Source organism: Acomys minous (assembly GCF_964271855.1).
Source record: "Acomys minous genome assembly, chromosome: 11".
Lineage (NCBI taxonomy): Eukaryota > Metazoa > Chordata > Mammalia > Rodentia > Muridae > Acomys > Acomys minous.
The window spans coordinates 68,664,313-68,904,444 of record NC_140492.1 but is presented as its reverse complement, the minus strand read 5'-3'; the positions used below and the strand labels follow the sequence as shown (position 1 = coordinate 68,904,444).

General features: G+C 47.1%; 1 protein-coding gene and 2 long non-coding RNA genes across 6 annotated transcripts; 2 read left to right on the top strand and 1 right to left on the bottom strand.

Moving 5' to 3' along the window:
• Positions 1–27,800: 27,800 nt before the first annotated feature.
• DGKG (diacylglycerol kinase gamma) lies at positions 27,801–223,565 on the bottom strand. Of its 3 annotated transcripts, XM_084802209.1 has the most exons (25): positions 223,254–223,565; positions 185,027–185,342; positions 173,030–173,106; positions 165,108–165,273; positions 164,524–164,577; positions 155,534–155,704; positions 151,579–151,628; positions 147,520–147,594; positions 146,542–146,664; positions 142,195–142,312; positions 140,731–140,819; positions 138,244–138,360; positions 137,201–137,293; positions 135,774–135,833; positions 132,390–132,469; positions 131,327–131,401; positions 128,919–129,004; positions 124,992–125,081; positions 123,284–123,444; positions 114,748–114,812; positions 84,027–84,117; positions 63,752–63,929; positions 44,498–44,618; positions 41,881–41,941; positions 27,801–28,423 (listed from the first exon to the last, which is right to left on the bottom strand). In XM_084802209.1, exons 2-25 carry the CDS (start codon positions 185,091–185,093, stop codon positions 28,325–28,327), a joined length of 2,367 nt encoding a protein of 788 aa, XP_084658335.1. In that variant the 5' UTR covers positions 185,094–185,342; positions 223,254–223,565; the 3' UTR covers positions 27,801–28,324. The 3 variants fall into 3 exon arrangements, with proteins under 3 accessions (XP_084658335.1, XP_084658336.1, XP_084658337.1); XM_084802210.1 differs by lacking the exon at positions 138,244–138,360; XM_084802211.1 differs by lacking the exons at positions 165,108–165,273; positions 185,027–185,342; positions 223,254–223,565.
• LOC311609243 lies at positions 70,357–73,359 on the top strand. Its single transcript, XR_014783324.1, has 3 exons — positions 70,357–70,656; positions 72,016–72,243; positions 72,952–73,359. It is a non-coding gene; the product is annotated as an uncharacterized lncRNA (long non-coding RNA).
• Positions 114,031–121,969, top strand: LOC311609241. Of its 2 annotated transcripts, XR_014783320.1 has the most exons (4): positions 114,031–114,676; positions 114,767–114,953; positions 117,457–117,811; positions 121,027–121,969. It is a non-coding gene; the product is annotated as an uncharacterized lncRNA (long non-coding RNA). The 2 variants fall into 2 exon arrangements; XR_014783321.1 differs by lacking the exons at positions 117,457–117,811; positions 121,027–121,969 and adding an exon at positions 115,371–115,996.
• Positions 223,566–240,132: the final 16,567 nt, after the last annotated feature.

Here is a 240,132-nt window from a genome sequence, read left to right as displayed (position 1 = left end):
AACCGTTCACTGTCAGGGAAATCTTGAGGCACACGAGCAATTAAGATGTCTGATAGAGGGAGGCAGAGGCAGGCAGATCCGTGTAAGTTTGAGGCCAGCCGGTCTACAAAGTGAGTTCAAGACAGCCAGGGCTACACAGAGAAACTCTGTCTTGGAAAAAAACAAAAACATTAAAAAAAAAAAAAAAGATGTCTGATAGAAGCCTGGTGTGGTGGCGCTCACCTGTAATCCTAGCACTCGGGAGACAGAGGCAGGGCAGATCGCTGTGAGTTTGAGGCCAGCCTGGTCTACAGAGTGAGTCCAGGACAGCCAGCCAGAGCTGTTACACAGAAGAGGGAAAGTGTGAGAGAGAGAGAGGTGGGGGTGGGGGGGGTGGGGGAGGGGGACAACAAAAAACAACAAAAGACTTCTGGTAGAAGGAGGATGTCTTTCTTTCTTTCTTTCTTTCTTTCTTTTTTTTTGGTTTTTTGAGACAGGGTCTCTCTGTGTAGCCTTGGCTGTCCTGGACTCGCTTTGTAGACCAGGCTGACCTCGAACTCACTCAAGCCCCACCCTCTCAAATAAATAAATGGCTTCACACTGCCTTCAGAAGCAGACCCTACTCTGAAACAGGATCTGCAGAGCAGCCTTCTGGTGACCCTGCCTTTTCTCCTGAGCCCATCCCCCACCCCTAGCCACAGCCCTGTGGAGCCAGTCACATGCCAAGCTTCCTTCTCTCTCTCTCTCTCTCTCTCTCTCTCTCTCTCTCTCTCTCAGGGTTACACACAAGGGACCCTCAGGCCTTTGAGGGGAACCTATGTCTGCCTTTAAGAGGTTTCCTGCTTGGTCTCCACCTCTGATTGGCAACCAGAGCCCAGAGTGTGTTAAAAACATGGATTCTCCAGCCCTCTAGGCTCCTTGTGTCCACCTTAGTTTTCTGCCTCGGCACTGGCAGCTTAGAAACTCCAAACCAAGCCAGCCCTGTAGAAACTTTCAAAATGAGTCCGAGGCCGCTGTGGAGAATGAATCCATTGCTTCCGAATGAGGTCCGATGTGCCTTCCCCCATGATTCTGTAGAGGAACTTGTTGTGTGGACGTGGCAAAATCTATTTTGACTGACCTCAAGAGTCTGCCTTTGTGCTTCCTTTTATGCCTTTGGTGGTGAGTTTCACATGAGCACAAGGCAGGCCGTGCTGTGACCTTTTCAGACTTTACTCCCAACGCAAGAGCAGAGTAGCTCATGTTTTTGTCTGCCTGGAACTGTGAAAAGGTCTTGTGTTGGCGTCTCCCAAAGGTGCTACTGCAAGACTGGCTGAGGGGTGAAGGCGCTGCCCGGCTCCAGTGTTGCAGCTGGGAGGCAGGTGGCAAGGCAGGCTAGGCTGTTCCTTCGCTCGGTCTGTAAGCACCCACCTGCACTGAGGTTCTGTTGGGTCTATTGAGCAGGCTCTGTGTATTTCGAGCTGGACAAAGGGGAAGTTAGCAAGGCCTGGCTGGCAGTGGATAAAATGCTCCATCAGTGGATTCGATTACTTAACCTTGTGATTCAGACCCGGGACAAGTGTCTGAGGGGCTATTTAACTAAAGAGGACCTGGCCTCCAAGTTCTCCCAGCGTCTCCCAGTCCCTACCTGTTTGTTACAGGACATGGCCGGCATATTTCACCCCCTTCACCCCCGCCCCTTCATCACGCACCCACCCCCACCCCTTGAACTTTCCAGACTAGGGGTGGGGCTTCTTCTCCCTCAGAAGCTCTTCACTATACAATCCAGACATTTTGGTTTCTCAATCTCTCTCTCTCTCTCTCTCTCTCTCTCTCTCTCTCTCTCTCTCTGTGTGTGTGTGTGTATGTGTGCATTTCCTCTTCCCTCTCTCTGTGTGTGAGCTTTCTCTATCTGCTCCGCCCCCCCTCCTCCGGCTGCCCCCAAGGAACCTGCCTATAAACTATAATTTGGCTTGAATTGGCTCATTTCATCGGCACAGACAGAATACCTAGCAAACCTGACAGGGGACAGCCAGCCTGCCCGTTTAGCCTGGGGCAGGCTCCCCATCTATTGCCATTTGAGACCAAACCACCATTAAGTAAGTGCTTAGAAACAAATACACAACTTCTCCCCTCATTGTTTCTCCTCTAAGTCCCGGGTGTGCTTTGACTCTGGGAAGGAGGTAGTACTGGCTTAAAGGAGAAGAGTCTGAACCGCTTTCTTACCTCTTGCTCCTGTGCCTGCTATGCCCCCATTCTTTAAACCAGGCCTGGTTTGGCACACACCTTTAATGCCAGCACTTGGCAAGCAAGGGCAGGCAGATTTCTGTAAGTTTGATGCCAGCCAGCCCAGGCCTAAAGATTCAAAACATTAGAGAAACCCACCCTGGGCCAGCTCTGGTGTGTAGAGCTGTTGGTGTGCTCAGGTCCCCGCCTCTTCTTGCCTGCTCTGTAGCTATATCTCATGGCAGGAACCAGGTGGTCACTGCACCCTGAGGAACCACAGTTATCTCGGCCTACGTGGCATGCCATTGCTGGCTATCTGCAAGGCTGAATCTACAAGACTCACTAGTGGGATTTTCAGCCTCATGGAAAAGAAGGCTTAGACATTTCAGAGTTGACCTATTTGATTTGTGTAATAATAATAATAATAATAATAATAATAATAATAATAACAACAACAACAACAATAATATAATAATAATTATTATATTATTATTATGTGTATCATGTACAGGAAAGTGCATGGATTGTTAAGTGTGAGCTAAATACAAAGTAGGGACCTCCGTGTTTGCATTCTCCAGATATCTTAGTTAGGTTTCTATTACTGTGATAACACGCCACAGCCAACAAGGAGGAAAGTATTTAGTCAACTTACACATCCTGAGTGGCAGTCCACGGAAGGAACCCAAGGCAGGAACCTGGAGGCAGGAACTGAAGCAGAGACCATAGGGGAACCCTGATAATTGGCTTGCTCTCCCCTAGCTTGCTCTTATATCACCTCCAATGTCTGCCCAGGGGTGGCACCACTCCCAGGGAGCTAGGCCCTCCTACATCATTGATTAATGAAGAACCCGTCCTATAAGCTTGCCTGCAGGCAATCTGATGGAGGCATTTTCCAGTTGAGGTTCCTCCTTCCAGAAGACTCTACATTGCGACAAGTTAACAACAACAACAACAAAAAAACCTAAGCAGGACAGCAGACTAAGAAATAAAACTTTACTAGCTTACCTTCTTGCTCTACCAGATAGCAACCCCACCACTTGGCAGCAAACCTTCCTCCTCTTCCCTTCCTTCCGCCTCAGTAGCCACCGGCTTAGCTTCTAAAATTTTATAGACCAGCTTTATCTACTTTTATACTTTATATAAACAGAATCACCCATCGCATATCTTTATGCCTGCCTTCTTCGCATTGTGTCTAGGAAAGCCAATTTGTAGAGAGTCAATTTGTAGCTGTGCTCTGCTGGTTTTCTCTGCTATATAATATTCCATTGTATAAAAAGTCTGTAGTTGGTCTAACCATTTTATGGCTAATGGGAGAGTGTGTAGTTGCTATCCACATTTTAGTGAGACTACAGCATGTGTGTTTGGGCTAACATCAATCTTTCTTTTTTTATTTTTGTCTTATTTATTTACTTATTTATTGGTTTTTTGTTTTGTTTTGTTTTTAAGACAGAGTTTCTCTGTGTAGCCCTGGCTGTGGACTTTCTTTGTAGATCAGGCTGGCCTCAAACTCATGGTAATCTGCCTGCCTCTGCCTCCCCAAGTGCTGGGAGTACAGGCATGCCTGGCTACATCAACCTAATTTTAATTGGTTCATTTAAAGTTTATTTATAGCATTCGTTCTTATTTCTTGTCTCTTTGAAATAATAGGGACTCATGACAAAATATCGTAAATTATCACAAAAAGGTATAGAACGCAAATAAAAGCCCCGTGTTCCTTCCTTGCTTGTATCTAGTTTTCCATAATCACTCACCACGAACACTTTATTCTATACCATTGTGGGTACTTTCTGTACAGGCAACCACACTTAAATTTATACATGACAGCTGTTACTAAAGCACATGTTAGATTTCACTGTGCTGTATTCATGCCTCCTGGTCGCGCCTCCATACTGGCCATCCACTTTAGAGTCCCAGCAGGAAATGACGGAGGAGCATCTGACCAGGCTCTCACTCTTCCAGGCTCTTCCTAAGGTAAGGCATGGGAGTTTATAGAGCAGTAAATTTCATTTCCACTCACATAAACATTTGTTGAGCTGGTATCCTCAGCCTGGGGCCTGTCTGGGAAGAGCTAACAGTCTGCTGCTGGCAGGTGGGAGAAAAGGCACGGGAGCTCTTGTACAGGGGCTACAGGTAGCATAAGAGAGTCGTGGAGATGGGTTCTGGCAATACACATGAAATACCTGTTCTAAGGATCCAGGGGGGGGCGGTCTCTGGAGACAGCTAGCATATGGGCCGTCCCAGGAACTGATTAATTACTGGAATTTTTCTGTACAGAAAAGGCAGAAAGGGCTTTCTGTGTAGAGGGAATAGCACACGCAGGCTTGACAATAGTTGGTATAGCACACGCAGGCTTGGCGGAAGTTGGTATAGCACACGCAGGCTTGGCGGTAGTTGGTATAGCACACGCAGGCTTGGCGGTAGTTGGTATAGCACACGCAGGCTTGGCGGTAGTTGGTATAGCACACGCAGGCTTGGCGGTAGTTGGTATAGCACATGCAGGCTTGGCAATAATTGGCATGTCCCAAGACTGGCAACTGATCGCTTCTACATACTAGCTACATAGTAAGGCTAGGAGGAGCCATGACGGAGACAGGGCAGGAATGGGAGTGTGAAGGACAGTGCGTCAGATGTCATGTGTGGTCACTGGAGGGAGGGTCGCTCACATTTTGAACTAGTGGGCTACGTCTCATAGGTTAAAGCAATCATCCTCTGCTATGCTTCCGTTTAAGGCATAGACCACACCATTCATGCAGCCATGGTGCTCGTAATACAAATGCCTCCAAGAGGGACCCTCTTAAGATCTTGTCTGAAACCTAGTCAATCAGGCTCCGTGGTGCTTCAGTCCCAGCACTCAGGGAGGCAGAGGAAGGCGGGGCTTGGCAAAAGTGAAGCCTTAGAACTGCTCTCCAGTGCTTTTGCAGAGAATAGAAGGCTGTGGGGCCCCTGGTCTCTGAGCTAGACCCCATGCACTTGGGAGGTCTTCTTCAGGCATCCACGAAAGATGAGCGGTCCAAGATGTTCAGTCCCACTTGTCAATCAAGTTACACCCTGGCTGGGAGAATTCTACATACCCTCTGACTGGAAGCCCCCCTCTACCTCCCCCCCCCCATGTTCTGTGCTCCTCCCACAACCTAATTGCTCTGTATGTTTATCTGCATTTCCTCTGGACTCTTCTTCCTCTTAGGATTGTTTACTTTGAATGTGGAGGCTGAGCTCAGGGCCTGCTCCGACACAGCCTGCCTGTGCCCTGATAGGATATACAAGCTAAATATGGTCTTCCTCTTCCTCCCCGCAGGTTAGGCTGCTTCTAATGACAAGATGGAGCTTTTCACTACAGGATCAGCTTTTCACCTGTTCTGGCCCACGCGTTCCTGGTTCCTGATGTAGGCAGCGTTTAACCTTGTTTACAATGGTTTACAGTGCGAATGGTAACAAGGCAATGCATATGGTAATTGCTCCAGACTCCAGTCTGGAGGAAGGCATCTGCATACGGTCCTTCTCAGCGGGACACTTTCTGCAGAAAGTGCTGTCCCTTAACTGCGGTCCCTCTAATGCCCTGTTGTCTTCTTCATCTTCGCTGACTGCCAAAGAAGAGCAAAGGGTTCTTCTGTAGGGTCCACACAGGGCGCAGACCCCTCAGGGGGCATGGGATCCTGCAGATTGCTGGCTGGAGTGTTCTTTGTCAAGAAAGGGGGACATGGGGAAATGGACAGAATGTGTGATGAAGGGCACAAATGTACATTAGGGTGTGACATATTCGGGGGGGGGGTACAGTGTGTCTAATACAGTTGTTGCTTACCTCACTGCAATCATGTTCTCCACAATTTAATTCATTTATTAATGATCTGAGTGCTCTGTCCTCATGCACAGCAGAAGAGGAAATCAGATCCCGTTGCAGATGGTTTGTGAGCCACCATGTGGTTGCTGGGAATTGAATTCAGGACCTCTGGAAGAGCAGCCAGTGCTCTTAGCTGCTGAGCCATCTCTTCAACTCCCATTTTATTTTTTATTTTTTTTATTGACTTTTAAAGATTTATCACTGATGACTCAAGGGTTAAGAATGCTCGCTGTTCTTTCAGAGGACCAGATTCCGGTTCCCAGCATCCACGTCAGTCAGCTTACAACTGTCTGGAACTCCAGCTCCAGGGGGCTCTGACACCCTCTTCTGGCCTCTGCAGGCATATACCCGAGCCTACGCGCTGTACACGCATACATGCAAATAAAAATTAAATCTTCTAAAAAGAAAAAAAAAAGACTATCATGAAAGTATATGGCATATATTACATGGACCATGAACAACTGAATTAATAGAAAGTGGGAATGCATATGCGAGTGTACCCAAAAGCCACAGCTACGAACACGTGTTTGTGACATGCACAAGCCGTGGAAGGGCATGTGTTGGACTGTCCCTGAGGCTTTCCCCAAGGGATCATTCACTTGGGACCTGTTCATTCAATTTGCCTTCTGTGAGTTCTCATAGGAGCCAGGCAAAGCTGCGGGTGCCGAAGGTTCAGGAAAAAAAAAAATCGTTGGGAAAAAAGTTAACGTTGAGAAATTGTATCTTCGAGAACAATTTGGACAAGATTCCATTATCCTATTTTAGAGAAGGAAAATTTATTTCCAGCCTATGGGACTTGCAAGGGCCACCGAAGAACTATGTTTTGGACCAGGAGGGGTGGGCTGGAGTAGTAGGACAAAGCTGGGGAAGGGGTGCTGGACTGGTACCCGATTTGGATCCCTCTGGGTAAGAGAAAGTCTCAGGTTCTGGAGGAGGCGAGTGACAAAAGGAAAGGGGACTCCGATGTACCAGGAAGGACTGACTGTGAAAGGTGTTGAATACATCAGAGCAGAGTGTGAGAGAGCAAGCACAGAATTTAACTTGGATGAAGAGATATGGGCAGATGGAGGGGACTGCTCTTCAGTCCTGAAAAATCACTCTGTTGACCAGGCTGGTTTCGGACTCAGAGATCCACCCGCCTCTGCCTCCCCGAGTGCTGGGATTAAAGGCGTGTCTAGGCAGTAGTGACAGAGAAACCAGAGGGCTGTCTAAGCCTGCCTGGGGACAGAAACGACCCACCAGGTTCTGCTGCCGCCATGTTGCACCAGCTAGTTCCATGGGGCAGAAAGAACAGGACTTTCAAGTGTCTGGGGACAAGATGGTGGGGGGTGGGTGTGAGGGAGAGTGGGGGGGCACCTGGGGGAGCTGCACATGGACAGGTGGGGTGGAGTTGAGGGGGGAGAGCCCATAGCTGCTCCCTCCCCGCTCCCCAGGAGGGATTTCTTGAAGAGCCCTTTATAAGAACTAGTTATGAATGGTAGACACCCGAGCCTTTGTCTGATATCAAGTCTTTCTGAACCAGAGCCTGAATCCAAGTCCACACAGACCAGGACAGAATCCTGCAGCCTGTTAGCTATTTTAAAAGATCTGGTGCCTATCTTTGTAAGGGTGTGAGATTTGCAGCAAAAATTGTTCTTTCAGCTGGCATCCTACCTATCACGAGGACTCTATAATCTCACTTTATTTATTTATTTATTTATTTATTTATTTATTTTTGGTTTTTCAAGACAAGGTTTCTCTGTGTAGCCTTGGCTGTCCTGGACTAACTTTGTAGACCAGGCTGGCCTCGAATTTACAGCAATCCGCCTGCCTCTACCTCCTGAGTGCTGGGATTAAAGGTGTGTGCCACCACCGCCCGGCTAATAATTTTACTTTTTGAAGATGAGAAATAACTCCAAAATTATTTGTTTTCGTCAGATTTTAAAAAATGTTGCAGCAAGGATCTTGTGCAAAGGGCCATAGGTGTGGTAGGCAAGCCCAGACCATGTTACTTTCTTTTTCTTTTCTTTTTTTTGTTTTTTTTTTTTTGTTTTTTGTTTTTTGTTTTTTGTTTTTTTTTTTTGAGACAGGGTTTCTCTGTGTAGCCTTGGCTGTCCTGGACTTGCTTTGTAGACCAGGCTGGTCTTGAACTCACAGCAATACGCCTGCCTCTGCCTCCCGAGTGCTGGGATTGAAGACATGCTTGTTCTTAATTCAGGTTCGGTATGCTGTCCTGATCTCAGGACCCAGACACCTAGAGTTTCTGGAATAGGAGAGTGAAGGAACTTCTAGGTTATATTTTCAGAAGCCACTGCAGGGATCCTAAGGCTTTTTAGGCATTGGGAAAAAAAAAAAAAGATTTAATTTACACACTGGCTTTCCTTAAGAGACAGCTAGCATAGGCTTTATCCCAGGCAGGGAGAATGGCCAGGGATGGGATGAGGGAACACTGCGGCGTTCTGTTCTCCCTCAGAAGCCTGAAGAGCTTGCAATCAAACCCAAGGCCTGAGTCAGAAACAAGTGTATCCAATGACAGTTTATTACAGATGGTACCGAACTTCTAAGAACTGCCTGAGAGGAAACAAGCAAAATAACCAAAGATCTTCACAACTCTGTGTGACTAGGAATTGTTTCTTTTTCTGGCTTCTTCCCCCATTGGGCATGCTTTTTCATGAGCGGGCACACAGGATCGGGGGTACATAATAGACACCCCAATAGCAACAGGTAGCTCTCTGGTCAGCAGCGACAAAATAGGGTTCAGCACAGCACACGTGTCTGTAGCTGGGCTTCTCTCTCTTTAAAAATGAAATTAAGCGTTCCCTCCCCTCCCCGTGTTATCAAAGTGCAGCTTTGGCACTTCCAGGTATGTAAAGTTATGTGAAAAGAGAGCCTGTGGTGCCCTGGGCCCCAGTAGGCCTACAGCAGGCATTATTTACAATTGGCCAACGGGACACTTATCAGCCAGTCTTCATTTGCCCTTCTCTCTGAGAAGGAAAGAGGCGCATTTTCCCTACCCCACTGTGGACTTTCTGTTTTCCCAGCTCTTTGAAGTGCCCTCGAGATGTAAGCGGCAGGCTGAAAGCAGCTCTGTGTATCTTTGCAACAGATTAGAACATATTCACATTTTATTTGCTCACAGAACAAATATTTCCCTTGGAATGAGGCCGAGGCAGCAGAACAAGACCAGACAAGGCCAGCCATCCAGGATGGCCTCATGGCCCCCAAGGCCACGCGGAGCTTTTCTCCCCCATCACTTCACTCGGTCCTGTAGACACATGCGGGTTGATAGATTTAAGCCATTCATTCACTTTGAAGTATATACTGAGCTCTGACTACATACAGAACGCTGTGCCGGTCAGAAATGACAAACTGCGTAGCCTGTCCTGCAGGGGCTTATGGTCAAGCAGAGGACAAAGCATGTTTAGTGCTAATGACTCTAATCAAGTCAGCTGAGTCTACAAACTGCGGGAGAAAAAGGTGCTCTGAGGTGGATAACTCGGTCTGTGGATGAGGTGTAATGGGGATGCGGTGAGGGTTATATGGATGCTGGAGGTTTGTGTGGTAGAGTGTGTCTGAGAAAAGTAAGTCTTTGTTTGTCTGCTTGTTTGTTTCGTTTTTGTTTTTCGAGACAAGGTTTCTCTGTGTTAGACATGGCTGTCCTGGACTCACCTTGTAGACCAGGCTGGCCTCGAACTCACAGCGATCTGCCTGCTTCTGCCTCCTAAGTGCTGGGATTAAAGGCGTGCGCCACCACACCTGGCAAAAAGTAAGTCTTGATGGTGGGTGAGTGTGCTGTGGTGACTGTGGTAGATGGTGTGTGTGTGTGTGTGTGTGTGTGTGTGTGTGTGTGTGTGTGTGTTAGCATGGTCAGAAATGAGGTAGGAAAATTTTAGTGTCAGTGAAGCTCAGTAAGGACAGACCCTTAAGTTTGTTGTGTGGTGGGATACAGGTGTGTGCGAGTGTGTCCACGCACATGTGTGCATGTGTGCGCGCATGGACAGTGATATGGTTGGGTGGGAATAAAGTATGAAAACCTTCTCATGGATGACAGGGTGGTATAGTGTTGGTCGGGTGGCAGGGGCACCGGGCAGGCAGAGGAGTTATGGCCGCTAAGGCCGAGACAAGTGGGGAACAAGAGAACGGATTTGACACTTCGGCGGCACAGGTACTTGCTGATGAGAACAATGGAGCGCTCTATGCTCCTGTTTCTTAAGCTCAAGTGAGGCTCTTGGTTAAACGATTTGTTTATTTCTTTCAGGATCAAAGCCCAGGGTCAAATGGACTGGGGTCTATCTTACCTACTTGAATGTTTGAACATTTACCAGGCCTTTCTCAAGTGAGGCTTCTAGACCTGTCTTGGTCTGGAGCGCCTCTAGGTTCTCTAGCTCTCAGGAAAGGAAGAACAGATTCTGTCAGGTGTGAGACAGGGGCATTCACATTGCAGAATCTCAGAGGCAGAGGTTGGAAACTGCTCCAGTATGCACCTCTCTAGGCAAGCAAGTGGGTCTCTGGCATATGTGCGACCTATGGCTGCCCTGGCTGCACCATTGGCATGCTGTGCAATAGGAAAGCAGCTGGCCACAGAGGCTGCCTGACTCCCACCGTGGTTGGCTTTATATGACTAGGTAGGCTCAGAAGTGTCTCTTAGTCAAACCGTGGTCACGTAAGTATTTCTTTGTTTCATTAGACAGAGAGAGGAAGCCGTTGGCAAGATACTGAACTGGTCACATCACCATGCCCATCTTTGTATTCCTTTTAAGAAAACTATCATTTTCATTTTATACATGCAGATATTAAGGCTAAGACAGGTAATGTAGCCAAACCTCTCTCAACAACCCTTACAGTGAATTCTCTCACACTGTTCACTCACTGAAATGTGAAATCAAGTCTATTTGCCCTCAGGATCATGCCCTTTCTTCCCATAGGGCTGTAGGCAATCCCGGGCAAGGAGAGGAACATGAGTGGTTGTTTGTTTTTCTGTTGTTGTTGTTGTTGTTGTTTTGGTTTTTCGAGACAGGGTTTCTCTGTGTAGCCTTGCCTGTCCTGGTCCTGGACTCTCTCTGTAGACCGGGCTGACCTCAAACTCACATCAATCCACCTGCCTCTGCCTCCCAAGTGCTGGGAAACATGTTTTTTTGTTTTTGTTTTTGTTTTTGTTTTTTTATCATCAGTCAGGCTCTCTGTCCTGCACTGGCTAAGGATGTCACTGGGTAGGCCCACTGCCTCCATGTCTACCTCTATGCTGAGAACTTGTAACCTCTAAGAGTTCAGCACATAGACCACGCCCTTCAGGACCAGTGTGATGGGTCACGAAGGCCAGGACGCAGTACAGCACACTGTGAAATACAGTGATGAGGAAGCCTCCACCCCGATGCCAGGGCATTCCCTCTAGGGGACCTCATTTTAACCCGAGGGCTCGCACTGCTAGGTTTAAAGACCTACTACTACAAAAACAACAATGCCAGATCTCAAGAACACTTTTGGCTGATTACATATGGAAATAATAATATTTAAGATACATTGCTTAGCTGGGCATGGTGGCGCATGCCTTTAATCCCAGCACTTGGGAGGCAGAGGCAGGTGGCTCGCTGTGAGTTTGAGGCCAGCCTGGTCTACAAAGAGAGTCCAGGACAGCCAAGGCTACACAGAGAAACCCTGTCCCAGAAAAAAAAAAGATACATTGCTTAAAATACTTTATAAAAATTAATTTCCTCTGGTCCTGTTTACTCTTAAACGTGCACATCGACTCATATTATGTATATTTCCGTTGGACAGTCCAGTTCCGGAGCAATGAAAACATGGTACAATATTTCCGTGGTGCACTGATCAAAGAACATTGGTCCCATGACTTCTACAGGCCAGCACAAAAGGAGTGCTTAGTGTGCGGGAGTTTCTTTTTCTTTCTTTCTTTCTTTCTTTTTTTTTTTTTGTGCAAGAGTTTCTCTAGCTACACACATCATTTAATGGTTGCCCCTGACAAGACCGAGGGGCCTCCGTCTTTGATGCAGTGCAGAAGGTATCATATGACCTGACCGTAGAGCTCCATGGGCGGATACTAAAGGCTCCTTACTCTCTGGACCCCACCTTATATTAGGGGATTTTGTCCACTGTGTAACAGTGATGGGGCTGTGGACTTTTCAGAGGTAGGGTCTGGTGAGAGGTGGTTACTGCCTGTCACATTTGCCCAAGATCCTTCTCCTTCCTGATGATAGGGTAGGGGCTCTCAGAGCCTTGGAAGTTCTGTGTGTTTCCTAGCCTTCTAAATTACATGCATTTTTGGGGGGGTGGTGGTTCTGTTTGCATCCTTCTTCCTTGAAGGAACGCTTCAGTGCAGAGGAAATCACTACACTGTCATTCCCAGGGGCCGGTTTGCTCCTGAATAAGAGAGTCGTTACACTAGAAGGACCTTGATCCTGGCCTCTTTCTCTGAAATCTGTGTCACCGGGTGATGTCCTCCGGACACACTCCTACCATTGCGATGCTGTTATCGGTGAGATCCTAAGAGAAGCTGGTGACCCACCGTTGAGCATCCAGAACTGTTGTACATCAAAGACTGTAGGAAGCAGTCAGTTTCAAGAATTTTATTACAGCAATGGAAACCTGATTAAGACATCACAGGCAGTTGTTAGCCTTCACAAGAGGCTAAGATTTTGTCACAGTGGGATCAAGGTGAGTTCGTCAGGTCACGTGATTGCTACAAAAAAAAAAGCTAAAGTAGTAATGCAAGCAAAGGGTGCAATTCTGTGCTTGTTCACATGTTTCTAGGGTACCTTGTAGTCTCCAGTTCTGAGATCCTGCAAGAAGGGCATCTGACAAACTATTGCTCTTTCCGAAAAAGTTGCAAGAAGAATAGAGGTTGAGACTCGTATATAAGGCTCAGTTTAAGAATCAGAAGTATGTTCCACACAGAGGCAACACACACACACACACACACACACACACACACACACACACACACACACATGCACACACACACACGTTAGCTATGATGAGTGGTGCTTTCCGAACACCTGCAAGCTGTCCTTCATAAGGAAAGGAGGATTTATTCTGTGTTCCAATGGTGAGAGCTGCTGGGAGGTCTTGAGTATAGCTGGACCCTCCCTAAAGCTCAGAGAACTGTGTTCCGGGGATTTCCTGAGGAGGTGGTGAGCTGTTGGCCAGCAGGTAGCTTCAAGCAGAGGCAGCTGCCTATGGGTGGCTGTTTAAGGAAGCCCCCTTTTGGGAGAAAGGTTGGGTCAAATGTTCTCAATGGTATCCTGACTTCTGAGGCCACTGAGTGCTCTGTCTGATCCTCCTGATCTGCTTCTCTCCCGTCACTGGTGCCTCTGTTGACTCTCTGTTTCTTCTACAAAGGGCTGTAGGGTTTTTAGATTCAGAACTATTTCCGTAATAATTGATAGTTTGACTTAATGGAAAGTAGGAGGGAGGGCGCTTGAAAACAAAGGCTGTTTTGTTGCTTGGAAGGGCACACAGTAACCTGTTCAGGGTGGGAGGGACAGGAACGATGCTTGTCTGTGTTGGGCCTGTAAGTGCTTTAGCTGGTGGACAGGCACCATTTGTTCTTGGACCTAGTTTAAAATGCAAGCACAATAGCCACAAAGCCTTTGTTCTCCAACCGACCATTTTTTCCTTGTTTGCACAGATTTTAGGTAGCTACACAGATTCAAGGTAGCTACACAGATTCAAGAATATTAACTTTTTTTTTTTTTCATTGAGAGCAACTGTTCAGATTTCCAATTGAGGCAATTTGCTGAGTTGGTGATGTCAAATTCTGGTCAGGGGTTGTTTTCCTAGGTTCTTGACTTCAGAAAGCCGTTTTCTTTTCTTTCTTTCTTTCTTTCTTTCTTTCTTTCTTTCTTTTTCCTTCTTCTTCTTCTTCTTCTTCTTCTTCTTCTTCTTTTTTCTGAGACAGGGTTTCTCTGTGTATCCTTGGCTGTCTTGGACTTACTTTGTAGACCAGGCTGGCTTCGAACTCACAGCTATCCACCTGCCTCTCTCTGCCTCCCGAGTGCTGGAATTAAAGGCGTGCGCCACCAGTGCCCGCCTCAGAAAGCCATTTTTCTACAGGAAAATATTTTTCATGCACATGTAGTGTTGTCACTGAAGAAAGTAGTGAAGGCTCTGCAGGAGGGGCCTGCCTAGTTATTTCTAGTGTCCTGTTTCTGCTTGTGAATGGTAATTTTGTATCTGCCTCACAGTGAGCCATTTCAGACATCCCAACCAACATTTCAGAAACCCCCACCTACGATGCAAGGCACAAAATAGAAATGGGAAGATCCAGGAAGAAGAGGAAGAAGAAGAAGAAGAAGAAGAAGAAGAAGAAGAAGGAGAAGGAGAAGGAGAAGGAGAAGGAGAAGGAGAAGGAGAAGGAGAAGGAGAAGGAGAAGGAGAAGGAGCAGCAGCAGCAGCAGCAGCAGCCAGGAATGGGTATCACAGAAAACTATTAGTCAGTTTCCTGAGGTCAGCATCCTTACCCTGTGTTAGACAGGGAATGACCTGAGGAATCAGGGCATGCCTTCTGTGTGTACGGACCTTTGCTAGTCCATTGTGGCATCCAGAGCTTGCACAGACAACAGGACTGACCAGGGAGGTCCCTTGGCAGCTATGGAGCATCCATGGTCACCATCTAGCCCCCACCCCCACCCCCACCAAGCTGTTGCTTCTCTGTAGGACGGTCCCTAAGTCTACACTGCCTGTGTGTAGCCCCGTGCAGTGTTGCTTCACTGTAGGATGGTCCCTAAGTCTACACTGCCTGTGTGTAGCCCCATGCAGGCATGAACTTGAACCTTTGGCTAATTGATGTAGATTTGACCCCAGGTCTCAATGCTGGAGAGAGGCACCAGCCAGCTCTGAAGTGAAGCCCACAGCCTTGCCCCTCCTTTTTTTTCACTGCTTCCTTTGCCATCTCTTCTCTACCTGGGGGGAACTCATTTACAGGCTCCGGGGTGGAGCTACTCTGAAGCGCCCCCAGGCCCCACCCCCACCCCCCAGTCTCTTGAGTGGCCCCTGCCCTTCATGATGAGGCAATGCAGTAGGGCTCCCAACTTCCGGGAGCACAGGAGTCCCTCTGCAGCTGCAGCTGGTAAAATATCAGATTTCAGAGTTGGGCTCTTGGAGATGGTGATCGAGAGGTCCATGTGGGGCCCAGGAATCTGGAGTCCAGGTTATTTCGACATAAACAGTGCATGGTCATGCTTGGAAAAAAAAAATACTAGTTTAAAGAAAATAATTGGGAGAGTGGGAGAGAGAACTGGGTTACTTACTGTCTCAGCTGTTAGTTAGTCACCACTTTTTGAGCCTTCTGTTTAATCATCTATAAAATGCTTACGACTTTTAGAGTCACGTAAATAATGTATATAATGTGTTTGGCTGGGCATAATGCATAGGGCTTTTGGAATCCTCTTCCTTACCTTCAATACCAGTCAACTGGGAAAAGAGATTTCTATTCCTTCCAGCCCCACATATCAGAAGTACCCTCAGCCTGGACTGGTGGTGCACGCCTGTAATCCCAGCACTCAGGGAGACCGAGGCCAGTGGGTCACCATGAGTTCAAGACCAGCCTGGTCTACAAAGTGAGTCCCGGACAGCCAAGGAAACCCTATCTCAAAAAAAAAAAAAAAAAAAAAAAAAAGTAAAGGAATAGTACCTTCCTGGCAGTAGGCAACTTCAAAAAGGTTCCAGAAGATTCTAACGGAAATATTCATCCTCAGTGCTACACAGGCTGATTAGACCACCCAAATTCTTCAGTAATGACATATAAACTACCAGAAAGTCATGGTTTTGGCTACCTGGCACCAAACTACCAAGGTGGGACACTGTAGAAACAGTGCATCATAGAACAAGTCCCCAGCATTCTACCCTCTCTTCCGGAGGAGGGAAAGAGGAAAGGCTCCCATTGCTAAGACAAGGCAGATGCAAGGTTGCAGAGACCCAGCCTGACATCAGAGCCTTTGAGAACAGTTAAGAGCACTTGTATAAAATCCAGTGAGCTCCCGTGTTTTCACAGCTGTCAGCAATGCCTGGGCTTTGGAGCCTGGGTGAGGCTGGAGGAGGGAGTTTAGAAGAAATTTCCCCTGCAAAGAGTTCGATCCCAGAGGAAGGTATGTACCTAAATTAAGAATGCCAAAAGCTGTTTTCACCTGTAAGCTAGTCATCAAAGACCCTCAACATCCCTCAAGGCATCAGGTAGTGGTAAAGGAGACCGGGGACCCTGTGGTGGTGTGGGGGAGGGGCCGTAACGACGCTTAATGAACCAAAGGTATGCTTTTGTGCACTTGGAGTGTGAACTGGAAATCTATCCTCATGATGGGTGAGTAGCTCCAAGGCTGCCGTGTTCGGTTCACCACGCACACGCCTGGAATCCATCCTCCGCCCCCAGTTGTTATCCCTAACTAGGTTGAGTCAAATGGGAGACACTTTGCACCTAGTGGCTGTGCCATCTTTTGGGTCCTGCTTTCACCTATTTCACCTGTTTGCTCTTTGTGTGGCTCAAATCCGTGGACCAGGAGACCTTCGCTAGCAAACTGACCAACCATTCCTCCCCACCAGCGCCTGTGGCCAGTGCAGTCAAAAGAAGATGGAAGATGGCTGCTTTCCTTCCATTTTAGTAATTGAAAAATAGCCTCTTACCCCCACAGAAGTGAGGCGACACTTTTCAATCAGGCTTCCAGACATTCTCTCAGGGGCTGACACACTTCCAGGCTAGCTGTGTCTCGGTGGAGGGGGAGGAGCTGCCTGTGTGTCTCGGTAGCCTACCCCCTCCCCAAGTCTGATGACATATTCTTCACAAGGTGAGGCAATGGCTGTGTTTTTATATGGATATGCAAATCTTCAAACATGATGGTCTATGATTTTTACCTCTTCAAAATAATAGCATTCCCAGCCTACCTGTAATTAAATTCTTTAAACATTTTTATTAGTTTTAAAATAAGAACATGCTTTTCTTTTTTTTTCCAGACAGATTTTTTTTCTTTTCTTTTTCTTTTTCTTTTTGGTTTTTCAAGACACAGTTTCTCTGTGTAGCCTTGGCTGTACTGGAGTCATTTTGTAGACCAGGCTGGCCTCAAACTCAGATTGATCCCCCTGCCTCTGCCTCCCTAGTGCTGGGATTAATGGCGTGCGCCACCACACCCGGCTCAGACAGATTTCTAATTCTTCCCAGGGTCTTGCTTCTTTCTCTTGGTATCATTGGTGCATATAACACCCCAAGTTAATGTCATTTGAGAATGTTGTGCGCTTTCCTCTTTCTAGAATGATCAAAGATGTTTTGAATACAGCAAAGACCTTTGCTTTCTGTCAAAACTTCCTCTTTGTGGGTGATAACAGTGTTGGCCTCATTTTCTTTCTTTCTTTCTTTCTTTCTTTTCTTTTTTTTTTTTTTTTTTTGGTTTTTCCTAGACAGGGTTTCTCTGTGTAGCCTTGGCTGAGTTGTAGACCAGGCTGGCTTTGAACTCACGGCAATCCACCTGCCTCTGCCTCCGTGCCTTGAATCTTCTCTGGCAGTGTGGATGATGTCTGAAAACTGTAATTCCTAAGAAAGACCCCCTGATGATTTGTGCATAAGTGTTTGGCTTTATCATGTCACAACAGCTACAACCTCGAGAGATTTCAGGCCCTGTATATGGCTATGGCAGAATACTAACATTATTAAACCTACATGAGAGGCCCAGCTTGCACACTACTCGTGGCTATCGTGTATGTGTATTTAAATTTTTTTATTGAACATGAAATGACTCCCTGATGTTTAAATTCCAGGAAGTGTGGTCAACCAGTGAGGCCTTTAGGTGGCAGAGAGGGGCAGGTGGGGGTGACTTGCCTAAGCCTTCTTTTTAATTCTCTCTTTTTTTGTTTTGGGGGACAGGGTTTCTCTGTGTAGCCTGGCTGTCCTGGAACTCCCTCTACAGATTAAACTGGCCTCAAACTCAGAGATCCACCTATCTCTGCCTCCACTCCACTTACCACCACCAGCACTGTGATTAAAGGCCGTAAAAAATCAAGACAAAACAGAATAACCTCGAAAAAAAAAAAAACCCAAAACGTTGTTTACCTGTTGGGGGTTGGTCTGGTGCTGTGTATTCAAATGATAAATACTGCCCTCCAAGATCTGGCTTCAGTCCAGATGAGCACAGTCTCACGTACACCGTACACCAAGTGATGATCTGTAAACCTTGCTCCCCAATTTAAAATTGGTTGGTTAATAAAAATAACTAATAGCCTGTAACTGGGCAGAAGAGGAGTAGCTGTTGCTTAGGTTCCTGGGCTTGGGGTCAGGTGCGGAACCATGAAGTGGGAGAGAGAATAGTAGGAGAGGAAGCCGGCAGGAAGTCAACCATGGGGCCCGTATGGACCGTTAGCAAGTGGGCCATGAGGGACAGGCCTGATGGAACAGAAGCAGCCCAGGCAGGAACAATTACGGCAAGTAACTTGGGCTGTGTAGCTGGGAAATAGCAAAAAAAAAGCTTAGAGGGTTGATAACTGCCCAGTTATTGTGCCTTAAAGCTTATTATAAATCTAAAAGGTCTCTGTGCTGTTTATTGAGGAACTAAACTGTCTGAAGTGGGTTGAAAAATAAAACACCCAAATAATTATTTAGGAGCAAAGGAGGCATAGCGAACCCCCTGAAAAGTAGTTTTTGCTTCATTTACTATCCCCATTATCTTATACCAGGTGCCAAGAGGATGTGCTGATAGCAGGCCCAGACACAGATCCGTGATCTGGTGTTCTGTCCCTTTACCTCAGGGATGCTGAGGAGAAAGGAAATATTCACTGGGAAGAATTGTTTTTATTTTGTTTTCTTGAGACAAAACGTAACTATGTAACGCAGGGTGGCCTTGAACTTGTGTTCCCCCTGCTCAGCCTACTGAGACAGGATGGCCGGTGTGTGCCATGAAGCCCAGCTACTGTTCCTTTCTTCACGATTGTGCAGTGTTATGGCTTCCAATTGCTCTATCTATCTATCTATCTATCTATCTATCTATCTATCTATCTATCTATCTATCTATTATCTATCTATCTATTATCTATCTATCTATTATCTATCTATCTATTATCTATCTATCTATCTATCTATCTATCTATCTATCTATCTATCGTCTATTGTCACCCAAGAGCGGTGAGGAACTCAACCAGAACAGAATCCTGTCACCATACGGAGGATAGACAGAGACAGCAGAAAGCACAGATGTTCTGGTCTTTTATTGATCAATACCAGTATGGAGGAGTTGTAAAACTCCTTTCTCTTCTGCTGTAAAAGGTAAAAAGAAGTTCCTAGTCTTGTTATCCCTCACTTTGTGAATCTTCCTAAGATTCCATTTTAAAAACACTTTTATGTTCAGTTTCTTCCATCATCCAAATTATTATTTACCCAATAGGTTTTTTGTTTTTGTTTTTGTTTTTGTTTTTACAATGACACTTTGGTTCTCCATTCTTTCAATTACTAAACTCCAGACCTGGTCTCATGTCTCCCGCCTTTGTCTTAACTGCTGTCTCTGTCTATCTTCCTTATGGTGACAGGATTCTGTTCTGGTTGAGTTCCTCGCCGCTCTTGGCTGTTTCTTTCCCTGGGTTAGAGTCTTAGGATAAAGCCCCACAGGTGCCTTGGAGTAAGGACTGAGGAGGATGGAGGAGAAGGAAAGAGTGTGTGGGCTTTCGGCTGCCCAGATTGTCCTTCATCTACACACTCCAGGTCTACAGAGGAGGGAGGAGGAAGGGCCGGGTGTTCATTTAGGAAGACAGGTGTGAGGTAGTGAGCCACCATCACTGTGAAGCTCAGAGGGGCAGTCAGTGGCACTGTCTGCAGGGAAATGGCTTTGGAGGCAGCGTCTACGAATCTGAACCCTGGATTTGTTATTGCGACATTGGTTGTTTCTTAGTTTCCTTGTTGTCGAGACATGGCCTAACTTCATAAGGCCCTTGGGAAGTTCAAAAGGAATCAACTTTGGCTTAAATAGAAAAGGTGGTCATTATTTAATAAGAATTTCATGAACAGCTGGATGTTTCTGTGAACCTGCCCTCCCTCCTTTCCTCCCCCTCCCTGCCCCCTCCCCCTTTCTCCAGCACCTCTAAGTTCTTTTTCTCCAGTTTTGGAGACATTGTTCATATTTACATATGTTGCCAAGACCAACTGTCTGAAAAGCCTACTTCTTCCTCTCTTCATCTCACAAATCTGTATTTTAGTCTACTGATCTCTTCCTGCATTGGAAGTTTACCTCTGCTCTGCCTTCTGTCCTTCGTCACCTCCAACTTGATCTCTAGGAAGGAGATTGTGAGTATTTGCGCCCTTCTGCACAAGCTGAATTTCATATTTTCTGAATCATGAAGCTGCCCTCCATGTGACCCAGAAAGCCCTTTGATGATCCATATTTAGCTGTGCCCATCACTCAACAGATGTCTGGGTAAAGGCCCCATGAGCTCCCTCTGCATCCTGTGGTTTCAAGTTCCTGAGCTGTTGGTTAGAAAGCTTTCATCCCTTCCCCCCCACCCTCCGCCCCCTGCCCACGCCAGAATTGAAGGACAAACACCCAAGGTAGCTGTCCACTTACTCAGTAACATCTATCCGCTCGTTACCTACTACAAGCTTGAGTTTCTCCTCGCTTCCAGATTTCTTCACTTGACTCATTCAAGTACTCCATGCCTTCCAATCATCCTTCTAGAACCACAATGCTCTTTTAATTACTATTCTCCTAGCTACAGACTTCTTTGACCCCCTCCTCGCACCGAGACTTAGAGTCTTACTGGCGAGCAGATGCCTTGATTTTGTGCACCTGCGTTTGCGCCTTCATATTTCAGGACAGAACAGTTTGACCGTGGCTCTGTCTGAAGGACTTGGGCTAGCAGACACGGCCCCATGGCTCTGTTATGAGGTGGTAGCAATAGTAAATGCTCAGCAGGTTAAGTAGATAATTTCCCACCCCCTGCCCCAGCTTTCTGCATCCTTTCCTTCTTTAAAGATGTCCACAAGGGGGGCTGGAGAGATGGCTCAGTGGTTAAGAGCACTGACTGCTCTTCCAGAGGTCCTGAGTTCAATTCCCAGCAACCACATGGTGGCTCACAGCCATCTGTAATACAATGTCCTCTTCCGGTGTGCATAAAGACAGTGTACCATAAACAACATAAAATAAATAAATCTTAAAAAAATAAAGATGTCCACAAGGAAGGCTATTTCCCTGCTTTGTGAGCACTCTGGCCCTTCCTGTCAGATCTCTTGGCACCCACAAGGCAGCCTGCCATTCTGTTCCCGTGGAACACAGATGGCTCAGCCCACACCTATCACTAATGAGGATCACATGCAGAGCCTGTCTTTGGGAGGCTCCCTTAACAGCCCCAGCACTGTTTCACCATGCTGGCTGGTCCCTGTGTTGGCGGCGACACGTAAGCCTGAGAAAGCTTGTCTGCTGTTCTCCACTCACAGAGCAGAACAAAAGTGTATCAGGTGGGTTCTGGGTCTCACTGTGGTAGAGCCTGAAGACACTGAGGACTCAAAGGTGACGGCATGGCAAGGATGAGGTTTTTTTTGGGGGTGGGGGGGAATCTAGCTGCCCGTGCAGGCTGTTAGGTTTAAAGATGAAATGATTCAGTAGGATGTGGTTAGACGGAGGTACAAAGGTTGAATAGAGAGGAAGATGTCAGGTTTCTAATGCCATGTTAACTTCACTCAGGACACTAGCTGAGTTCAAAACACTTCTGTAACAATGATAGGGGTGAGCAGGGCATGGTGGCGCACGCCTTTAATCCCAGCACTAGGGAGGCAGAGGCAGGCGGATCTCTCTGAGTTCGAGGCCAGCTTGGTCGACACAGCAAGTCCAGGACAGACAAGGCTACACAGAGAAACCATGTTTTGATAAACAAACAAACACCCCAAACAAAACAAAGAAGAAGAAGAAATAAAAAGAAAATAAAGGAATAATAGGGGTACAAAACCCTGTGGGAAAGCATAGGTTTTCATGAAGATAGACATTTGCCAAGTCTGTGTTCTATCGCTGTCTGTGGGACAGACATTTTCCTCCCTATGCCCTAATTCTCCGTTCTGTGAAATAGGTCTGGTGTCCACATTCTAGACTACTTTGAGGATTAAAAGGGGTAACAGCGAAGACCTTGATGTTGTAACAGGCAGAGAGTGAGTAGGAAATAAATAGGAATTTCCCTTGCTATGAAATCACCCTTTATTTCCCCCCCCCTGCACAGAATATGAAAATATGTACTCCATACGGTGAGACATCAAGCAAAATTAAAAAACAAAAACAAAAACAAAAACAAAAAAACAGTGGCTTTGTGGGATTCTGATCTCTGGTTTAAAACTTGATTATTGGACCAGCAAGATGGCTCAGTGAGGCTTTGCCATGCAAGCTTCAAAATATGAGTTTGGTACCTAGATCCCAACGTGAGAGCAGAGAACTGACTCCTGGAAGTTTTTCTCTGAGTTCCAGATGCTCATCCTCTGACACACACACACAGACCAGGACAGCATCTCCCGGTCACTACAGCCTGACATGAGTCTTACTAGGAAACTTTCAAACTACTAAATTGGATCCAGTGAGAATGTGATCTTGTCTCCATCAGCCTTGTCTTTATTTTCTTCCTTTGGTTTGTTTGTTTGTTGAGACAGGGTCTCATTGTGTAGGCTTGGCTGGCCTTGAACTCACAGAGATCGGTTGCTTCTGTGTGTACCCATCACACTTGGCAGTCTCTTCTGGTCTTAATGGCGTAGGCCACTGCTAATGGATTGTAGGGAGTAGGGAGTAGGGAGTACTCATAGTCAACACCAGCTGACCTCGATTGGGCCAATGTATCGGACCAGTCCTGTCACATATAAGTCTGGTCTGACTGGTTAGTGAACATAGACATCTCTTTTGGAATCATTTTTCATCCTTTTAGAAAATAAGGGATTCCAAGAAATGTTTATCAGAAGGCCTTAATGGATCTCCTTTTTTATTTCTTTTCTTCGTGCCCAAAACACTCTCCTCTAACCTACCTAGATCTGACTTAACATTGATGCCTCCCAAATCGTTCCAGCAGCTTTTTGAGGGGAAGGATTATAGCTTGCTTCTCACCCAACTGGAGCCAGAGTTCTTTCTCTAAGAACAGGCACAAGTTTGTTCTATCCCTGGGCAGGGACGGAGTTCTGGAGTAGTTTCTCCTCTCCACAATCTTCAGTGGTGGTTTTGTTTTCCGAGCCACACAAACGCTGACAACTGCCATGTCTCCTCTTGACTTAAGACTCATCTCTAGTCCCATCCGCACTTGAGAGGCAAAAAATCCAGATCCTTGATTCCTGCTTAAAGATGTGTGTATAATAACAGTAAACACAGATGCTATCATAGAAGAGACAAGGGTTCTTACTTGGTAGCCTGTGCTCCCAGTTACTCAGGAGGATCATTTGAGCCAAGTTCAAGGGTAGTCTTGGCAACACAGTAAGAATCACCCTACACACCCATGTCAAAAAGCAGTAATTGTTTATAAGCAAACAGACAAATAAGCAAAAATAATTTTTGTTTTTTGTTTTTGTTTTTTGAGACAGGGTTTTTCTGTGTAGCCTTGGCTGTCCTGGACTCGCATTGTAGACCAGGCTGGCCTTGAACTCACAGAGATCCACCTGCCTTTGCCTCCCAAGTGCTGGGATTAAAGGCACGCACCACCACCACCACCGCCCAGCAACAAAAACCATTTTAAAGATAGACTTCTATTCCTCGAAAGGCATTTTTGAGGCTATTCTTTCAAAGAATGGTCACTTCCATGTTTATCTGAGAACCATAAAAACTGGCTTTCTTAGGGGGCAGAAAAAAACCAATGGTTTATTGTTAGTTTGTTTATCTATTTATTTAATATACTTAAGTGCTGTACTGGTTTGAATGAGAACCGGCCCCCATGGGCTCACATTTGGATGCTCAGCCCCCAGGTGGTGGAACTCTTTGGGAAGGATTAGGAGGTGTGGCCTCGTTAGAGGAGGTGTGTCACTGGGGTCAGGCTTTGTGGTTTCAAAAGCACACAGCAAACGCAGTCTGTCTTTCTCTGCCTCCAACTTGTGGATCAGAGATGTAAGCTCTCACCTACTGCTCTAGTGCTGGGTGTGCCTCCTGCCATTGGCTTACAGACTTTCCTCAGACACTGTAAGCAAGCCCTCAATGAAATGTTCTCTTCTGTAAGTTTCCTTCATCTTGGTGTCACGTCACAGGACTCGAAAAGTAACTAGGACAAGCGTCTTGCCTGTGGGTATCACATCCATGCTTAGTGCTCTCAGGGGCGTCAGAGGGAGATGGATCCTTCAGAACTGGGGGTGTGGATAGCTGTGACCTGCTGGGAACTGAACCTGGGTCCTCTGCGAGAGCAGTGAGTGTTTGTAACTGCCGAGTCGTCTCTCTAGCCCATGTTTTTCCCTCCTGGTAAGTTCTGGAAGCTCCTCCATGTATTTCTTAGATGGTATCTAGCACTTAAACAGAGAGCCCCGCCCTTTTGTTCATGGAACATTAAACTATTACTATTGTACATATTTGTGTGATGTGTGTGAGCGCATGCCGTGATGTTCACATAGAGGGTCAGAGGGCAACTCCTCGGAGTCAGTTCTTTCCTTTTACCTTTATGTGGCTTCCAGGGTTTAATGCAGGTTTCAGGCTTGCATAGCAAGAGTCTTCCTCAACGCCCCATGGGGCAATCTCCTCAGCCCTTTCATGAAACATTTTAGGAATACTAGTGTTTTGTGAGTCAAAGTCTAGAAAGCTACAGTTTCAGAGAGAGAGTGTAAAGTCTTGGGCTAGCTATGTGAGATAATTTTAATTTTAACTAAACGCTTGAAGCTATGTGCTTTCTGCTTCCTCTCTCACCCTACAGCTAGCAACTGAACACGACTGGGTTTTCTTCCTGAGAGAGCTGATAGGCCCTTCCTCCCTTCCCTTCCTGTCCCCTCTCCCTTCTTTTGACATGGACACCAGACGCCCACCTGCTTGAGGATGTTGAGGTGTGGGCCTTTGACATGCAGAATCTGGGAGTCTAGGTCCCGCTTAGTCCTTGGACTTGGTATTTGTGTGGATCCTGACTGTGGTGGTACTACGGAAGGTGCAGCCTAGCTGGGACAGAAGGTCGCTCAGAGTTTTGGCTAAGCGAAGAGGGGCTCTAGAGATGGGGAACGTTGATGTAATTACGTTTGGCAGGAGCTGGAACCAAAGCAGCAGGTTTAGATTCTCTGGCAAAGTGACTTCCTAATCTGTCACCGAGTATGTGTAAAAAAGTGATTAGTAGGTCTCTATATTTATCATGATTACTCACAAATATGTAATTTACATAATACATACAGCACATTAAGCACTATGTCACCTTATATAATGTGCATATGTATAGTTCATATATGCATGTTATATAATGCCAGCCTGGAGGCTCTCACACGTTCTGCCAAGAATTTCCTAATTTACTTGGCAATTTCACCGTATTTTTTTTTCCATCTGTAGAATGAACTCTCTTGAGAGGAGTTGGTCTGTGACCTGAATGTAATCATCCTAAAAATTCGGTCTCCATTCCCAACTCACTGGGGAAACCCCACGGAAACCACGGCAAAAGGAGCCACGGTCCCTCCCCCCATCCGCTCAGCAACGACGAGGTGCACCAGGTTTCCGGTTTCATCGTGTTTATTGCTGGTGGGGTGGAAGCAGGTGAGAACATGTCTGCAACACGGAAAGAATCCGAGCAGGGTAAGACATAAGGGACCAGGCTCGCCTCTGACTGTAGCTTTAAGAAGCTCCTGAACACCAGGCAGCCCCATTCTTCTCTGTAGGGTGGAGATCTTGGTACTTTGTTGGCTAACCTTAGAGCTCGGTGTGGGGGTCACTAGGATGATGCACTGCACAGTAAGAAACCACAGCCATGGCGTTTAAACGATGAATTCTAAGGTCAGAGTCAACAACAGCACAAGGCTTAGTAAGATTAGCAAACCAGAAGAGCAACGCTGTGGAGTTTTATACTCTTGTGCCTCTGAAAAGGACTGGACTGTGTCTCTCAAGTGACATTCCATCTCTGCAGGGCCACGGACAGAGACTTACAAGTCTCTGGAAATGCATTTCGCCTACTGATGGTGCTGTAATCCTGGGTGGGGGGGGCAGGGGGCTGGGGCAGGCAGATCAGAGCTGAAATATATACAAATACTTCTGTAAGTATCTTAGCATCAGTGACGCTGTAGTTGAACCTGCCTCAGTTTCAGAATCAAGTGGCTTCCAAGGATAGTACCAGCTGCCCTTCAGGAGAGCGTCGGTCACATTGCCAAGCATCCCATCAGTGTTTTCCTTCGGTGGCCTGGGGTTACTACCCCTGTCAGCAGAAGCATGTTTGGCTGGGCAGGATGGTTCCAAGTCTCAGCCTTCGATTCTAAATAAGGTGGGCTCAATTTGCTAGCCGTTATTCATATTCCCTTCCTTGTCCATTGCAAGATTAGAGGCAGCTCAGTAGACTGATGTCAACTGGGCCCAGGTTTTCCCCTTGAGAAACTTGAGACAGAGATGAAGGTCCCAGTTAGCTGAAGGGCCGAGGCAGAGGTTGCTTTCTACCAATGATGCTCTGTGTAGAATTGCCTCTGGAGAGGAGAGGGATGCTGGCAGCAGACCACTGAGCATGAACAAGACGAACTCTTCTTTCCTGGTTGGCAACATCCTACAGCAGGTAACTCTTTGCTGATGTCACGTCTGTAGCCGGGAATGTTTCCAAGGCAAGAGGATCTGGTGACCATGATGAGGGGACATGGTAGTTCAATCAGTGATCTGTCTGGTGCCTTCAACATCAGGCTAACTTCTCTCCACGGAGGACAAGCCATAGAGAACACGGGGATTAGTCTAAGCTCCCCCCCTTCCCCTTCATGTATGCACAGGCTATATGATGGTTCCTCTCTGACAAATTGGATCCAAGTGGAACCGCTTCTCACTGACCAGAAACGACTCGATTTCCAGACGTGGGTTCTTTTGTCCACTATCGATCTTCTTAATAACAGTTATAGTCAAACTTCTTTAGCCACGATACCACGGAGAAGTCTTTTGATTCTTCCACGACTCAGTTTCCTTATGAACCAATGGGGGATGGACACTTGAACAACAGGTGTTTCATGGTTGTTTCTGTGGTCTACGTCATCCTCATGAAGCTTGTGACCCCCCCGACCAAGGAAATGTGTCTCTACAAGCAAATGATGGTGGGAGAGTAGGAACCTTCTTTTTTCCTTTCCCGTGTCCTGTTCCCACACTACCTATGTTTACTTCTAAGCAGCAAAAGTCCAACAGTAAATAAATATTTATATATTATGTATAAACATATATGCTACATATGTACATATAGAAGACCACCAGAAGGTCATTCTGTCACACCGTGAGAGTGGAAAAGTGCAAAGAAATGGTGAATCCCTGACAGACTGACTACTGGTTTTCCCAGGAAAGGCCCCCTCCCCACATCGTTTCTGCCACCAGGGCTTGGGATTCAAATAAGAGATACACTTTGGCTTGTGTGGTAGTGAGGGGCAGGAGTACTGGGAGGTGTTTTTTTTTCTTTCCTTTTTAAACAATATTATTATGACATCAATTTGAAAAATAAAGTCCAGTTTCTCGGCTTTCTCTCCCAAGTGTTCATAGGAACCATGAAAATAAATACCACATCTAAAGTATGCTGCCCAGGCAGCCTTGTTTGCTCTCTAAGCAAACAGCCACCAAGAGATGCTTCAGGAAAGGGAACAAGTGGCCATGGACAGCAGAGAGAACTCAGAATGGAAATAGCTTTCCACAGCTTCTTGGCTTTCCTCAGCAAGTGAGGGGAGGAGCTGTCGTTTGAAGGACAACGGAGAAACCAACGTGTGCTCTCGCTGAGCCCTGCCAAGGATTTTGCTTGGAGAGCTGTAGGCTGTTTTGTTTTTGTACAGAAGGACTTTTGTGCAAGTTTTCTGGGTTGGAGCTCTCTCCCTTGACCACATCCGATCTGACTGTAGGCAGGAAACCTACAGCCTGGAGCCTTACAGGAGTGGTGAATGGAAAAGGGAGATTTCTCCTTCAGGCTCAAAGTCTACCCGAGGCCTGTGGGAATGTGTAAGTTGCTGTATGAGCCAACCAACCCATCCTGGTGGGCCCTGAGTCCAGACAAAATATTTCATGGGTATTGGCTCTGTTAAGATTGGATCCATTTTCAAAATAGGTAGACTGTACGGCAGGACAACACTTTTCCTCTGGTTATAGATGCGTGCGTGCGTGCGTGCGTGCGTGTGGTGCGTGCGTGTGTGCGTGCGTGCGTGCGTGTGTGTGTGTGTGTGTGTGTGTGTGTGTGTCTATGGAATAATTGTTTCTTTCTTGGTAGAGCTGGTGTTTGGCACACTGTTTAATCTTTGGAACGGCTTTTCCTTCTCAGAGAAAAGAAGCTGCTCTTCTGGGGAGGCCCCATCATCATCGGTGCCTGGTTCTTGTGAGTGATTTTAATCTGAAATAAAGAAACAGAGATCAATTAATGGTAACGCACGATCCAGGAAGTCGAAGGAGAGTGAGTTGTGGAGCAGATAGGCCAGTTTCGTCCCAAAGGAGCCCCACGCAGAAGGACAACTGTCCTTGAGCAGCTTCAAAAGTGGCAACTTGACCCTGACAGGGCCTGGAGTTTGGCTCTGCTAGAAGCGAGGGGCGGAAACACCGGGGAGAGACAGGTGTGGGCTTCCCACGTGGCGATCAGCTCGCACCTGTCTCGCGTCCTTGCTATTCATAGACTGTCAGAATGTCACAGCCAGAGGAAACCTCAGGAACCTTCTCGTTCCCCACTGTGTAGGATGGATAAGGAAGAGCAGCCCAGAGCTCTGTCAGAGACTTATCTTAAGCCTAAGGTCACATGGTGGGGTGGGGGCATAGCTCTCCAAGCTCCCAGCCCTGGTTCCAGCCCAGGCGGCAGACATGTCAACCAGCTGACCCGGAGACTGTCAGTTTAACCTCTGGCCAAGCACCCTCATGTGGAGAGTTCCCAAATGAGTCTCTTAGTTAGGTATCCCCCTTTTCTTAGATTCTAAGTCAACTCTATTTTCACAGATAAGCTTTTTATTATTATTATTATTATTGTTGTTGTTGTTGTTATTTTAACTTTAAGGTTTATGACTTTTTCTGTAAACATTCCATTCATTACAGACATGGCTTCCAAACGCTTAATCCCTATTTGAATGTGGCCCGGTGATGCTCCCACACTAATAAATTATCATCCCAGCGACATTTACGAAGTACGATAGATGATCAGAAGTGGGTGGTTGATATGGGAACAGGAAGTACTTAGGATTCAAAGACTTGGGTGTGGGGCTATGTACTTCTATTCCCTTGGTTCAGAACTTTGGACAAATAATTTGTCATTCAGAGAACAGTGCTTGCCAGACTTCAAAGCAAGGATAACATTGATAGTATTTCTTTACACAGAGATCATATGGCAGGCTGTCAATGGAAGCCCATTGTAAACTGTAAAGCGGAAGGGAATGGCTAGGTGCTGTGTGGAGAGAGAGAGAACAGATGCCAAAGGCAACAGCACCTGGAAGCCCATAACTCTTAAGAACCTGGCCTTGGGGGCTGGAGAGATGGCTCAGTGGTTAAGAGCAATGCCTGTTCTTCCAAAGGACCCGGGTTCAATTCCCAACACCCACATGGCAGCTCACAACTGTCTGTAACTCTAAGATCTGACACCCTCACACCAATGCACATAATTAGAATAAAAAAAAAACCAAAAGCCTGATCTTGTGGCTTCTACCATACTATTGAATGTGACAGTGTAACCACAGAGGGGGGGAAAAAACCAGAAGAATCATTGAAAAGAAACCCCATCATTGATTTTAAAGTAATGTAGGATTAGCCAAGGGGTCCAAAAAAAGAAGTTAAGTGAGAGACAAGGAAGGACTGATGAGAACAGGAGGCCCCTTGTGGTGTGAAGGCTAGGGGAAAAAGGAGAAAGAGAAGGCGTGGAGCAGGGCGGCCATGTATGATCTGTCTGAGCTAAGGCAAAGGCTGAGGGATGCGGGAGGCTGTGGACTGTTGGTTGATAGGGAGGCTATTGACCGTTGGTTGATATGGGGATGCGGGGGCGGGGTGGGGGGTGGGGGGCTGTGGACTGTTGGTTGTTACAGGGATGCGGGAGGTTATGGACCATTGGTTGATACAGGGCTTTAAAGGGGACTGATAAGACCGGGTCCCTGGGAGTTAATCAGAAAGCACAAAACATGGCTAAAAAGCAAGATGGAAGAAAAGGAAGGAAGAAGGGCAATTATTTTAACAGCTCTCATGAGAGTGAGCTAGAGTAGGTCTGTCTGGCTAGGAAGGCACCACTGGAGGTCAGGCTCACATTTAGAAGGCCCCAAGAATTGGGAGGAAAAAAAAAGGAAGTGAAAGACTATGAAAAATCAGCATAGCTGGGTGACAGAGCTGGAGTGACCGTCCTGTTGGCTTCCACCAGCCTGAAGATGGTGACGAGATGAGTAAGAACTTCTGCCAGAGGAGCGGCGTGGTGGCGCACTCCTTTAATCCCAGCACTTGGGAGGTAGAGGTAGGTGGGTCAATCTGAGTTCGAGGCCAGCCTGGTCTACAAAGTGAGTCTAGCACAACAGCCCAAGGCTATACAGAGAAACCCTGTCTCAAAAAAAACCAAAGAAAAAAGAAAGAAAGAAAGAAAGAAAGAAAGAAAGAAAGAAAGTTCATCAAATCCCATTTTGAATTGTACGCCATGTTGCAGCTGTTCTGTTTGTTCCAGCATTGATGGAGTTGAGGCACAGATGGAGACTCTTAACTGTACCTCTCCAGGGCCAGCAATCCAACATGCTAAAAAGGTAGAGATCAATGACACAGGTTTTCGGACAAACCTCTCATTCCTAGCTCACACGCTCATTTGAAGAAGACTTCTGCCTCCTTCCTCTGATATCCCCGAACCAACCATATGCTTGCTGGGAAAATGTGCTGGGGAAGAGGAACCAGCCCAGAGAAAAGAGCATTTTCCCGGCATCTGAGATGGCTAGGTTTGGGGAAGTGGGTGGCAGCTGTGTGCAGGCTACCTTACAATAGATGGTCCTTGCTTCTTTCTCTGCCTCTAAGTGAACCGCATACTGGCTTGTCAGCACCGCCAAGGCTAAGGAAGTGAAACTCCAATCTGTTTTGTTTGTAAAGACAGGCTCACGGTGTAGCCGCGGCGGGCTAGCACTCCCTTATGTAGCCTAGGTTGGCCTCAAATTCATGGCGATCCTCCTTCATCTCCATCGGCTTCTAGGTAGGCTCTGCCACATCCGGGTTTTGCAGTTTTAATAAACATGCCAGGAGGGTGGGTGTTGGGAATGTCTCTTTTACATCATAACTTGGTCATGTTTGAGGATTTTATTACTACAGACAACTGACAGAGGGATGGAATCATATCTTTATTTTGAGTCAAAAAGACACCAGTCCTTTATCCCTAACTTAGGAGGGCATTGTGGGTAAAGTAGTCAAGCGTCCACAGAGGAAACACTTGGTTGTAGTTAGACCCACTTTTTAAACCCTGACTGAAAGAGCAAGTTACAATCTTGTAGCCAAAGCTCCAACTCAGTTGGTAACTGGGCTGCAAATTAAGTCTCTCTGAAATCACAACTAGACAGACAGAGGGTGGCTCCATTGTTAAATGCTCTGCTTCCTGACACAGAGAACTGACCCAGCACTCCCGTGTCAGGAGTTCAAACTTCGCAAGACTACTGCAGCTTGTGACTTCTTTAAATGGAGCAAATTGTGAGAGATTGGCTTTGAGGTACCAGTTTCTGAAACATCAACACATTTTATGACTTCAAAAGAAGCAATAAACCAAGGGCACCTCCTGGATGTTGCCGTCTGAGAGCAAATGGAGTGTGACCTCCTTCCTGCATCACACGGGGAGGTGCCCCAGGCCTGCCCTGGTCAACTGAGGTGCTGAAGGGCACAGACCCATAAGGTCTTAAATGGCCTTTGTGACATTCGAGAAGTTGGGGCAATTTTTCTTTCTTAAAGTAATCATAGAAGAGGGTGTGTGTGTGTGTGTGGTCAGGGTTTTTATTATCATCTTTTAAGGTATAGGCATTTCTGGGTTCTACAAGATCTTGACATCCTCTTGCAGGAGAGTTTTCTAGCATGAGAGAAGCCTTTGTGACAGTCAGTGGTCAGCTCTAGGATCAAGGCATCCTGACTATGTTAATCAAGGAGGTGAGACCTGCCTGAAGTGGGGGTGGGGGACCACCATAGCCTGGCTAGGATGGATCCTGGACTGTATAGTGGGGCGTGGCTCTGTGCACCTCTCTCTTCTCCCTGACTGTAGATGCCCTGTGAATAGTTGTTGCGGGTTCCTGTTTCCTTGACTGCACTCTTGAACCATGAGCCAATTCAAATCCTTTCTCCCCCGAAGTTAATTTCATGAAAATACTTCACAGCAACAGGAAAACAAACCAAAGACAGGCTTGAAATGTGGTAGAGGCCGCCATGCTACTCAGAGTGAGGCTCACTGTTGAGTGGGTAAGTTTAACTCTGTTCATGGTTGTCAAACCTCGGTCCCTGAACCTGCAGCATCAACATCTCACTGGAATTTGTCAGAAAGTCCAACTCCTGGGCATCAAGACCCTACTGAGGGAACCAGCCAGACACAGATGAAGAGAAAACGAGCCAGCGAATAGGAAGGAGCCAGAAGATTAGAACAGATTGCTGGCGCTAAGCAGGAGCATTGCAGAGGCCGAGAGAGAAGCCAGATTGATTAAGTCAGCCGGGAGAGGAGTTTGAGCCAGAACAGCTGAGTTGAACCAGCCAGCTATGAGCTTGGAAAGAACAAGAGAGGGTGAGCTTATTAAGCAGTAAGTCTCTGAGGCTGAAAACAAGAAGTTCTAGGTTAGATTGTACGGAGGTTAGAAGTTTCCAGGACTAGGCCTAGGTTAGCAGATGGAGGTAGTAAGCCTCCCAGACAACAATGGAAACGGGCGAGTAAAAGATCCTTTTACACCGTACCAAATTAGCATTCTGAAAAATTTCCAGTCATGTGAATTTTAACCTCCACCCCAGTTACTCAACTGTTTACTCAAGTTTGGAAGCCACTGGATTGTTTAGAACAACCGTGCTCATTTTCTTTTTTCTTTCTTTTTTTCTTTTTTTAAAGATTTATTTATTTATTTAATGTATATGAGTGCTCTATTTGTGGGTACACTTGCATGCCAGAAGAGGGCATCAGATCATATTGGAGATGGTTGTGAGCTACCACGTGTTTGCTGGGAACTGAACTCAGGACCTCTGGAAGAGCAGACAGTGAGTGCTCTTAACCTCTGAGCCATCTCTCCAGCCCCCATGGTCATTTTCAACTTAATATTTAGCTGCTATCTAGCTTTAGAAAGAGATTTAAATATTTATTTATTTATTTATTTATTTATTTATTTTTTTTGCTTTTTGAGACAGCCTCATCTAACCCAGGCTGGCCTCAAACAATTACCTAAAGCTTGTGATCCCCCTGCCTCCACCTCCCCAGTGCTGGGATTATAGTGCGAGCAATTAAACCATCTATGGTAGTGAAGCAGGAGATGCCATTTTACAGCACTATGTAAGGCAAACGTTCTTAGTAACACATATATACATGTGTATATATATATGTATGTGTGTGTGTATGTGTGTGTGTGTTTCTCTATATAAACAGATACCTGCTCATATTTAAGCATTTATAAAACACTTTAAAAGTTTAAAAATCATATAGACAACAACTTATTTTCTTGGTATATTGCTTTAGTTTATTTTCATGCTTGCATGTTTTGACTAAAATTGAAATCAGCACCTAAATCTGCTGGGTTTTAATTGATAGTATTTGCCAGTGCTTTAACGTCTTTGATATTTCATTTTAACATTAAAGTTTGCCTTTAATTAATTAATTTATCTTAGTGCTGGAGAGTGAATCCAGGGCCTTGCATACATTAGGAAAACATTTGCCCACTGCACTACACCCTCAGCCCTTAAATTTTTATGAAATTGCATTTTCAATGTCTAAAAATTGTCCCACCTGATGACCATCATGCATCTTACTTACAGCTCTTCAATAGGGCTGGTGAGGTGGTTCAGTGGTTATGAGCATTTGCTGCTCTTGCAGAGGACCTGGGTTCATTTCCCACACACACACATGGTGGCCCACAATTCTCTGTAACTCCAAAGGTACTAGGCATGTACACAGTGCACATACATCCCTGCAGGTGAAACACTAAAACACATAAAATCAATTTTACAACCTTTTTTGTAAAACCTACCTCCTCACTAAATGTTGGGCTTTTGTGAAAATCCCATTTTTTGTTATGCTGTGTGGAGGAGAAACTGATACTCTTATGCACCTATGTCTGTATTTTAATATTTATTTATTTTTATTTTATGTTTATGAGTGTTTTACCTGTGTGTCTGTGTACCATGTACATGCAGTGCCCACAATGGCCAGTAGAGGACATTGGACCTCTAGGTGCTGAAGATATAGATGGTTGGGAGCCATCTTGTGAGTGCTGGGAACCAAACCTGGGTCCACTGCATAACAGCAAGTGCTCCTAACTGCTGAGCCAGTGTGGTTCTTTCTGATATATGGCTCAAGATGCAGTTCAAAATAGTTGGACCAGTTTGTTCTGTGTTACGGAGAGTAAGGCCTTACCACACTCTTGACAGAAGCAAATACTTTCTTAAGCTTACTTGGCATGTGAAGAATCACATGGTGTTCTCACTGTCTTAATTTGAAAAATCATTCCTTTAAAAAAAATTGTGTTATCCTAAGCAACTCCATAGGTGAATAACCTATCTGCAAATTGTCTCTCCAGTCTCAGTGCCAGTACTTTTCCCTACTGGATTCTAAGTGTTGATAGTTCCTTTTATGATACAGGAAGTAGGCCTGATGTTTTGTATTGCTATTGTAAGCATCTTGTTCTCAGGCTTTTAAATATTTAAATTAATTTCTGTTTTTATTTGTTTGTTTCTGCTGATGTTTCTCATGTACTCTAGGCTGGCCTCAAACTCACTTTTGGGACAAGGATGACCTTGAACTCCTGATCTCATTACCTCTCCTTCTTGAGTATTGGATTTGTGTAGTGCTGGGCATCTCACGCAGGGCTTTGTTCATTTACAACTCTACCAACTGAGCTACCTTTTCAACTCCTTATATTGATTCTTGATGTATATAGCTTAAAATTTATTGTTAATAAAAATGTCACCTTTTCAATAGAAAGGTTCTGCCTATAGGGCAACTAAAATAATTTATTTTTGCTATAGGCAATAACTTCATTTTTGATTTGAGCCTTGTTGTGTAGTACTTATTTACCCAAAAAAGTAAGTTCTTAGGTACCCTGTGCTAAACAGTTTTATTGTTTCTAATTAGCTTGTGATCATTCTTCTTTTTTAATTAGTTATATGTTCTAAGATTTCTAAGGACTCTATTCTGTACTACCGGTTAACTTATCCAACACTGTAACAAGAGAATATTATTGAAATTATTGTTACTTTATAATTACTTTAATGTCTCATGAATAATCTTTTCTTCCTCCCTCCCTTTGCATGGCAACAAGGTTGAAAAGTCTTTTCTTAAAGCATTTTTATCAAATCCTCTAGGAATTACACTGTTTTGTCAGGTTAAAATTTTTTTCGTAGGTATTCTGGGATCCTGATTTAGGACATGGGATGTCTCTGCAGTAGTTAGTGTTATCAGCTTGATATAATCTAGGATCTGGGAATAAAGCTTCAATGGGGGATTGTATCAATCAGGTTGGTTTGTGAAGGAATGTCTTGATTATATAAGTAGAGGTGGGAAGACCTGCCCACTATGGATGGCACCATCCCCCAGCCCAGGGAAGACCTGCCCACTATGGATGGCACCATCCCCCAGCCCAGGGAAGACCTGCCCACTATGGATGGCGCCATCCCCCAGCCCAGGGAAGACCTGCCCACTATGGATGGCGCCATCCCCCAGCCCAGGGAAGACCTGCCCACTATGGATGGCACCATCCCCCAGGCCAGGGAAGACCTGCCCACTATGGATGGCACCATCCCCCAGCCCAGGGAAGACCTGCCCACTATGGATGGCACCATCCCCCAGCCCAGGGAAGACCTGCCCACTATGGATGGCACCATCCCCCAGCCCAGGGAAGACCTGCCCACTATGGATGGCACCATCCCCCAGCCCAGGGAAGACCTGCCCACTATGGATGGCACCATCCCCCAGCCCAGGGAAGACCTGCCCACTATGGATGGTGCCATCCCCCAGGCCTGGGTAGACTTGCCCACTATGAATGGCACCATCCCTGAGGCCAGGGAAGACCTGTTCACTATGCATGGCGCCATCCCCCAGGCCAGGGAAGACCTGCCCACTATGGATGGTGCCATTCCCCAGGCCAGGGAAGACCTGCCCACTATGGATGGCACCATCCCCCAGCCCAGGGAAGACCTGCCCACTATGGATGGCACCATCCCCCAGCCCAGGGAAGACCTGCCCACTATGGATGGCACCATCCCCCAGCCCAGGGAAGACCTGCCCACTATGGATGGTGCCATCCCCCAGGCCTGGGTAGACTTGCCCACTATGAATGGCACCATCCCTGAGGCCAGGGAAGACCTGTTCACTATGCATGGCGCCATCCCCCAGGCCAGGGAAGACCTGCCCACTATGGATGGTGCCATCCCCCAGGCCTGGGAAGACCTGCCCACTGTGGATGGCGCCATCCCCCAGGCCAGGGGTCTTGACAAGCTGAGTATTAGTATACATGCCCTCTGCTCTTGACTGCAGATGCCACGTGACCAGTTCACTCTCAAGCTCCTGCATTTGAGACTTCCTCAACAGGATGGACAACAGCCTGGAACTGTGAGCTAAAATAACCCCTTTCTTTCTTAAGTCGCTTTTGTCAGGGCATTTCATCACAGCAACAGGAAAAGAAACTATGGCGGTTTACATATTCAGTTTTTAAAACTGTTTACATCTTACAGGTATCTTCATTAACTTCCCACAAGTCAACTGCATTTTTTAGAACTTGTTGCTACTATTATAATATTTGGGGCTTTTTTTCTAGTAGATTCATTGGTTACTGCTGGTACATAATAAGTATTATTAATTTTTTGTTTCCTTTCTTATAGGACTTTGCTGAAATAATTTATGCTATGAGGTTTTCCACTGATTTCTTGAGCTTTTTATAGTCACATTCCCTTACAATAATGACAGTTTTAATTGTTTCCCAACTATTTTTATTTATTTCCTACTTCATATATATTGCAGTGGCTAGAACTGCCAAGCAAAATTAGCATTTATTTCTTGTCTATGATTTTAATAGAAAATGTTCTGGTTTTAGTATTAAGAAAGATATTTGTTATTTGTTTAACAGAAAGTTTTCATTATTTTGAAGGAGTTTCTTTCTAGTTCAGGATATATATATATATATATATATATATACACACACACATATATATATATATATATATATATATATATATATATACACATATATATATATATATTTTTTTTTTGATAGAATTTCTCTGTGTAGTCCTTGCTGTCTCAGAACTCACTCTGTAGACCAGGCTCAAACTGAGAGATCCTCCTGCCTCTGCCTCTTGAGTGCTGGGATTAAAGGTGTGCAACACCACCTCCCGGCTAGTTATTCTATGGATCTCTATAAAAATGAAAACTGTTACCAGGTGAGGTGACTCACCCTTCTAATTCCAGCATTTAGGAGGCAGAGGCAGGCAGATTTTTTTTTTTTTGAGTTTGTGGCCAGCCTGATCTATACAGCAGTTCTAGGCCAGCCATGCTTACCTAGGGAGACCCTGTCTCAAAACAAGACAGGACAGGAGATATGAACAAACAAACAAAAGAAACCCTGTGCTAAAGAGATGGTTTATTGCTCTCGCAGAGGACCTCAGTTTAGTTCCTAGTACCCACATATAGCTCACAACCACCTGTAACTCCAGCCCCAGAAGATCCAATGCCATATAAGCATCTGTCCCCTCCTCTTTCTTTTCCTCCTCCTCCTCTTCTTCTTCTCCTTCTTCTTCTTCTCTCTCTCTCTCTCTGTGTCTCTGTCTGTCTATCTCTCTCTCCCTCTCATATACACACATGTAGGATTAAAATTAATCTTTAATAAAAGAAATGTTGAATATAATTGAACACTTTTGGTCATCTACCTATGTTATCTGTCATGTAACTTTTTCTCTCTAAAGCCATGAGAGCAGGCTTCCTTTTCCATTCCTATGCTATGTCCTCGGGGTTGAATGGTCCTTTTGACATATTATACTGATCTACCTATACTTTGGGTTGAACTTTTACATCATATTCATATTTTATTGTTCAACAATTTTTCTATCTTTAGGTATAACTCTTTTCAATCATGTCAGTTCTTTTGTGTGTGGGGGGTAGATACATGTGTGTAAGAGGTATAGTACACATGTGTGCACATATGTGTGTAGCACGCATGCATGCATGTGTGTACTCATGCCTGTGGAGGCCCAAGGTTGATATCAATCAGGTATTTTCTATCACTCTCTCTTATCTTTTTGAGACAGATTTGGTCACTGAGACCATAGTTTACTGTTTGGTTGGCTGGGCTGGCCAGAGAGTCCAAGGACCCACTTGTCTCTGATTCCCCACATTAGGGGTTACAAACATGCATCACAATGCCAGGGATTCAAAATCAGGTCTTGTGCTTTGGAGCAGGCACTTTACTGACTGACCCCTGTCCCCAGCCCCTCACTGTGACATTTCCATTCATCTCCTTCTTCTTTCAGCTAGTTTCTTCTGGGGGTTGGTCAGGTGCTACATATTCTAATGCTAAATGTTGGTCCCTAAGATCTGGTTGTCCCCCCACCCCCCCAAGCACATTCTCAGGTCCACTGGTATTTATTGTGTAAATCTTGCTCTGCCTAATTTAGGGTTAATTGGTTAATAAAATTGCTGAAGGCTGTAACCAGGCAGAAGAGAAGTGGGCGGGGTTTAGGTTCCCTGGCTTGGGATCGCAGAGGGACCATGAGGCTGGGAGGAGGATGGAGGAGGAAGAGGATGATGTAGCAGCAGGAGAGGAAGGCAGAGAGAAGGAAGTTGCCATAGGGCAGTAAGGTCTATGAGCAGGTGGCCATGAGAGCTGGCCCCAATGGAACAGAAGTAGCCCAGGCAGGAAAAATATGGCAAGTAACTTGGGGCACATAGGTGAGGGATAGCAAGATGGCCTAGAGGGTTGGTATCTACCCAGTTATGGTACCTTAAAGCATTTTACACAACCAAATGGTCTCTGCGTAGGGAAGCCATCTAGGGTCTAATATCCACACAAAACGTTTCCTTTCTACTTTCATGCCTTTTGTTTTGTCAGACCATTGGGTCTAATTAGGACTCCTTACAGGACTGTAAGTGAGGAGTTACCTACAGGAATGCAGGCAACTTACCATTGACTTACCAATGTCTTGCCTTCACTGCAAACCACTAACTATGTATCGATCCTCAGGGAAGGATAGGGCCTTGTGAACTCTCTCCCTGCTAGCTAATTCATCTGTTTTGAGGTCTTTGAAAGCAGCCTTTATTTCATTTTAATTGTTGGATTTCCTTCAATTTTTGTTCCTGTCTATTGGAACCAAAATTATATACTATTTTAGGATTAAATAATGCCATTTCCTATACATTAATGTTTTATATTACATTTGCTAGATGATTTTTATACTTTACTGTTCCTTATACCAGCTTTTCATGTCTAAAATGAAGTTTTACCTTGTCGAAAGAACAAGTCCTAGATTTTGCTGTGCTTAATGTTATTTACTTTGTCTTTCATTATTTTTCATTTGATTTCTTATGCTTGGTAAAGGATTGTATTTAGCTCCTATGTATAATAACACACATACAATATATAACACATATCATATATTATATGTCCCTTTGTTTTAGGTGTATATTTTAAGAAACATCTTCCTGTTGCATCCTTGTGAGACCATCCCTCTTTTATGTGTGCTCTGTTTCTCTTCCCCTTTGTATAAGGACACAAGGACACGAGTTTCGGTAGACTCAGACCACACCTGAAACCAAGACTTTGATTTTGGGTTCCAGCCTCCAGAGGGGCTAGAAAATATACTTCAGATGTTTAAACCGCCAGTGTGGACTGGTATGGTGGTGTTGGTAGCTTCTGCCTAGAACTCCAGGAGTCTGAGGGCAGATGTTGGGCTGAGTTCATGGTCAACCTGAGCTGTACAGCAAGACCTTGTTTCAAACCAACCAACCAACCAACCAACCAATAAACCCAAGGTTGAGCTCGGTGGTAGAGTGCTTGCCTTGAGTGGGCAAGGCCCTCAGCTCAGTTCTCAGAGGGAAACCAAACCTGTGAGAAACATCCTCTTCCACCTGGCCATGCTGTGACATTTTGTTACATCCATGCAGGGTGCTACTTCTTTACACATAAGCTTTTGGACTTAACAGCATTTTTCACAGAGAGTTGTGCTTTTATCTTTATATTTTGTTTGGTTTGGTTTGGTTTGGTTTTTCGAGACAAGAGTTTCTCTGTGTAGCCTTGGCTGTCCTGTCCTGGACTAGCTTTGTGGACCAGGCTGTCCTCGAACTCACAGCGATCTGCCTGCCTCTGCCTCCCGAGTGCTGGGATTAAAGGCGTGCGCCATCACGCCCGGCCATTTTTTTGAAGAGTAACACTGAGAGAGGGTGTGGGAAGGATCTGCCTATTTAAAAAACTCAATATCTGGATTTAAATGAACGGCAGCCCTGTCTTTGGATATCACTTAGCCACATAGGAAAAGCATTTTTTTTCTTCCAGCCATTTTTGTAAAAAAATAACTTATTTTAATTATTTAAAAAGTGTGTGTGTGAGCCAGGTGTGGTGGCACATGCCTTTAATCCCAGCACAGAGGAGGCAGAAGCAGGCGGATCTCTGTGAGTTCGAGGCCAGCCTGGTGTACAAAGTGAGTCCAGGACAGCCAAGGCTACACAGAGAAACCTTGTCTCAAAAACAAACAAACAAACAAACAAACAAACAAAAACAAAAAACAAAACCAAAAAAAAGGTGTGTGCGTGCATTCGCGCGCGCGCGCGCGTGTGTGTGTGTGTGTGTGTGTGTGTGTGTGTGTATGTGTGTGTGTGTGTGTGTGTGTGTGTGCATATGTTTGGGTGCATATAAACACATGAGTGCAGATACCCAAGGAAGCTGTTGAATCCCTGGAAGTTGGAGTTGAGGTGTAGTTAGTCCCGAGTGACCTGACCCGGGGGGGGGGGGGGGTGGGGTGGGGGGGGGGAAGCTAACTTTAGAGTCCTCTGTGAGAACAGTGACACTGTTGAATGCTGAGCCATTGCTGTGGAGGGCCTTGCCATCTTCTGTTTGTTTGTTTTTGAGACAGGGTTTCTCTGTGTAGCCTTGGCTGTCCTGGACTCGCTTTGTAGATAAGGCTGGACTCGAGCTAACAGTGATCCACCTGCCTCTGCCTCCTTGAGTACTGGTGTCCGCCACCATACCCGAGTTAGGCATCTTTATTTTTTTAAAGATTTATTTATTTTTATGTATATAATGCTCTGCCTGCATGTATACCTGCATGTCAGAAGAGGGCATCAGATCACATTATAGATGGTGGTGAGCCATCATGTGGTTGCTGGGAGTTGAATTCAGGACCTCTGGAAGAGCAGTCAGTGCTCTTAACCTCTGAGCCATCTCTCCAGCCCAGCCTTTTTCTTTTCTTTTCTTTTCTTTTTGGAGACAGGGTTTCTCTGTGTAGCCTTGGATGTCCTGGACTCATTTTGTAGACCAGGCAGGCCTCGAACTCACAGAGATCTGCCCGCCTCTGCCTTCCTGACTGCTGGGATTATAGGCATACACCACCATGCCTGGGTGAGATACAGTGATTTTTATATTAAGTCAGCATCTCCAAGGAGTAAAACAACATCACACTCCTCACTCTCACCTCTGAGACTGGCAGACTTACCGTGCATCGCGGCTGCATCCAAGGCTCTCCGTCTACCTGCATCGGCAGAAGCTTGTTGGTCCTAGAAGCGCCATCCCCAAACCAAGGAAAACACGGTGAGACCCTCAGAGCTGGAGACTCAACATCACACCCACCACCGAGAAGGAAGTGGGAAGATCTCACTTGTTCACTTAGAGGGGGTCCATGGGACCCAGGGGGAACTTTCTAAGAATATAATCTTCAAACCGATCTCTGGGACAGGAAGGGGCACATCTCGGGACAGGCCTAGCGAGCTGTGCTTTCATAGTTACTATAGTCATTTCTCTGGCTTCTGTCTTCAGACCACACTCGGAGAAACTGTCCTGGGCCCACTGAAAAGCCATGACCACCTGGAAAACTGGCCGCTAAACATGGCAGCCCCGCTGCTGAGCAGTCCTACTTCAGTCCAGCAACCAGCCGGAGGGAAAGTGGCTCATGCCGAGCTCTGCTCTGGAGAAGGAAAAGGCCGGCAGTCCCCATCGAATGAGTGATTGCGACCGGCACTCCAGACTGGATGAGTGATGGCCACACATCCAAGAGGCAACACCGCTACGCTAGAGAGGTTATCACCATATGCACTCAACTACAAAAGGCAGGCTACTCTAGGTTTGTATACACTGTGGCTGTGGCGGGAAAGTGACAGCCAGGAACAGAGGTGAGAAGAAAATGTTGCTCTCTTGCAGGAGAGAAGTTTCTTTGGCAAATGGGCTTTGTAGAACTCTATTTAGTCCTGAGGAGGACAGTCCTTCTAGTGGCCTCAAGGGCATGTGAACAGTCACCAACCACTTGACAGGAAGCCCCTACCTGAGCTTGGTAGCTTCCCTATTTTTGAAATGACAAAACGGGAGGGGAGGCAACGCTATTCTGATATACTGATATTCTGGTGTACTCTGAGTATATTTCATAAGAAAAGCACGGAATCTAATAATAATAACAACAACAAAATATCAGCAGAAAGGAGGCCTTTGTGTGCTTATGGGTAGAGAAGCATCTGAGGAGAGGCTAGCAGGATGAGGCTTTTAGCTCGCCCACCCCTCTGACTCCATCTGGAAATTGATCTGCTGGCTGCTGGAAAAGGCCTCCGTCATACCTAACTTTTGAGATTCCTTGGCAGCCAACACCGTTCTCTGTCCTCTATAAAAGCTATGGCTGTGATACTCTGTGGGCAAACTGGCCCCATCAGTTTTAGGACTCCTAGACCAAGGCTGCAGAGGTTGATCCGGAAGACAAGGGTCCCTATCACAGCAATGGCCCTGAGGAAAAAGGGGGCTATGCGGAAAAAGGGAACAGAAGAGACAGGTGTTACAGATATAGGGAACGATGAGAGGACTGAGCAACAGACGCTCAGAGAACCTCAGGAGGGGTCTGGCTGAGGGATGATGGAAAGACCAAAACCAGACTCCTCAACTCTGTTCTCACTGACACTTGCTCAGGGTTTCTGGGAGAAAGGTTCTTTAGTCAAACGCCTCTGGGAAACCCTTTAACCCAGTAGGCTCTCTAGGAGACTCCCCAAGGCAAACCAACAGATACGATCTAGAACAAGAGAGAGAAAAAGGAAAGGGACGAAGACATGGACATCTGAAGCAGCTAGGTTAAGAAGCTGATGGGAAAAAATTTAACCAATGGGAACTAAAGTTGGACAACCCCTTACCAGACCTCATACTGTCTAGAACTGCAGTAGCAGCCTAGGTCCCAAAACCCCGTTGCCTTCTTGATCAGTACAACAAATTTGTTGATGGTAACAGTTTAACACATAAAGGCATGCGGGGGTCTATCATCCCGTGTATGTAGGAGAAGCTGTGACCCCTGACATATATTTAATATTTTAAAATTGTAAAGAGAAAAAGACAAAGAACTGGGGCTCTGGTGCCCTCAACTTTATGGTATGCATTGCTTATGTCCCAGGTCATTTTCAGAGCATAGGTGATGATGCAGCCTCCAGTTGACGAGAGCATTGATTGCACCATATCCTGTTTACAAAAATCGCCGTAGCCTAACTCCTCCACCTGAGGCTCATAGCAAGGAAGGGGATAGAATAATTGTAAGAGCCAGAGGAACAGGGAGTTTGCTGGGAAGATCCTATCTCTTGGAAACGACAGAAGGGCTTGCCCCTATGAAATCTCACCAATATGGCTGCCTGCTCAAGACTCGAACAAAGACCACACCAATGGACATGCAAATGTGGATGGGGTGGGGGGGGGATGGGGGAAGCTCAGGGGCCATCAAGCCTACACTAAGAACTGTAGGCCACTAAGGAATGCTGCGAGCAGGAGAAACAGTCTTCCCCAGGGAAGAGCACAACCACTGGTTAGCCAACACCAAATGGTCATGCCTTAAGTCACATACATACAAATACCCATATGGGCTGAGCAGATATTTGGGGAAAAAATACATATCTAACAGCAATGTACTAACTAATATAGTCAAGGAATATAGTTAAAGAATATTGTCTTCTTTATAAATACTGCCAAGCTTCTCTCCTCAACTTTTCAACCTTAGCCTGAAATCCAAAGATAGCTTTCTAGTTATTTTATTACCTGCCTGAATGTTCAAGGATGTGGGGAATCCCCAGAAGAGGCTGGGTACCAAGGGGACTTACCTGATGGTAACAGAGGAGCACTGGGCCAGCCTCCTACCCGCACTCTTCAGGCCAGTATAGATCTGTCCCATCTCCATGGCTCCCTCTAGACCCACCACTTCAAGGAGCTGGTCGCTGAGGTCTGCAAGAGTGAACAGCAAAGAGCATGCGTCCTCTCCTCTCCCACTCAAGATAGTCTGAGCAGAAGTTCTGGTCCCTTGACGGCCACCCCATGTCTTCCTGCACCCTTTTGTTTTCCACCCAAGAGGTTTTTCATATACTGAAGAAATAAAGAAATGGATGGACCTTTCTGTGAATGGATGCCAGGCTATACTTTTTTAAGCTTTGATTTAGAAGCTTAATATGTATCCAATGAACAGGCTCCTGTCAAGAAGCCTCTTCAGATACAGCATATCACAAACGACAAACCACCTCTTTCTGAAACACAGCAACCGAGCAGCTAGAGACATATTGGTTTGGGACTAGAATAAGAAGGAATCTTTTTACTTCCTCACTCATTTACTTATTGATTTATTTTTGGTGTTTTGAGACAGGGTTTCTCTGTATAGACTTAGCTGTCCCAGACTCACTTTGTAGACCAGGTTGGCCTCGAACTCACAGAGATCCGCCTGCCTCTGCCTCCTGAGTGGTGGGATTATAGGCGTGTGCCACCACGCCTGGCAAGAAGGAGTCTTGAAGAGTCTATAATTTATTCTTCTTAATGTCAGGGCAACATGTTAGCACTGCTAGTGATGAGTGATGGCTAATGACCTCGAATTTGGTCTGTGCTTAGCTGCTGGTGAACCACCTTCTGTGGATACCCTCAGGGAGATCATGGACCCCTATCAAGACCCCCCCATGCCTAAGCTGAGCAAAGGAGAAGTGTATTTCCCCTACGTCAGATCACCGTGGCTCACAGTGAAAAAGGAGGTAGAGGAACACGAATCCCAGGCTCCGCACCACAGGATCAATTGCCTACAACGGTGGTAGTGGCGTCCGATTTCCCAGCCTGGGAGGTGTGATCCATTTTTGCTTGGGTTTTTGCCTCCATTCTCCACTGTGAGAGCGGTGGCAGGGGTAATGTCGGAAGCTAGGTCCAACAGTCACTCTAGAATGCAACTGCTGGGTTGGGCGTGGTGGCACACCTCGTTAATCCCAGCACTTGGGAGGCAGAAGCAGGCGGATCGCTGTGAGTTCGAGGCCAGCCTGGTCTATCAAGAGAGTCCAGGACAGCCAGAGCTACACAGAGAAAACCTGTCTCAATAAACCAATTTTAAAAAAATGCAGATTCAGAGTCTAAAGAAGAGTCTAGTCCCTTTGCTAGGGGAACAAGAGTAGGATTTCTGAGGGCGAGGCTGGCTACTACTATTCCACCGACAGCCACCAGAGAGAAAACTGTCTCAAGGCTTTTTGCTTGTTCATCAAATGACTTCTGTCCTCTAAAGATGCTGTTTTAGACTAGTGGGGAAATAGCTATTCTTTTGTTTAGAAGATGGCTGTTCCCAAAACACTCCATGGATAAATGTATATCTAATGAAGACAGTCAACCAAGTACTGGACTGACAGTGAGCATGCCAACACCAAAGCCTGATCTGAGGGTGTTAGCTGCCAAGAGATACCCAAGCGGAATCTTCCGGGAAAAGCACATAGCTTTCCCCTCTCCACCCATCCACACTCCCCTCTCCTCCATTTCACCTTTCTTCACATCCCTGAAAAGATACTGTCTCCTTAAGCTCTCCATCTCATTTGGACTTGGGACAAGAAGCCATAAAAGGGTAAGGTTTGTTTAGGACAGTGCTTCAGGCTCTCCGAAGGAGTTTAGAGCTAATCAGCAATGAATGTCTAACTCTCCAGTCACTTAATTAGCTCCCTCACCATAGAGGGTTGAATAATCATGGCGGAGTCTTAGCTTACTATGCTGGTCTAATAGTGTCTATGAAAACAGCTTAGGCTGGAGGAGGGGCGGGAGGCCGGGTGGGAGGAAGCAAGAGGAGAGGGTGCAGAAAATGAGGAAGGAGAGAAATGCAATAGAGCACTTCTGGGGGTGAGAAGGGCAGGGAGCTGTGTTGTGATAGGAGAGACGAGAAGAAAGGGAAGGCAAAGGCTTTTTTAGAAGTTGTTCGGCAGAAACAGACACCTTAGAAAATGTTGCGCTTTGTAGCAGGCTTCGGGTATCTGACAGAGCTCGATGGCTCAGTGTTTTCCCTCCTTGAAACATGCCCTGGTAACAAAATGTTCTAAGGAGCAGAGGACTTAATAGACTCAAGTGCTTGCAGCTTTACAATGTCTTGGTCTTTTAACAAATTTTCCCGTTGAATGGCTTTAGAGTTGTTATCACTTCCCACACATTACCTTGCAGCTATCACTTACTTCCCACACATTACCTTGCTTCCTGGCTCTGGAAGAGCGGTAATGAAGGCTGATCTCACCAGAGCGAGTGGGCAGGTGGGGGAGGGGCCGGCACAGATGTGGGGACTGAGGGGGCACACGTGGGGGAAGGGGCTGGGGGCTTTATTAGGCTGGTGTCATCTCACTTTTGAATATGCATTCTCCGGCATAACAGAGGTGGCTGTTGTCTGTCCCCCCTAGCCCTAGCCCCCAACTGCAGGACGTAGCTGCTGTTTGCCCTCTATTGCTTAATTATCTTCCTTTCAACTTTCTAGAATGCCTACTGAGAAAGTCTTAAAGAAATCTAGTTTACAGTCTTTCCTAAAGTAACTAAACATCAAGACCATCCTTTTGTGTGGTAACTATAAATAGCTCATGGTTTCAGTTTTCTTTGTGTCACACTTTAAAAAAAAAGTTCTGTCGTCACCTAACTTCTCTTTCCTTCCTCTACGACAGACATACTTACGTATGCATTAAGTCTGGAGGAGAACAGAATGCAAGTCAGTGTCTAGGCACAAACAACATGAATGTTTAGATTCTGTGTTTAGGACACAGATATCCAGGATGGGGACAGCTTGGTATACCAGGTGTCTGTTTTACCTTGGGTACCAATGATTCAGAGTGAGTTTGGCGATCGTGTCGCGCTCAAGTTGTCTCTATACTTTTCCACTCATTAATGTCTCCGATAGAATGTCTGTCTGTGCACTTGAGCTAAGCAGGATTCATCCACCCAGTCACAGAACTGCTAAGGAGCTGGCGACAGGCACCGTGTTAGGTGTTCTACTGCTGGAGGAGTCTTGTCTAAGAAGGAGAAGCGGACATGGGTCAAGAAAACGCTCGCACTGAGCTGGGAGATCAGGGATGTGTGGGGAGCTAGCACTGGGTGGGTAAGGTGCAGAGAGTGGGTACCGAGCACACTCAAGGACTGCTGAACGCCAAGCTGGTTTTCTGGGTTGGGAGGAGAAAGACAAGAGAATATGCTGGGGAGAGACGTGGTCAGTATGGCGCTGAGAGGCCCAGGACAGAGGGAAAAGCTAACTCAGCAATAAACCCACTTAGACATTTCAAGTAACTATAGTATATAGGTTTTTTTCCCCCCTCTAAAGAGAACTATTATTCAGAGACTTGTCTAAAACCAGGAATACGTTTGTGTAGGGTGTCAGCCAGGCCTTCCAGCACTGCTCTTCCTATTGCTTGGTGAAAAAGGCTTTGTGCGCAGTGTACACCCTGAACACCTAACATTTGTATTCTGGGAAAGGAGGAAGACTTGGTGTAGGGAGCTGAAGAGGCAAAGATGTGGAAGCGAGGGGCAGGACAGCAAGGACAACACTGGTTCCATCCAACCTGTTCAGCCTCAGGCATTCAGTTCTATAAACACCATTTGACCATGTCACCCCCAGATCTACAGTCTTTATTGGCATCAAGCGACAAACCACGGGCTTGGTAAAAGAAGGTACGGTATGTGTTCCTCCACACGCAAGATGTTACAACAAGGGAAGAAAATAATTTGCCTTCTGTAAAATAAGTCTGAAGGCTTCACATTGTGTCTTCTGTTAATTTTGGGGGACTGTGTGAGAAATCATGGGCAGAACCCCACTTCATGAAAACACAGGCATTGAAGCATCATTTATACAAAGATAACCCCACTGCCACACTTCCTTCTGCACGAGAACAGGTAAACAATCAATATGGTATCCACATGATGGAAACTTTTGCTGCCATTAAAATATTTACAAGCCCGTTATGGTAGCTCACACTCATAATCCCAGCACCCAGGAGTCTGGAGGAGGAAGACTGTGGTAAGCTCAAGGCCAGCCTGGACTAAAAGTGGGTTCCAGGCCAGCCTGGGCTACTATGTGAGACCTTGTTTTAAAATCACAACACACATATTTAATAATTGTAAATATGTTTATGCAATAACTAATTATGATATCAACAGATGAGCTTACTTAAGTAGCATGCTCTGAACTAGATTAAGACGATGCATATAAGAAAACGACAAACTAGTAAAATCTTAACAATGGTGAGACCTGGAAAACTAAACTAATGCTAATTTCTCTTCCTTCTTTATGCTTCCCCCCCCCAAGTGTTCCTTTAAATATTTGTGTCATAACCAAAAAGTAATATTTCAAAAGAACTGTTAGCTGCTAGTCATGGCAACAAAGACCAAACATTAGTTCCAGAAGGTTCTCTGGAGTTCTCTGTCTTTAGTTAGATTTACAGGGCCCTCAAGGTCTTCACTCCACACAGACACAATCAACACGTCCACTGTGAGCAGACTGCAACCGCGGTGACTATAGCACTAAGTCTGGGTTGAATGGGGGAAAGACACGAAGGGACGGCAGGAAAAGGAGACAAACGGGAGGCTTGGCAAGTTCTAGCAGAGGTGTCGTGAGACACTGGAGTACCATGTGGTCAAGGTGCTATGAGCAGAGCTGGTCAGAGGCAGACTATCTGTGGCCTAGGGAATGGGCGGCGGAGGTGGACAACAGTGATAAACATCAAAAGGGAGTGTGGCTATGTCTGTGGTTCCCAAACTTTGCTGTGTGTTAGCCTTACCCGAGGAGCTTTTCAAAGCGCTGGTGTCCAGATTGTGGCCCCATCCGTTAAATTAAAATGCATTACCATGCGAATTGGGCATCACATTTATTCTGGAACAGTCCCCGGTGATTCCAAAGTGCACCACAGTCTGCCCTCCATTGACCAGTGGTTCCCGGAGCGTGATCTTGAACTGGCTGCCTCTTTCTTACTTGGGAACTTGTTAGAGATGCAAATCCTTGGGCCTCACCTCAGATCTGCCAGAATCAGGCATCCTGGGGGTTGAGTCGAGCAGACTGTGTTCTAACAAGCCCTCTGGAAGGTTCCAAGACACATTCAAGTTTGAGAAGTTGAGCCTGAGGTAATAAAAGTGCCCACAGGAGCTCAGGTGAAGAGAAGCGTGTTACTTCCTGACGGCTTTGATCTAGAGCTTTCTCAGATGAAAATTAGGGGTGGTAACGCTCACCCAGAAGTGTGTGAAAGTGCCTGGCTGAGAGTGGGCGCTTCAAATGTGACTGCCTCACTTTCCCTTTTCTTCCCCTAACTCCTACGCATTTACCTGCCTGGCTTCTTACAGCTGCTCATAGAGTCCTGTCACCACCTCAAAATAACACATCAAACTGTGCTTCTTCTCTTGGTCTTGTACCTCCATGCAGAGTCAGTGCTCTGGACAAAGAGGGCATCCTACTCCCTGTCTTTTGAGCCTTTACTCCCTCCCCAGACTCTACTCTGCTTCCTCCCTTTTATCTCTATGGTATTTTGCTTTTATTTACTTAATCCTAGTAATATTCAGGAAGAGGGACCAGAACTCAACAATGACAGGTAAAAAGCTGGCAGAACCCTGGTATACAAGGGGAAACAACTTCAGACTTCCCAGTAGCTCTGGAAGCCAAGGGACCATACCCACATCTAAAATCAAGGTGTCAGCAAGGCTGGCTTTCCCTGAGGCCTTTCCTTGCTTACAGACAACTGCTGGCCTGACCACATAGATAGCCTTCTGTGCACATACATCCCTCCCTGCTGCCTCCCTGGCTCCAAAATTTATAGCATATAAGGACAGCAATAAGGTTAGATCATGGAACCGAGCGTGGTGGTGCATGCCTTTAATCCCAGCACTTGGGAGGCAGAGGCAGGCGGATCTCTGTGAGTTCGAGGCCAGCTTGGTCTACAAAATGAGTCCAGTATAGCCAAGGTTACACAGAGAGACCCTGTCTCAAAACAACAAGAATAAGAATAAGAAAAATAGATCATGGCTCATCTTAACATCCTCATGTTTACTTTATCACATCCTTAAAAGCTCTGTTTCTGGAATGTAAATGCATGCATGTTTGAAGCTCCTCAGAAAATAAAAAGACCAGAACTACCATATGACCCATCCGTAGCACTTACAGGAGTATATATACCCAAAGGATGCTAAGTCAGCATCCCACAGAGATACTGGCATGCCATGGCCTGAGTGGTTCTATTCACTATAGCTAAGAAATGAAACCAGCCTAGATGTCTATCAACTGATGAACGGATGAAAAAAAAAAGTGCTCCCAACAGGCAATGCAATATTATTTAGCTTTAGGCATAAATGAAATCATGCCATTTGCAGGAAAATGGATGAAACTGGAGAGCGTTTTGTGAAGGCACACAGGCCAGATGTAGGAAGACAAATACGCATGCTTCTTGTACACAAGGACAGGTGTATGTTTTTGTGTGTATCTGTGTGTTCACACACGGGTCATGAAAGTAGAAAGAAGAGGAAGAGTTCTCTTTTTGTTTGTTTGTTGGTTTGTTTGAGACAGGGTTTCTCTGTGTAGCCTTGGCTGTTCTGGACAAGCTTTGTAGACCAGCCTAGCCTCGAACTCACAGTGCTCCGCCTGCCTCTGCCTCCCGAGTGCTGGGATTAAAGTTGTGTATGAGAGGAAGAGATCTTAAGGAAGGGAAGAGGGAAGGGAAAGAGAGTAATGACTACACATGACCATTTAGGGACCAGCACGCAAGAAGGAGCAGGGAGACAGGAGAGATAGAAAATCAAACCTATTAATTTATATACCAAATTTACAAAAAAGAGCCTGTATCAAATTTAATTGCCTTCATGGGTAGCATAGTTTAGGGCTTCAACTTAGGCATCTAGAAGATGATCAGTCCAGCGTGAGGGAAGGGTAGTAATAAAATGAGCCTTGATGTGCTTGAGTGAACATGAAGGTATTCTGCCAACAGCAATGCTCCTAGTCACGGTTCTCCAGAGAGGCCAATGGGGCTGTAGATATATGGGACCTTCTTACCTCTGCAAAAAGAAAAGGCATAGGCTAGCTCTGCTTGGCAGCGGGATTAGGTCAGAGGAAGCCAGCCGTCAGGCCTTTCTAAAGACTCGACCACCAAGTGTTGCCTTGGCCTCCTCACTTGCTTCCCTATCTCCATGGAGATGGTCTGTATGCACTGACCTAAGCCCCAACTGGAGTGTGTAAAATTGTGGCAAAGCTCCTGGCAGGGGCTGGGGCTCAACCTGGAAAAAGCCACAGAGATCTGTCCTGGTCTTCTGCAAGCGACACTGCTGTGCACAGAAACGCTCACAGCCCTACACAGCAAAGCAAGAGTGCCACATGCTTGGGTTTGAGTCCTGTCACTAAGTCGTTCACTTCTCCTTGGTGACTGTGAGTACACCCTCCGGAAGGTAGATGTGACATCCTCCTGGCAGGGCAGTGGAGTGCTCTGTATGCACCCCATCTCATTGGAAGGAAGCCCTCAGGAAGTAGTTGCTGTCACTGTGATTTTATCCTTAGAAAGGATTTGCTCAGCTCTTGGGAAGAGATGTGTTCCCATGTCTGTTTTCTTTATGCTAAAAAGGAACTAAAACAGACCCTCAGGTATCCTAATGGTAACTGAAGTGTCTGTGTATATGTGTGTGTCTCACACACATGCGCGCGCGCGCGAGAGAGAGAGACAGACAGACAGAAGGGGGGGGAGCAAGCGAGTAAGCGCGTGCGCAAACAAACACGCAATCTACCTTGCTCTCTCGTTTCTGGGGCTCTACGATCATAAAGACACGGACTTGGCATTTGTTCCTGCTGCCCTTCTTTTGTGCCATGTGATTGTCACATTGGTTCTTAGATTTTCTGCTCTCACACTTGTCAAGCTTCATCAACGCACAAAGTGTCCTGAAGGAAACAAGTCACTTTTGACCCTGGCTGAGGCAAGAAAGGGGTAGGAAAGACAAGCTAGGCTCTGAGAAGAAGAAGAAGAAGAAGAAGAAGAAGAAGAAGAAGGAGAAGGAGAAGGAGAAGGAGAAGGAGAAGGAGAAGGAGAAGGAGAAGGAGAAGGAGAAGAAGAAGAAGAAACTAGCAAGCTGTCGGGAGGGAAGGTGCTAGCCTGACAGGTGGGAGACGGAATGCCGTTCTGTTTGGGCTCTATCTAGTAGCATGACCTTATGCAAAACATGTCTGGAATCAGGGCCTCAGTTTCCCTCAGTTAGGATGATGCACCCCATCCTTAAGCATGTTTGAGCTCTCCTGCCAAGTTTCTTGACTGGTGAAAAAGCAGATAGGCCTGGGCTTTGGCCTGTCCACACTATGCAGAAGACAGATCATCTAGTGTGAGCATTCGTGAGGCAAAAGAAATCATAGAAACAGAGATGCATGTGGCTGCTTCTGGGTCCTGCAGGCTTGCCTGTGTGAGGAGCAGGGTGAGAAAATGGCTCCCTTTATTCTGTGGCTGTATCTTTGGGGCTTAGGCAAGGCTTTGACAGAAGTGCTGCACAGGGGAAGGTGGGCTTCTAAACCTCAGTGCAGAGGGCTGGGTGTAGCAGAAGAGGAATTTGGGTATCAGCAGAAGTGTGGGAGAGCAGGGGAGGGGGGTTTTCTCAGGATGAAAGAAAGTTTTGGAAAAACCTGCAGAGGTCTGACATCACCAAGCGGCAAAGGTGAGGCCATGCGGGAAGAAGCTGTCCTTCCATCTTGGATACCCCAGCTTCCTGAGCTGTGCTCTGTGGCCTGGTGTCACAGCTGAAGAAAACGGACCAAGGCAGGAGCGCTATAGGGAGCTAAAATGAGATGACGAATGGGAAATATTTTTAGCATATGGTTCTAAATATAACTAGATGCTTAACAAATGTTGGGTGAGTTGACCTGGACACGGGAAGAAATCTGAGCTGGCAGCGTGCTGGGAAAAGTACAGGTCTCTGCTGACAGTGTCCATTTTGCCAATGGAGGCCTCTGCCGGGGAAGAGGCTAGGATGGGGAGGAGGCAGGCAGGCGAAGGCTGAGCTTGTGCATGGAAACAGCAGGGAGATGCGGTAGTCTGTGGGGAGGACCTACCTGTGCGGTAGCATCCCTTGTCGCCTGCTCATTGCTACTCTGCAGCCACATGCAAACCCACACTCTGCCTTAGCTCACGGTCTCTTTCTCTCATTCTCTGGCCCTTCAAATCCCTGCCAGCATCGAGGACCAGCACACATATGTTCTATCTTGTTCGTTCACCCATTCGTTCGATCATCGGCTATTTACTGAGCACCTGCCAGGTGCATGAGATGGTGCTGAGTCAGCACTGGGTCAGCCTCTGCAGGAGAACCTTTCTCTTTCCTGTGTCCCACTGTCTGAGGTCCCCACTGACTCTGTTACTCCATGGTGCCTTGCTGTTATGCTAGTACTGACGCCAGTTGCTAGGTACCTCTTGACCCATCCTGTGGCGAAACACCATGCTGGTGGCATTGTGGTTTGAGAGCTGGACCACACTGTCTTTATTTATTTATTTATTTATTTGCAGCCTCTGCAGTAACCGGACTATATGACGTACTTGAAGGCAAGCGTGAGTCCAGCTTGATTATTCATTATTGACCCGACTTCAGCCCAGTTTTTTTTTTTCATCTCACCTGGTTTCAGCTTCCTTAGACATAAAATTTAATAGTGGAATACATAGTCTTCTTATCTCCTAAATAGGTATTCACTTGATGACAGGACAACATTGTTTGTTAGTTGATTAAGAATCAACACTGAAGGCTGACAGTGCATGACAGTCCTAGCATTTAGAGGACCCTGGGCTACCTGATGAGACTACGAAAACAAACAGACTAACAAAAACAAAACAAGAAGAAGGTCTAATACTGGCATGGATTAAATATCTGTGTCTGCCCCTAGCCCCAACTCGTATGTCGGAGTTTCAACTCTTAATTTGAAAGCAGGCACTCAGCCTCTAGAAGTTATGAGAAATACATTTCTGCTGTTTAATCCACTCAGCCTATGGTCTTCTATTCCAGCTGCCCCAACTGACTACGACATACACACTCCTTGCACAAAATAGAAACTGGCCAAGAATCCTCAACAACAGTGCCTGGGCACGTGGCCAGCAGAGTGCTTTGCTGTGGGGGTGGATCTCAGGAAGTGCCCAGTACTGACTGACTGGCTTAAAAGCTGCTGCAGAGCACAGAGACGGGTTTTGGAAACCAAAACAGTGCAAACAATAGAATAACAGCAGTTGAAACAAAACAACAAGGTGTTTAGTCCTGTCCGAGAGCCTGGACTAGCTCTTCCTTGCGCGTGCTCAAAGTGAAGTTTGCCTAGCTTAGCTTTCCGCTGCAGACCTCCGGAGGAGGCGGGGCTTAAGATGGCGCTGACATCGTGAGAGAGCAGGTTTCCCTCTGCAGATGGTGAGCAGCGGCCTCCCAGGCCCGTTTCCATCTCACCAACCCCTGCTAGGTCTCAGGAGGTGGGGGTGGGGAGGAGGAGGCGAGCCAGCTGGAGTCCTGTCTGCTCCAAAGTCATCCAAGAAAGGACCGACTGGTTGCTTCCTTTTGAGTTCAAGTCAATTTGATTAGATCAGTGGTCAGCCCAAAGCGGCGGGGACGAGCCAGGGTGGGTTATTTGGTATTGTGTTCAAAGAATTTCACGTTAGGAATGCCAGAACGTGGACTCTTGTTCCAGGGCCACCATCTGACCTGGGACAGGTTGCTTAAGTCTTCTCCACACCTCACTTTTCCAGTATATGAAACGTCATCAAGACGTTCATGGGGGAGAGGGGCAGTAACCGACAACCAGCAGAGACCCTCTCATACATCACTGGGGAGGCTGCGGGAACGCGGATTCTGTTCCAGCATGTGTGTGTGGGCACTGAGAGTCTGCACTGCACTCAAGTGATGCCCATCTTCTTGGGTCATGGACCACTTGAGTTTCTAGAGCACAAACGAGCTGGGCATGACACGAGGGCCGAACACAGCCTGCTATGTGTTCTTGTTGATAAAGTTTTATTGGAACACAGACCGCCACGCTCGTTTAATTATTCTCTAGGGCTGCTTTCAGGCTAAGTGGACCGAGTTGGGAAGTCACATTGGAGATTCTGGTCTACAAAGTCCTACTTACATGCCTTATTATAGAAAAAAAAATATTTTCTGCCCCCCTAGGAGACAGAGGAGGAGAGGAGAGTTTTCTCTGTGGGCTAAAAGACCTACATTTCAATCCAGGTTTGACCATGGGCAAGCTACTTCACCTTGCTGCTTCCCCCCCCCCCCACCCCCCCATCTAGAGGACAAAGTGATCATTAAAATCTGAAGAGACCTATGATCCCAGAGTTCCAATACTGCATAGGAAAGTCCATTTCTTCTGTAGCAGGCATCTAAGAGCCATGTTGTTGCAGCCTTCATCTGGAAGCTACAAAAACAAAACAAAACAAAAAAACCCAAACCAAACCAAACCAAAACAAAAACCCACCCGGCCTTACCTGTAGACTCCAGAAAGGCAACTCCTGCTAGTCACTGTGAGTTTCCACAGACCACACTTCCTGCCTCACAGAGTCAGCTGAGAATAGAGAGGGGCTTAGGGGGAATGGGAAGATCAGAGGAGGGCTTTCCCAAGCTGCCACACCAGCAGTCACTGGTGGAGAAGCCCTGGGACCTTGCCTGCCAGCACCATTCACAGAAATTCCTTTTTCCTAATAGACCCACTTCAAGGCAGTCCCCCCCCACCCCCCCCCACCCCCCCCCCGGAGCTCCTAGCCTGGAGAGGGAGCTGCCCAGTAAAGAAGAAATCACAGGAGAGCTCTACCAGGTAGCTCTGAGGGGGAGGAACACAGGACTCGGGGTATCTGGTTAGGACAACAGGTGAGCCCCTAACCAGGCAGGAAACGTGTGTTTGTGGGGAGGCAGTGGGCTTTGGGAGAGAAGAAAGAGATGGGTAGAAGGGGAAGATAATGACTAGTTCGGGGCTTGTTGATGCCAGCGTGGGCCGCTGAAAGACTGACTGGCAGAGCTGTGATTTCCTGTGCACAGCAAAGTAAAGTCTTTATGTAGGCCTGCAAACGTTTAACAAGATGACACATGTTGCCATGGTAATTTTCCAGCACCGGGGAGAGTCTCAGTGTACACACCTAGAATTCCCGAGGCTCTTCAGAGTTCACAGGCCTCTTTACGTGCCAACTCATAGGAGGGAGATTTTACACTGGTTAGTTTTTGTGAACTAGATACAAACCAGAGTTACCTGGGAAGAGAGGGCCTCAGCTAAAGAATTTTCCTCCATCTGACCGGCCTGTTGGCCTGCCTGCTGGACATTTTCTTGATTAGTGATTGATGTGGAAGGCACCCCAGGCAGGTGGTCCTCGGTTTTACAATAAAGCAAGCTGGACAAGATACAGGGAACAAGCCAGCAAGCAGCTTTCTTCCATGGGTTTGCTTTGGTTCCTGCCTCTAGGTTCCTGCCTTGGCTTCAGTTGATGATGGACTGTGACTTGTCAGTCAAATAAACTCTTTCCTCTAAGTTAGTTAGTTTTTATCACAGAAACAGAAAGCAATATGTTTTTGTTTATCGTACAATTTTTAGGAAAAGCCTTGGCCAGCTCTGAACCTATCAGGCCCTACTCTCTTAGTGACTTTATATAAAACTGGAAAAAAGCCACAAGAAACTATGAGCCTATGATCACCATTATTTCTGAGTCTCAACTGAGCTCTGGTTTCCTACTTGGGGGTACGGACCTTTAAGATGGCTGGATGGTATCTGTGTCATGGCTTTAGAATTCAGGGTACATTTCATACAATCAGTGAGAACCCAGAAAAGCACCATGCACAGGTGAGCAGAGTAGTGGAGTCAAGTGGGAAGAGGGGCCTTGGGATCATGCATGGCAGGGGTGGGGTGGGGGTGTTGCACTTCTCTTTCCTAGAGCAAGCCCCTGAATCTGGGAGAGCAGGGATAATGGGTGGGCGGGGCTTGGAGAGTGCTTATGTCAACGGGCTTGAGACCCAGGTTAACAAGGCCACATGTTACACTGGATATATGCGACTCTGGCATGGCTCAGACCTGGGAGCCATGGGCTCTTCCTGGCACAGTTCTTATGTCTCTTTCTGGGGTTATCTTATTGAAGTCATGCTGGGCTGGTCTCGTGCCTGAGGAAGTCATTACTTCCCATCATGCTCCAGTGCCTGCTGCATGGTAGGTACATTTGTAGGTATGCTGGGTGATCTGACAAAAAGTCCATCTGTAATGCTGGTAGAACAACTCCTAGTAAACTCTCTACCAGAAATGTCTGAGCCTTGTTGGCAGAGTGGCAGAAATTATTATCTGATGAGAGTCTGGAGAGATTTTGGTTTAGAACTTTCTAGAACATTCTATTTGTGGTTCAAGTGAGACTGATAGAGAAACCACATGTAGGGGTAATATACCCCCAGTGCACTATTGGCTCCAACCAGAGGACTGGACTGAGGGTTGGAGAAAGTGCATAGGAAGTCTCTCGTTTATATCTTGGGGTGGTGCCAGAGAGGATGGCAGAACTCCAAGGACTCTGCTTTCCAACCTCACTCACTCACTCACCCAGATTTCTGCTTCACTTGCCTACCAGACCCTGTCCTGCCCCCTGCTCCTATGGACGGCAGGCTGCTCAGGTGTCCTCCTGTGCCCTCCAGCAACAGGCAGACACAATTGGAGCACAGTCCCAACAGTAACCCAAGAAACACTGACTGACAGAGCCATGGTGGTGTAAAGGAAATCTATGCCAAAGTTCTGGAGGAGAAATCAAGAGAAGGGGTCTAAATTGGCCTTTTCAGGTCATTTAACACCAAGCGGTGATTGTGACGACTGTTCAACCAGACCCCTATGGAGTTCTAGGTGCTGCTCTGTGCCCTACAGTCCCGAGGGAGAGAGCCCGTCACTGTTCTGTTTGGTCAAGTGCTGAAATGGAGGCTTGGAGAGGGTTGCTAAGGTCACAAGGGGGGTGGTGACATCACGTGGAGGGTGGTGATGAGACTTGAGTTTTGTTTTTTTGGTTTTTGTTGTTGTTGTTTTGAATTCTCCTTCAGTGTTGCACCCGCCCACTCCACACACACACTCTCAGTTGCAAGTCCTCTGAGCTGCACTTGAATGACTTCTGTACAGACAGACAGCACGTCTCACTTGTCAAACAAATGGTTTGTTTTGTTTGTTTTTCCCCTGAGGCAGGGTTCTCTGTATCAGCCTTGGCTGTCTTGGACTCCCTTTGTAGACCCATAGAGATCTGCCTGCCTCTGCCTCCCCAAGTGCTGGCATTAAAGGTGTGCGACACCATACCTGGCCTCAAATGAACGTTTAATTGTTTTCACATTCACATCTATTCAGGCACCCAGTGCCTGATCCAGTCCTTCTGCAGAGTCTGTTCTGCACTGTGCTGACTGAAGGCAACATTCCTTCCTCTCTCTTGTCACAGAAAGTTTCTATCGAACACTCTAGGCCCTTCTGGGTAGTAGGCTGTGAAAAGGACACACGGGTTGTCAGAACATGGTCCAAGCATGGGGCTTGTGTGAGAATTCTGAGTGCCTGTGAGAAAACTCCAAGAAAACAAGAAGCTCGTGACCTCAGATTCTTCAAAAAAAAAAAAACACAGAAGTGTTCCTGGAATGTGTTTTCCTGCTCTTCCCAGGTGTAGCAGACACAAGTTTACTTCAGCTGTTGTGATTCATGTGACGCTATGGGAAAACGTGCCTTTTTTGTTTGTTTGTTTGTTTTGTTTTTGACACATGCAGCTTGTCCCTGTGGTTGTGTACAGCTTGAACTTTACTTGGGTGACCTTTCTTAACCCTCAGGGTTTAAACTGTCCGAGGCTCTGAATAAAGTTGACTGCTGCATGAGCCTTTAGTGGGCTGGCTTCTTCTTCTTCTTCTTTTTTTTTTTTAGGCCTCACTCTCCCAGGCTCACGTCACCCACTAGAGAAGCAAACCAAAGGTGGGCGGAGCAAAGGTAGAAGAGACAATGATGGCATGGAGCCATGACTCAGGGCAAAGCTGTGTCCAGGGCACTCAGAGCCAGGCTCCCTGTTGGGGGCGCTAGAGAGGAGAGTCATTAATGTGGAGGAGCAGTGTTAACAAGTAGACTGGATGGTCTCACTGGACTACTTACTCCTACATGCCGCCCGGGTTGCTCAGGCCTGGCTCATACGACATGCGCAGAAGTCTCTTCGGCACACTCTCTCGATGGACGCTATGCTCTGGTGGCTGATTTGCAATCACGGACACAAGTCTGGCTTCTAGTGCTCCCTCTGGCCATACACTGATTAATTCCTTCCCCTGCCCCAACTACAAAGTAGGGATAGTTGGCTAGGGATAGGATCTTCTTGCGGGTTGTTGGCTAGTATTATATTCATTTACATAGAATTACTTGCAAGCTACAATGTAATGTAAAAATGAAAGATTAGTTCTTACTGTTCTTGTTAACAAATACTGTAGATATGTGAGGGCCACATGCTTCTCATTTATCTAATGCTTTTCATATTCCTCCTCCTCCTCCTCCTTTCTTCCACAAGGCTTTTCTCTGTGTAGCCTTGGCTGTCCTAGACTCGCTTTGTAGACCAGGCTAGCCGCAAACTCACAGAGATCCAACACCCCCCAAGTGCTGGGATTATAGGTGTGCACCACCGCGCCCTGCTTTCTTATTATTTCAAAGTGTGTGTCTGTGTGTGAGTGAGGGCAGGAGCCTGCTGAGGCCAGAGCTGTCAGGTCTCCTGGGACTGGAGTGACAGGCGGTTACAAGCCACCTGCTCTGAGCGCTGGGAATCGAATCAGGGTCCTCTGAAAGAACATCGTTATGTGCTCTTAATTGCTGACCCGTGATCCAGCCTCTTAGTTTTTAGTTTTTGATATATGGGAACAAATAGTAAGGGTCTTCTATGCTCTGCCCTGACTTCTCCCTTTTCCCCAGTCTCAAAGAAAGGCCAAAGAGTCACACACCTCAACAAATGAAGAGCGGACAGAGAACACCCTGCCGCCCCCCCCCCCCCCCCCCGCTCCTGCCCTGTGTAGCTCTCCATTGCCCAGAAATCCCAGGACAAAATACACAGAAGAAAAACGATAAACATACGACTCCGCTCAAGGAGGCTACATAGACCCAATTACGACTCTCATTTTTTGGAGCTGTTAGAAATCTCGAAATAGGATTTCCACATTGCTTGTTTTACAGGTAAAGAAAAATGGCGAGCCAAGAAGGAGAGAGGACATAGTGAGAGGCAGAGGCGGAGCTGGAGCGCAGGCGCGAAATGAATGTGTCTTTTTAGCTTTTCCCCCTGCCAACTCAACTTTTCTGGGAGGAAGGCTACCTCAGGAGAAGGAGTAAGAGTTGAGATCCGTGCATAGCCCAGAAGCCAGGGCCCCTTCCTGGCTTCTGCTTTGATCCCTTCACACTCCAGTTGAAGAACAGGAAGTACTTCATCTTTTGCTCCGAAAGTGCATTTGGGGGACAGGAAAGGGGGAGGGGGTTGGAGATGGCTAAGAGCAACCAACAGTTCACTCGTGCTTAAAGAACACAAAGATGTAAGATCAGGCATTTAAGGAAAAGATGCAAGCTGACATTGATTCCCTAAGGCAGAATATGATCTCAGGAGGAATATGAGTTTCCTCAAGCCTCAGAGTGGATATGGAAAAGGGTTCTTCTCTGCCAGTTTCTTCTCTGTCAGATAGAACTGGATGCCAGGGAGGTGAGAGTGGGGTTGAGTGGGCGCAGGGTGGGGAGGGGTGTCAGGAACTTATAACAACCTCCAATATTTACCTCACTCCGCTAGCACCCACAACTTCCCCTGCTAAGGAAGGAAAGAGGAATGCATTATTCAGTTTAATAATTCATACAAATTGAAAAGTTTACTGTGTGAAAGAAATAAAGGGGCCTTCCGAGGACAAAAGAGAAGTATTCCTGAGGCCTCTTTAAAAGGACAGTGGTGTGGAAATGATGACTTTGACTATCTTTCTCTAGAATACAGATGATCTATGTGGAATAAACAAATAACCACTCCCAGCCGGGCATGGTGGCGGCGCGGGCCTTTAATCCCAGCACTTGGGAGGCAGAGGCAGGCAGATCGCTGTGAGTTCGAGGCCAGCCTGGTCTACAAAGTGAGTCTAGGACAGCCAAGGCTACACAGAGAAATCCTGTCTCAAAAAAAAAAACCCCACAAAAAACGTCCAGCAATCTTTTTTTTTTTTTCCACAAAGCAAGTTTGGTTTAGGAAACAATCTTCTTGTTCAGTCCTATTTACCCAGCTAAAAGCTGGTTTTAGCACAAAGAAAACTGAGGTGCCAAGAAGCATGTTGGTACCAACACCTGTGCTAGAATCCAGTCCTCTCCTGCAGGCAGAGTGCCCACGGCGATGCCCTCCCCCACCTTCTCACACCTCTACTCTCCAGGCAACTGAGAAGCCATGAAGGCCAAGCCATCAGAACCAGCAGCCAGGAGCTTTGACTGAGTTCTTGGGTTGGGATGAAGGTCGTTCAAAGGCATCTCAGAAAGATGTCTCCTGTATCCTCGTGCACAACAAACAGAGCGCCTTGGAGACATATGACCCTCTGTTCTGGGAAGAACTAGTTGATATGTGCAAGCAGCCTGCATGAGTGGCCGAAGCGGAGGGCGTGAAGGGGAGAGTTCCATGCAGAAGAAGAGGTCTGGGAGCTGGCTGAAGCCTAGACCCCATGAGGCTCCAGATCACACAAAAAGCTTTGGGCTTTTTACTTGTAGTCAGTACTAGATTTGGTCCTTGTCATCATCATCTGACATCTTCTCAGAGCTCTTTATATGGTTGTGAGAACAGACTCTTCTGGAGGGTTGGTTATTCTAGGCACGTAGCCTAGGCTAGCCTCCTGCTCCTGCCTCTTGGGTGCCAGCGCATTACAGGCACACACACTACACACTTGGCGAGTGCACATTATATACAGCACAGGCAGAAGAGGAAGTCCAGAGAGAAGACGTTTTGGTAAGTAATTCAGAAGAAAAGAGATAGAGGCTTAGATAAAGGTGGTCAGAAGCGATTGAATTCTGAATGTTTTTGAGAAGCAGTTAAGTGGGACTGGAGAGATGGCTCATCGGTTAAGAACACTGGCTGCCCTTCCGAAAGGACCCAGATTGAATTCCCAGCAACCCCACAGCAGCTTACAACTGCCTATAACTCCAGTTCCGAAGGATCTGGAACTGGCCTCTATAGGCTTTTGAATACAAATGGTGCACAGACCCATAAGCAGGAAAACACCCATATACATGAAAATAATAATAATAATAATAATAATAATAATAATAATAACAACAACAATGATAACAACAACAACAATGATAATAACAACAACAACAATAAATTTACATTAAAAAGTAGTTACCTAATGGGTTTTCTTATGGACCAAATGTAAGAAGACACAAAAAGGAACTGGGGCTGACTAGTGTTTGGGCTTGAGTTCTGGGAAGGCTGGAGAAGCTTGGGGGGAAGGACAGCAAGAGTTCAGCCTTAGACATGCTGAGATGGCATGGTCTGTTGCTTACACTGAGGACACGTGGCACTGACTGCTGGATGCATGAGCCTGGGGTATGGGATGAGGAAGGGAGGGCAGGTTTGGTCCTATCACAGGCTTACAACTTGAGAAGGCCCAAAGAGGGGTACAGATAGAATAGAGAAGGGCTGAGGATTCCTGTGTAGGAACTCTCAAGGGGCCAGAGAGTAAAGAAATGTGGGGTGACCAAGGAAACTGGGAGCAAGTAGAGTTCTAGAAGCCATGGGGACAAAGGGTTTCTGGAGGGAGAGAGTGATGGGTGGGGTCTGATGTTGCTCTGGGAGGTGAGAGCAGGTTGAGGTTGAGAACTATTGGATGTAGATGTTGGAAGACACTGGTACCCATGAGTAGGAGCAAGACTTGGACACCTAAGCCCAGGAAGTCTTGGCTTGATGACAGACAGGCTGTTATTTAGGCTCCCTTTATTCTGAGTCTTGCATTCTCAATTAGATTGTAAACTCTGTAACACCAGGGATGATGAGTCAGCCTGTTCCCAGAGCACCAGGTCCTTGGCAGCTGTGGGGCCTTATCAAGCCGGCTGTAGGCTCCGTGTGGCTTGCCAGCTCACTTTTGTCACTGGGGCAGTGGCTACAGTAATTAGCCTCCTCGTGTTTGCTTACCTTGGACACAGCATTTCAGCTCCTTCGGGTCTGTGACGCTCTTCCCGCTTTCCCGGATCACAGCACGGCTCTTCTTGGTCTCTCCCCAGAGGTTGGTGCCTCCGTACATGCTGGGAATGTTAAGAACGGCGATGCCTTCCAGGAAGATGTTGCTCAGGTCCACCTCAACTCCGTCACACTGCAAGGCAGAGAGAAAACAGATGACAGTGCGGCTTCTTTTTTGTTTGAGACAGGGTTTCTCTGTGTAGCCTTGGCTGTCCTGGACTCGCTTTGTAGACCAGGGTGGCCTTGAACTCCCAACGATCCACCTGCCTCTGCCTCCTTGAGTGCTGGGATTAAAGGCATGCACCACCACACTCAGCTCATGGTAGGGCTTCTTAAAGGGTGTGGCAGGGCCTCAGCCACCTCACCACTGTCAGTCGGAAACTGTCTGGCACCCTCTTACACTGAAGGCTTTGACCACTGTACTGAGGTGGAGCCATCCAGTCCTGGTCGGCTCTAAGAAAGACAGTGCAAGACTTCCAAAGGGCTAGAAACACTTATGCAATGTAGACCAAGGCAGTTGCCAAACTGTCCCCCAGTCCATCCTCATAGACTCAGTTTGGACCCTCCCTAGTCACTGTGAAGATCTGTACTGTTCCTGGGTCCAGAAATCATATTAGGTTGATTCTCAACAAATGGCAGACAATTGTCATCTTATTCCTTCCTCTAGTTTATCCTCCCCTCTACCTGGTGAGAAGTGTAAGACTTCAGGTTTGGGAGGCCTTCCAATTTGCCTGTCTCCCAAAGCTGCTGTTGAGTGTCTCTCTGGCACATGTGTGTGCTGACATAGCTGAGTTTCTTTATCTAGTTTTGGCCACCCCCACTCCCCTCGAGGTTTAAAAGACTGGAAGGCTTGAGTCTGTGTGCTCTGCCTAGCTGTAAAGCTATCCTATTTTGGCATGATGCTTACCAACGCAGCAAAAATTCACTGGCTTTGAGCCTTCTCCCTTGCGATTATTACAAATGGGACCCAAAGAGATGCGCTTTATTATCCAAGAATGCACAGGTAAACTCCACATTTGTGGAATTTGACTATCAAGTCCATGTTTGTTTGTTTTTCTTTTCTTTCTTCTTTTAAGAAAGGAAAACAACCAAAAGCATACAGTAACAGTTTTCTGTCACCTGGGTTATCGACTGCTATGGTCTGGATGTCACAGTATTAAAAGGTGGCGCCTAATTAGCATTACATGAGGTCTCCAGAATGGAGCCCCATGATCTCATTATCCTTGTCAGAAGAGGAAGGAAACCACACTGTGCTTGTGCTGCCTCCAGACTACAGGGTGCCCAGGAGCAAGCGGTCCTACCACACGTGGCTCCCTTGACTCTTGATCTTGAATTGTGAGGACTAAACTTTTCTTATTTCTTATTCACCCAGTTTGTGGTAAGCAGGAACAACAGAAAACGGCTTTAAAAATATCAAGAAATCAAACTTTCTTCATCAGAGGAGGAAGGGACAGTTTGTGCTTGGTGCCATTCACAGTGACTCACTGCCTGATTTCTCTGAAGTTCCTGATCAGTGCTGTCGCCCTCTGAGCTCCTTCCTGGTAGCTGAGAATGCACTTCTCCACTGTGGAGATCAGATCCTTCGAAAGTTCCTTTCGGTGGGTACAGGTTCTTTCCAGGCTTCCTCCATTGGTCCTTTCCTCCAACTTGGAGCCAGGTACCAATGGCCTTGTGTTAGGACTCTGCCCCAGTCTGCATAGCACAACCTGTGATGTCATTGCTTACCTGCCACTAGGCATGACCCCTGTCCAGGAGTATATGAAAGGACAAACCTCCCTCCCTCTCCCTCTCTTGCTGTCTCTATTTCCCCATCTTTCTCTGTCTCTCTGGGGGGGGGTGCCCCCTTCCTTCTCTCCTGATGCTCATATAATAAGCTTGTCTGTATCATGTCTGCTGTGTGACGCGTACTTCATTTTCCTCCTTACATGCAGCCAGTCCAGGCAGCTTATCCCAGAGAGGCTTGTCATTTCCATGGAACGTTTGGGTCTGTGGCTGGGGCCCAGGGTAACATGGCTTACTTAGCACACACAAAATCCTGGGCTGCATCCCTAGCCGTGCATACACCGGGCTGGTGGCACAGTGCTCAGGAGGTAGAGGCAGGAGGACCAGAAGTTCAAGGACATGCATAGTGAGTTCAAGGCCAGTGGGCGATGCATTAGACCCTGTCTCAAAAACCAAGGGAAAAAAATGACTACCATCTAAAGTCCCAATAGGATGTCCTCCCCTCTGTCCCAGTTTCCTGGTAGGTGAAGACTTTCATGGGACATGCCCCTTGGGCTAGTGTGCAGATATAAGTGAGTATATACCATTTGACTCTTTCTGCTTTTGGGTCAACTCACTCATTATGATCATTTCTAGTTCAATCCATTTGTTCACAAATTTCGAGAATTCCTTGTTTTTAATAGCTGAGTAGTATTCCATAGTGTAAATGTACCATATTTGACCACGTCCCCTGGATGGGGAGGCCTGGTGGCACTCAGAGGAAGGATAGCAGGCTACCAAGAAGAGACTTGATACCCTATGAGCATATACAGAGGGAGGAGGTCCCCCTCAGTCACAGTCATAGGGGAGGGGAGTAAGGGTAAAATGGGAGGGAGGGAGGAATGGGAGGATACAAGGGATGGGATAACTATTGAGATGTAATATGAATAAATGAATTAAAAAAACAAAAAAATGACTACCATCACCACCAACAGAAAACCCCCTCAAAGGAAAAAACAAACAAACAAACAAACAAACAAACAAATCCATTGATTACTGGCACACCCTCCTGTCACTTAGGACCACGGCTGCCTGCGTTGTGCATTTGGGAGACTGAAGCACAGAGGAAACTGGGCGTGTTGTTCAGCACCACAAGTCGTACAGGTGTGCGCACAGATTCCAAGGCAGGCAGTAAATCTCTCAGACTTAACGACTTCCTGTCTCCCCCCTCCCACCCCACCCCCACCCCCCTCTTCATCTGGCTCTGCAACCTCCGGGCTGAGTGCGGCCAGTGCTTCTGATCTCTCCTCTTCAGACTTTTCTTACTTTGATTGTTCTGTTCGTGCACACCACAGCGGTTACCTGGCTCACTGGTCCCATCCTGGCACATCAAAAACAACAGCACTGACAGGATTCAGTGGGATAGGTGGCGATTATTGCATCCAAAAAGGTGTACTGTGTTACCTCCCACTGTCCTCACTGTCGGTGTGTTGGAAGAGCCTTGTTAGCTCTTTTGTTCGAAGCGGAATGATGACGCTCCCACTTCAGTCACCTCAGTCACCCTGACCCTCACTTCATGTGATTCCCTCTCCCAAACTTATGCAGGATTGAAAAATAGAGCTCCGATGCAGGCTTTACATTTATGCTAATTCATTTCTTCTGGCTCAAGCCCCCTCCAGTCTAATCAGATCGCTAGCTCATGACCTTTGTCCCAGCTCGCCCATCATTTGGGTATTAAGTTATATAATAGCAAAACAAAGGATCAAGTCTCGCCTTGATTACTTTAACAAGTCGCACGCGGTACAGCAGTAACTTTAGCATGGAGCTGCTTTGTTGATGCAGCGTTTTTGGGACCCTGCTCCTACCAGCCCATTTGTATTTTGAGGCAGAAATCACAAAGTTTGGGCATGAGATGGACCTAAGAGAACATGGCCCCACCCCCACCCCACCCCTGCCTTTCATAAATGAGGCCTGGTGAGGTAAAGGAACTTCCTTGTGGGAATCTGATTTATGAATAGGGGTACCATGTGGGGAGGCAGGCCTGCAGACCTCAGTCCCGTGTTCTTCCCACCCAAACAGAAGACACTATGCTAAGTGTCACATCCAATTTTCTAAATGACTTCCCTGACAAACCCTTATCAGAAAAGAAACAAAAGAATGTCTCTTAAGTCAACTCTGTCACCCATGCATGGGAGTCGATCATCGACTCTAGTTTCCAGGGACTTGAAAGAGACGCCTCAGTAAGTAGTTTTATAGTACACCCGCTTGTCTCTGGGTAAAGGGAGGTGGTATTTATAGTTAGGATTCTGCTTCAGTCTGCCTACTTGCCATGGGGGCGTGGCCTTGCTCAGTATATAAAAGGGCAGACCTACCCGACCCTTCCCTCTTTTTCTCTGTCTCTGGGATACCCTTCCTCCCTTCCTTTCTCTCCCCATGCTCATTTAATAAACTCATCTATAACATAGTATCTGTTGTCTGGTATCTTATTATCTTCTTATCATTTTCTTATTATTAAACATAAAAGTGGTGCCAAAACCCCAGGCCACTTTGCCTCCCGTTGGGTAGAAATTCCTGTTTTCTAGATCGATCAGCGTGACTTCTGAGCTACATCTGGAGAATATCCAACAACTTGGGACTCAAATGTGTGTGAATTTCCCAAGGCCAGCAAGTTCTCCATGGTTCTACCTTAGACATGGTGGTGACCTCAGCATCTATTCCCCCATTTTAATTTTGGGACCTGCCCTAAGTTTGCTTTTTTGATAAACACTGACCAAAACCAAGCCGGGGAGGTAAAGGGTTTACTTGGATTACACATCCCAGGTCACAGTCCATCACTGAGGGAACGAATTCAGGGCAGAAACTCAAGTCAGGAACCTGAAAGGTAGGAACTCAAATCAGAGGTCGTGGAGGGCACTGCTTACTGGATCACTCAGTCTGCCTTCTTATACGGCTCGGACCATCTTCCCAGGGGTGGCACCACCCATAAAGTGCTGGGTCCTCCTACATCAAGTACCAGTCCATGTAATACCCCAGGGACATGCCCGCAGGCCAATCTGATGGAAGCAATCTCTCTAAGTTTGGGTCAAGTTGATGCCACTGCATCAACAGTGCCACTGCAAGCTAGCCAGCAGAGAGTCACCAGGAATACAGAAAAGAAGAAAACTTCTAGAATGGCGGAGCTACACAGAACTATACTTCCATGTTTTGTTCTGTTCCTTTTTTTTTTTTTTTAAATTTTTAAAATTTTATTGTTTTGCCTCAAATATCACCTAATGCTCTCCTCAGCTGGGACCTTCCCAGAGCCAGGCCTATAGGTCTGGGGGAGTTCTTTGTGCAGTAACTCCTGGGTGCAGTTACCTGCAGCCTTTGTGTCTCTGTGTACAGTCCCCTTAACACATGGGCCCATCCTGTCCTCCCTGTTGCTGTCACAGTGACTTTGAAACAAGATCCTTTTTCCCTTTTCCCTATCAACGCATCTAATGATCTGTTAGGAGTTTATCTGGGAATGCCTTTTTACTGGTCCACTCTTCTTATGCTACCACGAATTAGGAATTTAGGCTCTGGTTCACTGTGCCAAAACTTTTCTGCACTTCAAAACGAGCTTTCCTCAACTCCATGCCTAGAACTGTCCGCTTCCCTGTATCTCTTGCTAGATCAGATGGCTACTCCCCTTCATGGCTGGGGTAATTTCCACAGCACCTCAGTTTATTCATTGTTGACTGAAATATCTCTTCCCTTTTGAGAAGTAATGACAGTCACAGCGACCCTTGGCAAGGCTTCCTTGGGCACTAGGCTGCCTTTGCCGACATTGTCTCTTAAGGATCCTGGTGTTGAGGGAGACACCACGGCTATCCCAGTGGATGGTGAGGGTGCTGGCTCAAGGTCACAGACAGTGGCACTGCACAGATGCAGAGATGGGTTGCCAACACAGGCACTGGATGCCAGATTCCACTCTAGAGATGAGGCAGTAAAGCCAATGCTGGGTTTACAGCAAAATTCAGCTTGCAGCTGTTGTTTGAATAATTGAATCTCCCACTGCTGTTCGATCTTAAAAAGGCTTAGACATTAGTGTTATTGAATCCCATCTCTGGGCCAGATTTGTTTCTAAAAACAACAACCCACAAAAGCAAAGAAATATACCTCCAGCACTCTCCCTGACAAATTGTATACCAAATAGTCACCTTTCTTTTCTTTCTTTCTTTTTTTTTTTTTTTTGAGACAAGGTTTCTCTGTGTAGCCTTGGCTGTCCTGGACTCACTTTGTAGACCAGGCTGGGCTCGAACTTACAGTGATCTACCTGCCTCTGCCTCCCAAGTGCTGGGAAAAAAGGCAAGCGCCACCGGGCTGTAATCACCTTTCTTCCTTGCCTGAGGTTTAAGTGTCCTTTGTAACCAGCTGTGGGTATTAACTTAGTAACTGTTGATTCCTCACTGGAAGCAGTCCTCCGCTGTCTTCTCTTCTCCCACTTCCCCATCCGGCTAGTGTAAAGTGGGGCAAATAGGAGAGGGGGGTGGATCCTGAGGTGTCTGAAGTCTCTGCCCTCGAAAAGAACACTCCCTGGGCCCAGACACAGAGGGATTTAAATACTGGCTCAGAGACTGCTCCTTAACTTTTCTGAACTTTATGGGGGTGGGGATAACCAAGTTCTGGTGGAAGGTAAAGGCTATGACTAACCCCTGCATTAATTGAGATCTCGCATCTCCTGTGCCAGAAAGCTTATTCTCCCCCCCCCCCCCCCCCCCGCGAGGACAGTTTTAGAGCAGTCGAGTGCCCCTCTGCACATCTGTCTCCTAGCCACTGTCTCTATTTCCTTCGGAACTCCCTGAAGACGCAGGGCTTACTGTACTGAGTCTGGGAAAGTGGAGCCAGGAGTGGAGCACTGTAGGCCTAACTGGAACACTGGCAAGGGCCTGTTCCTGAGCTAAATCCTTCCAAGTGTTCCATTACGTCATCTGGCCCCCCCTTCTCCGTGGCTGGCTCCAGAGAGATCCTGGAGGAGGCCTTCGCATGCCGCCCTGAGCTAGAGAGGCTTGGGCTGGCAGCCTTTGCTGCACCTACTCAGGCGTTTACAGCCAGGCATGGGGCTCAGAGCTGGCGCTTGTGGGCGAACACACCCGCCCCCCGAGATCGTACTGCGTGGGTGCTGCCGCTGTGTGCAGGTGCGACTGGGGCCACCGAAGGAAGTCGGCCCGGCTCCCGCCCTTGGGGCGGGGCGCATCCAGGCTCCGGTTGTCAGCTGCAGCCACGGAAGCCTCAGCCCCTATAGCTCTGGCTTCTCCAGAGCGGGGATGGTGCTTTTGGTTAGAGGGTGCTGTATAGGGAACCAGAGACTAGGTTAGGAGGCCACGAGCCTTTATAAGCAAATGCTAAGCGCCCGTGTTCACCCCTCCCAAGCCCGCTGCTTTGGATCTCTGCATTTCTAGGCCGCACCTGGACTCTCCCGGCTCTCTGTCTTCGCTGAGGGGGGTTGGATAGCATTAAAAGGGAAGAAGGCAGAGAATCAGGCACCTTGCAGCAGGGCCTCCTCTCTGACCTGAAAAGGTAGCGGGGGAAGCCTCCTGCATTGCAGCCCCTGTCGACCCTTTTCCACAGGCCTCCCGGGGGAAGAGAGTCTATTTATTTGACGACCTGTTTCAGTTTTTAGACTGCCCGTTATCCCTAACCTGGATTCTCCACACCACCCGCAGGCAGGTTTTCTCCGGTATGGAGGCAGGTTGTTTAGTACCGAAGCTCCACCCACCAGTAGGCGGGGTCTGCTCCTTGGAGTTCAGGCCTGAGGAGCTTTGAGGTCTCCTGTGGGCTCACAGCTTTAGGCTCATCTCAAGTTCCTTTCGAGGGTACTCTGGCATTGCGTTATTCTGATAACGCTCCTCCCCTTTCGTCCTTTGTTTTAATCTTATTATGGGTATTTCTAAAAGTGCACACCTTGCCTAACAGTTGCATCTGGCAGGCAATCTTGTTCAGGGTCCATGTGCTTGTTGAAGTGTTAAACAGCAAACCTGGGGTTTCTCTTTTCCTACGTAAATGCTGTCTATCTTTAAACAATAAAGACTTAAAAATTACTTCAATCATCATCACTTTTTAATGGCAACCGTAATTCCTTAACTTTCTTAACAGTCCCCCGCCCCCTTTTTTTTTTTTTTCAAGACAGGGCTATCCTGCTTTGTAGACCAGGCTGTCCTTGAACTTACAAAGATCCGCCTGCCTCTGCCTCCCAAAGGCTGGGATTAAAGGCGTGTGCCACCGCACCATGCCACCTTCTCTTTTACCCCCCCACCCCCCTCTTGCATTTTGTCTGTCTCCCTGATGCGCCCTTCCCTCTTTCTTCCTCTCTCCCACATGTCTACAATAAATCTCTCCTTATCAGATCTGTTCTGTGTCACTCTCTTTATTCTTAAATCCTAGCAATAACTACCTGTGAATCGATGCCAAAACACTTGTAAAGAAATCCCCATTTTCCTAAAATGGAAAACAGGCTGTTCCATGAAGAACACTGACAAAAATCTCCATTATTCCAGATGAATCTGCCCAACCTCTCTAGCGGAATAGAGATATGGCCAAGTGAAGTAGACTCAGTGTCCAGGACAAGAGGGAGATGCAAATGTTAACCCAAGCCTGCAGGAAGTAAACCTCTGACCATGGCTAAAAGTATCACACTCTACACCCCAAACCGGAACAGGAAGAGGGGCGGGAGGCTCCCGTGGATGAGACGGAGAAGACGGGAGGCACAAAGTCATTCATCAAGAGTAAGTGAGAACTTCCTCTCTGCTCCATCCAGGGGTGGCATGGACACAAGGAAGGACCCAGCCCCGCAGGAGCTTTCTCAGGTCAGTGCTGGAGGCCGGTGCTGCCAACTGCTTACCAGCAAGGTCTTCAGGAACACAAAACCCAGTGGGCGAGCAACTGTTATGTTCTGAGGTAAAAAACACTTGGACTAGAGCCAATGGCAGAACACAAAGACATCAGCAGATAGGAGAGCTGGGAAGAGAGACACCAGCAGGCAGGCTGGTTAGGCGCAGTGAGATGCAAAAGGAAGCTCAGACCTTTCTATCTGCAGGGCCGGGATTAGAGAATTTGCAAAGATAGCTATGGCCAGACTTGGAGAGTTTAAGAAAAGTAATGTAAGAAAAGTAGCCAAGGAAATTGCTATATTTGTTTCCCCTCAAGGGGAACAAGAGTGAATGCTTTCAGAGTTGACGTCGGCTATGTATGTCCTGGGAGGAAAGAAACAGCGTTCCAGTCCTGGGAAGGCAGTCTATCTGTCTCCATACAAAAATGGGTCTGGCACGTAGCTAAATCTGTGTCCAGAGAGGCTATCTGACAGGATTTTAGGAGCCGTTGTCTGCTGTGGGCAGTAAGACAGCAACATCCACATGAAATAATGCACATCATTTTTAGCAACTTATGCAGCAGGCTCATGGCACACTTTACACCTAACTCTCTTGACCATGCAGGGTCGGTGTTTACATGCTCGCTATGCAGATGAGGGAACACTGGCTCCATGATCCTAAGGCAGGGCTTTCTTCTCCAAACTGCTGCTTCGTGCTTGTCTTCTCTCAGCCTCCGGGTCTCCTCTATGAGATGCAAGCGGCAAGGTCAAGAAGCCAGACCAACGCAAACAACATAGGCAAGAGCTCTGTCAGCGCTGTGCCCTGTTACCTGCAGCCACCATGAAGAATGTTCTCCTCCAACAACAGGAGTCAGGAGGGGCTGGAGAGAGAGCTCTGTGGTTACACTTGATGTTCTCAAAGAGGACCTGGCTTGGGTCTTTAGCACCCACACAGCAACTCACAACTGTCTGTGACTTCCGTTACCCTCTTCTGGCTTTCAGGAATGGTACGCATACGAACATGCAGGCAAAAGCTCATGCACATAAAATAAACACATTAAAGAAAAAAAAAAGAGTGGTCAGGAGAGTTATTGGTCTATAAATGGAGACATATAGGTACTGGGAATGTATAATTGTGAATTAATGTGATATTATGTGAAAGATACGTCACTAGCCCCATGAAAGGGAACCATGTGGAGGAGTGAAAAGGATGGCAGTATGGCTCCAATGGGGAATTCTTCATTCCTGCTTCCATGGATATCATTTCTTTTGTTCCGAGCAATGTACCCACTGCTAACCAATATAGCAAGAAACAGGACACACAACTCTTGTTTGGTATCAGGGAAAAAAAATGTTCTGAAAGTCTGTGCTAGGGGTTGGAGAGATGGCTCATCAGTTAAGAGTACCAGCTGCTCTTCCAGGGGTCCTGAGTTCAATTCCCAGCAACCACACGGAAGCTCACAACCATCTATAATGTGACCTGATGCCCTCTTCTGGTGTGCACGAAGACAGTACACTCATATTCATAAAACACATAAATAAATCAATCTTGAATAAAGAAAGTCTGTGCTATCGAGTCACGGATAGGCTTCTTGGGGACCTCCTACCCTTCCAATAATCAGGAGGAAGTCCGAGCCTCACTTATCGGGATGTGCTAGGGTGATGCTTTTGTTATGTGTGTCGGTTAAAACAAAATGCCTTCCAGTTCAGAGATGTGAAGTTCGGAATTTACTCTGGCAGGCCACGGCGTGCTGCTTTGGAGAAGCCCGGCCTGACATCTCTCTGCCGAGCCTTGACCTCTCAGCTGTGCGCTCCGCCTTCTCTGACAGCTAGCTATGGTGGGCTGGCTAGCCTGGCAAGCCGCTGCCATCTGTGACGGGGATGATGGAGTACCGGTGACTTGGTGTAGGCTCAAGGAATGTGGCATGGAAGCCATGCACACACACACAACCTGCTGAAGAACATCCCCTGGGCAGAATATGTTTTCTTCCTCTTTAGCCTTGCTCTGTTGCTATGCCAGCAGGGTACAATGGTGCCTTTGACAGGGGCAGCTGGAAGGGGGCATTGGCAGAGAGGCTGGAAGTAGAGTGCTGCAGCTGGGGATGGGGGTGGGGAGCAGGGGCTCAAGTTCATGTCCAGGAGAGAGCCTGCGCCGGGTGCCAGTTTCCAAAACAAAAACGGCTGCTTCTCAGAGCTCATGGTGGCGGGCTGCCTCAGAGTTGGACAGAAGGCAACGCAGTTTCCTTTCCTTTCCACGGCTCCACCTCTCCAAGCTTAGGCAAACTTTGGTGTTTTAGGGCTTTCTTGCTCTGGATGCAGCTTAGCAGGTTTGGATGCCTCTCCGGAATGCTGAGGCCTATGTGCTGGGCGGGATTTTCTGAGGGTCCAACTCCATTAGGCAGAGCAGGACTGGTAGCCTTAGGGGAACAGGTAGGGCTCAGAATGGAGGCCCTTTCTTCTGAGTCACTTGCTCTATTCTCGCTGTCCAGCACGCACATTGCTGTACTAGCACCGCCCACTCCCTGGTTTAACTCAGTTCGGTGGGAAAGAGGTGGGAACATGTTGGCATTTCCTGTCCTGGTTTACAGTTGTCCAGACCCTCGGCGACAGTTCAGAACTGGGTGTGGGATGTCTTCCCACTCTCTTGGGGGCTATGAGGTCTGAGTGCCAGGCTGTTAGTTCTGCCATCCACTCCCCTCTGTGTTACCAATGGAGCAGGTGGCTGCCAACAAAATGGCGTGACTTCATGTGGTCGCTGGGGATACCTATTAATGCTCACCATAAATGCGAGGTCTTCACACTCTTCATTCAGCTTTACTGCCCACAAATCACTACTGAGGAATTAACTTCCTTTTGGGCTCCTTGCTGGCTTTATGAGTGCAAAGTGAAAAGAAAGCTCTTGCTTCAGAAAGCTAACTGTACGGTGCATACAACCAAGCCTCAAAGGGGAGTGGGCCTGTCTTCTAAGCAGCCAGGCACATTAGTTGGTCCGCAGAAGTGGAATGCAGAGATGTCCCTCTGTGGGTACCATGGCATTGTGGGACAACATGTGGGGCACCTAGGTGTGTGAAACTTATCTGGTCTCAGAGTATCTATTTTATTTATTTTGAGACAGGGTCTCACTGTGTATCTTTAAGTGGCCCGGAACTTGCTAGGAAGGCTAGGTTGGCCTCCAACTCACAGAGATCCATCTGCCTCTGTGAGATTTACAGGTGTGTGCCACTGTGCGTTCATGGTGAGTGTTCATACATTTTCAACAGACTTTATGAAAGCAATGAGGCTAATACGTAGGATACAGAGTTGGGATGGGGACGAAGTAAGACCTCATAGGGAAGTGTTAGGATACATGGTTCTAAGAGCCTTGAGGTGCGTGAGGTGTACATAAGAACCTTAGGTCAACCCTGTGGTACACAGCATCTCTGCTCTTCATTAAAGAGTCAACTCTTTCCCCCTCTATAATCTCACAGGCTCTAGAAAAACAAAAGTCCCCTCTGCAGCCCCCAAAAAATCCATTTGCTTGTTCCAGCCTTTGTTTGACAGTCCAGTTGTAGTGGGAACAAAAGGATTAGAATATGTTTTCCTCCCTGAAGTGCTTGAGTCAGGGAGCATGGTAAGAAAGATGGCGGACTCTTTTCAATATCCTAGGATAGTTAAGGAAGCTAATGCACTTCCCACAGCCAGGCTCTCATCGCTCAGTCTTACCTTGAAAAATATATAGCTTGGGAGTGGGGGGAGTTATTCTTTGACCAAGGGACTTTGGCAGCCAAAAAGTTAAGCTCTCTGAGGGCAGAGGTTATCTGACAGAATCTTCTAGAAACTTGCTGGAGACAAGACTCTAATCCAGTTGGACTCTTGCCTCAGTCCTCTGAGACTTCCTGGGGTCAACCTATCAGACATGCTCCATACCACCCAGCTGTTTTTGAGAAAATGTAGGCATGAGGCTTAATCTTTAAAAAGTCATTCCCAAGTCCTTGGGAAGACACAAAGTACATTATTGTCAGGAATCTGAAGACAAAGGAAAATCAAAGCAATTCACAAAAAAACAAAGGCGACAGAAGAGAACAGAAAAGTAAAAGCATATAGACCGGCAGGCTTGGCGTGAACTGCAGGGTGCACACTAGCAGGAAATAAAAGCAGTGGGTCCCTCGAGGGAGGAGAAGTTGCTCGAGGTTGAAAGCAAACAATGGGACCTCAATGAGGAAATTAGCAAAAACAGTTTGTCCTGAGTCAGCGGAACAGCATTGAATCCATGGAGGAGACTTGCGGGCGATGCACAGGGAATAGGTAGGAAGGCATATGCATGCATCAGGGTACCAGGTTTGATAATGGAGTTTAAACAAGGCAACAGACAGACTAGTCAGAGGCCTTTATGAGGCATCAGAATATCTTGGTTTAAAAGAGGCCAGAAATCCTAGCACTGCTGGTGCTTGCTTGGGCAGAATGTTGGCTACTTTTCTTTCATTTTCTTTTCTTTTCTTGCTCCTCAGTATTTTTCTGATGCATTTTTCTGATTGCGGTTGGTGCGGGACACAGGGGCCCACGGGCTTGACTGAGGAAGGACATTCACCAGGAGACTCTCACCCCAAAGTGCCCTGGCTTTCCTTGCAGGGGTTCTATGGTCTCACTTCCTTCTCCCATGGAGATATTTCCATTTACCCTACTCTCGCTGGTTAGGCTAGATGGCCATTCCCACTTATGTGCTCCGTGCCCTGAAACGCTAACCAAGTTCACGTCATGCCAGAATATAACGTGGTTTAAAGATTTCTTCCCTTCCAAATTAAGAGTGTGTGAAACAGCAGCAGGGTGGGTGGGCAAGGCAGGATCAGACAATACTCGGTCCCTCAGAGCTGTGATTTCTTTCACATACTGAGTGAACCCGATCAAGCTAATTAATCTGTGAAGTCTTTGAATATGAAGTTTTTTGAATAGTAATGGCATTGGTGAGGTGGTGGGCTCACTGAGTCCGGGTAGGGGCACTATTGTCTAACAGTTTCCTCCAAGATTGTAACATTCCATCCTATAGGGAAGCTCCATAAACAGGAAGGTAAACAACTCAAAACAGGTCCAGGAAGTTCCTGAAACTGACCAGATTAACTAGGCGCCTCCCTACCAGAATGGCAGAGCTATGTTGCAAAGACTCTAAGACCAGACCAGCTTCCTGGAAGAGGTTTAAACCAACTGTGGCACCTGGAAAGGACACTCTCCAAACCTGTGCAGGCTGTGCAGTGTGCCCCAGGCTTCCAGCTTTGTGAGCTGTCTCCCACGTTGGGGTGAGCTTTGGTGGAGCAGCTGTCTTTGAGTCATTTTTGCTCCTGTAAGTAGCCCCTCACCCATATCCCTGTAAGTAACCCCAGTAAAACTCACTTGCTCACCAAAGTGGACTTTTGGTGTTATTTGTTCTCTGGTCTGGTGTGGATTCCCGATCTGGGATAGGTAGACATGTTGGATCTCCCCAGGACAAGTTTTGTCGCACAACAAATAACCTCACATGGTGGAAAGAGAACTGACTCCTGCAAACTGTGCTCTGACCTCCACATCAGTGTTGTGGCTTATGTGAACACAAACACATATGTGCATACACAAGGACACACACACATACACGCACAAACACAATTTTTAAAATGGGATTGGGTTGGATTGGTTAGCTAAAAGAGTGTACTTAATCTTAAAGTGATATGATTCATTATTTATGAAGACTTTTGTTTTGTTTTGTTTGATATGGGGTTTCTTTGTGTATCATTGGCTATCCTGGACTCACTTTGTAGACCAGGTTGGCCTCAGACTCAGAGATGTACCTGCCTCTGCCTCCCTGAGGGTGTTGGGATCACAGGTCCATGGTGTGTCACCATGCTCATCTTTTTTTTGGGGGGGGGGGGACAGGGTCTCATTATATAACTGTCTGGATTGGTACTCATTGTGTAGGCCAAGCTGGTCTCATACTTGCTGAGATCCTCCAGTCTCAGCCTCCTGAATCGTGGGATCACAGGCTGGGTCACCACAGCCTGCCTTATGAAGCTTCTTTACACACAAAAGTTGTGCTCTGAGAATGTAGAATTTTTATAGGCTTGATCCTGACCATCTATTGGGTTGGATGATGTTGCTGGCACAAGGTTCTGAAAAAAAAAACCCTTTGCAAATTTTTAATGATAAATACAAAGAGGCCTAAACATTTTAATGAAAGTTAAATTCATATACAGATAGCCACGTTGAAGTATAGAGTTCAGTGGCATTTAGTATTCTTATCTACAGTGTCTTTTTTTGTGGGGGTGGAGGACAGGGTTTCTCTGTGTAGCCTTGGCTTTTCTGGACTCACTTTGTAGACCAGGCTGGCCTCGAACTCACAGCGATCTGCCTGCCTCTGCCTCCCAAGTGCTGGGATTAAAGGCGTGCACCACTGTGCCCAACTGTGAACATTAGTTAAGGATTAGATTAAATACCAACAAATTGGAGGATTTCTTATTTTTAACCTTGAATGTAAGATGATTCTTCCAGCCGGAGCCTGCCTGCTTTGCTGCGCTGAACTCGGAAAACCTTTAAGATCCTTGGCTAGGCTATTCTGGGCCTAAGATGGGGGCGGCAACTCAGTGCTCCTCATTCCTGCTTTATTCAGGTGAAATCAGGTTAGCACAAACATAAAGGGCCTCTCCGGAGCCCGCTCTGAGAGACGATAGCCTTAGACAGGGCTGGCCTCGGCTGCCTGGACTGCGCTGACAAGCCTTTGATGAGCACAGGATTCAGGGTGCAGGCCTGCAGCTCCCTTCATAGAAACATGCCGAAGATCCTTGCCATAGACCTCCTTAATGCTCCCCATGTGATAAGCAAATCACGTCATGCCCGTTTTTAAATTTATCTGAGATAGCAAAGTGAACAAAACAGCAAATAACCAGTGGGCAGGGGACACACACACACACACACACACACACACACACAAACTTCCTGGAGAAACTGCTCACTACTGCCTGCCAGCTCTCCAGCTCCCAGGCCAATCAGGACCCAAGCCTGAGTCACACCAGCAGGACTGTGGACTCAGGTAAAAGCCAACAGTCTCTCAGCTGCATTCTTGCTGTAGAAAGGTACACTTTCTTACTTAGGGCTGCTTTGTAGATTCTGAGACTTAGCATTGCTGCCAGTTAAGTAACCCCACCGCGCCCCTCCTTGGGACTAGCTGTCCTTGGGAGCTAGGCTGCCTCCACTACCCGTGTTTTATGGATGAAAACACTGAGGCACAGACATCCAGCTCAGTAAGTCACCTAGCCCAGACACAGAACAGAGATGTCTGTGTCAGTCTTGGTCCAGGCTCCTTACTGTTCCAGGGCTGGCCAGGTGTCTTGACTAACAATCCCACCTTCTCGTGGAATTCAGGCCTGTAGTCTGCTCTATACTTGAGAAAGAAAAAAAAAATTTTTTTTCGGGCATGTGAGAAAAATCTCCTATCATCATCTGCCCCCAACCCCCACTCCAAGAAAATCTGGTCTAGAAGTTTCTGTGAGCCTGAGTATGGGGGTGGGGGTAGGGTGGGGGGGGGTGAGAGGGGCTGGGGGGCTGGGAGGGGCTGGGGGGGGAGTGTTACCTCTCCCCTGCTATGGAAACAGGATCCACAGGGATCTGCTCCCGAGGTTCACTGAGACTTTGCATCCGGGTTTTCAGCACTAGTTAACTGGCCATTTAACAAGCTTGGACTATTTTTTCTATTCCCGTGGGACACGACCTTTACGTCAGAGATGGAATCAAGTTTCCTATTTCTTCTCCACTAGCCACCAATGTAAAAGAAAGAGGCCATAATCTATGCCATTTAGTGGCGATTTTGACTCAAAAAAAAAAAAAATAGCAGAGGCAGGCGGATCACTGTGAGTTCGAGGCCAGCCTGGTCTACAAAGCGAGTCCAGGACAGCCAAGGCCACACAGAAAAACCCTGTCTCGAAAAACCAAAAAAAAAAAAAAACAAAAAAAAAAACCGTTTAGTCTTTTAATTCAGGCATCCAACTTCCTGTGTGTATGTGTAAGCAAATGTGTGTGTGCATGTGGGAAGCTGTGTGTGTGTGTGGTAGGTGCAGTTTTTGGTGCACACGTGTGTGTGTGTGTGTGTGTGTGTGTGTGTGTGTGTGTGTGTGCGCCAGAGATTGTCATGTTCCTGCACAATCATTCTGTACTGTGCTTTCTGAGACAGACCGTCACTGAACCTGGAGCCCTCTGATCTGATTCTGCGGCGAGCCTCGCTGGACGGCAAGCCTTGCCTCTGCTCCCAGCGCAGGCCTTACGTATATCCACTGCCCAGTGACAGAACTCAGGCCCCGCACCGCCAGTGGAGCCAGCCCACTTACTGTCACTGTCAACTTGGCCCAGGCTCTGCTATTTCCTCCCCCCCCCCTTCCCCCAGTTCCTCATCACTGTGCCTTTTCTCAGTTACTGACCCCTTGTCTGAGAGGCTCTCATCCTCTAAGGGCACAAATACTTGGCTCCCTTCGCGTTCTGTAGGTAGAGAGAAAGGAGGTGCTGCATGAGAAAAACTTGTGTAAACTTTGGGTCAGCCCTTTGCTTTTTCTTGTACCGATCCCTCCTTCCTTCCTTCCTTCCTTCCTTCCTTCCTTTCCTTCCTTCCTTCCTTCGGTGGACACTAGGACTGTGTCTTCCTCTTCTCAACAGGGTGGTATGGCTCCCTGAACTGAGGTGGAGTTTTACAGTCGCTCGCTCGCACGCACGCAGCTAGTCTTTGGTACTTTGTGGGCTCTTCTTTTTCCCACCCATTATTTCCCTCACAGTTTCACCCCTTATCCCTGAATCCAGTTTCTTTCTTCTTGTTTCCTGTTTGAGCTTGACCACTAACTGCGACCTCGCCTCTTAGGGCTCTAGAATTTATGTACCTTCTGGTTCCCAGAATTCTAAGAGTCATACAATCGCAGAAACTATCTGCACCTGGCAAAACTATGCCTCTGCTAGAGCACGAGGCAAATCCTAGTCAGCTGCTGCGGACAATCCAAAGAAGCCCACATCCCCACACCTGGGATTACAACAAAAATAATTCTGTGTTTTTCAAAGAAACCAAAAGCTCCAAATCAATCACTACACATATACACATATACCAGCACACACATTACATACCCCACACATATGCGTACACATACACACATATGCACACACATGTATATACACATCTATGAACACATTTGTGCAAATGCTAACATGCATGCACACACATACATATACATACATGCACAAGTACACACACACATACACATACACACCAGGAAGGAGCAAGACACTGCACTGAGGGTGGAGGATTTGTTGAGTCTTAACAACTGATGGATAAATTTGTTTACTAGTTTCTAAGCTCAACTCACTCCAGAACGCCTGGAGTCTGCTCTTTGTAGTTCAGGCAAAGAACTCTTAGTGGAGTTACTAGATGCACCTGGGCCTTATTTTTAACGGGTAATAGTACTTGTGTCCCCGGGTCATCATTGTATCAAACACTGACGGGCTGTGGCAGGCAGTTGAAGCACTGGCTTTTCCTATCCTCTTTCTCTTCCCCTCCTCTCTCTTTCCTCTTTCCTTTCTGTTTCCTTCCTCTTTCCTCCCAGTCTCAGCTTGTGTTTCCCTGCAGTGGGATGTCCCCCTGCTGTTGTGGTTTAGGAAGCAGTGTCTGAATGGCATCTTCCCAGGCTGGCTGGCTGGGAGGGAGCCAGTGAACCCCATGCTGGCTTTGTGGGCTAGCCACACACAGAAGGCCACTTACTGGCTTCTCTTTCATGTTCCTCTGCAGGCACCCCAGACTCCTTACACCTGTTACTCATCTCCCTACCCTCTTCTTTTCAGAGGGAGGGTCTCCTCCTGCTCACACCACCTGGGACCACTGTCCTCTCTGGGTGTGGAAATGGTGCCTGTCCCAATCCACTGCCCACCAATACACTGCCACATGGCATCTCACACCTGACTCCCAAAGCTTACTCTCATGAATAAATGCCGTAAAGAATTATTAAGAGATAAGGAAAAACAGAAAGTGCTTCTTAAAGCTCCCAGCGACCCACAGGGTGACCGTTCACCCCTCCTGAAGCACCACTGTCATTTCCCACCAGGCTACCCACTCCCCGTGTGGTTGAGGAAATTGTTGCTGTGTCCTGGACCCCAGGGGGACTGTCAGGCATGGCCAGCCTGGAGCCAGTGGGGCGGGCCAAAGAGGCCGGGGAGCTGAGCGGCTGTATTCTGGGCACAGTGTCAAGGCCAGCTGCAGGGAGAACAAGCACTCTGCTGTGTGTCTGCAGCTGGCCGCGGTTAGGCAGGGCTGTCCCTCACTTGTGGTATATTTAAAAAGACCCCAACAGAGGACAGTGCCAAGAGGAAGAAGGCACACAAGATCTGTTTGCCATACTCGGCTCCCAGGCAGTGTGGAGAGCTGGCCACTCAGCTTCTCCCAGGTATAGGAAGCATCAAGCCATTCATCACCTGGGAGACTCAAGCTTTTGGCCTTTGGACCTCTCTGCCTCTGTGGCCAAGCTGGTGGAAAGGCGCCTCCCACCTTGGTGGTGTCGGTAACCCAGCAACCAAAAAAGGAGAGGCCTGCAGATGAGTCAAGTAGAGCCTATGGAAACCTCTGGCTGTGCGTTTTTGTTTGTGTACATGGGCACAGCCTCCTTTCCAGCAGGGAGTGGCAGGGCCTTCTCACTCTGCCACACACTTAGCCCTCCTATTGCAAGGGTGGCCAGGCCTCCACAGAGGCTCACAGCTCACAGAAACTTCTAGACCAGATTTTCTTGGCGTGGGGGTTGAGGGTAGATGATGATAGGAGATTTTTCTCACGTGCCTGAAAATGTGTGGGTTTTTTTTTTCCTCAAGTGTAGAGCAGACTACAGGCCTGAATTCCATGAGAAGGTGAGACTGTTAGCCAAGAATCCACGGCCCCGAGGCCCAGCAAGTGAAGACAGCAGGTGTGCTTAGACACTGGGTCTCTAATAGGCCAGAGGCATGCTCCTAGCAGTCAATGGGAAACCATCAGGAAAGCAGTGCCTCAGAAGTGGGGCGGGAAGCAGGCAGCTGCTCATCCACCAGGCAAGGGGCGCCAACAGGCAGGCGGTCTGAGGCAGGCCACTACAAGTGCTGGAAGTCTTAGGAAAACACAGCAAACCAACAGGATGCACTGCTTAATTGTGGGGCCCAGCTCAGACCAAAAACGCACAGCTCTTTGTTTAATTAAAAAAAAAAAAGTTCAGAATTTTATGATGCTGACAAAAGAGCTCTTCAGAGCACAGGGAGCTAGCTGTGTGGCAGTACAGTCTACACACCCACAAGACTGGTCCTGGGTACCTGTGGGTCAGCTCTCTGAGACGGGTGAGACAGAAGATGATGCCCTGATAACTCTTAACCCACAGGCGCCTCCCCTGCGCTGTGCCATAGACACAGCAATGCTGGCAGCGGCTCCCTTCCCGTGTTAGGTGGTAACTCTCCTTAGCTCTTTGGGTGGGAAAGAATGGCCGAGGTTCAGAATAACAATGGCTCTAAGGGTCCCAGAGCCCCGAGGATTTCCCGCTACAACTGGAGCATCCTAAGTGAGATTGTGTAGACGGATGCAGATGGGATGGTCTACACAAAATCTACTATAGACTCTGGGATCGTTTCTGAAAGACTCAAGAGGCTGGGTCCTGAGGCTGAGTATGGGATGCCTTGGGACCTGCAGCAGGGTTCGAGCAGCCTCTCCACCTAGGCGCTTACCTCCAGCTCTAAGTGGTCATGGAGTTTCTTGCAGGTGGCTGCAAAGGTCTCCGAGGTACCAAATTCGAAATACCACAGCTTGTTCTTCATCCTGGATCGTGAAGCAGAGAGACACCGTCGATCAATATCCTGTACTTGAACCGGGTCCTGAGAAGTAGCTCTGCTCGCTGGCCCCTGAGAGGCGCAAAGCCCCTGAATCCCCCAACCTTACACTGTAACACTTGTCAATCAAGTTATCGAGAAACAGAAACATTTACCACCGTGTAGCTTAGAAAGAAAATCTGCGCAAGGGTTAGGCCTCATGGAATTCTGGGTGAACTGTTTAATTGTACCCTGAGGTTCCTGGTTGGAGCAGAAAAAGTGATGCTATCCTCTGGAGCTGCCTCAAGGAGCCTTCCTGGGGAAAGGCAGCTGGAGGTGGCAAATGACAACACACCCTGTTTACTATCTTTTAGACTTCAGTGTTGAGCTCTCTTCTGGGTATGGTTAGGGTTACAAAGATCAAACAACCTTTTGAGATTTAAAAGACGTGTGATCTCAGGATAGATGCCGGAAGCCTCTGTACTGAACCAGACCCAATATGTGATGCTTTGTTTATATTCTGTTTGGGGGAAGCAGTGTGACAGAATTAATGCTTATTTATTTGGTTGGTTGGTTGGCTTTTTGTTGTTGTTGTTGTTTTGTTTTGTGTTTTTTGAGACAGGGTTTCTCTGTGTATAGCCCTGGCTGTCTTGAACTCGCTTTGTAGAGCAGGCTGGCCTCGAACTCACAGAGATCCACCTGCCTCTGCCTCCCAAGTGCTGGGATTAAAGGCTTGCGCCACCGCCACCACCACCTGGCTTTAGTACAGATTTATAAAGAGAAGGAGTAAAGGTGAGTCGTTTGGAAGCAATGGTCACTGTCCTCCCAGGTATATTTGGACAGGCCACGGCAGTCTTTCATTTAGGGAGGATTTGCTTCAAAGTGGGAGTTTACCAATCTGAGCCCTTACAATTTTCCAACCTTTTCTTTGAGGGGAGGGGGACACAGAAGAGTAACATCAATCAGTGAGGTGCTTGTGAAACTGAAGGCTCTCAGAGTCAGGTGGCGCCCCACCCCCACTCTCTGCGGTTCGCCCAGACAGCCTCAGCAGGAAGTGTCCCTTTGGAACTCCATTCTTTCCACCCCAACTGCCACCCCATTAGCAGGGGCTGGCTAAGAGAGGGGACGCCTGTCCAGTTTACAGGCGCACAGATTTTTTTTTTTTAACCCTTTAAGGAAGGATTAAACTGCATTGTTCTTGGCACTGAAGACAGAGGAAGCCTCTTCGACCGGGGCGAGTGCTCGGCTCTGTGTACCGTGGAGCAAGAGCTCTTCAGGGGATGGAGATCCTTGCTTCTTCCTAGGCATGGTGGCAGATCCATCCGCAGGGTAGTCACGTTCTCTGCGTTTCTGCACTCTTCTACCCAATGAAGGTTTCTAAGATCTAGTTTGTACAGCCTGATGCTTGGTCTTCATGAGAATAAAGGATAAGTGGTGGGGAAGTGCCTGTCAGCTGGGCTGTGCACGGGCGGGCGTGGTGAGTCATTGCTTTTTCCAGTCCTCAGGGTAGCACATGAGGTCTGGGGCAGGCTGAGCCCTGTTGCTCTAGCAGGGCCTTGTCACCTGGACCTCCACTGTGTCACGTTAAGTGTTTTCATTTCCCACGAAGGCTACAGTGGGAACAAAACCGGGGGAAACACCACAGTGCTGCGTTCCTGGTTCTCTGTGCAGGGATGTGTGTATGGATCTCACCCGAGGGTCCTGTTTTTAGGGAGAGTCTCTAGGTTGGCCATTCCCGGGAGGAGCCTCTGAATCCTCATTCTCTAATAAGCTGCTGCTGCTGCTGCTGGTTGTAGCACCTAGGACTGGGGTGTCGCCGCTGGACCTCAGGTGTTAGCATCCATCAGAATTCCCCACGGAATAGGCGGAAATGCAGTTTCCCCGCATTTGATTTGAAGACTCTTGGCAGCTGTGGAGCGTGTGCTTTGCTGAGTGTCCAGATGCTCATGGCCGGTGGAGGAACGCTGCTCCAGACAACTGTTGACAACTACGGAGCTGCTCGAACCTGAAGGAGGGGACTCCCCGGAGGAGTGGAAGGGCAGAGGCTTTCAGCAGGCAGGAACGGAGAACACAGGTGGTTCCAAACGTCAGGGTCCTGTATTCCTTCCCAGCAGTGGGCGACTCGCCCTGTGAGCCTGTTTTTAAGCATCGCTGCTGGTCTGAATCATGACTCCTGAAAGTTATTGCCCAGAGATTTAGAGTTTTAATAAAAAATTTCCGGAAGCCATGGCTATTTTTGCCCCAAAGTGGTTCTTTTGATGATCTAATGAGGTTAAAAGGTCGAGACTAGGTCAGCCCAGCAGAATAATACGACCGACTGGATCACCATCCGGGGATAGCTGTATGAACTTTGGTAGGATGCTTTATCTTTGTAAATCTCACTTTCCTCATCTGGAAAAAAGCAAATGAAAAAGATCTGCTTCTCAGGATGGCGGAGAAGACCGGATGAGATGCCGCTGCTCACTGTTAGCCACTTCTGTTCCACAGCTGAGGGAGTAGGAAGAGCAGGCCTGCCTGGCTGAATAGCTGTAGGCTTTATGTATTTATATGTGCCGGGAAGGAAAATAGTCGTATTTGTTAGATCATATGTTTGGACTTTTGGCTAAAAAGCTGTCCCTCTCATTTCTAATTTAATACATTTTTTCCCCCTAGAGTCCTAGACGAAGCCCTAATCCCTAGTTGGTCCTCTGGATTGGTCATGTGGCTGGTCATAGATGGGATAGGATGACAGATATGCTTCTGAGAACCTGAACTGCATGTTTGATATGAAACAAAATATTAATATGGGGCTGGAGCCACAGACCAGTGGCCAAGGGTGCTGGCCGCCAAGCCTGATAAGCCCGGAACTCACATGTTCTCTGGCTTTTATACATGCACTATGATATGTGTGTACCCACCTCTACGAGTAAATAGACACAGAAAAATGACAAAATATTAATGCGACCCACATTCATCTTGTCTCAGACTAGAGAAGGGCATACGAGGTTCAGCAAAGAGCAAAAGACAGAACTTCATGAGCCGGGCCCATGGTCAGGAGAACAGGAGGCAGGCTGTTCTTGTGATGGACGATATGCCCCATACAGAAGGAAAGACGCTCAGTTCTCAGTGAAGTCAGAGGCAGTTAGAGCAAGTGTCGTAAGGAGACGATGCTAAAGTTGAATCCAGAAGAATGCAAGGAAGCAGAAAAGGTAAAGAAGCCCAGAGGTCGGCAGGGCGGTGGTAGTGCACGCCTTTAATCCCAGCACTTGGGAGGCAGAGGCAAGGGTATTGCTGTGAGTTCAAGGCCAGCCTGGTCAACAAAGTGAGTCCAGGATAGTCAAGGCTACACAGACAAACCCTGCCTCGAAAAACAAAATAAATAAATGGGGGGCGGGGGAAAAAGAAGTCCAGAGGTCTTGGTCAAATTTCCATTGCTATTGGTCAATTTATAAAGAAAAGAGGTTTATTTAGCTGGAGGTCCAAGAACAGGGCACTGGCTTGGCTAAAGGCCCTGTGCTGTGCCATAGCATGGCTAAGAATCAAAAAGGAGAAGCAGACATGTGTGAAAAGCACGCGTGCTTGAGAGAGGAAGCAAGAGCAAATTAAGGAAGCGCCGCTCGCTCTGTGACAACCCCACATAGAAACCAACTCATTCTGAATAAGCCACATCAATCCTTCATGGAGTTAAGTCCCTTCTGACCCAAGGGTCCCTCAAAGGCCCCTGCTCCTTCTTAACCTGGCTGCACTGGAACTCAAGCCTCAAGTTGAGTTTTCGTGAAGACAAACCTCATCCAAGCCGTGACCCCAGGATTTGGGTCAGGGCAAATGCCAGGGGATACAGAACTCAAGTGGGGGTGGGTGGGGTGCTGGCAAGCCACAGCTGGAGAGGCAAGTTGGACAAGGTTGTGAAAGCTGGACATGCCAGCATTGATCAGGAAGCCTACAGGGAGCCATGGGCCGTCCTTGAGCGGAAGTGAGGGCGGGATGGTGACAGTTAGTGACCTGATTTCATATCGGGTTCTGGTGAGTGGATGGGGGAGATGTGCACGTGTGTGTGCAGTTACTTGTGTACGTGTGCACACGTATCGAGGCCAGAGATTCATGTCAGACATCTTCCTCAGTTACTCTTCACCTTACATTTTAAGACAAGGCCTTTCACTGGGTTCACTATTTTGCCCAGCCCGACTGGCCAGTCCACTTCAGCATCAGCCTCCCCTCCCCTGTGTGGGTGCAGGGGACCTGATCTCAGGCCCTCATGCTTGCTCAAGAAGCACTTGACCAACCATCCTCTCTTTAGCCCCATCCCTCAGTTTGTTTCTGTTTGTTTTCGAGACAGGGTTTCTCTGTGTAGCCCTGGCTGTCCTGGACTCACTTGGTAGACCAGGCTGGCCTGGAACTCACAGAGATCTGCCTGCCTCTGCCTCCCTCCTCCTGTCTCTGGTGAGTGATGCAGACCGAGGCTTGGATAACAGTTTAGATGAGATGGCAGTGAGATAACGCTCGAGGAGGCAGATGCTAAGATGTAGGAGGTAGGATTGGCAGGGCTAGACCTGAGGGGTGAGAAATAGCTAAAAACGCATTTGGCATCCAGACAGCATGACTTATGCAGGCTGCTTTCCTGACATGGGAACAGGGTATCAGTTGGTTTGGGGGGGGGAATAGGTATTCTTTATTGTAACGAAGGGATTTTGACTTTGGCCCATGTGTCTGTCTGTCCAAACATCCAAATATATTGAAAATATACTGACATCTACTATGGGCCACACACCACATACGCGACAGAATATGTGCTCTTGCGACAAGGAGCTTTTGTACCACCAAGGCTAACATGGAGACTCTTTGGCTTAAACTCTAACGCAGTCCACCTGTCCTCTGTTAACACCGACACTTCCAGGTTAGGAGGCAGTGTGTTCTATTCCTGCAGCCCCTTGGTTTTTCAGTCTGCTCAGCACTTTCCTTTTTTCTATTTTTAATTTTATGTGCAAGAGTATTTTGCCTGTGTATATGTCTGTGTACCAAGCACACGTAGTGCCTGTGAGTACAGAGGAGGGTGTTGGATCCTTTGGAACCATTGGGAGCTGCCATGTGGGTTCTGGAGACTGAACCTGGGTCCACTGTAAGAGCAGCCAGTACTGTTCTTTCCCTATCTTGGCGATTTTTCAACCTTCCTGATGCTGCGACCCTTTCATACAATTTCTCATGTTGTGGTGACCCCCCTTCCCCGCAAACACACAATTATTTCATTGCTACTTCATAACCGTAATTTTTGTACTGTTACAAATTGTAAACATCTGCTATGTAACCCCTGTGAAAAGGGCATTTGACCCCCAGGTGGGCCGTGACCCACAGGTTGAGAACCACTGTTCTAGGCCCTCTTTTAAATCTTTTTTCCCCCCATATAAAATCACTTTAATTCTTAGACTAGTCCTAGGAAGCAGATACTATTTATTTGAACTGGATTCTCCTCTGCACGCCCTTTCCTCTTTCTCCTTAATCAGTACAGCACAGCCTTTCTGGAGCCTTCTGTAGGAGCTGAGAGGCACAGGATAGCCCCAAGTTTGAGCCAGGAGGCTCAGTCCCCTCCCACTGCCACCTAGAGAACAGCAAGGTTCCTTCCTCCTCCTTTCTGGAAGAGAAGCCACACCACTCCTAGATCCTGTTAGAAGACTCTGCTGCTCAGTGTGGCCCCAACCTCCTGTCTGTTTCATTTTCCGTTGTACAGACCAGAACATTTGGGGTCTCAAAGATTGGGGGTCCAGACCTTGCTCTCTCACCTACTCATTTGGCCAATTAAGTTCATCGACTCCTCGTTCCTGCAGCAAACGGGAAACACTGTTCAGGGGCTTGATGCACAGTCAGGGCTCTGTGAGTGTCCTCATGTATTTCCAGGAGGCACAGCCGCTAGAAGATGCATTCTCCTTTGCCTTGAGGTAAGGGCAGGAGGGTTTGTGTTTTTTTTTCTCCTCCTCCCAGGTGGCCAATATGTTTTGGAGAAGAGAAAACTAACAAGGTTTTAATGACCACTGGGACGTCTATTCTGCATCTCTCTTCCTGAGTTTTCTTTGGCCACCATGTCCCTCCCTCTCATAATCACCTTGCAGCTGGAGGTGACTAAGTCCTAGCCATGCCCTAAGGCTGGTCTCCAGGTCCACGAGGCTCTGAGCGCCACCGGTGGACCCATTCTTGAAGCCTCCAGTCCTCGAGTGGGTTCTAGGAGGTTCTTGGTCACGTGACTAGACAACAGTGGCACCCTGAGTTGAGTGTGGTTCTGGGTGTCTTGATTCTGTTTGGCTTATAAAAAAAATAACATCAATTACACAGGAGTCTTTTCATGTGACAGATGAAGGGGGAAATGAGATTAATTAAAAAATATTCTTTTATGTTGTCAGCAACTTAGGGCTGGGATTAGTCATCACCCTGACAGCTATGAATAGGCCATTTTCAAGAAGGGCTGCAAGGTGAAAGCCAGCTAGCTGCTTGCCCATCCGCGCCGGCAGATCAACCACCCAGAGCTCCTGGTGGCTCTTTTCTGAGAATCAAGGAAGTTTTTAGGGCAACAGGCTTTTGAAGTCATCAAAAGTCAAAACATGAAAACACTTCTTTGGGCTTAGAAGTCTACACAGAGAACGTTACAGTTATTTCTAGAAATAGCGCCCTTGAAACGAAGGCATCCCTTCTTGTGGTTTAGACTTTGATAACCAGGTTCCCTGAGTGGCTCATGACTGAAATAGCTCAGAGGGCCTTCTGTGTCAGTCAGCCCTGGGTTGGGAGGGCTGGTGGACCAGATACAGCCCACCAGAGGCTGTCCTGTATTGGGAAAAAAAAAATTACCCATCCCAAAGTCATTTCTATACATTTAATGGCATTGTTCACAGTTTATCTCAGGGTGAACAATGAGTGTGATTTGGGGTATGGCATTTTGAAAGAGCACAGCCCCCCCCCCACATAGGCTAATATGTATTTGAATACTTGGTTGCCCATTGTTGGCACTCTTTGGGAAGGGATCGGGCAGTGGGGCCTTGTTGGAAGAGGTGTGTGTCCCTTGGAGTGTGATTTGAGGTTTCAAAAGTCTCTGCCATTCCTAGTTCCCCCTCTCTGCCTCTTGCTTATGGATAAGGATGTGAGCTCTCAGGTCCCACTCCAGCATTATGCCTGCCACCCAACTGCTGCCATGCTCCCCACCATGGTGGTCATGGACTCTAACCCTCTGCAACCATGAGCCCCAAATCAAACACTTTTCCTTATAAGTTGCCTAAGTCTTGGGGTTTTTTTTTTTTTTTTGAGTAGTTGTTGGCTATTATTGCTACTTCTACTGAAATGATAGGCTAAGCTGAGGTCATTAACACAAATGGTAATCTGGGAAACCAGAAACCCACACTAAAAAGGGCACAGGTAGCCCCAGCTGAGTTATAATTGCATGATGGGTATCATAGTCCTCAGATATGACCTGTGACCATTCTACACAACCCAACCCCAAATGCCTTTAAAAGTGTAGTAATCGTGCTAACTAAAATTTACATAAAGAGCTAGGAAAAAACACAAACACAAACACAAACACAAACAAAAACAAACGAGCAATGGCAGGTGAGTTCATGTCAGGGTCCAGAATGTCTGTCGGTCAGTCCCCACAGGCCTGTGCTAGTCACCTCACGGGTGCCGCAGCGGCCATCTGTGTCACTGGCATCCTCAGCTGCCCTCAACTGTCAGAGGGCTTGTCACCACATCTAATCCACCCTGCACGCAGTCCTCTATTCTTCTTGCTCAGAGAATGGGGTGCTCGGTGACCCTTGGTCACGGAGCTGTGAAAGGAATAATCTTTTCCAAGAGGCGGCAGTGGCCCTTTTGGTTGTAGGGAAAGTGGACGCCCAGCAATCAGGAAGGGTTTTTTTTTTTTTTAATATATAAATAGCTGTTCTTGTGCCCTGAATGGGACTTTTGTGCCTGTAGTGGCTGCCAACAGATTTGTGTTGGCTCAGGGCAGTTCAGCTTCAAGGAGCAAGGTATTCCCTGGCTTTGTTCCATACTTGGGACAGGATTTGTGCTCATGGCACTCAGCTCAGAAAGACCTAGGGAGATGAGTGATGAAAAGACTGGGGGGCCAGACACCAGGGAGGGGTGCACAGACATGGGGGAGGGGAAAGCGTTTAAGAACGAGTCCAAGAAAAGGGCGAGGAGTAGACAAGCTTGCTTCAGACGCATGCCACTGTGTAAGACTGAACGCCTCTGTGTGACCTATGAGGTCGAGACACTTCCTAAGTCTCACATGTGTGACATTTTACAGGCGAGTATCACAGGTGACAGTAAACAGTCTTTGAGGCTCAAGTTTCCAGCTAGAGGAACCACCATTTCTTAGGACTCAACAAAGTATACAGGTATGAATTACTGTCAGTGGTTCCTATCTGTCTGTGTCTGTGTCTCTCTCTCTGTGTCTCTGCCTATCTCTGTCTCTGTCTCTCTTTGTATGTCTGCCTCTCCCTCCCTCTCTCTCTCCCTCTCTCTCCCTCTCTCTCCTTCTCCCTCTCTCTCCCTCTCCCTCTCTCTCCCTCTGAGACAGGGTCTCACTGTATATCTCTGCCTGGGCTGGAACTCTCTATGAAGGCTAGGCTGGTCTCAGATTCAGAGATCCACCTGCCTCTACCTTGTGAGTCTTGAGATTAAAGGCGAAGGCAACTACACCCTGCCCACTGTCAACATTTCTTTCTTTCTTCTTCTTCTTCTTTTTTTTTTTTTTTTTGAGACAAGGTCTCTCTATGTAGACTTGGCTCCTGGACTCACTTTGTAGACCAGGCTGGCCCTGAATTCATAGCGATCTGCCTGCCTCTGCCTCCTGAGTGCTGGGATTAAAGGCATGTGCCACCATGCCTGGCTTTTTTTTTTTAAACATTTCTTAATGTCGAACAGTTATTTGTACATTTAATAATAATGAAGACCACTAAGATTACTAGTAGGTTAATTTTTTTTAAAATATGGAAGGAAAGGAAATCATGAATTTGAAAGAGAGGAAGGAAGGGCATGTGGGAGGGTTTGCGTGGAGGAAAGGGAAGAGAACAAAATTAATTAAGAAAAGCAAATTAATATAAAATATGTGGGATATGATGGCGCATGTCTTTAATCTCAGCATTCAAGATGCAGAGGCGGAGGATCTCTATGAGTTCAAGACCAGCTTGATCGACATTAGGAGCTCCACAGTTAGATCCTGTCTCAAAAAGAAAAGAAAAGTAAAGCAAAAAGGGCAACCTATTTGTTACTTGGCTAGGCAAGTGGCGACATACCCCTTTAATCCTAGCACTTAGGAGGCAGAGTCAGGTGGATCTCTGTGAGTTCAAGTCAGACTGATCTACAGAGAAATTTCCAGGATAGCCAGGGCTACACAGAGAAACTCTGTCTGAACAAACAAGCAAGCAAGCAAGCAAGCAAGCAAACAAACAAAACAAAATAAAAACAAAAAAAAAAACCCTAAATAAATAAATTGATTTAATAAACACATAGAACAGAATTAAATCAATTATATTGTTACTGTTTGGTATCAAGAGATACTGACTGAATGGCAAATGAATGTTGAATAATAATAACAGGAAAATGAATTACAACTTAGAAGGATTTCTGGTTGACAAAGATCTTACTAAGTATGATGTACTGGAGATGGTTAGAAGTTGTGTACTCTTTAATAGCTCCAGAGTGGGTGCATGTGAACCCAGTACTCTCTACCTGATTTTTGGAGTGGTTCTAAACACCCTGTTCATGGTACGCATTTAGAAGACTGAGTTAGTCTTTGATGATAATAGCTGTAAGGTACAGAGCTGGGATGCTAACAGCATCTCCCGACCTGGAATCCAGAGTCCTCACTGCTTTACTCTCCCTGCCTCCTCCCACTACTAATCCTCAGAGGCATATGAGAGAAAGGAAATATTCAGTCAAAATCATAAAAGCAGGTGACCACTGGTCCTCATTCATGTTTGTGGCTCATAGGATCCAAGCTCAACGTTGTCTGGCTGTGTTTGCTTGGGGTTCTTGTACTCATCAGAGTGCCTTGGCTTTTGCTTTCTACACTTGGTCAAAAGGGTAGTACTGGGTCTGGAGAGATGGCTTAGCGGTTAAGAGCGCCGCCTGCTTGCTCTTCCAGAGGTCCTGAGTTCAATTCCCAGCAACCACATGGTGGCTCACAACCACCTATGATGTGATCTGATGCCCTCTTATGCAGATAAAGCACTCAAATACAATAAATAAATAAATAAATAAATCTTTAAAAAAGTGTAGTACTAAGAGGCCAAAGCCATAACCTTGTGCCAGAAAATCTCCCCTTTCAAGGCTAAGTTTGAACACCAAAGGATTATAGCTTCATAATTGTGGCTTTCCGCTTCCACTGGAGACAGCTTGTTTTCATAGACTATGGACAGGTTCTCTTTTGATAAGCCGCGACAACATCTTCCCCAGAGGACACCCAATCATGATAAAGCCCCCAAAGTCTGAAATAGTAGATTCCTCCAATGTGCCACACAGGGCCATGCCCAGACACAGCCCATAAGAAAGTTTCTTTAAGTAAAGAATTGTGCCACCTAATTAAAATCTCATCACTTGGGAGGCCAAGGCAGGAGGACTTGTGCATCTGAGGCTGGTGGGTACCAGTACTTGCTATATAAGCCTGACAACCCAAGTTCAGTCTTTGGAACCCATTTAAAGATGGAAAGAGGGTCTGGAGAGATGGCTCAGAGGTTAAGAGCACTGCCTGTCCTTCCAAAGGTCCTGAGTTCAATTCCCAGCAACCACATGGTGACTCACAACCATCTATAATGAGATCTGGTGCCCTCTTCTGGCCTGCAGGTGTACATGCAGGCATAACACTGTATACTTAATAAATAAATAAATCTTAAAAAAAAAAAAAGACATGGAGAGAACCCACTACAGAAAGTCCTCCCCTGACCTTCACAGGCAGCTACGACACAAACTGCTTCAGTGTTGGGAATGCACATATACACACACTTAATAATAATTTGATTTAAAGCCAGGTGTGGTGGTGCATTCCTTTAATCCCAGCACTCAGGAAGCAGAGTCAGGGGGATTGCTGTCATTTCAAGGCCAGCCTAGTCTACAAAGTAAGTCTAGGACAGCCAAGGTTACACAGAGAAACCCTGTCTTGAAAACCAAAAACAAAATAGTAACAACAACAACAACAACAACAACTTGATTTTAAAAATAACAAAGAGAGGGCAGGTTCCTTGAGACTCATAATCTGTGATTACCCAGCATGCTCACATACTCTCTTTCTGGGTTCCCAGCAGCCTGCTCAGACACCTGCCAGGGTGACGAACACACCACCACTTTTACTTAGCGGTGGAACCTCAGCCACACCCCAGGGGAGGCAGCCAAGGTGGGTGCCATGTTGTCAGAATCTCCGTGTCCTGAGAGCCTGAGTTCTGAGGTGTCAATATCTGTGCTCACCACCAGAAAACAGCTCCGTTCTACCCTCTAAAACAAGAGTCTCTCACAAAATGTGCCTGCCTCAGGCTATAGTGTTTATCAGTGAATACAGTCAAATACTGGTACAGAAAAGGAACCCTGGCTTGGAGGGAAAGGTGACATAGGATTGTGAATTCCTAAGGGTCTGCACTTAGCTGTGCTCTCTGTGGCATTCACCCATTCATCAACCCCTGAACCCTGAACCCAAAGGTGACCATTTCCTGGCTCCTGACCAACCAGGGCTATAAAGTAAACTGGTGAGACACAGGTCCAAGTTGCGTCTCCGATAACTTGCTAGGAGGGCCCCTGGGGAAAGCTAGTACAACCTTTTCTTCTCTCCAGCCCAAACTGCCCACAGCCACTGGGAACAATCTTGCTTCTCACTGACCACATGTGCCCTGCATGTCCAAATCCTAACAACTACTTTACCCGCTGAAGGGTCCCTCACTTGATTCCTACATCCCCCTCCTGTGGAGGTGTCACTGGGGTAGTTTGTAAAGGGGTCTGACAGTGTTCTTTGGGAGATGCAAGGCTGGTGGGATGACATCATGAAGTCAGAATGTGGGCTAGATACATCTGTTCCCTCCCGTTTCCCGCCCCCACCCCCACCCCCCACGCCAGCCTTTCTGAACTTGATTCCGATAGGTCAGGTTACAAAAGTTCCTTGCTTAAGCCAGCTGTTTGTCACTCTGAGTGTATGTCACCCATAGAAACAGTGTTGTGTTGAGATTGGGTTCTCACACTAACCCAGTGAACCTGCCAGTTACCCAGAGCACAGTGTCTGGGTGTGGAGGTGGGTTGGCAGAGCTGAAGGGGCCTCGGGGCTAGGATCTAGAAAGGCTGGGTTCAAGTCATTCTTCTGACCCTTCCCTGTTCTGTGGCCCTGGGCAAGCTCCTCTCTCTCAGTTTCTTCATCTTTGGGTTGGGAGTGCATCACCTGTCTTACAGGGGTGGCTGTGGAATTTGAGCCTATCCATACGGTCACACGCTATACACACAGAGCCAAAGCAAACCCCAGGTACCACACACGAAGTGGGGTTTGCCGTCTCGTGAGGGGTCGAATTAGGACTGGAAATACATGGGGCGCATCTCTCCTGACGAATTTGGGCTGGATAGCTTTGCTTTCCTCAAATTTCTGGGAAAGGAAGGTGGAGACTTAATTAACCCAGTGATTAACTCCGGTTCCTGCCGAAGACCCCGGAGCCCTGGCCGGAGATGTTGGAGAGAAAGCAAAACACAGCGGAAGCAACAAGGGTGGGAGAAGATGCGCTTGGCACATGGGGCATTTCTTTTGCTGACCTGTAACACCAGGTGGTTTGGTCCCTCCAGCTAAGTTTCCATCACAGCCAGATGCCTCCGGGCCACAGAATGTCCAAGAAAAGCAGTTTTGTTTCCTCCACTTCCCGAGTTATGAAACTGTCCTCAAGACAAGTAGAAAATTCACCAGATGGGCAGATGCTTAGATAAATAGTCCCTTCCTTTCCCCCCAATCCATCTCCTTCCTGTGCCAGTTAAAAAAACAAAACAAAACCAAAAACAACAAAAACAAGCTGGGTATGGTGGCGCACGCCTTTGATCCCAGAATTTGGGAGGCAGAGGCAGGTGGATCTCTGTGAGTTCGAGGTCAGCCTGGTCTACAGAACAAGTTCAAGGCAGCCAAGGCTACACAGAGAAACCCTGTCTTGAAAAGCCAAACCAAAGCAACAACCAACTAACCAGCCAACCAAACGAAACCAAACCACAAAGCTTACATAGAAAAGCCACAGCCGGAGTCATGGCTGCCTGGGAAGCCTGTGTGCTGGACCCCTTTCATAGCATCCTTTTTGAAACCTCAGCCATGTGCTTTCTGCCTTGGGTCTACTCTGACGTTAGTGATTTCTTGTGCTTGAGCAGCCATCCCTAACACCTGTTTCAGTGACTTCGATTTACGCAAGCCATCTCTTTGCCAGTGTCTGGCACTGTCCCACCGCTGTGCGCTGTGCCCCACCCGACTCTTACAAAGACTTCTTTAGTTTGCCCCTCTCACTGGCAGGCCTCAGGCCCGTCTCAGGTGTACGCCCACCCAGTCAGTTCCCTGGGAGAACTGCTTGGCACCACCTCTGCCATGCTTTATTTGTAGCTCACACTTGCTGCCCTTGGTGGGCTGTGGTTTTAGATTTCATTTGAACGTTTCTATCCTTTATCCTCACTAGATCTCATCCTCCTGCTTGGTCTTCAGGTCTCTGGCCATAAACGTTCCTCTTGATTTATGGGATAAATTTCCGAATCTTGTCAGGGCCTCTATCATCTCAGTGTCATAATCCATGAGACAGAAGAACAGCCATCCTCAGGTTGGCTACAGAAAGAGGCCATGTCACCTGAGATACTTTCTGCTGCTTCTGCATATTTTCAGTAGGGTTTGCCCGTATTAAAGCCTCTCAGATAGCGCATTGAAAAGGAAACAGTTCTCTTAGACTTTCCCAGGTATGCCCAACTGCTGGATCTCACCCCCCCCCCCCCCGAACTGTTTCCATCTTCTTGCCAAGTTCCTTGTATTTCCCGAAGCTTGCATCAGCCAGTGCTGCTCACTGAGGACAAAGTAGCCTTAGGAGCTCACTCAGGTCTAAGTTCGTGGTGACTTTGTCGGCTGCCCTGCCCTCTGCTTTCTGGAAGGCTCCCATCTATCCTCCTTGTGAGAACCTCAAGCTCTTTTTTCTCTTTACCCTCAACCAGACACTGCACATTTTTCATTTTTCTTCGATTCCACTTGGCGCGCATTTCTGCATCAGACTTTGATTTTTTCCGTTCTCTGACTACGCAGGTCCTTTTCCTTTGATGTCCTTTGATAGTCTTACGATATCTTGGGACATCTCGTCACCGAGAACATACCGAGTTCTCAAATGTTCCGAAACACGTTCATTCTCCGTCGGGGGCAGGGGAGGACTCATTTACATCAACACATCAACAATTTGTACATCTTTTCTAATAAGAAAAATAAACCATTGGTTCCATGGCAGCTTTACGTTATAATTCCTGGGTACCAATATGACAGCTTGGAGGGGCAGGATCTTTATAGGCCTAGCAATGTTCTTGCACAGTGCCTTTTAAAACTAGAAAATTACACACACACACACACACACACACACACACACACACACACACAGGAGCCCCCCCCCCCTTTTATTTTTTGAGAAACCAATGACAACTGGCTGAAGCTGGGTGCCGCCAGTTGCTCTCCACTTGGCTGGAGTCCCACCACTCCTTGGAGCCTCATACCTACCTTGCTCATCTCATTGACATCAGTTCCCTGACCTCTGCTGGCATTTGGATGTGTGACCCTTTCATAGCAGCCCTTGTGGCTTCCTCCTAGAACTCTCGGCAGCTCCTTCACTATGCCTCCTCCACTCCCTTCCCTTCTGAGGAGCTGGCACACTTGGGCATTTGTCCTACCACAAGGGCTCACTGGCTGTAGGGGGCGTCAAAGCATATGCTGGTGGTATTGTCAAAACTGGGAAAGATGCCTTTGTTTACGTCTGTCTTCCCTCTGGGTTTCCCCATTTTGACAAATGGAGAGTATCCCAGGCTTTTAACGCTACACCATAAAGTTCCAACGACAAAGGGACAAACCACCCGATTAGCATGCTGTCTGAGTAGTCAGATGAGGGGACTGGGGTTGTGAGTAAAATCATGATCCCGACCATCCTTTTCACTTCAACCCTTGATTATGAGCGTTGGCTGTTCCTCTCCCTACCAAGTGCAGACACAAGGTGATTTGGATGAGAAAGGCAAGAACGTGATCAACAGCTGGAACCCTGTATTGACAGCTCCAAAAAAAGCGTCGCGGAAATGAACGGCTTGAGATTTTAACATGCCCAGGACCTTCTCGTTACCTTGGTAGCCCAAGGCCGGAGGCTTGTGCCGACATACTCCCGGCACACGGAGTTCAAAGGCAGCGCAAGGTGCTTGCTTGTCTTGATTGTCACTTAGGAATGCTTTCCCAAAAGGCCCACTCTCAAGATTAAAGGAGTCCTCTCTTGAACAGAATAGAAAGCGTCCTGCTACTAGAGAGCGAGGAATTTCTCCTTAAGTGTGTGTTCAATAAACACAAATGTCAGCGACTGCGCGAGTCCCTGGCACTTCAGCGTTTGGAGGCCATGAAGTGCATTCCTGGGGTGAGGAGAGCCCTTCTTTGACGGAAAAGCACTAGAAGATGGGGGAAATGCTTTCTTTGTAAAAAGTGAAGGGACCCCCCCCCACACACGAGAGCTTAAACACTCTTACAGGCTTCAAAGTAGAGATCTAACGACACTCCACAGAGGGTAACAGAGAGGACGTTTATACCACAAAGGAGGCTGAGAGCTAAAGTCTTGTCGAAAGCCAAGGTTATTACAGACAAGAGCCACAGCACCACACACTTACATTAGAGACCGATTGTCTCTGTAAGACCGGCAGACACACAGCTGCAATGGCCTCCTTTGCCAATTCCCGCAGTAACCACTAGTGAACATTTCAAATGTATTTTTATCTGTCTGGACTAATCTCTCTATGCACCTTGTGAGACAGTCGTAATTTCTGTGTTTCACACCAGGGATGGACATGACAAGGGAGTCACAGAGCCTGAGGCCAGGGAGGGCAGAGACCCAGTTCCTTGCACATCAGGGCAGTGTGGTCTGACGGCAAAGCTGGAAAGCCATTTCCTCAGGATTTCTTCATAGACAATTTATTTTCCTGATGGAAAGGAAGGCGAGGCTGCTTCAAAAATTTCCTTTGGTCAAGTAGTAAGAGTGTTAAATTTTTCTTTTAAGAAATGTTTATTAGAATGAGGAATTAAACTAAATAACTTGCTGGGTGTGGTGGCGCATACTTCAATTCTAGCACTTGGGAGGGAGGCAGAGGCAGGTGCATCTTTGGGAGTTGGAGGCCAGCCTGGTCTACAGAGTGAGTTCCAGGACAGCCAGAGCCACACAGAGAAACCCTGTCTTGAAACAAAACAAAACAAAAAACTAGATCACTTGACTTTTTTTTTCTTTTGAGACATGGTTTCTCTGTAGCTGTGGCTGTCTTGAAACTCACTCTAGACCAGGCTGGCCTTGAACTCACAGAGATCCACCTGCTTCTGCTTCCCAAATGCTGGAATTAAAGGTCTATGCCACCACTGCCTGGCTTGACACTTTCTTAAGAACATCTGTTACCCTTTCAGTTTTGTATTTCAATCTCTCTCTCTGTTTTTTTTTTAAACAAAATAAACATAACTGTGAGTAGTTTAAAGAACTGAGTTAGAATAAATACACTTAATCAAGTTAGCTCTAAATATAGATAGATTCTGTTGTATGGCAAAAATCTTTTGAATTTTTTTTCAAGACAGGATTTCTCTGTGTAACAGAGCTCTGGCTGTCCTGGTCTTGAACTAACAGAGATTCACTTGTCTCTGCCTCCTGAGTGCTGGGATTAAGGGTGTGCACCACGATGTCTGGCAAAATTATTTATTTTTATGTGTATGGGTGTTATGCCTATATGTATATCTGTGTATGAAGAAGGCATTGGATCCCATGTAACTGGAGTTACAGACAGCTGTGAGCTGCTATGTTGGTGCTGGGAATTGAACCCAGGTCCTTTGAAAGAGCAGCCAATGCTTTTAACCAATGAGGTATCTCTTCAGGCTGAAAAAAACCCTTAGAAGCAAATGATAATTCTCCAAAGTTCTAGCTAGTAAAGTAAATACAAAGATAGTTAATGAATCCCGGCATTCTTTTTTCTTCAGGGCTAAAACGGCACATGCGCACACATATATGCACGCATGCATGCATACATGTGTATGCACATAGAGTTAAGCTAACTTTAAAAGTCACTAAGTTGACCTCTGCAAGTGAAAATCTGAAACTGTGCTGGTGGCAAAGAATGCTGTGTGCATCTCCTCCTCCAATATGGTCTTATATTTCCATAGCCAAACAGTAAGTTTTAAAGTTCAGGATTGGAGAGGAAGTCCTATGCTTGGTTTCCACGTTTTCCCCAGCACCGGTAGGTAAACATCAGCTCCTCCCCATCAACAGAGCTGGGCAATGTCATCGCTCTCCTCCCTGCTTCTCTGTCTGTTTGACATCACTTTGACACTTGAGCAAACCTCAACGCCTACAGGTCGCAGTGTTTCTAGGAACCTTGGATTCTAAAATATGTATTTATTTATTCTTTGAGTTTCATGTATGTTGACACGTATTTCTGATCGCATCTCCTCCAGTCTCCTCTTCCACCTCCTCTCAGAAAGCTGTACCACACCACATCACCTCTCCGTCTTCTCTAACTCGCTGAGCCCAGTTAGCGCCACCTGTATGTGCTTAGCTGTAGGGTGTACCCAGCATTGCCGCCTTCTCCAGCCCCTTTCTTCTTCCCTTACAACCCCCTAACGCTAGATAGGAGAGAAAAAAAGGATAGAGAGGAAAGGAAAGAGATCCCTGAATAAAGTCGGGGGTTGGAACATTATCGTTAGACTACTTCCTGCTGATTAGGGGTGTCGAGCTCCTTGGTTGCCCCAAGTTTGTTCTCAACCATCAGGAGATCTAATTTCTTCTGTGTGCAAGACTACCTAACACACTTCGACCAACAGCAACCAACAACCATCCAACAGATCCACCAGCCTCTCTAGCATTATATACTTTCTAAAAAGTCCCCAGAGCTCCAAATGTCACACAATCGCAGAAACTAACTCCAGCTGGCAAAGTCACGACCTTGCTAGAGCATGAGGCAATCATAATCAGCTGCCGCAAAGCAGCCCCATTATCCCCACACCTGGGAACAAAACGCAAATGTGTTCGTAGATTTCTGTGTTTTTTTTTTCTTTTAAAGAAAACAAAATCCCAGAATTCTCACTATATAGGAGCCTTGCAAATGTTACTCTGTAATCCTTGAGAGTAAGTCACCAGTCCATTCCTGTTGTGACTGAGTACGCTCCCTGCCCCTTCAACTGAGTTTTAGGTAAAGTACAAATGCCTGTGCAGGTACGAAGCTCTTGGAAGCTGCCTCCCACATCATTTCTTCCTTCTGTGCAGTCTCTTGCCTTGTACCCAGAGAGCTCTGCCCCTTGCTGTTTGCCTAGGCTGTTTCCCTCCTCCTACCCTGCCTGCTTCTCACTCCTTGCTTTTCTTTACGAAGCCTAGTTCCATTTTTAGAGCTAGTTGCTTCTACCACCCACTGCTGCTGTCCCCGTGTTAAAACAGAGTTCACCACAATTCATTCTTTCTTTTTGAGACAGGGTTTCCTTGTGTAGCCCTGGCTCACTTTGCAGACCAGGCTGTCCTTGAACTCACAGAGATCCACCTGACTCTGCCTCCCGATGGCTTGGATTAAAGGCCTGCACCACCACTGCCCAGCAAGTTCACCATAATTCATGTAATTTTCTTTCTTGTGTGTGAGGACCTGGGAGAGCGTTAGTGCTGTGGCTCACACTGATTAAAGGGTATATTGAAGTTTCCTCCCGATGGATGAGGCCTTAGGTGGAAACAGGGTCTTGGCAGTGTTAAGATGAGATGGTGTTAGATTAAGGTGGGTCTAATTCAATGACTGGCGACTTTAGAAGAAGTAGGGTATTTGGACAGATAGCTAGAGGCACATAGGGCGTGTGCCATGAGATAACCAAAGAGGACTGGATGCTTCTATAAGCCAGGGACTGCCAAGGCATGTGGGCAGCCAGCTGGAGAGAGTCACAGAATATATTCTCTGTAAGCCTAGGGGAGAAACTAACATTGGTGATGCCTCAATATCAGATTTCTAACCTTCACAACCTCAGAGAATAAATCCCTGTTCTTTCTTTTTCCTTTTTTTTTTTTTCCTTCGAGACAGGGTTTTTCTGTGTAGACTTGGCTGTCCTAGACTCACTCTGTAGACCAGGCTGGCCTCAAACTCACAGTGATCTGCCTGCCTCTGCCTCTGGACCCACCACATCTGGCCCAATCCCTGTTATTTTAAGTCACCTACAGGTGGCAATTTGTGACAACAGCCCTAGGACACAAGATGTGTTGGTATGGTCTCTCCGTGTGTATGCAGACTGAAGGGGTCCAGGCGAGGTCAGGATGTCCTTGTCCATCCTCGCTGCCCTAGGATGATATTAGCTACCACAAAAATCAGCCGGCACCCAGTGCATTTTGGCTGAGTGGGGAATGTGCTGCCTCTCCAGGTTAGGTTCAGTTGGTCCCAAGTTAGGTGAGACCGTTCTGAGCGTAAAACGAGCACAGTTGGTGCAATCAGCACGTTAGTCACAAATAATAAGCCATACAAGTTTAAAGAGGACAATGAAAATGGGAGAAAATGTGTCAAATGTGTCTTTCTACATGGATTCTAAGAGAAAGTCAAGTACAAATGTGGAGGGTAGGGCTGAGGCTGGTCAGGGAGGGAGTGTGTGGGACACTAGGGTAGCCCTTTGAAATGACAGGTGATGGTTAAGCCAAAGAGGAGATGTCATACCAGCTGAGAAGAGCGTGGGGACAGGCACATCGCGAAGGTGAGAGGAACGAAACGACCCAACACAGAAGCCGTACCGATGCTTGCAGAGAAGCAGTCATGTAAAAAGCGAGAGAGCTTAAGGTCCTAGGAAATGGAACCTTCTTGGTGCAGTGAAGTCAGGAAAACAAACATGGATCAGGAAGACAAATGGGCAGCTTTAGTGTGGGGCTGGGAGGCACGGCAGGATGGGCTGAAGGGACAGCTTAGTATCACTAGGAGCTAAGCAGGATAAGGCCTTGGTTGTGACACCCCAGGCAGTCCTGGTGTGTTGGGCAGAGACTCCCATCTGCTTGTGGCTTGATGGTGCAGCGAACCATCAGGTGAACCCGGGCCCCTGGGCTGAGAAGAAAGTGATGTGTTTAGCATCACAGAGGAGTCAAGAATTCTGTTTTGGCGAATGCTTGAAAGAGATCTCACAACTGCCTGGCAAGTGTAAAGCCAGCAGAAGCAGAGGCAGGCGGGTTGCCGTGAGTTCCAGGGCAGCCTGCTCTACAAAGTGAGTCCAGGACAGCCAAATCTACACAGAGAGACTGTGTTTTGAAACACACACACACACACACACACACACACACACACACAGAGACAGAGAGAGACAGAGAGAGAGAGAGAGAGAGAGACAGAGAGACAGAGAGAGAGAGAGAGAGAGAGAGAGAGCGAGAGCGCACAGCTTTTCCCAGTATCTTATTTCAGGCTTTGGTATGGCGCTGGCCCTGAACTTTCATCTTTCGACCCCAAACGCAAGCCCTACTTCTGTGCCCCCCATCGTCTCTCAAGCTGAGATGACGAGTTGCCAGTTGCACAGCCTTTCCCCTGCAGCACACTCACTCCCAGCTCACCCGCTGGTTCTCGCTAGGGAAATGAGTGTGGTTTGATTACAGGGTTCCTACAGTCTTTTAGTAGGCTCTGTGGCTTCTCTAGGCTTTTTTTCCCCTTGTATCTTTTCTTCTGCCACACTGGCACACTGGACACATGGAGTCATGAAGAATGGTCAGGCATTTGAAGCTGTGCAGCCAGGCAGGCCTGGCTTTAATACATAACCCTCCACCCCACCCCGTGATGAGTAGGGCTCGGGCACCTTCCCCTATCCCCTGTGGCCAGCATCGTCTTGTGGTACTGCCTCCTCTGACCCTCACGTTTCTCTGTCAAATTAGCTGACAACATCCGTGTTAAACTTGGATGACCGCATCATTTCAACCAGAGTGCACCAGAATCCTCCTCAGGTGATGGCTGCTGGTGAGTGGGGCCGACCATCTTCTGAGCACGCACTACGCGCCCTCAGGCTCACTCTCGCTTAAAAACTCAGCTGCTGTGTGGTTCAGACAGCAACCCTACTGGCCCTGAGGAGTAAATAAGCAGAAATGGGTCCTGCTGAGACAAAAAGACCATGTACAGGGCCTGCAACTGAGAGAATTAGGACCTTGTCAGCTTCATTTATCCTTCACAGAGGAGTTGCACAGCATGACAGAGAATTTCTTCAATTGCAAAGGGACTCAGATAATATCTCTAAAGCTCTTATATCGACTCAACAAAACGATTATGATTTTTTTTTAAGTTGGAAAATATTAATCAAATCTCCGCTTTGGATAAACTTATTTTGGTTAGTTGCTTTTCATAATTTTCCTTTTACAGACTATAAATGCTTCTGAGATAATGTTTATTGCTGCTGTGATAATGTAATAATGTTTTAACTCAGTGTATCCAGGGTGGTCTCAAGGAAATAAAATCGTACAAGATACAACGCTGAGCGGAAGTAGATGTTGAGAGGTCCAGGTCTCCTGGAATGGGAGAGGACATGGTTTATTTTTCTGCAATGAGCTTGAATGGCTTGTCTAAAGAACACTATTTAGAAAGTAGTCCATGCAAATTTATAGAAACAGCTATCACACGTGTTTCCTGATGTGGCTGCCAAGCGCACAGCTGGAGTGCACCACCATGCTGCAAGTGTTCCTGAGGAATGGCTGTTTTCCCTTTAGCTTGTGTTTGCTTTCTAAATGATTTACACTAACAATGAAATGTACTTTTCAAAATGCTACATGGCACTTTAATAAAGTGTAGGAGGAAAAATAGGTTGATATTTTGCTGCAGATTTAAAAAAAAAATCAAGATAAAGCACCTACCAAATGTTTCCACTCTGATGACTCACCCTATGACCACAAGAGACCTACCCATCCACCTCAGAGAACCAAGGCTTCTGAGTCAGCTAACATGACCCTTCATCTGCTGCAGGGTCTACCTTGCTAGAGTGAGAACGGTTCTAAAAAAGAGTAGCGACTGTTTGTTGTTGCAGACTCCATGATAAGCACTTTAAATGCATTTCTCTATTGACTTCTCAGAATAACAGCGCCCGGCCCCAAGGTTACAGACTTGCAGTAGGCAGAATAATACTGCAAGTGTCAGGGCTCTGAGCCCCCCAGAACTGTGGCTGTGTTAGGGTCCATGGCAAAGAGGAATCAAGACTTCTGACAGAGATACAAACTGTCAGTCTGTTGACCTTGCAGTGGGGGAGACTGGGAGCTTTGAATGGGTCCCGTGTGTCTCAGGGTCCTTCTAAGTGTAACAGAGAGGAGTGAGAAAGATCACCAGAAGGGTAGTTAGAAAAAGGCTTATTTGACCATTTCTGCCTTTAAAAGGATGGACTGAAGCAAAAGGGTTTCATTTCCTCCGCAAAATACCCACAGGAGTAAGAATAAAAATAGGAAACACCACAATCAACTTCATTTGGGGGCTTTTCCAAACTCCCAAGTATTTGAAAACATCATTTTATAATATATTGGGGTAAACAGGAGTAGACAGTTTGGCCCACTGAGTGCCTTCTGGAGACGCCGGGTTCTGAGGAGGAGGCATTACAGCCCTGGACACTAGACTGCCAGGAATTTGAACTCAAGTTGCTGCCATTGAAGCCAAATATCTAGACCCTGTTCCTGAAGTTCCTGAAAGAGTGACTTAGAACGGCCTTATCTATAGATAAAGGAGTTCGTTATGTACATGGTGTGTAAGTGCTGGGCATGCGGCAGCCACTCGAGGGAGGTAGCCCTTGCACTTTCTGAACTGCACGCATGGGACGTGCTAGTCTGTGTTGTTTTCCTATTGACCATCTCAGTGTTTGGCTTAGGTTGTGGGGTAGTGAAGGTGAGAGGTGGGAGGCGAGCGAGCCGCCTGCCTGTTTACCAGCTGTGTTCCTCATGGCCTTGGCTGCTCAGCCCTAAGCATTCCAGGAGCACCTGGCATCTGGCCTGCACCCTCCCCTTTCTGGCTCCTACCCTGCTCCTCCCACTCCCATGTCAGCTTAGAATCTTGACTCCCTTCCTTAATTCAGCCTTCAGTTCTTGGCCTTGGAATCTCTGGTACTCAGACCCCAAACCCTGCCTCATGGTGCCAGTGGAAGGAATTCTCTCCACAGCTCTAACCCAGGAGAGTTCAATCCAAGTCAACTAACTGGGCCCTGCTTAATTAATGTTATCTTCCCATTGGTCCGATTGATGAGACTTTTAGATTCCTCCAACCTCTCCATTCAAGGATGCTGTCTATGCAACAATGATTGCATGAGAACCACAGTCTCACTTGGCACTCCATCAAAGATGCACTTTGTTGTGCTTATCAGTGACTTACGACACTTCTTGCTTGCCTGTCGGTCGGTGAATGTTCAACAACAAATATATGTTGAACTTCCACTACTCGCCGTAGACAAACCTCACCAATGCTTCTGGCAACCTTTCGAGACTTTCAAGGGAGGAAGCAAAGGATTAAAGAGATTAACTTGCTTGCCCAAGGTCACACAGCCAGTAAGCGGCAGAGCCAAATTCTGATGCCAACTTGGGCTTTGCCCTGCTGCTTCTTCCTTCTATAAATATCCACTAAGCACTTAGTGCTTTGTAACGTATGTTCTAACCTTCTGAAGAGTCAAGCTACGTTAAGGTTTCTGGGGAACTCCTCATCGGCTCCTTGGTCCTGCCCTCTCGGGGTTAGCCAACACTCCAGAGTCCACTAACTATCCCGAGGGCTTTTATGAAGAACGGCCAGCTACCGGAAGCTCTGATGCGAATCCTTTGAAGGGCCTGACAGGAAATAATTGGCTGCTTCACTCTCAGTTGCTGGGGGAGATGACCAAGGGGCACCCAACAGGTTTATGTAACACCTCCCACCAGTGCTCAGAGTTCCCGAGCACCAGTGAAAAACTCCACAGCGAGACTCTTCTGGGATGCTCACTGACAGTGCCAGAGGGTGGCTTGAAGGAATAGATTTCAGATACACAAAACTTCACAGACACGGTCTAAAAACTTCATGAGGGCTGTGGTAGGCTATCCAGAAGATGGGAGAGTCGGGGGCATGTGGTTTGTCTTTTTCTCCTCCGTGGACACTGACCACTACCCCTTTAAGAAATTGAGACTTCCTCTCCCCCTAAGTTGAAACCTCCTTTGCTCTGTTCTTTTGCCTCTTTTGCACACTGTCATCTCTGTAATCTCTGACAAATGTGTCTTTTCATTAATTAATCTCTCCTGTCATGGCCACCTCTTAGGTGTGATATCTGTGTAGTCAGTCCAGACCCTCCACGTAGGAGGGCTCTTGGCTCAATTTAATGCTTGCTCACAAACTTCTTAGTAGTTTTTGAGCAAGGGATTGCACGTTTGAATTTTGTTGTGGGTCGCAGAAATGCCATGAATGAGCCTTGCTCCTTGCTGTGGACAGTACAGTAGGGAGAACACTTAGAGTACAGAAGACATGAAGGGGTGACGTCCCTGTACCTCCTTTGTAAGCCAACAAGAATTCTTCTCCATAGAGACAATTCGCCATGGTGGGCAAGCCCGCAATGTCTCTGTCACCCTTAGCCTTAGTTTCTGTGTCTCTAAAACAGTCACAACGGCACTCCCTGTTCTATGTTACAGTGAACATGGAGCTGGGTTATGTGGAAAGCACCGAGGAGAAGGCTCTGGAAGCACCAGAACACTGATCCATACAAATGAGACTTTGGGGCGACACCGGGGCTTGAACTCTGGAGTTTAGAGGTAGCTTAGGTATCAAATCAAGCTCAGTGTTTAAAAAGAGTCTATAGCTTATTTTCTCCCAGGCTGTTTCCTCATCACGTAGAGTCACAATTCAAGAATACCAGCACTTCTGTTGTAAGGTGGCCTTGAGAGTTAAATAATTTAATGTAGTATAAAATACCTAGTTAACTCCTTGGCATCTAACAGGAGCCTCAAAATGAATCATAATTCTTAGCTTGGTTATTGTAGTTCTGTGAGATCTACACTCATAACGCAGTGTTTTTCTGAATGGACCATTGAGGTATGACGTCAACATGTCCTAACAAGCTGAACCACTTGTTGGCTTACTAAATGTAAACTCCTTTTGTATAAAAACAATTTTGTGCTGGGCGTGGGTGGCATATGCCTTTAATCCCAGCACTTGGGAGGCAGAGGCAGGTGGATCGCTGTGAGTTCGAGGCCAGCTTGGTCTACAAAGCAAGTACAGGACAGCCAAGGCTAACACAGAGAGACTCAGTCTTGAAAAACAACAAACAAACAAACAAACAAAAAACAAAAAAAAAAAAAGAAAAGAAAAAGAAAAAAAGAAAGAAAAAAAGAACCCCCCCTAATTTTGTAAGAAAAGAAAATTGAGGATTATTTTTCCTTCTTAGCTAGACTATGAGTTTCTTTCCTTTTTTCTTTCTGTCTTTCCTTCTTTCTTTCATTTTTACAGAAGACTGGCTCTCCTGGAACTCACTATGTAGACTAGCCTGGACTCAAACTCACAGAGACCCTCCTGCCTTGGCCAGCGTATGAATTCTCTAAAGCCAGGGGCTGGGTCTCATTCACACTAGAACACTTCCTAGCCTATTAGGGTCTCAGTAGAATTAAATCTGTTTCCTTTGTGCTGACAGTGAGACAATAATTTTCATAACATTGCTAAATTAGGAACAAATAGTCCACATACGAAAACTAGGTGATAGAAGGGGCCTGGCTTGTCTGGGATAGCTCACAGGGGCCTGGCTTGTCTGGGATAGCTCACAGGGGCCTGGCTTGTCTGAGATAGCTCACACCCCTACCTCCTTGGGCCTGCCTTTTGTTCCATTCACAAAGTTATCCCACTGGAGATAAGACTTGGCTTCATAAAGTTACCACTTTCCCTGACAGCAACTAGGATAAAGAGACAACTGTGGGAAAGATTGAGAAGCCCCAACAACTGGGTCATAATTTGATGACTCTTAGAATTCACAGGGCTCAGAAGAGTCTTTGAAAGAGCATTCTAGCCGGGCGCGGTGGCGCACGCCTTTAATCCTAGCACATGGGAGGCAGAGGCAGGCAGATCGTTGTGAGTTTGAGGCCAGCCTGGTCTACAAAGTGAGTCCAGGACAGCCAAGGCTACACAGGGAGACCCTGTCTCGAAAAATCAAAAACCAAAAAAAAAAAAAAAGAGCATTCTGATAGTTACAGTCATTATACACACACACACACACACACACACACACACACACACACACACAGAGAGAGAGAGAGAGAGAGAGAGAGAGACAGACAGACAGAGACAGAGAGAGAGACAGACAGAAAGAGAGACAGAGAGACAGGCAGAGAGAAAGAGAGACAGACAGACAGACAGACAAACACAATCTTTGGTACAACTTCAAAATGTTCTCAGAACCAGTGAAGCCTTTGGACCCTGGGTTAAGAATGATTGGAAGAGCCCCCAAGCAGACTAGCCATGTGAGAGTTCAGGTTTCCTAGATAAGTCCAGCCCTGACTAGCCCTCTCTTGTTGAAAAGAAAATAAAACAAACAGACAATTACAACTCCCTATTTTTAGCCTCAAGGTTATTCCCGAGGGGGCCAGTCTTAGGCATTAATGCTGACGGCTTGCAGCCGAGCAGCAACCACTCTTTGAAGAACTTAAGTTCAGCACAGTAAAATGAAGCTTTGTTTGATAATATCGTTTACATTTTCAAATCCCTGGTATCAGGCTTTCTTCCTATCCCTTGTGGCCCTGCCTAAGTTTAGCTGCTGGTGTAATGGGGTAACCATGGCAACAACCACCTGCCTATTTAAAACCATTTTTCCAAGGCTAAATAAGGAAGCCTAGAGAAAATGGTTGCTTGCCTGCCTCTCGGCGGACAAACAGAATACTCCTGTGTGTTTTGGATACAGGCAAGCAAACCGCATGGAAACAGCATCTCCAGAGGAAATGGCTGGTGACTTTGTAAAACAGGGGCTCCCTCTGAGCAACTTCATTTCTCAAGCAAGCACACAGACTTAAACTCAACATCCATATGCCTGTCATGTCTCCCCGGTGAGACATGAGGCTTAAACCCCAGCAAGCGCAGGAGTCGTCCTGCTAATGGGATTTGAGAAGTGGGAAGGGAAAAAGGCCTACAGGTCACGATGGGTTCCTTCATACTTTGTACTGAGGTGCATGCTATGGTTTTTTTCCCCATGGTGCATGCTATGATTTTCTTTCCTCTGACAGATCTGTCTTTCTAACAGGAGTTAACAATGTGGTTTTCTGATGCTCTCTATTCAGCTCCTAGGTTGCTCTGTCTTAAATTTTGGAATGTGGAGAAACTTGTCTTCTGCGTCCTAATTTTTTTTTCTTTAAATGTGCATTGGTGTTCTGCCTGCATGTATATCTGTGTGAAGGTGTCAGGTCTTGGAGTTACAGTCAGTTGTGAGCTGTCACGTGGGTGCTAGGAGTTGAACCTAAGTCTTCCGGAAGAGCAGTCAGTGTTCTTTATCCTCCATTCCCCTTTATCCTCTAAACCTACGGCTCCACCTTCCTTTCCATGACAAGAGGGCAAGCAACAGCTGGGCCAAGGGCTTCTTTCCTCTGCACACTGTTCTAAGTCTTTATCTTCTGGCACATCTGGTTCCTTCTCTGGCGAGTGCCTTTCTCTTTTTATTAAGTTGTAAAAATATGGTTTTGATTTCTTTATCTCGGGTGGGGTGTCATTGTCATTAGAGACCCCTCCACCGTCAGCTCCACGCTCTACTTTGTATTCTCTTAGGTCACCTCTGCACACATTGCCTTCCAATACATCGGCATGCACACCTGTTTTGCAGCCTGTCTGGCGGGGCGTTGGGGGTGGGGTGGACAGTGAGAGCCAGGCCATCTGTCCCAAACACCTAACAGTGTGTGGTCTGCAGTATATTTTCCAAAGATGTTGCTGAGTGAATGAGCAGAAGCCGTGGATTCCACAGGCGTGGGGTATCTTCCCAGACACACCCACTGGAGAGCCTGTAAAGGTGTGTGTGTAAGTAAGACATCCAAAGTCTATAGCACAGGTAGAAGAGATATTTTTTTCTTTTTAAAATTGATCTTGATGGGGAAATAGGAGGACCCAGAGGGTACTAGAAACCTACAAGAACAACATTGTGATGGGTGGATCGGGGCCCAGGGGTTTCCGCTCAAACTATTGCACTAACCAAGGACAATACAAGTAGTAAACATCGAACCCCTACTCTGATCTAGCCAATGGACAGGACATTCTCCACAGTTAGGTGGAGAGCGGGGACTGAGTCTGACATGAACTCTGGGGCCCTATATTTGACCACCTCCCCTTGGTGGGGAGGCCTGGTGGCACTCAAAGGAAGAGTAAGCAGGCTACCAAGATGAGACCTGATAGTCTATGACCATATGGTGGGGAAAGAGGTCTCCTTCGGTCACAGACATAGGGGAGGGGAATAGGGGGAAAGCAGGAGGGAGGGAGGAACGGGAGGATACAAGTGATGGGATAACAATTGAGTTGTAATCTGAATAAATTAATAAAATTAAAATAAAAAAACTGAAAAAAAATCGATCTTGAGGCTGTTATTCTGACGGGATGAGCATCTGTCTCTTTGAGAGAAGAGGGGAAAGAGGTTTGGTTCTTTTTGGTGAGGAAGAACAGTAGGGTGAGGAAGAAACTGATGTGCGTATGGGAAAGAGGCAGACTCCTGCCAAAAGGTCCAAATCAGAGTCACCTCCTGGAGAGGCCACGGCACACCTCCACACAGCCCATGTGGGTCATTAAGCGGGGCCTGCTCTCTCACAAGCACTACCACTTCTACAAGGAAGGACTGTCCAGGCACCAAGAGCTTGCCTAGGCTGGGCAGGTGTAGACCCTGAACAGCCATGTGCCAGCCCAGGCCCTCAGACACAGAGGACAACGAGAACACCATGGAAGAAACGAGCTGAAAGAACATTTTGCCTTGTGCGACGAGACCTCAGAGTTGGAACACAAATGAAAAAGCCTCTAGAGTAGTTATGCTCAGAAAGGTCACTTCCGACAGACACCCTGTCCTAGGCAGCAGTGAGGCTCAAGGCCACCTCAGAAAAAGACATGGCAAGAATAGCTGAAATTAAAACCTTCAAAACTGGCCGGAAGCAGACCTAATTGTGAAGCATTCTGGTCTCTTGGGACTTCTCAGCCTGAGAGAGAGAGAGAGAGAGAGAGAGAGAGAGAGAGAGAGAGAGAGAGAGAGAGAGAGAGAGAGAGAGATTCCTTCTGGCATCTACTTACTCCTGAGCCTACTCCACACGCAAGCTCAGCCCGGGCTGGATCTTGGGATTGTCAGTTTTAGCCACAGTATCGATCAGAAACAAGCTTCGGACTTTACGCCAGTGAACGGTGCTGCTCAGGTGACCTCACAGCCACCCGCCTGCCTCTGCCTCCCTGAGTGCTGGGATTATACACGTGAGCCACCGCGCCTCCCACCCCCGCTCATAAATAGGATTCTTTAATGTAAATACTTTAATAAAAATATATATAGCAGCTTAAAAATAGTGATTGCATACCTGTACAGGAGTGACGAGCGCTCAGGGAAGGGACGGCGCGGTTTGTGACTACTGATGCAGGGGCTGGCAGCGTTTGCAGTGTGTTGTGGGTCTAGGGTCTGAGTGGGACAGAATGCAATCCTAATACCTGCCAGTCTCCGGGTCTGACATTGCTTCACCGTGTAGGCTCCCAGGCTGTGACGTAGGGAGCTGGGCTGTAACGGAATGCCCTCAAATACTTAACTTCTGCTTTGAGGAGAATTCTGTGGGCTAAATAAACAGCGATCCCTTTAGGTTCAAAGGTCAGGTCCAGATTATTACCCCATTGCTCCCCCCTACCTGCCTGAGGCTAAGGGCAGAAACCAGGGGTGGTCTTGAAATAGTGCAACAAAGAGGCTAGATTCCGATGGGGATCCGCCATGAAGAGAGCTCCGTTCTGTTAAGTTCCATTAGCTTTGCTAGACGGGTTTGGGTTCTCTTGCAACTGATCGGGTTTTCTCTTTTCTTTCGTGTTTGAACCCAATCTCCAGGCCTGCTGGAGCCCATGGGAGGCTGCCCCTCCGTGCCCTCTGTGGTTACAGCCTTTGCAGGGGCCTCGCTGCTGCCCTCTGCTGTCCGGGAGAGCGGCTGGCATCTCCTCGGAGCTGAGACCCTAGCGGAGCCGGTGTCTCCTTTCAAGCCCCTGCGGGAAGCTGAGCTTTTGAGGGGGGAACCTCTGAGTGTCTGGAGGGGTTCCAGGCGCCCCACCACCCATGCTGTCCTCAGACGCCTCCCTCTGCCCAGTTCCTGCAGGAGGGGACCGGCGGCCAGGCTGCGGCAGGTTTCTGACATTTTTTTTTCTTCTTAGAAATGGAAACCCTCCTTCCGGCAACGTGGCAGGAAAGCCACAGGCGACCCAGGCCAAGGACATTTCCGTGGTAGCAGGTGGGAGGCCGTACTGGCTGGCAGTGCTGGGCGGGCTGGGTGCCACGGCGGCAGCCAGCATGCTCGCTTACCTGCTGTTGAATTTTTCAGGGTGTTTCTCTCTCATCATGTGGAATCTGTGTGCAATGGAAGCATCCTGGAAACGAAAGAAGGCAGAAAGAAGCCTGGTTAATGGTTGTGGCCATGAGAGTATGGTAGGAAGAGACACATACGCACGCCCCGGAATGTCCAAATTCCGGAGACTCCAAATCACAGGGGCTCAGCACTACGTCCGGGGGTAAGCTAGTGTTACCACTCAGAACCCTGGGAAGGATCATTGTATCTCAAGCCCAGCGAACAGCCACAGTTAAGCCTTTGGAGACTGAGGCAAGAGCAGGCCCCCTCCCCGCCTCGCTCAGGTGAACCTGGAAGCCGGTGGGTCGTGGGGACGTGGGCGGCAGCCTTGGGAGTATTTTGACTCCTGAGAAGTGGCAAAAATAGTACATTTCTCATGTCCCATTCAGCCAGCTTCCAGCAGTGACACCATCTTACATAACATAGCACCTTGTCAAAACCCAGAGCTGATGCTAGTAGCGGCAACGCTATGCATTAACTCTCAGTTGTCTGTTTCACTAGAAACCACTAATGGCATGGGATAGCAAGTTTAGCTGATAATAAAAGTGTATTAAGCTTATAGTTTCTGCTTCTTTGTCAGGACTGCTTCTAACATCAACAAGAGCCTCCAATCCTTTCCTGTACACTTTGTTGTCCTCCTCTCTCCCTTGGCTGCACTGCTGGCTGCCTGGACCACAGAACTCACACGAGGCTCCAGGCACTGTGTTTTTAGGTGTCCTGTCCTCAGTTTGGAACCTCTTAGCCCATACTCCCATCACAGCCGCTCTGTGCTACAGGGGCAGATGTTGAACACTGGAAATAAATTGGCTGATGGGTTGGAGAGGATAGTGAAGACACAAGAGTTGTAGATTTGGCAGCAGCAACAGCAAAACACAGAAGTTCCTGGGTGTGCTGGGTCATGCCTGTAGTCTCAGTGGGAGACTGAGGCAGGAGAGTCTAGTCCGGACTACAAGGCGGGACTATATTTCAACAAACCAAACCAACAATGAACCAACAACCAATAGATAAATAGCCAAAAATCCACTTGCTATGCTCTTTTTCTGAAAGATTCTTAAAATTCCACAGAGAAAGCAAGCAAACAAAAAACTCAAAATACAGAAAACCTCCACAGAGTAGATTTTTAGCTAAAATTCCTTCTCCTTCCCTTTTCCCTCTCTTCTTTCCTTCTCCCTCCCCCCGTCACCCCCTCTTGAACTTTCCCTTCCCTCTCCCTCCCTCCCTCTTTCTTTCTTTTTGAGACAAACTTTTTTTTTTCCTTCAAGACAGGGTCTCTCTGTGTAGCCTTGTCACTACAAAGGGACTCACTTTGTAGACCAGGCTGGCCTCGAACTCACAGAGATTCTCCTGCCTCTGCCTCCCGAGTGCTGGGATTAAAGACGTGCGCCACCATGCCCAGCTTGACACAGGCTTTTACTATATGATTCCAGTTGGCCTGGAACTCACTATGTAGACCAGCAGTTCTCAACCTGTGCATCCTGACCTCTTTAGGGGAAGAATGGCCCTTCCACAGGGGCCAGAAACACAGATGTTTATGATTCATAACAGTAGCAAATTTACAGTTATGAAGTAGCAATGAAAATAATTTTATGGTTGGGGGTCACCACAGTATGAAGGACTGTACTAAAGGGTTGCAGCATTAGGAAGGCTGAGAACCACTGATGTAGTCCCTGCTTAGCTGAAACTCAAAGAGATCTTCCTGCCTCTGCCTCTTGCACTGGCATTAAGGGTGTGAGCTACCATACTGGGCACACTCTGTTTCTTGGTAAGGAAATGCTACAGGAGAGCACTTTGAGGCTGACTTTTGCCTTGCTTTTAGCACCAAGAGAGACAAGTGCAGTTCACTGAAGAAGCCTTTGGGGTGCATGCTATGTGTGGTGTGTTTCATTAGGGACAGGAGTGACCTCAGCCAGCAGCCACCATGTGAAATCTGGGAGGGCAGGCTGAGGTTACAGGCTTACTTGGTGGTAAACATTCCTTGGGAGTTTAATGGTTAAATTTTTGTTACTGATTTATTTTTGTAGTTTTCTGACTCATCAAGAGCTGAAGGTCTGGGTGGGGTCACATTGTGGACACCTGGTGGTGGTGGCTGGTGTCAAAAGTCAGGGAGGCTCCCTCTGACCCCTGGACCCACACTGCCTTCTCAGCTTCTTTGGGGAGCAGCTCTTGCATGCCTAGACCATGCCTGCCTCTCCGTCTTCCAGCAAGCAGATCTCAGTGAACACTCCCATCAAGATGCATGTGACATGAGTCAAGTGATTTTCTAGAATTCCAGAAAGCGTTTCATCTATTTGAGTTTCTTTGAAGCACTGATTTTCTCCTGACAGGAAAAACAAACATACAAACAAAAACCCCAAGGCAATCCTCCAGATACTGCGCGGCATGATTTGTCCTTCACTGCCATTAATTACCCCAGCAAGCTTGAGACTGGCCCCGGGTTTTAATTCCTGGGATATTTGCAGAGACCCGTCTTCTTGCTCAGTTCTTATCACCCCTGGTTTCCCCATGGCTAAGTTTTGCATGGCCACCTTTTTCCAAAGGCCAGCATTTACAATTATCGCGGGCCCAGCATGCAATTCCTAACTTGACAGATGAGCGAACCAGCAAGGGAGGGCTAAGCCATCTCTTGGAAGGCAGTTTACAGCCTCTGACCACTTTTATCTCCCCAGGGAGAAAAGGAGTCAAGACTTGCTTTTACTCAGTTGAGCAGCCCCAGCCCCAGCACTGCGCAGAGCATATTTATTTTATGGGTTCAGATCCTTTCTTGATGACGAGAGCAAAAGAATGCTTCATTCTAGAGGAAGTGACAAGAATGGCAGACCAGTGGGAGCAGTGGTATTCCTGAGAGCCAGTGGTCGGCAGTGTGTTCTATTCACTGTGAGGTGAAACATGGACACGGGCTGTTCCTTCTTGGATGAAGGGTTTCGGCTCACTCTCAAACATAAACTGCTGTTATTTGGACTCAGAGATACTAGAACATCTAGGGCAGCGCTGCCCAATAAAAATATAGCATATTTGTAACAAGTAAGTTTCTAGAAGCCACATGAAAGTAAAAAAAAGAAACATGAAATTAATTCATGAATGTTTTAATTAACCCAACATGCCCCAAATTTTATAATTTGCTTATATAATCAATGCAAGTTGATATATTTGAATTGTTTTAGATCCCATTTTTGAAGTCTGATGTGCTTTTAGTCGTTACACGCACCTTAAATTAGGCAAGATAGTTTTCAGGCACACAGTAGCCACATGTGGCTTGCGTTTGGCCTTCCTGGACCGTGAAGGGCTAAGTCACTTTGGCAACTTCTGGGGAGAGAGATAGGAAGGTGATCACAGGCAGACTGCTTGAAATTTAGATTGTTTGGAAAATTTATGGCAGATTAGGGAGTAGAAGAGATGTGTCTGGCTTATCCAAGTCATTTCTTAGTGAGTCCCCGAGTGACAGTTTAGAACTCAGTGCTGACAGAATTCAAGTTTGCAAGCAGTTGTCCTGTGGACCCCTCCCCTGGTTGGCAGGAGGCTTGTCCCTATGGGACACGAGGTGAGGGAACACTAATAACAATCTATAAGGTGGAAAAGGGGGTGTGGGCTGGAGGCCTGGCATCCAAAATAGATTTCATTGAGTCAAGGGATTAACTGCTCATCACTGTGCTAAGACCTGTTGAAAGCATAGACTGTGAGGAGTTCCGAGTTACACAGGCTCCCGGAATTATTCTGTAGTCCCTAACTTCCTGTCACTGATACCTGGCCATCCTGACCTTTCAGCGAGTCCAAAAATAGAGAGCAGGGAGGAAGAAGCCAAAGAAGTCAGAGGAAGTGATGTCTGGGATGGTTGTGCTCGACTGCTTCCCAGGGGATGCCTGCAGTTAGGACTGGAGAGCCGAATAGCGGAATCTTCACTGATTCTGGCTGGTACATGGTGGCGCTGAGCCCCAGTGACTCCCCATACAGGCTGGGCACGTCTGTGTTACCCACCTGTGTATCTATTAAGTGAATTCCATTTGCACCCCAAGGGCACCGCAGCTGTGGTACAACATCGAGTCTTTCTCCTTTCAAGGCAACAGTCATTCATTCAATAGACATTGTAAGCCCTTTGGAGTAGCAAAGACATTGCAGGCATCTCTTTGCCAGGGTGTGCATGTGTGTGCTTGCATGCGCACGCGTGTGCGTGTGTGACTAAGCATTGTAAGGCGGTAGAACTGGGTTGGTTTGTATACCTACTTCTCTCACGAAGTTTGGGAAGTCAAATAGGAAGCGAGACCTTTGGCAAATATCAGCCCTGTACTCCGTCAGCATCGCGTATTGGGTACTTATTTTCTCAAGGTTTTCACCTTCCAACTCTTAAAGAGCGAGCACACAAACCCTGCAAACATTCCATCAAGAGAAAGCTAAGGGCACGCCAATGAGATAAAAAGTCCCATTTCCTCGCTCATCTACAATATGACAATAAATATAGACACACTAAAGGTATATGAGAAGAACTATCAAAAAAAAAAAAAAGATAGCCTTGGAATATTATAGGTCAGGCCTAGGGCAGGTAAGTAAATGTGTTGGCCACCGAGGGTGATGGGTTTCTGTTTGACTGTTCTTCCTTGGAGGGCAGTTAGCCTCTTTCCTTCTTACTCCTTTCCCTCCTTGGCTCCCTCCCTCCTTGGCGATTTCCTCACTATTGCTCCCCTTTCTCCTGAAAGAATGTAAAACTATGGTTCATGATTCCTGGCTCTTACGTTTGGGGGCCTGGGTATCTGGTCAAGGGAAGGTGGTAAGCAGGGCACTGAGTGGAGACAGATAGGTACTTTGAACTGTGTTTCTTCCAGCCGGAGCTGTGTTGGGAAAGGGAAGATGTGTTTAAAGATTCTAATGGTAGCCATGCTTGTCACCTGCCAGTTGGAAGCGCCTCGTCAGTCCATCTGTCTGTCTTGCTGCTCAGCGATCTGTTCTGGCTGGCTGCTTTTCTGGGACCAGCTTTCTTTTTTCTTTCTTTTTTTAAAAATAGATTTATTTGTTTATTTATTATTTATTCATACAGTGATCTCCCTGCATGTAAGTCTGCACACCAGAAGAAGGCATTAGATCACATTATAGATGGTTGTGAACCACCATGTGGTTGCTGGGAATTGAACTCAGGACCTCTGGAAGAGCAGCCAGTGCTCTTAACCTCTGAGCCATCTCTCCAGCTCCAACCCAGCTTTCTTTCTTTTCTCTTGTCCCTCCCCTTCATGACGTCAGTGTTAATCTCTGTACCCTCCTTTTTGTACCTTCTTCTCTTCACTGTCTTTACTGTCTGATGCCTTGCTTGGGTCATCAGCATCAGAATACTTCCAGGGAGCCCTGGGGTCAAATTACACATCTGAACCTGCTGCAGGGCAGTTTCCATTTTTGAAAAGGATGTGTGTGTGTGTTACTCTGGCTCTGAAAATATGTGTGCAGGTGAGCCTGAGCTGATGTTGCCTCCTGCTGAAGGCAGCATTGGGTGGTCTAGCTGGAGCAGTGCTGGAGAGCTTGCCCTGGTGGTGTGGATAAGGGAGAGCCGGGAGCTGACCAGCTCAGCTACCACCAGATCCAGGGCTTTGAGTTGGCCCACCCCAAAACCTACATCATCTGTGAACCATTGGGGTGTGTGAAAGGGCCAGTCCTCTTGTTCCAAAGCTACAGGGTCTTTATGACAAAGGGCAACAACAGGCTAACCAGGGGGAGTCCCCATGAAAATCTAACATGGACTGTGTCACAGAAGCCAGAGACCCTTGAACCAAGACCAATGACTCATTGCAATGAACATTTGCAAGTGAAGATGTGTGGACAAAGGAGGTATACTGTGGGACACACTGTGACTCACTACAGCTTCCGTGACGAGATGTCTTCTATGCTTTCCTTCGTTTTGTTTGTTTTTTGTTTGTGTGTTTTTAATTTTGGTGTGTGTGTGTGTGGGGGGGGTGGTTTGCAAGGGTGGAGGGAGCCTGACAGAGGTAGCTGTATCTGACTGTCCCAAGCTGAAGATTTCTGAATGGAAAAGGAGAGATGCCTGAGTATAAGAAAGGGATGTGTGTGTGTGTGTGTGTGTGTGTGTGTGTGTGTGTGTGTGTGTGTGTGTAGGTGGCCCTGAGAGCTTGGGAAAGTGTCCCTCTACTAGAAGTGGGGACTCTGGGGGTGAGGCGGGGTGGAGTGGAATAAGCCTCTAGTGCGCCACCTTCACACTCACAGTGTCTCACCCTGGACCCACAATGCCTTGCCTGTTTCAGTCACAGCTAAGAGTGCTGGAGTAGAAGGTTGGAGAAGATGAAGGCGTGGTGGCGCATACCTGTAATCCCAGCACTTGGGAGGCAGAGGCAGGAGGATCTCTGTGAGTTCAAGGCCAGCCTGAGCTATAAATTGAGTCCGGGACACCCAAGGCTACACAGAGAAACCCTGTCTTGAAAAAGCAAGCAAGCAAGCAAGAAAGCAAGCAAGCAAGCAAGCCAGGCTTGGTGGCGCACACCTTTAATCCCAGCACTCGAGAGACAGAGGCAGGTGGATTGTTTTGAGTTCAAGGACAGCCTGGTTTACAAGGCAAGTCTAGGACAGCCAAGGCTAACACACTGTCTGGAAAAAGAAAAAAGAAAAAAGAGAAAAAAAGAAAAAAAAAGAAAAAGAAAAAGAAAGGAAGAAAAGAAAGAAGAAAGTAAGAAAGAAAGGGTGCCTTTACTCAGAAAATGGAGGAAACAGCATCTTCCATGTATCAGAAGAATAAAAAGAAACAAACAACTACGAAAAAGAAAAAACACAGCGAATGTCGTTAACTCTTCAATCCTTTCGTAAATATAAGATGATTATTTTGAGTCCCTCTTTCTCCCAGGCTTCTTGTTTCAGCCTTATTAAAAAGCAAAGCTTCTTCATTAAATCTGATGTCCCCTGGGGCTGCCTTTTAGGCACTAACTCCCTAACCCCACCCCCTACTCACTCACCACCACCAGTCTCAAAAGGGGTGCAAGAAAAAGGGGTGCAGATATCAGTCTGGTGCCCGAGGACGGCCTGGGGGAGCCCATGTGCACAGCACACTGACCAAAACAATCCCAAAGACAGGACGGCCAAAAGGAAGGAAGCTGAGACCAGGACTGGCCTGGACATGGGGTGAGGGAGTTTACTTGTGTTCCCCATCTTTCAGAGCCCTAGTTCTTTCTGTAAACCAGAGATAATACGTCAGGATTGCTGTGCTGACTAGAATGTATAAGCCTGCCACACTGCTGCAGGCACAGTGGGTGCTTGGTAAAGTTGATGTCTTTTCCTGGACCATCTCAAAGGCCCAGCTTAATTTAAGAATACTTCAGATGGGGGGCTGGAGGGATGGCTCATGGTTAAGAGCACTGGCTATTATTCCAGAGGACCCCTCAACCCTTAACAGGTACATGGCAGCCAACCCTCACCTGCAACTATAGTTCTAGAGGATACAGTGTCTTCTTCTGGCCTATGTGGGTGCCTGGAGTACCTGGCACAGACAAATATGTAGGCAAAATATCCATATACATAAAATAATAAAAAATATCCTCAAGTTGGGTGGTGGTGGCGCATGCCTTTAATCCCAGCACCTGGGAGGCAGAGGCAGGTAGATCTTTGTGAGTTTGAGGTCAGCCTGGTCTACAAAGTGAGCTTCAGGATGGCTAAGCTTACACAGAGAAACCCTGTCTTGAAAAACAAACAAACAAACAAACAAACAACTAAACCAAATCAAACCCAAAAAGAAAAGACAAGAACAGTGCTTACTCTGAGCTAGGAGCTGTGTTCAGTATGACAAGCTGATTGAGGTTATGTTAGCTGGGCTGGGGGGCTGGAGGGTGGAAAGGGAGCACAGACAGCAGTGTCTGTCTGTCCCTCTGTCTGCACGTGTGAGCATTTATGCATGCAAGCATGCACCTGTAATGGGAGGAGGGTTGAGTCAGGTGCATGAAGCCATCCGTTCAGTCTAATGCAGGGACTGCAGTGACTGGCTTCAGTAAGGCTGTAGGGGCATCATGGAGGAAGAGTGAACCCAGCCTGAGGGTCTGCAGAAGACCCGTCGTCCCAGGAGTGTGTGAAGCACTTGGAGTGTGTGTGGTTGGCCTGGGCAGAAGCATGGGAGAAAGAAGGAAAGAGTCAAAGTGTTACGTCAACCAAGCCTGGTGGAAGCCTGCGGTCAGTCCCCAGGATCAGAGTTCTCAAATCCTCACACTCATGTGAGCGTTTTTCCTTGGTCTTATTTCTTGGTGCTTGTTTTCTTTAATTGTTTCAAATTGGCTGAAGGATATATACATTGTAAGAAAACACTCTGTTGTCTCTTCTGTTAGAGTTATAGCTGTAGGAATTTCTTCTCCAGTCAAGAGGTGGAATGGCTATGCAATCAGAGTGGCCACAACCGTGTCAGATTTGAGGATGCTCAGAATCAAGTCAGGGCTAGGGACAAACAGAACAAGCCAGGAGTAGGGGTCCAGAAGGGTCAACGGGCACTTTTTCATCACGCAGAAAAGCAGTCAATGGCCGACTTACCACACCAATGGAGAAATAGTTGTTCATGATGCTGTATGGGACCTGGTCTCCGTTCTCCACCTCTTCTCTGGGGATGACTTCTAAACACCAGCGATCCAGCATCACCAAGGGGCTCTGTTCAATTTCCTTCAGGATTTTTGTCAAGCTGCCCCCTTCATAACCTATGGATACAGGCATGGTATGTATCACCGGAGCAGAGAGGCCAAGTTGTTGCTCACGCAGGGCAAGGAATCCCTTAGGCATCTGTGGCTAGAATACTTCTAGGTGTCTTTGGGTTGGAGACACTTATGTTATCTGAGCCAGGGAGATGGGGGTGGGGTGGGGGTGGGGGTGGGGGACAACAAGGAATGATTAGCAAGACTTTGGGAGTGAGTTGAAAGCCTGAGAGCCATCAATGCATAGATTAGGTGTTGTCGAGAGGCAGGCAGTCGTGGTTCCGGAGCTGAAGCAAGCCCTAGCGAATGGGTGAACTGATAAATGAAGTGATGTCCTTTGCAGAGATGGATAGAACTAAGAATTATCATGTTAAGTGAAATAAACTAGATTTGGTAGTCTATGTTTTCTTTCCTATGTAGAATAGAGATTAAATATATGTTTACATATCTCAATATCTACATATGGTATCTATCTGTCTATCTATCTATCTATCTATCTATCTATCTATCTATCTATCTATCATCTATCCACCCACCCGCCCACCCCACCTCCCAGACAGGAAGAGGAAAGGGCGGAGTTAATAGGATGTGGAACACTAGAAGGTATCAGTGGGAGATAAGATTAAAGAACAGGATAAACACGTGTGAGAAAGGCTTATGCAGTAATTACACCACTAATGGGAAGGAAGAAGGAAAAGAGGGAGGGAAAGACTGGCCAGCTGCATGGCTGGGAAGTTGTGTGTGGAAGGTAGCAGATCCATTCCAAGATCATATGCGTGGAAGATGGGCTGCGAGGTGGTCAGCATACTCTTAAGATGACTCTGACGTCTGACTTCTGCTCTGTCCCCCAAGCAAGAACTTGGGTACCGGCCTGGCCTGGTCAGGTCTTGAATTGCTTCCTTAATTGATCAAGCACCTGGAGGCACTAGTCTTCTGCCTGCTGGCCTCCCCCCCCACCTGTAACTTAGTGGAGCTGGGCTCTGGGCTCCGTAGCACGCCTAGCTGCTTGTTTGCAGAGTCCTTGACCCTTCCTTGCTCTAGATGCCATCGCCACTCTGTGTTCCACTTAGGGGAATTTCAAAATGAAAGCCCGTAGCCCTCCTCGGAGCCTGACAACCTAGAGGTCTCTGATGTCTCATAAGTAACTGGTGATGCCGCTTTCATCAGTCTGCATTCTGAACCCTAATTCAGAAGGGAGGGGGGAGGGAGGTCATACAGGACTTGTGTTTAATAAGCCCAGGTATTGGGACGAGCACTCAGGAGGGGACTGGTGAGACCTGTCTGGACCCTACAGTTGATCATGTCCCGAAGGAGGCGGGCAGGCTGATGGTGGCGGGATTATAATAATAAATGTGAGGCACTTAGGCAGGACCCTGGAACCCAGGGGAGGGCTCCTGTTTCAGACCCAGCATGGAGCGGCAGGGGCGTGGGTCAGGCATGACTGCTGTTGGTTATCATTCTATGGACTGTGACCCACAGAAGGTAAGTTCTACGTAGCCACGCAAACCCTCCCTGAAGACCCGACTGCCTGCTTCTGGTGTAGCCAGACTCACCTCCTCCCCAGCGGAGACACCGCGCAAGGTCATTCCCCGTTCCAAGAGGCAGGACGGCCACCGGTGGATGCTTTGTGAAGTTGGCCTTATCTGCAAGCCACACGAAGGAGCAGACACGCCACGTAATTACAGATGGTTTGTTATCTTATAATCCCCACCTGCTGTCCCTTCCCCCCTCCCCCCCCACCGTAATCAAATCACAGAATCCCTCCTGTGGTGAACACACCATTTGCCGAGGCCATCCTCAGCGTTTGCAGTGTGTGAGCTGCTACACGTTTGCCAAAGCTGTCAATCACTCCTTCACAGTGAGAGCTAAATCCGTCTCCCTAGAAAAATGCGCCTATTTCATCCCAAACATGTCCCCAATTCTGTTCTTCAAGGTGACAGCACACACCTCAAAAACACCGGATCACGTGATTCTGATGTTTAACGATGACACTTGTAATTCCGGAGCCGGGGTCCCCACTCAGATCTCTGGCTCCGAGTCCATTCTGTGGCCTTCAGACAGTGTAAGTGAAAGAGGTGTGCCTATGACGTCAGGGAGTGGTGGGGTATTTGGAAAGCTGACAAAAGTCACTGAAGGTAATTTTATTTTTTTAAAGCTTAAGGAACAACAACACTGTGTTAAAGTAGGAAAGGTCCCAGGTGTCACCAGGAGTTATTACCTCATGACTCCTGCCACTAGCCAGAATACAGATTGTTTTTGTTTGTTTGTTTGTTTGTTGTTGTTTGTGGTTATGGCAGGAGCCTCACCGGAACAGTCAGAGAGTATCACAGCCAAGCATGCTTTTGTCTGCCTGTTAGTCTTCAGCATGCTGGTTGGGCAGGGACGGTTGAAGGGGAAGCACAGGTACCTGCTGGCCTTTGTGGGCGGGGCATGTACACAAACCTCACCCTACATGGTACCCACAATATTAGCTTGGAGTGAGAGCCGGGAGAGCTTCAGGTATCAGTGGGGGGTGGGGTGGTCTGTGGGGGTACTCAAACTGGGGCTTCCCTGACAGAGTGGGGGTTCAAAGGCTCTCCCAGTTGTCTGATCTGTGCCGGAAGCGGCTGGTCTCAGGGCCAGGATTACCACTGATGGGCTGAGGTGGAAAACAGAGTGATGCATAGAAGTTATTGTCCCTGACTGGGGACTGTAGTGTCCCCGGCCTTGCACATGCTATTTCCATCACCTGGGGGACACCTACTCCTTTGTGTCTGCCCCTTCTCTTGTGGCCACCACCTTGACAAGCTAACCGTCTTTACAGCCCTAAGCCCAAGAATCTGAATGCCGTCCTAGCTTTCCCTTTTACCTCAGTCCTAGTCATCCACACAGCACTTCCCATGAGCCTTAACAGATTTCCCATCAACCTCCTTTCTCCATCCCCATGGAGACACTGAGTGAAGACAGGGCTTTAGCCTTCACATTGTTCCGGTTCCACAGCTTCCTTTTCTCTCCCCTCCTGCAGTTCCACCCTTCTAGTATCTTCTCCACACTTCTGTCCTGGAGGGCAATGCCTGGGCCCCAGACTCTCCATGCCAGTGCCCCATGTTACCAGTGTTGCGGCTTCCTCCGCATGCCTAGGCCTCAGGATCCGGGCTTTGCCTGTCTTCCTAGCCCCCTTCCCTTCCGTTACCCGTGGCCTCCCACCCTACCATCCTGCAGTGTTCTCAGTCCTAACATTCATACTTCTCAGCACAGAAGCCACCTCTTGTCACCAGGTCTGCACTTGGTGGCTCTGTTATGGCCCTGGAGGATCAGGGATGGTGACCATATCCCTAAATGGACTATAAACTCCTGGGAGAGCCATGGCATCTCCGCTTGGATCTGCTGAGTCCTGCTATATGCCAGATGCTCTGGAAGGCGGCCAGGGCTCTCAGTCGGAGGTTTTTTCACATGCTATGTGTGACTGTACCTTTTTTTCCTGGCAAGGGAAGGGGAATGGTCCTGTGACAAGGTGACTGTGGCTAGCTGTTGTGCAGGAGAGGCTGGGGAGCACTCCATATGGGAGGATCTCTTGGATGAGGCTGTGGGAGGAAAACTGCTCCACCTGAGGGTCTGAAAGCAGGGCTGGGTGGCTGGGATGCCACCAGAGAAGGACAAGAGGGAGAGCAGTAACTCAACTACCTCAGCCCCGCAGGTCACTGGAAGAGTTGTTATCATTTCCTAAAGAACTTCAAGAAGCCTTTGGTGTCTTTTATGCACACCACAGACCCACGGATACTATGCGAGGAGTGTTATAGCTACAGCAAGGGGAGGCGGACCCACCACGGGGAGGTGGAGATCACGGCCCAACTGCTTAAATGTTGAGAGAAGAAAGGAACAGCCTGTGCATTTACCTCACTGGCTTCTCTTTGAACCACTAACCTGTGTGAGAAAGTCTAACTTTCACCTCACATCACTGTTCTCTTTTCCCAGCTACCACGTCTGTCTCCTGTGTTCTCGGCAGAGGCATTTTGTGCAATGTTTCACCAAGGGCGGCTTTCTTCCTCTCGGTGAGTGGGACTGAGTGAAGAGACTGTGTGACGAGCCTGATACTGCAGCCAGGAGCTGCCTTTCCTCCCGCAGCCCCTGGGCTTTCCTCTTCCCACAAACTTCAGAGCCCACAGTGGCAGCAGAGTGGTATGTGTGTGTGTGTGTGTGTGTGTGTGTGTGTGTGTGTGTGTGTGTGTGTGTGAGAGAGAGAGAGAGAGAGAGAGAGAGAGAGAGAGAGAATGTGTGTGCTGTGTGGATTATGATGATGATGATGATGATCTGGACAATTCTCTTAGGCACTCTAGTTCTTGGAAACAGCGTCACTTCCTGTCTTGTGAGGTCTTCCCTGACCACTCTCTGTCCCTCTCTGCCCCCTGGGCTTCCTTGGTTCCTCCCTTCTTACATTTGTACTGCCCTCTGATAGTCCGCACATCTCACTCATTTCTCTGTTGCCTGGTTCTTGCCTCCAGAACAGTGGTTCTCAATTTTCCAAATGCAGCGACCCTTTAATACAGTTCCTTATGCTGTGGTGACCTCCCCACCGCCTCCCCCCACCCCCAACCATAAAATTATTTCCATTGCTACTTCGTAACTGGCTACTGTTATGAATCTTAATGTAAGTATCTGTGTTTTCTGATGGTCTTAGGTGACCCCCATGAAAGGGTCATTTGACCCTTGAAGGGGTCTCGACCCACAAGTTGAGAACTGCTGCTCCGGAGTGTAGGCTCCGTTAGGGCAACAATTTTGCCTGTTCATTCTTTGGTGGCAACTCTCCTGTCTCCATGAAGGCTTGACCTACAGAGGTTCAAGGCAGCACTTGGGTGATGAGTGACAGATGCTGTGAAGCATCCCTGGGCTCATGGCTCTTGTTCTGCGCCTCTGAACTCGATGCCTGCCCACCCCAGTGCCTCTGTTGGCTGCTTTCCTATCTTCGTGTTCTAGATTCCAGAATTTACCTGGACTTAACCAGGAGTTAAGTCACGACTACGCCCAAGTTTCACAGATAATCCCCATCACTTTCTGGATCCAGGCAAGGGGCAGGCTAGACCCCAAGCCCACAGCCGTCCAGCCTGCTCTCCTGCCTTTTTCGTGGAGGACACAGCTAGGCATGGCGTTGCTCTGCTTGCGCTAATCTGTGCTTTCTAGATGTGCTTCCCGGACTTAGGCTCCAGCTGTTTGTCTCTAGCTGATTGGCAGTGCTTAGCTTCTTGACCTTTACTGATCACCATGGCTCTGTGTGGATCTCCAATCCTGCTTCAACTGTGTCGTGTTCTGGCACTGCCCAGTTCTGTCTGTGGCAGATATGAGCCCACAATGCAATGCTTCATCCATCACACATCAGTCAGTCTCAGCAGGGGCACCCATGTGGACAAGGCATGGCTCCATTTCTTCTTTAGCTCACTGCCTTCTGCCGACTCTAAATTTACTCACTAGAGATAATGAGCAGAGGCCTTCCTGGCCATCCTTACCAATGCAGTCCAAAATCCAGCCAACTGTCCCATCTCCACCACAGGCAAGGACACGGAAGTCTGGGGTATCATGAAAAAAGTTCAGTCTGGAAAGGAGAAAGGGCACAGTGCTCTTGTTATAGGTTGTGGCTAATACTTGATACGTGTGTGTGTGTGTGTGTGTGTGTGTGTGTGTGTGTGTGTGCACATGCATTTGTGTATTCACATGTGCGCATGTAAGTGTGGTGTGATGGGTATGTATATGTGCATGTGTTTGTATGTTGTGTGTGTCTCTCTGTGTGGGCATGTGCATGCATGTATTCACATGTGTGTGTGTGTGTGTGGTGGGGAGTACTAACATCTTAATAGAAGGAAAATCCGATCTCGACATAAACAGAAAATGATTTGAGGAATTCACAGTTTTACATTTTGGCACCCATACAAACAGTCCCTAATATTTTGACTCCTCTCGTGTTCCCCTGACCTCTGTCTTTAATACCACCTCTTTAAGAGAGATGCAGTTAATTATCTGGGTCTTCATTTTCTCCTCTGTGGGCCCCCTGCCAAGGGGAAGGAGACCCCATTTTATAGAGCAGGACCTGGAGTTCACTGACCTCCATTAGGTCTGTGGATAGAATTCAGAGGTTTGTGAACTTGTAAGAGAAAACATGTCATTAATGTCATCTCTGGTTTCTAACTGAGACCCAGCATGTCTTTCACTCATGACTGTAGATGACAGACCGCAGAGGCTTCGCTAGCTCCTGTGACTTGGTCAAAGTGAATATCACAGCTATTTCACTGTCTCGTTAACCCTGTACCGTAAGCTGCATGCTATCATTTCTGTAGCTTGTGGCTTTCGGTCATTATTTAACCTGACTACGGATATTGGTGTTTAATGTGTTGGCAGCACATGTTCACTAACATACCACCAAGTTAGCTCTTGGTTTTTGGTAACTACTTCTCAACATAGTGTCTCCTGGAAACCACATACCACTTCATGTTATGCCTCAGGAGATATTACTCTTCATGGTGTCCATAGTCTACCAGATCCCGGCAGAAAAAGTCATCAACCCCTGCTTCAGGGGGAAGTGTGACCCGTGAGCACCTTGGGGGTGCAACTGAAGAATCTCAAAGTCTGTACATCTCTCTTCCCCGCCAGATGGTCTGAGACGACCTCAGGGTGCCCCGGGCACTGATGCCTGTGTTGGCAAGCCACTATGCCGCCTGGCTTCTTTTGCAGAATGCCGTTCTCCTGCGGGCAGCACATTCTGAACAGAGGCTCCCTTCACCTGGACAGCCTGTCTGCGTACAGAGAAGCATGCGCATTGAAGATACTGTGGACCCAACTGCTCTGGAAGAAGGCCCCAAGCTTGTCAGTCATAGGAAAGAAAAAAACCAAAACCAAAACCAAAACCAAAACCAAAAAAAAAAAAACCAAACCAACAAAAACAAAACAAAAAAACCAACAAAACAAAAACAAAAAACAACCGAAGACCAAAAAGGCTATGCTACTGAATCTTCTAGAAGAGAGTGGGGCAAAAAGGCACCAGATATTTTGGCACATGGCGGTGTTATCCAGCAGTAACTGGAAGATGCGCGACCATGGTGGCAACCACAAGAGTCTGGATTGACTTCTAAGTAAATTCTGCAGGTAGGTGAATATGCACCTGAGTGCCTTTCTCCTTTTAACTGGGTCTTCTGCTTCCACGTCTATAAATAACCCCAGTGTCAGACAACCGAAAGACAGGGACAGGTTCCATTTTTAGACACCTTACTCCAGCCCCCCTTGCAGGAATCTCAAAGAGTCTAGACTAGAAATTCAGGCCAGGAGGTGTGAAAGCCCAGATCGGGACGGGAGGATGACTGGTGGAGCCGCCAGCAGATGGCGCTAGGTCACCAGCTCTGACTGGGTAGGTGCCTTCAGGCAGCCTCCACTGATGTGGAGGACAAGTGCCACGGGACCTTCAGTCCAGCCATAGAGGCTCTGCCTCCTCTCTTCTAACAGCCCTGGCTGAGCTTCTACTAGCAAGCAGCGGGGGTAGGAGAGGGGTCACCGTAACCACTGAAAAATCGGATAATTCCAGGAAAGAATGGTTTTGTGACTAAAATGCTCCGGTAGCAGAGCACAGGGCAGACTTCGAGTGACTGTGCCCATCTGCAGAGAGAAGACGTTAGGAAGATATCAGCTAACAATAAGTTACCAGCCTGCCTTCCCTGCCTGGCTAATGACTGGGGCCATAGTTTGCATCTGACATTCAATACCCCCTTCAATGACAAGGTATGCAGGGCAACTCCTTAAACAGTAACCAGAGCCAAGTCACCAGATGGTAGGCACAAACAGTCAAGAGACAAGAGATTTAAAGGGCAAACAAAGGAAGATGTTTCCTTCAGAGACCAAAGCAGGGCATTGTGAAAACTGACGTCCATACCCTGGGGTGGGTCCTCCATTGTCCAAGTTGAAAACTTGTTTGGGGTTGAGCAGGTAGTGGAATTTCCGAAGAATTCTATGAGGGAAAAAGAAGAGTGATAGAGAAGGAAAATGGTACCGCAGACGTCACACGGGGCGGATACCTTTGGCCCCATCTGTGGTGAGATCCAGTAGTTGCCTAAACCTAAGAAGGAACTGTAGCATGTAGCCCCAGATATCCTGGCACACCTCGGATTCCCACATCCTTACCTCTGCCCAAAATGGTCCCTTCATCTGACTCCATCACCACCCCACAAACTGCTTATTGCAGCGGCTGTGGCAGAGAAGCCCAGAGAAAACAGGACTGCCACTGACTGTAAAGTTTCCTCCCATTAGAGACCTCTGGCTATTCTGTGTGCTTTAAGTAGGGTGATTCTGGCCTCTGTGGATGGTGCAGAGGCACCGAAGGCCCCTAGTGAGAGGGCCCAGCATCCTCATATGAGCGCACACAGGAGGAGGCGGGGCTGGGAAGCTGAGGGGCGACGGCCACGGGACCCCCTAGGTCAGGTCTGGAGAGGGTCTTGCCAGTTGGACAGACGTGGGGTCCTCACAGTACTTGTTCAGGCTTCATCTAATGCTGTTTTTCTAGGCCTGGATTTCTATCCTCCATGCCCCCCACCTCCCGTTTCCCAGACTGAGCAGAGCTGGGAGGCAGAATGGTTTGGGCCTGCCTCCATCTCTCCTCCCACTCTGCTGAGCTTTCTCTGGCTTTACTCAAAGCCTGCATTTCCTTCACTGGTAAGGTGGGGTTGTGGCGAGGCCAGGAGGTCCTACTCAGGTGAGTCTCATCAAGCCCTTTAAACCCAGAAAAGCCTTGCGGTGTGGGCCAGGAAGGGACGGGGCCCCTTAGAACTTGACTCTGGCAGCTTTCACAGGGGCTCTGGTGTGCCAGGTCCGGGGTTAAGCATTAGGACTATTCTAATCGTTAAGGTAAGCCTGTGAGAGGTGGGGGGTGGCAGGTGGGGGGGTCGAGAAGCCCTTGGCTCAAGTTGTGTTAGCTTATTTTGAAAGAAAAGAGGACATACCTTTCTCCTTGTCTTCCTCCACTCTTGGGGTTCACTAGGACCAGCAGGGGATGAGTCCCCGGGTTAGGGATGATCTTGTACTTAAAAACAAGAAGAAAAAGAAATGAGCTTTGTTCAGTAGTAGGATGAGATGGATGCGGATGTTGGGACAGCTTTGGGAAGTGGATGGGAAGCAAGCCCAGACATGGTGTGTGTGTGTGTGTGTGTGTGTGTGTGTGTGTGTGTGTGGTGTTTGTCTGCTGGCAGAGCTTCCGGAGGGAGAAAATAGCTGATTACAGTTTGAGGAACTTTTAAGCTAGTTAATGGCAACAAGAGTTGGAAGTTGGGATCAGAAATGGGGCAATGGCACCAGCTTCAAATTGAACAGTTGTGTGGCATTATGCCCATAGCGAAAGATCAAAATAGTGTAAGTCAGTGGTTCTCAACCTCCCTAATGCTGCCACACTTTAATATAGTTCCTCACGTTGTGACGACCCCCACAACCATAAAATTATTTTGTTGCCACTTCATAACTGCAACGTTGCTATTGTTATGAATTATTGTTATGAATCTGGTATGCAGGATGTCGGGCTTATAACCCCCAAAGAAGTGGAGACCCACAGCTTGAGAACCACAGGTCTAGAGGGTACATCCACCAAGTCATTCGCATCAGTGAAGTGTGCATGGAGCACTCAGGCCCTAGTATCTTCCAAATCCACTGCCCAGTGGGTGTCTCACCATCGGTGCCACACAAATATGCCCAGTCATGTGGTCTTCCCACAAAGCTAGTCCTCCCCCCTTGGTGGCCTCTTCCTGGTAATGGTGAGTTACTCAGCTGTCCATCCAGGGGGAGATCCTGACCCGCCAAGTCCTTTCCTAAGAAGTTTCCTGGCAGCCATCATGCCCCCCCCCCCCCCGCCCCGTGCTATTGAGGCCTTTCCCACCTCCACCCCAGTTCCCTCTTGAGACACCACATCATACATGCCACTCCTGCTAAAGCACCTGTAATGGCGCCCTGTCACTCTCAGGATCAAATCCAAATCTCTAAGCCCGGCAGCAAGGCCTTTTCGGTTTCAGTCCTTCCTTCTGCTCTCTCCTCATTCCTCCTGTCCATCAGTGAGAGGTCTAGATTCCCACTAGCACACTCTAGGGAGTGTGTCTACCTGTGGGTATGCGCTTGTTCCATGTCCTGAAATACTCTCTTCTTTTTTGTGGTGGTGTGGGGGGATGTTTTTGCAATACAGAGTTTCTTTGTGTAAGGATAGTTGTCCTGGAACTCAATTTGTAGTAGACCAGGCTGGCCTTGAACTCATAGCGATCCGCTTGCCTCTGCCTCCGGACTGCTGGGATTAAAAGCGTGTATCTCTTTTTGCAGCCTCTCAAAGAACTCTAGAATAAACTAGGCAGTGGTAGCACACCTTTAAAAATCAAAGCCCTTGGGGGGAGCAGAGGCAGGTGGGTGTCTGTGGGTGTCTGTGAGTGGGAGGCCAGCCTAGTCTACAGAGTGAGTTCAAGGATAGCCAGGGCTACATATAGAAACAGTGTCTCAAAAAACAAACAAACAGACAAACAACTCCCCCAAAACTCCTCAAGACAAAACCAACAAAAACTGAAAGAAACAAAGGAAAAGATGCCCAGATAACCCAGGGCCCAGTTCCAGAGCCATCCCCTCTGTGACAGCCTCAACTACTGCCACTAAAAGGACTGCAATGTGAAATGTGTAGTCTCTCCTGAGGGGTTTGTGTTGGTTTCTTTGCATTTATTCTTGTCTTTGATTTTAAAGTAAAATCTCAAACCGTCAAGTAGATCAGAAAGGATGAGCGTGGAGTGGGATGGCCGTGGGCCCACGGTGTCTGACACAGCAGTGGGCCCTCGGTTAATTTCTGTGCATTCAGCTGAATGTTTTTCCCCACACAGAGGTACCGCTTGGCTTCATGTTCAATATTTAATGCCTGCATTTGCTAGTTTTAAACTTCGCACCCATCTATCACAACATGACAGGTTTGCAAAGTGCAATGATTGTTGTTTATGATTTTAAAGAATTCTCTCATCTTGTGTGAGACATCCTGGAACCAGGGGCATACGTCCTTAGACATAGGGGATGACAGCCAAACAGGTACTTGACAGCCCATACTGCATGGGACATGCCAGTGAGATTGGAGCTAGTGCGGGACAACTTCTCTCTCTCTCTCTCTCTCTCTCTCTCTCTCTCTCTCTCTCTCTCTCTCTCTGTTCTTCTATGTGTCTAGACTCGTGGTATCCAAAATTTTTTCTTTTGAGTTTTTAGAGCAGTGGTTCTCAACCTGTGGGGCAGAACTCTTTTGGGTAGGGGTCGGCAAACAACCCTTTCACAGGGGTCACATATCAGATACTCACGTTATGATTCATGACAGTAGCAACATTACAGTTATGAAGTAGCAACAAAGTAATTTTAATGATCGTGGGTCACGACAACACGAGGAGCTCTTCTAAAGGGTCGTAGCAATAGGAAGGCTGAGAACCACTGGTCTAGCCCATTGTCATCTGGAGGTGGCCCACATTCTGTTTACCTCGCACCTCCAATTTCAATTTACCTTGCAATGTCAAAACACACAATCTCCAGGGTCCCACTCTTACAGCACTGTGGGAGGCAGGCCGTGCAGGGGTGCTAGCCCACTTTTAAAACAACAAAATGTAAGCTCGGAGGCTTAGGATACGGCTCCACTTTCCTGTTTCCTGTTCTGATATTCTGTGTACCTCATCAGGCTGCCTTCTCTGCATTCCTCAGAACTTCGTGGAGGACGTGAAAAAAAAATATTCATTGGTGATGATTAGTGAAAGAAATGAGGTTTTAAATACACACTTAAGGCTGGAGAACCTTTGGATCTGGTCTACTTTTGTTTCGGTTGACTATGTTTCAGAGATAGCTGGACAATGGTACAAAATCCATTGTCTAAATAAAAACAAAGTATTTCCCTATTTTTAAAAATGTGAGTGCTTTGTCTGCACGTACACCTGCATACCAGAAGAGGGCATCAGATTTCTTTATAGCCGGTTGTGAGCCACCATGGAGCTCAGGACCTCTTAACAACTTAGCCATCTCACCAGCCCCCGCTGTCTAGTTTTACATGACACATTTGTTACTGTTTAGGAGGTCTGCATGTTGTAGTTTCATGTAACTTTCTCTTAAAGAGGTGACAAAGCCAACTAGACCATCAATGGCATCAGCCAATGGCCTCGCTCTCTACTTGTCTACTGGGCGGTACTTAAAGGTTAACTCCAGAGGCCCAAGTAAATGTCTTCCTGTATGGCAGAATTGGTGCTATGAGAAAGCAGATGCTGAGAAGGCATTTCTTTAGACCCCCAAGCCCTGCTCTCCCTGCCCCAGCCTTTGGACCCACCTAAGACTGCTCATTCATGAGTTACCTGCGTTACAAGTTCACCCTTGGCGGCCACACTACCGTCGGACTTCCCTCCTTGCCTGTCCTGTGTGTAAGAGAGAGAGAGAGAGAGAGAGAAAGAACACAATCAACTTTGGAGAGGGAAAGGCCTCTCCTACCAGGACAAGAGCAGATCGAAGTGTTAGAGCAAATAGCCACCAGCAATGAAGAGCTTACACAGGCAGAAAACGGTGAGGTTTTCCAAGGGGGATTTCGGATCTCAGACAAGGCTATGGCCCACAAGCCTCTACACTTCTGAAGGCTCCCATGATCCCTCTAACCTGTGGTTCCTTCACTCGTGATGACTGTAACCTTGGGGCACGAGAAGGACGTGGGAGGGATTGAAGTAAGTAGAAATCTAGTTTGTTGGTCAAGGGCTTTAAGGACAGTGAGAAGCCAGGCCTTACGTTCAACTTTCCTGCTCAGCAGGACTAGTCACCACGGCTCTACTTTCTTGTTTCAAAGCTCATTGTTAATTCCGTTGAAATTTGTCTAGCAGACAGTGTGGTGTGATACTGTGTGTGTGTGTGCTCGCGCGTGTGCGCAAGTGACTAAGCCTCCGCAGACAACATTGGCCTTGCCTGATCTTCAGACTTTTTTTGTCAAGAGAATAATGAAGCATCCTGCATCTAATTTTTGTGTTGTTGTTTTGTCTAGCTTGGTATTTTTGAGTGTCTCCACTTTTGTATGGTCTGCCTTTCCCATCACAATGTAGTGATTCGCCACGTGATCTCAGCTTGTTCAGCCGTGCTGTGAATAACTGTGTGATTGTCTTTTGGTGGAATAAATGGTTGCATTTCTCCACAGGAGGAGAGTGTTCGGGATATGAAGTTTCTAGTTAATGGAAAGTGACATATGGATTTCCAAAGTGGTGATTTTCTTATAGGATTTTAAATGAGACAAAAAGTATCTGTTCTAGTCAAGGGTGTGAGAGGGCCTTGAGTGTCAGTGGGGCTTGGCAACGGTTTGAAGACGGAAGTGCTGTTTTAGCAGGCAGAAGGGCCTTGAGGTGGAAGTTAAAGGGAGCTCATTTCACCGTCATTTGTTTCTGGGATCTGTTTGGGGCACTCGGGTAGGAGAGAGGGGAGACCCGTGTGTGAGCACAGGAGAAAACTTGGCAGGGCTGAAGGAGGGCAAGAAACCAGGCTAAGGGCAGGTGGCACATTGAGCTGGGCTCTGCCGGAAAGATGCTTAGGAGTGCTCTGAAGGTGTGGAAGCAGCAGTCGGAAGCTGCTGTGTCAGGAGTTGTCTCGCTCCGTCTGGTTGGCACAACACTGAGTTCTTGTAAACACTCACCAAGGCATAAGCCCTAGGAGCTGGCAGGGAAACACTCTGGGGTACTTGTGAATGCTGTCCATCACTGACCCCTGAACCTGGAAAAGCCAGAGCCCTGGCAGGGGCTGGACCACTTACTCGGGTGACCGGGCATATGGACGTAGGCAGCAAAATGTGGTCTTTGAGTTCCCCGCCATCACACACCGTCGACAATTCACATTTGCGGTGAAACTGGAGGGAGAAACGGAGGCGAGGATGAGCAGAAGCGAACAAAGAAACATCAGGGAGGTCGGTGTAGAGTTTTTCTGGGCAACAAGCTGTCCAGTGCCCCCGTGTCCTTGGGCACTGCTGGCTTTGGCTTTGACAGGATTGTCGAGTATGTGTGAACATGTGGAGTGTCTGCTAAGGGCATTGACGTGAGATCAAGAACTGCCCTCCATGTGCGGTAACCTGTGTGGATTCTACGCCCCTGCCCCTAGATTTCTGGTTTAGACACTCTAGAAGAAGGCTACCTCTGAGAATGAAATTTTGGGAGGCTGGAGAAAACACGCCAATTGAACCCCTGCACTGTGAGAGCCCCTTTGTCTGGCTTGGAGGAGCCTCCTCTTTAGGGCCGACACCAAGCCAGGGGGCACAAGAATCGGACCCAGAATTGGCTTTGGGAGGAAGGCTAGGCAGCCATGTGGCATCTATCACGTTGACATTGTGAGCTGAGGCACCAGAATGACAGTGGCATGACTGGGCCCTGAACAAGGCAGGATGCCACTGGAGGAACTTGCCCTTGGGTCAAGTTCTAACTCTAAGACGTAAGGAGCTGGCTCTCCTGGATTTAATCCCTCTCCCAGCCAGTCGGTACCTCAGGCCCCAGGTAAAGGACAGTCATGATATAGCCAGCTGCCGGTCACATAGGCAGTAGGTTGGCCAACCTCATACGCAGCAGCCTCACACAACTTGAGGAGTCATTGGAGGCTGATAGGCTCAAATGGGGGCGCGCGGTGTGTGTGTGTGTGTGTGTGTGTGTGTGTGTGTGTGTGTGTGTGTGTGTGTGTGTCTAGGATCCTTTAGCTATTATTCCTTCCCTCGACACTTGCCCTCTGGAGGGATGTTCACTGCCCCCAAGCTATAGCTCGAACAAAACCCACACTAAAAAGAAGCAGGGCTGCCTTTGGGTACCGACCCACCGTCATCCGGCACCACACGCAGTGCCGCGCGGTGACACTCTGGTAGCACTTGATACTTTTGTGGCACCGGTCACACTTGACGGAGGAGTTCCCTTCCACCCACGCGTGCTGCATCACCTGTGGGAGGGAAGGGAAGGATACCAGGGAAGGCAGTGGAACCACGCCCCTGGGGCCAGGGCAACAAAGAAGTGGGAGGGCCCTCTTTCCTCAGTGTGAAAGCTTATTGGATGCAGAGTTTCCCCCCTGGCTGGACACCACTGTACTGAGCAACACAGATTTAAAAAAACAAAAACAAAAACAAAAACAAAAAAACCTTCTCTGCTTTGCCTGTACTAGCTCTCACATCCGGCAGGCGGGCTTCCGGTCCCACTGTCTTGCAGAACCCGTTGGCAAGCCCTGTCCTCACGTGAGTTCTTTTCTGAGAGGTGGTGTGGTACAGGGGACACAGGAGGGCTGGGGTGCAGACCAAACCCATGGGAGTCGCTCGTTTTGTACATCGCAGCAGGGTGAGTTTTGGCTAGTTCAGGACTTCTCTGAGTTTCTGGACGATCTGCGCCCCCCCCCCCGCACCCCCCGCCCTTTTTGACACTAGCACAGGCACCAAGAAGTCCCAGTGCCCACCTCACACTCCAAATGTAAATGACTCTCTGAGGGTGGAGCCCCGGAGACTTAACTTACATCTCCCTGTTATAATTTAAATCCACACGCATTCAAGTGCCCCGTGTGCTTATTATGATGTGTTCCGATAGCTAAGAAGCTATCTGGAAGGGAGCTAGATTACAGAGCCTAACGCAGTCAGTCAGGGTCCCTTTCAGACCCATTTCCTGGCCATCCGGTTGTATCATCTACCTGGCTGGGGAAATGCCACGAGGGCGGAGCAGTGGGGTTTGTGTGGGAACCCCTGAGCCATTGCCCGGGAGAGACCTCTGTACTCAGGTCTCTCTCCTTCCAGGAGCCCACAGAACTCAAAACTTCCCACCAAAATGCCCTGAACTGCAGAAGGAAGAAGTTGTAGAAAAGTGGGGGGAGGGGGCACCCCTCGAAGCGCCCGGCTTCAAATGCTGTATTAGAAACACGTGAACTATTTACATGATATAATCCACGTTGGCATTTAGCAAGAGTAAATGTTTAAAATTACTCAGCAGTTAAGTTGTGTGACTCTATTTACCTAGAACGTGTGTGTGTGGGTGTTTGTTTTTTTTTTTTTTGCTATAATTTATGGCCCCAAAACATACATCACACTTGGTTTGTAGCCTTTTGGCTCCAGCTGCATCACTGAGGGTACAAAGAGATCACTTTGTGGACTTGAATTCTCCATGGTCACACTGGCTGTGCACTGAGATTGTTGTTTTCGTTTGGCCGAGGGACAGGTGGAGGCTTCTGAGGGGTGAGTGGCCGGATTCCGGTTCTAAGACTGGAGGGTAGCCACACAGGCACCCCCAGCCAAGGGCTTTCGGCTATGTCTCAGGGTTGTTGTTACCCCAGCACCATGTTGCTTTCTTTAGCCTGTCTGGGGTCTGAAGAGATGGCGAGAGACTTGGGTTATCCCTGCAGGCTCACAAGATTGAGAATGTGCTCTTGTGGCCCCCTCGGCAGTGTCACCCTGTTCTGTGTCGGGTGACTAGGGAGGCCCGGGTGTAGGAGGCCAGCCCACTGTGGGCTCTGGAGAAAAGCCAGGGATGGACATGGAGACGTATGTATGGTGAGTGGTGTGGAAAGAGGAGACAAGAGGTCATGCGGGGGATTATGGGACATGCATATGCCTCCGGGCAGCGCTCCCTTCTGCTGTAACTGCTGGGAGAATCTTCTTCTCCCTTCTGCTTTCTCTCCTATACAAACCTCATGAAGAGTCATATAGTTAGCAAACTCCATCACCTCTTTATGTCTGAGGCTCTTCCTTGATCCACTACTGCTTTCTAATTCTGGAGCTGGTCTCCCAAACCCTCTTCCAGGTAGGGTTTGCATTTACCATGTGAACACAGCCACTTGCCCTTCCCTGTGATTATCTTCTGACCCAGTCATTCCAAACCAAAGTCCTGGCCACAGTCAGGCACGTCTCGGTGCCTCTACACAGGAGCCTCCTCCTGCTAGAATGCTATGTCCTCTTCCGTGCTTTACAAACCTTTTCCTTTCAGGCCTCAACTTCACAGTCCACCTGGCCCTATCATGATAGCGCACACCTCCTGGCTTTGTACGATGCTTGCATACCTACCTAGCTATCTGTCTTAATCTGTGCAGACTTTGAGAAGACTGGATACCATTTCTCATGACCTGTGCGATACCCCGGTACAGTGCCTGGCATACAGGGGGCCTCAGGGAGATGCTGGATGGATTGATGGATGAGTGGGATGGCTTAAGGGTGGTCCTTGAGGCAGAGAAGGAACTAGAGAAATCTCTCAAAGCCCCTTCCTGCATTGGAATCTGTGATGATGGACGTGTTGTCCCCGAGGCAGCATGCAGTAGAATGAGCCAATAGGTGTCACCAACCTCGCCACTCCTTTTGGCTTTTGAGTATGTTTTAACACATCCAGGGATGTTTTTGGATACACAGCGTTGGTGGACAGTGTATTTACAGTCTGGAAAAAAAAAAAAAGGAAAAAGGGACAGTGTTTATGAATGCCACCAAGGAAAGATCTAGCACCCCTTCCCCAGGGCACACACTTCAGCGAAGGCTTGTTTCTCTTTCTGGGTGGTCAGTGAGGTAAAGGGACATTTGGACTTGGCTTCGCCTAGCAGAAATCTCACACTGGGCTGTTTGAGCTGTCTGTGGCTGCCTCCCAGTTCTTCTTTGGTGCCGCTACCTCTTCATAGCACCTTCCTCTCATGGCCGTGACCCCACAGAGCAGGGACCTCAGAAGGGGCAGTGTGACACAGATGTCTCAGCACTGCACATCAGGATGTCAATAAGTGGACTAAAAGGCCAAGGTCCCTGGGCTGATGGCGGATGCTGTTGGCTACAACCTATAGCATCTTGAGTAAATTGTTTTGCCCTGGGGAAATTCAGGTTCTGTGTCCCACGTGCACTCAGTGCGGCCCTCTCTCTGGGACAGGGGTTTTGCAATAATAAGTAAGACATTGGTGAAGGATCAGATTAGTTATTCAACAGTTTGCCATCGTTGTTGGGACTGTGATGATGCAAATGTCAAACTCAACAGGAATGCGTTCCGGTTGGTGTCTGTGATCTGGCCATGAGGTGACTGGTGACTGGCAGGGCTTGATGTACCCCCATTTCCTGGCCCCTCTGAAGCCTCTGGCTTTAGCCCTGTATCCCCCTGCTCTTTCCCTGTTTCCCCTCAAATCACCTTTTCCTTCCCTCTATTTCTTTCTGTGTGTACTTTCTTGGTTCTGATTCTAGTCCCTCATTTGTGATGTGTTTTTTTTTTCTGCTTTCTCCTTCAGTTTTACTAAATTGATTACAAAAACAAAATAAACATATATAATTTAATTTAATTTTCATTGCATTTTTAGTATACATGATATGTTCTTTTTTTTTTTTTGAGACAGGGTTTCTCTGTGTAGCCTTGACTGTCCTGGACTCACTTTGTAGACCAGGCTGGCCCTGAACTCACAGAGATCCACCTGCCTCTGCCTCCTGAGTGCTGGGAGGCACCACGCCTCGCTCATGATATGTTCTTAACTGTTTAGAAAGCCTCTCTAAACACACATGAAATGAATGTTGGCTAGAAACACAGCTGCGATTTGATTCGCATGTGATGCCTTTGATTTATGTAAGGACTGTAATGCTTGTGACTCCAACAGTAGTAAGCATCTTGTCCATTTGACTCAGCTAGCCCCAAAGCAGGGCACAGAGGCCTTGCTGTTGAAACCTTAGGGTAACCCCACCATCTGGGACACAGAATGCTTGGACTATGTCTGCTGGAATGGACTCACTAAGCACGTAGTAGAAGGCAAACAGAGCCGAGGAAAGAGGTGCAGAGGACGCTCACTCACAAATGCAGCACAGGCCTTGCTTGCGGACACCCATCAGCATAATGTGGCAGAAGTTGCAGTAAGTGGGCTTCTTGAAATGCTTCAGGGTCCAGGCATGCCTGCCATCTCCCTTGGAGCCCTGTAGGGATAATGATGGTAAGATGTTGAGCTGGGACCCTCATGCAGGTGCGTCTTTTCCTCCATGTTCTTTTCTCATACTTGGATGATAAGCTACTCAGATTTGCGAACAAATTCTTAGTATATGTTTCTGAAATTATCACATACAAAAGACCAGGGCACCTGAATGGAAGTGCGGAGGAGCCCCACTCTCCTACCTAGATGCAGAAGTATAACGGGAAGAGGAATTTGATGTCTGTCTGTCTGTCTGTCCGTTTCTCTGCCTCTCTATCATCTATCCATCTATGTATCTGTCTATCAATCATCTATCTAATCTATCAATTATTTATCTACCTATCCATATATTCATTTATCATCTAACTAATCTATCAAGCATCCATCCATCCATCATTGAACTATCTATCCATCTATCTAATCTGTCAATCATCTATCATTCCATCTATCCACCTATCATTGATCTATCCATTCATCTATTCATCTATCTATTATCTGTCTATCTATCCATCCATCATGTATGTATGTATGTATGTATGTATGTATGTATATGTATGTATCTGTCAATCAATTATCTATCTATCTATCTATCTATCTATCTATCTATCTATGTATGCAGCTGTAGATCTGAAGAGTCTTTAATGATTATAGTCTTTGACTCAGCAGCATCCTTGGACTCCAGTCTAAATAACCTTTGAGAAACCAGACAAGCATTTCTGTGCTAGTCAGATGCAGCATTATTCCAAGTAGTGGGGAGCTAGAAATGTCCTAGCCATGCCTAGATTACCTTACGTTGTTGTCCATTCATATAACGGCATAGGAACATGCGCATAATAAAATGCTAAGTGAAAAAATTGGAATGAAAATTTGATAGTGTATTATGATTTCAGCTGTAATAGCAAGATATTTAATGGGAACTCAGGTGCGGTGGCACACACCTTTAATCCCAGCACTTGGGAGGCAGAAGCAGGCAGATCTTTGTGAGTTTGAGGCCAGCCTGGTCTACATAGTGAGTTCCAGAACAAGTGAATTAGCAAACAAACAAACAAACAAAAGATATTTAATGGTGAAAGATTTCATGAGCCTGTTAACTAAAGTTAGCAATATTTGGAAACACTGTGTACTTGTTTTTTCCCCCTCTAATTTCTGTTTCCTTTTTATATTCTCTGGTGAGTATAGACTAGCATTATAACCAAGAACACATGGCTTAATAAAAATAATATGCTTTTTATACCAATGAAGACATTTAGGTCTATTTATTTTATGTGTATGAGTGTTTTGCATATGCATATATATACGTAGACATGCCACTTGTGTGCTTATCTCAACTTGCTGCAAACATAAAATGCTGAGCTGAGGACTGGGGAGATGGCTCGGTGGGCAGAGGCACTTGCTCCTAGGCTTGGTAACCCGAGTTCGACATTATGCAGTGAATGAGCAGTTCCTCACACGATCACATCTTCCCTGGCATGTCAAGTCCACCATATTCCAGCCCCTGGGTACAAAACCTGGCTAGAGCCTGGCTTTGGGACATGTCTTCTGCTGAGTCTCTCCCAGGTGACCCACGCAGCAGCACTGGGTTTGGACTGAAGGGCAGTGAGAACTGCAGTAGCAAAGTCATCCTTGGATGTGTGGTCAGGGATGTGGAGTCCTGTCCTTATAGCTGGGTGTCCATGCCTTTTGCTGGTCCTTGTGGTCAGCCCTGCCGCTGGGTCTAGACTTCTTTTTGGTTCTTGGGGTCCACATTCTTTGTTAAAGTCTTATCTGTTCCTCCAGCTTTTGTCTTCTTACTACTTCACAACCCTCTTCGCAACCTGAGTCGTACAGCATCAAAGCCCCTTTGTCCGAGGGTCTCCACTCTCAGCGTGCAGATTTACAGGCGGGCAACAATTCACAAAAAGACCAGTTTATTCATCCCTTTGGCAGATATTTGCTTTAAGGACTGATGATGATGATAATGATAATTACTACTACTACTGATGATGAGGATGAGGATGAGGATGAGGATGTTATTCCAGTCCACTCTCAGATTCTAATCTGTACCAAATTCTTGCAGGGGCGGGGAGGAATGACAAAGTAGTGGAGGAGGGGTAAGTTTGTTACTAGTGTATACTAGTGTACAGATAAGAAAACAGACTCAGAGGAATTGTGTGTCTAGGCCAATGCCACAGGAAGAACGAGTGACAGCCAGCTGTCACTCTTGAGGCTTTCTGCACCGCTCTCCATCACCTCTACAAGGAATATCCTGGACAGAAGGAACTGGGCGCCTTGTCAGCAGAGCTGCTTATTCACCGACTCAAAGGCCATCGTTTTCCCTGAAAACACCTCGGTTCTCTACCCCCACTCCTTCCCCACCCTGCTTTCTCAGAGCCTGGAGGCCAATGGATGGAGGCCAAGTGAAGCTTCTGCTTGGGTTCTAGCACCACCGTGTGGCTCTTTCATTTCTGGACAGGTTTTACCCCATTGCTTCAATTTTACCAGGAGACTTGCATGGAGAGCCCCAGCATCCTCTGTGGTCCTATATGTGATTGAAAATGGCAGGAAAGCAGCAAGCCATTCAGGATGTTGGTGGGGCTTTCTCTAGAAGCCTAAATGTTACCCGTTAAGAACTTACTTAGAACATACGTACAATAGATTTATAAGGCTTTTGATATCAATAAAATTTACATTTGGTTTTTGTTTTCCACTCTTTTTTTTTTTTGCATGTGAATCCCCGTTTTACGTAACGCTGATTCGGTGTTTGGCAGGGACACTGGGAAGGATGCTGAGGAAATACACAGGTTTGCCTGCTGCCTCCAGAAGAGTGGGCTCTTTCCATACAAGCTGCTGGTTGGTGCTTTGAACATTAGCGAGTTCAGTGTCGGGAGAACAGAAGTTGTTGCTTCCTTGAGCTTAAAAGGTCCCAGTTTTGTTCTCCCAAATGAGAACAAACCAAAAACAGGGACAGTGTGTTAGAACAGCAAGCAAGCAGAGCTTCTTTCTGGATCCAGGTCCAAGTGAGCACTGACAACAGTCTCCTCTGCATCTGGGTTCTTGTATGTGTAGCCCCTCAGCAAGAGGTCACTGCACGCAGGGCCCAGGGCTAGTGAGTGTGGCAGACGTGTCTCTTGTTAGGCGTACGTCCTTGGGCCAGGCCTTTCCACTGCCAGACCTCCATTTGTAGAATGGAAGGGATGGAGAAAGAGGCACAAAGGACTCAGCCACGTCATACGCAACCTCAAGAGCCAGAACGTGTCATCAGGCCAGGCCGCGTGTGCAGGCCTGTAAGCCTAGCTACTCTGGAAACTGAATCAGGAGGATACGGAATTCAAGCAGCGCGGCCTGTCTGGGGCTATAGAGCAAGTCTGAGGGCAGCCTGTGCAATGGAGTGAGACTTGGACTCAAAAGTAAACTGTGAAAAGGGAGCTGGAGATATGAACCAGTGGCTGAGTGCTCACTAGCTCATTTGAGGTCCTTGGTTCAATCCTCTCCCCCGCCTCAGAGAAATAGAAAACAGAATAAGGCATCAACATCTTTTTCATTCTTTAGGGATGAGCCAAATATTCTCCAAGGTTCCTTCCTGCTGCTCTGACTGATGTGCAGGGTGGTAGAAAGTGTGGGAAATTTGGAGCTGGGTACAAAACCCAGCCGTTGAACTCCCCTACAATGGATCACTATCCCCCTCCCCGACTTCCTTCCTTCCTTTGCCAACTTTTTGCATTTTCTTAGTTTAAAATTTTTTAATTACTCTTATTCGCTGGCAGAAGGGGTGGGCAATTGTGTCATGGTTTGTGGAGGTCAGATGACAAGGAAGTGGGTTCATTTCACCCATCGTGTGGGTTCTGGGAATTGAACTCAGGTCATTAGGCTTGGTGGCAAGTGCCCTTCCATGCAGAGCCATCTTGTGAATCCTTCCTAGTATCTTAAGACCTAACTCGATGAGATGGAGAGCTTCCCCTTAAAGTTTTTTTTTAATTAAAAAAAAATTAAAAAAATTTTTTTTTTCACTTAGCCTGGTTGAGAGCAAGTGTGTTGCAGGCAAATGCTCTCTGTCTGTTTCCCACAACCGAAAATTTTCCTTAGTAATAGAGCAGCAAAGGGTTTCCAGGTAAGAAGAATATATTTTGGGCACAAACAAGTGAAAAGGATGAAAATGCCAAGCAACCCGGAGCCAGCCTGGAGCTCATGGCTTCCCCACCAGGAAGTCCAGAACAGGCACTAACAACAATACGGAATTCAGTAGGTTTACTGACTTACAGAGTCATCCATTCCCAGGAGGACCAGCAGTGGGATGGTTGTCATCCCCCCATTGACCCACTCCTGTAGAGACACGAAGCCGTCCTTGTCGTAATCCATCCCTTGCAGCATCTCCTTCAGTATCTGTGGAAATCAAAGAACAGTGGTCCATTGCCATCCATTGCTAGATGCTCTCTGCTTTCCCTGTGGTCCTGTGTTGTGTTTTCTGTTTCACCCATGTGCCCTCTTATCCACAGTGAGTAGAGTGGCAAGAGACCAAAAGCAGTGAGAGATCAGGGTTCTAGGTCCAGCTCTGCTCTGCCCTGATCATAGGTGGCTCATTCTAGCCCTATGTGCTCTGGACTGCTCATCTTTTGTTGTTGTTGTTGTTGTTTGTTTTGTTTTTTTGTTTTTTGTTTTTTGAGACAGGGTTTCTCTGTGTAGCCTTGGCTGTCCTGGACTCACTTTGTAGACCAGGCTGGCCTCGAACTCACAGAGATCCACTTGCCTCTGTTTCCCGAGTGATGGGATTAAAGGCGTGGGCCACCACACCCCCCTGATTGCTCATCTTTAAATGGGAACAATATCGCTGTGTTCACAGTGCCTTAGCAAGGACTGTGTAAACACTGTGTAATCTAATACCTTGTGCATAGCACCCCCTAGTGCAGTTAACATTAACAGCTGATGATTGACAATTTTTCCAAAAGTCGTTTCAGGCTCTAACTTGTCTGTCCTATGAATTTCTATCATGAAACTGCCTCTGGTGGGAAGGTTGGGGGAAACTGTGGTGTCCACCATGTCTAGACTTCCTCTTGCTGCTTTTATCGCCTTTCCTGTTGGAGAAATGGGAGGCCAAAGTGTAGGGCTCCAAAGAAACTGCTGGGCAGATGAGAGTGGGACCACCACACAGCAAGCATTCAACCATTTGTGTCCACATGCCAGGCGTGCCTCACCCTCTCTAGGAGCTCCCTCTGGAGCAAACTGTGTAGAGAAACTCACCGGCCTGAGCTCCGTGGGATCCCACTCCAGGTACTGGGCAACGTGCAGCATTTGGTTCACAATCTGATCCATCTCCTAGAAAGTATCAGTAGAGAAAATATCAAAAGGGAGAAAAACAAAGCTTATTTTTCCGCTTCTTTCTTTCTTTCCTCTTCTTTTTATTTGAACATCAAAATAAGAGCAAAACTCAAAATCAAGCCTGGTGGGAAAGTGGGCAGGATGGATGGTGAAGAAAAGCTTGTTCAGTACAGTGGCACCCCACAAGCGCAGCAGTTTGTTTCTCCCTTGACTACAATGGCCAGTGGACGGTAGATGCTCACAGTGTGTGACTATAGCCACAGGCACACAGAGCACTTGGAACACTGACTCCAAGCTCCTCCCCCCTCTCACCATTCTGCCCTTTGACCCAAATACCACAGGGAACTTTTTTTTTTTTTTGTAACTTTTCAAATGCATGTGAAGGTAGGGCTCTCTACCATTCTTTTTTTTTTTTTTTTTTTCCTGAGACAAGGGTTTCTCTGTGTAGCCTTGGATGTCCTGGACTCACTTTGTAGACCAGGCTGGCCTCGAACTCACAGAGATCCGCCTGCCTCTGCCTCCCGAGTGCTGGGATTAAAGGCGTGTGCCACCACAGCCTGGCGCCTCTACCATTCTTATCACTTGTTCTCTGTTTCCACATCTTAGCAGCTTGGGGTCTGGCTGTCTGCCTTTGGAGTCAGGTTCATATCCTGTGCTGATTCTTGCTCAAGCACTATGATCTAGATTTATCTCTACATCTCCTCTTTCCTATGCATTGTAGGCAACTATGAGCCTAGAACCTGCTGAACAGGAAGTGCACACAGGCATATTCCCCTGATGGATTACCCGTTTGGTACCAAGGCCTGTCTCTGCCTAAAACCTTACAGGTGTGTCAGATGCTTGTGAGTCAATGAATAGAGCCATGACTGTGCTGGGGAGGTATTTGGGTTCAGTTAGCATCTTATGTATGAATCCTACCTAAGACGTTCCCTGGGAGATTGTTCTAGGAGATTGTGTGGGCAGCCTGAGGAAAGGTTTGGAAAGTGGTACTTCCCTCAGGTAGAATTTAGTGTTAAGCCAAGCCAGCCACAACTCAACAGCTATTTTCTTGCTTCTTAAGATATATTTTATATTTGTGTGTGTGTGTGTGTGTGTGTGTGTGTGTGTGTATGTATGTGTGTTGTACCTGTGAGTACAGGTTCCTGAAGAGGCCAGAAAAGGGCATTAGATCCCTTGGGGCTACCATTTCATGTGATTGTGTAGTTATGCAATACAGTGTGCTAGGAACTGAACTTGGGTCCTCTGTAAAAGTAGCAATATTTACCCTTAGCCCTGAGTCATCTCTGCATGTACACACACACACTCACACACACACACACACACACACACACACACACACACACACGTGTCTGTGTCTATCTATCTGTCTGTCTGTCTGTCTCTCCATTCCTGTCTTCTTCTCCTCTTCCATCTCACACGGGACTTGAACTTGTGATCCCCTTGCCTCAGCCGCTTGCATGTGAAAAATAGAACTTTCCTCCAAGGGAAATAGCATTCCACAGCAAAACCACAGGGTGGGCCAGTGGATGAGTACAATGAAGTGGGTTGAGTCTATCGGGGTTCAGGATTCTATAAGGTAATGTGACCTATACCTGAGAGTTAGGCCTCTACTGTGGGTTGTACAAATAGAATCAGAGTGCTCTGGCTTCCGGAAGAAATAGGTCCCCAGAGCCTACCCTGGCCAGGCCACATCTGGATATGTAAAGTGATGGATGGGCAGGTGTGTTGTGTTGTATGTTATGCTGTGTTTTAATAATGGTGTTGACAAACTGGGACTTGTCCAGGGTGGGCATTTAAAACAGCCTAATGAGAAACACTGGAGAGTGGGGACCCTTCGGTTTTGAGCAGATTTTATATGGGGGTGATAGCAAGTTTCACTAGTCAAGGTCGTTATGTAGTTTGGGTTCCCCTTTGTTCTGGTTATCTGCAGAGGGCAGCAGGAAGCTGAGGGATGCAGGCAAGAGACAATGGGAGGGTGGCCTATTTTTATTTCCTCCTGGGTTGGGGAAGCAGGGCAGACCAGCGTATTGTGTGTTGTCTGGCAAAAAGAAGCCTGGCATGCTGGCGGCGAGCCCTGTGCAGCCCATCCTCAGCGGTAGGACAGCTATTGTTCAGGAGTGGCCTCTTTTGTCACCGAGAGTGTTCACAGAGAAGCTAGGAGCCCATTCGCCAGGGATTCCAGGCGTGAAGTTGAGTCAGAGAACTCATTGGAGACTTCGTTTCAGTCCCCCAACATTATTTTTAAAATATATTCTGGATTCACCCAGTTAGCACCTGCAGTAGGGCTGTCCTGTGCAAGGTTACCATTGCTCTGTGACCTGATTATTTCCTTAGGCCTCCATCTGGTGTACCTCTTACAGCCTGCAGGACGGAGTCTCTAGAACAATCCTTGAGACATGCCAATATGTCGCTTGTGTTCATGTTCATAACCTTGGATGTCTCATCAGTCTCTAGAATTTAAGGAATCCCCTTCAAGGGCCAGGAAAGCCTCTGATGCTTGGTGCCCCACCCCTAACTCATACACAACATCTGTGGTCTCATCGGTCCTCCACGCTGGCTGTTTTTGTTCGCCCACTCTTCTCTAGCTAGTCCAGTTCCCACTTAAACCCCCAGCATCCCCGTATGCTGCAGGACCATTGCACACCGTGTTCTCGACACTGAAGGCAGATGTCACCTTCTCCAAGTCTCTGTTCCGACGTCCCTTCCACAGGGAGGCATTCCTTGACAATCCTTCTGAAAGCCGCGGCCCCTCCACTGTTTCCTACTTCCTTTATCTCTCTCCTTAGCAAATATCTACCCAACATGTGTGCGTGCATATGTATTTATTTTCTACTGCGTGTTTTTATTTGGCAGTGCTAGGATTGCATTAAGGTCTTAGGCTAGGCACATGCTCTATCACTGAGCTGTATGCTCCGTCTCACCCTTACTCTTTTTATTTTGAGGTAGGTACTACTGACTCTCCTTCCTCAGCTTCCTGAGTGCTGGGATTCCAGGCGTGCACCACTATGCCCAAATCCACAGGCATCTGATACGTTGTTTAGCGTCGATGCCTATAGACTTGAACGGAAGCTACATAAGGGAAGGGAACTTGGTCATTTGGCTGCAGAGTAGCACCGGGCATGGAAACCCTCAGTGAGTGGATGCTTACGGTCTGTGAGAGTCTGTGCTTGTTTCAGCAAAGACCACACGCCATACCATTGTAACAGCGCTGGGGAGACCATGAAGGCCTCAAGGCAGAGAGAGTTGGCATGGTTCATTGGCCTTGTTGACTTACGTCCTCTGTCCCTCTGTCCCTTTATCCTTTCTTCCCTCCTTCCTTCTCTCCCTCCATCCCTTGTTCCTTTCTTTTCTTTCTCTGTTTCTTTCTCAGTCACACACACTGCAGTCTTAGACCTGCCTGTGCATAAGCCCTGGCCGTCAGCCATGACCACAAGGCCTGGGTTCAGGGGCCTCCTTCTTTCTTGGACGTTCCTCTCTAATCTTCCTACTGCTCTCTGGTCCTCACCTGTTCTCACCTCTTTATGGAGGGGTGAGGTGAGGTGAGGGTACAAGCCTGGGAACAGATGGGGCCACACTCCTAAGCTTGGGTACACCCAGGAAGCTCGCCAGTAATGGCCCCTCCTCTCTCCTCTTGCCCGAGTCTGGTTGTTTCTCTACTCCCCTCCTCCTGACCCCTGGGCTCCAGCAGGAAACGTCACGGGAAGTCTGTGGACGGGGAAGTTACACTTGAGGGGAGTCCTGAGATGTCTCCCTATCCCAAGGCTGTATGGCTCAGAATAAGGGAAATCTCAAGTGCCGGCTGTACAGGCTGACCCTTTGGGAGGCAGCAGACAGAGGGGCTCTGCTCGCTCTGCACCCCTTAGCCAGACCGTGCGATTCATGTAGGGGCGGAACTGGGCTGCCTGGATTCTTCCCCCACTGTACCCCACTCTCCCCATTCTTTCTGAGACCCCAGGACTATGTTGAAAGCAGAAAGCTTACCGCTTGGTCCAGGAGTCCGTTCTCATCAGAATCATAGAGGCGAAACATGACTGCAAGAAACACACAGGTCAGGCCTGAGGTCCCCCAGAATCCAGCGTGTGATGATGCTCTGTTACCCCCGTTTTTTTTTAACTTTTTTTTTTTTAATTATTTTAGCTCAGATCTGGTCAACATTGGGGCAGAGGGCATTACAGCCAGTTTACCCTCCAAGGGACAGTATGTGACTTCCTCAGGGAAGAGAGGAAGCAGGGGAGAAGAGGGAGGGCTCTGGCTTTTAGCGTGTTCTGTGCAGTGACTCTGTGGCAGATGAGGGTCAGGTCACAAGTGAGATCTCCCGGAGAGCATGCGGATCTTTCTTTCAGTATCGCCTGGACAAAATGCAAAACCCATGCCCAACAGCGGGTCGGGGAGAGGCCCCAGGATTACAGTGGGGCCTTCGCCTCCACTGCACATGGAAAGAGTGCAGAGGTGCGCACAGCTGGGAAGTCAAACAGGCTATCTCCCCTTTGGAATCAGTCACTTTCCCTGGAAGACGGAAACTAGGGTTTATTTCTGCTAGGGTGATCATAAGAATCAATATTACAGTAATCAATAGGGCTCAGAGTGCAGAGAGCATTTAAGGTATTATTTCTCTTTATTTTCTTTTATTAGTAAATATTTACATATGAAACTCCTTAGGCAGTTGTACTCTTGTTTTTTGAGACAGGGTTTCTCTGTGTAGCTCTGGCTGTCCTGGACTCACTTTGTAGACCAGGCTGGCCTCGAGCTCACAGAGATCCTCCTGCCTCTACCTCCCTGAGTGCTGGGGTTAAGGGTGTGCACCACCTCTACTGGCTTGGCAGCAGGTACTGTTGTATGCACTTAATCATAATTACCTAGTCCTTAGTAATGACGACATGAGGTAATTACTGCTGAAAGATCCACAGGACATTCAAGATGTTGAATTTTTTTTTTTGAGTTGCCCTTTATCCAAAATGCTGGGAGCCAGAAACATTTCATATTTGGGGTATTTTTGGATTAGAGAGTAATATATATATATATATCATTGACCATTGGCCATTACCTAAGTCCAAATGCAATATTATATTCTGTTTCTCATAATCTTACATGCATAGCCTTCAGGAAATTTTATGGAATATTTTTTAGTGCATCGCATTTTAATTACAATCCATCCTGTGAGGGTCAGATGTGAAATATCCCACTTATTCCATAGAGTCTCAAAAGTGTAAGATTTTGGAGCAAGTGTCATTATGCTGCTGGGAAATATCTTGTTAGCTGCAGGAAGGCGAAGTAGACAAGGAAGATCTGGGAAGGGTTGGGACTAAAGACTAAGTGTCCACTGACAAGACATGGGACCCGCCCCATTCACCCAAAACGTAGAGATGATGTGATCTCAAAAACAGTCAGGGCAGGAAGTGAGCTAAACAGTTCTTCCCTTTCACTCCCGCCCGCCCACCCTCCCATTCATTATGCTGCTCACAGTCATGTGCTGCTCTTCCGAGCACCTCCTGCTGGTGCACCCTGGTTATCTCTCAGCACCGGCTGTCGGGGCATACGGTGGTCATTCTCCAGGAGTTTTAAATTCCCCGCACCATGTGTATTTTTTCCCCAATGGTGTGCACTTGACTAGTGTTTTAAGTTCTTCAGAAGGAGTGTCATAGCCTTCCCAGTCTCTTTGGTTCCTCAGAATATTCTGGCCAGGAACACACAGGACACACGATATAAAGATGGTCAGAGCGTTCCGCTGGTTTTGTCCCAGGACAGTGGATTCACGTGACCCATGTTCAGACATGTCTCTTTTAACCTTCCCACAATTTCTCACATGTAAAATGACATAACCATATCTGCCTTCCAAGGTTATTATGAGAGTGACAGTAAGCGAGAAGCTGGATTCAAAATGCTTAGAAAAGATATATACGGTGCTCAGCTGCTGGGAGGTGCTCTGGCATTGCCAGCAGGGAGAATTTCAGGGATGACTGACTTCAGGGATGACTTCCGTGGCATGTGTAGTTCTCAAAGTAGAGACATTTTTCTTGTTTTTATCATTAAAATAAGGGAACAAGTTCGACTGATGGCGGGGGAGAACCCCAAACTAAGAAAAATCCTGAATAAATGACCTTCCCTACATCAAAGGCTGTGAGGGCCATAATAGCTAAAGACAGAGAGGGAACCAAAAGCTCAGAGACACTGAGGAGGTGTAGTGAATGATCAGCGACCATGGGCTTGGTTGGAAAGTGACCCCCACACACTGAGAATCGACAGGGAGATGCGGATGTTGGCTGCGTGTTCGACAATACTGTGACAGCATCTTACTTGAACATGACAGTCGCGTTGTGGTTTCTCTTAAGGACAAGGGTGATCTTAGAGGGATGTAACGAACTATTTCCAGATGAAACCACGTTCCTAGGATCTGCTTTGAAACAATCAGCAGCCGAGGGAGCGGCAGGGAATGAGTGACCGGAGCAAGAGGGACAGCGAGTTAGGGCGAATGGTGTTCACCTCCAAAGTTTCCTCTGTTAAAAAAAAACAGCTTAGAATTCTCTTTTTCCTTTCTATTTGAAATGAGGGATCTGGCACATCCTCCTTGGCAATTACCAACACACACAATGCCTAAGACTCAAAGCCCTTCTAACTGTTGGAGATAACTTCATATTTCACTTTTAACTTTAGCCAGAAGAGAAAAGAAATCTGCTACAGCTGCACCAAATTAGCACTTAAGACTTGCGCCGTGAACACGTCCAGCCGACGGGAGAGTTTAAGCTCAGCCAATGGGCAAGCTGTCGGTTGGCCTGGTTTTGGCAGAGTTAACCTTTGGCATACTTCTCTTGGCAATGTTTACGTTTTGTTGATTAGTCTTATTAACGGAATTGTGATTTTTGCTACAAAAGTTATTTCTTTGCTGCTTCTTAAGTTCCCAAGAGAGGCAAATATAAGATGCACTCTAACAAGGTCCTTTCATTTACTCTACAAAGCATGCCCGTGGCTCCAGAGGCCAGGAAAGCCATCCTGGGACACTTCTCAAGGCCACAGCCTCAGTCTGCTGAGCCATTACTATGTCTTGAAGGTTTTGCTTTACATTTATTACATTTTTGTGAGACAGGGTCTCACTTGGCTGGCCTTGAACTTACGTCGTAGACCAGGCTTTCCTTAAATTCAGAGATCCTCCTAAGGCATGCAGTGCCTGTCCCAGCGTCTAAGAGCGGGGGTTTTGAAACTGACTTTGAAGCGCCACAAAACCGTGCTGAGCTTGTGTAGTAATGAGCTGCAGCCTAAAGGATGGGTGGAGAACGGGAAGAAGCCTTCCCAAGACTGAGGCTGATGAGAACTCAAGGGAAAGGAAGAAAAGGAAGGAAGCAAGGAAGGAAGGAAGAGGAAAGAGCAAAGGGATTTCCTGGTATGCAGAAATAGACCTTTGGTCTCAGCACACCAGTTACTCAGGCCTGTCTCTAGAAACTCAAAGAAGCTTGGTCTACGTAGTGCAGTTGAGGACAGCCAGGACTATATAGACCCTGTCTTAAAATAAAATAAAATAAAATAAAATAAAATAAAATAAAATAAAATAAAATAAGGAAAGGAAAGGAAAAAGAACGGGAGAGAGGATGGGAGTTTCATAGGTATGGGTCCCTTGCTCACAGCATAGGGGAAGCTCGGATGTTAAATATCTTTTCCTAAAAAGAAAATTATTAAGATGAGGCCAAAGCTTCCTGGTTGGAGGAACCTGGGAAGAGCCCTGCCAGGCAAAGCAATCTTTAGTCCTTGGTAGCAACCTCTTTCTCCCAAATGGCCAAGGTCTCAGGTGCCCTTCCAACTTCTATACCGGTGCTGTGTGCTGGGTTGAGTCTAGGACGCATTGTTATGTGAAGGGACAGAGAAACCTCCCCAGGTGTGTAAGAAACACTTACTACGACAGGAACCCCGGCTTCCCCTTGGAGACCCTAGGCACGTGAGCACTTACATTCTAGCTTATCTTGAGGTCTCCCGGTCTCCATCAGGGACAAGTAGCACACAACATCCTTCAGGTACACGACTGGAGGATCTGAGCTTGAGGACAGAGCATCAGGGTCTCCCCATGGCGCTGCAGCCTCTAGGTCTTTAGATGGCGTTAGTGTCATAGCCGGATTTGATTCTGAAAGACAAAAGGACCTGCGTGCTAGTAAACATTAACCCTCCTTATGGTCCTCTTCACGGATGAGGGGAGAATGTTCTAGAGGTGTCTTAAAGAATGGTATTAACAGATACTATGTAATCTGGCCACAGAAATCCAGTCTCTTGTTATTTGTCTATGACTGGCTTCATTTTGATTCACTTAAGACTTTATTTCCAGGGCTGGAGAGATGGCTCAGCGGTTAAGAGCACTGGATGCTCTTCCAGAGGCCCCGAGTTCAATTCCCAGCAGCTGCATGGTGGCTCATAGACATCTGTAATGAGATCTGCTGCCCTGTTCTGGTGTGCAGGTATAACACTGTATACACACAAACACACACACATATACATATACATATAATTTTAAAAAAGACTTTATTTCCTTGCAGAAAGCTTATTCATTCTCTGAATTTTCAGGAAAGATGACAGTGAGTCCTGGAGATGACAGGTGAGCAGGTAAATGTCATGTGCCATATTGCTACAAATACGTAATTTGCAGACATAATTCTGAATGGGCTTTCACCATATTCAAACCCTTTTTTAGTGGGGAACTGAGGAAGCCTCAAGTGAATGTGACCTCCTCAGTGAATATACATCCATGAGCCAGCCATGTCAAGGACCAGTGTCTCACACCCATGGCAGTGGCAAAGCCTTCCCCAGGTGAGGCTCAGCGAGCTGGCAAAGGCTTCTGGTTCCTCTATGAATGATGCTAATGTACAGGACATGATCTCTGTAGCCCTCCGACCATGTTTACTGCTCGAAGGCCACTCCCCTACAGAGACTGCTTCAGCTGGGCTAGTGTCTCCTTGTGTATCTGATGTAATGACCCCACCTCCCCGATCAGCTGTGCCTCCCTGTGCAAGTGTATATAATAAACATTCTGCTGAACTTCCGGGTGCTGCGGCTTCTTCAGAGGCTAGACCACCTAATCCCATTTTTTCATCCTTGTGTCTGTCATTTCTTTCATTTTTATTCCCTCACTATCTCAGGTAGGTCAGTCCCTGGAGCCACGCAAAGATGTGGTATCTCATAATTTTCTTCTGCAAATAGACACATCAGATGAAGGGATTGATATTCAGGAGAAAAACTCTATTGACAATCAACCCAGTTTTAAAAACTAGAAACTTTTGTTTTGTTTTGTTTTTGATACAGGGTTTCTCCGTGTAGCCCTGGCTGTTCTGGACTCACTTTGTAGACCAAGCTGGCTTCGAACTCACAGGGATCCACCTGCCTCTGCCTCCCTGAGTGCTGGGATGAAAGGCGAGCGCCACCATGCCTGGCTACTTTGCTCCTTCTTCCCTCAGCTTTGCTGCTTTCATACCCATCTGAAATCCTCTCATACCGAGTAAGATGTACAACACATGTGAAACACTGAGTGTGGCGTGAATACAAGTCGGCCAGTGGGCAAACCAATGTAGGCACGTGATGCCAGCAAGCACTAAGTGCTGACCACACGGACAGAGACGGAGGCAGCCTCCCTGGCGGTGCTGCTGGGGAAGGGCAGTATTTACCCCCACGCTATTCAGAGGACCAAAGAGCTACGCAACTGGAGGGAGCATTCCACCTCAAGACGGCAGAGTCGAGAGAGAAGAAAGTCTGCCCGTCCTGCTGCTTGGGTGGTGAGTTAGAAAGGAGTCAGCTGTCATTCAGGCTGACCGTAGAGGAGACAAGGCTTGCACTGTGTCTTACAGAGGGCCCACGAGGAGACTGAGATGGGGCCTACGAAACACAGAAAGGAAGCCCCAGCCAGCCACGTGTCTCAGAGGACCAAATGTTTGAAGGTAATTTCCTATTGGACAAGGCACTCCAGAGCTGCAAGAAGACATAACCTCTATTCAATAAGGGCAGAGAGCCTCTGAGGTGGTAAGGAGAGATAAAAGAAATAATTCGAATGAGATCACAACAGAAATAGTGAAGTGGGGAGGTTGGGATGGAATTAATTTTGCAACCAAACTATTAGAATCATCCCTGGAAGAAATGCTATGGAAATTCTTAACAATAATGTGGGTGATAAATGAGAGCATGGTCCTTTGCACTGGGGAGTCCCCCGTACCCCCAGATTACTGCTGTGTGCTCAGGTTATCCATCCATTAAAACATCATCAATGGCTTCCGCTTTGTCTCCAACACAGAGTGACACAGGGTCCACTTGCTATCCCACTATCCCGCCTGATTCAACTAGCCTGGGCAGAAGACAGGAAGCAAACATTTACAGGACATTATCTTTCAAGTGGAGCCCTGGAGAATATGGAAGGCAAGTGAGAGGTGAGATGCCCCCCAGGAGGGCCGCATCTCAGCTCTTGCAAGAAGTTCCCACGTTATGCCAAGGGAGGGGCCTCTGGCAGATGCTGACATTCTCCGTGAGTTGAGGAGGAGGTGGGAGCCTGGAGCCTAGGGAGCCGCACAGACAGGAATCCAGAGATACGTAGAAAGCCCCCACAGAAGCAGTGGGACCACCTTCAGTTCTTCAGCTGAGTGCTGAGCAGTCCTCTCTGGTGAGGAAACTGCCTGAGGCTGGGGGAGGGGGAGGGGTAGCTTGAGGCTGGGTAGATGCAGGATTAGAGGGACAAACTGTGGACTGCAAAGAAAAGTCAGGACTAATGGTCGTTCGTTCTCACCAATGGGGAAGAAGCCCTTGGAACCCACAGGTTACTAGTAGAGTTCAGTTCCCAGCAACCACATGGCGCTCATAACCATCCATAACAGGATGCGATGCCCTCTTCTGGCATACAGTCGCACATGCAGATAGAGCACCCATCTATGTAAACACACACATAACTAAAACAATCTTTAAAAAAATAAAAAGAAGGGTTGGGAATTTAACTCAGTGGCAGAGTGCTTGCCTAGCAAGTGTTAAGGCCCTGGGTTCGGTTCTCAGCTCTGAAAAAAAAAAAAAAAAAAAAAAAAAGAATCCTACCTAACCCATTAAAGAAGACCAGCATTATAGATGCAGACGCTGCACAGTGTTAATTAATATATAAGTAGAAGGTAGCGGAGACTTAATAAAGAGACACACCGTGTTAAAGGATTGGACTCTCTGCGTTAAGATACTCAGTTCTTTCTTATTGTGAGTTCAGCACCTTTCTAAGATGCGATAGCAAAGATCAGCCACAAAACAAACAAACAAACAAACAGAAACAAACCACATTGAACTGAATTGCATAAAAATTAAGAAGTGTTGGAGATGCAGCTAAGAGCAGTTGCTATTCCTACAGAGGACACAAGTTTCATTCCCAGCATTCACATGGTGGCTCGAGACCACCGTAACGCCAGTTACAGGAGATCTATGCCCTCTTCTGATCTCATAGACACTGGGTCTGAATGTGGTGCACGTGAATATATGCAGGCCGATGTGCTTGGAAACGATCTTGTAAATCAAAGTGTGCATAGTACCTGCTCGCTTACCCAGCATCCTATTACAGACTATTTACCCAAGGGGGATGGTGCTGGGTGTGGCAACGCACACCTTTGATCTCAGCACTCTAGAGGCAGAAGCAGGCAGATCTTTGTGAGTTCAAGGCCAGCCTGGTCTACAAAGTGAGTCCAGGACAACCAAGGCTACATATATAAACCCTGTCTCAAAAGACAACAAACAAACAAACAAACATAAAAGAAGTTCTCCCTACAAAGACTTATGAAAGAATATTACAACAAGTTTGTTCTAATCGCAAACTGGAAACTAACCAAATGTCCCTGTCCCAACAGGTGAGATAATTATGCAAACTATATGTGAGAGTACTAGTTAACAACCGAATATGTTGATTATTAATACATACAAGTGGCTGGGTATAAAATGACCATCCCCAACAAAAAAAGCAAGAGCGAAGGAAGAAACGACTGCACGATTCCGTTCGCACAGAGTCTGGATGATTCAGTGACACGCATAGTGACAGAAGGCAGGTCAGAGGGTTTGTGGGGTGGGCAGGCCCAGACAAAGGGCTCCCCAAGAAATCTCTGAGAGATGGCGGGTGTGCTCATCTTCCTGGGATCCAACCAGCTTCTACAGATGCCTACATACTTTGGAAGTTTTTGATTTTACACTTCGGTAATTTATTTTATGCCGACTACATTTTAACTGAGCCATGTGAGGATGGTGCTATATTTTTCTTCCTGAAGAGATGGCTGGGTCACTAAGGTTCTGGGCGGGTTGTGAGGCACAGTTCTAGTTTATGACAAGGTTTAGTTTACTCCTGCATAGAGCGGCTCTGATCCAGGAAGCCTGGACCCTGATCCCTGATCCAGGAGGCCTGACCCTGATCCAGGAGGCCTGACCCTGATCCAGGAGGCCCGGCTCTGATCCAGGAGGCCCGGCTCTAGCCTCCAGTTACCTGATACATTCATTCCTCAGGGACTGAGACAAATGGCCTCTTGTACAGCACAGCGGCTCTCACCCAGTGCCCTGTTGTAAGCCACACTGAAGGCAGGGTGCCCCTGCCCACTCTGCCTTTGCTCATAGTCAGCTGGCCAGTGTGGCAGAGGGGAGAGCTTTGGGACACTAGCACTGGGCTTGCACTAAACGGTGTGTGACTTGCTCAGGTGGGTCTATTCTCCAGACTCAACCTCTTTTGGCTTAAACATGTTAAAAGAGGTCATGGCATTAAAACTGACGTTTACCCCAAGCCTTGAATGACAGGGATGTTTGTAACTATAATGTTAAGTGAAAAAAAAAAACCCACCACAAATCTAACTTCAAGTTGTATACGGTTTGATCCCAATTATGTAAGAAACCTATTGAAAAAGATCTATGAGATCATACACATGTAACTGCAAAGACGGTTGGATTTGATTTTCTTTTTTTAAAGATGAAATTTTTGTTTTCAGGTCAGTTAAGGTTTATAGCAAAACTAGTGGGAGGTACAGAGATTCTGTTCACATGCCTTGCGGTTCCCCACGTATGAAGCTATCTTTATGATCATACTACATATGATCTTGTCATGAACATACTACAAGAGTTCTGTATTTGTTGTAACTGGTAGCCCTGCATTGACCCATCGTTATCACTCGCCCACAGTAGTGGTCACTCTTGGAACTGTGTATCCCATGGGTATCACCCAAGGATGAGGACAGATGCAGCATCAGTGTAGCATCGTGCAGAGGAATCTTACCACCCTGAAGTTCCTTTGTGCCTGGCTATTCATCTCCTCACCCTGGACCCAGTCAACTACTAATATTTAATATCGTTATTGTTTTCTGTTTCTTTCTTTTTGGGGGACTTAGGGGGTTACTCTTCAAATTGTCTACAATGTCTACTATTTTTGGAGCTGGGAAAGCGAAAACAAAACAAGGTATTTCCTTCAGATATTCAATATTGTGTCTTGGTGAAAAAAAGTCTCAACAGGCTAAGAAAGCAAATAAAACCCCAAGGACCAAAATTCTTCCTTTTCGTATCCTGAGCTGACGCAGTGACAATGACTCTGGGGGTTTTGAGCCAATACTTGCAGTCTGTGAGAAACCCTTTCTCCTGTCCTGCTCTGGGAGGGAATGACTTCAGGTGGGTGGTGCTGTATCTGAGCCTAGGAAGCGGTGTGATTGGTGGACACCATGCCAGTCATAGCCTAGTATCTTCTGGCATCTACTTGAACAACAGGATAAGGCTGGGGTTTCCCACAGATGGCCAGGTCACAAGTGAGTCTAGGACTTGCCTTCTGTAGGAAGGGGCTCTGTATGAAGCTCCTGCCTGGTCCTAAGTCTTTTTTTTTTTTTTTTTTTGTAATCAAGGGCATTAATTAGGCTATCTATTAAAAAAGACCTGGCAGGAAATGGAATACTCTTCTTTAAATCTCCAGTTTAAACATATGAAAGAAATTACGTATCTCTGTGGGCCTTTTCATGATTTAGCCTGTAGGGCCTGTTGTTTTTCCTTCATCATAAGTAGGCAAAATGTCGTATGATGAATCGCTTTTCCAGGAGGAAGTCTATGGAAGTTTCCCTCTGAGATTCAGAATGATAGAGCTGCCGTGAGTGAGCAGGGCCAGGGCCAGGGCCATCTCCACCACCTTCCCTGTTGAGCTAGCCTCAAGTATCATGTGACCTCCCCTTTGTGAGTTCCTAATGGTCATTCCTCAGCCACCAAAACAAACTCTGCCGTATTATTTTGGGCATAGAACACAACCTGAATGTTCCTCTGGAAACTCCAAGTGCCCAGGTGAGCAGTTGGGACAGCATGCTTCCTTCCTGGGAGTTTAAAAGTCTCAAAGCCTTGCTCTTCTCTTCACTCTGGGAGAAAGTGTGTGTGTGTGTGTGTGTGTGTGTGTGTGTGTGTGTGTGTGTGTGTGTGTGTGTGTGAATTTGCTCCTTCACTCCATATGAGATCTGAGACGTATGCCTTAAATTCATTATCCACAGGGCCCTACAGCAGGAGAGCTGATGCAATGCTGGTGGGAATGAGTCAACAACTTTGAAGAGTCTTGTCCTCCAGCTGTCACCAGAGGTATCAAGATCCAGCTGTCACCAGAGGTATCAAGAAGGCCCTTGTTTTGGGGGAGCTCCACAGGCTGCCTTGATAGCCTTTCATTTCTGAAGCATAGTTTCCTTTCCACGTGGAGTGTTATTTTTCCTCTTCTCCCTCTCCCAGGCTCTCATCCTCTCCCTCTGTCTTTTATTGCTTTTAATTATGCACTGTGTATGTTCCTGTAAGCGGATGTGTGCTCATGAGTGAGTGTGTGGGCCCCTTCTGGCCTCTGATCCCCTGGAGCCTGGGTACAGCCACCCGATGTGGATGGTGGAAGGGAACTCAGGTCCTCTAGAAGAGCAGCAAGTGCTCTTAACCACTGAGCCATCTCTGTAGTTCTTCCATCTTCTTTTTAGGTGGAGTCTCCATGTTGCCTAGGCTGGCTTTGAACTCAGGGACTCAACTGATCCTCTGACCTTTGCCTCCTGAAAATTTGAAACTACAGCATCCAGCTCCACAGTGAATTTAGCAACAACAACAACGACACCAATACTAAAACAACCAACAACATCAACATCCACATCAACAGCAGCAATAATGAACCCAAATTAACTAACCTACCAGCTCTTCTGTCAGACACTAAAAGCTTTATTAGGCGCCCTCTTGGGAGCAGAAGAGGGCATCAGATCACATTACAGATGATTGCGAACCACCATGTGGTTGCTGGGTATTGAACTCAGGGCCTTTGGAAGAGCAGGCAGCACTCTCAACCACTGAGCCATCTCTCCAGCCCCAAGATCCAGATTCTTCCCCCCTTCTCCCCTCCCCTATGTCTGTGATTGAGGGAGACCTCCTCCCCCTATATATGCTCTTAGAATATCAAGTCTCTTCTTGGTAACTTGCTATCCTTCCTCTGAGTGCCACTAGGCCTCTCCATCCAGGGGACGTGGTCAGAAAAGGGGCATCAGAGTTCGTGTGACAGTCAGATCTCACTCTCTACTCAATGGTGGAGAATATTCTGTTTGTCGGCTAGGTCTTGGTAGGGGTTCGAAGTTTACTGCCTATATTCTCCTTGGCTGGTGCCTTAGTTTGAGGAGGACCCCAGGACTCAGATCTGCCTGTCATAAAGTTCTTCTTGTAGGTTTCCAGGACCCTGTGGATCCTACTATTTCCCCATTCTTCCATGCTACTCTCGCCTAAAGTCTCAATAGGATGTCCTCTCCTCTGACCCACTTTCATGGTAAGTAAGGTTTTTCATGGGACGTATCCCTTGGACTAGTGTCTTGATATAAGTGAGTATATACCATTTGTCTCTTTTTGCTTCTGGGTGAACTCACTCATTACGATAATTTCTAGATCAATCCATTAGTCCACAAATTTTGGGGATTCCTTGTTTTTAATATCTGAGTAGTATTCCATAGTGTAAATGTACCACAGTTTCTTAGTCCATTCTTCTACTGAGGGACACTTAGGCTGTTTCCATGTTCTGGCTATTATGTATAAAGCAGCTATGAACATGGTTGGGCATATGTCCCTGTTGTGTGGTAGGGCATTTTCTGGGTATATTCCAAGGAGTGGGATAGCTGGGTCTTGAGGAAGCCCTATTCCCATTTTTCTGAGAAAGCACCAGATAGCTTTCCAAAGTGGTTGTACTAGTTTGCATTCCCACCAGCAATGAAGGAGTGTTCCTCTCTCTCCACATCCTCACCAACATGTGGTGTCATTTGAGTTTTTAAGATCCAGATTCTTAAGTAGAAAGTTCTATTGCCTGATGCAGTTTAGGAGGGCAGTGAGCTGGACACTTTTGTTAGACAGGAAAGCAAATGTCAAGGACGGTGAGTATTGGTCCTTCTGGTACCTGGGTCTGCCTAGAGCACCGAAAGATGACTTCTCTGCATGTATGTCTGTGTACCATTTGCATGCCCGGTGCTTATGGAGGCAAGATGAAAGAATCAGAAAGTCACAGACCATTGTAAGATGCAGTGCTGGTGCTAGGATTCTGACCTGGGTCCTTAGCAAGAGCAGCCAGTGTTCTTAACTGCTGGGTCACCTCTCCAGTCCCCCGTGTGTATTTTTTTGTTGGCTAGCCAGGACATATTCCTACATATCTGCCCTACCCTCTCCAATCATCCGTTGGTAAAATGTAGACTCGTGCACGCTTTTGCCCGAGAGCCAGAACTTGGTGCTCAGATTCTCACTTCCAAGCCTCTTGTGAGGGCTCCTCCTCATCCCCTAACAAGCTACTTGTCAGAAGTAAATGTCTGGCAACCTGTCCCAAGTCTTGACCTGTTCTGTTGCAGGGCAGGTGGGTTAAGGACCTTTACTGAGCTTTAGAATCCCTCAACTATACGGGTAAAAAGCAGGTGGACAAGTAGTCCCTCCTCCCCAAAGTCTCATGTCCCAATGTCTTACCAGTGTCTGGAGCGCAGGCCTCATCTGCTTTGGCAGCATTATCCGCATTATAATCTAGGGAACAAAATGAAGACATAAAGGCCAGTCCGTGTCCTCCAGACTCTTAGAGGGGTATATGGGGAACTTTCCCATGGGCCCTGTAGGTTGTGTTTATGTCCCAGGATTATTGTCAGCCTGACTTGCACTCTCTGAAACTCCAGTAAGAAAATGGCCATCACTTCCGGTCCTCTGACAGTCCCTGGCTAGTGCTAACTGGGATATGGGCTCCTATTAGGGACCGATGCCTTTCTGAAAGGCTCTTATTTTTCTACCATGTGTTAGTTTGTGGCCCCTCTTGCCCCATTCTATTCTTTGACTCTGAGTGACAGAATTGCCTTCTCTTTATTCCTCTTGCTGAAGGACTCACCAGGCACAGGTTCCTGTGAGAGTCTAGAAAGCGAGGAGTCCTGACCCCTTGGCCTCCCCTCCTGCTTCCTCTTTAAGGAAGTTACTCTACTCAGGTGCCCCTTTAGTGCTCTGCCTATGCCTGTTGCCAACAGGCCTGTTCAGCATCCTCCCATCTTGGGGAAATCTGGTCCTTGTACCTGAGACATTGGGCTCACTACTGCTGGCCCCCTCCTTTGGGTGGTCAGGTGTCTCCTGTCTGGGCTTCTGGCTGAAGGCCAGGAAGAGGTGTGTGCTCAGTGGCTGAGGAAGGTCCACCTCCAGGTATGCCCTCATGAACAGCTTGAAGACATCATAGCTAATCGGCTGAGGAGGGCAAGAAGAGAGAAGTCAATAGAAGGAAGGGAGTGGACAGGACGGGGAAGGAAAGGGAACAGGACGTGATATCAGGTGAGGCAGGCGAAGTGGAAACAGCAAAGGGAAGGGGTTGGTGGGGGCTGGAATGAAAAGGCAAGGAGGAGACAGAGAGTCTGAGGGACAGGGAAGAGGAGGCGGGACACAGACAGAGAAAACATGGCGGCTGGCCATCAGACACAGAAAGAAATAGAGTATGGTTTGGTCTAAGTTTGGATTAAGCGTAGGGGTGATAACATTCCCAAGGCTCAGAGACTACTGAGAAAGAAGAGGCAGACAGATTCTAAGAGTCTGATGGTGGGGTGCAACAGTGCTCTCCAGACATTACAGGACTGCTACGTTCAGTGGCTCAGCGGCCATGCTTGCCCACACAAGACCTGCGTGGGATCAAGGCAGTTAATGTCACAGAACAGAGAGGAGATGTCCTCACCCCTAGCTGAGATGTCCTCACACCTAGCTGAGGAGGTATGGAAAGCTGTTGGCTTGCCAGTGGATAAGAATCAGTTTTCACGAAGGGTGTGGTCCCTGGAAGGTCTAGCTAGCTTTGGTGGATGGTCTTACAGCTGTGAGTACATGGGTGACAGGAGCTGACAGTAGTGGGCCATCAAGCAAAAGAGGATGCTATGTTCGAAAGGAGAGGGGGCGGGGGTGGAAGGGTGGGGGCAGGAAGTCGGGGTGGATCGCAGAGGAGTTAGTGGGAGGAGTAGGTGATGAATCTGATCAAAACACATCATACACAAGTATGAAGTTCTCAGAGGGTTAACAAGCCACATATATAAAAAGTGGGGCTCATAAATAGTGAGCTGTGGGGATCTGCCTTTGTCCAGGCCCATGCGAAAGTCATGGGTCTACGGAGCAAGGACTTAGCCAGTGCTCGGAAATTCAGGTTAAGATGAAAAAACAATGCAGTGGAAAAGAGGATGGAAAGAGGGGTTCTTTTGCGCTTGTCATGATTTTTTTTTTCTGATTTTCAGGTCTAAGAAAGTGGAAGAGATAGGAGTAAAGGATGGGTTCCAGCCTACACTGCTTTCACAGCTCTCGTTTTCTCTCGACAGATCCTAAGATGGAAAGCAATCGTGTGTGTCTGGCTTAGCTGTGACCCAACACAAATCATGGTGAATGCTGTAGGTGTCGAGGGGAGCAGGAAGAAGCTAAGGACAGAAGGTGGAACCAAAGGGGCGTGGCAAAAAGTAGACCCTGCCTCTGTTGTGTGTCTCTCTCAGTGCTGCCTGGCATCTGGTCCGAGGCTTTGAGCATCTTCGCCCTCAGCAAACACTGACCTACGGTAGCAACAACAGTTTGGTGTGAGTCGTTGCTGGCTGGTGTGTTCATGGCGTTGGAGCTTCATTGGAATCACAGATGCTCCTGGAAGCCATTTGATGAAGCGCTGCCCCAAGAGCTGCTGTGCTGGCTTCTGTGCCTCACCACAGCCAGGAGGGCAGAACTCTTTTTTGGAAGCCTACTTGGTGCTCTCTGGAAAATGCCGATGGCATTCAGCCCCTTTCATGTTCCGGGGATTCGGCAAGCCTTCCCAGAGCCAGGAGCCAACTTGCGTGTGTGGAGTCAGGTGTGGGCTCCATCGGGGACCTGCAACCAACCTCTGCTTAGTCTAGAGTCCTCCACAGATCATGTTTGCAGTGTGCAAGAAGCCCACTGCGGTTGGACACAGACTATTTACCTACCTATTTATTTATTCATTCACTCACTCACTCACTCACTTACTCATTTTCCAGATTAAATGAACCCAGCACAGGGTTGATTGACATTTATCGTGACAGCTATCCAGCTCTGTGTCCCTTTTCTGTCCCGAGCCTCGGAGTCTCTGCTACGTGTTCTCTCTCTTTCTCTCCTGTGCCGTCACCGCAGACCATCCTTTCTGCACACATCCTCTGCCTTTCCCAGGACACAGCAACCTCCCCTTTCCAGGTGTCAGCTGTGCCCCTGGGACCATTGCTTCTGGCCTCACTGTCTCCGATGACATTCTCCGCCATTGGCTTGTCTTTCACCTATAAGCACCTGCTGGGGGGCGGGGGGGAAACTCCTGCTTTCCTTCTTTACCTTTGATTTCTCCAGAGACCACACCGGCCTTCCTTTTCCCTGTGCTCCGTTCTGCTTGGGTTCCGGCCTGTTGCTTGTGAACCTGGTTCCTGGGAGGTCCTAAGCATCCTTTCCTTGTCTTTTTGTTGACATCCCCTCTTGAAGGTATTTTCCACACTCTGAGTTTATTTCGATGCTCCTCATTCCCTATTTTGATTCAATAGAACCTCTACTAATGACATTGTTGTTTATTAACTTTTATTTCAAATGCTCTTTTGCATTACCTTTTTGTACTACTTTAACTGACAAGCCCTGGTTTAACTACAGTTTTGATAGCACCAAATGGAAACTATCAGAATGAAATGTTTTAGAAAAAGAAGGTGTTAAAAAGAAAGTTTAGTGGCTGGCTGTGGTGGCAGACACCTTTAATCCCAGTACTTGGGAGGCAGAGGCAGGTGGATCTCTGTGCGTTCGAGGCCAGCCTGGTCTACAGAGAAAGAGTTCCAGAACAGCCAGGGCTAAGTAGAGAGACTCTGCCTCAAAAGACAAAACAACCACCAACCAACCAACCAACCAAAATCAAAACAGTTAGATAAATAAGGTCTATCAAATGTGGTGGAACCCCCCCCCCAAAAAAAAACCCTAATAAAACCAACAAATCCAAAAGGTGGCTTAAGAAGATCAGTGTGTGAAGTACCAAGGCATGACAGGTTGACTTTTCCCAAAGCACAACTGTGAGAAAATTGATTTCCTGCTCAAAACATTTCCATGGCTTCTAATTGCCAATGGGGGCCGAGAGCCGCGTATGCTTGACTGATCTGCCAATGGGAGTGCTGAGAGCCACGTATGCTTGACTGATCTCCTGTATTATACGAGAGAACGTGAATACAGAGAAGAAACTCGGATGAACCCATGGGATTATAAGTAGGAGCTTAAATATATATTAATATATAAGCAGTGTTACCATAGTACAGTCAGTTCTTATGCTCTTTCTGGGACCATTGGGATTCAGAACTTTCTCTGTAATTCCACTCCAGCCTAGATACGGAGCCACTGCAAACTCTCAGCCCATCTGCAACTTCTCTTGTGATCTGTTATGTGCAACTGTCTACACAGTTCGCTTGGTCTTTCCACAACCCAGTTCTTTCTTAAACTATTAGCGATGTTTCAAAGCTCAACCCAGGCGTCACCTCTGCCTGAAACCTGGGGGGAATTTCCTGTAACCCATTTTATGTAATTTGCACTCTGGTTCCCGCCCTGTGAATTTCATGGTTTGCTGTTCTGGGTTAACATAGCTAGTCTTACACGCTCTCAGTCTCGAGCCAGAGTTCCTGGATGATAATGAGAAAGTCTCATTTCATATTTGTCTCCTGAACTACTCTTTCAAAAATATTTCCTGATATATATTTGAATAGATATTGGCTTCCCAATATGGTCTCATGTCTGGCCCATGTTTGTCATTAATTATTGTGTGGTCCAAATATGTATATATGAGTATGAGTATATGGCGGGGGGGGGGGAGGGGAGGCAGGGAGAGAGAGACAGAGACACAGAGAGAGAAGAGGAGGAGAGACACAGAGACAGAGAGAGAGAGAGAGAGAGAGAGAGAGAGAGAGAGAGAAAGAGAGAGAGACAGAGACAGAGACAGACAGAGAGAGACAGAAAGAGAGATAGAGATAGAGAGGCAGAGAGAGAGACAGAGATAGAGAGAGAAGAGAAGAGAAGAAAAGAGAAGAGAGACAGAGAGACAGAGAGAGAGAGAGTAGAAGGAGAGGGAGATGCAGTCCAACCTCTGAGGAGCAGGCATAGTGTTGGCTGCCAACAGAGCACACTCACTGAGGCAGAGGCTCAGTGTTCTTTATATACAGTTAAAGGTACTGGAATGGCTGTACTATATGATCAGCAGTGCTGAGCGCCACAGGATGAGAGCAGTCCCAACGCTGTGAGCAAACTCATGTCTACTCATGTGCGACCCAAGGCCAGCATCCTCTGGAAACTGCAAAGGCCTAGAGTCAACATAGAACATTCAAATCAGAGAAATCCTCGGAGGGCCTGGGCCTTCTCTGGCCCTGGTGCTTAGGACATCCAGTGACTTGTCCTGGACCACTAGAGGTAGAATGAACTAGAAGGCAGATCTCTGGATGCCTATGGTTTCTGTCACAGGTCTCTGGGCTGGTATGGTGCTTCTAGGCGTCCCCTCCAGGCACTGCAAGTTCAGTGAGTGAGCGAAAGTGACTGTGTGCTCCTCTGAAGGTGATGTATAGGTTAGAAAGTTCCATACAAGCACCGTCTAAGAACAGTGACTGCTTAGTAAGCGTTTAGTGGGTGACCACATTTGGGTGGGGCGAGTATTAGATCCGAACCAGACACCAGCCGTTAGGAAGCACACTGGTAAGAAACCATCACAGTCATCAGGCATCTTCATCTTTTGTGTTTTCTCAGGAGCTGCGCGTCCATGAAGCAACCAACCAGGTGGTTATTACAGCTGTAAGCCGTTTTGACAGGGCCTGGTAATTCAGATCCAGGTCTAGAAGGGAGGAGCGACACCGGGGAACCTTTTGTGCTCCAGGCATGAGACAACAGAGTGAGGTAGGGCTACATCCCATGTCTGAAAAGCCAGCTCTAGGTCATGCATCCCGCTGAGCCAGAACTTGTGCTCTGTGTGTCTGAGTACCATTGAGTCACTAACTCCCTCCCACATGGTATTTTCCCACTCTCTAGCTATCACCACTGCTCTTCTCTCCAGAGTATGGTCACTTAGTGATGAAGACAAGGGCACTTGTTCATCATGGCCAGACCTGCTACTCTGCAAATTTCCATTTCCCATGCTAGCTTCTCCAGCAACCTACCCCTGCCCACAGCTAACTCCTTTTTCACTAAGCCATTTTAGCTACGGGAAGCCATCATGCTCAATGGCTCTCTTGTTGTTTCTCTGACCTACACGCCACTGACATTACACCTACCAGAAGTCAGAGTGGCAGGGTGGGTGGGGGGGTGGTGAGAGGGCCAACCCTGAGGGGTGTGAGGGCATCTGCTTGCTCATGATAGACAAGCTTCCTGCTTCTCAAAGCTCCTGTTGGCCTTCACGCCCATGGTGGCCCTGATCAAACTGCTCCCCTCCCACACATCAGCCCCCAGGCAGACAGGCTGATTACCAGCACCCCCCTGCCAGCCTTTGTTCCCTGGTTTTGGAGTTGGAGGTGGGAGGTGTGGGGCAGTTAGTTCTTTGCAGCTCTGCATGGCTTCTCCTCAGGAATGCTCTTTGAAGTGGTGTGTTCTCTTTCTGTTCTGTCAACCCTGCCGCCTCCTACTTCTTTCTTCCGGTGATTTGGTGTTTTATGCCAAGCCCTTCTCAGGGGGCACCACGAGAGAACACGGTCTCTGTTCCTTGTAGTCAGTGGAACAAACCTTGGCTCAGGTTTGTTGAGTGAATGACAGTGGAAGTAAGTAAGTGGCAGCCTCCTCCCTAGTTACTTTTGCTGAGGTATCACTTCCTCTCCCCCCACCCCCGCCAGTAAGTCTCCATAAAATGAGCTATGAGCAGGGGAAAAGGAGGAAGATATAAGGCAGTCAGAGGAGGGAGATAGATGGGAAGAAGTAAAATGTCCTGTCCAGTACTCAATGTTTAGCAATTTTTTTCTCTTTTAATTAGCTAATCTTCTACCTTCAAACCAATATTCTCATTAGCTTCAGTTCACAGATGAGAAGACTAAGATGCACTGAAATATGATGAAAGATCACGTGGCCACATTGCTGGGTGGTGTGGCCGGGGTAAAAAGCTAGCCGCAAACCATGTGATTCAAACAATCCTGGCGGCAATGAGGAAACTCAGAAGGTAGGCGCTGTGCTTCCTGATATTTGTCTTCTCTGCAGAGCCCAGCCCAAGGCCTGTATACCCAAGGACTATTAGTGCCTCGAACTCAAAAATGGGGAAAGGTCTTGCATTCATTTGTTCATTCAAAAAGTATTTGTCAAATGCTTGCCGTGAGCCAAATACTCTCCTGGGCTCTGGAGACACAGCAGCAAGCAAACATATTCAAGTGAGGGGGACCGGGAGAATTAATTAAGTAAATTAGCTAACGTGACAGATGGCAAGAGGTACTAAGAAAAATAGAGCTGAGCAGGAGGATAGGAAGTGTGAAGAAAAAAAAAAGCCTTCACATGTCGCATAAAGAAGGTGACAATCACCCAGAAGGTGGTTTGAGTGGCCACTTGAGGGAGGTGAAGAAACAAAGGAAACGGAGGGTGCGGATGTGTGAAAGGGCATCCTGGGAAAAGGAAGAAAGGACAAACCAGGTGCTTCTGAGGCTACAGGGTCCAAGAGCATCAAGGAAGCTGATATGGCAGAAAGGATGGAGGAACAAAGCTGGAGAGTAGAGAAGTTCTAGAGTGCCCTGAGTAGGGACGGGGTAGGGGTGGGGTGGGGGTGAGGGTGAGGGTGGGGTGGGGGTGGGGGTAGGGTGGGGGTGGGGGTGGGGGAAGAGTGACAGCTTCAACACTTGTTCTAACAGACTTCTCAGGATGTGTGTGGAGAGTGGACTTCAAGGACAAGAGGAGAGGCGGAGAGAGCCCGGCGGACACTGCAGTGATCCGAGCGTGGCCATCAGTCAGGTCCCAAGAGCCAGGCAGGAAAGAGGTGTGGATTTATTATAAAGGTAGAAGCAGTGGGGTTTTCTGCTGAGATTGATGGGGAGGTGAGCATGAGAGATAAGTCAATAATGACCACACACTCTTAGGTTAATCACTCAAGTGATTAGCCTATTGCCGATCAAGTTGTCATGGGCTGACTTCTGGGGAAATGTGTTTCGCCGAGGAAGACCGGGGACATCAGTTTAGCTCATGATGAGTTTGGGGATATCTATTTAATTTTCAAGTGGAAATGTTAAGTGCAGCTGAGAGAGAGACAGAGAGAGAGAGAGAGAGAGAGAGAGAGAGAGAGAGAGAGAGAGAGAGAGAGAAACCTCAGCATGGTGTCCTGGGACAAATGAAGATGATGAAGGAGGATTTGACAAGCTGTATCCAGTGCCACTGAGTAACAGTATTATGGAATTCGGTCACATGGCATCTTGACTATTGGTATCAGGAAAGGAATGGGCATTTCCCACCGCTCGAAAGATTCTGGAGAAAGTCGAAGAGAACATGGAGGCAATGCATACAGACGCAGTAAAAATATTTTAATAGAGGAGAAATGGTGCTATTTGTGTCACTAGAGAAAAGAAAATCTAATCTGTATAGGCAGACTGATGGGAAAAACATAGAGACAGGGAGAAGGGGACAGGTCTTGACTCAGCAACGCCTACCAATAATCTAGACTCAGGAAGAGCAGACTCAGACTCAGCACGGAGTGCAGACAGCTCACCCACAGTGACAGCAAAGGGCACACAGGTGAGGGAGCTTGCCCAGGACTTTTGCTTATGTTCCCACAGGTGTTAACTGATAATGAAGAGACAGGGAGAAGCGAGAGCCACGAGGGAAGGAAGCATGGTAGAGTCTGGAAGGACAGAGTGGGGAATGTGAAAGGACCGGAAACACAGATGTCATGAGTGGCTCACTTGAGACCTGGGGGAAGCAAGCAAGGTCTTCAAGGCAGGTGGAGATGCCAGCGGGGAAAGGCTGAAGCACAGGAAAAACAAATTTTTTTTTTAAAGAGGTGAAATGAAAATATCCATACCTTGTGTGGGTCATATTGCTTGAGGCTTCCGCCTTCACTAAACTCAGTCAACACATCTTTTATCTTCTTGGAGGAATCTGGAGAGACACAGTCCAAATGGAAAACACAGGTAAGAGGCTAACGAAACTCAGGCCAGACAAATGCTACCTAGCCGCAGACTGATGAAACAGCCCTGCAGGGCCGTGAGGAGAAGAATCCTGTGTGCTCTCACAACCCTCCCTTTCCCCACTCATCGCTCTCTTTTGCTCTCTGAGCTATCTTTCTTCTAAGAAGGATTTTATTTCTGTTTTAAAGTGTGTGTGTGTGTGTGTGTGTGTGTGTGTGTGTGTGTGTGTGTGTGTGAGATCCCCTGGAGTGAGTTGCTTGGTGTGGGTGCTGGGAACTGAACTCAGGTTGTTAACCTCTACTCCAACCTAAGAGCTGGCTCCCCAGCCCCAGTGTTTCCCAAACACCCATCTGATCAGATCCTGCCCGTCCTCAGAGGATTTTTCACTCTCACGAAACTGTATTCCTCTTAGCTTGGGTTAGGCCCCTGGTGATTTGATTTAGCCTGCTTCTTTCACCACTCTCCCAGCTTGTTAGCCACATAAGGTATTCTCAGAAATTTCCAAGACAACTGTATATTGTCCCATGGCATCTTCCTCTGCCTTTCATGTGTCCCTCAATAGTCAATACTCTGTCTACAGTCATCTCCTTTGTAAAACCTTCCTTTGGGGGCAGAGTTATTCCCACCCATGGCTCCTGCATGACAGGCACACAGCTCTGTTGTTGCATTCATTGTACCCTAGTCTATTATTTATTAGCTTGTCTTTCTTGATCCTTTCTTTGAATCATGTGTCTTAGGAATAAAAATATACTTGCTAAATTTATTTTCATTTATTCGTCCTGGTTCCTTTTGACCCTCTTCCTTCCCTCAATGATTTGATTTGGGGGCCAGAGAAGTGTTTTTTTTCCTTCAAGGTTAAAAAAAAAAGCAGAAGACTGGAGTGGAAGGCAGCTCAGTCATTGGAGTGCTTGCTGTCCTTGGGGGCCTGGGCGTGGTCCTGAGAAGGTGGACGACACCATACATGATATCTAAGGGTGAATGTGGCCACCATACATACATGCAACCACATGTGTGTTCATCTACATGAAACATACACACATGAATACACATACGTGTGCACCCCCAAAGCATATGAAGGCTGTTGAGTCAATACTGGAGTGCAACAAAAGGAGGATTTTCTGGGGGTTATGGGGGATCTCTGGTACAATTAAGAAGGTCTAGGGTGCTGTACCTGCTGCTGGGTCATTCCATATCAAACCAGGATCTGACATAAAACACATCCCTAACATGTATGTGAATGTGTGATCATCTGCGTGGAATTTATTGTTTTTGGGACAGGGTCTCAAGTATCCCAGGCTTGCTTCTAATGCACTATGTGGCCAAGGATGATTTGAATTCCACCTTCCCAGTGCTGGCCTTACAAGCTTGTGCTTCTGAGTAAAAGTTCAAAACATTAAAGAACTTGTTAGCGTTTGGGAAGGGGAGCCAGGATGACCAAAAACCAGGCTAGCCTTGGCTACATAGAGAGTTTGACCTGGTCTGAAATATATGAGACATTACCTCAAAATACCCACCACACCAACCCAACCCAAACCAACTCAAACCAACCCAAACCAAAGACCAAACCTTGAGCCGAGTGTGGTAGTGTACACCTATGTTTTCAGGACCTGGGAGGCTGAGGACGGAGAACCTAGAATCCTGGGCAATTTGGGCAGCACTCAGAGACCTTATCTCAAACAGACAGACAGACAGACAGACAGACCCCTCCACTTTAAAAAACAAGAACGAAGCAAATAAAAACCCAGCAGCCCCTACCAGAAAAAAGAAAGGAAGGAAGGAAGAAAGGAAAGAAGAAAGGAAGGAAAGAAAGAAGGAAGAAAAAGAAAGAGAGAAAGAGAGAGAAAGGAAGGAAGGAAGGAAGGAAGGAAGGAAGGAAGGAAGGAAAGACGTGTCATTCATTATATTCAGGGGGAAGTGCTAGCGAGCAAGGTTCTGGCCTTGGTGCTGAAACAATTGTACAAGGCGAGGTGGTTTCTCCCAGCTCTGGGATCCTGACCTTCTGCCCCCTTTTCATTAATTTTTATTTTCCGTCTTGAATTGAGTCACTCATCCTGACACACACAAAAAAATTACCCTCAGTTATGCCTTACAATTAACCTGCTGATTTGATATTCTGTGGCTGCTCTACTGTTTTTTTTTCTGACAGTGAGACATTTCCTCTGGAAGTTGAGCCTCTGACCTCTACATTTCCTCTCTCCGCTCCCCGTAGGTGCCATTTGTATCGAAATGGAAGTGGACATTTAGGGGATTCAGGAAGCATGGAGACTTAGAAATTGCTCTATCTATAGAAAATAGTCCAGAAGGGGCTGGAGAGATGGCTCAGTTCTTAAGAGTCTGCATGCGGGCAAAGTGCTCGTACGCATGAAACAAAATAAAATCTTAAAAAAATATATTCAGAAGCTACAGGGAAAACACTGGTTGCTGTTTTGCAGGAATCTTTTAAGAACTGAGAACAAAAGGAATCAATAATTGTTATAAAAATGCATTGAGTGTGAATGTCTGGCTTGACACAAGCATCGCGAAGGAAATCAGTGTTTCTAAGACCCGTGCTTCCCCTGCCTCCAGGAATTGTGGGTAATTAAAAGCTCCTTCAAGCTGCATTGTTGCTTCTATTTAAACATCTGAGTGACGGATCCTTCACGGGTTGGGCTGTCCTCTGTGGTTTTGCTGACTGGAAGTCTATCAAGCAGAAGTTATAATCATTGCAGGATTGAGGCATTTTGAAATGCTACACGAAAATGCCGCTGTTGCCTAAAAATGGAAATTTCTTTCTAAAACTCAAACCAGATGTTGAGAAGCTAATAGCGCAGGAAGATCAAGGCAGCAGATGCCAACGATCTGGGTTGCTTCCATTCAATTCAGAGAGGACTGTGGGTAATAAGATGCTGCAAGGCAATGCTGAAGCACAAGTCGGGGAAGGGTTGAGTTGTGTGCTGATGGGAACTGCCCCTTGTTGACTATTTTTCACCTGTGAATTCTCATAAATGCTCTTCTAGTAACTTCATGTAAATAAGGGGATGCTTTCTGCAGTCTACAAACGATGAAGTTAAAATTGATTAAAAAAAAAATTAAGTGGCTTTCCCCAAAGCAAGGGATTTAAGGTTGTGTCTGGCTCAAAATTCTGCGTCCTTTCTCTTCAGCATTTTTCACTATTAGCAAATATTTGCTATCATGAGATACAAGGTTATATTTGTGGTTGCAATGATGGCACCAAATGAACAAGAAATAAAGTCAAGATGAGACAGAGGGGCCGGTTCTGAGCTACACTGGGGTCTGAGGCATCCGAGTGAGGTTTTTAAAGGCAGATATAAAGTTGAAGGGACTCTTCCCAGAAGAGACACAATGAGCCAAGCTGAGGGCTCTCCTAGAACACCTAGAAACAGTTAGAACCAGAGAGTAGACTGGGGCCAGGTCTATGGGCTTGTTCAATGCCAACTGAAGCTCACGGTTCAAATCATTAAAGAGGTCTTGAATGGCGGAGTAGCCAACCTGGACTCTGTTTTCTAAAGACCACTCTTTAGAAAAGGGTGGAAGGGAAGAGTATCAAAAAGTGGGTCAGAGCCCAGTCGCTCTCACATGTGAGCTTTAATTATCCCATAAACAGTTTTATTACCTAGGGAAATCCTGTATTTTATGATGTTTTAGTGACATGCTTTCAACTCTGCTAAAGTGCCCAGATCTAAACAATGTAGCTCTGAGAAGTGAATACCCAGTGTGCCTTCTGTAAGGGCAGTATAAAGTCAGTGTTTTGATTGGGGGTCAAGGGTTAATTTCAACAGAATATATGCTCTTTGGTATTATTTCCTCTGTTGAGAAACTCCCAAATTCAATTTAGCAGAAATATTTTGACCCTGAAATGGTATGGTTCTATTTCCAAAATGTGCTGTGTATTTAAATGTGATGTGAGTGCCCTGTAAATTTTACACTTAACATGAGAGCTGGAGAGATAGCTCAGAGGTTAAGAGCACTGTCTGCTCTTCCAAAGGTCCTGTGTTCAATTCCCAGCAACCACATGGTGGCTCACAGCCATCTATTATGAGATCTGGTGCCCTCTTGCTGTGTGCAGGTATACACACAAACAGAATGCTATATAAATAATGATAAAAATAAATAAATATTTAAGAAAAGAGAGAAAAATGAAAAGGCCATTTAAGATGCTTAAACAATAGCTTACAATGAAATAAAGCCAAAACAAATGGTTTTATGGGACTTGTTTTAATTATCTTTCTATTGCTGCCTTAAAGACCACAACCAAAAGCAACTTGGAGAGGAAAGGGTTTATTATTTGGCATATACATCCAGGTCAGTTGTACCTTATCACTAAAGGAAGTAAGGGCTGGAACTCAAGGCAGGAATCTGGAGCTGAGGCCATGGAGGAACACTGCTTACTGCCTTGCTCCTCATGGCTTGCTCAGTGTGTGTCTTATGACATCCAGGACCACCAGCCCAGGGGTGGTATGACCCATGGTGATTATTAATCAAGTCTGCCCCACAGACTTGCCTACAGGCCAATCTGGTAGAGACAATTTTCTCAGTTGAGGTTCCCTCTTTGCAGATGACCTTAGCTTGTGTCAAGTTGATGTAGAATTAGCCAGGACAGGGCTTTTATAGACCTTCTGTAACAACTCTTCTTAAAAAGAGAAAAAAATCCAATTCTCAAATGTGGGTGACATCACTTTCTCTTGATGCCTTCTGATACTTTCTGGCCATTTCTTCTCTGAAGATTTCTCTTTCCACGAGGAAGGAGTAGTTACAGAGAGAGAGGCTTCTTTGAAACAGCCCCTGTAGTCATAAGGTTATTGTGTAATTCAAATGCTGATTTCTGTACTCCCCATATCTGGTTGTAATTCTTGTTCTGAGAATCTCCTATCTCAATGTTGTTTAAACACTGCTTCCCAATTGTCCCCTTGTGTGTCAATAAAGCAGCTTACAGCCAATCCCTGAGCAGGAGGGAGAATAGGGCAGGACTTCCTCCCAGCCAGGGGAGGAGAAGTTGAAGATGATATAGGGGACTGAGCTACCAGCAGAGGTCCAGGTGAGATCAGGAGAGGGATCTGGAGCAGGAAAGCTACAAAGTGCAAGTATCTCTGGGATGCACGCTGGGAAGGAAACCAGATTGGCTTAGAAGGTTAAGAATAGAGCAATAACTGCTCAGCTATTGTGTTGTGAAGCTTATTATTAAACAAATATAAACGAGTCTCAGCTATTAGGTTGATAGCTGGGTTAAGAGAAAAACAGAGAAACAAACGCAATTTTATAAAAACAACTGTAACAAACCCTCATCTTATCTCAGGCATAAACCTTGTGTCACAGTGCCACCACAGACTCTGAGGATGCAAAGTTGCATTTCTGAGTGTAGAGAACAGGCCACGTCTATCACTCTGGCAACAATTCCCATTCATTGTGGTTTGGTCAAATGATGTGCACTGTGTTAGTAGCTGTAACAGTTACTCCCTTCTGATGTAACATTACCCCCGTGCTAGAGAAGAGGAAACAAGTTTATTACACCTGAGTGATTCTTTCAAGGGCACACAGCATGCAAGCCAGTTCCTCTTGTTATATCATGGCTGTCAACTTCACTCAGTTCATGCAAAGTAAGTCAGGAGATACGGCCCTCCGAAACTCTAGGACTGTGGATCTGAACACTGGCTGTGCATTAGAGTCAACCGGAAAATACTCATGTTAATCTATTGGGATGCTCAGCAAGTAATATATTGGAAAGCTTCCTGGTCAATTAAAATGTAAGCCATGCTGAGGGTCACTGTTCTACCATCTGGTTATTTTCTTACAAGCAGAGACTATGGTGAGAATTATCTGGTCTTGCCAGATAATTATTGAAAAGTTAAAAAATAAAAATAAAAAAAGCTCACAACTGTGGCAAGTCTGAAGTAGCCATGTTGCTATGGGCAGCAGACGCCCTTCCATTGTTTAAGTGGCCAGTAAAGAGAACCCCAGCCAGTATGTCAAATTATTCCACCGCTTGGCAAAGCTGGGCTAAGTTTTGTATAAACTCAGACTGGCTGGACTAGGAACAGACAGATCCACTCCAGGTCAGGTGTGTAGAAGAAGGCTTTCCTCGGTGGGAGAGGTCACCAGTTGTAACAACCGCTTTACAAAACATTTCAGTCCGTGATTATACCATATGCTTTGCAAGCCAAGAGACCTAGGACTTAAACTAAACATCTGTTCCTGGAATTTAAGAAAAGTTAAAGCCTATTTGTACGAAAACAAATCGGCTCAGTTCACAAGAGCTATGTGGGTGTGGGGCTGGAATTCCCTCTGTGAGGGCAAGCCGACCGAACAACCAGAGACTTGTGTTGGCAGCAGAACCTCATCCTCACTCTCTGGACCAGAACCCTGAAGCTTACAGGCTCTCTTCAGGTCGTGAACACTACTGTTTAAACTTGGAATTGGCCAGGAGTCAACATTTCAAAAGGGAACCTGAAAACCCACGTACAGAAGTGAAATTTGAAGGTGCCAAACGCTCCATTCCTCAAGGTCTCCTGGGAGTTCCTTGAATTATAGCAAGCAGAGGAGTTGCCTGGGATCTGGGGCAAGCTCAGGTTCTCGCTCCTCAGATCTGGACGAAGGCCCACGATGCCACCAATGACCATCATTACCATCAGTGTCGGATGCTCCGACTTTGGGTGAACCAGCCTCCAGCAATGCTGCTGCTGCTGCTGCTGGGCAGACAGCTCAGGCTCACCTCTCACAACTCAGAAAAGACCATGAGGCAGAGGCCAGGAGAGTGTACTTTGAATACTAACAGGACTGTAAGTAACTTATCACTGAGGAGTGGTGGTAGTGGGGTGACACCAAGGGAAGGAAGAGATGCACACATACATTTTGTAATTCTCCCAAGAAGCCAAGAACACATGGAGAAGCAAAACAACCAGAGTGATGCTTTCTGCAGGGGCTGGAAGCGGGAAGATGCTGTTACCATGGTAATTCTAGGGCCAGGAGCCTACATAGTCACTTCACTGAGGAAGAATTAGACCAGAGAGCATGGTGGGAGACACACAGAGAAGCCCAGTGGCAGGCACTGACTCACGTTCATACAGACATTTTCCCAACTATAACTTCTTACAGTTTGTTCCCAGCATGCAGCCCATAGACCAGAATAAAACAGATGTTCAATAAAGGCTTATTGAAGGAATGAGGGCTATCAAAGGGATCACAAGGGGTGGTCATGCCTGTCCCATGTGTCCTACATTTTAGGGGGGCCGCAGGAAATGATAGACCAGTGGCTCTCAACCTTGGTTGCTTGTTGGAATCATATTGAGCGCTTCAGAAAATACTGATGACTAGGTCCCACTCCTACGTAGTATGATTAACTAGCCCTTGGGCTTGGCAGAAAATTGGGATTATTCAGAACCTTCCACATGATTTGGATGTACAGCTAAGACAGAATCTGGCTGAAGCAGACCAGGCCTAACACGGGCCAGGAGCCTGAGGAGGTGATGGCTCAGCTACAGAGGCAGCATATAGCACGAGAGTGAAAGATTTTACAGGGAAGCAAAGAGAATTTCGATGCGAGGTAACCATTGGAGGACGCCAAACTTCCTGTGGCATCATGACTGATCCGAATGACTGATGTGGCTTATTCATGTGTTTGCGTTGCTAGCAACATTCCCATTTATTTCTCCAAGTAGCCATGTTCAAGTGACAGTGGAGAGATGGAGCAGGCAACCTCTACCTTCTTGGAACCTAAACTCACTTCCTAAGAACACAAGGCATTGGCTCACTGTCTTCAAATGTACTCAGCCTTTCTGCTCTAACTAAACTCAGATCTATTTCTGTCTGCCTGTCTGTCTGTCTATCTATCTATCCATCTCCTTCTTCATCATTATCATATCATCATCATCATCATCATCATCATCTACCAGTAATCAGTCTAGCTATCCATTTGTGTATTGGCTTGATTGTTTTCAGTAGACATTTGTATTTAATTTTTTGAAGCTGAGCTGAAACAAATGGAACTTGCATTCCACTTATTTGCTCAGTTGTTTGTTTATTCCATCAAGCCAGGGTTTTGCTCTGTATCCCTGAAATTGGTTATGTAGTCCAGACTGGCGTTTATCTTGCCGTCTTCCAGCAGCCATTTCCTGAGAGGCAGGGCTATGGTTTGTTTTTATTTTTATCATAAAAATTCTTAACACCACATTAGCTTCTTGATAAATACCTTTTGCTAACGCTGTCAAGTACAGATGCACGTTCATTTTTGGTTGATTACATGCATAGACTTAAATCAACATTTCCAGGAGCAGCTTTCAGATAGCTTCTCCTACCGGAAGGCCTCTGAAGAAGGTGTGAGTTTACGTAACACAAGTGGAGAACACCTCCTCCCTAGCCCACCAGAGAAAGATCTCCATTCTTGGCCTATGTCCTTCATCATTTTGCTATTGTAAGGCTCCTGTTTATGTGGGTATGGAAGAGTGGTTGCTATGGCAACGTGATCTGACTGAACACCAGAATGCATCTAAAATTGGTGGAACCGACTTTTTCAAGGTTTCCTCTAAGGATTAATCATTTTCTAAGAATTTCACTTTCCCCCTTTCCTGTTAGAACAACATTACTGGAGTGCCCCACCCAGCATCCCGTGGCCAACACTCCCCACTCACCTTGGACTCTTTTTTTTTTTTTTTTTTTTTGGTTTTTTGAGACAGGGTTTCTCTGTGTTAACCTTGGCTGTCCTGGACTCGCTTTGTAGACCAGGCTGGCCTCGAACTCACAGCGATCCGCCTGCCTCTGCCTCCCGAGTGCTGGGATTAGAGGCGTGCGCCACCACGCCCAGCTTCACCTTGGACTCTTTAACATCCTTATTTTTCTAGTTCTTTGGCCTTCTGACTCATTTTTTTTCTAGACTCTCTAGCTGAAGGCATGCCCTAACCGTCTCTCTATTCTCTTCTGTCTCCCAGCACTCTAGTCTGTGAAGTGCCCCTGTTCTTCCATTTTGTTTTCCTCTGCTGTTGTTTCTACAGGACTCCCAAGTGAGAGATGTAGCTTAACCCCCTGTTCCTGCTCTTACCTCTATATTCTGGACATCTGTCTCAGGAGAATCCTGGCAAGGGGTCCTGGCTGGCCTTCTAGGTCCCCTCCCCTCCACAACTCCTCCCACAGGCTGTGTCTGAGTGAAAGAATTGCATAGGGACATCCCCGCAGGATGGGGCCGAGCCACATGGAGATGCCATAGAGTCCCATCTCTTCCCTAGTGAGGACAGGAGTTGCCCCTTCCTCTTTGTTGGTTCTTAAGAGCCTGGCACACGTGAATGTGGAAGTGGATGCGCCATTGACACCTTTATCCCTAGCATCCCAAAGTATCTTCACTTGCCCTGTGGTCTCCGTTTTGCCACATTCAGAGCTCAGTCTTTGAAGTACCTCCATTGGCTCCCTTTTGCTCTGCATGTTTGGAGAGACTACATTCCCATCACCCCCTCCCTCAAACAGGCTTTAATTCCCCCACTCTAATCTTATTCCTTGGCTCACACTGCATTTCATCCCAAGCACGGCCTGACTCCAGGCCTAGTCGATACCTGACACAAGCCGCTCTATAGACAACCTCTAGACTCAAGGCTCCTTAGCACCTCAGTTTGGCCTATGGACCACACACTGGCATGAAAGGCTTGATGCTAGCATCCCTCCATCCCTCCAACCCTCCTCATCCTTATGTTCCTTCTCTCCACCCAGTCCAGACATCTGCCTACCTCTCTACTCACCTTGTCCCCTGGATCTTCTGACTAAGAGTTCACTCAACTAGATCCTCTCCTGTGGCTTCGGTTTGGCCCCCTTGCTCATATGCTAAAAGTCTCATGCCATATCAGCTCAACGTGGGAACTGATGCAGGGCTACCGCAGACTAAGCAGTTAGGATGAGGTCATGCTGGAGTGGGATGTATCTACTTCATTAACACTCCATCCTTTTTAAAAAAATATTTTTAAAATTTTAATTAATTTATTCAGATTACAACTCAATTGTTATCCCATCACTTGTATCCTTCCGTTCCTCCCTCCCTCCCTCTTTCACCCTATTCCCCTCCCCTAGGTCTGTGACCAAGGGGGACCTCCTCCCCCACTATATGGTCATAGGCTATCAAGTCTCATCTTGGTAGCCTGCTTATTCTTTCTTTGAGTGCCACCAGGCCTCCCCACCAAACGGAGGTGGTCAAATATGGGGCACCAGAGTTCATGTCAGAGTCAGTCTCTGCTCTCTACATAACTGTGGAGACTGTCCTGTCCATTGGGTAGATCAGAGTAGGGGTTCGATGTTTACTATTGTATTGTCCTTGGTTAGTGCAACAGTTTGAGCAGAGCCCCCTGGGCCCTGATCCACGCGTCATGATGTTCTTCTTGTAGGTTTCTAGGACCCTCTGGAACACTCTATCCTTATAAATGGGAAATTTGGGTGTGTGTGTGCATATACCATGAATGGAGACTGGGGATAACATGGTTATCATCAAGTTATGAGCACAGGCCCAGGAGACGCCATTCCTTCTAGTCCACAGAAGAGCCAACTGCCAATGCCTTGATTTTTGAACTCGGCCTCCACAGCTTGGAGACAATCAATTTCTGTTTTTACCACCTACACTGTGGTACAATCGTCTGCCATACTGCTGTCCTCTCTTGCAGTTCCCCGGACCTCTATACTGTCAGCTGGCGGTACTAGAGCGTGTTTTGTTTCTGCTGCCTTTGAGTTGTGCTTGATGTGACTGCTGAACAGGATTCTGCACCCCAAAGAAGAGGCCTTGTCTCTATGCATCTTTTCATCCCTCAAAGAACAGGTTGAGTTAAGTTGAATATACCCTTGTTCCCAGTCAACACTGTATAGTTTCTGTAAACCCGTCGAGGTTAGAAAAGAGATCAGGGCCCCCGAATGCCAGCAGCAAAGTTGACAACACATTATGGGGCTCCTGTTGATCTTGGGGAGCACATGGAGTCACAGGTCACTAGGAGGTCATTAGGTTTGAATCAGAAAATAAAAAGCCAGGGTATGTCCACTATACCTACAACACACACACACATACACACACACACACACACACACACACACACACACACACACACAGAGGCAGAGGTCAGTGTCAGGTGTCTTTCTCAGTCATTCTCCACAATTTATTTTTAATCTTAGTCTGCTGCTCAACCTGGACCTTGCTGATTCATTCAGCAGATTCCAGAGCTCTCCTTGTCTCTCTATTCCCAGTGCAGGGATGACAGGCACCTGCCTGCCAGAGCACCTGGATTTTCTTTCGTTCTCTGTTTCTTTGTTTCTTTCTTTTTTCACCTGGGTGATAGGGACCCAAGCTCCGCTCCTCATGATGGGCAGCTGGCACCTTACCAACCAAGTTATCTCTCAGCTCCTGCTCCATTTCTCTTCATATACAGATGAGGATGTGGCAGCTTAGGGATAGTAAGAGCTGTGGCCTGATGCTAAAAGGGTTATGGGGCACAGCAATAGCGAAATCAAGAGCCCTGACTGAAATCCCAGGCTTTTTCAGAACAAAAATCCCAGGAGAGCCACAAGTCAAGAGTTCAGCCACTGATTTTTAAAACATATGAATCGATTGAGGTCAGTGACAGTGGAAGATGCTTACCATGTACCTGTTGTCCTTTAAAATTATGCTTAAAGGGGCAAGTGGCCTAAGAATACACTTACATTATTGTCAGGTGGAAAATATAGGCCCAGAAAGAAAGGGGCAGAATTCAGTCAAGCCTGGCTGTGGGTTCAGAGGTACTTGCTGAACACAGTGGTGGTTTTAAAACCTGCCTTATTTCCTCCAGTGGCTTTATTACAACTGTCATCGCCCGCTCCCCCTCCCCCCCCCCCATCCGCCCCCTGGGAACCATGTCCCTAGGAGAGATGAAACCCTACCCTCTGCTGTGAATGCAGGCACTTACATTCAGAGTATTTCTGGAGTTGATCAAATTCTTCTGATGAAAGAGAGACCCATTGTCCTTCGCTCATCTTTCAGCCGAATCTGAGCACCTCAAGCCCACGGGTCGAATTCTGTTCACCAGGGTGAAGCCGAGGTCCAGCTCAGGGCCTGGCTCATTGCAGGGGTGCAGTGGATCAGGCCTTCAGGAGATGTCTAGGGCGCTCAAGTGTTGATGACAGTTGTGGGCGCCCCTCGGCAGTTGACAAAAGACTTCTGCTACTCCTCAGGCAGCATCATCCTGCTGCACTCCGGGGCCAGTCCTGGAATCCTGGCAATTCCTGAATAAATCAGAAAAGCCTTGTAAATGAGATGCCAGGAAAACAAAAACAAAAACAAAACAAAACAACACAACAACAACAAAAAGAATCCCAACATGGCCTCTGGTGAAAGAGGGCAATGGTTTGGTGTTTCTTGAGGGCGAGGGCTACCTTCAGGGAGACCCAGAACCCTGCAGCGTGTGGCATCCCTGCTCCACTATCTGCCTGAGTATCAGGTAAAAGACTGGCCCGTGTGACAGGGTGGCTACCGGGGAACCTGAAATGTCTTCTACAAGTGGAGGGTCCTAGGTTCCCAGAAGCACAAGGCAAAAATCCCTACTGCTGTTAGATGCCCCCCAAATCCTACTGGATCGGTAGCCTATGTAGCTGAGTTAAAAGGGAAGGAAGCCTTCTCTCCTTTGCTGATATCCGAACCCCAATATGCTGCTTCTACCTTTGCGCTGGTGGGCTGCTGCGCAAGTTCAGATACACCCTGGGCTGGCAGCCTCCAGTGCGAGAGCAGTTCTCAGAGCCACCAAAAGGCTTTTGGGGGAGAGCCTGCCAGGCTCAGGGTGCAGGTGCCAGGGCAAAAGGAGGCGAGTGGATAGGGACACTGAGGCCTTTTCCTTGGGACTTTTTGTATCACTCAGTCCCACTGAGAGTCTGTTTCACTCAGTCAGTTTTGGGGGTGATATAATCAATACAGTGGGCCAGGACCAGCATCTAAAGAGCGAAACAGAGCAGGGTGGAGTGAAATAATGCTGAAAATACAAGTACCTTCACGGTAGCGAGTTGTGTCTCATGAGACTTTCCTTTAACTTATACCCCACGAGTGCACACTGCATATATTTGCATTTTTATTCTGGGTCAAGAATAGAAACAAGTTGGTAAACCTTTGACCTAGTAGCAGGAGATGTAAAGAAACCAGTTCTAACGCCACTAAAGAATAAGCTGAGTTTTGTTTGATACCATTGGTCTACTATGGGACAAACTTGGGGAGGCCCAAGTGTCTGTGAGGCTGGAAGGAGATCCCGGAAAAGACACATGTAGGGTTCTCTATGGTAGTGTGCAGTCATGGCTGGGGCAGGCCTGCTGGGCAGGACTGAGATTCTAGCTCCGTAAGAAAGGGTAGTGCTATGAGCAGGTGGCCAGGGGGTGAGATGTCTGCTTCTCTTGAAGCCTTCATAGTGATATTCCTCTTCTAAGAAGGCTAGGTGTCCTCCTTAACCTATGGGCAGCCTGGATTCATTTTCAACACATGCTCTTCTTAAGGTCACAGGTTCCAAACTCACAGGTCCTTCCCAGTCCTTCCTAGCTCAGTTCACTTTCTGCTCAGCACCAGGAAACCCTCGCCTTGAACCTCTTATGTCTTCCTGAGAGCTCCCGCCCTGTGTCCTTCATCTTCTTTTGGCATCTCTCAACACTGGTGCCTCTCCCCAGCCCTCCTCCACTCCCCACGGAGCATCATTCCTTCCTAGCTTCCGTAGTTCCCTGGCACCCAGCCCTGTCCTCAATCTGGATCCAAGGATTCACACCCTGCACTGGGATATGACCCGCCAATCACCCCTGGAGACCCTTCTATATTGGGGATGACGTTAGACCAGGACCCGGCAGCACCCTCACCCTGCTTGTCCTCTGTACTCCAGTCAGTGTCACCTCTCCAGCTTCCATCTTGTCACACCCAGCAGCAGTCCTGGGCTGTCTGTCCATTCCAAGTTCCTCCCTTCTGACCACACGGTCCTCCCCTGAACCCAGGCCCTGCCGTCTCTTCCTGCTGCTCCCTCTTCATTGTTTTTTGTTCTCTTCTCCCCCCCCCTCTGCTCCTACCCACAGCCAGCCAGATCACCCCTCTCCTGCTAATAAAACCCCTCAGTGTGTTTTATTGCCTATCCACGACTCTTTTTTGTGTGACCTCTTTCTTTATGATCTAGTCCCTGATGAACATTCAATCAAGAGCGAGCAATGTCTCTTAAAAAAAAAAGCACGCCAGGGAGTTGAACAGTGACCACCGCTTTGCCAATGGACAGTCATTTCACACGGTGTCACGTACTTAAACACATGACCGACTCTAGTCCTTATATGAGCGTGTGCATTAAGAACCTTTGTGGCCATGCTACCATAGACTGGATGTACAATGGTGGCCCCAAGAGATTATACTGGAACTTGACAATTCCCGTGGCTCGGTAACAGCCTAGATCTCATATTGCGCTAGATCCATACATTCCACACTCACCTGTAGTAAAGATAGTGTAAAAAAAAAAAAAAAGGCTGGCACACTGTCAATCAAATGAAAGCATAGCACACACAGTCATGTATGGTACACAATACTCTGTCAATAGAGATAATTAATGGCTGTGTTCCTGAAGAGGCTGCTTAGGTAACTGACCTGCATCATCCAGCTTTGTGTCTGCGTACTATGCCACGTCTGCACAGCGATGAAGCCATCTAAGATCAGAGTTCTCCGAATGCCCCCCCTCCCCCCCGGCCCCCCCCCCCCCCCGTAATTAACTGGCACGAGACTGTGTTACTGTCTCTATTTAATAGGTGAGGAAAACTAAGTGCCTTAGGGTGAAGAGAAAAACAGGAACCACTGATGCATTTGTTTAAGAATGCCTCTATGAGTCGTATGTGGTAGCGCGCTCCTCTAATCCCAGAAAATATGAGCATGAGGCTAGCCTGGGCTACCTATGGCAAAGCTTTGTCTCAAATGATGCAAAACAGAAAACGAAGCAACGTCTCTGTGCCTTGATGACTCTGCGCACCGCAGAAGCACACAATTCTAACAGGACTCAGAGACAAACAGCAGGTCAGAACCAGGCTGGCTGAAAAACAGAAGGCGAGGCCTCTGGCTTTGGGCTCTGCCTCTCACTGATTGTTTTATTCTAGACAATTTTCTCATTTCTTGACTTTGTTTTTCCTTTTGAAAATGAGGAGTGGGGGAAAAGAATGTATTTGGTGCTAGGATTGGGTCCGTATACGTATGCCACCCCTCTCCAGTACAATGCATGTAATGCAGTGATAATCAACATGACTGTTCTCAACACGCGATATAAAAAAAGTAGGGTGAATTCTGTGGGGGAGGCAAAAGGTTTAGTGGCGATGGGGTAGCTGGGCTGGTGAGATGACTCAGCACTTGCTGCCAAGCCTGATGATGCCAGAAGGTGAGAACCAACACTCAGTCACCCTCCTGGCCTCTACGAACACCCACGCGCTTACACACAATCAAAAGTGAACACAAACAAATGCAAAAAAAATTTGGTTTTTTAAAAAGAGGACATTTGAATGGAGGTTATTAGCCTTGCCTGTCCTGGACTCACTTTGTATACCAGGCTGGACTCGAACTCACAGCGATCCACCTGTCTCTGCCTCCCCGAGTGCTGGGATTAAAGGCATGCGCCACCACCGCCCAGCTGGAGGTATCTTTCATAGTGAATAATACTGCTCCCAGAAGTCATAGGTTATTAGAGAGAATCCAGTGCTAGGGGTGTGGAATACCTCTCTTCCTTGGGCATTCCTACTCAGGGAAGCCACAGCTCCCCCACCCCCCTCGCCCCCGCACCCGGACCCCCACAACAGTCTTAATTGCCTACTAGAACTAGATGGTAAAACTCCATTGTCGAAGTCACCACATACTTTGGTTGCAGGACATAAAGAAACGAACCTAGAACCTGAGTGAGGAGCTTCTGCTCCCCTGGCTAGCTCCCACAGTGCCAGAAGGCACAATGCCGGCCTCGATGCGAGAGTTGTCTCCAAACGTTTTTCCTTCTGTGGACCACGCTACGCTAGGCAACATGTGCCCAAGGATGCAACAGTGGCACAACTAATGTGGCGGGAACTCACCACTCCCTGATTGGATTTCAGTCCTGCTCCAGAAGAGGGGGGGACTCCGTGCTCAGCACTAGAAACCTGGTCAAAAATCTCATGGCTGGGGAGGTCACGCCTTCCAGTAAGGAATCTCCTCCTATTGTTTTGTTGACTTTAATGTGTTGTCAAGGTACCTTCTGAATATTCATGTTTATATGCATAAGTTAGTGCTGAATATTCATGTTTATATGCATAAGCTGAAGGAGCTACTGGCAGCTGAGGGCTACTGGGGAGGGAGAGTCATTTCCTCGATGGTGTTTCTCTGGGCAAGGTGCCGATGGTCTATTAAGTAACCCTTGACCTATGCTCATGTGAGTCTAATTAAAGCTCAGTGGTCATAAAAAAAAATAGTCAAGAAAGGAAGAGGGAGACATGTTGGGATGCAGGGCTCCAAAGGGCACAGAGAGAGAGATATGTCAGGATAATGTGGCCAAAATGCATTATGTCAACATGCGACATTGCCAATGAATAGATGAAAATACAAAATTAAGAAGGTTTTCCCACCGTGTTGTAGGCACAGCACTTAGCCATATGGCGTAAGGATCGGCTGACAGCAGTTGGGAGAGGGCTTCTCGTATGCCTCAGGTTTCTGAGCTTGGTCTCGTCCTGCTCCACGGTATTGTAACCTCACCGCCACTCATCAAAATTTTACACACTGATTCCAGCACCCATCGATGAGTCTTCGCTACATGATCGTGACGATTTTATGTTCATTCATTTTATATTAATCAATAGTCTATAATAGGGAGAGCCTTTTCCCAATACTTTACTTATGTCATCGTATATAACAGCAGATGTACAAATTTATTTATATCAGTGCATACAGTGTTTACATATACTGTATAGTAATATATACCATAATATATTTTAGTGTGAATAAATGTAACATATAAATACATTTGCATAAGTAGTAAATAATTATATAATAAGTATAAATGTACATTGAATTAGAAAAGAAAACTTTTAACGTCTCCATTTGTTTGGATTCTCAACTTGTCCCAGATTTGAATAGTGGGAGCTCATCCCGAGTGGTTCCTGTGTTTGTTTGTTTAACAGATATCAGCATTCTTTGAGTACGTCTTTAGTTTCTGGTTCATCTTGGTTCATCAGCCCTAGTTCTCCATGGAGCCCTGATTCCTTTACATGGAGGATCTTTGAAATCAAGGTTTGGACAGTAACTACATTCATTGAGGTTTGCCTCGTTTCTTGTTTGCATCAAAGGCAGAGCATGTCCGTCCATTTGTCTGTCTGTCCTGGTTAGTTTTTTTTTTTTTCACAACAAAGTGACACCAGTGATCTGGAAAGGGGATCTTAGTTAAGAAAATGTCACCATCAGAATGGTCTGTGGGGCATTTTCTTGACTAAGAATTGATACCCGAGGGCTCAGCCCATTGCAGGCTCTGCTGTCCCTGAGCGAATGGTCTGAGGTTGTATAAGAAAGCAGGCTGAGCAAGCCGTGAGGAGCAAGCTGGGGCAGCACTCCTCCATGGCCTCTGCAGCAGCTTCTGCCTCCAGCTTCCTGCCTTGAGTCCCCGCCCTGACCTCCCTCCATGATGGGAAAGTTGTAAGATGAAATACACCCCTTTTTCCCCTGAATTGCTTTTGGCTATGGTGTTTCATCATAGCACTAGACACCCTGAGGCAGAAATCAGTACCAGATTTCGGGGATGTTTCTGTGACAGATCTGACCGCCTGTTTTTTGGCAAGACAGTGGGAGGAGTTTGAAACTTTGAGCTGGTAAAGCCACTGAGTGCTTAGTGCTTGATGAGCTAGTGCGGGAGCCTGGAAGACAAGAATGCAGAAAGAAGTGAAGATGAGCGAGGCCCGCCTGGTGACATCTCAGAGGGAAGCAATACTCTTTCGGGGCCATTCGTGTGATTTGTGCTTTTAAATCTTATCTGAATCTAATTGTTTGTGTATGAATGGTTTGCCTGCATGTGTGTCTGGGCACCCCAACATGCAGTACCCAAAGAGTCCAGAAGAGGGTGTTGGATTCCCCTGGAACTAGAATTGTGAGAAGCCATGTGGGTACTGGGTCTTCTGGAAGACACCCCAGTGCTCTGACCAACTAAGCCAGCTCTCCAACTCTTTTGTTGTCTTCTTCTTCTTCTTCTTCTTCTTCTTCTTCTTCTTCTTCTTCTTCTTCTTCTTCTTCTTCTTCTTCTTCTTCTTCTTCTTCTTCTTCTTCCTCCTCCTCCTCCTCCTCCTCCTCCTCCTCCTCCTCTTCCTCCTCCTCCTCCTCCTCCTCCTCTTTCTTCTTCTTCTTCCTCCTCCTTCTCCTCCTCCTCTTTCCTTCTTCTTCTTCTTCTTCTTCTTCTTCTTCTTCTTCTTCTTCTTCTTCTTCTTCTTCTTCTCCTCCTCCTCCTCCTCCTCCTCCTCCTCCTCCTCCTCCTCCTTCTCCTTCTCCTCCTCCTCCTCCTCCTCCTCCTTCTTCTTCTTCTTCTTCTTCTTCTTCTTCTTCTTCTTCTTCTTCTTCTTCTTCTTCTTCCTTCTCCTCCTCCTTCTGTTTGTTTTTGTTTTTGGAGACAGGGTTTCTCTGTGTAGCTTTGACTATCCTGGACTTGTTTTGAAGACCAGGTTAGCATCCAACTCATGGAGATCTGCCTGCCTCTGCCTTCCCGAGTGCTGGGATCAAAGATATGTGCCACTGCCCCTGGCTCTTTTTTATTAAACAAACAAACAAACAAACAAACAAACAAACCAAATGAATTTGTTTGTTCACTTTACATCCTGGTCTTAGGCCCCTCCCTCTTCTCCTTTCAGTCCCACCCTTCTGCCCCCTTCTTCCTCCTCTATCCCTCTGAAGAGGGGAACACCCTCCCCACCTGCCCCAGATCATCCAGTCCCATCAGGACTGAGTTCATTCTCTCCCCTTGTGGTCTGGCAAGGCTGTCCTGTCAGGGGAAAGTGATTGAAAAACAGGTAACAGAGTCCATGTCAGAAAGAGACCTTGGTCCCCTTACTAGTGGACCCACATGTAGCCTGAGCCGCCCATGGGCTACATCTATGTACAGGACCTAGGTCCAGTCCAAGGACTTAGGTTCTTGGTTGATGCTGCAGTCTCCACAAGCCCCTCTGGGCCCTGGTTAGTTGGCTCTGTTGGTCTTCTTGTGGAGCTCCTATCACCTCTCCCCACCCCCTGTTTTCCCACTAGACTCCCTATGCTTCATCCAATGTTTGGCTGTGAGCCTTAGCATCTGTTTCAAACAGCTGCTGGGTTGAGCATCTCAGAGGACAACTCTGATAGGCTCCTGTCTGCAAGCAAGTGTAGTGTCAGGGGTTGGCTCTCTTCCATGGGGTGGGTCTTGGGTTGGGCCAGGCATTGGTTGGACATTCCCTCAGTCCTTTGTTGTGATATTTTGAATTAAGAAGTTGTGCTTTTCATCAGCCAGTGCTGAAGAATCAGCTGTGATGACTGTGAAGCTAGCACCACTAAGGTAAAAATCTTTCCTTAAATGGGAGAATCAGTAACTGTCAGCTGGGTCCAAGGGACCAGCTGCGGTTAAGAAGAGCCCAGTATCACTGAGGCAAAAACCTTCTGGGAGTATTTCCTCAGGATTAGCACACAGACACTGTGCTGCAGGGTGGCCAAGGCTGCATCTCATGCTGGCAGCCACACTTGGTAATGGGTAAGAATAAGCCAGGTATCACTGGTTTTAAAGGCATGAGGGAGTCATGGGGGAGCAGCTCAGGCATGGCACTGTGTGGCAAGGCTGGAGTGTCTTCCCTCAGTGATGGAGCATGACCCAAGAGTTATATGATGAAACGAACCCTTTTCTCCTCAAGTTACCCTTGGTCGTGGTGTTTTATCATAGCAACAGGAACTCTAATGAGGGCACTGCCTGTGTGCCTGTCACCGAAGCTCACACTGAGGCCCTTTGGCTCTGGTCCTTCATGACCCTTTCCTTGTTAGCTTTCTTTCATGCGAGATTTTAAAACTTTCTGCAACAGGATTTGTTTCCACGGCCTAAAATATACTATCTTGTTAAGGTTTTGAAACACAGAGGTAATCCTTCTAGAATTGCTGAGCCACACCTCTGTGGAAAACACGGCTGATGGTCTGTCTATGGTTCTTTTGTTTTTACCCAGGCAGATGTCAAAAATACTGTTCTCCAAAGAGGCTCTGATGACCTCTGTCCCATTATGTTCTGTCTGTCTTTGCCACTGAGTGTTTTTCTTTCCCACGGAATCTTCTTTGGGTGGCTTCCAAGGGCCAAACTGTACACACAGCACATTTGGAGAAGTCTGCCACCCCAACTCCATTTACTCTGCTTCCACCCCCCTCTTTCTCATCCAATTTCCACCTGCCCCTAGATGTTCGTACTTACTTTTGTGGGTTTAATTTGGCACAAGAGAGCAAATACTGAGGTGCCTCATTTCCCTCTCTGACACAAAGGTTAGCTAGCACGTTATAGATTGCCATTTGCGTGTTGTTTTCACTTGACACTGTACTCTATAGATCACCCCAAATCTCTTCACAAGAGAGCCTCCTCACTTGGGACCTATGTGGCTGAAACTCTTCGGTATAGCCTCGCCCGAAACTCTTCAGAGGACTCCCACCAACTCCCAAGACGAAGGGCCAGCTTCTGAGTTGGAGAATGTCACAGGGGCCCGATGAGAACAGCTGCCTGATCTCTTCGTCTGTATGTGCCAGTCAGACTCACCTCCTGTTACTTCCTGCCCTAGCACAATGTCAGGGACACCATAGCACCAGAGGGACAGGCCTGGCTTTTCTTTGCTTTTCTTGGAACGCCATTTGTTGCTTCCTTCCCCATAGCAAGCGAGCACTCGTTCATCCAGCCCCAGTTTTCAAAAGGTCACTTAATCCCCAGAGTGTTTCTCAAGCTCTTTCAGCCCATTTTCCTGCCCTCCCAGTTGGGTCCCACGGAACACCCCGTTTTTATATCAGAGGGGCTCATGGGCCTGTGTGGAGACAAACAGCCAAACAGCTAGCTATCACCCGGCTACACGGAGAACTACAGGACTGAAGGCGGGTCAGAGGCTCAGAAGTGTCTTGAAAGAGCCAACGCCCCTGCGTGAGGTGAAGACATCCTTGTTGTAATAACAAGTGCGTGTTTCTTGCTCTTGTTGCTTCACTGTGGCTCAGAACCGCGCCGTGCAGTGGGAGGCGCTTCCCTGTTTGTGCCTTGTTTCTATGAAGAGAAGTTAGGGCCTGAGCCATTGCCTGACATTGATCCTACAGGACCCCAACCCTGCCCCCGTCACCCCCGCTGGTCGACAGACAACAGCTAATTCATAATGGGCTGATTTTTCTCCATCAGCCCCCACTCTTCTCCCAGCACCAGCCCAGCCGTTTCTCATCGAGGCTGTTTTCTGTGTAAATGGGCTTTCTCAACAGAATAAGATTTAGCGGGGGATTTTCTAAATAAATCTAAGATTGGATATTGTCTGACTTGGATGGGAGTAATATTTTATGTCACTGAAGCTATGCCACTTTGAGCCATTGTTTCAGGTCCCTGGGCCTCGGTTTCCTTGCCTATAGAAATGAAGGGGGTGGAAATAATGGTTTCTAACACATATTCTAGCTCTGCAATTTTGTATACTGGTTCAAATTCTTATTTGTTCAGTACAGATGTCAGCATGGGATTTATAAGTCAAAAGGAGATGGCAATTCAACGTGTATTGAATTGCACCCCAGGTCCCTCTATTCACTCGAATGAATCAGCCGTACCCAATTACTCAGGAACAAACACCTCTTCATCTCCCTTTCGTTCTCTGAAAAGCATCGGTGAATGAAGATGCCATCGCTTTAGGGGGGCTCACATGCATCTGATGACTTATAACGAGGCCATAATGAGCCCATTTTTTTAAAATGGGAAAATGGCTAGAGAGATAAAGATCTTTCTCGCAGACTCTGGACCAGGTCACATTTTGATGGCTGCCTCCATTCTAGCCTGTAATCCTGCCATTTCTTCTTCAACCTTGATCCCTTCATGGCAGCCTTAGTTAGATTTTTCTATTGTTATGATAAAACACCATGACCAAAATCAACTTGGGGAGGAAAAGACGTCTTTTATCTTGTATCTTGTAGTCCATCATCCAGGGAAGTCAGGACAGGAACTCAAGGCAGGAATCTGGAAGAGGGAACTGATGCAGAGGCCATGGAGGAGTGCTGCTTACTGGCTTGCTTCCCATGGCTTGCTCAACCTGGTTTCTTATAGACCACAGGACCGCCATCCCAGGGATGGCACCACCCAGTCAGCTGGGCCCCTCCCACATTGATTGCCAATCAAGAACCTGCCCCATAGGCTTTCCCACAATCTGATCTGGTGGGGACATTTTCTCAGTGGGGGTTCCCTCTTCCAAAGTGACTTTACCTTGAGTGAAGTTGACATAAAATCTACCTAGCATATTAGCCATTCAATTCAAGTACCTACTCTAAATAATGTCCCTTAAAGTCCTTGGCCCAGGATAAGAACGCCTTGTTTGCCCACCAACAGTGCTGGAAGCTCTTCTCTACTGCAGCGCTTACTACACTGGATGAACTTAACCAAATATCTACCCTACAAGAGTTTGAATTCCTTCAAGGGGAAAAAAAAATCACCTATTCATTTCAAGCTCTGGCTTCAAGATCTATGGAGTTTCATATCTTGACCATTTAAAAAGTGGTTCTCAACTTTTTTTTTTAAATGAGAAGTTTGGCATGGAACAAAAGGTCTTACCATATTTATTACAGTATATCTCAGTAGAGAGAATAGGATAATAAAGAGTTGAAGAGAAAAGAAAATAAAAGTGTTTGTAATTTTCTTTGGGAGTTGCTGACTTATAATAAAGACATGCACTCATACAACTTTATATTAAAATAATGACCTATAAACTTATAGGATATCACGGCTGTATACTCGCAAGCATAACTTAGTTATTTGTTAAGCTTACTATAGTATGTATCAAGGCAGTTATGTTGTTTGTGTCAAGATAAGTAGGTTAGTTGCTTGATTCACCAATGAATCCCACTATTGTCATAGTCTGTTAGATCTGTGTCCACATTTCCTGATACTTTAGAACCTTTTAAATTCATTTCACTGAGGTCCAGGCTGTGCCTGTGACTCATTTTAACTGCAGAGATACAATAGCTATTAGGTTGAAGCTTTGACCGGAGCCAGTGCCTTCCATTTTTGTCTCATTGAGATTATCAAACCACCTTAGAAGAAGTTCAGCCAGAGTTGGAGATAGCCCACAGAGACTGTGTGGGAGGACCACGGGACAGAATGAGGCTTACCATCACACAGAGGACCTAACAACCCAGGTGATCATGACATCTGAAGATGCCAGGCAAACCATTCACTGAATCTTAAAAGCTGTCATAGGAATGGTGTAGAGCATGCCAGGTAAGAAGCCATCTTGGATTTCATAGTTTTGGCAAGAACCACATGGAGCAAAGGCAATTGGTTCCTGATCACCCTGTCTGCATTCCCAGTGCATATGATTATGCAGAGTAACACAGTGATTATTGAGGCTCTAAGTTTTGGAGTAGCTAGTTATGTAGGCACAGATAACCAAACAGCTCTACATGCCTTCTGGGTGCAAAATTTTACATGTATCTTCTTGGCATGGATTTGCATGGTTGACCTGAAACTGCAACTAGTTCGTGTCTTAAAACCTAGTAACTGGAAATAGGCTGAAAATAGCTTTGATGCAAATGTCACTACATGCAGTAGGGGTAACTGAATCTCCTTTACTGACTAAATGATAGCTTTGAGGTCAAATGAACTATAATTCCTAATTCAAAAGCAACCATAAGAGTAGCTGAAACTCACAAATAGCTCACAAACAGAACAGACACTCAAATGATGCCAGTGTGGTCTTTCCTGGGTCACAGAGTTCACGGCATCTGTCAGTGTGGGGCAGGAGAGCTGGAGCCTGTAGACGCAGCTTAATTTCCCAGATAATTGAATTAGAGCCACCAGGGAACTTAGTAATGAGCTAATTTGAGTTAATGAGTAACAAATATGAGTAATATCTCTGAATTTACTTAGTAGAGCACCAGCACAGAACACACACACACACACACACACACACACACACACACACACAAATTTTATGTGCTAACTCACAAAAATTCAGTGTGCACTTGTGCACTTCTTCCATGTGAGGAGCATGTTGTATTCCATTTGGGGGCATCAAGATGAATGTGACGTGTCTAGTCGGGGGAGTATGAACCTGTCATCCTGAAGCAAGTGGCCCAGGTGCAGGGGGTGGAGTCTAGGGGTGGGATGGTCTCCAGGAGAGCTTCATTTTGGGCTTTTGGGTGGAAATTGAGACTATTCCTCCAGGGGCTGTTTTGGGAGTGTGTGTAGGCCAGAGGCATCACAGCTTAGACTGGTTATTTAGTTAGTTAGTGTACCTGTTCAACAAACCATTTAAACAACAAATGACAATATCAGGAACCTGCCCCCCCCCCCCAGATAGCTTACTGCATCTCTGCTGCCTTTCACATTCCATCCGTGATGTTCACCAAGCCCCTGCAAGAATGCTATTTTTTACGTTGTTTTTAGAGCTGTAAAGACAGGCCTGCTAGGAAGGGACAGGGCTGGTTTTGAACCCCAGCCTGTTTAGTTCCAAGGCTCACCATCTCTCCTTTTACACCTCTGGCTGAATAAGTCCTGAGTACCCAAGTGGCCAGCTCCGTGTTAGGTGCTGATGCTATCAGTAAAGCCACGTTCTGAGATCCAGCAACCTCACTTCCAGACCAGAGGCAGAACCACAGCATGCTCCCAAGCTGCTAGAAAAGGGGAAAACCTACACCACACACGACACAAAAATGGAGTCGAATGCAAAACGTGCAGGAGGGTGGTGGGCAAAACACGAGGTGCCAACAAGCCCTTGCTGTTCCCTGGTGAGGAAACCCTTGGTGGGGGGCGGGTGTTCACTTAGCTTCAACATGTGGGGCACTACAGGGAAATATTATCATAATGTCCTTGGGGACTGTGTACAGTCTATCCCTGTCCACTCAAATGCCGATTTCTCTACCCCGCTATCTGGTTTCAATCCGGACATTGCATTGTGATGTTTATTCTAAGTATCTCCTGTCTCAAGTTTGTGTAAACATGTCACCATCTGTTCTCTGTATTGCCAATAAAAGCCAAGTAGCCAATGCTGAGCAATAACAGAGAATAGGGTGGGACATCCTGGTCCAATGATGGGGAGGAGAAAGAGCAGGAAGGAGAAGAAGGATGCACATGGAGAGGACTGGGAAGCACCAGGAGGAATGAGTTGCACCTAGGATATGAGTAAAAAACAAGTATAATGCGGGAAATCTGAATGGGGGCAAACTATACCAGTTTGGAGGTTTAGGATGGAGTAATTACTGCGCAGAATTGTGCTATAGGCTAATTAAATAGGTCCTGGTCTCTTTGTGTGGTTGTTTGGGTACAAAACTGGTTAAGAAGTAACCGATGATTATACTAAAATTATAAATCAATATCAAATATTAATAATGATTTCAACAGGGAAATGACAAGGAACAAAGAACAGGGAAATGACCCTGGAATCAGGGTCAGGGGGTCGCAGGGAAAGGACCCTGAGTAGACGCTAAGGAAGGGAAAGTTCTTCCCTAGATTCGCTTCTGGTGTCAAGAGAGACTCCGAGACGAAGCACAAGTCTGGGTCTGGATCTAGAGGCATCAGAAGTCAAGTCTTGGCTCATAATTGCATGGTTTGAAGCAAGCTGGTCATCATTTTAAGATAGGCACAATAGTAAGGTTGACCCATGCTTTACAGGGATGCCCAGAGCAGCATTTTCACAAAGCGTCTGAGTTACAAGCAAGTTTTTCGTTAATGGCTCCTCAAGTGTGGAGGAGCACACCCACAGCAACACCCACAACAAAGCCCATAGCACACCCACAGCAACAGTCTGGAAACTCAGTGGGAAAGAGAATCAGTGAACTTAAAGGCCCTGACAAATACAGTTTCTCAGCAACACGCCAGCCTTAAGCGCTGCTTTCTACTGAGGCAAGGGCCAGGGCTAAGAGGGAAAAGCAGGAGTTCCTGGAACTAATGTTTCCCACAAGGCCTCTGGGCAGAGAGAGTCTAGGTTTCCCATGTCTTGAGGGAGGAAAACATTACTGGGAATCCAGGGCTTCTTGGCAGCCAGAAACCTGTCATTCCGTCGTGATTCTAAAATTCTCACCATGACTTGTGTTACCTGTAGAAATTCCCCTTCTCTCCTATTCTACATTTGTTTTTAATACACCTTCTCTGACAGTTTTTTTTTTACTAATATGCCATCAAGAGAGGACGTCGAACAGATAATAATACTTTCCTACTCCAAAGCACAATCACAGGGGCCCCGTGGAAGCTGAGAGAGACGGCGGCTCCTTCAACTTTGGCAGCACATGCGCACATGAGAAACAGAACTGTTAAGGAAGAAACACACACACACACACACACACACACACACACACACACACACACACACACACACACACGCTCTGAGCCTAAAGCACAAAGGGTGAGGAGGTGGAAAAGGAGGTATGGGTGTAGGCAGCACGGTGGGAGCAATGTTATGTGTGCGGCTGGGGTTTCAGCAGAAACCACGCCATAGCAGCAGCATTCACATCTGGAACAGTCTGCCGAGCTCCACAGATCAGGATGAATTTGCAGTTGGTCCACTATCATGCTCCATTTTGTGGACCCCTTGTGTTCCGCCCTTCCCCCATCTCCTCTCTGCCTTCTTGACTTATCTACACCTTTCTCCTCTATTTTCCCTTTTCTTTCTTTCTTTCCTTTTTTTTCTTTTTCGAGACAGGGTTTCTCTGTGTAGCCTTGGCTATCCTGGACTCACAATGTAGACCAGGCTGGCCTTGAACTCACAGGGATCCACCTGCCTCTGCCTCCCGAGTGCTGGGATTAAAGGCATGCGCCACCACCGCCCGGCACTCTCCTCTATTTTTCAATTCCCCACATCAACAGAAACAAACACCAACCATTTATGGAGTCTACTGAATCTACGTTAATATTTTCAAGATAATCTTCTTGGGCAAGCTTTATCAGAACACTCTACCTTGTCGGCAGCAAGGTTCAAACTCTCTTCTACCTGGACGTAAAATAACTCATACCTCACAGTATCTATCAGATCTAGAAAGGTTATGAATGGCTTCCTTAGACCGTAAGCAGCCTGGGGACGGGTCTTCCGTCACACCCCAGAAGCCCAAGATTCTGTTTTCAGGAAGTGATTTGTTTCCTCTCCCAGCATCTTGGTAGGGGATACGCATGCAGTGAAGATTCAGCACCATGGACAAGAAAACTCAGGGGTGCAGCACCTCACTCCTACACCAGTTATGCCCAGGTATGGCTCAGTCTAGACACCCAAAGGTACCTAGAAGCCAGTTTGAGCAAATACCTTTATTGTATGCCAGACTGCCCTAAACAGTTTGCATATTGCGTTTGGTTGAGTGCACGCAACCACTGTCTGACAGCAACACAAGTATGCATGCTCATTTTAAACATGGGAAAAACGCAGCCTACCATATTGGTGTCACTTTATAATCCCAGCATTTGGGAAACCGAGACAGAAAAATCATATTCAAAACTAGCCTTGGCTCCATAGTGATCTCCAGGCTGGCCTGGCTTAAACAATGGGAACTTATCTCTTAAAAACAAAATCCAAAACAAATAAAAAACGATGGCAAAACTAAAGCACAGATGTGAAATCGCCGCTTTGGGTCATGTGGCTGTTAACCGATGCATCCAAGACTGAAAAGCCCATGTGATCTGGCACTGGAGGCTGCTCTCTGCCACTGTGTCATTTAACAAAGAGACCCAAATGGTGAAGGAGGAAGTCAAATTATCCCTATTTGCAGATGATATGATACTGTACATAAGTGACCCCCAAAATTCCACCAGAGAACTCCTACAGCTCATAAACACCTTCAGCAAAATGGCTGGATACAAAATTAATTTAAAAAGTCAGTAGCCTTCTGATATACAAATGACAATCATGCAGAGGAAGAAATTAGAAAAACTACACCCTTCACGATAGCCACAAGCAATATAAAATATCTAGGAGTTACTCTAACCAAGCAAGTGAAGGACCTGTTTGAAAAAAACTACAGATCTCTGAAGAAGGAGATTGAAGATGACATCAGAAGATGGAAAGATCTCCCTTGTTCATGGATTGGGAGAATTAACATAGTAAAAATGGCCGTCTTGCTAAGTGTAGTGGTGCATGTTTTTAATCCCAGCACTCGGGAGGCGGAGGCAGACGATTAGCTGTAAGTTCGAGGCCAGCCTGGTCTACCAAGTAAGTCCAGGACAGCTAAGGCTATGTAGAGGGACCCTGTCTCGAAAAACCACACACACAAAAAAACAAACCCCACAAAAAAGGCCATCTTACGAAATGCAATTTATAGATTCAATGCAATCCCTATCAAAATATCTACACAATTTTTAAAGACATTGAAAGATCAATTCTTAACTTCATATAGAAAACCAAAAACCCCAGAATATTTAAAACAATCCTGTACAATAAAAGATCCTCTAGAGGAATCTCCATCTCAGATCTCAAGCTGTACTATAGAGCAGCAATAATTAAAACAGCATGGCACTGGCACAGCAATAGGCTGGTAGATCAATCGAATCGATTCAAAGACCCAGAAATAAATCCACGCACATATGGACACTTGGTTTTTTTTTTTACAAAGAAGTCAAATCTATCCAATGGAAAAAGGATAGCATCTTCAACAAATGGTGCTGATCTAACTGGATGTCTAGATGTAGAAAAATGCAAGTTGACCCATATTTATCACCATGCACAAAACTCAAGTCCAAGTGGATTAAAGACCTCAACATAAAACCAGAGACACTAAATCTGTTAGAAGAAAAAGTGGGGAAGAGCCTGGAATACATTGGCACAGGAGACAATTTCCTGAACAGAACACCAACAGCCCAGGCCTTAAGGTCAACAATTAATAAACGGGACTTCATGAGGCTGAGAAGCTTCTGTAAGGCAGGAGACACTGTCAAGAGAACAAAGCCACAGCCTACAGACTGGGAAAAGATCTTCACCAACTCTACATCTGACAAAGGTCTAATATCCAAAATATATAAAGAGATCAAGAAATTAAACACCACCAAACCAAATAACCCAATTAAGAAATGGGGCTCAGAACTAAACAGAGAATTCTCAACAGAGGAATATCGAATGGCTGAGAAACACCTAAAGAAATGCTCAACCTCCTTAGTCATCAGAGAAATGCAAATCAAAACAACTCTGAGATTCCATCTTACACCCATTAGAATGGCTAAGATCAAAATTTCTAGCGACACCACATGCTGGTGAGGATGTGGAGAGAGAGGAGCACTCCTTTATTGCTGGTGGGAATACAAACTAGTACAGCCACTTTGGAAATCTATCTGGTGCTTTCTGAGAAAACTGGGAATAGGGCTACCTCAAGACCCAGCTATTACACTCCTTGGAATATACCCAGAAGATGCTCCAACACACAACAAGGACATATGCTCAACCATGTTCATAGCAGCCTTATTCATAATAGCCAGAACCTGGAAACAGCCTAATTATCCCTCAGTAGAAGAATGGATAAAGAAGCTGTGGTACATTTGTACTATGGAATACTACTCAGCTATTAAAAACAAGGAATTCCCGAAATTTGTGGACAAATGGATTGAACTAGAAATGATCATACTGAGTGAGTTAACCCAGAAGCAGAAAGACTCACATGGTATATACTCACTTATAATTGGACACTAGCCCAAAAGTCATGTCCCATGAAAGTCTTCACTTACCAAGAGATTGGGATAGATGGGGGTACTTCCTATTGGGACTCTAGGTGAGAGAAGTACGGGAGAAGGGAGAAATGGAAGGATCCAGAGGGTCCTAGAAACCTACAAGAAGAAGATCATGACAGGCAGATCTGGACCCAGGGGGGTCTCCTCAAACTACTGCACCAACCAAGGACAAACATGCAGTAAGCATTGAGCACATATTCAGATGTAGCCAATGGACAGGACATTCTCCACAATTGTGTGGAGAGCGGGGACTGACTCTGACCTGAACTCTGGTGCCCCATATTTGACCACTTCCTCTGGTGGGGAGGCCTGGTAGCACTCAGAGAAAGAATAGGAAGGCTACCAAGATGAGAGTTGATAGGCTGTGACCATATGGTGGGGGAGGAGGTCCCCTTCTGTCACAGACCTAAGGGGATGGGAATAGAGTGAAAGAGGGAGGGAGGGAGGAACAGGAGGAGACAAGCAAGGGGATAACAATCGAGATATAATCTGAATAATAAAAAGAGAAAGAGATGTAAAAAACAAAACAAAAGAAAACAAAGAGATAACAGGAGACAGCTATCAAGAAAATACAACATATAAAGAAGATTTTTAAATAATTTCATTAGAATAAAGCATGAAATAAAAAATGCTTCTCAGGGATTCATGAACCCCTGCCCCCCCAAAACCACAGCTGCAGGTGGGAAGGAAGAACACATTTACCCCCAACCACAGAGGGCGCTATAGTGTGACTTGGAGCCTTCAGGTTTATTTTTATTTATTTATTTATTTATTTATTTATTTATTTATATATTTTGTTTTTTTGAGACAGGGTTTCTTTGTGTAGCCTTGGCTGTCCTAGAACAGGCTGGCCTTGAACTCACAGCGATCTGTCTGCCTCTACCTCCCCAGTGCTGGGATTAAAAGCGTGTGCCACCACGCCCAGCCTAATTTTAAGGATTTGAGCTGTTACTTCTATTTTCTAGGCTTCAAGTTCCTCCTTTGATAATGTCAGGAAATAAAAGAAATACTATTCAAAACACCTTTCAACAGTAATTTCACTCCCCTTCTGCAATGTTAGACGCGGTGTTGTTACCACCATCTTAGGCTGGGAAGAGCATTCACTTTTTTCATATTCATTTAAACTATATACTTCATTGAACAGAGGCATGGCAAAATCCTAGTGCCACCTATCCAATTGTTAACAATTAAAAAATAGGCAATAGTTTTGTTGACAAGAAAGGAAGCAGCTACTATTGCTGATGTGGAGGTAAATTAGCCAAATTACACAGCCAGTTATAGCACCAAAGATGAATTTTCACAAAATTTAGTTCTGTGGGTTTATTTTAAAATATACAGGTGAAAATAACAGCACAATGGCTGCGAGGTTTCACACCAAGGACATTTGCAGCCATGTTGCTTACAGTAGCAAGAATTCCAACAACTGAAAGCATGGTATCTGAGCTGCTAAGTACGTGTTGTTAAATACGTGAACATTAAATACCCTGACATCACTAAAAGTCGTGCTTTATAGATTTGTTAAGATTCATGGGGGGAATGCTTTATATAAATTACAAGCTGACATCAAAAACTAGTTAAAATATTAAACTATAAGTCAGGTGGTGGTGGCACACCCCTTTAATTCCAGCATTTGGGAGGCAGAGGCAGGTAGACCTCTGAATTCGAGGCCTGCCTTGTCTATAGAGCAAGTTTCAGGACAGCCAGAACTGCATAGAGAAACCGTGTCTTGAAAAAACAAAACAAAACAAAACCCCAACAACTATAAACAGTAGGTGCTGAACTGCTCTGACTGGGTTCCCATTTGGAAAGAAAGATGTTCCCCCACCTTGCTCAGGGTCAGCCAGTGGCTTCAGCTAAGGAGGGGCTTCCTTGCCTAAGACCACGCCTCCTCCAGGGCAGCACGCTTGCAATTTGCTGACTGACACAAAGTAGTGTGGTCAGAAGGTCTGGCTCCCTCTTCTCAATAGTTCACTATTCCCAGAAGCCGAGAACAACACCAGCTTCTCCTTTAGACAAGCCCTTCAGTCCTGTGTTCTGGGTGTGTGCACGGTTGCGTATGTGTGTGTGTGTGTGTATGTGTGTGTGTGTGTGTGTGTGTGTGTGTGTGTGTGTGTCTCCACTTTATTTCTGAGACCAGATGTCTCCCTGAGTCTGGAGAAGAACAATTCATCTGGACAGAGTGGCCAGCAAGCCCCTGCCCATCTTCCTGTCTCCATTTCCTCAGAGCTGGATAACAGGTACCATTTTTTTTTTTAAAAATGTGAGTGATAGAATCAAAACTCATGTCCTTATTTTTATGCTTCAGGGGCTTTGCTGTCAGCCATCTCCCCAGTCCATCCAACAGCATGCCTCAGTGACACTAGTGTTGCTGCTGTCTGGCAACCTCCACCTAAGGATCTGGGCATCAGTCTCATCTCTGAAATACAGGAACTAAGGAAAAATCTCCATGCATTCTTAGGGAAGTTCTTGCTTAAAAAGAAAACAAAAACTTGGGAACATTATGTGTCGATTTTAATAGATGCACAATTTAGAGCAATGCTTAAAGTACACATGTAGCCTTGATCAAATTTCTTACAGAACATGGTTGGTCAAAAGCAATCTCACCCACTGCCCACCCACCACCCTCCACCCCACCCCCACCCACCAAACCACTTAAGTAAGCCCTCATCTGCTCGCTCACTCAGCCATCCACGGAAACAACAACACCCACTTAAAAAAGATGAATCGAGCCTCCAACTTACAATAAGAAAATAAGTACAAAAGTAGTCTAAGCAAACTAAAAAAAGGCTGCTATAAAGTCAGAAATGACTTAGAAATAAAAACAAGGAACTGGAGAGATAGCTCAGCAGCAGTTACGCTGCTCTTCCGAAGGATCCATGTTCAATTCCCAGCACCTTCATGGCAGCTCACAACTGTCTGTAACCCAGTTCCAGGGAATTCAACACCCACACACGGACATATATGTAGGCAAAATACCGATGCACGTAAAAAAATCTTTAAAAAGAAATAAAAAGCAAAATAAGGGGGCTGGAGAGATGGCTCAGTGGTTAAGAGCACTGCCTGCTCTTCCAGAAGTTCTGAGTTCAATTCCCAGCAACCACATGTGGCCCACAACCATATGTAGTGTTATCTAATGCCCTCTTCTGGTGTGCATGCAAGCAAAGCACTGTATACATAATAAATAAATAAATCTTAAAATAAAAAAACCAAAATAATTGGTAAAACCAAACACTCTTTGTTGTTGTTGGCAGTGCTGTTTAATAAAAACCAGTATCAACATCAAAACCCATGAATCTAGCTTAGTATGGCAGGGAAAGACAAAAGGAGGGTGACAACACCCGGCAGTGCCATCAGTGAAACAGGAGACATAAACAGACAGGAGATGTGGTAAATTATGAGCAAACACTCCATGAAAATCTGTAGTTCTGCTTTTGGGGAACCCAGTGAAAGATTCACTTGGAGGTGGATGTCTACCACTGCCTGTGCCCAGGAGGACTGGTGTGAGTACGTGTATTGTGAGTGAAGTTGTAACACAAACAATGTATTGTGACTTTTACAACTGATGAGTGTTATTTGTGAGTGTGTGCAGTGCTTGTGGGCCATGCAAGAATACACACTCGAGTTACATCAGTGGGTGGCTTGCTCCTTCAGTCTTTCTATACTAGGACTTTATTTTGTGCACCACAGAGGACTTTTTTCCCCCCACTTGAAATCCTCTTCTGTCCTCTGTTTATCATGTTCTTTTCTATAAAGTTTGGTTAACACAGTGTGCACCAAGTCATCTATGCTTGTGCATTTCCCAGTCTGTTAGTAGGAGCCGTGGATTGCAGAGATGAGACGTGGAAGACAGTCATGCATTCCCTGAAGCCATTGTATTTGAACTGTGTGTGTGAAAAGCTCAGAGGAAGGAGAGTGAGTCATGCAAAGACACAGCCATGCTAGATTGAGAAGAGCAGACAAGACTTGCTTACTGCCATAAACACGCGGGCTGGAGGCAGGAAAATTGTTTGTATGCATATAGTTTTAGGGCTGACTACTTTGTATTGGAAAATGAATAAGAAGGCTTAGCCTTGAGAGAGGCGCATTCTCCCTCCATCGGCAGCGTTGTTACCTATGGTTCTCTGTCGAGGGCGGGACATGGTAAGAATTGTTTCCCCTGCTTCTCCAAGGGAGGGGACTTGGAAGGGGATGGAGGGGGAAATAGGAAGGGGAAAAGTGTTGCAACTGTATTTCAATAAAAATGTATAAAAACAGAAGTAAAAAAAAACACTAAAAGTACAGGTAGGTGGGAGGTTTTGAGGATACAACTGTCCTTTAAGCATTTCTTAAAAAAAAAAAAAAGCCAGGCATGGTGGTGCATGCCTTTAATCTCAGCACTTGGGAGGCAGAGGCAGGAGAGTCTCCATGAGTTTGAGGCCAGCCTGGTCTACAAAGTGAGTCCAGGACAGTCCAGGCTACACAGAGAAACCCTGTCTAGAAAAACGAAACAAAACAAAACAACAACAACTACAACAAAAACAGAACCTCCAAAACTCCTAAATTGAACTTAATTTAAGAATTTCACAGGGCATGGTGGCGCACGACTGTAATCCCAGTACTTTGGAGGCAGAGCAGGCAGATTACTATGAGTTTGAGGCCAGCCTGGTTTACAAAGTGATTTCAGGACAGCCAAGGCTAGATAGAGAAACCCTCTCTTGGAAAAAAAAAAAAAAAAAAAAAGAAGCCTTTTTAACTTCACTTAAAATAAAGCGAATGAGTTCTCCAGTTCAAGCCAATTAGGATTTTTTTAATGTTTGTTTTTGGTTTTTGAGACAGGATTTTTCCAGGCATCCTGGAACTTGCTCTGTAGACCAGGCTGTCCTCAAACTCAGAGATCTGCCTGCCTTTGTCGCCGGAGTGCTGGGTTTAAAGCTATGATGCAACATGCTGTTTCTCCTGAATCTTTCAAATTAATGGACCCAGTTTATTGAAGCATGCACCCGGGTCCAGTGGGGGAGTGTGTGTGTTCAGAGCGCATGGAGTGTACCCGGGACCTGAGTTATAAAAGGCTTTTACTCAGCTCTTTTCTTGGACTGGTTCCGATGCGGAGATCGATGAACCGACAATGTCCTGCTACAGTTGGAAGTCATTATCTGTCAGGAAACAGGAGCGAGCACGGCCCCAAGGGCCACCAGGATGAGTCAGCATCTCAATCTCCTAAACTCATATTTCCTCATTGGGAATGTGGGTGAGAGTATCTGTTACCTTACGTTGTGGGGCTAAGGAAAACAAAGACAGGTTAGGGGCATGGCTCGGTAGGCAAAATTTGCTCCATAAGCATGCAGATCTGAGCTCAAGTTCCCAAAGCCGTTGGAAAGCTGGGCATGGTGGCACACATGGTAGCACTCTATGCAGAGATGAGAGCGGAAGCAGGAGAATCCATGGAACCTACTGGGTAGAGTAGACTGGGATACACAGGGTCGTGAACACCAGGACATGGTAAAGGAAGTACCCGAGGTTGCCCTCTGACCTCTACACTGTGGCATGTGCTCACCTGTGCTCGCACACACAGACATGGACAGGGCTTGGGAATGGAAGGGCGTGAAGTGAAGGACAACAGTGTTCAGTTTAAGGAAAGAAATGGGACAGAAAGAGGATGCTTTCAAGAACGAGAGATAAAGGCACAAGAAGTACCCCGGTTCCCCTTGGTGTGCACAGGCACCTGATGAGTAAAGCAGAGAATGACAGACTTCGTGCAACAAGGGCTTGCAGGCTCGGAGCGGGGGCTGGAGGAGGCCAGTGAGGCAGGAGACATGAGAGTGAGTCATCTGGCAAAAAGCACTTAATGAATTGCCACCCAGCGGCAGGGACTAGCCTTTGTGGGTAAATCACTTTGAACTAGTTAAAAATAGCCGACAGAAACCAGCCCCACATGAGAAGAAGAAAGCGGCGGGGGGGGGGGGGGAGGATTAATTTTATTTGATTGACTGACATTGTTTTGATCAGAATGTGAAATCACACGCTGACTTGAGTTGGTCATAAAGACACCCTGTTGCTGGTGGAACCATGTGCCTTTATTCATTCCTCCAGCCATTTGCTGGGTGTGACTTCTAAAACCTGTCAATCAAACCTACCCCCCCTCCCACATTTTCCTCCACAATTAAAGGGCTTTTTCAATGGAAATGTCACTCCACATTCACTAAGCTTGGTAAGTCCACTCCTTCTAAAATCTCAGTAGAGGATCAGAAAGCACTTCTTGAGTTAGTGTAGATAGCACTCCTATGCTTTCTTCCCTTCTCTCCTCTCGGTCCTGGTGACAGCATCTTCTACTCCTGGGCTTCCTCACTGGCCGGCATTAGCCTCCTGTCTTCGTAATCGCTCTGCATAGGAACCTGTCCTGAAGCCAATAGTTTCAATTCTGACTGTCAGCTCGTATCTGGTTCCTTTTTCTTCACCATCCAGAGACTCCGAAGGGACTGAAAATGGGGTAGACCTTCCATCCATTCTTTCTGCTGATGGTTGGGATACTGGGATAAGGCGGCAAGTTACGCTGCTGTCGAGCTGTTGGTCCTCGGCCCTCGCTTGCATCTCGCTGGAAGTGTGAGCTGACTGGCGTGGGCGTGGCTGTATGCTTGCCTAGACCGCTACTGAGGAAGCCCATCAGAGAGCCGGGTTACAGCGAATCTGCCCATTGTCTAGAACTACTGGTTAAAAAAAAAGCAAAAAAACAAAACAAACAAACAAAAGGTGGGACTCTCTCTGTCTCTCTGTCTGTCTTTCTGTCTCTGTGTCTCTGTCTTTCTGTCTCTCTGTGTCTCCATCTTTGCCTCTGTCTTTCTGTCTCTGTCTTTCTGTCTCTCTGTGTCTCCATTTCTGCCTCTGTCTCTGTCTCTGTCTCTATCTCTGTCTGTGTCTCTGTCTCTCTCTCTGTCTCTCCCTCTGTCTCTCTCTCATACACACACACACACACATACACACACACACACACACACACACACACACACACACACACACACACACACACAGTCTGCGCAGTTAAAAAGAACACTAGGGAGTTTTGGACCCAAATTAGTTTGTGGTTGGGATTTGTGAACCCAAGGGTAGAGCTCCTGGGGATGCTCGTGACAGAGCAGAATGAGTGACAGGACCTGAGTGATACCACAGTAAGCGATGCCACAAGGAGGAACTGAGGGGTGTGTGCCTCCCCATGACTCTTCTGGGACATAGGAAGTTAAGGCAGTGAAGTAGACACCCACAAAAACCTCATTCTGGCAGAAGGCAGGCACCTCACATGTCTTTCCTCACTGCTATGGACGTGGACATCAGAAGTCTAAGCGGATGAATGACTTCTGCCTTGGGCCCAGCAGGCTGAGCAAATGCTAGGAAGCAGTTGTGAAGAACCCACTCTCCTCAGATCACAACGGCCGGGAAGACAAGGCCTGTTCTAATAGCTGAACTCTAGATTAGGCAGGCCTCTTGCTGTTGTTACAAAGACGTGCTGACTGTAAGGTTCTGGATGGGAGTTGGCTTGAAGTTTCCCAGTGCTGGGGAGTATTAAACCCTTCCCAATGCAGAGGAATAAGAAGTATTCCTTCATGGAAAACGTCACAGGGTGAGCCTGCGGCTTCGCTTCTGAAAAGGAAAGATGAAGGCACATTGCCAAGGAATATGTAGGCAGGTGGCACACACTTAGATTTGAAAGTCACCTCATTGTCAAAATGGAAGGAGAAAAATCCCACAAAATTATATATAAATACTGTGGACATGATATTAATTTTAACAAGTATCATGAAATAGTGAGGGAGAGCCTGTCTCTAACACACAGACACACACACACACACACTAAAATGTTGCTCTTAGCAAATAAAGAGTGGTTATTATAATTGAGGTGTTTGGTGTCATTTTCTTTATTGTTACTACTATTGTCTTGAATACTTCCTTTCAATTTCTCATTTTATTTGTATGCGTGGAACATGCTTTCTTAGACCCTTTGATTTGGAAAATGCATGACTGGGGAAAAGCCCTACAACTGGCTCTCAAGGAAAGGAAGGTGCTTGCTCCTAAGTTGGACAACTTCCCCTACCTCCACCCCTCACCCCTCCACATGCTGGAAAGATCCACATGCTGGAAAGAAAGAAGCTACTGTCACAAACTGTCTCCTGCCCCACCCCATTAATTAAAAACGTGCTTTGGTACGCAGCAGAAACAGACGAACACTTTAAAACCTTAAGATGTTTTGAAGTTTTGTTTTTTTTAATTACAGTGCGTGCATTTTCTTTAGTTCACAGTTCTAAAGCTGTATTGCAGTTGGGCCCCCGGTGCATGGTAAGCTGGCTTACTTCCTCCTCAAGCTCAGTTTGAGTTTTGACCCAGCTTAGGAGTTCTTAGGAGTCCTTCTACATTGCATCCACATCTCCTGACAGCGGGGCTGCACTTCATCTCTTCCTGTTGGCGGAAGCCATGCCTTCTTGCCCCTCGTTAGGACTGCAGCTGTTCCCTTAGGTGTCCAGCTGGGAGCGGATGGGCTCGTTCACACCCTCTGTGCTGTTCTCTGGGGCCCCCTTTTGTTTTTTCCTCAGCTCCTGTGTTTCACTTTTACTCGTTCTTTTTTTTTTTTTTTTTTTAAGGATGGTCATGAACACTGACAAAAGTTTTTTTTGTTTGGTTTTGCTTTTGTTGTTTTTGGTTTGTTTTGGCTTGTTTTTGTTTTTTGAGACAAGGTTTTTCTGTGTAGCCTTGGCTGTCCTGGACACACTTTGTAGACCAGGCTGGCCTCGAACTCATAAAGATCTGCCTGCCTCTGCCTTCCGAGTGCTGGGATTAAAGGCATCTAACACCATGCTTGGTTTTGGCAAAGTATTTTTATGATGGTCTCTGTGAATTCTTTTACTTGTTCTTGAAGGAGGCGCTCTTGTCAGCTAATGAGTCTCTGGCGTCTTCCCTCCGTGTGCTGGATGGGGAGTGGTGAGGAAGTGCGTGAGGATCCAACCCAGCGCTGAGTCCCAAGAACCCATCACTCAGGAGCACCGCATTTCCGTTTTATTTTCCTCTCACTCTCAGAAAAATTCTACTTTCCAGAGTGCTTGTTCTCCTCACTATGAGGAGATAAAAATACTTTTTAATATTTCATAATCATTTCAATAGATAGACATGTTCGTTTTTAACGTAAATCCCATGCATCTCCGCATTATCATGTTACTAGGTCCTTAAAATTCTTTCTGTGTTTATTTATTTTGATCACCCAATTTGTTGAAGACCGAAGCAGGAATGTTAAGACTTCTCTCTGCAACTGCGTTTGCCCAAATTATTTTTTTAATACTTGCCATTCAGAATAAAAATACCCACAAATGTGATATTTCTGTTTCCATATTAAATTCAATATTGTTTAATATTGGTGGCACCCTTCCTTCCTCCATTTGAGCTTTCTTGGTATACCTGTGTTCTTTTCTCTCCTTCCCTGTTCTGCCCCATTTTGTGTAAAACAGCATGTATTGAGAACTGGGACCCTGCCAAGGTCTTTGCCTTTTAATAGAAATAATTAAACCATCCACCCTTAATGTGATAATGTGTATGTTTGGCCTCCCTCTTATCATCTTATCTTATACTTTTTATTTTTATGTCTCCTTTCTGTTTGCTTATTTAGCTTTTAATCTTGGCTATGAAAATTCCAGCTCTACCCCCTAAATTTGAGATTCAACATAGGAAATCTAGCTTTATATTGACATGCTCCTATTTAAAATATATTTATGTTTCTATCTCTATGTTAACAACAACAACAACAACAACAAAAAACTATGGTTTTTCTACATTACAAAATAAGAAATTTAGTATTCATACTAAGTAAGTATCTAAGAGCTTTACATCTTGATCCTCAGGCAACAGAAACTGGGCCTGGCATGGGCTTTTGAAACTCCAAAGCCCCCTCCCAGTGACTGACCTTCGTCAACAAGGCCACACCCACCAAAACAAGGCCACATCCCCTAATTCTTCCAAACAATTCTCCAACTGGGGACCAGGCATGCAAATACATGAACCTACGGGAGCCACCCCTATCTCTTGCAGTATCTATACAAAGGCCCCTTTAGTACCTAGAAACACTTCCCTACAGTGCCTACATATAGTCCTTTACATTGTCTATATGCAGGCCCCTACATTATCTGCATACAGTCCTGTACACTGTCATGGCAGTACTGTTCCCGTCTGTGACTTGGTACCCATTGACCAACCATCCCTTTCTTCTCTATCCTGTCTCTCTCTGGTCTCTGATGACAACATTTTTATGTTTTATTTTCAGTGTTCACAGTCTCTGTGATCCATCTCAGGGTTCCACACATGCTGGGCAAGTGCTGTACTATGAACACACCCCCAGCCTTCTGATTGCATCTTCCCTGTTTTGAGACAAGTTTTTAATAAATTGTCCAGGCTGGCTGTGAGCCTAACTCTGCAGTTTAGATGAGCCTTTAGCTCCATCCTCCTGCCTCAGCCTCCCAAGTAGCTGGCATTATAAACCTGTGCAACCAGTCCCAACTCCGTTCTATTATTGACCTCTGTGAGACTAATTGCTTGAGGCTCCAAATATGAATGACAGCACATGGTATGTGTTTCCATGTTCCATCCATTTATCACAGTGGCAAAACTTTGGTTGTAATTAAATTGTTATATATGTTATTAAGAATAAAATTGCATTTTTATAAGAATATTAATAACATTTATACATTTTATCTATGTTTGAGCTGTCCCACTGTTCATTTGGCCATTGTGTGCATAGATGTTGGCATGTGTGCATGTGTACTTGAGTATGCAGTGGCACATGCGCCTGTGTGCACATGTATGCAGAGGTCAGAGGTCAACCTCAGGTGCTGATTCTTAGATGCCATCTGATTGCTTTCTGAGACAGGGTCTGGAACTTGTCAAGTAGCTTAGACTTAATGGCCAGTGAGCTCCAGGGATCACCCCAGGGATCACAAGTGCACCCTGTTACATCTGTGCTTCAATGCTGTTGTCTGCACATGTCTGTGTCGTACATGTATGCACTTGTGTGTGTGTGTATGTGTGTGCACACGCCCCTGTGTGTGTGTCTGTGTGTGCAGAGGCCCGAGGATAACAGCCCACTTTATTTATTGAGGGCAGGTCTTTTGCTGAACCCTGACTTTGAGAGCCAGCTTCCCTCTCGGATCCCATTTCTGTCTCCCAAACTCTTGAATTACGAGTAGCAGCCACGCCTGCCTGGTTTTTTGAGTGTGTTCTGTGGAGTCTATACATCAGCCCTCACCTTTACTGGGCAAGTAAATGTCATTCCTTGGGCATTTTGACAAGGATGCTGATGATCAAATTTGGGTACTTATGCTTGTGTAGTGTGCACTTTAGTGACTGACCCATTCTCTAAGGCCTTATGTGTCTTTTAATTATTTTTTTCAGGCAGGCGCTTACTTGGTAACCCAGGCTGGTCTCTAACTCTCCAGTGCTGGAATTACACAATACACCCCAGGGTGGCTTTGTGGATTCTTTTTTCACAGAACATCTTTTCCCATTCTCAACTTTCAATTTCCTGATTGGCCAGATCATTTTGAGTAAACAACTTCTCAGTCTGTGGATTTGCCTCTGACTTTCATCTAAGAGCAGCACTGTCTGTTTCTGCCTCTGCCCCACATAATTGCTAGAAAACGCTTGCCTGGTTCCTGTGTGGGGCACACAGTGGGTGCTCAGGCCTGGTTCCTGTGTGGGGCACACAGTGGGTGTTCAGGCCTGGTTCCTGTGTGGGGCACACAGTGCGTGCTCAATGCACTCTTGGGATCATGACTGTCTCTTCAGGGAGGCATGTGCTGTGACTGCCTGACTTAGGGGGTTAGGATAGCAGGTGTCTGGGCAGAGCGGGACATTCTCAGTTACAGGGACTCATGGCTGTTGCTTCCTAGTAGTTAAGAAGCATCCACCTGCTAGGCATGCTGGCATTTCTGTCAGTGATGTCCTGAGGTAGGTTGTTGAGCTCATGGACATCCTCCCTGATGTAACTTTAGGATGGAGGTGGTCGGCATAAAAACACCCACCTTGGCCAGCAAAGTTTCTGGAAAGACCATCTGGTGCCTCAGAAGATAGAGAGCTATTTTGTAAGCTCAATTGCTTTAGTTAGAGGTGGGGTTGCTGTGACAGTTTTCCTGTTGTCCCAGAGCTGGGAAGTCCAGAAATACAGTGGGCAATGAAAACACTGAGGCCCAAACAGTTGGTGCCTCAGTAACTGAGGATCAAAGTGATCTGCCGAGCCCTGGCTGCTTAGGGCTTCCTCACCACATGAGCCACCAGGAAAGTGAAAAGTCAGTTCCTGTGTAGACAATGACACAGCTAGGCACTGAGAGAGATGCCTCCATTGTGTGCACCACACAGACAGGAGGGTAAGGCTCAAATGATTGGCTGGGAGGGCAGATCTGGTTTTATCAGATGCTTGGTGGCCATTGAGTTTTTTGTTATGCTTTCTTTCAATAGTTCACAGCCTCTGCTTTAGCTGATCACACTAGTGAACCAGACTCGTGACATCCCTGGTGCCTGCCTCACACACCTGTGATTGGAATCGGGAGAAACATTTGGATATAAACACATTGCTGTTTCTAAATGTGGTACTTGGGCAAAGAATGATTATCATTGATTATTAAAATAATCTCTCACTTAAACCCCCTTTCTCTCTTGTGTGCCTTTCTTGCCTTGGACCATGTTTGTAAGCTTAGTACTTGGGAGGCCAAGGCAGAAGTGGTGAGTTTGAGCCTGCTTGGTGCCTGGGCTATGTGGGCCTTGTGAGAGAGAGAGAGAGAGGGAGGGAGAGAGAGAGAGAGAGAAGGAGGGAAGGAGGGAGGGAAGGAGAAAGAGAGAGAGAAAGAGAGAGTGAGAAGAGAGGAGGGAGGGAAGGAGGGAGGGACAGAAGGAAGGAAAGAAGGAAAGAAGGAAAGGAGGAAAGAAGGAAGGAAAAAATTCCTAAGATTTTTGCCCCTGCTCTTCCCTCTTAACATTGTCATCTAGAAAAATAATTTTTTCCCATTTTCATAGGGGTGTTAATGACATAGGAAGCCAATTCTTAAAGGAGAAGCGGGTATTTTTTTTCACACGAATCAAAACCTTCGGAAGATAAGATGAGAAGAAAGAATCCTGTCCTGGAGAGATGATGGTCAGAGCACAGAGATGGTGGGTCCTTGCTGCTGTGAGCTCCAGGCCAGCCTCATCCCGTGTAGATGGAGAGCTCCTACCTTTTTGTTTGTTTGCTTATGTGTTGTTTTAGCATGCTGTGCTACTAAACACAGCCTTGAACTTGTGATCTCCCTCCCCCGCCCCTGTTTCAGTCTCTCAAGCAGTTGGGACGTCAGGTATGTGTGCCTGCTCTGGTGTTTGGGTTCTGTGTTGAGATGACTTGGGATGAGACACCCTCTTGGCTCCTTTTCCAACCTTTTCAAAAATACTAGAAACTCGTAGATGTGCCACACATTCATACATGCCTCTTATCATCACTGAATAGCATTCTAGGATGCTAAGAACAACATGCAATTCAGGTAACTATAGCACAATTATTAACTTATCCATAATCATACAACAAGGGGGCCACCCCACCCCCACCCCACCCCCACCACTGTTGATATCACCACCATCACTATCATCACCAGTCTAACCATCGCCAGGAGCACCACCTTCAGAACAGATATAAGCCTTTTTTTTTTTTTTAATTGGGGAAGTAACTTGGAAACGTTTCTTATCTTGAGGGCTGATGATAATCCCAGAAAGTGTTCTGAAATAGCATTTGGAACCTGCTTTTAGGTTGCACACTGAAGTTGTGTTCTGGAGGAGCTAATTGTGAGCGCACCAAAAGTAGTTTATACCAAATCAGTGGTGTTGCTTCTTTGCCAAAGGTACTGAAGGGCAGACCACGGGAGCATCAGTGATGGGGAATCAGGACCATCCCAAAATGTTTGATAAGTGGTGACCGACAATCTCTTGGAAAAGAGTACAGAAAGCCGAATAATTCTTACAAAAACATGCCTGCTTATTGAATTCATACTGAGGCCTTGCAGCACACAGAGAAATACCTCAGAATCCTGTAATACTCATTGGTTGTACTGATAACTTAGGTGATGTGGTCATGAACTTTAGATTTGGGATGGCTGGAAGCTGGCTGGATGACAATATATCCAGAAATATCTTAGCAGGTTAGCAAGAAAGACAAACTGAATGGGACATAATTTGGAATAAATGTCAAGGCCTGACTTTGTATTCCAGGTGTCCCTTGTAGAACAACGGAACAGGAGTGAGACGGTGAGTGGGGCAGTGCAGGGCCAGTCTAAAGGCGGGCTGGGTTACTTGAGTGGGCAGGAATCTCATCCAGCGTTAATGGCATAAACATCTAACTCGACCTCAGGAAGCTTTTAGAAGAAAACAGAGATGAAGAACGAGGGAGGTGCTTTCTTCGCTTTGTGCTGCAATTAGGCCTCCCTTAAGGAGAGGGCTGGGATCCTGGGCAAGCCAGCACTGCTCCCGTGAGACTGGCGGAGAACAGTGCCTGGCTGAGATGCTTTGCCCGTGGGGTTCCTCCCTCTCTTTCTCGTCTCTCCAGAGGCTAGACCTCGGACACCCTGAGCACGATTTTGCACCCTTGAATGCTGGTTTACATCTACAAATTGCGTGGATGGTTTGTCTTGGAGCACCTTCAGACTCACCCTTTTATCAGCTTCCCAGGGAGCCAAGAGGATGACAAGTCACATCACCATCACCATCACCATGGACATTGGTACAAAGGCGAAGGATACAGCCTTTGAAACTCTGAGGCCATGTGGACCTGTGCTGAAAAGTCCATCTCTCCTACCAGCTTTGCAAGCACAGACAAAGCTACCCAAACATTCTGACATTCGCCATCCTTGTCCAAGAGACAGAGTTGTAGCGATAGGAGTATTAGGTGAGGCTGTGTGTCCCTGCGGTCATGCACGATAGAAGTGTCATGGCTGGAAGGGCCAAGAGAAACACTGGGTGACAAGACAGTCAGAAATATCTTAGCAGGTTAGCAGGAAGAACGGATGGAATGAGATGTAATGCCAAGTAAATGCCAAGGCCTAGCAGCATGGTAGGGGGCAGGGGGTAAGTGCTGCCTTTCCTCTGTTTCCCCTATTCCTCTGGGTCAGGTGCTGTACAGAGAATATGTACAAAAAACGAGATAGACGCAGGCACCCGGTCCATACTCTAGGATGCTGGATTCTTGGCAGAGAAGGAGATTTTGTTTTGTTTTGTTGTGCATGCTCCAATGTGTTCACCAAAAGCTGCCTGTAGCACACAGGCACAAGGTCTATAACCAGAGAGACTGGGAATCTGAAACTTTACTTGTGTTGTATTTAGAAGGTTTAGCTAAGTGTGGGAAAGAAGGAGAGCACAAGCGTAGATCTACCTCAGGCCTGTTTCGGAGAAAGACTGACCTGAACAGAAATTGAAAGGGAAACGTGCACCCGGCACCCAGAACAGTGCAAGGGACTGTCTTGCTTGTTGGTCCATCTACTGAGCTGTCACCTATGCACAAGCCTCAGGCTCTGGGCATGCATTGGAAACATAGGCATAGCTCTGCCCCCAGGGAGCCTGCACCTTACTGAAGACACATGCAAAGAGGTGCTCTCCCCATGGTGAGGTAAGCATGTGCTGTGGGCTGCTGAAACATCTATCTTCCATTCACAGCAGGGGAGAGGGTTTTTCAGAAGGACCTGTCCGGCCCCAAGCTGAGTCTTGCAAAAGTCGATTGCATGGCGAGACTCCATTGATGATTATTGCATGTGTAACAACATGGGGCTACTGAGCCAACTGCTGGTAGAGGAGGTAGGATCAAGGCACACACGCACTAAAGAAAAGCCATGCCCAAGGCCAATCTATTTTCTCTAAAAATTGCTCTCTTTTCTGCTAGCCATAATTTCTTTGACCTGAGGATATTTTGCACTGATAATCTCTCTCTCTCTCTCTCTCTCTCTCTCTCTCTCTCTCTCTCTCTCTCTCTCCCTCTCTCTCTCTTCTCTCTCTCTCTCTCTTTCTCTCTCTCTCTTCTCTCTCTCTCTCTCTCTCTCTCTCTCTCTCTCTCTCTCTCTCTGCATGTATGTGTGTGTCTGCATTTATATGTATGATCAGAAGTCTCTCTACCTCGACTTTTTTCCACTCTATATTTTTAAGACATAGTCTCTCACTGAACCTGGAGTTCACTTAGCAGCCTCCTCTCTCTGCCTCCCCAGCGGATTATAGGCACACACCACACACCTCTTTCTTATTTCTGTTGGTAGTGAGATCTAAGCGCAGTCTCCTTCTTCCACATCCTGCCATCCCTTGCGCGAACACAGCAAGGGCTTTACTGATAAGCTATGGCCAGACTATGAAGCTTATAAAAGGCTCATGGAAGCCTATGGAACCCGGCTGTGATCGTGATGCTGCGTGTTTATAAGGGAGACGTTTGATGTAATCATGGTGTGACGTTGTGGGATGTTATATATATTGTATAGCCCACAGTCCTTCATGCAAAAATAGGTACCATTTTAAAGCCATGGTTGTAGAGGCCTGTAGTCCCATCACTTGGGAGGCTGAGGCAGGAGGATTGCTGGGAGTTTGAGGCTAGTCTAGTCTATGTGTGTCTTAGAAAACAACAGTACTAAATAGCTGTAGCTTCATATGAAATGGTTTCCGTATCCATATTTGAGTGTATAAACTAGGTGTTCTATGTGACTCCTCCCACCGGGCTGGGCATGTTCATATCTGTGGCTTTGCTCTGTGAAGCTCTTGGACAATTCTTGAGTAGCTAAGGGTTACCTACTTAGACTGTGGTAGAGCTGCCTTTACGGAAATGGAAGTGTTAGTCAGTGCAGCTCTTTGTACCTGTAAGGAACAGTGGCTTCTTGTGAACCTATAAGGAGCCTCAATTAGTCATGTCCTTTGGCGTGGTATTTTTCCTTCTGCGAATCTACTGGAAGGAAGGAGCTGGAAATGTGCATGGAACTGATTTTTGTCCCAACTTATTTGCAGTTGCTGAAGAGAGCATTGCCACTTACATAGCTAAGGGTGTAATATAATACAGAGCTGGGAAGTGGTGTCGGTGAGGGGTGCTCACTACATGATTGATTGAGAAAAACAAAACAAAACAAAACAAAACAGAACAAAACCAGAGGAGTAATAGCGACCGCACCTTGGAGTCAGTGAGCTTGGACCTGCACTGTAGCTCTGCCCCTGCAGTGAGGCACCTGTACACTCTGCCATCCTAGAAAAACGGGGTTGATAATAATAACACCTATCTCAGAGGGACCTTCCTAGGACTAAATGACATAATGAAGATAAAATCATTAAAACCATGCAAAGTACATTTATTAGGTTACCTACAAATGCTAGCCCTCTATGGAGCATATGATTTTTCAAGGCATAAAAATAGACAGAAAAGAAATATGTCAATGTATTAAAATGTGGGATGTGGGTGGCAGGAATCATGGGTAATGGTCTTTTTTTTTTTTTTTTAACTCTCCAAATTTTCTGCAATGAGCAGGAACTACTATTTTGTTAAGAATATAGCATGATACTGTAGTACAATATGATATATATATTTTTAAAGAATGTTACCCACAATGAAACAGCACTTCCTCTTTCCCTTTCAGGGGAGGAGCTGGGGGCCAGCGTTGGCAGACACTCACACAGAGTCTCACATGTGTTGAGCCTCTGGGAGGGTGAGAGCTTGGGGGGCGGTGTCCTTGACACTTGTTGGTGTTAAGTGGGGTGGGCAGTGGAGAAGCCAGGGGAGATGATCGCAGGGGCTTCTTCCATTTCTGAGACTCTCCATTCCAAGCTGCTCTGATGTTTATTGTTTTCCCTCGTATTGAGCTTGATTTGAACAAAAGACTATGTAAAACTATAGGGTGGATGGGGGCCAGGGAGGTGGCTCATCAGAAGGATGCCTGCTGCCTGAGCACAGAGAGCTGAGTTCCAGCCCTCACACCCATGCACAAAGCAGGGCAAGCCAGCTGTGGTCCAGCAGAGATGGAGGGTCCCCAGGCTTCATGGCCAGCCAGTCTAGTTGAACCAGTGAGCTCTGTGGTTAGTGAGACCCTGTCTCTAAAAATGAGGTGGAAACTAATAGAGGCTCTTACACACACACACACACACACACACACACACACACACACACACACACATACACACACACACGGCATGTATACACATGGGGGACGGGATGACGACGTGTACACACAGAGTAATATAGAACGAGTCCACACAGATATTCGGCATGAACACACACACACACACACACACACACACACACACACACAGGAAGAGAGAGAGAGAGAGACATGAGGTATGTACAAGCAGAGGCATGGGGCATGTATGCACACACAAACACAGCATATATACGCATGGGGAATGGGGGACAGGATGACAACGTGTACACACAGAGTAACATAGAACGTGTCCATACAGATATTGGGCATGAACACACACACACACATACACACAAACATGCATGTACACAGACATGGGACATGTACACACATGTGCACACACACTGGGGGTATGTACACACGGAGGCATGGGATGTGTACGCATACATGGGAAAATGTACACACAGACAGACATGGGAGATGTACATACACACAGACACAGACACACAGACAGACAGACACACACACACAGACACAGACACACACACACACACACACACACACACACACACACACATACACACACACACACTTCCCATCCCCAGATCTCTTCCAGAAACACTAATGCCTACAATGCTGGAGTTAAATGTTCAAGGGATGGGGGTGGGAGTGGGGTGCTTAGCTCAGATCAGATCAGAAACACCACAGGAAATTAACTTACTTGCAGCTGTTTTATTTAATGAGTATAATTTATATTCAAAGTGGAATTCTGGGCAAATACAATCATAAGCAAGAAGCACCACGTTTGGGGACACCCGAAGACGTAGAAGGGGTATAGTTGTAAAAGGCTGTGTGTGAGTGTGCGTTTGGTTTTTTGCTGTTGGTGCTGTGTGCCAACGTCCTTCAGTCCTTTACTGACTGTGAGGGTACTCTGCTCCTGCAAGTGGCTCTTGGAGCTGCGTTTTATGAACACTGTATCCCAGGCACCGAGATAACAAAATCGATGTCCCCATCCAGACCAGAGGGCCAGTTTCCAGTCTTGTGTCTGACTGCTGTCCCTCATTAACTTTGGAGGTGGTCGCTGTACACCTCTAGCTCCCGATGTGTCCCCTAAGGCCTTCAAACGAAAACACGACAAACAGCTCTCCTAAGTCCTCCTCCTCAACGGGAGGTCATCATATGCTAATGAGGCACGGGCAGATTAACCTAGCACCCGCACAAGTGAGCCGGCAGGTTCACACATCACTCCTGAATTCCCCTGCGGTTCAGTCACAAGTCACCTTGTCCCTCAGCAAACCCTCTTGACAACCCCCTACCACTCTACCCCCCGGCGACTGAAGGAGGGGGTCTCTCGGCTACCCTGCAACCCTGAATTGCACAGCAGGACCGCTTGCATATGGCGCTTTTCTTCCCTGTCCACTGGCGGCGACGGGGATGGTGCTTTTAAGAACTCCACAGGCCCCCTGCCCCCCCCCCCGCTCAAATTCTGGTTTACTAGTCTTGAGAAAAGGGACATCGGAAGGTATGGGGTGCGGCGGTCTGGCGGAGTTTTCGAACGCCCCACAGCCCCACAGCCCCACAGGTGATTCTGACTGTGCCCCTTCCGAGATACAAACACAGACAGGTCTTGTGACCCAAAAGAAACAGGTCAGTTTTAGATCGCCACGGAGGCTCCCCCCTTTTATTTGCCAAGGTGCCTGTCTGCATTCTCTTCCGCTTCTCTCTAAGCCTACTACCCCACAGTCTTTGAACTTGGAGTGTCCCAAAGTCTCAGAAGCCCGCGGGACTGTCAGAGGCTCTGGCAGCCAGGCAGCAGAGAGATATCCCCTGCTCTCCTCAGCCCTCGGGCTCACTGTGCTGCGATCTGGGTACCCAGGAGCTAACGAAAGGAAGGATGACGTTTGACCAGTTGCTTTAGCAAATTGCCCGAAGCAAGGCCGCCCGTAGCCTGCACACCTTCCCGTCTGCACCGATCGCACAGGGAGGGGGACCCCACCCTGCACAGTCCACTGGCGCATCCCCTCTGGCCCGGGTTTGTGGCAGGTGGCGCTGTCAGGATAGGCGCAAGGGCCTCGTCTCCGTTGCTGTCTGCGGGACTCGCTCTTGCTTTGCCCTGGCTTTTCAAGTTGCTACCCGGTCCCCCCCCCCCGCCCCCCAAGCTGTTGACCCCTGGTTCCCGGCCGCGGTCTTACCTCACCATGCAACACTTGGTTGCGCGCTTGCCGGGGGGCGCTCCCTCTTAGCCGCTTATTCCCTTACTTGGGAGGGAAGAGGAACCGAGAGACAGTAGGGGACCGAAGCGGGCGCCCAAGCGTCCTCACGGTGCAACCCTCTCTGGGGCGGAGACATCAGGAGGCCACCAGGGTTGGCGGCTTGGGGTCTTCCGCCTCCGCTAGGGGCTTGGCTGCTGGAAGGGCAGGTTGCCTCTGCTGCCTGCTACAGCACTGCGGCTCTGCACCCTGTCCCTCGCAGCATCTCAAGTCCAGCTGCCACTCTCGCTGCGGAACCCTGCCTCCCCCCCAACAGGCGCAGAGCCCGCCCCCGCCACACACCCGCGCGAGCAGACACACGCGCCCCCCCACAAACACACGGGCGCACACACATAAACACGTGCTGCACACCCACGGATGCCGGGCGTTTGGTGGGGACCTATGTGTGCATGCATGATCTGATGGGGCACTCCGGGCTGGCAGGGCTTTGATCAGAGTGCTGGTGGCTGCGCGAAACCAGCTGACATCGAGACAGAGGACAATTACTTGAAAAATACAATATCCTCTGGCTGTTTAGTTTTCTTTAACCTAGAAATCCAGGGGTATGGGCTGCCTAAACATTCCAAGCAAAGCAGAGAGAAAAAAATATATAAACATAAAAATAAATCAACAAGTTCTCTGTTTTCTAGGAACTCCGTGTCTGTGATGTTCATTATCGTTGGTCCTGTTCAGGAGGGGAAAAAAAAATTTTTTTTTTTGGAAATAATCCTGACCCAGTGGCAGTAGATTGGAGATCATTTCTCCTCCACAGTTATACGAGCTCCGGATCAATGCAGCTAGCCAGAAAGGGGATCTGATAGATGGATAAAGTCTCAGGACTGAAGATTGTGATGTCCTCTCATTTGCCTTTGCATGACCTTGGACTGTCTTCCTCCAGGACAAATAGAGCATTTCTAAAACAAAACAAAACAAAGCAAAAAACAAAACAAAACCAAAAACCAAAAACCAACCAACCAAACAACAAAACAAAACAAAACAAAATCCCCATACACTCAAGAAAACAGAGGAAAAAAATGTAAAATTAGAAAAATGGAGAAAGTGACCTGGGACTGTGGTAAGGGACTGGACGCAGGAGTGGCAGAGGAACCAGGACTTGTGGGACCTTCTCTTTCCATGACGCAGGTGTCTGCGTGGGGGTAGCAGCGGTGGTGATGTTATTTCAGGCATGTCACATCAGCAGAATGACTTCTGTCCATTTCACACCCCATTTAGAGTCACCAGAAGTTTACTCTCATCTGTAAAATATGTGGAGTTTACCCGTTTCCACAGCCCAAGAATTCTTTTCTGTCAGTGGGCAGTGAAGGTCCCTGTATGGAGCTGTGGCCAAGAAAAGCTTACTGCAGAGTGCAGAGGCGCTCACCCGGGGCCTGGGTGGGGGAAGCTGCAAATGTGGCTGCCGGAAAGCACTCAGGGACCCTGGCAGTTAATTCACACTCGGCCACCAGCAGGCAGGCTAATGAAAGCAAGAAGGAATTGAGGCTCTCCACTTCCTTACCCACTGTGATGAGGGCAAAGCGGATGCTGGGACACTGTGCTCACCCTTCACCCTGTCATCCACTATCTGCTCTTTATCCCTGGTACCCTGGGTAGCATCTCAGAGCTGTCATCAGCCAGGCTGACACACGTGGTGTGAGAGTTTTCTGTGACACATGGGTGTGAGTTCTTCCTTCACCTTTTCTACTTTCCATGACACACACTGACTTATTCCTTTCATAAATATTTGTTAAAGCTCCTGCTACCTCTTCAGGTACTGCCGGCTGACTCAAGCCATGGGCCTCATCTGGGAGGAAAAAGAAATGGAAAGACAGAAAGGGCTTAGAAATGTTTGTATTCTGTTCTTTTGAGAGGCAGGCCCCAAGCACAGGCTTACTGTGTACATGTTCATTGAGTGCAGGCTTACTACCTACATGTTCACTGAGCACATACCTAATGCATACATGTTCACCAAGCACACACTTACTGCATACATGCTCACTGAGCGCAGGATTACTCCACATATGCTCACTGAGCACATGCTTACTGTATACATGTTCAATGAGCACATGCTTACTGCATGCATGTTCACCAAACACATGCTTACTGCATACATGTTCACTGAGCACAGGCTTACTGTGTACCTCTTCACTGGGCACAGACTTCTTGTGTACATCTTTCTGTGCTGGGCTGTAGGGCATCACTGAGGCAAACATACATGTCACATGAAACCATTTGGCTCTACTTAGTCTGGATTCGTTCTAGAGAAGCCAATCTTGACAAAGAGCCTGCATAGCGTGTGCAAGGTTGCAGGTAGGGGTTGGGCCAACATGGACTTTTTCTGTCTTTTACAATAAGGAGATAATAAACCCAATGCAACAAATGTGGAAGGCAGGCAGAAGTCGAGTGTAGCTATCCAACTTGGCATGCTCGGGAAGTTATTATGTCATAATAAGAAACTCTGGAAAGGATGCCCAGCAAGAATTTGGAGAACAGAAATGCTTACAAAGGTTTGTAAATATGAAGGTACTTGCTCTTATAAAATATATCCTTTACGAAGTCAAAAGTGTCCACCAACGTGTTTGTAAATAGATCACTTTGAGGGGGGTGGGATTCAGGGTTGTGCCAGGTTAAGTATCTAGGCAGACACAGGATGCATACATGAAGCCTTGCAGACAGGGCTGAAGAAATGGGCGCTTGCGTTCCGTTATAGTAGCGTGCAGGAAAAGTGTCAGTAACAAAGGTCAGAGCAACATGGGAGGCTCACAGGGAGGTGCCACAGAGTGACGGGAGCATCAAAAAAGGACAGCTTGTCTGATTAGAAACATATGGAGGAAGCAGGCTTGGGCTTGGGATAGAAAAGGTCGTAGGTGCTTGCCTCAAAGACCAGGAGGAAATGGGAGCAAAACTCAAGCGCTAAGACAGTTTGTATCCTGGGACTTTCCAGCAAAAGACAGCAGGATTGAGAGGAGAGGGGTGGGGGTGGGGAGCCTCCAAACCCCTTAATCACCCTGCGTGGAGTGGCGACACAGCGAGGTCTTTCCGTGTGTGTGTGTGTGTGTGTGTGTGTGTGTGTGTGTGTGTGTGTGTGTGTGTGTGTTCCGTTTATTTCCTTCAGACAAGAGAATACTAGTGAGCAAGGTGGGAAGTGCCCGCTGCCAAGGCAGGAGGTGCTGCTCCCCATCGGAAAGTATGCCAGGATGGTCTCTGGCAAGGTGCCACCGTCCAGGTGGTACAGATGTCTCATTGCACAGCGTCTCCAACCCAGGGGACGAAACTCAACCCATGTTCCTCTTGCCTGGCCATGAACCCTGTCTGCCTGGAAGGGAGGGGCACCTTTTCTCCAACTGGTGTAGACCGCCTGACTGCTAAGCTCTTTGCAACTGCTGAAGCCATGGTTCAACTAGTATGGATTTATGGAGCATCCACTGTGAGTGCAGCCACAAGGCGAGCTGGAGGAGCCTGTGGGCCTGTGGCCCATCTCTAGTCTTAGGTGATGCTTTACGCTACGCTGTGAATACGGAGGAGGAAGCCAGTGTCTCCCCTTAAAGAATGTGCAGTCTGTGTCAGCCATAGACAAACAATGGAAATGGTTAAGAAGCAAATGCCTCTCCCAGTCACAGAGCGCTCTGATGAGTCACCCTTATTTCTGAGAGACAGGGCAGTTTGGGGTGTTTAACTGGCTCAACACCCCGCGTTCCCCGAGCCTCCAATGCTGGCAGCTCACACTCACCATGTTGCTCTGGGAACACATCATGCGAGCCAACAGCTGCTGCCTGATCACCATTGCCACAGCAAAGCGAGGGCTGAGTCAGCCACCTGCGTCTGGAAAATTTTAAGTCCAACTGTCTCTGACAAGCAGGGTGACATTTGGCTCGCTGAGTGCGCCGAGAACAGGGCTACTAAGCACAAGGTACCTCAGTGACTGGGCATACAAAAGCCTGGGCTTTGGGAGGGGGGGGGGCTTGGGTTACCTTTCTAGGTCTCACCTACGTCACACACGGAAGACTAAGCATTACAATGGATCAGCAAGCTTGCCTTAGACTTCAGTGAACAGGATCTTTCGGTTTTCTCAACAACAGGACAGGAGCTGGCTTGGTGGAGTCCTGTTCTTTCCTAACCTTGCCTTCTGTTCTGAAGGCAGGACTGCACCTGGCTACTGGGCTTCTGGGACACAAGCCTTATAACCCCGGTTTTGACATCAATAGGACTTACAGATCCAGCCTGCAGAATGTGGGCACAGCACCCTCTCCGTGGGCTTCAGGTATTTGTTTTACAGGTAAAATAAAGAGATGAAAAATGGCCACCATTCCCAGCTCTTGTACTCCGTGAGACACTGTCACCGAGGAGCTTCTAAACACTGCTGATCACTTGGGTGGGATCCTCCAAGGCGGCAACATGGAAAATATCCTCACAATAGCATGGGCAAGACTTGAGGGGGAAAAAAGTAGAAAAAGAAGCCAAAGTCTCAAGATTAAGAAATAGATAATAGAGGAGAGTGATGGAGAGATGAATTTCCCGGGATCTAGAAGATCCGGGTCGGGCATCTGGACTCACTTCCTCTCTCCAGTGTGGACGCAGGTTTTCCTTTGCTTCATTTCATTATTATCTGAGGCAGGATCTTGCTTGTAGTCCAGGCTGGCCTCAGATACCCAGTCCTTTAGCCTCAACTTCCACTTGCTAGGACTACAGGTGTCTGCCCCGACACTCGGTGCTTTGTCGGTTTTTGGAAGTGCTATGTAAAAATGTGGTTAAAGATGAACGATGATTTCTCCCCCTAACAGTCTGGAAGGAAAAAAATAATTGAATTATTATAATACTTATTTTGTTTGCTTTCTAAGGAACAGCAACACAACTTCTGTAAGAGACTGTCTCTGTGCTCCTAACAACAGCAACTTCAACTTTTTTTTTTTCTAGAATAGCAAAAAAAATTTTTTTTTGGCTTTGTCAAGACAGGGTTTCTCTGTGTAGCCTTGACTGTCCTGGACTTGATTTTTTTAGACCAGGCTAGCCTCAAACTTACAGAGATCCGCTTGCCTCTGCCTCCCAAGTGCTAGGATTAAAGGCATGCACCACCACCACCGGGCTAGAATAGCAGCAATATTTTTAACATGAAAAGTTAATGAAGGTGCTGGCCCAAGTTCAGGATTGACTACAAAACTCACCCTCTGCCTAACTCTGGACCTAACTCTGTTGTGGCCCTGAAGTTGCCCACCGTGGATTTCTTGGGGAATGCGATGCAGACACTGACTCACCTGAGATCCCGTTTGGCTTACTGTCTGTGGAGAGATAGGTGGTACCAGAAAGGAAGTTGTGAGTGGGGCATGCGAAAAAAGCAGAGAGAGTTTTCACCTTCCTGTATATTTTGGGCAACGGCCTCTCATCATCCTGCTTCCGTGGGCTTGTAAAGAGGCTAATTTTGGCTCACTGCATGACTCTGGGTCTGTGTTCTTCAGTGCCCAGCCAGCCAGTGCTGTGCTGGAGTTCCTCAGTGAAGCTCCAGGTGTGGGGGCCCACATGGGCTGCCAGGGGAGCTCCCCAGGGGACGAAGAGGTTCTAATTCCAGAACTGACCATAAACCTCAAAGCCTGCCTGGCCACAGAGCTTCTGAGAGGGTAGATACAGTTTTAGAATTATTAGCTACTTCTTTATTTCTTGGTAACCAGTTTGGGGGAAGGGACAAAATTTCACAGAAGGAAGGAGGAAATCAACCGCCATCCCCCATCCATTTTTCCATTTGCTCCTGTTGGAATTGCTGTTCAAGTTAGGACCCTATTGCTGTGATAAACGTCATGGCCAAAAGCAGTTTGACATGGAAAGGGTTTATTTCAGCTTTAATTCTTAGGTCACACTCCATCAGTGAGGGAAGTCAGGGCAGGAACCCAAGTTAGGAACCTGGAAGCCGTAGCTGATGCAGAGGCCATGGAGGGATGCTGCTTACTGGCTTGCTCCCTGTGGCATTCTCAGCCACTTCCAGTGATCAGAGCCCCCCTGCCCCATCATTAATCAGGAAAAATGCTCCTTTGTGCTTGCCTACAGCAACCTACAGGCATTTTCTCAATTGTGGCTCCTTTTCCCAGATGACTATAGCTTGTGTCAAGTTGACAAAAACTAACCGGGATGGTTAGTTTTGAAAGTCCTCCATTTGTTCAAAAGTCCTTGGAGCCTTGGATTCCTTGCCCTGGAATAGCAGTCACTCCACTTGGACATAGGCATAGGGGTAGAAGGACTGTGTTTGAGCAGCCTACCACAGTGTTAGCCACGTAACAGCGTGGTAAACAGCAATCCTGTGAGCACTGCTGTACAGGAAAGCTAGCGTTTTCTGAATAGCATTCATGGTCACACATGAAACAGTCTTAGCTTATCCACCCAATCAGGCTATGGCTTCATCTTCTAAATGCACGTCACACCCCTCCTCCTTGCCTCCTGCCTCCTGCCCAGGATGGGAATCAAAGACTTGCTTCCTACCTTGGCCCCTCTTCCTCCTCCTCCTCCTCCTCCTCCTCCTCCTCCTCCTCCTCCTCCTCCTCCTCCTCCCCCCTCCTCTTTAAGTTCTTCCTATAGCGCCACTTCCTAAATGAAGCCAGTAGGAGGCAGTCATCTTCTCCCCATGCTCTCACTAAAGTCCGTCCTAGTCCTTACAGGCCGCCTTGCCCTGCTTACATGGTGTCCCCTGTGTCCTCCCCTGTTCGCTCTAAGGGACAGTTAGCTATCTAGCTCGCCCCTAGATTGTATCTTAATCACTTTCCCATCGTGCTTCAGGGGCTGCACATAGTAGACAGTCAAGAATATCAGCCCAGAGCGTCAGCCTTACGTTGCCGGAACTGGAAGAGGGAGAAGAAGCTCTGTCATTGGCGTCCCACTGCACGCCAAATATCTGTGGTCCCACGTGCAACCGTCCCAGGGGTTGGTGGCTTGGGATGTCCTAACCAGTAGGAGCCGGCCGGATGGGGGGTTCCCGACTTCCTCTGAAGGTTTCTCCAGCTTCAATTTTCTTTCTACAGCATTTGTGAACAAATGTTGCCGTAATATAGAAAATTGGCTTGTAATTGTAGGCTCGTGCTTTTGTCTTGTGATTTAAATATAGGTGTAAAGCAATACTATAATAAAATGACTATTCTCCCCCCCCCCCAATACATTACTACAGAAATGCTATTCTCCTGAGCATTAGGGTTTGCCCATATGTGCTTCACGTGTGCTGCCGTGATCTAGGGTAAGTGTTGGCAGTAAGGTGTGGCCAAGGAAAGAAGACGCAGGGAAGAAGGACATTTTCTAACTCTACAAAGCCTTTTCAGTTTCACCGCCAGCACCCCTGAGTGACTCTGCTGTTCAGTGAATGGTGGAGTTTCTTCCATCTCTGCCCTGTGCTCTGTACCTAACTCCCTGAGCCGTGTTCATCCTGGGAAGGGATAGGTGGATGCTCAGAGAGGCGGAGGTGGTGGGGTGGACTCCTCTTTCCTAGGCATGCTGTTCATGTTGCCTGTGAAGGCTCTCATGCCATGCCCCCAACACCCCAATCCTGCCTGGCTCCAGGAGAGATAAGAAACCTGCCTTTTGGGTATATTCCAAGGAGTGGAATAGCTGGGTCTTGAGGAAGGCCTATTCCCATTTTTCTGAGATAGCACCAGATAGATTTCCAAAGTGGCTGTACTAGTTTGCATTCCCACCAGCAATGAAGGAGTGTTCCTCTCTCTCCACATCCTCGCCAGCATGTGGTGTCGCTTGAATTTTTGATCTTAGCCATTCTGATGGATGTAAGATGGAATCTCAGAGTTGTTTTGATTTGCATTTCCCTGATGGTTAAGGAAGTTGAGCATTTCTTTAAGTGTTTCTCAGCCATTTGCTATTCCCCTGTTGAGAATTCTCTGTTTAGTTCCAAGCCCCATTTCTCAATTGGGTTGTTTGGTTTGGTGGTGTTTAATTTCTTGATCTCTTTATATATTTTGGATATTAGACCTTTGTCAGATGTAGGGTTGGTGAAGATCTTTTTCCCAGTCTGTAGGCTGTCGTTTCGTTCTCTTGACAGTGTCTCCTGCCTTACAGAAGTTTCTGATAGACAGATTTGGGCTCAGAGGTCCTGCTCAAACTAAGGCACCAGCCAAGGACAATACAGGCGGTAAACCTTAAACCCCTACCCAGATCTAGCCAATGGACAGAACACTCTCCACAGTAGAGTGGAGAGTGGGATATTACTTTCTCACATACTCTGGTGCCTCACCTTTGACCATGTCCCCTGGAGGGGGAGACCTGGTGGCACTCAGAGGAAGGACAGCAGGTTACCAAGAAGAGACTTGATACCCTATGAGCATATACAGGGGGAGGTAATCCCCCTCAGGAACAGTCATAGGGGAGGGGAATAAGGGGAAAATGGGAGGGAGGGAGGAATGGGAGGATACAAGGGATGGGATAACCATTGAGATGTAACAAGAATAAATTAATAAAGGAGAAAAAAATTTTAAATTAAGCATAAAAAAAAAAGAAAAGAAAAGAAACCTCCTTTTTGAACAAGACTGACAAGCGACTCTGCTCCCTGAAGCCAGAACACCCACCAGTTAAACTGCTTCTGGTATTGCCGCTTGACCAGAGGCTACTGTGGGGTCAGACACACTCTGTACACCTGTTTTGTGATGTTTAAAGGAAAACACAGCTTTTTCGCTTCCTCCCACTGTCCTCTGCACACGTCTCAGGTCAGAGCTACGCCGCCAGTCGCCCCTCTGATCATGGTTTTACGAGAAGGCCTATCTGCCTTTCAAACAACCATTTCTTAAATAGGCTTCCAGAACACAGCCTGTTCCTAAGTAGGGAACTGTCTGTGTTTCAAAGCTTTTGTAGTGATTTGTCTCTGAGAAAAAAAAAGATTTTTACAATTGGCCCTAGAAGGACGTGGACTGGGGCCTCCGCGCTTTTCCAAGCTGCCTTCTAGAGCCGGTTGGCTCGCTTCACAGATTACTCGTCTGCAGATTGTCTCCAGGTGTTTCTGGGAGTTTAGGCAGTTTGGGGTACTGAACTCAGAGGTATGGGAAGTGGGCTTTCTCATTTCCAAGGGTGCTTATGTAACACGTGCTTCTTGGGCACAGTCCTATGCTGGATGCTGCCCGTGTTCATTGCTGGGGCTTCAGACAGGAGTGTTGCTCTCCCTCTCTCTCTCTCCTAAAGAGCACACATTAGTAGTTGGAACACAGTGTGGCCGCTCAGGGAGGACAGTGGTGGTGAAAAAGGTGCCCTAGGGTCCAGGCTGAAAAGGAGAGGGTGGAGCACAAGAGAGAAATCTTAGCACCCTGGGAGACCTTTCCGCACACTGATTCATTGGGGGAGAAGACATGGGATGGTGCCTTCTTTTGCTTTGACTGACCTCACCCTCTGCTGGGGCCAAGGAGTCAAAGCGGCCAGCTCTTCCTTGAGTGTGTGTTGCCTGCTGACAGTCTTCCTCCCAGGCTGAGGTGTGAGCAGAGCTGGAAGCCAGGGGGTTAGATGCAAGGCACTAGTGGGGAGGTGGGAGGTAGAGAGCGTTCTGCCTTCTGTCTACCCACAGGAAGTGTGTTTTTCAGACAGAATGTGAGCTTGCTCCCGTGTCGTGTCCTTCTGTTGGTTCAGGTTTTATCTGCTGTACCCCCGAGAACCAAGAACACCTCTTCCTTGTGAGATCTTTGTGTAGAGGCCTGATGCTAGCCTCTGTGCTCCTCCTCCTCCTCCTCCTCTGTCTGGGAGCATCACTTATTCATTTTGAGATCCACTCAATAAACGCTTATTTTGAGGACATTCTTTGTGTACATACTTTTGTCAGGACCCTCGATTACCTTTTTACATCACAGCATGACCTTCCGACAGCTTCACAGGGTAGGGTCCCAAGACTCTCCCAAGTGACCATGACTTCCAAGAGGTCATGGCATTCCTCTTGGCCCACTCCAGTGACATCTCTGGGTAGCTTCAGACAAGGTATGGTGGCCCTTCTCACGCCACAGCCAGCAGCAAATGCTGTAGCTTAGGCCTCTCTTTCCAGGGCTGGTTATTAAATATTTACTAGCACAATATACTTTTCCACCCTCAGGCAATGCTGGAATCTCACACTGAGATGAAGGTGCAACCTAGCTTTTGGTTCTAGCTGGTGGATGACCTGCCCGCTGTGTCCTGAGAACTTCTTGCAAGCTCCTAGGTGAACACTTTCGGGGGATGTCAGGCTGGCCTTGCCCTCCCCTGGGTCCCTTCAGTAGAGGCCCTTCTGTGGCTTTAGGGGTAAGAACTCAGGGAGCTGATTTTAGATGATGGTTCCCCGCAAGGGTACAGAGGGCACACACACACACACACACACACACACACACACACACACACACTTACACACTCATGCTTGCACTCAAGCATGTACATACACTCATGCACACACACAGGCACACTCAGTCACACACTCATGCACACACATTCCCACACTCATGAGTGTACTTAGGCACTCATGCACACTCACCAATGCACACAGGCATGGTCATGCATGTGTGCGCTTGTGCACGCACGTGTGTGTACACACACACACACACACATACACACACACACACACACACACACTCACACTTTCTCAAATGTTTCCCCTAGGTATATTGCTGTCAGTGTCTCTTCCTTGGGTGTTGTGGCAAAGTCTGAAATGTATCTCTACGTGCTTTAGTTTGTTTCTTATCTCCATAATGGCTTATTAAAATTAATACACATTTTAATTTCAACCCCATGACCTTTTCATTACTGTCTAACCTAGGAGTGAGTGGCAAGAAGGTGTCATTTGTGATGTCTTCCTGCTTCAGGGGCAGTGAACAGAGTTTCAGAAAAGCCCCTAAGCGATGGCACTCACTGCTTCTTGTACTTGGAAAAGCACAATACGGAGAGACATTTTTTCCCCCTGCAGACTTAGTACTGACGTTACCTCCATTCCAAAGCTTCAAAACAGGGATGGCTGAATGGACAGGACATTCTCCACAGTTGAGTGGAGAGTGGGGTCTGACTTTTACATGAACTCTGGTGCCCCATATTTAACCACGTCCCCTGCATGGGGAGGCCTGGCGGCACTCAGAGGAAGGACAGCAGGCTACCAAGAAGAGACTTGATACCCTATGAGCATATACAGGGGGAAGAGGTCCCTCTCAGTCACAGCCCTAGGGGAGGGGAGTAAGGGGAAAATGGGAGGGAGGGAGGAATGGGAGGATACAAGGGATGGGATACCAATTGAGATGTAATATGAATAAATTAATAAAATATATTAAAAAAACAGGGATGGCTGGGAGCACGGCCTACTTGCCACTAATCTACACAGGCAGGATCTGCTTTCTTTGTTGGGTTCTGGATTCTTGCTTTACTTCTCCCTTTTGGTGACAATTAAAGTTGACAGTCAGCATAAGAGAGTGATTGATGCCGTTTAGCAATAGGCAGTTGCTACTCAATTTCTAATCCTTTCTGGAATCTCAAAGCCATTATGAAGGAAAATGAAAGGAAGACTATTGTGGGATGGGCACCGTCTCATAGGAGACCATCCTCTCCATCACCCTCTGAGGAAGAGATGGGGGGGGGGCAGGGGGCAGCTGTTTAGCTCAGCTGAGTCAGGTGATGTGTCTGAGGTCATCCTGTGGTGTACAGTGACAGGAGACATATGCTGTGTTGCTAGGCACCCATGCTGGGCTCCTTCCATCTTAAGTCACTTCAGATAAGCTGGGTACCAAAATCCACTTTTCCCACACACCAAGAGGAGTTCCCCAGAGCATGTCGGGTGAGAGGGTCTGTGCAGAGGATGTCAGGTAGTCAGTGTCCTTTCTGAGCTGCGGAAAGCAGAGCAGGCCCATGGGTGCAGGACTATCCTGACGTTGCACAGGGGAAACCGGAGTTACTGCTAATGAAACTGTCACAGCGTCAAGTGTCACCCTGGCCCTGCAAGGAAAGTATTCATAGAACTACTCTAAAGATAGAAAGATGGGTTCTTACACAGCTGACCTAGCTCCGCCAAGGTTGCACAGCCAGGCTTTGTCTCGTGGGATTTGAGGCGAGACTTCATGCTCTTTAAATTGCCTTTGTTTCTCATTTATCCTTGTACTTTTCCCGGACTCCCCAACCCCAGTCCGGAGCAGTGTGTTTCCCCTCCCCCACCATCCTCAACACAAACCTGTGGCTCTTTCCCCCGTGCAGTTTTGCATGTAGTGACTTCTTAGAAACGGCGGCGGCAGCATTTCCATACCCACCCCAGCCCCAGATCACCCACCCTTGCCTAGGGATGTTTTCAAACTGCATAGACAAAGATTGTTCTTAGCCAGCCTGGCTATTAATCTCCCCTGAAACAAGGACCAGGGAATGGGTCTCGTCAGACTAGGTCGGCTCAGTTGTCTCTTTCAAATTGGATTTGATGCCATTAAGTGGGGAAGTTGAAGATAGTACCTCACACACTATCTCCAAGACTGAATCCAACTCATGTCCTTAAAAAAAAAAAAGTCACTTCTTCATGGTGTCTGTTTTTCCTTAGAAAATGGCTCCCACTCTCTGTCAAGCCGCCTAGGCTAGAGACCTCAGGAACCAGCTGAGACGGCCTCCCCTGGGCATCTTCTACCATCACCTCCTCGCCCCAAAGCCCCCCAGCAATGACAATTTAATCTGCTGTCTTCTGATTGCCAGGCTTCTCCTAGAAAGACAGACCCTTCCTGGCCCTACATCCGTCTTTCAGTTAGATGTCTATCCGCCCACCCTGGTGGTGGCCCTAGGTTCCTGGCCACCCTCCCCAGCCCCAGCAGATCGCTATGCCTCGCCACACCTCTGCCCTGCAAGCCAGAAGGAGCTGATTTCATCACTCTCCTGTGACTTCACCTTTTCTAGTCTCCCTGTCACCTTCTATATAAGTCCTCAACTAATGGTGCGACTGTCAACCTCTTTCGGGTTCTGCCCCTCTTAAAGAATTGCCTCTCAGTCTCCCCTCTCCCCGCTCCTGCTTATGCTGCACTAATTCCAAGCCATGGCATCCAGAACTTTAGGTATTTATCAGTCTTTGTGGCTTCCCTATATATAAGTTTTCGTTTTTTCCTTTTTTTTTTTTGGTTTTTTTTTTTTTTTGTTTTTTAATCTCCACTTTAGGCTCAACAATCAGAGCTTCAAATCAAATAACTGGTAAAGTCTAAAAATCTAGTTTTAAAGATAAGCCTTGATGACTTCGATGACTGTATTTTTTCCAATAGAGGAGGCTGGCAGACCTTGGAGAGTCAGCCAGGCCTTCAGTGAGGCTGAGCAGGTAGACCGAGGCCTCCAGAGTCAGATTGCCCCGCTGTCTTCTTTCTGTAACCCAGCCCTTTCTGTATGATCCACATGAGTTTGCAGATGCCACGGCCACTGAGCCTCTGGATGAGTAATCACTGCCAATCTCCCTGAGGCCGGGGAAGAAGTCACTGCATTCCCTATGTGCAAGGTTCTCAGATCTCGTTGCTTGCGTTTAATCAGACTAATGAACCAGCTGGCTTCTTTTTGAAAATGATTTCTGCTGTTTTCATTGCTGAATAAGAAGCTCAGCAGGATTTGAAAAGGAAGAGAGCAGAAAATTTGGATTGGGAGGAAGGGAACCCTCCAAAGTTAAGCCACCAGCTGATGCCTTAGTGTGTCACAGGGTGTGCAGTACAACAAGTGGGCCTTGGTGGTGTCCTGTCCACGCTTGGCAGAAGGCAGGTGTCCCGAGGAAAGGTAGACGTTTATAGTATGGATAGAGACCACTCCAGGTGACTTTCAGCCCAGTGCCTTCAAAGAAAAACAGCTGGGAAGTAACAAGAACCAACTGGATAGTGCATTGATTCATACAACAGTGACCAGTGACACAGTGTCTAGATACTAAAATGCAAGGGTGAAGCCAATATGGGTGGCCACCCCAAAAAGCTGAAAATCAAGAGCAGCCTTTCAAACAGTTTAGAGCTATGAACTCTTCAATTCAAACTGAGACCTAGAGTCAGCGCAGTAGTAAATGCCAGGCAAAGCTCTGTGTGGCCTACATTAGGCTCCTTTAAACCCCATCAGTGCATGGAGGCTAGTGAGTCATGGAGGGGCACAGGAATTGCTCAAGGCAGAGAGGACTCCAGTGTTGAATCTAAACATGGGGTCATGTAGGTCCTGTGGGAGAAGTGTCTGCCAACAGAAAAGAACCTGAAACCTCAGAATTAGCAAACTGTGTAAAGACAAGGAAATGGGCGGGTCCCCATGGGTAGCTGGAAGCAGGAATTATGTCAGGCCTTGATCCCTCCTCCTGTTTCCACTCTGTTGCTCAGTTTTACCCCTTGCTCTCTCACGCTCCAGCTTGACACCTTCTAGGGTGCAGAACACAGCAGTGGTTTGCTATGGTCCCAACATTTGAAATCTCAGGGAAGGATCCTGGTCCATCTGACTTGACTCATGTGCTCAACCTTGAACCAATCAACTGGGATCCAGCGTGGGCATTTGAAACATCCCAGCTTCTGCCTGATTCATGGGGTTTGTCTTAATTACTTTTCCAGTGCTGTGGTAAGCCACCGTGACCAAGGTGACTTATAAAGAGGAGTTTATTTGGAGGTTACGCTTTCAGAGAGTGAGCCTATGGTGACCACGGTGGGAACATGGCAGCAGGCAGGCAGGCACAGCACTGGATCAGTAGCTAAGAGCTTACATCTTGGTCTGTAAACACAAGGCAGACAAAGCTAACCAGGAATGGTATGGGCTTCTGAAACCTCAAAGTATGCCCCTCCTGACACACCTCCTTTGACAAGGCCACACCTCCTATCCTTCCCAAACAATTCTACCTAATGGGGACCCAAATATTTAAATATATGAGTCCATAGGGGCAATTCTTATTCAAACAACCCAGGCTTGGAATAAAAGGACACGACCCACTAAATCACCCAAGGACTGGAAGAATTAGAGATAGCAGAGCAAGCAACAGCAGGAGATACACTTTGGCTCAACATAGGGGGAAAAAGTACTAATGGTGAGAGATGATGGAGCTAGCAGTGAACACAAGGCTGGGAGTCTGACTGCCATATGGGGTACTGGCCAGGGAAACCCCATTCTTCAAGAGTTTGGATGAAGCTGCATGGCCAATGAAAGACCTCGCACGGTTTCAGACTTCATCTCTGCAGAAGTCCCCCTGGAGTCTTAGCACAATTGACATGGGAGGAGATTAGCAATGGGAGAAGGTAGGTGAGTCGCTTAAGGTTAGTCTGCCAGTATGTAGTGGCCCTGGGATTTGAACCTGTGAAGTACTGTCAACCACTGCTTTAGGTTGCCTCCCAGATCTATTCTTCAAGACCAACCCCTGAGCTGTTTCAGAGCAGTGCCTACTTCACCTTCAGTTGGCCTCCAAGCTTTTAAAGTCTAGTCTTAAAATGAAAGCTTCCCCCTTACCCCCACCCCGTCCCCAGTTTTTCCTATTTGGGATATCAGTTGGGGGATGGGGGCATGTCCACCCACACTGGTAAAGGCCTGTCAGAGAGGGAGGTGATGACATGTAGGTGCTGAGTGGGGAATGGCTGTCACAGAGGTAGCTTTACCGCCTGAGATTAGAGGAACCACCCAGGAGAGATGGAGGCACCGATGGGGCATCGGGATGATGCTTGCAGCTGTCTGTACTTTCTGGTCCCCTCTCTCTGTCTTGCGTTCTGGCTGTATTTCTCTTACAGTCACTGGATCACATGCCGCTGTATGTGGCACCCGCGCCACTGGGGTGCCGAGTCAAGGGTGCCGAGTCAAGGGTGAGGGACTGTGGATTTAAAACACACACACACACACACACACACACACACACACACACACACACACACTAAAACAGTGGGTCCTTTGTGCTAAGAGAGCAGCAGCGGCAGCAACAGCAGTGGCAACAGCAGCTTTTATTCAGTGTCCAAGGATCCTTTTTATAGGCAGCAAAACAGGAATGCCACTTGCAGGTGAAATCCCTCAAGAGGTGATTGCACACAGGAGGGAAAGTCTCGAGGAGGGGAGAGGTGTGTTCTCAGAGCAGTAAACATGACTAGCTAACCAACGTAAACACAGACACGGAAGCTGCTAGAAACAGGACATGAAACAGCAAGACAGGTGGGCAGCCCAGTCGGGCCTGGTTCCTACAGTGGTACACTCACACAGTAGACAGGCAGTGGATTTTGATACTAAGCGACAGAGGTGTTTTAAAGGTCTATGATGAGGACAACCAGGAGCTCCCTGGTGACTCTGGGAGAATATTTCCTCTTGAATTCTGGGCTAGATGATGAGCAGCAACAGAACACAGTACAGAGGATGAGGGAAAAGCACGAGCAACAGGAACTCCAATCAGGGTACCTCAGTTTCTATGTCCCCCTTTCTCTCTCTCCACCCTTCGTTTTATTTTTTATTTTTTTACTTATTCTCATTATTCTTGAAAGGAGAGATTAAGATCATTTGTCGTTTGAGATGGTCAAGAGCAGATGGGCCTGTTTTATTTTCCCTCCTTAAATTCAAAGTGCCCATGAGGCCACGGTACCACTATGTAATGAGAAATACAGGACTATGTTGAACCCCCTCCACACCTAGGCAGGCAGCATACTACGGAGATAGCTCAGAGGAGCCTGGGTACTGGGACTCAGATAAACCAGAGCCAATATATGGTCCCATTAGTTCTTTGTTTAGCAGTTGTATAAATGTCACAAATGTTTAACGTTCATCATTAACAGGAGAGTGGCAATGGCCATCTCTCAGTTTGGCACAGCTAACCCGCAGGAGGCAGCGACGGCAGCCTCACCTGGGTTTTCACTTGTTTGGCCAGCAAATGAAGGATCCCGACTCAGGCCCCACAGGTTGGAAGCTTTCTGCTTTCTGTGCGCTTGGTTGCCTT

Coding starts and splice junctions, on each gene's coding strand:
- DGKG (XM_084802209.1), bottom strand. CDS start 185,093: ATGAGCGAAGGACAATGGGTCTCTCTTTCATCAGAAGAATTTGATCAA. Junction 132,470..135,773: donor AGGGTGAACTTGTAACGCAG/GTAACTCATGAA, acceptor CTTGTTTTTAAG/TACAAGATCATCCCTAACCC. Junction 28,424..41,880: donor GGATGCAGCCGCGATGCACG/GTAAGTCTGCCA, acceptor TCTTTATTTCAG/ATTAAAATCACTCACAAGAA.